We start from the raw sequence: 288,358 nt of genomic DNA, 5'->3' as shown, positions 1-288,358 counted from the left end.
GTCCGGACACGCCCCCCCGAAAGGATGAAGTATAAGCATTAGTTTTGCCTTGGAGAATGGCCTTGCTTGCTTCCCGAAATAAGATAGGGTCAGCTACATGCTCTCTGTTTAAGGATTCATATTCTGACCAGGATGTATGTAGGGTATGAAGAAGTCTTCTTTGCATGCTAACTAGGCAGGGAATTTCCACACTCTAGAAGCACTAGAGAGAAGAGCGATAGGGGAATAGTTAGAGATGGCCATGTCATGGATAATGCTATCATGAATCATGGGGAGAAGGGGAGAGGAACAGAACAAGTAGTCAAATCTGGCTAATGAGTCATGGGGGGAGAATAAAAGGTGAATTCTCTGTCTGTAGGATGGCTAAAATGCCATGGGTCTATCGTGTTCATTGCAGACAGTATATGAGAGAGTGGAGAGTCCACCTGTGAAGGTGTAGTGCCTGGCCTAATTTTGTGTCATGTACGTGATTTATGGTTTTCCTCAGGGTGCATTACTGAATTGAAATCTCCACCCACTATGTGAAAGGTTCACAATTTCACCTCTAAAGTGCTTCCCAGGGACTTTTATGTAAGTCTTCCAGTGTTATTTTAATAAACGTTGACATTTTTATTGATCCAGTGCCATGGCTAATTATATGTGAAAGAACAGTGGATGGTGCATAGTCCATGAAAGTGTGTCTGAAAAAAAGAACATGCCAGGAGAGTTAGGGGCATATATATTGGTTATTTGGATTGAGTAGAAAAGAAATTACAGACAAACGAAAACTTTGTGGTCGAGCCCATCATTGACCACCAACTGCACAGTACAAGGCAAGTTCTTGTGTAGCAGAATGAGAACACCTGCCTCACGACCTATCACTGGGGACCCCACCACCACACCAACCCAGAGCTTTTTTTAAGCATTGAAAGTCAGCCTCAGGCAAGTGGGTTTCTTAAAGGAGTGCTATGTTGGCTGAGAGGCATTTGAGGTGACACAGTGCCTTCATGCATTGTATAAGGGAGCGGAGACCTTTGATGTTCCATGGTTTTACATTTACGGTGGCCATTGTAAATGGTGAGTGGATTTAGATAAGGAGTGATATAAGTGGCAAGAGGACCAAGTCTCTAAGCAGGGGGAACAAGAAAAGCAACCCACGCTTGGAAGGAAGACAGGAGGGAAAAGGGCGGGAACCTCGAAAGGAAGTAAATTAATAAAACTAAACCCCTTTCACACATAATCATGTAGCTGTACATCAAATGGTTGATGTGGTGCTGCTGCAGACATCACCCTGGTACCATTTTTTGGAGCTAGTGGTTGGCTGTCTCATGATAGCTGATGCGGCTAATGAGCCACCCAGCCGTTATCAAAAGGAGCGGGAGGGGACATCCCCCCTCCTGCTGCCTTCTGCCGCTCTGCCCAGGTCTCTTGTCCCACCAGGAGACTGGAGCGAACATCCGCCACATCTGCCCCCTGTGTGGAGTTCCGAACTAAGCTGGACGTCACAACATCCCTGTCGGTTTACACGGCTGCCAATGGCACCAATTTTATAAAAATGTCAGTATTCAAAAATACAGATTTTGGTGTTTTAAATACTTTGAAGTGCAAAGGAGGGATTTGGGGTCTTTTAGACCCTCGATCCCTCCATAAAGAGTACATGTCGCTGCCTATTACCGGCACAAGGGATGTTTACATTCCATCTGATAGCAATATAAGTAATCAGATTTTTTTTTTTAAAGGGACAGTGTTAAATAAAAAAAAAAATTAAAGCGCCCCTGTCCCCACAAGCTCATTCACCAACGAAAACTCATATGTAAGTTGCGCCCACAAATGTAAACAGTGTTCAAATCACACATGTGGGGTATCACCGCGATCGTTAGAGTGAGGGCAATAATTCTAGAAAAACACCTCATCTGTAACTCTAAACAGGTAACCATTAAAAATGTTTAAACTTTGCCTATGGTGATTTTTAAGTACCGTAGTTTGTCGCCATTCTTCGAGTGTGTGCAATTTTAAAGCGTAATATGTTAGGTATCTATTTATTCAGGATAACATCATCTTTCACAATATACAACAAAAATTGGGCTAACTTTACTGTTTTATTATCTTTTCAATTAAAACAATGTATTTTTTTCCCCCAAAAAAATTGCGTTTGAAAGACTGCTGCACAAATACCGTGTGACATAAAATATTGCAACGACCACCATATTATTCTCTAGGATCTTTGCTAAAAAATATATATATATAATGTTTGGGGATAAGTAGTTTACTAGCAAAAAATAATAATTTTAACTTGTAAGCAACAAGTATAAAAATAGGCTTGGTCCAGTAGTGGTTAACCAGTTAAAGAACAATAAACAACTCAACTGTCATAACAATAGGCTTCACTTTTTTCCACATAGTGAGACGTTAGGATGAAGGACCAAAGAGGTTGTATCCATTGTGAGCTGGAATAGTTGGGCCTCGGGAGTGTTTAAAGTCAAAGGCCATGAGAGAATGTTGTGCTCGAGGATGGCAATTTCTCCAGTTCCATGTATAAGGGAGCCTGAGCACATTAATCAAACCTTAAAGTGATGGCATACTTCTATTCGTAGAAACATAAATTTATCAATAAAAGACATAAAAATCACCCACACATATTTGCAAGGCAATATAAGCACTGCAGGGTCCGGAAAGGGGGATGCTGACATGAACAGTGAGGGCGGGAACCAGTCCCCTGCCAAACTCAGGAGACTCTCCTCCAGCCAAATGAGAAGCCATATTTGACTTCCTTAAAGCGAAGCTCCAGGCTCCTTCAGAAAAGAAGCCTTGCGGCTTCACAAAAAGTTCCCTACTGTGCATGCGCACAGTGCGCTGCACTTTGTGAATGGCCCGGCAGTGGAGGAAGGAGGTGGGGGCTGAACTTCTGGATGAGTTTGCTGTGGTGAAGTCAGCTGGAAGTGGGAGTGAGTCAAAACCAGGTACCCTCTCCCCCCAAAAGGTGCCAAATGTGGCAGCAAAGGGGGAGCAGGCAAATAAGCAGAGCCTCCCCTTTTTGGGTGGAGCTCTGCTTTAATAGGGCTGTGTTTACGAGAGAGGGTCACCTTTCTGGTCAGTAGAGATGGGCTGAACATCCCCCTGTTCGGTTTGCAGCAGAACTCCTGAACAGGGGAAATTTCTGCCCTGAACAGCGAACTCCACTGAAGTCTATGGGAGCCGAACATGAGAAATGAAAAGTGCCCATTTTGAAGGCTTATATGCAAGTAGTTGGCCATAAAGCGGTTTGAGGGTCTGGGTTCTGCCCTGGGGGACATGTATCAATGCAAACATTTTTTAAAAAACTATTTTTTTTAGGAGCAGTGATTTTAATGATGCTTAATCACTTGCTGACCAGCTCACGTACATTTACTGTGGCAGGTTGACAGCGCTGCATGAATCAATGTACCTGTACGACGCTCGTGCCTGTAGGTAGGGGGCTTGCCCCCGCAGTGCCCATAGTGATCGGATCGGTTCTGGTGAATGAAATGCCTCCTCTGCCTTTGAAATGTAAACACAGGCAGAAGAAGTGATGTCACCTCCCCTCGTGGTGCCCTTTTCGGTTCCAGAGCGAGGAGAGGAGAGGACATCTACTGTAAGTAGCAGTATAGTCAGTGTTTATCTGGTGCTCCAGATGGAGTAATCCTTAGGGGTATAGTCTGTGGCTGTAATAGCTGGATGGTGATGTATCCATAGAAAGGGGTATTAGGGTTAAAAAGGCAGGCAGCCATCCTTCAGAGTGTGTCCAGAACTCTGTAAGACAGGTAAGAAAAAAACAGGGAGGGGGAGGTGCCGACCTGAGTGTAGTATTAAAATTATGACTTTTATAGGACAAGATTAAAAACACTTACAAGATGATAGAAGATGCATGCTCATCAAAGTAAAGTGCAGTCCTGGCATTCCACATGGCTCTGTGGGTCCCACCGCTGTTCTGGATAGCTGGAAAGAATTGAGAAGCTGGCTGGAATGGATCACAGTGTTTCTCCAGGAGCAAAGGAACCAAGCAGCTCCACAAAGACCAGCATGGACCATGGAACAGGAAGTGATGTCACCAGCGTCTAATTGACAAGATTCCAGCCCTGCCTAGGTCTAATCAGGGCTGCAGTGATGAAAGGCTTCGCACTCTGAGCTGACTGCTCCTTCTATTGGCCTGCTGCCCTCTAGAGGAGGACAGCTATGTATACACATACTCAGTCACACTTTTATAGCGTCAGGGTACCCCAACATATTTCCTAATAAAAGTTTTAACCCCCTGCTCACCCCCTAGTTAACCCTTTCACCCCCTGTCACCAGTGATCACTGTATTAGAGTCACTGGTGATTCTAGTTAGTTTTTTATAGCGTCAGGGTGATTGCCATATATTCCCTAATAAAGGTTTAACCCCCTGATCACCCAGCGGGTGACATCAGTTAGGTTTTAGCATCAGTTAGGGTCAGCGTCAATCCCAGGCAGTGTAAGATTAGTGCCAGTAACGATAACACCCAGGCACACACCATACACCTCCCTTACTAGTATAGTGTCTGAACGGATCAATATCTTTGATCTGTTCAGAACTATAGCATCCATAGTTTAGTGTTCCCAGAAATTCTGCGTTGGCAGGATCAGCCCAGACACCTGCTAGCACCTGCATTTAGCCCCTCTGCCCAAGCCAGCCCAGCCCACCCAAGTGCTGTATAGATCAATAGATCACTGTCACTTACAAAACACAACACACATAACTGCAGCCTTTGCAGAGTCACGCCTGGTCCCTGTGAATGCTAACAGTTTTTTGGTAGTGATTGAAGCAGGCTCTGTCAATCAGGTGCTCTTTTGCCTGTGAGTCACACTAGCTGCACCTATAAATTTAGGTACAGCTAGTACACTAGTGGGTACACTAGTAAAGAGGCCTACACGTTGCTGAGCATGACAGATTAGAGCGATGAGGAAGCCTCACTGTCAGAATAGTTGCCAACTATATCCAACAATAGTTGTTTCGGTTGATGTCCTGTGCCTTTTCTGATATTAGACTTATCAAGTTCCCAATATGGAATCACTCCAATTGGTATGTAGGGTATATGATGACTTGTATGTTGCCTCATGTTATTTTGAGCAATGTGATATACTGTATATGCTTTTGTTTGCGGTCCTCTCTGATATGTTTCCTTCTTATTCTAGAGCCAATACATGTGACCATTCTCCACTATGTACCCCTGACGAAGGTGTAAAAAAACAGAAATGCGTCGGGTATTAGGGTCTTTACCCATTGGAGAGTATCAGTGTTTTTTTTTTAATTGTTTTGATTTTTGTGGCTAACTATGTTTATTGTATGTAGTACTAGACGTTTTATGTCTTTTTATATATTTTGTAAACTTGTCTGATTTTACTTAATTTGTGATAAAATAAAGAAGTTTTAAATATATGTATCAGTGTTGGTGATCTTCTAAAGTCCCATCAAAAAAAGGAGGTATTTTTTCTTGGTTTGTCTAATCAGGGATGGGACCACCACACTTTTTCTGATATGGTGGAAGCCTCTCCTTTTTTCCACTGTCAGATTCAGGCTCAGTATACGAACCCGTAGAGAGCAGCGGCACCCCGACAGATAGCTCTGATGACGAAGTAGTGATCCCTGCTAAGGTCAGGCGCACCCAACCCCATTCTTCTGTTGTTGAGGTGCAAGAACCGCAGGGCTCTCATATGGGGCAGAGAGCCAGTACTAGTGGTGCTCATCCTTCTGGTGAACTCGCAAGCACTAGCGGCTTGGTACATCCTTGTCGTAGACAAACCAGCACTGAAGTAACACTTGGTGATGTGGCGAGGCCCATAAGTGCAGTGCAAGGTGGTGTGGTGGCTAGCACAAGTAGTGTCCCTCAGCCACCAAGAAGACACACAGGCCCGTCGAGCCCATAGTGCCCTACCCGCTGCATATGCCAATCCTGATTGGGAGCCCACCATTTCTGCAGCACCCGTACTTCCCCCATTCACTGACCAACATGGAATTCAGATGGAAACAGTTCATTTTACGTCACTTGATTTTTATTCACTGTTTTTCACGGAAGATCTATTGTGGACCAAAGCAATTTGTATGCTGGTCATTTCATCACCGCTAATCCCCATTTGACCCTTGCCAGAGAATGGAAACCTAATACGGTTTCTGAATTTAAGACCTTTCTGGGCTTATCTCTCTTCGTGGGCATAAGTAAAAAGAGTGAGTTGCGGTCATATTAGTCCACTGACCCAATTCATCATATGCTCATGTTCTTTGCTTCCATGGCCAGGACTAGATATTATAATATCTTGCAGTTCATGCACTTCAATGACAATGAACTCTGTCACCCTCGGGGTAACCCTGGTTTTTATCGGCTCCATAAAATTTGGCTTCTCGTAAACCACTTCAACCAACAGTTTGCAGCCTTGTTTATTCTCCATCAAGTTGTCTGTGTTGATGAGTCCCTGATTACGTTTTATGGCCACTTGCCTTTCAAACAGTTTCTCTGCAGCAAGCGTGCCAGATATGGGGTCAAGTGACAGGGCCACAGGCTATACATATAGTTTTATGGATTACGAGGGAAAAGACAGTCACGTGAAGCCCCCCAACTGCCCAGACTACTAGGTAGCTGTGGCATGATTGTTTTGGGACTTGGTGTCACCCTTATTTGGAAAGGGGTACCACTTGTATGTGGAAAATTATTACACAAGTGTGCCACTTTTTAGTCACCTTTTGATTGTGGAATTTGCACCATGCAATCTAATCGCTGAGGCTTGTAGATTCTCGGCTTAGATGGGGGGATTTTGCTCACAGATAAATAGAGGGATACAAGGAATGTTTTCATCCTGTCCCTTCATGCAGATACGATAGTCCAAATTGCAATGGTGACTGGTGTTGAGGAGCCTCTCTGTGTCCACAATTACAACCTTAACATGGAAGGGGTGGACTTCAACGACCAGTTGATGGAGCTGTACTTAATTGCCCAAAGAGCCAGACACTGGTATAAAAAAAGTGTCTGTATATCTATTTCAATTGGCTCTGCTGAATGCTTATGTGCTATACAAAGCATCAGGACGAACTGGATCCTTCCTTACAGTGATTGTAAAGGCTCGCTTTTAAAAACAAAATAACAAACATGTTATACTTACCTCCTCTGTGCAGTTGGTTTTGCACAGAGTAGCCCAGATCCTCCTCTTCTTGGGTCCCTATTTGCTGCTCCTAGTCCCTCCCTCCTTTGAGTGCCCCTCAGCCAGCAGCTTGCTACAGGTTGTCACCCAAACCAAGTCAGAGCTCCATTTATCTATTCAGACACGGAGCCCTGACCTGGCTCTGCCCCCTCTCTCCCCTGATTGGCTAACTGACTTTGATTGACAGCAATGGGAGCCAATAGCGCCACTGCTCTGTCTCATTCAGGAGCAGTGTACTGGATGGCTGAGGGGATTGTGGACATTGCTGGAGAAAGAAGGAGCTCAGGTAAGTAATTAGGGGGTGCTGGGGGGGTGCTACACACAGAAGGTTTTCTATCTTAATGCATAGCATGCATTAAGATAAAAAACCTTCTGCCTTTGCAACTCTTTTAAATTCCAGGAAGAGATCATCACAACCCTTCTGTTTCCAGATGGTGTTGTGCCCCAACTTCACAATCTAAATGCAGTGAGCTGGCTGCATGAGAGGCATTTTCTGAGAGTCCTCCCTGGTACCCCTACCCAATGAGCACCCCAAAGAAGATGTTGTGTCTGTAGGAGACGTGAATATAGGCAAAATGGGAAAGTTCCCCAAGGGGTTTTCTAGCAGCAAACATGATCAAATCCATAGAACATTATTATAAAATCTTTTATTGTATCAACAAAATGAACTTCAGATTTCACATAGTGTTTAAAAAATGGGCTCTGGTAATTGACAAATAAAACAACATATTCCAACATTCTAGGTAAAAAAGCACATGCAGTGGAGCCAGTTGTTTGCAGGACATTACAACATGGACGTCCACATGAATATTCCAACACTTCTCAACCCATATTGTCGTGGTCTTCTTCAGGGGGATATATATTCTAAGGAGATATATCAAAAAGGGTTCCTTAAGAATCAATTAACATTACATTAGTATTACAAACATAAATACACAAAGCTTTTCTCCAAATGTATGGTAATATTTTCCATTCAGAAGGTGAAAAAGAAGGAATATGTCCAATGACCAGAGTCTGCTTAAAAGATTATTGTGATCCTGTTATCTTCATACGCTGCCCCCATCTCCTCTAAGCAAGTCTCAGCTCCAGAGGACTTGCAAGAAGCAACGCACCTGGATCTCTCAAGGTAGAAGGGATAAAAGGCACCTGCGATATATTGTTAATACAATTTCAATGAATAAACAGTAATATAGTTTTAATGATAGTACAGTACTGTTCGGCCACACCAGAACAGTTGATATCTGAAATCATCAGTTTATAAATTGTATAAGTTATTTTTAAAATGTTATTCTTTTAAGTATTTATTTAACTTTATTTGGATGAAAAATGCCATATTTTCTGATCATTTATTTATTTCTTTGAATGATTTTTATCCATATCGCTAATGTTGCAATTTTGATAATATGTATGAGTGATTGAATGTGTTGTGTATTGTTCTACTGGAACGTCTGTGTGATAAAATTTGTAAATGAATAACAAATTAATTCAATAAAAATAGAAATTAATAAAAAAATTTAAGTTTAGCAAGGAGGGTTTGGCTTGGACATGGTCGGGTGAAGACACGCTGTAGTAGAGCTCCGGGACTTCCATGTCTGCTCCGGCTAAATTACTGCTGACTAGTAGCTGATATTGCGGCATGAATAGAGGCAATGAATACCAGACTCGATCCTCAAAAGAGAGAGTACATCCCCGCATTGCTCAAGGGGATATTCAGCAGTATTTTACTGTACCTCCACAAACTCCCCTGGGTGCTGTTTTAGGGATACTGCGAAGCCCGAGCTGCGGTGCAGACAGCAGACCTGACCTTACGGCGTCTCCTGGTTTACTTCCCAGGTCAGACCACATGACGGAGGAGTTGGCGTCTCTCCACTCTGGTTTGCTGGAGGCTGCTGATTCCTCGCAGGCTGGAGATGAGGGAAATCTGAAAGGAGACATCCGAGTATTGCTACGGGCGCTGCCCACAAGCCAAGACATCGAGGCTCTGATCCTGCGACTGAAGGAGATGCACAGCCAAGGCATCCAGGCGGTAAGGTCAGAAATCAACACACTGACAGAGAGAGTAAAGGCAGGGGAGGAATCAGCGTTCTTGGTGGATCAGCGATTTGAGGCATTGGAAAGGGCACAGACCACACAGGCAGCTATGGCAATTGATTTTCAGCTCCATATGGAGGAGCTTAAAGACAGAAGCCGCAGAAATAATCTGCAGCTTTGGGGTCTCCCTGAAACATCTGGGGCTGAAGATCTTTAGGCAACGGTGAATGCAATTTTCCAGATGGTCTTGAAATCTCCTGAGAGGATAGTAGACTTGGATAGGGTCCATACAGCCGCAGGCCTTAGATCAAACGATTTAGAGAGACCTAGAGACGTTGTTTGCCATATCCACTGCTACCCAGAGAAGGAGCTGATACTTAGAGCAGCATGGAAAGCAGGGGACCTAGATTTCAATGGGGCCCCTATTAAGATCTTACCAGACTTATCTCGAGCTACTCTCCAGCTTAGAGCCTGCCTGCGCCCTGTCTTAGACCTAGCTAGAGACCGGGGAGGTACATACAGGTGGGGGTACCCATTGGCGGTGAGGTTCTGTAGAGAAAAAGTCTCATTTACTATCTACACACCAGTGGACCTCCCGGGACTATTTACCTTCTTGGATGTGGCCCCTATTCAGATTAACAATTGGCTTTCATATATCCCACATATGGGGGGTTGTTCGGGCCCCTCGAATAGGCAAGGGCTGCAGAGTGATATTTGAATGCACCAACAATTGCCCCGAAGAAGACTTCAGGATCCCCCTGGAGATCAGGAACGCGCTTAATAAATAATCATACTGTGTATGGGGGTCAAGAGATAGAAGAGATATAGGTGAATGCCCCTAATGGATATTACAACCTTAGGGTGCTCTGTGAAACTTGGAGATCCCGATAATGACAATGACCCCCCGATCTGTATACCAAGACATCTCTTCTGCAGCCTTAGAAAGGAGATAGGGGGTAACGGTTAATAGTAAACGAGGGAAACTAATCAAACTGAAATTTCGGAGTGGTTAAACTGTGGTTAAAATGCCATCAGTTCTCTATCAGTCCTCTATTCAGGGGGGATGCTATTATTTATTTATTTATTTATTTATTTATTGCTGTGGTGGAACGAGAAGATTATGATTATAATACCAGAATTGTTATTTTTTATGGATATTGATTTTTATTTTTATTATTATTCCATCTTCTGGTTGTATTGTTAAGATATGAACTCCTTCTTACCTTATAGGGGTTGGATGTTTTAGCACTTGATTGGTAGTCAATTTTGCACACTTAAGAGGGGATTTTTTTTTCTCTTTTAGAATTTAGAATCTTCGAAACACATTGATTGCACTATTTAATTTTTTTTATGTTGTAGTCTTTACAACTCGTACATGACATATTCTGTTTAAGACACTTGCTTTTGCTGGTGGGATTTTTTTTCTCTAATACTATATTGAGGTAATAATTATTTTTTCACCCCTTTTTTTTTTTCTTTTTTCTCTCTTCCTTCAGGGGATGGGAGAGAGAAGAGAAATAAAGAGAAGAAGCACGTTAATAGCACTATTAGTTCTGGTTGTAGTTTCTGCAAACCTATATACGATATAAGATATAAGATAGAAGGGAAAGGAGGAAAGAAGAGGGAGGGGGAGGAGAGGAAGGGGGGAAGGAGGAAGAAGGAAAAAAATAAAAAAAACTTTATTTTATCTTTTATTTTTTATTTTTTGGACACTTATTTTTGCTGAATATCATATTCTTTTATTCTTTTTTTTTTTCCTTAGGGGCTCTACATATGGATAATATTGTATAAAACTAATCAACCTTGAGGGGGGAGACTATTTTATAGGTGTCACTCAGGACCCCCCTTAATATAGGGTTAGGGTGCTTCTGAGGAAGTGGGTTGGATACCCTCTCTAAATTTGTATCCTAACGGGTAAAATAAGAGAGGCTATGGGTATATGATGGATTGCCCCTTAGAATATGACCTAAAGGCAGGTCTTATGAATAGGATGGGCCCTTATGTTGACTTATTTATTTTTTCTTTGGGAAAGGGGAGCTTTTAGATATCAAAGGGAACTTATTTTTATAATATGTGCTTAGATTATAAGTTGTATATCCCAGATATTCGCTTCCATGACCCGTAAATCGTTAGGTTCTAGTAATATGTGTAGTAATAGAGACGGATTGACAAAAAAGTTTGCCTTTTCTCTCACCTCCTTCCGTGCTTTTCTCTCTTTTTCTCTCCTCTAGGAAAATAGGAAGCTTCTAGATATTAAGGGGGGGGGGGTAGAGAGAGGGGAAAGGAAGGAAAAGAGAGATGTATTTATTTATTTAGATTATAAATTGTTTGTTCTAGGTTATTGTTCCTATGACTGGTAAATAATCAGGTTGTAATAATATTTACAGTAATGTATGCTGATCGATATGATTTAGAAGGACAGGTCTCCCCCCCCCCCTTTTTTTTTTTTTTAATGTTAAAACGTTAAATGTTTGAGAGGAGCAGATAGTCCCGGAGCTCTATATCTGACTATCTCTGTCCACGACCCCACATAGGGCGACGCTCAGATACCGGGCTTAAACTGTGAGCATTTTTAGCAATATATTGCTATTTGTGTTTTTTTCAGGTGGGGTTTCCCCCCTTTTTTTTTCTCTTTGTTTGTTTTTTCAATTTTTATTCTGCCTTTTTTTCTCTTTTTTTTTCTACTATAGTCATTCCATGGAGGCCATTAAGGTTGTTTCATTGAACACTAGGGGCCTAAATACATAGGAAAAAAAAACGAAACGCAAGTGAGACTGAAGAAATTTTTCCCTGACTCTTCGGACCTGTGTTGGAGATGTTAGAGAGATAGAAGCACCATGCCCCAAAAAACTCCTACATGATTTGCAGTGTTATAAATCAGATGTGGCATTTCTACAGGAAATACTTCATATTCCCATTGCACACTTTCCTGGATAAGCTCATGAAATATGGGTGCTGCAGCAACAACCAGCTGGATACTGGTTCAAGTCAAAATGGAAATATTTGCCAGCACATTATGGAACAGCGTAGATAGCGTCCGAACGTGTAGTTTATTGCATGATTACAACACACAGAGAGTGCAACGTTTCGGAGTCACACATGTGCCTGACGAAGGGGTCCTGCGTGACTCCGAAACGTTGCACTCTCTATGAGTTGTGATCATGCAATAAACTACACGTTCGGACGCTATCTACGCTGTTCCATGGTGTGCTGGCAAATATTTGCATTTCTACAGGAGACACATTTTAGAGATGATAAAGTACCCATCCTAAAAAGTCATTCATTTCCGATGGTTTATCATGCTACAAATCAAAAGGCGAAGTTGAGGGGGGTGTCTATCCCCCTCTCGGGTAGGGTACCATGGTTCTTTATAGACTCGGTCAGAGACCTGGGAGGACATTTCCTGTTTGTGAAGGGTAAAGTGGGTGATGTTGGAATCACTCTGGCGACATTATATGCCCCCAATGATCACCAAGAGGCCTTTATAAGTAAAGTGCTTAAGCCGCTGATCGAATTTACAGATGGCCAGTTGATCATCGGGGGAGATTTGAACATTCCTTTGACTCCAGCTGAGGATACTTCCTCTGGACTGTCATCTATCTCTTTTAGCGCATGTAACCGCATCGCTCAAACTTTACATAAAAGTCAACTGATTGATATATGGCGCTTTCTCCACCCCACAGTGAAAGATTATACTTTTTATTCTTCTCCCCATAAGTCTTACTCCCGTATAGATTACTTTCTGGTTCCACATGCTCAACTTCACTCAGTATGAGAGGCTACTATAGGCTCTATTACCTGGTCAGACTATGCACCTATCTTTATGACATATGATTTGCAGGATCCTTTGAATAAGAAACCAACTCAGTGGAGATTGAATGGAGCCTTTTACAGGACAAAGAAGTCCTAGAAGATGTAATTAAGAAATTAGACTTCTACTTTACCACCAATGATACCCCAGACTGTGATCCTGGAATTATATGGGAAGCACACAAAGCGGTTATCAGAGGGGTGTTAATTAAGCATGGGGCTAGTATCAAACAAGAGTGAGCAGAACAGTTAAAACTATTACTTGAAGAATTGGCTATTCTGGAAGTACGTCATAAATAGACCCTATCTCCATCATTAGAGAAAGATCTCCATGTCAAACGAATACAAATCTCAGACCTTCTTTATTTCAAGGTTAAGGCAGCATTACAGATTTGTGGGAAGTTCTCGTATGATTCTAGGGACAAATGCGGGAGTTTTTTGGCCAGAACTTTACGAGAGCAAAAATTAATGAATTACATACCACACCTTGTCCCACCTAATAGGCCTAAGGCTACAAAACCATATGGTATAGTAGGGGAATTTCAAGAATTTTACAAATCTCTGTATAACCTGCAGACTAAGCCCCCTACTCAAGCACAAATTGATTTGTATATTTCACGGTCACTAATGCCCCGGTTATCAGAGGCAGATAGAGATGATCTTGAGAATCCCATTACAATGGAAGAACTTCAGGGAGCAGTAAGGGCTACTAAATTGGGTAAGGCACCGGGTTCCGATGGTCTGACGGCCCAATATTATTAGACCTTGTTTCCTTCTCTTGTTCAATATATGATTAAATTAATTAATTCTCTGGGGTCATCAGCGACATTTACAAAGGACACAATGTTAGCCCATATTTCGGTAATACCGAAAGAGGGAAAGGACACAGCTTCCTGTGGAAGTTACCATCCGATTTCCTTACTTAATTTAAATCTTAAACTTTTTACCAAAATTTTGTCAAATAGGATTATTAAGTATATCCCGAACTTGATACATTTGGACCAAGTAGGATTTGTCCCTACACGGGAATCAAGAGATAACACCAAAAAGGTCCTTAATCTCCTACATGTAGTGAATAAAACTCAGACACAATGTGTGTTTATAAATACAGATGCAGAGAAAGCCTTCAACAGGGTGAATTGGAGTTTTATGTTGACAGTTTTACGGTATGGAGGCTTCGAGAGTAAAATGTTGCAGTGGATCACTTCCATCTACTCCTATCTGGCGGCCTGGGTACGGGCCAATGGAGTACTGTCAGAAGCCTTTCAGATTTTAAATGGGACACACCAAGGGTGTCCCTTGTCGCCACTCCTTTTTGCCCTGTCGTTGGAACTGTTTCTCTACACAGTACGCTTAAATCAAGATATTACAGGAGTACAGATAGGAAAGGTTCAATCTAAGATCTCGGCTTACACAGATGATATGATTTTTTCTCTTACAAATCCCCTGATTACGATTCCAAATTTAATAAGGGAGTTTGAGAAGTATAGTTTGCTTTCTAATCTTCGTAATAATTTTACTAATTCGGAGGCAATGGGGGTCAATTGCCCTTGAACATCAATTGAACAACTTAAGCAAAACTTTAAATTTAAATAGTCTGATAAAGCACTTACATATTTGGGTACGTTGCTTTCACCTAACATAGTCAAGATTTTCGAGTAAAATTTTCCCCCATTGCTTCAAAGAGTGAAGACATAATTTTTTTATTTTATATGGGCATACAAGCTGCCTCGGTTACAGCGTAGTCAATTAATACTTCCTAAGAGATATGGGGGATTAGCAGTGCCAGATAAACGCAAATACTATCAAGCTATACATCTTAGTAGGGTAGTCGATTGGAATAGACATATAGACCTTAAACTTTGGGTACAGATTGAATATGCTCAGTCTCCTGTCCCATTAGGAAGAGCCCCCTGGTGCGTTGCAAATCTTCCTAGAGAACTTATTAAACACCCTTTAATAGGTAATACTGTTAAAATTTGTGCAACCCTGCTCCCCACTATGGGTATAATACCTGAGACTTCTCCTTTATACCCAATTTGGGGGAATCACCTTTTTCCACCGGGGACTGATGACAGGGCTTTATACACTTATTGAATACGGGCCATACACAAGTGTCCAGTTGTATAAAGGAGGGGACATGGTTGACCATCCCGGAGTTGATGGAATGGGGGGGTATGTTTAGATTAAGATTTTGGAGTGCTCTGGGACAGTTCACTAGGCCCCCTACTATTTTCGAGAAATTCTGCTCAGAAATGGGAGCAATGTCACGTACTCTATCAGCCAATTATGAGTTATTAATCGCAGCAATGGAAACTGACTCCCTGAATTGTGTTCGTGAATGGGAACGAGAGCTGGGAAAAACCTTCAGTACAATACAGTTACAACATATTCTTAGGTTTACACATGAATCATCTATTTGTATGAAAACTCAAGAGACTAACTTTAAAATTTTTACTCGGTGGTATAAAACGCAAGTGAAACTGAAGAAATTTTTCCCTGACTCTTCAGACCTGTGTTGGAGATGTCAGAGAGATAGAAGCACCTCTTTACATATTTTCTGGGAATGCCCCAAATTAAAGAATTTCTGGACAGAGGTCAGACGCACGCTTCAAATTTTTATGGATTGTAGGATACCAGAAGACCGGGCCTTTTTTCTTCTTAATGCATCTCATATACTGGAAAAGATATATAAAGGAATCTATTACTCATCATCTTCTAGATGCTGCTAAGGCTTGTATCCCATTGACATGGAAATCTGAGTTACCCCCGACGATAGGGATGTGGTTGCGTAAAGTGAAAGAGATTAGCAAACTAGAGGATCTGGTTCTTTCTGCAAGACACCAGCAGGAGAGTTATTTCAAGACCTGGTCGCTTTGGAATATATTCCTGGCCTCAGAGGAGGGAAGTACCCTCCTTGACGAGAATCTAAATAGTTAGGATGCATATTTAAGGTCCTTATTTTAAACCTTCTCTTTGTGTGGCAAGTGCATTGTGGTTGTATCTCCATGGATTGGCTCTAATCCCCCCCCTTTTTTTTTGTTGTTGTTTTTGGTAATATATAACGGTATAGAATTGACTGGGACGAGACTACAGGGGAGACAGTAGATAGGGTATCTGCTCGATTGGAGTCATCTTAGAGGGTGACCCAACTGGCTGCATGATTGTAATAAAACAATGTCTTAATTAATTATGTATAAATCTAATGGTTATGTTTTCCTCCTATGTATGTTATCGAATGTGTCATATGTTTAAATAAATAAAATAATTGAAAAAAAAAAGTTATTTTTTTAATTTTATTTTTTTTTAAGTATTTATTTAACTTTATTTGGATGAAAAATGCCATATGTCCTGATCATTTATTTATTTCTTTGAATGACTTTTATCCATATCGCATATTGCAATTTTGATAATATGTATGAGTGATTGAATGTGTTGTGTATTGTTCTATTGGATCGTCTGATAAAATTTGTAAATGAATAACAAATTCAGTCAATAAAAATGTACATTTAAAAGATATTAATAAAAATAAAAATGTAATTATTTGATTGGGTGACATAGGTGAATATAGGCGTGACACCAGCTATTATTGTCCCTCCTCTCCTGACCAACCTGGTCTCTGCACCAGTGAATGTTTCCGTCGCTACTATACACTCTAGTGGAGTATTAGCGTAGGGTACAGCATTGCACAGTCCAAGATGCCATTGCATTTTGAGAGACCCAAACCTGGAATCTTTACAGTTACAGTTACAAATAAATGTGTAAAAAAATAAATAAATATATAAAATAAAAAAGCCAAAAATAATTGTTTTTCTGTTTCTTTTTGTCTCTCTCTACTGTTCTCTCTCTATTGCTCTCTCTCTAATGTTCTCTTTATATTGTTCTCTCTCTATTGTTCTGCTCTGGGTTACTGTATTTTATGCTGCAATGTTTTATTGTTACTATGTTTTATCATGTATGTTTTGCAGGTATGTAATTCTTTTATACTTTACTGTTTACTGTGTTTTATTGTTAACCATTATTTTCTTGGTAGGTACTCCATTCAGCTGCAGCACTGATTTATATTTATTGACATCAACAGCGTTTGGTCTCATGTAAATCAGTGACTCCAGCGCTGTAGGGGGTAATTTCACCACCACAGTTAAAAAAAGAGCATATATGTCAAGGCATGGGGGGGTGGAGTGGCGATTTGCCCCTAACATTAGGGGCAGATTTCCCCCATGCTTCGGCATATATTTTTTACTTTTTTTTGGCATAGATTGCAATAATAAAAAAGTTGTTTTATTGAGTTAATGTTTTATTGTTACCATTGTTTGCTTTTCATTCAGCTGCAGCACAGATCTATTTATTTTGACAGTAACAGGGTTTGCTTTCACAATACGTAAATCAGCAAAACTGGGAAAGCATTTTATCACACCGATCCTGGTGTGGTCAGATGATTTGAGGGCAGAGGAGAGATCTAGAGTCTAATAGACCCAATTTTTTTCAAAAAATAGTACCTATCACTACCTACTGCTATCATAGGGGATATTTACATTCACTAAAAAATGAAAGGAACAGTGTAAAAATAAAATAAAAAAGCAAAATAAATAAAATAAATAAATAAATAAAGCATCCCTGTCCCCCCAATGCTCACGCGCAAAGGTGAGTGCAAGCGTCGGTCTTGTGTCGTAAAACAGCAATTGCACCATGCATGTGAGGTATCACCTTGAATGTCAGATCGAGGGCAGTAATTCTAGCAGTAGACCCCCTCTGTAAATCTAAAGTGGTAACCTGTAAAGGATTTTAAAGGCTTTTAAAAATGTATGTAGTTTGTCACCACTGCACGGTTGTGCACAGTTTTAAAGCATGTCATGTTTGGTATCTATGTACTCGACATAAGATCATCTTTTATATTTTACCAAACATTTGGGCAATATAGGGTGTTATTTACCAAAGGCAAATCTACTTTGCACTACAAGTGCACTGCAAGTGCACTTAGAAGTGCAGTCGCTGTAGATCTGAGGGGGACATGTATGGAAAATAAAAAAACAGCATTTTTTCTTGCAAATGATTGGATGATAAAATCAGCAGAGCTTCCCCTCATTTCAGAGCTTCCCCTCAGATCTACAACGACTGCACTACCAAGTGCACTTGTAGTGCAAAGTGGACTTGCCTTTATACCGTGTGAAAAAAAAAATTCCAACACCCACCATTTTAATCTGTAGAACCTTTGCTTTGAAAAATACATAATAATTGGGGGTTCAAAGTAATTTTCTAGCAAAAAAAATTTTTTTCATGTAAACAAAAAGTGTTAGAAAGGGCTAATGTGCTTTAGTGTGTGGCATAAGCTTCTAATGTTGTGCATAAAATGCCAGGACAGTTAACCCCCCCCCCCCGCAAATGACCCCTTTTAGGAAAGTAGACACCCCAAGCTATTTGCTGATAGGCATGTTGAGTCCATGGAATATTTTATATTTTGCCACACGTTTCGGGAAAATATATTTTTTTTACCCCACTTTGGAAAGTAGACACCCCAAGGTATTTGCTAAGAGGCACAGTGGGTATTTTGCAGCTCTATTTTGTTTTGGAAAATGAAAAAAGAAAAGGAAAATGTATTATTTTTTTCTTTTAGCAATTTTCAAAACTTTGTGACAAAAAGCGAGATCTGCAAAAAACTCAACATGCCTTTCAGCAAATAGCTTGGGGTGTCTACTTTCCAAAATGGGATAATTTGGGGGGGGGGGTGCTATCTGGGCATTTCATGACCTCCAAAACTGTGATAGGTAGTGAGGAGTGAAATAAAAAATGTATGCTCTTAGAAAGCCTGAAGGCCGTGCTTGGTTTTCGGGGTCTTGTACATGGCTAGACTGACAGAAATACCCACACATGTCATATCCCTGTACTCAGAAGAAGCAGCAGAATGTATTTTGGGGGCTTTAATTTCACAAATACCCATGATATGTTTGAGCAATATATCATTTAGTGACAACTTTGTGAAAAATGAAATAATTTTTTTAAAAATGTTCCCGTAACTGTGGCAAAATATTAAATATTCCATGGACTCAACATGCTTCTCATCAAATAGCTTGGGGTGTCTACTTTCCAAAATGGGGTAATTTGGGAGGGGGGGTTGTGCTATCTGGGCATTTCATGGGCTCCAAGACTGTGATAGGTAATGAGGAGTGAAATCAAAAGTTAAGCCCTTAAAAATCCTGAAGGCGGTGAGTGGTTTTCGGGGTCCTGTATGCGGATGGGCTCCCAAAAAGTCTCACAAATGTGGTATCCCCATACTCAGGAGAAGCAGCACTTATAATTTCACTTATACCCATGGTGTGTGTGAGCAATATATAATTTCAGTGACAACTTTGTGTAAATTTCTTTTTTTTTTTTAGAAAGGATGAGGAAGGATAGGCCCAGGAAGGTCTTAAATTCGAAAACTGTAATAGGTATCCAATCTCTGGCAAGGGCCAACTGGGGATTAGCAGGGATGAATTGACCAGCATAAAAATTGCTTTGGTCCACAACAGATCTATAGAGATCTTCCGTGAAAAACAACAAATAAAAATCAAGTGATGTAAAATCAACTGTATCCACCTGAATTCCTGGTTGGCTAGTAAAAAGGGGAAGTACGGGTGCTGCAGAAGTGGTGGGCTCCAAATTCAGATTGGCAAATGCAGCAGGAAGGGCACTAAGGGCTTGATGGGCCTGTCTTTGTCTTTTTGGTGGCTGCGGGAGACTAGTTGTGCTAGCTACCTCACTAGCTTGAACTGCACTTATGGGACTCGCCATGTCACCAAGTATTACTGCAGTGCTGGATGTACGACCAGGATGTACTAGGCCGCTGGTGCTTGCCAGTTCACCAGAAGGATGAGTGGCACCAGTACTGGCTCTCTGCTCCATATGAGAGCCCTGTGGTTCTTGCACCTCAACAACAGCAGAAGAACGGGGTCGGGTGCGCCTGACCTTGGCAGGGACCACTACACCCTGACAGATCGCTGTACTAGTTCATCAGAGCTATCTGTCAGGGTGTCGCTGCTGTCTACTGGTTTGTATTCTGAGCCAGAATCGGACAGATGGATGACTTCCTCTCATCTGTCAGGCTCAGAAATGTGTAGGCCTCTTCACTACTGTACCTTTGATTGAACATTTTGGCCCTAAATTTACTGGTACACTGGTCAGACTCCCAGGAAAAAAGAGCACCTGCCTGTCAACGACTGCTTCAAACGCTACAAAAAAAAAGTTAGCATTCACAGGGATCAGGCCTGACTCTGCGAATGCTGCAGTTATGTGTTGAGTGTTTTGTAAGTGACAGTGATCAATTGATACTGCACTTGGGTGGGCTGGGCGGAGGGGCTAAATGCAGGCGCCAGCAGGTATCTGGGCTGATCCCACTAACACTGCGTTTTTGGGAACCCTAAACTATTGGGGATGCTAATATAGTTCTGATCAAATCAAAGATATTGATCCATTCAGACACTATACTACTAAGGGAGGTGTATGGTGCATGCGTGTGTGGGTGTTAGCGCTACTGGCACTAATCTGACACTGCCTGGAGCGACGCAGACCCTAACTGACGGTAAAACCTGACTGATGTCACCTGCCGGGTGATTGGGGGTTAAACCTTTTATTAGGTAATATACTGCGGGTGCTATAAAAATATAACTAACTAACCAGGGTCACCCGTGACACTAATACGGTGATCACTGGTGACGGGGTGATCCATGGGTTAAACCTTTATTAGGGGGGTTAGGGGGTCCCTATACCTATCTGGGGCTACTACTAAGTACCCTAATGCTGATTAGTGTCACAAATGACACCAGTACAGTGATCAAAGAAAAATATGAACACTGCACTCTCAGCAAATTCCTTGGGGTGTCTACTTTCCAAAATGGGGTCATTTGGGGGGGTTGTACTGCCCTTCCATTATAGCACCTCAAGAAATGAAATCATGAAGTCAGTCATAAACTAAAAGCTGTGTAAATTCCAAAAAATGTACCCTAGTTTGTAGATGCTATAACTTTTGTGCAAACCAAAAAATATAGGCTTATTGTTTTTTTTTTTTTTTTTTTTACCCAAGACATGTGGCTGAATGCATTTGGCCTAAATGTATGGATAAAATGTGCTGTATTGTATTTATTGTAGAACAAAAAGTAGAAAATATAATTTTTTTCAAAATGTTCTTTTTTTTTTCCCGTTTATATCGCAAAGAATAAAAACCGCAGAAGTGATCAAATACCATCAAAGGAAGCTCTATTTATGGGAAAAAAGGACGCAGATTTTGTTTGGGTACAGCATTACATAACTGCGCAATTACCAGTTAAAGCAGAGCAGTACCAAATTGTAAAAAATGCTCTGTCATTAAGGGGGCAAATCCTCCGGGGCTGAAGTGGTTAAAATATAAAAATGAAAAATAATTCTTTTTTAAATTTAAATAGTGTCTGGGGGTCCCCTAGTCTGCCTGTAAAGTGGCACATCTGTAGCATGTATAGAACATGCTGCAGCAAAAATTTAATTTCTATATAAAAAAAAAAGAGTCAAATCACATTTAAATTGCCGACAACCGGCTATGTAAAAAAAAAAAGAAAAAACCCTTTGGGTCTGGTATCGAACTTTAGGGGAACCCCACACCAAAATTTTTTTTTTAACATTGTGGGGTCCCCCCCAAAGTTCATACCAGACCTTTATCTGAGCATGCAGCCTGGCAGGTCAGGAAAAGGGAGGGATGAGTGAGTGCCCTCCCCCTGAACAATACCGGGTCACATTCCCTCAACATAGAGGGGTGCTTTGGGGCAGGGGGGCTCTTAACGCTGCAAAATTAGTTAGGAACCATGGGCTCTTGCTGCTGTCAATCAAAGTCAATGAGGAGGGAGTGGGGGCCAAGTCCCATTGTCTGTGTCAATGAACGCAGCAGTGGGGCTCAAGAGCAAGCATGCGCAAGTACCCCATGGGAAGTGGGTTCTCGTGGGGGCACTGGACATAGGAGAGGAGCCAGGAGCACCAGCTAGGGACCTGAGAGGAGGAGATTTGGGGCCACTCTGTGCAACTCCATTGCACAGAACAGGTAAGTGTAGAGATGCTTGTTATTAAAAAAAATACCTTTACAGCCACTTTAAGGAAACTGTAATCAGACTGAGTATAATTAAAATAAAGGTTGTGCACACAACACTGAGCACAAATCGGGGTTAGCTTATAAACAGGGCATGACTAGGACTGGGATTAAGGGGAGCAGAGATGAGTAACAGGGTACAGGGTAATGGATGCAAAGTACAGAATCAGGAACAACAATGAGGTACAGATAAAAGTTAAGGGAAGGACTATACACCTTCCCAGCAGTCAGCATCAGGTGGGGTCTAATTACAAGATCTGCTTGTTGCTGGTAGACCCACTGGTGGCCACTGGAACTGCTCCCTTTTGGCTCTGGGAACGACAATGCCACCAGCAGGCGATCCGAGTCCTGACAACCAGGAAATAGTTTTTACCTCTACAATGGAAGATAATAACAACAGATGTCATCTTGCATGGTTGGTTAGACGTACTATGTCTCTAATCCACTCAGGGATCTTGGAGCCCAAAGGAGTGCCCGCTTCCCATCAAAGCATTTGAACTTTGAGTGATCAGATAATCTTTGTTTTACTGGATGTACCTTCTGGAGGGATATACAGGTGCTTTGCTGGTTCAATCAGACAATGCCACAGTTGTGGTATTTGTAAATCATCAGAGGAGAAACAAGTTCATGACAACAGTCCTGGAACTGTCCCACATCCTGGAGTGGGCAGAAATTCATGGGGCAGCTCTGTCCATAGTATTAACACCAGGCAAAGAAAACAGGAAAGTGGGTTATATCAGATTAAAAACTCTGGTAATGAAAGCTCTGTGGAATCTACTACTAAGAGAGGAACTTCTCAAAATGCATTAGCCTAAGCCTCTTTGGGATAGTCCCATGAGATATGGATGGTTTTATGTAACCATGTGGAGGAATATTGTGATATGCTTTTATTCCAGCCCATTTTTGTGAGTACATTACCCACCTTTTTATTCTAAAAAAGCTTTTGTTTGGGGATAATGCACTAGGCCCACTCGCCTTCTTTCATGTTCTACTACTCAGAGAAGACCTGCTGTCCCAAAGGCCCATTTACAACCCCGCTTTATATTCACTGGATTTAACAATTTGACCATTGAAAGCCAAGTACAGAAGAATAGAGGGTTGTTGGATGCAATCATCTGTACCATGTACCCCATAAAATGTACCATCATATGTGAAAGGTGTGTTTTGCATGTTGTGAATCCCTAGTCGTATGCCCCCTTTCTTTTTCAGTTGCTCATCTTTCTCTAGGGTAGAGCAGTAGTTGATCTAAGGCAAAATCAAAGACAAGGTGTCAGCACTGGCCATTTTGTTTCAACATACACTTGCATCACTGCCACTTGTCTGCACCTTCATTCAGGGAGTTGCACTTCCTGCTGGGCCACCATTGTCATTGTAGGACCTTAATCTAGTATTGCTGGTATTGTAGAAATCACCCTTTAAGAATAATATGGAGATCCCACTGCTGACAGACTCTCTTGTCAAGGCTATAGAGCAGTATTTCTCAACCTCAGTCCTCAAGTACCTCCAACAGGCCATGTTTGCAGGGTTCCCTTTATCTTGCACAGGTGCTTTAATTCAGAGTCGATAGATTGGTATTTTGGCCAGCTATTTTATCTAATAGAAATTCCCAAATCATGGCCTGTTGGGGGTACTTGAGGACTGAGGTTGAGAAACACTGCTGTAGAGGGCCAACATAAGGGTCTTGCAGCATCCACTGCAGCAATCTTATACTGGATCCTGCAAACCATTGTACAAGCATTTGACATCAAGCATCAAGGACCTCCTGTTCTGGTACACTCTCTACCAGGGCAGTAAGTGCATCCTGGGCTTTTTGCTATCATGCCTCAATATCAAAGTTTGTAAGGTGGCTACTTGGTCCTCAGTTCATACATTCATTGTATTTTACAAGTTGGACATGACAGCATCAACTGATGCCAGTTTGTGGGTGTAAACTTTTGCAGGTGACAGTTTTATTGGCCTGTATCATTTTTCTTCAAGATGGTTAGATCGATTTTTCATGCTATTTATTTGCCCACCCGATTTCAACACTGCTTTAGGACATTTCAGTTGCTGATTATCTAAAGCATAACTGTGTCCTCCTATGAATGTAAATAGGACTCATCATAAAATCTTTTTCCCTGCATTCATTGCAGGACACAGCACCCTCCCCTCTGACTCAAGCCACCTGTATGAATAAATACCTTTGTTCTTGTTATTTGCATTGCTATGCTATGTAACTGCATTGCCCACCGCTGTGGAAGGGAGTTTTGGCCATCAGCAGGGGCCACGGCCTGAGCTGTTATCTATTATTTTTAGTGTGCCTGGTGTCACGGAATGTCCCACACTCCGTTTGAGTGCTTCCGTCATATACCACTTCCTCCCAGTCTGTATACAGATATCAGATATTCCAACCTCTCTGAGCACAAAACAAGGTGACACTTGCTTGTTGCTAACATGGACTCACTTTATTCAGAACCAGAATACAGTCTTATATACAGGAGAAAATATTACTCTAACAATACAAACGTAACCTAATTAACCTAATTAACATGAGGTAATTAACTAATCCTTTATACAGCCTAGGTGACTGAGACATCACCTATTGCCCAGACTGAGTTAATTATCACAGGACATTTCTCACAATAGCAGCAGCTCCAATAGGAGTCATCCCGTCTCCTACATTGTATAGAGGACAATTTCATCAGCTCATTCAATTAACATAAACACAGGTAGTGGGAGTTGATGACACCAGCATCTCCTCACAGGATGTGTCCCAACAGTATGAATCAGTCTTATCAGCAGGGGGCTGCTGGAGGAATCCCCCCTCCCTCTTCAGGGACACAGATCTCACATGACTACAGCAAGGAGTCCCCAACAGAATCAAACAACATACAATACACACATATATACACGACTGAGTCCGATCAGCACAGTTCAGACCAGACCTCCAATTCACCCCACAAAGAGCACCGTTCCATTGAAAATCCAGGGCCCATAATCAAAAGGCAAGAGGCTCGCACCCAGTCCTCTCCAACAGCCTCTGTCCCGGCTAGGTCTGTCACACCTGGCATCCTACTTTTCCTATACCCAGTAGGTGAATATGTAAAACAAATTTGCATCCTCCAATGAATGCAGAGAATTCTATTTTACAGTTAGTAAGAAAATAAATAAATAAATAAATGTGTGTGTATATATATATATATATATATATATATATATATATATATATACATACACATTTATTTATATATATATATATATATATATATATATATATATATATATATATATATATATATATATATATATATATATGTGTGTGTGTGTGTGTGTGTGTATTTTTTTTTAACTATTTCCTATTCATTTATTATTTTTATGCATGCATATACAACAGTTACACTATTAAATAGATGGCACTTTAGATGTAGCAGTGCTCATTTGTTGGCTTTAATTTTGGTCAGTGGAGCCTACAGCTTCCATGTGATCACATGATTGGAATCACTCAGATTTTTCTTGATCATCAGTGGGGCCACCTGCTGTCACTGACAGCTGGGATTGAGAGCCAGCAGCTACTCCAAGTTTTAGCTGCTGGTTCTCATAGGGGAGAATGTTTTTGTTTAAATGTCCTCAACATTGGAAATCATGCCAGCAACCATTAATATATAGAATGTGGGCATGAAGGGGTAATTTTACTGACTGGAAAAGTACTGTGCCCTGCACCACTAAAAAACAGTTGAAGCTGAAATATTCACCCTACCTAGGACAATGTCCCCCACAGACTAACCACAGTATCCAACAGTGGTCTTCTTTCAATTTGGGAGGGAAAAAATTGGGATGGGTCAAATTTGGAGTTACAGTTTAAAGTGGTTCTAAAGCCCAAAATTGTTGTACCTTAACCACTTGTCGACCGGGCCATAGCCGAATGACAGCTACAGCACGGTCAGATAATTCTGGGAATGCATACAATGACGTCTTCCCAGAATCGCGCTCCCTGCATGCCCCCTGAGGCGCACACACGGGAGTGTCCATGCTCACCAGGTGTCTCTGTGTTGCGTGTCACAGATCGGGGTAAAGAGCCAATCCCAGCTGCCTTTTACCATGTGATCACTCCTTCTAAAGATGGAGTGATCACTGTCAACAAACTGGCGTCATGTTCGGTTCTCTCCTCTCTTCACACTGATCGTGTGAGCAGAGGAGGCAGAGGCTGCAGCATGAGGCTGCTTGAGTTTTTTTTATATATTCCAAGTGCCCAGCAGTGAAACATCTGTGCCCTATCAGTGCACATCTGTGCCCAGCAGTGATCTACAGTGCCCCAGCAGTGCAACATCTGTGCCCCATCAGTGCCAATACAGTGCCCCAGCAGCGCAACATCTGTGCCTCATCAGTGCACATATGTGCTCTACAGTGCCACATCAGTGCCACATCAGTGCACATCTGTGCCCCATTAGTGCCACATCTGTGCTCTACAGTGCCACATCAGTGCTCTAAAGTGCCCATTAGTGACAATACAGTGTCCATCAATAAGTGATTATCAGTGCCACCCTATCAGTGGATCCTCATCAGCGCCTGTCAGTGCTGTAAAAATGTGTAAAAACTGTGTAGAAAAATGTGTTTTCATTTTCTTTCCACATTTTCCAAAAACACGTGGAAAAAATGACATGTTCAAAAGACTCATAGAATATATGTTGGGGAGTTTTCCAAAATGCGGTCATTTTGTGGGCATTTCCATTGTCCTGGTGCTCCAGGGCCTTCAAAAGTGTGATAGGTTGTCAGGAAATTATATGTGTAATAATTATGTCACTAGAATGCCTGATGGTGCTCCCTGTATGTTGGGCCTCTGTATGTGGTCAGGCTGTGTAAAAATCTCACATATGTGGTATCACCACACTCAGGAGTAGCAGCATGTGTTTTGGGGTGTATTTTTTTGGTATGCACATGCCATGTGAGAGAAATAACCTGTTAATATGACAATTTTGTGAAAAAAAATCTTAATTTTGCAAAGAATTGTGGGAAAAAATGTAAATTTGAAAAACTCATGCCTCTTACTAAATACCTTGGGATGTCTACTTTCCAAAAGGGGTAATTTGGGGGGTATTTCCTGGCTTGTTATGCTCTGTACACACAGTCGGATTTTCCGACAGAAAATGTGCCATCAGAGCTTGTTGTCGGAAATTCCAACCGTGTGTGGGCTCCATCGGACTTTTTCCATCGGATTTTCTGACACACAAAGTTTGAGAGCAGGCTAAAAAAAATTTCCAACAACAAAATCCGATTGCGTCAATTCCGACAGTGTGTGGACAATTCCAACGCACAAAGTGCCATGCATGCTCAGAAGAAATTCCGAGATGGAACTGCTCGGTCTGCTAAACTTAGCGTTCGGAATGGATATAGCACTTTCGTCAGGCTGCAATGTTTTAAATTGTTTGGAATGCAGCGCACTCTTCTTCTTTATAATGCTAGAAGAATGAAATTGTTTTGCTGCTCATATTCACACAGAGTTCTCACAAACTTCTTTCTTTTTTATTTCTCGTGATTTCATCAATATAATATTTTTATTTGTCACATCTGACTCAAAATTTTTTTTTTTTTGGGTTATTATTTTTTTCAAGCCTGATTTTTTTTTTTTTTTACTCCAGAATATTTTTGGGTGTGTTTTGTGTGTCAAGTTACCACAACACCATTATTATCTTGTATTATTTAATCTCAAGGAGGTTGCTTGGTGTTGGCGTCTCTTGTTAATTTCACATTGTATTTTTGAAATGTACCTGCCTCCTCACAAACAAACTGTCCTTTTTGAAGGAAAACACACATAGGCGAGTATAATTGAAATTGAATTTGGCCCCCAGGGCACACATCAATTATTTCCTGCAAAATTGGTGGCCTGAGGAGTCCATATATAAGGGAGTGCAGTCTGGTCCAGAAGTCCAAGAGAATCATGAACAGCAGCAGATGACATGTATGTCCCCAGGCTATGGTCATACAAGAGCCTGCATCTTTAGTCAAACCAGACTGAACCCAGGCCATCACTCTCTTGTCTTCCTTCCACGCTTCCTTCCACTCTGTGTCTGTGGTGGTGGAGTTGTGGCAGAAGGAGGAGGATGGTCCAACTCACACAGGTGGGTATTGGGTGTGATTTCGCCCCTCACCCACTTAGTTAAGGCTTTATAAAGAAGGTCCTCACACATGAGGCATTGGCCCTCCTGCATGCCCTGCAGTTTTGTGGCAGCCATGCAGGCAAAGGCCTCTTCAGAAGTGGGGAAGGCTCTGAGGGACGCAGAAGCCTCCTGAATCAGCCTGAGTGCTGAATCCTGCACGTTACTCCCCTTCCTGGGTCTTTTGTTTGGAAGGCGGAGGGGAGGGACCTGCGATTCTGTCAGGCTCCTACTGGGCCCAGCCTTCTCCTGGCTGCCACTTACCCCTGCCTCCTCCTGGCTGCCACTAACCCCTGCCTCCTCCTGGCTGCCACATTCCACAGCCTCCTCCTGGCTGCCACATTCCACAGCCTCCTCCTGGCTGAGGTCTTCCTGTGTATGAAAAAGGGACATAGTTTTAGTTTTTTCTTCATCAATCACACACAATTTTCACCTCCTGACTGTTGCAAATTGAATGTTAAAAATATAACAGACTATCATTCTGAGCCCAGCATTTTTTATTCTTGTCACAATTATTTTTGCCCACTACTGTCTATTGATATGTAAAACACTTTCTTAAATCAGCAATTAGTGATCAATAATAGCATCTAGTAAACATAATTTATTTATTGACCAGAAATCTGTAGAAGAATGCTATACCTGGCTCCAGCTTGGTTCCTCCACTTCTTCCTGGCTGGAAAACCCAGGTTGGACATCAGAAGCCTCAGCTGGAGTGGAAGATAGGGTGGAAGGAAGAGTGGAAGGAAGGGTTGAGAGGGATTCCCTGACTTCAGTCTGGCCTGACAGAAATCGCAGTCTCTCTTAGTACCACAGCTTGGGGACATAAATGTCATCTGCTGCAGCTCCGGATCTCTGGGAATCTGTGACCTTCTTGCCCTCCCTAAGATAAGTGCTCCTCAGGCCACCAATTTTGGCTTTTAAATAGAGGACGGTTGCCGTGGGGACCACCGGCTTCACCAACTCCAGCAGTTTATTCAGCGTTGCCTGCCTCTTTTGTTTATTGTTGTATTGGGGGTGTTTGATCTGCCACAGACAGGGCAGCTCCCTGTATTTGTCTATGAACAGGGGGAGGAAGTTGTGGTCATTGAAGCCATCCATTTTCTCTGCAAGACACAACACAAGACAAACCCTAAGGTCAAGCTAAAGTCTCCTAATCTTCTCCCAATATAGGCCTCAATTTCTAAGCCGTATAGGCCCAAGTTTAAATGTTACCTTCATTATCACGATCGGTGCTTCCGATATTCCTTCCTCCGCTCACAGATCATACGTAAGACGCACGCGTGTTAAGCTTTATATACACTGCGCATGCGTGAAACTCCGCCTGCCCCTGATGTTCTTTCTAGTCTATTCCCCGCCCCTTCTCGTTCGGCGCAGTGGGGGAAGAGCACCTGGAGGAGACACAACAGGTGCGAGCTAATTACAGCAATGAGGAGTAGGAAAGCCTGGAGCCAGAAACGTCCCGATCCTGGAGGAGACGATTTAAGGCATCAAATATGTCCTTTGGGGAGCTGTTGGTGATGGTCGACATACTGAAGAGGGCCGACTATGATGGGAAGTATGGACCTTACCCCAACCTCAGTGTCAGAAAGGCCAAGATCATGGTGAAAGTAGTCAAGAGTCTGCACAGGAATTTTGGTGTACGACAATCCAAGGATCAACTCAGGAAGCGGTGGTCGGACCTCAAATTAAGGGAGCACGATCAGTATAGAAGGATCAGGAGAGTGCTGCAAAAAAGTAAGTAGTTGTCCTGTGTTCCTATTCTTGATTTTTCTAACGTTCGTGCTGCTACATGTGCTTTTCTTTACTGCTGTACAGTTTAAAATGGCAACTTTCATGTTCATGGGCACATTATTCATTCGTCTGAAACATTGTTCGTTCGGCATAGAAAACACCATGTTTTGGACATATGCATTTGAATACATTTTTTCTAGCCTAGTTCTCTACAAATAATTTTGGTGTCTAGATGGGTTTGTAACTAGAATGAACTGCAAACTAGATTCTGTGTAAGGAAAGGACACTCAGCAGCTGTTTACACATCTGGACGCTGGAGCACTAGTGTGGGACACCAGAACACCCTTTTGATTAGGGGGTCCCACACAGGTGCTCCAGTGTATACTATAGGGGTGTCTCCATCTGTGAAGCTTGTACAAAACAGGTAAGTATTCAAACTTGACAAAGGAAAACAATATTTCTTCATCTTGGAACCATGATGGCAGCTAGCACATGCTGACATTCTGCAATTTGTGTGCATCTTCAAAATTTGGCTTTTCCAGGGGTGACATCACCCCATCTGAACGCAATATCAAACACAGTTTATAAATACTCACGTCTGATATTGCCTTCAATTTATAACAAAGTTGAACTTTGTAAGTTCCAGATTTGTGTATTTCTTGTTGGTTTTAAACATGCCTGTTTTACCTTAAATGGACATTTCTACTTTTATTAATGTAACCAAAAAAATTGTTATACAACAAACATGTTGGTTTGTTTTAAAAACCTTTTTTAAATGCACATGTGATTGTGCTGGTATTAAAAAGATTGATATTCAAGAATGTGTGGATTCTTATTTCAATTCTCCAAAACTTTTGTTGTGGTAAAATTGGTGTTTTCTGTGGGGTTATTTCCTAAGGGTAAATCCACTTTGCACTACAAGTGCAGTTTCAGTGTAGTCTCAAGTGCACTTGTAGTGCATAGTGTATTTGCCTTTAGTAGATAACACCCAACAGTGCTTTCTAATGTAACACAATCACGCCATTTTCAGGACTACACACATTTCAGTCAGGGTCAGCTAAAAGAAACACAAGCAGTAATAAATGTCAGCAAATATTTTATTAGATAACTATTTTTTTTATTTAAAAAAAGGCTCAGACATTGTCTGGCATATTGATGCCCCCCCTACCCGCAAAGCATTCAAGGTATCTTAGACGGACCTTGCGGGCACTCAGGGGGGGCAAGCCAGGATGGCCAGCCTCAAGAGCCGTCAGGGTTGGTTCATTTACATGAATTCCAGCCTCAGGCCCCACTGAGGCAGCATAGTTGGCAGAATTTCGCCTTAAAAAGTTGTGGAGAACACAGCACGCCAGGATGATATGATTCAGTTTATACTCCGCCATGTGTATGGGTGTAAGAAATAGGCAGAACCGGCTGGCCATGATTCCAAACATGTTCTCCACCACTCTTCTGGCTCTGGCCAGCCGGTAATTAAAACCCTCTGGTCCAGGGTGAGGGTCCTCATAGGGAATGGCTGCATAAGATGGTCCCCCAGCGCAAACGCTTCATCCGCAATGAAGACAAATGGGAGTCCTTCCACATTGTCTTCTGGAGGTGGCAAGTCCAAGCTGCCACTCTGGAGACGCCTGTAAAACTTCGTCTAGGTGATGACTCCACCATCTGACATCCGCCCATTCTTCCCCACGTCCACATACAGGAACACATAAGTAGCCGACATCACAACATCACATAAGTAGCCGACATCACAACATCACAATACTATTAAACCCCTTGTAGTTGTAATAGTATGACCCCGAGTTGGGTGATGGGACGATGTGGACATGTTTCCAATCAATTCCCCCTCCACAGTTAGGAAAGTCTCACCGCTGGGCAAAGTGGGAGGCCACAGTCTGCCATTCCTGTGGCGTGGAAGGAAACTGTGGAGTCAAACCAGAAAAATAAATTAATAATTTTGCACATAAACATGGAAAGCAGATTAAACACAAACATTCTTGGCCAACATCAGTATAACATTTATTTTAGGGAGTATTTAAACACAAAGGTATAAGGTCCACCTATCAGATTCCTCCCTCCCCCACATGGGCCATTTTATAAATTTTATGGGGGTGGAGGGAGATGTTTTGGACAGGTAATCCTCTCCACTTCATTGAGAGATGAATGCCTACATAATGTGTATTACTTTGGCCAGTCCCTCCTTACTTATACTATTGGCAGCCCACTGGACAGGTACGAAGTGTCATAATACAAAGATATAAATACACACTGTACACATTTGAGCACATTTTTACATTTTGCCATTACCTATCAAGATAATAATAGGATACAAAAACTTTAAACCGTACCATTTCAAAGTATTCAGGCAGGCCCTTGCACTACATGCTTTGGGGAATTCATCCATAAATCTGACCACTAAAGAGGTGGGTATAGTGTGTATGGGTTTGGCAAAGTCAGCAGATAGAGGATTGGTATCAGCTGAGTTAGCAGTTGGGGGGATGGAGGGTTCAAAAAGCCTCTGGCACTCTGCCTGAATTTCAAGCACACATCACTATTTCACACATTTTAGGGGGTATTTAGGGTAAGGCACTACTATGGATCTGACAAAATACATTGTAAAGTGACTACACAAGGTGAATATAGGCCCAGGAGAGCATGCTGGGGAGGTAAGTGAAGGCAAATATGTATGAAGGAGAAAACTAAATTACATAAAAATCCAGCATGCATGAGGACAAAGGGGACATTCACAGCATATTACAATCATGGTAATTAGGGAGTGAGGAAAGAAATACAATATATTAACAAACATTCTATACAATAAAATGTGATGTTAAAGGATAAAAATCTTACCTTAATATACTCCTTCTGCAGGACCTGGATGATGGCAGAACAGGTCTTTGGGATAATGATCCCCAGAGCCTGGGGGGGAGATGCCTGTCGAGAACTTAAGGTCCTGCAGGCTTCTCCCTGTCGCCAAGTACCGCAGGGTGGCGACGAGGTATCCTGCCTGCTGATATAAGGGGTCAGCAAAGCCAACAAACGGTGAAATACGGGGTCCGTCATCCAGAGAAAGCTCCTGAAATCATCAGGATTATTCTCACGGATCTCACGGAGCAAAGGCATGTGACAGAACTGGTCACGCTGGAGCAACCAATTCTTGATCCATGAACTCCTCCCCACCCTGTTCATGGACTGGACTTGTGTCAAGGTAAGGACCCCAACACCAAGCCCCCACACAGGACAAAATCTACGAGGAGTACGTATATGCAACATGGCTGGAAAACGGTCAGCTGCTCAGAACGAAGTAACAGAACGCACTGAAGAACAGCAAGGCCTGTGAAGAGCGACCTGAAAATCAGTAACAAAAGAACACGAACACAATGACAAGTCAATTGTACTCGCTGCACGCACTGAAGAACAGATACAAACCCACAAGCACAAACTGAACAGCAGAAAATGATCTGAAAACCACGAGTCTGAAAAAGCACGAATCGTCTCTTACCAAATGTTTACTAACACGAGATTAGCAAAAGGAGCCCAAAGGGTGCCGCGTTTGGTTCTGAACTGCCCTTTTATAGACTTGTCGTACGTGGTGTACGTGACCGCGTTCTTGGTGATCGGAAATTCCGACAACTTTGTGCGACCGTGTGTATGCAAAACAAGTTTGAGCCAACATCTGTTGGAAAAAATCCATGGATTTTGTTGTCGGAATGTCCGATCAATGTCCGATCGTGTGTACGGGGCATAAGTGTCTCAAGTAATGAGTCAGTACATTAGGTGTGACCAATTTTCAATGACTGGCACCATAGCTTTTAGACTCTAACTTTCACAAAGACCAAATAATATACACTGATTTGGGTTATTGTTACCAAAGATATGTAGCAGTATAAATTTTGGCCAACATTTATGAAGAAAAATGACTAATTTGCAAAATTTTATAACAGAAACAAAGAAAAATGCATTTTTTTTCACAAAATCTTTGGTCTTTTTTTATTTATAGCGCAAAAAATAATAAAAAAAACAATAGTGATTAAATACCACCAAAAGAAAGCTCTATTTGTATAATTTCATAAATTATATGGGTAGAGTGTTGCATGACTAGTAATGATGAGTAATTGTTATTCAAACTGTGACAGCATTGAAAGCTGAAAATTGGCTTGGTTAGGAAGGAGGTTTAAGAGCCCAGTGGGCAAGTGGTTAATGCATTCCTTGCATGTATGGAGCATGCACAAGTGCCCCCATGGCAAACTGCTTTCCGTTGGGGTACTGGACAGAGAGGAAAAGTCAGGAGCGCTGGCAGGGGACCTGAGAAGAGAAGATCTGAGTTCGTTCTGTGCAAATCCACGTTTTTTTTTCCTTTTATAATCAATTTATTTAAAACAGGTTAAAATGTGATTTAAAACATTTTTTTAAATAATAATGTGTAATTTTGACATTTTAAATACATAAAAAAAAAAAAAATATATATATATATATATATATATATATATATATATATATATATATATATATATATATATATTCGTGGCCCTAAAACTGAGACAGATGTGGATCACATAAACACACGACAAGACTTACAACATAAATAGACCTGAGGTGTGGCTTTTGGTCGTTTAGTAGACAGGCCAAGAAAAGGGGCCATACCCAAAATAAGTAATGGATAATTGTGGAGGAGAATGTGCTGAGAAATGCTGAAAAAGGGGGAATGGGAGGGAAGGTATCACGCACTGGAACCGACAGAGAGCAAGGGCGAGCGGCCAGCTTAAATACCCACCAGGCTCCTCCCATAAATTCAGGCCACCATACTGGCCTTCTAATTTATGGTCATGGCCCTAAGACCGAGACAGATGTGGATCACATAAACACGTGACAAGACTTGCAACATAAATAGACCTGAGGTGTGGCTTTTGGTCATCTGGTAGGTAAGCCAACAAAAGGGGCCAAAAATAAGCAGGTAGGGAGTATATCTTTATTGGTTCTAAGCTCTTTGAGCAAGCTTGGAGAAGGCTAGGGCCATCTCCACTTGAGGGTTTGGAATATTTCTGGTGAAGCAGGCGGACTTCCACCTGCCTAGCTTCTTGATCACATGATCTGGTACTCCGTGCTGAGATTCTGCTGAGGCTGTGCCGATCCAGAAGGAATGTCCAGAATACCACCCGGGGGCTAGGCCAAGTTGAGCAGTAGGATCCTAACATGTTTGATGCCAGTCAGGAGGTTCACTGGAAAAGGCAGCAAGGGGCTGGAGACTGGCTGGCTGGGTAGGGCAGAGAGCAGACGGTCAAGGATCCTTACTGGGCACCGGGCATTGCTGGTCCTGAAGAAGTTGATATCTACTCTGGGTCTGGTTTGTTTTGGAGACCATAAGATGAAGGATATAATGGTTTGGGAAGTGAGTCATCAGGTATCTGTGCAGTACCTGACTACTGGTACTACCAGAGGTGAACTCGCTAGGTCGTAGGAAGCTGTAGAAAGGCCAGGTAGATGGCCATCTGGATGACCAGGCTGGGCAAGAGCCCAAAGGGGAATGTGTGAGGATTTCAGACATACCCCTGAAGATTCCACTTGTGATGGGTAAGCGTTTGCCGTTGGTAGCAGGCTGCTGCTTCTGAATTACGTGCAGCAGGGCTTTCACTCTATGGGCTGTGAACACAGATGGCTCTCTGGGATTCTGTAAGGACAGGAAATGCTGAATATCGGCTAGGTACAGCCTGATGTGTGTTATGAGTGAGAGCCAGCTGTGTATTGCAATAAGATATAAAGGCTAGGACGTGAGTGATGTTGTCTGCTGTGGTTCCAGGACAAGCGGCTAGCAACCTGCAGTAGGTGTTCCAGGCCGTGTGGTAAGCCTTAAGTGTGTTGCTAGACATCGAGTGGTTGATGAGCGGGGTTGCATTGGCAAGATGTGGCTTCAATCCATTGTTAGTTGAGGCCAAGGTGGGATAGGAGTGGATGATGGGTCAGCTCCGGATTCCTGCTGGAAGAATGAGACAAAATTGAAGCGTGACAGTGCATCTGCTGCAGCATTGCACTTGCCAGGGATATGCTCACAGTAAATCTTAAATTCGTGATGTAGTGATCATTGCACCAGCCTACGCAGGAAGGACATGATGGGGAGCGACTTGGATCTTTCCTTATTAATGATGTCAGCCATAGCCTGTTTGTCTGTGGTAAAGAGTACTGTCTGACCTGTCCACGTGTGGGCCCAGACTTGGGCTGCTGCCACAATGGGGTACAGTTCTAACAAAGACAAGGATTGAGCGAAACCAGGAATCAAGCAGATTTCTGGGGGCCAGAGACCAGCAAACCAGTGGTGGCCAAAAATAGCAGCAAAGCCTGTGGAGGCTGCAGCATCTGCAACTACTTGTGACGACTGGGCTAATACTTAGGGAAAAAACATGGATATGCCTTTCCAGTTGGTGAGGAACTCATCCAACATACTTAAGTCCGCTATGGCTGCTGAGTCTAGTCTGAGGACTTGGTCAGGTCCTGTACTCGGGCGAGAAAGACCAAGAGCCGTGAGATGAGTGACCGTCCCTGCGGAATAATATTCATCGCAAAATTGAGCATAGCATCCCTTTCAAGGACTGGTAAAATCGTGAATGACCGACCTAACCCAGGCTAGTTTGTCAGCAGGGTGGCTAACCTGCGTTTCCAGGACAATGCTTAAGAAGGTGATGGAATGCTCCGCCCTTTCACTTTGTGTTCGGCTATAGGTACATTGTTGAAGACCACTCTTAGCTTGTCTAAAACTACCGGGGGAATGTCATTGAGATAATGGATAACTCTGTGGCACTGGGCCTGGTGTGATAGGATCCAAGTGAGGGACTGGGCGAAAACGCCAAACCACCGTGGGCTGTCTTTAGACCTAAAGGTCAGTTTGGGGAAAAATAGTAGGAATCCATCCGCTTCATGCCCTGCCCCCTCCAGAGGGGTGGCTCAATAGGCAGGAGCTAGAATGCGTCTGCGATATCCACTTTGGATAGCCAGGCACCAGTGCCTATCTTAATGATGGCCTGGGTGGCCAGGTTGACTGATGCGTATTTGAGAGAAAATTCCTTGGAAGGGCTCAGGGACTTAAGACTAGGGATGTGTGAGAAATGAGGCGCAGAAAAGTCGTAGACTATGAAGGGGTGTCTTGTGGCTGCCTGAGAGCCCAATTTGTTGTGTGGGTGGAAGATTGGCAAATCGCACAGAGTGGGGAACAAAGACCAGCGAAGTGGCAACAAAACAGTTGCATGTCTGTGATGCTCCAGTCAGTACTGATCTGGAACTGGGCGAGTCTTGCCGCTGCTTAGGCTGGGAATGACTGATGGTAGTAGTAGAAGGCAAAAGCACCATATTTGTAAGCAAAATGTAACACTGCATGAAGATAGAAGTCCAGCTTCCCTCCTGCTGGGGAAAGCTGAACAAAAGAACGTCTCTGAAGATCCCAAAGGTCAGGGCGAACATGGTCGCTGACAGCTTCCAACTAAGCCTGGGGCCATTCGACTTGACAAGCACTGAGACGTCCCCCTGGTGTACCTGCAGAAGGAGAAGCTGTCATCGGGACCAAGACCGGGTCAGGGAGGGTCGAGGGTGGGCGAAATTTCCAAAGTGTAACTCTGGTCTGGATGTCCGAACTGCAGTTAAGGAGGAGACCAAAGAATGCAGCTGGGAAATGGCCCGAAGAGGGATTGCAGGGATGTCTGCTGGTGCTTGGCCAGAACAGCTCTGCCTTCCTGGCTGTAGCGGGAAAGGGAATATCCCTGCTTCACAGCTCAGAAATGCATTTGGGGATGGTCCATTCCCTGAGGGACTGTACGCTGCCGTGCTCTGAACCTGCGGAGGGGGACAGAGGGGCAGGTGTGAAGCCTGTGGCATGGCTCCGGCTAGGCGGGGGTGCTCATGTTAAGAGGAGTCATAGCTGTAGGATAGAGAGCAGAGTGGTAAAGAGAAAAATCAGAGAGGAGAAAAAAAGGGGAGAAGAATAGGAAAAGGAATGATAGGCGTAGACAGGAGCTGACAGTGTTCTGTTGTGGCAGAACTATGTAGAGCGAGAATATAAAAAAGTCAGAAGAGTGCGAGGCGACCGAGGTAAGCCCGGAGGTGACTGGCCAGATAACCGATAGCTCAGGTGCCCGTTTGTGGCGAGCACAAACCTGAAGACCAGAACCCCAGGGCATACTGGAGCGTGAAATTGAAGTCTGGTATGGCCTACTTAGGAATGTTGCGTTCTGTAGTGGGTGACGTATGCTCGGCCTGCTAACACTTGCACTGCCAGCAAGCCTACTGTTAAGCGACCTTTCTGCGAAGTGAAGGGTTGCCCTTCGAAAAGAGTGTCATGTATAGACATATGTGACAGAAACTAACACCTGGAGAGCACGTCCAATGATGTATGTGATGTAACGGTATAGTGAAAGGGTGCTGCAGAATGATGTGATAGAGAAACCTGTGAACTATGCACCTGACTGATGCTCTAGTAGTGAGGTCCTGGTTAGGATCAAACTCCTCAGTCTACCAAGAACACTTGCAGTAGGGGTGACATACTGTAAGTGCAACAAGACTCCTTACTCCCCTTTTTTTTTTTCTTTTTTTTTTCCTATTTGTCCCCGTTGTATGTGACTGGCCCCGGTGAAGATGCAATCACTGCGTTTTTTTTGTTTTTTTTGGGGGGGATACGTCCAACCTGGGACAGGATGTAACCTGAACTCGACTGACCTGAGGGAGAAAAACAGATGGAAAATAATGAGTGGCTCATATGAATGCCACTGGAAACGAGTGGCCGATGAAGTGCCACTAAAATGAGGTGTGGCTGTGTGAGTGCCACTGAGTGTGCTTGCTGCGATAGCAAGGAGTTTACGCTGAGATGCAGGTTTTGCAGTGATTGCAAATAGGTAAATGCTGAGACGCGTATTTGCAGTGATTGCAAATGGGTAATGCTGAGATGCATGTACTTGCAGCGATTGCAAGGAGTTTAGGTTGAGATGCATGTTTGCAGCAATTGCAAAATAGGCAACTTCTGGGATGCATGTATTTGCAGTAGGGATGAGCCGAACACCCCCGGGTTTGGTTTGCACCAGAACCTTCGAACGAACCGAAAATTCGCACGAACGTTAGAACCCCATTGAAGTCTAAGGGACTCGAACGTTCGAAATCGAAAGTACTAATTTTAAAGGCTAATTTGCATGGTATTGTCCTAAAAAGGGTTTGGGGACCCCGTGTCCTGCCCCAGGGAATATGTATCAATGCAAAAAAAAAGTTTTAAAAACGGCTGTTTTTTTCGGGAGCAGTGATTTTAATGATGCTTAAAGTGAAAAAAAACAAAGTGAAATATTCCTTTAAATATTGTACCTGGGGGGTAGCTATAGTATGCCTGTAAAGTGGCGCATGTTTCCCGTGCTTAGAACAGTCCCTGCAAAAAATTACACTTTTAAAATAATAAAAGTAATTTAAAACTGCTTACTGCTTTAATGTAATGTCCGGTCCCGGTAATATGGATGAAAATCAGTGAGACAAATGGCATGGGTAGGGTACCCCCCCAGTCCATTACCAGGCCCTTTGGGTCTTGTATGGATATTAAGGGGAACCCCACACCCAAATTAAACAAAGGAAAGTCGTGGGGCCCCAGGCCCTCTGAACAGCAGTATACAGGCGGTGTAAACAAGACAGGGACTGTAGGTTTGTTGTTAAGTAGAATCTGTTTGTAATTTTGAACTGGTACATTTTTAAAGTGTAGCTCCAGCCAAAATATCTATTTTTAAGCTTTTTGGAAAACATAGGGAAGGGTTATCACCCCTGTGACATTTGTTTTGCTGTCTGTGCACCTCTTCAGAAGAATTTACCTCACTTTCTGTCCCAATGACAAATGTTTTTGACAATTTGGGGTTTCTAGTGAAACAAGGATTGGTAATAAAGAATCAGTGAAGAGGAGATATGTTTTTTCCCATATTAACTCATTAACTCATATTAACCCATATTAACATATTAACTCCCATATTACAAAATTCATCAGAATGCTCTCTCTTATTGCGACAAGGTTCCACCACCAGGCTCCACCTCTACTAGTTTAGGAGAGAATTTCCCTTCCTAGGGGTAGATTTCATCTCACTTCCTGTTGTCTCCTTCCGTTTGCAAGTAGGAGTCATTTGTAAGTTGGATGTTTGAAAGTAGCGGCCTGCCCTAGATACGCTGTAGAAATTAGGTGTTGGTGTTGCCACAACACTGTAAGCCCTTACAGTTACTCTTGGTGGGCGCAGGAACAGGCTCTGCTGTGAAATATTAGATGAAGAATTGTAATTACATGCCCCTGTTGAACAGGGTTAGAAAAATTGGGCCTTTGGTGGTGGTGGTGGTGGTGGTGGTGGCGCTGGTGCCACAACACTGTAAGTCCTCACAGTTACTCTTGGTGGGCGCAGAAATGGGCCCTGCTGTGAAATATTGGATCAAGAATTGTAATTACATGCACCTGTTGAACATGGGCAGAAAAATTGGGCCTTTGGTGGTGGTGGTGGTGGTGTTGCCACAACACTGTAAGTCCTCACAGTTACTCTTGGTGGGAGCTGGAATGGGCCCTGCTGTGAAATATTAGATCAAGAATTGTAATTACATGCACCTGTTGAACAGGGGCAGAAAAATTGGGCCTTTGGTGGTGGTGGTGCTGGTGCCACAATACTGTAAGTCCTCACAGTTACTCTTGGTGGGTGCACAAACGGGCCCTGCTGTGAAATATTAGAACAAGAATTGTAATTAATCGTGAGGGGACCTCTGCGCTACTATCCAATGGCACATGAGCTCCCGTAAACTGCAAAGATCTTAACTGTGTTGCTGCAAAACCTATAGTGTACACGTAACCACCACAAACTAATCAAATAAATCTGTAATGTGAGCAATGTGAGCTTAGTTGCATGTAGATCTGGCACGGTCGTTTATCTTTGCTCATCCAAACATATATGAACTTTTTTGATTAAGAGCACCACAGATGTCTTATGCACTGAAGATTTATTTCCGACATTGAACTTTTTTCTTTTAGTTATCAGCATCAACATGGATTATGTTTACACTGCACTTTTTTGATTGTACTACTTTTTTGGATCATATATATTTTTAACCCCTACTGGTGACTTAGTATTTGCTACAACACAGGTCACGCACAGGACTTTGGTTATTTGTTATTTTTCAGCATTTTTGTGTTTTGCGCGAAATCATTTACAGATTTATTTGAAGAATTGTAATTACATGTCCCTGTTGAACAGGGGCAGAAAAATTGGGCCTTAGGCACTGGTGCCACAACACTGCAACCCCTCACAGATACTCTAGTTGGAGCGCAGGAATGAGACCTCCTGTAAAATATTGCATCAAAAATTGTAATTACACGCCCCTGTTAAAAAGGGGCTGAAAAATTGGGCCTTAGGCACTGGTGCTGGTGCCACAACACTGCAACCCCTCACAGATACTCTAGTTGGAGCGCAGGAACAAGCCCTGCTGCAAAGTATAGCATCAAAAATTGTAATTACACGCCCCTGTTAAACAGGGCCTGAAAAATTGGGCCTAAGCCACTGGTGGCGGCGCCCAGAACCAAAAATATTCTTCCAGGCTATCAGCATGATCATTGAGGAGAAAGAGGATAGTCACTCAGCATAATAGGATAGTCACTCAGCATTAGCATAGGCAGTCTTGAAGGGATCTGACATTTCAAAAAAAATTATTCGGTTACATCAGCATCAGGTGCTTGGTAGCTGGTGGTGATCCAAGACTGATTCATTTTTATGAAGGTCAGTCGATCGACCGAGTCAGTGGACAGGCGCACCCTGTGATCAGTTACAAAACCTCCAGCAGCACTGAATGTGCGTTCCGAAAGAACGCTGGATGCAGGACAGGCCAGTAGCTCAATTGCATACTGTGCAAGCTCTGGCCAGTGATCCATCCTCAAGACCCAGTAACCCAGAGGATTTTCGGTGGGAAAGGTGTCCAAGTCAAATCTTGCCCCTAGGTATTCCTGCACCATGTAAAACAGACGCTGGCAATGGTTGCTGGAACCGATCATACCTTAGGGCTGCGGACTAAAAAATTGTCTGAACGCATCGGTCAGATGGCCACCTTCTCCACCACTCCTTCTTTGACTGACCGAAGCCTCAGCAACACGTTGTCCAGGAACAGGAGTTTGTAACCTCCCAGTCTCTGGGAACCCGTTGCACAGACTTTTCTGCAAGGCCTCCCGAAGATGTTTCATCCTCTGCTCCCTATGCGACGGCAAGATAAGGTCCGCAACCTTACCCTTGTAACGTGGATCAAGGAGGGTCACCAGCCAGTATTGATCCCTCTCCTTGATACCACAAATACTAGGATCCCTCCGCAAGCTTTGCAGGATCAGGGAGGCCATGCAGCGTAGGTTTGCTGAGGCATTGGGTCCGGAGTTCTCTGGGTCACTAAGGACAACATGATCCGCAGCCACGTCCTCCCAGCCACATACAAGTCCATGGGTTTCTTGGGACTGTAAATGCTCCCTTAAAGACTGCTGCTGATGCTGAGTGCCAGGCTCCACCTCCATGCTGACACAATCCTCCTCTTCCTCCTCCTCTTCCACCTCCTCCTTCTCCTCCTCGTCCTCTTCCTGTGTGACCGGCAGGCATGTAGGAACACTGTCTGGATAAAGGGGGCCTTGAGAGCTTAGGAAGTCCTCCTCTTCCTGCCTCTGTTCTGCCTCAAGTGCCCTGTCCATTATTCCACGCAGCGTGTGCTCTAACAGGTGGACAAGGGGGACAGTGTCACTGATGCATGCACTGTCACTGCTCACCATCCTCGTGGCCTCCTCAACTGGTGACAGGACAGTGCATGCATCCCTGATCAGGGCCCACTGGCGTGGGGAAAAAAAACAAGCTCCCCTGACCCTGTCCTTGTGCCATAGTTGCACAGGTACTCATTGATGGCCCTCTGCTGCATGTGCAGCTGCTGCAGCATGGCCAACGTTGAGTTCCACCTTGTGGGCATGTCACAGATTAGGCGGTTCTTGGGCAGGTTAAATTCCTTTTGGAGGTCAGCCAGCCGAGCACTGGCATTATATGACCTGCGGAAATGCACACAGACTTTCTTGGCCTGCCTCAGGACATCCTGTAAGCCCGGGTACCTGTCCAAGAAGCGCTGCACCACCAAGTTAAGGACATGAGCCAAACAGGGCACATGGGTCAATTGTTCCTGTCGGAGGGCAGAGAGGAGGTTGGTGCCATTGTCCCAAACCACCATACCTGCCTTAAGCTGGCGTGGCACCAACCACCTCTGAACCTGCCCCTGCAGAGCTGACAGAATCTTTGCCCCAGTGTGGCTCCTGTCCCCCAAGCACACCAGCTCAAGCACCGCATGGCATCTTTTTGCCTGTGTGCTTGCGTAGCCCCTTGAACGCCTACAGAGCACCGCTGGTCAAATCAGCACAGGAAGAGGCCATGGAGGAAGAAGAAGAGGAGGGGATGGAGGAGAGAGGTGTGGCAGAATCACCACTAGTAGTATTTTGGAGGCGTGGTGGCAGAACACCCTCCAACACTACTGCACCTTGTCCTGCATCCTTCCCAGCTGCCAGAAGGGTCACCCAGTGCGCAGTGAAAGATAGGTAACGTCCCTGTCCATGCCTGCTGGACCATGAGTCAGCGGTAATATGCACCTTACCGCTGACTGCCCTGTCCAGTGAGGCCAAGACATTGCCTTTCACATGCTGGTTGAGAGCCAGAATTGCCTTCCATGTGAAAAAGTGGCATTTGGGAACCTGCCACTGAGGAACCACACATTCCACAAACTCGCGGAAGGGGGCAGAGTCTACCAACTGAAAAGGCAGCAGTTGAAGTGCTAGCAATTTAGCCAAGCTAGCATTCAACCGCTGGGCATGTGGATGGCTGGGAGCGAACTTCTTTCGGCGGTGCAGCAGCTGGGGCAGGGAAATTTGCCTGGTACAATCTGACATTGGTGTACTGGGCTGTGACACACCTAATTCTACACCTTCATTCCTCTCAGTGCAGGTTTTAGAGAGGTCTGAAGGTATAGTGGGGTTGGAGATCCCAGCTGATGAGGAGCAAGGAGAGGTCCTCTTTGTTCTTTGGTGTGGGTCTTTTAGGTACGCTTGCCAACGAACTGCAGGGCAGGTCAACATATGTCTGGTCAAGCATGTGGTGCCCAAGCGGGAGATGTTTTGGCCACAAGAGATACTCTTGAGACATATGTTGCAAATAGCAGCGGTGGGATCTGATGCACTCGTCTCAAAAAAGGCCCACACCAAAGAACTTTTGGAATAATGTGCAGAGACAGCAGCGCCCTGCACATGCGGAGCTCTGCGGTGTGATGCAGTCGGTGTGCTGCCCTTAAGCTGGCCCATGGAGGGAATCCTGCCTCTTTGATGATGTGCCTCCTCCTCCTCCTCTCTCCTATCAGACAACCACGTGGAGTCAGTGATCTCATAATCCCCTCCCTCCTCATCACTGGAGCAAAGCTGGCAGTATGCTGCAGCTGGGGGAATATGACTGCCAGATTGCTGTCCTTCTTGGGCACCCCCTCTCTCTGGGCTCACGTTACTGCATTCCTCTAGCTGGGTACCATCATCAGAACCTTCAAAACGCTGGGCATCCTCCTGGAGCATGTACCCAACATTGTGGTCAAACAGATCGGGGGACTCCTCAGGAGAAATGGTGGGGCTAGGGAAGGAGTGACTGATGCCATTGAGCCGAGGGAAGAGGCCGTGTTGGCAGCTGCTTTGCCAGACAAAGTACCCTGAGCCTGGGTAAGAGAGGATGAGGAGGATGAGGACGGCTTGGTCATCTACTCTACCAAGTCTTCGGCATGTTGCAGCTCAACACGGCCAGCTGTCGAAAAAAAGGACAAGCGAGTCCCACGGCCACGTGCTGATGAGGATGCACCGTCTCCACGACCAGCACTGTTGCCTCTAGACACAGAGCCTGCTTGCCCACTTTTATTGGCTTGTGACTGTCTGCCTCTCCTTTTTGGCCTTCCAGACATACTAATGGCCTGCAGTGAGATGTAGCTGCACAAAGCTGGGATGTATATATATATACTGATACTGCAGCTAGCAGAATCAACTGCCTGCCAGTAGTATTATTAGTATGAGAACACAAGCAATTGTCTTCGGGTAGCTTTAGGTGCACACTGTGCAGAGGACGAAGTACACTAACTGTAAATACTGTAACTGCCTGCCTGTGGTATTAATAGGAGCAGAACAACAGCAAATGTCTTCAGGTAGCTTTAGGTGCACACTGTGCAGAGGATGCACTACACTAACTGTAAATACTGCAGCTGCCTGCCTGTGGTATTAATAGGATCAGAAGAACACCACTAATTTTCTTCAGGTAGCTTTAGGTGCACACTGTGCAGAGGACACGGTGCACTAACTGTAAATACTGTAGCTGCCTGCCTGTGGTATTAATAGGAGCAGAACAAAAGCTATCTGTCTATCTATCTCTCTCTCAACGCCGGAACACACTACACAGGGCTGCCGTGCAGGCAGCCTTATATAGTGTGGGGCGTGTACTAAACCCCCTGAGCCATAATTGGCCAAAGCCACCCTGGCTTTGGCCAAATACTGATCTCTGTACAGACGGCGCTGTGATTGGCCAAGCATGCGGGTCATAGTGCATGCTTGGCCAATCATCAGCCAGCAATGCAATGCCGCAGTGAATTATGGGCCGTGACGCGGCACTCAAATTTGGCGCGAACGGCCCATATCGTTTGGAATTCGGCGAACGACCGAACAGGCAATGTTCGAGTCAAACATGCGTTTGATTCAAACACAAAGCTCATCCCTAATTTGCAGCGATCACAAGGAGATGAGATGCATGTTTTTAGCGAATGCAATGGGTATATGCTGAGATGCGTATTTTGGCAGCAATTGCAAGATGAGTATTTTTGCGGCATTTGCAAGAGGTAACCTACTGATAGGCGAAAAGAAAAGGATAGGGGAAATTGTATGTGTAGGAACAAACTGTGAAAATGGCATACATAACAAATCATAGATTCATGATAGGGAGTGTAACAAACTGAGTTTGGAATACTCGTGATGCAAACCATTGTGCCGCCGATGCGACTAGGTTCGGTTTGAAGTGTGGTGAATGTAGCTGCTGACACGTTCAAAACAATGACATAAATAACGAATTGTAGGTTATGGTACGAGCCACTATGAATCAATGTGTGGGATGCGACTGATGCGCAGCGTTGTGCCGCCAAGGCGATTAGGTTCGAATCGAAGTGATGCACGTGGCACGAAAGTGATAGATGAGATAACAAAGAATCATTTGTAGGGTATGAGGTTGAGCAGTATGACTCGGTGTGGGATGTATCCAATGCAACCATAGTGCCGCTGATGCGCCTAGGTTCGGATCGGAGTGTAATGCACGTAGCTGCTGACGCGATCCAAATCGATCAGAGCAATGATATGAATATGAATCATAGGGTATGGTATGAACCACTAAGAATTGGAGTGAAGCGTTGTGCCGCCAAGGCAACTAGGCTCAAAAAGGAATGATGCATGTGGCAAGAAGTGATATGAACCAGTGAGTGAACCAACAAATCGTTAGTAGGGTATTTTGGTGAGCGGTAAGAATTGGTCAGAAAAAATTATATAAATAATAAATCGTAGTTTATGGTAGGAACTGCTACAAATCGGTGTGTGGGATGTGGCTGATGCAAAGCGTTGTGCCAAGGTGACTAGGCTCGAATCGGAGTGATGTGTTTGGCATGAAAGTGGTATGAATCGTTGAGTAAGATGACATAACAGCAATTCTTTTGTAGGGTATGAGGGTGAGCGGTACGAATAGGTGCAGGGCGTGTCTGATGTGAACCATTGTGCCACTGACGTGACTAGGTTCGAATCGGACTGCGGTAGATATGCAACATATCTGATACGAATCAGTAGTAGGGTAAATTAAATTGGTTGAAATGTATGAAGTGAAAGTGATTCAAATTGGTTGCAGAGTGTATGCCACCACTTACTCTAAACCGAACCCATAACAACCACCCAACCCCCTAGGCTAATTGAGTGCAGACAAGGCACCAGGTGGGTCTAATTACCACCTCAGTCAGCCACAGAACCCGTACAAACAAAACATGCTCATCTTTAAATGGATGAGACGGCAACCCCATAGACTGTGAATCCTATGAGCAACAAAGCCTGTATCGAGTGAAATCGGACAACGACCGACAGTGGCTCAGAGACTTGAATCTACAAATGAAACATATGTTTGTGGCATGGGATGACAAGCAAGGATGAGGGGACATACAAATTTACTACACATGTGCCGATTGATGTCGGGACACGACCGACAGCAACTCGGAGGCAGCTAAGAATGAAAGGGATGCAGGATAGGAAACATAACACATCGTAACATTGCGTATGAACAAAAAGGTACGAGCTTTACCTGGAACAGCGAGCAAGAACTGCCAATGAAGAGCACGTACGAGGAAGCTGCAAGACGTGTAATCGAACGAACAGGGCTGGGAAGAGCCGGCCCAGCGGCGTGTAGTATCGCGCACTGGAACCGTCAGAGAGCAAGGGCGAGAGGCCAGCTTAAATACCCACCGGGCTCCTCCCATAAATTCAGGCCTTCGAATATATAAATGTTACTTGTCAATTGCTTTAGCAATATGGTGCATAGAATTTAAAGAACTAAGCCATTTCTTTGGCTAAGCAAGCTTAGGTTATCACAATAATTCTCATTCAGGATAATTCTCATGAGTCATCTCAATAAGAAGATATGACTTGTTCTATTCCATACATATTAATGTCTCAAATAAAAGTTGAGATTAATATTTTGAGCAGTTTCCCTGACTGCATTTTAAATTTTGTCTAAATTAGAATTCAAGTTAGTTAGCTGACTACAATTCACAATATAACATGGGTTAATGTAGAATAGAATCAATTTACTGAATAATTTGACAGCTATATCACAATTTAAGAACTATGCATTGTATAGGCTGTAGAATTAAATTAGTATGTGCTACAGAAAATTGCATACAATATAGTAAAAAGGTTTTAAAAGTGAATAGCCCTACTGAATGTAGTTTTACAGTATGGACAGTACACAAAAAAAGTTACTTTTACATTAATGGCATCTAAAGAAATAGTTTTGTTTTCATTTATCACTAAAAAAAAAAGTTTAAAAAAGGGTCTAAGGTAATAATGACTTTTTTTTAAAGTTAAACGCCACAAATGCTAGACCCACTTACCTCCTCCCCAAGTATTTTTTTATTCACTTCTTCTTTTGAAGTCTCTTTGCTGGTCCTTTCATCTCAGTTTCTTCTCCTACTTTGGGTGGCAATGGAGATAGATATTCTTCCTGCACTGAGAGGTGCTCATGTAATGATATGCAGGTGCCCCGTAGTCCTGCAGTATTGTATTGAAAAGACATTTTTGGAGAGATTCCATTTTAACAAATTGAATTATCTGTCCCCTACTACTGCTCCTCATAAAAAAATGAATGAGTAATGTGGAATTGTTACCCTTAACAGATAAGCAGATTTCCGTTTTGATCTTTCTTTTTAAGCCAGAAATGACAAACATATTTTAAGTGGTCTATTTAGGTAGCACAAAGATCTGCTTCTTGTACTTGGGACTTCCCAGATGCCATACTGTTACATGTCAGAAAACCCATATAGTGTATATACAGTATACCAGTTCTACTTTGTTCAGGTTTTCCTGAACTGCAGTTGGTATTTTGCAGAAAAACCATATGCTACAAAGAAAGCAAAAATAATTGTTTGGTCACACGCTTTAAAACTAGCACAGAACACAGGATAAAGCATTGGCACGTGTACTTAGTGTTTTGTCAAAGAGCACATTTAAGTACATATATATGTTTGATTGTTTTTCTGAGTTATGTGCTTTATGACACAGCTCTAAGTTCTGTGGTAAACTTGTCAGAGGTTTTACTGTGCCTTGTGCTAATTTGAAAAAAGAGAAATATAAGAAATAGCATACAACATTTCTTTCTATTTCTATCTTCATGTTGTCTTTATTTAGATGTTGACCCAGTCAGTGGCGTACCAAGAGGGGGTGGTGGTGGGGGGGGGCGGTCCACCCCGGGTGCCGCACATTATGGGGGTGTCAGTCCAGGGGTGTGCAGTGTGTTCCGGAGAGGAGATTGCAGCAGGGCCATCATAATGAATGGGCGCCCCTGCACTTTCCCAGCTTTGTAAGCATCAGAAGTTCATCAGGTCGTTAGGGAGCCCAGTGGTGCTGAGGAGTGCGGCTGCCTGTCTCCCCAGTCGTCTAATCAGACAGGCTGTCCCTCAACGATCTTCAATGTCTTCCAAGTCTGGAGGCAGCTGGAGTTGGTGGGCGAAGCCTGGGGTGTGGCTGCCTCCTCCACTCCTTCCAAAGACTCGTATACTGGCTGATCCTGTGTGTCTGCATCATTTTGGTGGTATTTGAAGAAACCAAAATTCCCCAGATATTTGGGTTGTTTCTGATACAGTTAAGAAATGGTTCTAATGTAAGTATATAAAGGAGGGGGCCAGGAACAAAACCCATTTGGTCTGTGGACACCAATGAGGGGATGAGTGGGAGAAGGCGATTAGACAGAATTTTGACAAAGAGCTTGGTATCCACATTGAGGAGGGAGATGGGACGATAATTGGAGATTTTGGTGTGATCTTTCCCTTCTTTAGGTAACACAGTTATGTGAGCTTCTAGAAGGCGGTGTGGTGGAAGTGTTGGTGATGTTAGAGAATTGAATGTAGAGAGAAAGGGGGTGGTGAGTATATCCTTGAATGTTTTGTAATAAGCAGCCGTATAGCCGTCCAGGCCAGGACTCTTCCCTGCTTTCATTTGTTTGATAGCTAGGGCTAATTCCTCCTTAGTGATAGGGTTTTCTAGGGATTGAGCTATATCCTGGGGTATTGGTTTGGGAGCGTGTTGTTTCAGAAAGTCATGCATGAGTGTCTGTCTGGGGGCGTGGTGAGTTCCTGGAGTGGGTTTGTATGGGACAAGTTGTATAGTTCGGTGTATTAGCGTTCAAAACATGTAGTTATTTCTTCATTATTTGTGGCGAGAGTGCTGTCAGATTTTGGATTTGTCTTACCACATTGAGTGCTCTCTTAGCCCGTAAGGCTCTAGCCAGGAGTGCTCCGCTTTTGTTGACATTTTCGTAAAACAGTTTACGTGTCAGGGTAAGTTTGCGGTTTGTTATTTCATGTAGCTCATCTAATAGTAGGGATCTTACCTGAGTGAGTTCTTGTAAAGTTTGGGTGGTTTGGGTCCTTTTGTGAGCTGCTTCCAGCTTTTTAATTTGATTGGTCAGGTTATTGATGTGTGTGCTTCCCATTGGGTTAGGGGATGTACATCAGGTGTGTTATTTGTTTGCAAGAATGATTCGATGCAGGAGTGTATGTGGTCTAGGTTGGCTTTGTCGGTCAGTAGGGAAGCGTCTAGATGCCACACTTTCGATCTTTCAACTGTCTTTGGGAAAGTCAGTGTGATGGAGATGTGATGATGGTCAGATAAAAACATGGGTTCAGTCATGGCTTAGGTTAGAAGAGATAAGTCCTGTTGGGTAAGGAAGAAATAGTCGATTCTAGAATAACGATTGTGTGGGGTTGAGAAATACATGAAATCTTTGTCTCCTGGATGGAGGGTGCGCCACGTGTCATGGAGTAGGAGATCGTGTAATTGGCGATGTATCTGGCGTAAAGCTCGGAACGTGAGAGAAGAAGTACTTGTGGAAGAATCTAGAATGGGGTTGAGGGGGACATTAAAGTCACCTCCTAGGATCAGTATACCTGATTGGAAGAGAGGAGAGAGGCGATTTTGCGGAAGAAAGAGACTTATTTCACATTCGGGGTGTAAATGTTGGTCAAGGTGATTGGTCTGTTCCATAGGTGGGCTTTAAGAATTAAATAATGACCATCAGTGTCTGCTATCGAGTCGGTTATTTCTATGGGGCAATGTTTTGCTATTAGGATTGAGACTCCTTTTGATTTTGAGTTGGGGTTTGAAGCGTGGAAAGCAGTCGTATAATATGCATTGTCTAATTTGGGTTGGCATTTTATTTTGAAATGTGTTTCCTGTAGATAGACAATATCTGCTTTATGGCTTTTCATTGAGGCAAGTACCGGTGAGCGTTTTTCAGGAACGTCTAGTCCCTTGGTATTTAAGGAAAGAAGTTTTAGCGTAAGAGGGGTTGTCGGGGTCTTTAGAGGCATTTTCGGTGTAAATTGGGGCAGTTTTATCTGGCAGATAGAGGAGGGATATTTGATGGAGCGCTGGCCTTAAGTGGGGGTACAGGCAAAGAAAGAAGAAAAAAAAAAAAAGGTGGGGGGTCTGGTAAGAGGGAAGCGGATTGTGTCATGATGAGGATATGAGTATGTTAGTTGGGGTTGTGGGGGTGAAACCGGAGGTGAGGATAGACCAGTTACCTTACCTAAGGTTGTTATCAGCAGAGATTCGAGAAATCTGCTGGTTGGGGGGAATAGGAGGACCAGTTGAGACTAGCATGGACCCGCTATGGAAGACTGATATTTTGTGTCAAGAGGGGAAAAAGCAAGTCGCTGTGGGAAGGGCAGACAGACAGGGGGAGACAGAATAGTTTCTATTCAGTATATTTGAAACAGGAATGTAGTTTAGAGCTAGCAGTTTTAGAGCAACCAATGTACCTCTTCAAAACACAAAAACAAAAGAAAAACAAAAAAAAAAAAAAAGATAAAAAACTCTAGAGAGAATTTTCAACAAGTGTATGGTCATCATGTCTGCAAACTACTGTTCTAAGCCCATGAGGGTGTGGAGCGTTAGGAGGCAGAGTCCCTATGTAAAGAACAATGAGGTGTGAGATATAGGCAAGGTAAATGTTGTGTGATTCCATAAGTTGGTTGGGCCCTTGAGTGTATGGGTGTATCGTTTGCTTGGGAGAATGTATGGTTGTGTATCAAAGGGGTGTTGAGTCTAATTGCTGGTGGAGTGCTGTAGTATATTTATTGAAAGGAGGTTTGATATGGCTGGACGTGTTAGGAGGGATATGCTGAATACAATAAGGTAAAGTAGGATAGCACCAGACAACCTGACATAATATACAATGAGCAGAATAAGCATAATAAGCAGGTTGAACAGGATAAGCAGGATGAACAGGATGCGAGGGAGTCGTGTTCGGGCCTGTAGTTCTTGAAATGGTGAATTAATATTAATTTACAACCCTAGGCGTTGATTAGTGGATCAAACATATTGATAGAAATGAAAGCACTCCCCTATCAGATTCTTGTATGGAAGTACGTAGAAGTATTTTCTGGGTCATGGGTACTAGGCAAAATTTGTTGGGTTCTTTTGCTCATTCAGGCGCTGGACTGAAAATTCTCCCTCGCATAGGCGTGCGCAAGGGGTGTGCCAGGTGCGCCTGGGCACACCCTAATCCTGGGGTTGGCAACCTGTCAATGGTGGGCAGGTGACAGGTAAATCACAATCCTTCCCTGCCAACCCTCAGAACCTGGACAGGAGAGGTGGCGGGGTGGAATTTAGTGGATCCGAACTGTATTTTGCACCTGCAGCAGCTGAAAGTAGGCTTCTCCTCCTCTCCCCTTTGTCAACATTAAGCTGCCACAGGAGGAAAATATAGGGGAATCGGTACTAATATATTCCACCCCCGCCACCCCTCCTTTCCCTGTTCCTCTTCCTTCTGTTCCCTGGGTCCCCCATGTGCTCCCTTGCTCCCCCTTCCTCCCAATGTTTTAGGATGGAGAGCAGGGAAGAGGCCGGTAAATATGTCAAACGCAAATGTGTTGGAGCTTTGGGGTGCACACCCTAATGCAATAGACTGCGCACACCTATGCTCCCTTGCATCTTGTTTGGGCAAATCAATAACAATATTTTTTCCTCATATGCAAGATATATATTTAAAAAAAAAAAAAATTATATATAAGTTGGTACATCTGTTCAACCCTGGAAACTAGCATGTTATTAGTACTGTTGTCAATTTGATCCTTCAAGAATTAGGTTCGCTCCTGTTGGCATCAGTGGTGTTAGATGTTTAGGTAAAAGAGGGGCGCCTTATTGCTGTATATGGCGAGGTACGCCCTCTGGCAGGGAATAGGATGGAAGCGTAGGGTGGCCCACAGTTGAGGAAAGTTCTAGGGAAGCACGGGTGATTGATCCAGGTGAGCAGTTGTGGTGCGCAGAGAGGTGGAAGTGTCCTTCATATGGTTGAGGGCAATATTGATCCATAGGACTTGTAGTAGGCAGGTTGAGAAACCTATAGGGGTTTGCGGATGTTTAAGCTCAGTGTGACAATTGAATGGAAACCCAACTGGATCATGCCGAGGGTGAGATTAGGTAGGGGCGGATTTTGGACCCTAGTTCGTAAGGCCTTGTATGGGGCCGAGTCGTTGCCCTGGCATTTGATATAAGGGAAAAGAGTGTATCCGTGTAGCGTCTGTGTCAGGTGGTTCGTGGCATGGTTGGGGGTGAGGATAAATTCTGACAAAATGATGTGGGATGACAATCCGGTAGACTGTTGTTAGGGCTGCTTTTGCCTCCTCGTTACCTCTGAATAGTTCCTCGTGCTCTTTGAGAACATTCCAGTTGTAAGTTTGGAGCGTGGGCAATCTGTGGAGGGTTAGCAGATATAGGGTAGGAGATACCCCTGAGTTGTATTTTTCTGGTATCCCTTCCGGAGAAGTAGGTGGTGTGATTTCAAACAAGTCAGTGAGGGGTTGGTATGTTGCCAGATGGGTAGCTGTAAGTAATGTCAGGCATAAAAAAGGGAGAGGTGAGCTTTTGGGGCTCCACTTAGATTCTCCGTCAAAACTTGCTGCATATGGGCGTCCAGCTGGCAGAACAGGTTAGTCAGACATGGTATCTTAACAGTATCTTATAAAAGAAAACAAAGAGTTTGAAAACTGTATAACTCGTAAAGAACTCACATAACCTTGGTGGGAACAGTAGGAACAGGCCTTCTGTAGGATGCTGGTCTGGAGTGCAGAAGGCGGCTTAGGAATCCTGTCGAGATCTCCTATGGGCTGGTGAGGCTAAGGGGTTCCCGCCTGGTGGTTGGCAACGCGATTGATGCGGATAAGTTGCTGGGGGAGATCTTTGTCGTCTGGGTCTTTGCAAGTTCCATTCCATGGGATCTTCTCGGTGGTCTGGGTGTCGTGATCCCAGGATGCGTTGATGGCTGTACCAGTCAGGCAACGGAGGTTGTGGAATATCCATGGTGGCGCAGAACTGTGGCAGGTCTTCTGGGACTCGTAGTATAGCGGAGCGCCCCATTGATGATTCTGAAAGGGTGAATGGAAATTTCCATCTGTAGGAGATATTGCGTGAGCGAAGGAAATCCAGAAGAGGGCGAAGATCCCTTCTGTGTTGTAGTGTGATGGGGGACAAATCTTGGAAGAGTTTAAGTTCTGTTCCCTCGTGAAGAACCTGACGTCTGTCTCTGGCACGCTTGAGAATGTCTTCTATCAGCGGGAAGTTTATTAGGCAGCAGATGACGTCGCGTGGGGGATCAGAATCTCTTCTCCTAGGGCATAAAGCTCTGTGTATACATTCTATGTCTATAGGGGAATCGTGGGGTCTGTCAAGCAGGCTATTGAAAACAGACTGGACACATTGGTGGAGGTTGCTGGGTTCCACAGCTTCAGTGGGCCCTCCCACTCTTATATTATGCCTGCGTCCCCTATTATCCAAGTCTTCCAGGTGCCTGTGCATTTCCCTCAGTTTGAGAGAGTGCGTGTCAGAGACCTGTTGTATTTGTGCAATGGCGGCTTCTTGCCTGTTTGTGGTGGCTTCTACTCCCTCCAGCCGCGCAGCAACTGATTAAATGTTGAAGCAGAGGTCAGCTATAGCAGCTGACAATGTGTTTTTAATGTCTGATGCTATGGATTGCATATCCCCTAGGCACAGAGGTTGTGCTTGGCTGGTTGTAGGAGCTTGTGCAGGAAGATTGTGACTGTCCCTGTCACGGTAGGGGCTGTAGCTGGCCGAACGCGTGGTGCAGGAAGAAGCCTGTGTGGAGTCCCACTGTTGCGATCTAAAGATCGCGGGTATGTTGCAGCTCAGCTGGGTCTCGCTGTCCCGTGGTGAGTGGGACCTAGTTGCGAAGTTGTGTCTGTCTCACATACCCATCTCAGCCGGCTCTGTCTCAGCTTATCGGGAGTGCTGTGTCCTCCATTAGCGGGAGCCAGGAGTTCAGGCAGCCATTCTCTTCCAGCGCCAACCATTTTGGTGGTATTTGATCACCACTGCATTTTTTTTGTGCTATAAAAGAAAAAAGACTGAAAATTTTGAAAAAAAAAAAATATTTTTTACTTTCTGCTATAAAACATATCCAATAAAAATATTTAAAAAATCTAATTTCTTGATGAATTTAGGCCAATATGTATTCTGCTACATATTTTTGGTAAAAAAATCCCAATAAGCATATATTGATTGGTTTGCGCAAATGTTGTAGGGTCTACAAACTATGGGTTATTTTTATTTATTTATATTTTTTTACTAGAAATGATGGCAATCAGTGACTTATAGTGGGACTGCTATATTATGGCGGACAGTCGGACACTATCTGACACCTTTGACACTTTTTGGGGACCAGTGACACTAATACAGTGATCAGTGCTAAAAACATGCACTGAAGGGGTTAAACATCAGGGGCAATCACAGAGTTAAGTGTGCTCCTAGCCAGTGTTTAGTGTACTGTGGGAGGTGCTTTAACTAAGGGAAGACATGGACCCTAGTCCTTGCTTTGCTGAGACACAGGATCCATGCCTTACCTCCTGTCAGAACGAGGATCTGCCTTGTAACATTCCGGCTCTCTGCCTAATGATCGGCGGTTGCTGGCAGACATTGAGTCCAGGGTAATTGCAGATCAGCTCCCGCTGTGTATAACAACAGTGGGAGCGAGCCCCCTACCCAGAAGTGTCGGATCATGTATCCAGGACGTGATCTGGCACAGCCAAGCCTCCTTGCCCCCGTATATCTAGGTTATACGGTTGGCAAATGGTTAAAACTGTACATTTTTATTTGTATTTTTAAAGGGGTTATAAACCCTTGTGTTTTTTCACCATAATGCATCCTATGCATTAAGGTGAAAAAACACCTGGCAGTCACCAGCAGCCCCCCAGTTTTACATGCCTGAGCCCCTTCATCTCCTCGGCGGGGATGTGCTGTCCCTCTCTCCATGGGGCTCTGGCTCGGGATTGGATAGATTGATAGCAGCGCAGCCATTGGCTCCCGCTGCTGTCAATCAAATCCAATGACGCCGGGGCGGGGCCGAGCCCGGCATTCGTGTCTGTGAACGCAAATGCTGGACTCGGGAGCGTGCCCGCAAGGTAACCCTCTTGGGAGAGCGATTCTCCTAGGGAGTTATCTGATGCAGGGATGAGCCGCGAGAGCCACCGTGGGACCCCAGAAAAGGATGTTCGGGGCCACTCTGTGTAAAAAAACGAGCTACACTGTGGAGGTAAGTATGACAATTTTGTTATTTTTTTTAAATAAAGCTTTTAAAACGGACTTTGAAAACCTATACTGAGTGTCTTTTCAAAGTTCTGAACACCCCATTTTTTTCTCAAGCAAATCCAGTCTTTTACAGATATCAGCCTTAAAGTGAATGAGAGCATAGCCACCTGTTGGGGGTCATAGACAGTGATAAAGAAAAAAAAAACAAAAAAACAGAAGTGTAACCATTTACTCTCTCATCTAACAACTAAAGTTTGTCTGGAGTTAGGCTTTAAAATACATGTGTGGGAGTTTTTTTAACTGTCAAAGGATTTGTATTTCTTACCACCCAATAGATATACAGAACCCTGCCATACAGCACAGCCCTGTCTAGCAGGATAGAATACCTTTCCTCTGCTGCAGTTTGGTAATACTTACAAGTCTTCGCCCACCTCCATCCTGTAACTGGATAGTGAAAGGAGAAACAGCACCCTAAGGAGCTTCTTGTTTTGTCCCTCTGCTTTCTTCTAATAGCATGTCCCTGGTTAGAGCATCCTTGTGCTGTTTCTACCTCTCCCAGTCCAAGCTCTGTTGTACAGGGAGTGCAAGTGGTTGACACCAGGTCAGCTGTCAGGATGTATTAATTAAAACAGAGCTATTTTATTGTGTGTAGTTTATAATGGCCTGCAGTTGAACTTTAAGGAATAACTCACTTCATATGGTGTCACCTTTAAAAGTCACCCTAAAACTCCAATATGTAAAATAGCTATGCAAAATGCTGATGAATTCTAACATTTGTTATAAGTATTGTCTAATATATATTGCCAACAATGTTCTTTTAGGTCATACTCTGTATAAAATAAGCAATTGCTTTAATGTTTGCTATTGCAGTGTATTTTATGCCAGTGTTTTATTACCAAGTTGCACATTTCTGTCACTTTGTGTCGCACAGCTAGTTTTATAGCAAAGGAAAAGTTTATGAATCTGGCATATACACAGTGGTTGGTCTTGGGCCAGATATCCAGATTTTAGTCCAAAAATAACTATTGCAAATTACGGTCTTTTGAAAAACAAATAAACACATCTGCATAATTCCCATACAGTATTTTTTTCAGAACAGCTTCTGCTCATGGGGCCATCTTTATTTCATTGGAAAACCTGTATGAGATTTATTCTTTTATTTATTGGCCCATTCAGGTGCATCATTCACAAATTTTAAAGATAAGCGTCTTATGTTTGAAACTGAGAAGTGGAAATAAAGGACAGATAGAAAGACGAGGTAATTAAGTATCGCATGAGAAGAAAAAGCAATTGTATGAATGCTTTGAGATGGAAAATTATAGAGCACTTCAGTTAAAGAAAATAGGGTGTTTAAAATAAAAATGTGAAACAATACAAAGCTTAGGCTGTTGAAACTTCCACTCCACTCCAATATATATATATATATATATATATATATATATATATATATATATATATATATATATATATATATATTTCTAGATAGATAGATAGATAGATAGATAGATAGATAGATAGATAGATAGATAGATAGATAGATAGATATACAGTCAGGTATATTGGGACATCGACACAATTCTAATCTTATTGGCTCTATACACTCCCACAGTTTCAGCTTTTTTTGAGGGTATTTACATCCAAATCAGGTGAACGGTGTAGGAATTACAACAGTTTTTATATGTGCCTCCCACTTTTTAAGGGACCAAAAGTAATGGGACAATTGACTGCTCAGCTGTTCCATGGTCAGGTATGTGTTATTCCCTCATTATCCCATTTACAAGGAACAGATAAAAGGTCCAGAGTTCATTTCAAGTGTGCTATTTTTTTTTTTTTGGAATCTGTTGCTGTCAATTCTCAATATGAGATCCAAAGAGCTGTCACTATCAGTGAAGCAAGCCATTATTAGGCTGAAAAAACAAAACAAACCCATCAGAGAGATAGCAAAAACATTAGGTGTGGCCAAATCAACTGTTTGGAACATACTTAAAAAGAAAGAATACACCGGTGAGCTCAGCAACACCAAAAGACCCGGAAGACCACAGAAAACAACTGGTGGTGGATGACCGAAGAATTCTTTCCCTGGCGAAGAAAACACCCTTCACAACAGTTTGTCAGATCAAGAACACTCTCCAGGAGGTAGGTGTATGTGTGTCAAAGACAACAATCAAGAGAAGACTTCACCAGAGTGAATACAGAGGGTTCACCACAAGATGTAAACCATTGGTGAGCCTCAAAAACAGGAAGGCCAGATTAGAGTTTGCCAAACAACATCTAAAAAAGCCTTTATAGTTCTGGAACAACATCCTATGGACAGATGAGACCAAGATCAACTTGTACCAGAGTGATGGGAAGAGAAGAGTATGGAGAAGGAAAGGAACTGCTCATAATCCAAAGCATACCACCTCATCAGTGAAGCATGGTGGTGGCAGTGTCATGGTGTGGGCATGCATGGCTGCCAATGGAACTGGTTCTCTTGTATTTATTGATGATGTTACTGCTGACAAGAGCAGCAGGATGAATTCTGAAGTGTTTCGGGCAATATTATCTGCTCATATTCAGCAAAATGCTTCAGAACTCATTGGACGGTGCTTCACAGTGCAGATGGACAATGATCCGAAGCATACTGCGAAAGCAACCAAAGATTTGTTTTAGGGGAAAGAAGTGGATTGTTATGCAATGGCCAAGTCAATCATCTGACCTGAATCCGATTGAGCATGCATTTCACTTGCTGAAGACAAAACTGAAGGGAAAATGCCCCAAGAACAAGCAGGAACTGAAGACAGTTGCAGTAGAGGCCTGGCAGAGCATCACCAGGGATGAAACCCAGCGTCTGGTGATGTCTATGCATTCCAGACTTCAGGCTGTAATTGACTGCAAAGGATTTGCAACCAAGTATTAAAAAGTGAAAGTTTGATGGATTATTGTTAATCTGTCCCATTACTTTTGGTCCCTTAAAAAGTGGGAGGCACATATCCAAACTGTTGTAATTCCTACACTGTTCACCTGATTTGGATGTAAATACCCTCAAATTAAAGCTGAAAGTCTGCAGTTAAAGCACATCTTGTTTGTTTTATTTCAAATCCATTGTGGTGGTGTATAGAGCCAACAAGATTAGAATTGTGTTGATGTCCCAATATTTATGGACCTGACTGTAACTATATATATATATATAATCTCTTTTGTTGCCAGCAGTTTAGACATTAATGGCTGTGTGTTGAGTTATTTTGAGGGGACAGCAAATTTAAACTGTTATACAAGCTGTACACTCACTACTTTATATTGTAGCAAAGTGTAATTTCTTCATTGTTGTCACATGAAAAGATATAATAAAATACTTACAAAAATGTGAAGGATGTACTCACTTTTGTGAGATACTGTATATACAGCAGCCCTCAAAAATTCCACTCGCCTGCCCGCATTTTGCGAGTGGATTTTGAGGTCTGGCGAGCTTTGGCTGCCTGGGAACGGGGGGGCGAGCACCGCCGGGAGGCGGGTTGTATAGGAGTCCTTCTCCCAGCGCTCATGGAAGGGAAGAGAGGAGAGCAGGCGGCCGGATGATCAGAGCACGAGGAACATCACTAGCGGCTTTCATTGCAATAGCAGTGTGTTCCCTTCAATTGCTGTCACACACAGCCCCGCCCTCTGCTCCCAGGACTTTGATTGACAGATCATGTGTCCAATCATGAGTGATCTGTATGAAAGTTACCCAGCCAGGGGGTGGGGCTTTGATGCCGAGTGGCGGGAACACACCGCAATTGAAATGAAAGCTGTGATGTTCCTCTGCACTCTCATCATCCAGCTGGTAATCCTCTTCCTCTCCTCTGTTCCCCTGCATGAATGACACAGGTAGGCAGCAAGATGGACACAGATAGGCAGCATGATGGACACGGGCAGGCTGAATTGGTGGGCACGGGCACACTGCATTGGTGGACACAGGCAGGCTGTATTGATGGACACGGGCAGACTGCATTGATGGGCATGGATAAAGTTTTTGTTAATATTTTTTTTTTAGAACTTAATTCTGCATAAAACATTTAAGTGTAATTTCATGAGATAATTTATGAGGGAGTGTTTAGGGGAGGGGCAGGGTAGGGGTTGGGTGGAGCAACTGGTGGCAAGTATCCCTTGAGGCCTGGCTAGTAGCTAATTTTGAGCCCTGTATACAGTGTGTGTGATTATATATATACATATATATATATACATATACATATATATATATATATATATATATATATATATATATATATATATATATATATATATATATACTGTATACCTGAGTTGTATTTTTGTGTGCTGGGTGCAGGAACTGACAGGCTCCAAGTTGTCCATATTCCATGTGTTATAATAATCCACAAGGATTGCAGCACTCCTAAAATCTCTGGTTTGTTATACTCTTTATTTTTGGTATAAGTTGTACCGCTTTGAGCACACTCAAAATTGTCATACATTATGTAAGGTACCGAAAATAAAGACTATATGGAGCAAGAAAGGGATTGTGGCTGGGGCGTGGCTGGCCGGAGCCCAAGATGGACACCCAGCTCTGAGGCTCTGTACACCAAATTGGGCAAAAGCGACTTTTTCTCATCAATCCGCTGTGCTCTCTCACACCCAGCAGTCTTCTGTGCATACCTGACACCCATGCAGCAAAGCATCTACAGAAGCTCATGGTTTTAATGTTCCAGCTTGTGGAGAGGTTCCGGCAAGGTGGTGCCGACCTCGCATCCTCCATGGTCTTCTCCACTTATCTTCAGGCTTCTCAGCCTGAGGCAGCTGCTGCTTCACTCAAAAATAACATGGAGTTTCAGCTTCATGACACCTGCTCTGCCACCTCTCCTCCCAGCAGCCTGATCACAGGCAGCCCAGCCAAGGCACAGATGCAGATGGACTCTGCAGCAGAGAATATACATGAGGTGAACCATTCCTCTCTTACTCCTGGGTCACAGATAAGCTCCATCTGATACCATTACTATGTTCCCTATTGTCTCTCCGAGGCACATTACAGTCTGATACGTTACTTTTATGCAGCAGTTCAAACAGGATGTCTCTTTCCTGGAGAACAGAGTAAAGCACATGGAGGCAAAAATGGGTGATTATGTAACCACCATCAATGATTTAATAGCTGCTCATGAGGCGCACTCTGAGGAACACAACTGGAATAAAGACAAGCTGCAATTATGTAAAACTTGGAGGAATATCCGAAGATGTGCAAGTACACGATCTGTCCTCATATGTCCAAGGCCTGGTTAAAACCTACTTGCTGGAGCTCAAAAATATTGAGCTAGTTATTGATCACATACATAGACTCCCTAAACCCAGACACCTGCCTAAGTCAACACCCAGGGATGTCATTGCACGCATCCACTTTTACCATGTCAAGGATCAACTTATGCAAAAAGCTAAAGCTGCCGGAATACTGCCTGAACGCTAGTATCATTTGAAACTGTATGCAGACCTATCACAGCATACTTTACAACGTCACAGACAACTAAACACAATAACAAAAGCCTAACGTAACCACAAAATCCTATATCAATGGGCTAACCCTGCCAAACTTCAGGTTACCTTTCAAGGCTCCAAGCACATAATTTCCTCCCTTCAAGCAGGCATACATAAACACTGCACATCTGAGGCATCATACCAGACCTCCCTGCCTCAGACTCCACATAACCTGAGAAAATGGCGCCACCTCACAGCTATCCACAGCCTTAGCACAAGCACCAAAGATTCAGACCCCACTTATTTAGGGCCAAGGAGCACTTTATAATACCTATGCCCAGTCCGGTACTGTTAGCCTCTGGCTTTATTGAACTCTTAACCCCATATTTCCTTCCTGGGCACAATTTGCCTCAAGAGCAGGAAGTGTTCAACAGTTGTCAACTAGTTTTCCATTAAGCAACTCTACCTTTTTTCTTTTTGTTACTACTTTGAAGCATACATTAGACTGCTGATTTAATTGCCAATAGCACTTATTACGATTGTGCAATGAGTCCTCTTTTCCTCACCACATACACATAGTTGCTACATAAAGAGGAAAAGACAAAATTAGACGCTAAATAGGCAGCTAGTAGAATTTAGGATCGTTAAAAGTCCGGAGTATGCTCTAAAGCAAAAACCATATGCTCCGAGGACCAGACCTGTGTAAAGGTTCTGGTCGGTGTCAGAAATAGCAGCCAGTTTAGGAGAGTAGAAGAGGCTCTGTGTTCAATGAGAAAGGAGAGAGAGCAGCGCCACTCTGAGTGCAGTATGTAGGTATAAAAAATTCTAATGAGTTCAAGTAAAACTCACATTTAAGCAGTAACAGACAAGCGTGTGTAAAAAATCCTTAGATACCCTTGGTGTCCAGGTGGGTAGAGGTGGTATGGCAGTCCCCGGCCACTCCGGTGGTTCCCACAGCACTGAGGCTGGATGGTATCAGCATGACCAGCATGTCAGCACTAATGGACAGGGGGCGTTGTTGAGCAGCTTGCATTTGGAGCATGCGTGCTCCTTCATCAGACAAGTGTGCTTTAAGCAAAATCGTAACATTTAATTAGGAACTTCTTTTGTTTACTGGGGAGGTTGGAGCTCTCCAATGCCCATTTTACAGATACCACAGCCTTATGATGTCCGATAATGGTATGTAAAGACCATTGGCCAAAATACACTGATCCAAATTCTCAAGTATAGTCATAATTATTTTTGGTATAGTGGTGATTATTATTTGCAAATTAGGAGGCGTAGCTATGTGTCGTGAACCTCTTTATGGCCCATTGGGAGGATGTGGATGTACTCAACCCCAGACCTAAAGAACTTATTTTATACAAAAGATTCATAGATGATCTTGTAATCATCTGGAAGGGGGATGTGACATCCTTTGAAGCATTTAAAGGATCCATGGAAGGGAATGACAAAAATATTCAGCTCACCTGGACTGTCAGCAATGAGTGTATCACCTTCCTTGATTTAGAGATCTTCAAGGAGGAGGGTAGACTGCTGACAAGGAACTATTTTAAGCCCACCGACAGAAATTCCTATCTGTCGATGGACAGCTATCGTCATAAGCCCTGGTTGGTGAATATACCAAAGGGCCAGTACATGAGGATTCGTAGAAATTGTACCAAAAGGGAAGACTTTTTGAGTCAATCGGAAATACTGACCAGTAGGTTTAAGGAAAAAGGATATGACCCTGAGAAAGTTGAGGAAGTTAAAATAGAAGGTACTAAACATGGATAGGGACCAACTACTCAGAAGACTCTGAGGATTATTTGTGTGCATTTGGACTCTTATTTTTATTCAATTCTTTTTTTTTGAGTGTGTGGACTTTATCTTTATTGTTTATTGTTCATCATTCACTTATAGGGAACACGTATATTCCATTATTGTGTATTGTATACTATTCCCAGTTAGGGAACACAAATATTTGATTGTGCACTCAATATCTTGCCCTATTGCAAGTTAATAGTTGCCCTATTGCTGATAGAAATTTGTTTAATTGTTTGACACCACATCTACGAGCCGTCCTTTATCTAGATGGCAACTCACCTCCTCATAGAAGGTTAACAGATTGGTTTGGCAAGAACGATTCTTCATGAATCCATGCTGATTACTGATAATGATACCGTTCTCATTACTAAAATCTTGTATATAGTCCTTTATCATCCCCTCCAAGAGTTTACATACTATTGCTGTTAGGCTAACTGGTCTGTAATTCCCAGGGATGTATTTTGGGTGCTTTTTAAATATTGATGCAACATTGGCTTTTCTCCAATCAGCTGGTACCATTCCAGTCAGTAGACTGTCAGTAAAAATTAGAAACAATGGTCTGGCAATTGGCCCCAGTGATTTATTCATGTTAAGATTCCCAAGTCTAATTTTAATTCTGTCCACTGTTAACCATGGAGGTGCTTCCTGTGATGTGTCATGAGGATAAACGCTGCAGTTTTGGTTACTAAAGCCCCCCGATTCCCTCGTGAAGACTGAGGAGAAGAATAAATTCAACACCTTTGCCATCTCCCCATCCTTTGTAACCAGATGTCCTTCCTCATTCTTTATGGGGCCAATATGGTCTGTCCTCCCTTTTTTACTGTTTACATACTTAAAGAACTTCTTGGGATTTTTTTTGTCTTTCATGTTCTATCTTAGCCATCCTTATTGCACCATTACATTTCTTGTTGCATTCTTTATAAAGTCTGAATGCCGATGATGATCCCTCAACCTTGTATTTTTTGAAGGCCTTTTCCTTTGCTTTTATATGCATTTTTACATTGGAGTTAAGCCATCCACGACTTTTGTTCGCTCTTTTAAATTTATTACCCAATGGGATGCATTGGCTAATGCCCTTATTTAATATGCTCTTAAAGTAAACCCATCTCTTCTCCATGTTCTTTGTTCCTAACAATTTATGCCTTCTAGCAAGGTTCCTAGTTTAGGGAAGTTGGCTCTTTTGAAATTCAGTGTCTTTGTATTCCCCTTATGTTTCCTATTTGTGTGATTTACACTGAAGCCAATTGACCTGTGATCACTGTTACCTAAATTGCCCTGTATTTCCACATCCGTGATCAGGTCTGTATTGTTGGTAATCAGTAGATCCAGTAACGTTTTATTTTTACTAATTTTGAATCTATATGTATGAGGGACCCCCACTCTAGAGGAATGATCTCATCCCTCTAAAACCAACTTTCAGTTAATCCTGACCTGGACAAACCATCCTAAATGGTAGGGGGATCTGGGAAGAACCTTGGATATTGCTGATTGTTCTGAGATCTGGTCTGTAACTAAATCATCTTCACCCAACATTCTGGTGGTAGAAGCCAATTATAAAGTTTTAACCCATTGGTACCTTGTGGCTTCTAGAGTGGCCAAATTTGCGCCTACTCATTCAGCTCATGGCTGCTCTGATTTAGGTACTCACCTACATATATGGTGGTCCTGTCTGATAGCACAAACATATTGGAAATACATTTTTGAAATTGGCTCCAGAATGTTTGAACTAATGATACAAGCAGATCCAATCACTGCAATATTTAATTTGAAACCAGATTGTTTAACACATACCCATTTCAAACTCTTTGTTCAACTCCTTACGGCTGCAAAACAAAAGATTGCAAAGGCATGGAGGACCCCTACTTTGGTGATGGAGACAAAGCATAGATTGAATATATCCATGTCTCACGCCAAAATTGTGGCGATTGAAAGAGACCAAATTTCCAAATTTGAAAAAACTTGGTACCCCTGGATAAAATTTCACCTCCCACCAACATTTGATGAATCTGTTCTCCTGCCATGGTAACTGATTTACATATTTGGATATTTGGATATTTAGAGATATGGATATCTAATAGTTTGGGAGATTGTATATTTGACTGTTTGGATATTCGATTATCCATATAATCATACTATAACATGCACTGGTACTTGGGTCAACCATGTGGACTTCTTTCCCTTTATTCTCCTCTTTCTTCCTTTTTATTCCTCCCTTTATTTTGTTCTTAAAACTCATTATCTTATTGTATATGACCTACACTCTAATTTTTTCGTAACATCTTCAATGGATCTGGTTCAACATTACAGAACCGATCATACTGCTGCATAACCTACACTAATCCCTCAGATTGTATTTAGTCATAAACGAATTGTAAGATATTACATGCATGGCTTTTATGTACACAAATTGTATACTAATGAGTTTCATTATTCCATTAATATATTTCTTGTTTTCTTCAGTGTGTTATCAAAATACTTGTTATTAATTATATAATTAATTAATAAAAACTTTTGACAAGGAAATAACACAATCCGGCTATATCCAGGAATCCAGGAATAGAGAGAAATGAGAAAAAAACATATATGTGTGTGTATATATATATATATATATTTATGGTCAGAGCCCTATGTCCGATATGGACATAGATAACACTTATAATAAAGATAAGACTTACCATCGGAAATAGACCTGGAAGTGTGGACTTACCATATGAAATGGACCTGAAATGGCCGGTATGCCAAAATAAGGGGGCATACCCTGGTTTTAAGAAATGATTATTCTGTAGAGAGAAATGAGATGAAATGAATGAAATGAAATGAATGCCTTGAAATGGGGATGGGAGGGTGGGTATCGCGCACAGGAAACCGACAAGCACCACAGGTGAGCGGGCTGCTTAAATACCCACCGGGCTCCTCCCATAAATTCAGGCCACCATACTGGCCTTCCTACTTATGGTCGGAGCCCTATGTCCGATATGGACATAGATAACACTTATAATAAAGATAAGACTTACCATCGGAAATAGACCTGGAAGTGTGGACTTACCATATGAAATGGACCTGAAAGTGTGCCTTGGTCTAATGGCCGGTATGCCAAAATAAGGGGGCAAAAACATTCAGGTAGGGATATAATATATAATTGGTTTTCAGGTATTCATTGAGCCAATTTGGAGAATGCCTGTGCCATCTCTACTTGAGGATTGGGTATATACCGGGCGACGCAGGCTGATTTCCATCTGCCTAGTCTTTTGATGATGTGGTCTGGAACCCCCTGGCGGGTTGCTGCGGAGGCTGCTCCGATGCGGAAGGAGTGTCCGGAGTACTGACTGGGTTTAAGGTGAAGATTGCGGAGAAGTATCCTTATGTGTTTTACAAAGTGACATGCGTTTAAGGGTTTAACTGGGAATGGTAGAAGAGGACTGGTGTCCGATTGTTCAGGCAGGAGTGAGAGGAGACGGTTAAGTACGGTGACTGGACACCAGCTGTTATTGGTTCTGTAGAGGTGAAATGTCCACTCCAGAGCCTGTTTCCTGGGTTTAAGAAACCTCGAGGTGAAGGATGAAATGGTCTTGGTGGCGAAGCAAGTGCCGTCTGCGTAATACTTGGTCTGTGGGGTGGTTATAGGTGAACCCGTAGTAAGCCAACTATATGGCTGCTTGTAGGACCGTGCTGGGCAGCAGACCGAATGGCGAAGTAGCCAGAATAGTCGACATATCCCTGAAGATGGGCCCCGTAATGGGTAAGCGCTTAGTACTAATCACTGGTTGTTGTTTCTGGATGCCCCTTAGGATGGCTCGTATAGCGTGTGATGAGAACAGTGAAGATTTTGTGGGGTCTTCCAGGGTCACGAAATGTTGTATGCCGGCTAGGTATAGCCGAATGGTATTGTAAGATAAGGCCAGCTGAGTGTGGCAGTATGAAATGAAGGCCAGTACCTGTTTGACATCTATTGGTCCTTTACGGCAGGATGTGAGAAATTTATTGAACGCCTTTCAAGCTGTCTGGTAGGCTTTGAGTGTGTTATGAGAGAGTGAGTGATTGATGAGCTGCGTTGCTCCTTGTAAATGTTAAACTAGTCCAGGGTCAGTTGTGACCAGGCAGGGATAGGGGCCGACACTGGATCGGCTCCGGGAACCTGTTTGGAAAGGAGGTGTAGTTAGAACGTGACAGTGCGTCAGCAGCTAATTGTGTCTGCCTGGAATAAATGCACAGTGTATGTTAAACTGATGCTGTAAGAACAGTTGTACCAATCTGCGCAGGAAGGACATGACTGCTGGGGAATTGGACCTGCCTTTGTTGATGTCTGCCGTGGCCTGATTGTCGGTGGTGAAGATTACGGTTTGCCCTGTCCAATGGTGACCCCAGAGTTGTGCAGCTGCCACCATGGGGTAGAGTTCGAGGAGGGAAGATGTTTTGAATAAGCCGGGTATCAACAGTATCTGTTGAGGCCAGGGTCCTGAAAACCAATGATGGCCAAAAATTGCAGCGAAACCTGTGGTGGCTGCAGCGTCTGTCACCACCTGGGGTGACAGGGCTGAAACCATGGGTATAATTAGGGATATGCCATTCCGGGAGGACGGAATTCGTCCCACATAGATAGGTCCGCTATTGCTGCGGAGTCTAGATTTAAGATCTGATCGGGGTCTTGTGTTTCTGGCAGGAATCTCAGCAGGCGTGACACGAAGGTGCGGCCTTGTGGAATAATTCGTATGGCGAAATTCAGCATTGCCAGGAGAGATTGCAACTGCTTCTTGGTACACCCCTTGGTGTGGGTGAATTTGTGAAGGACCGCCTTAATGCGGGTTAGTTTGTCGAGGGGGAGACTGGCTTGCATAGCGCAGGTGTCTAAGTTGGCCCCCGAGAAAGGTGATGTTATGTGCTGGGCCTTCTACTTTGTGCTCGGTGATGGGAAGATTGGGTTTTCCGAATATCGCTCTGAGTTTGTCGAGGTCTCCTGGGGGCTTGCTGGGAGGTTCTATTAGTAGGAAGTCGTCCAGGTAATGGATGACTTTTGTCACTGAGCCTTGTGTAACAGTATCCAAGCAAGAGACTGAGCGAATGTGTCGAAGAGCCAAGGGCTGCTCTTCGAACCGAACGTCAGTTTTGTGGCCAAATAATATGCCTCCTTCCACTTGATGCCATGCCAGCACCAAAGGGATGGATGGATAGGCAGGAGCTTAAAGGCATCCGAGATGTCGGTTTTGGAAAGCCAGGCACCTGTACCTGCTTTGATGACTGCTTGTATCGGCATGTCTACGGAGGAATATTTTAGGGAGAATTCTTCGGAGGGAATCAGGGAATTGAGACTGGGGATGTGGGAAGAATGAGGCGCAGACAGGTGGTACCCCAAACGTAATTTATTTGTGAATTTGCCCTTGACGAGCCCCAAATAGGGCTGACTCTCCAAGTGCTGAAAGGGGGCTGAGTGAAAGGCCTATAACGTACTCTCGGTCTAGTTCTGTTTGTAAGAGCCGATCTATGGTTTGTTCGTCGATGGCTGCTGAACGAATATTCCCACATTCGTACGTACTGTGAGGTAGTGAAATGAGGCCTGTGTGAAAGCCGACAGAGGGGCCGTGAAGTCTTCGCTGCCGGCCTGTGACATGATTTGATCTGATGAGAATATCCTGTTTTTGAGCTCGTATATTTTTTTTTTTTTTTTTTTTGTGAGAACGAAATGATTCGAAATGTTTGCCTTGATGTTTGAAATGACTGAACTGCATGACAAAGGTCCGGCCTGGCCGTGTCGTGACTGATGCGACCGTGAACCGGGCCCTGGAGCATGCACTGAAACGAGGCAACAGAAGAAACATTGGTGCACACCGGGACGAATCGGTGCTTGTTTGATGCATCTGGATTCGAATCGGAGCGCAGCATGAAATGAAATGAGAGAAATGTTTACCTTGACCGAGGCTTGAATTGGTTGTGCCGTGTTTTGCGACTGGCAACCGACCGAGCTCTGGTATAGGTATGGATTTTTTTTTTTTTTTTTTTTTTTTTTTTTTTTTTAAGGAAAATGAAAAGGTGACAATTCGTGAAGGGATTGCTAAGTAACTTGAAGCAATGATTTGTATGATGCTTGCAATCTGGTGACAATGAAATGATTCGAAATGTTTGCTTTGATTGTGAAATGAATGAACTGCATGACAGAGGTGCGGCCTGGTCGCGTCACGATTTGTTCGACCGTGAACCGGGCTCTGGAGCATGTATTGAAATGGGGCAACTGAAAATATTGGTGCTCCTGGGACGAATCGGTGCTTGTTTGATGCATCTGGATTCGAATAGGAGTGCAGTATTAAATGAAATGAGAGAAATGATTGTTTTGACCGCGGCTCAAATTGGTTGTGCCGTGTTAGCGACTGGCAACTAACCGAGCTCTGGTATAGGTATGAAATGCGATCGGAACCAGTGATGCATGCCGTGACGAATCGGTGCACCTCAGATGCGAGTGGTTTCGAAACGGTGATGCGTTGTGGGAGTGAAATGGTAGAAATTGCATGACAGAGATGTGGATCAATCCCCCGATGTCTGCGATTAGCTATGATCTGGACTCTGGAGCATGTGTCAGAAATGTGGCCAATCCTGGACACGCCGAGACGAATCGGTGCATTTTCATGCGACTGATTTCATGTCGGAATGTGATACGTGGAAATGAAATGATAACCATGACAGAGGTACAAATGACTGATAACGTAACTCTGGAGCATGTATAGAAATGAGGCCAATCCTGGGGCACGCCGAGACGAATCGGTGCATTTCATGCGACTGAATTCATGTCGGAACGTGATACATGGAAATGAAATGATAACCATGACAGAGGTACGAATGACTGATAAAACGTAACTCTGGAGCATGTATAGAAATGAGGCCAATCCTGGGGCACGCCGAGACGAATCGGTGCATTTTTCATGCGACTGAATTCATGTCGGGACGTGATACATGGAAATGAAATGATAACCATGACAGAGGTACGAATGACTGATAAAACGTAACTCTGGAGCATGTATAGAAATGAGGCCAATCCTGGGGCACGCCGAGACGAATCGGTGCATTTTTCATGCGACTGAATTCATGTCGGGACGTGATACATGGAAATGAAATGATGACCATGACAGAGGTACAATTGACTGACAATAACGTAACTCTGGAGCATGTATAGAAATGAGGCCGTAATAACTGGGGCACACCGGAACGAATCGGCGCATCTTTGGTGCGACTGGATTCGAATCGGAGCGCGGTAGGTGACTGAAATGAGAAATGATTTGAAAATGTCAGAAATGAGTTCAGAAATGTTTTCAGAAATGAGAAATGATTTGAAATGTCCGAAATGAGTTTAGAAATGTCTCAGAAATGAGAAATGATTGGTATCGAACTAACTTGATTTGATCATTTACAAAATTGCGACTGGCTATGGCTGTCTACTGATACCGACATGCTAGAAATGAAGCGACGTCAGCGTCGCTGTGCTATCGAATTTGTAACATATCGAAAGTACGAGCGATATACATTGCAGTTTGTGAGATGCGGGTGAAACGAAATTTGAACTCACGGTTTAGTGACATGATATGAAAAACGAAAAGTCCGACGGGACCCTACCTGCGACAGCCAAGCCAGACGCGTGGTACGAACGATACGGATCGGTAAACACTGACACTCTCGAGCACGAAATAGCAAATGCGGGAACTTCGCGAGACAACGACTTACGGACGTTTGGTATTCGGATAGTCGGCCTAGTGACGTAACGTATCGCGCACAGGAAACCGACAAGCACCACAGGTGAGCGGGCTGCTTAAATACCCACCGGGCTCCTCCCATAAATTCAGGCCACCATACTGGCCTTCCTACATATATATATATATATATATATATATATATATATTTAAAGAAGAGAAAAAGAAAGCGAGAAACAGATGACATAGGGTGCCCTGAAACCACACCGTAAGAGGTGGTCATACCACTACTTGGAAATGCATACAGTATATGTCCCAGGGTGTCCATGTCTTTTTGAACTGTTTAATCCTATTATGTAGCACACTTACCAAATTCTCATGGATCATTATCCAGGAAATTTTCTGTTTGGTATGGGTAAAGGAAACAGATGGTTTCTTCAAAGCTTCTGCTATCATACTGTACATTTGGCTGCCAGAAAAATAAAAGATCATCTCTGTGCATTGCAGGAAATACCAGGAATAGTGTCATTTATGGAAGCCTTTTCATACATCAATGTGCATCACCACACACGTGATTCAGCGTGGACCCTCACCTTCAGGCATTGACCTATAGATTATAACAGGTCAATGCATGCTTTTCTCCTTTCCCTGGGGGTTATAGAAAGGCCTTTCAATGGTCCTGGGTCCCCCTCCCTCTTCCACTGCTCATAAGGTATTTGTATTCTACCGCTGTAGTTGTTCTGCATATACCTGGCATACAGGCAGAGGAGTTGCCCAGTGGTGGCCACATGGCAAACACATATTGATTTGAATTTGTGGCACCGCAATACATTTCTTTTGTTTTTTCTTTGGAATGTACACTCAGCAAAAGTGCAGCTCAGTGTTTACATTCCAGCACAGCACCTGTGTGCCACAATGTCTGCACTCCTGCGCATGTGCAGGAATTACATCATCCCAAGCCGGCCAATAAGAACAGCCGCAACCTGAATTTGAAAGAAGTCAGGCAGAGGATCCTGGCACCAGGGAGGGACATCAGACTATTGAAGAGAGATAAGTACTTAGCTCTGCTTTAAGGTAGCCCATTCACATGAATGGGCTACCAACAAACCACAGTAGACCAAAAATCATATATGCAGCTAGTCTGGTTAATGCAGTGTACCAAAAATTATTGTGTCACTGTGCACTTGCAGTGAGCTGCAGAGCAGGAGTGTCATTCACAACGAATGCACCGCAGTGTATCATTGTTTGTTATCAAAGCACTCTGCTATATGTGGGTCCCTACTTAATGTTACTGTAATATACTTACTGTGATGCAGTGGGTTGTGGTGCCATTAATTGTAAATGTCATCCCATTACACTATGCAGCAGAGGCCAATGTAAATGGGTGCATCATAACTCACATATCATGCATTGTTTTGTGTTGCATTCCCAAAAAAGGGTCATGAGTGTTTTTGGTCAACTGAAACCCTGTCATAAATAATGGGCTCCGTTAACACGCCACAAGGCATCATGCAAATGTAAGTCCAACTTTAGGAGTCTCCATTTTTGACACAAAGTAGATGTGAAAACATTTTACAGGATATGCAGGCATGCAATATACAAACAGAGGTCTCCTCATAGCGTAAGATCCTTTAAAATTATTTATTCAGCTTAGGCATCTTATAATAAAAGCTCCTTTGAAAGTAGTAGACATTTAAGATAAAAATCTCTGGTAAGAAACATCCCCGTGCATCTATCGGTATCTATTGAATAATGCTGTCTGCAGACCAGCGTGTGTTTCAACATCCGTGCCGGATGTGACGTATCTGGACTTCAGGCTTACTACAATTTGTTCCGCCTTGCAAGGGAACAGTATATACATCAGCGGCCAGATACAATCACACCATATCACCAAGGTGCAAGTTTCATTGGTAGGTTTGCAGTTGTGCCATACTCTTTCTATTTTCAGATGATGAATTGAACAGAGCTCCTTAAATTGTTCAAAGATTGGGATATTTTTATATAACCTGACCCTGCTATAAACTTCTCCACAACTTTATCCCTGACCTGTCTGGTGTGTTCTAGACATGTGCACTGCCAAAGAATCTGTTTGTTTTCGTCTCTTTCGTTTTTGTTTTTGTTTTTTTCGGGTCATTCGTTATGATCGAAATTCATACTTTCGTAAACTCGAAAGTTCGGAAATTCGAAAATCCAAAAATTTGAAATAATAGCTAACTAATAATAACTAACTATTAAATTATACGTATTGGAATGTCCTTTCAAATTTGTCAATGTAACAAATACGAATTTATCCAAAGTTACGAATTAACCGAAATAACGAATGCCGCATCTAAACAAATGGAATGGAATGAAGTAATAATAAATAATAATAATAATAATAACTTTAAAAAGTTTTTATTATTGTTGTTAGTTCAAGCTTTTTTGACTTGTATGGCGTATGCCATTTCAGGTCATTGAGTTCCGGTAAGCCTCTTCATTCTCTGGTGATGGCCCCGGCACTGATTTAAATCCTCTGTGCACCCATGGTCCTTCCACTGTCCATTTACCTGTCAGATTAGGTCTAACTATCCATCTGTGAGTTCGGGAGACATTTTTCCATCATTGCTTATGCACTACCCCCATGGACTTTTGATGCTTTTCATAATTGGTTCACGAATTTGAAATGGACTATTATGTTCTAATGTTTTCACATATTATTTGAGGTGCTGAATGTATTGAAACATTATGGTTTCATCCATACTAGTCACTGTTGTATTTGCCTATAAGGTGCACTATTGTTTCACTTAATAGTTTTTCTGATTAACTACATATTGTCAATCACTTTTATAGTGATATGTTGTCTTGACATAATTTATTCACTGTACACATGCATTTATGGGCTTTTGATGCACACATTTATTGAGTTTATAGCGCTACACTTTTATATATTTTTTTGTTTTATATTGTAGGCCTGTAATTCTTAGGAATAACTCACTGAAATCTGTCCAAACAAGAGTCTAGTAGACATCCTGGGTATGATAAAGTTTGAAACACAAAATCATAAATTATAATATAATAAATAACTATAAATAATAACAAATAATAATATAATAGTAATAATACTTTTTATTCAATAAATTTTAGTAAATAATATAAATCAAAAACACTGAAATTTTTTTTGGCCAAACAAGAGTGCAATATTAGTAGTCATATTGCTTTAGTAAACATCTCGGGTATGGAAAATTTTAAAACAGAGTACAGCACAAAGTCCGACGTCACAGTCAGGACAGTAGAACCGGGTTTCTTTTCTGATTTTCCTTCCTGTGTCGTCACGTTTAGAGCAGCAAACCACACACATCCTTGTGGGTGCTGCCTTCTTTTCCATTGGTGGAATGTGGTCCATAAAGTGTCGACCTGTCAGGCGTTCCGGGTTCACAACACCAGCAGCACGACGTCCAGATCTATTTACAGTGGTTGGTGTTTGGTGCTTGAGAAATATAAGTTTGGCAACTTTCCAAACGAAGTCTGCATGAATCACAGGCCTGTCACTCTTTTTTTTAGAAGAATGAAAGCATTCCACAGGCACTGTTCAAAAAGATGCCTGAAGATTTTTTTGTAATATTTTTTTTGACACAAAAAAAAGAGGAAAGTGCACCAAAAATAAGCCACGTCCATAAATCATTGAGGATACAAAATAAGGTAGTACTGAGTATTACCAGGGAGGCGGACTTTTTAGGCTAAGAACCAGTGGAGAAGATATAGCAGTATAAAAAATATAGATTTATTGAAAAATACAATATCTAAAAAACAATGACAATTGTAACATATAGCATCTATGATTATTGTGCAGTGAGCCCTTGTATGTCTACGAGTTTCACCGTTAGGCTTCCTCAGGACACGGCCAAGGTTCACAGATGAGACAGAGAAGGAAATATGTCTCTCTATCTTAAATTGGAATGCAAAATTATGCAAGTCACGGTAGCATGAGAAAGTTCAATCAGCAGTAAGAAAGTATATTAGATATAGCTAAATATCTCAGCAGGGGCATGTAAACAATATTCCTAATTAAGGGAGCAGCCATTAGAAGGAGGAGGGCCAACACCGGATTCACCACTTAGATCCTGGATTTAGTATCAGCAATGCCGAAGGCTCAATACAATCCCATCGCTGCATATTCAGGATACAAATAATCCAGCGTGCCCCTGGGAGACAGCAATACACTGCTCATGCAGTGTATACATACAAGGGCTCACTGCACAATAATCATAGATGCTATATGTTACAATTGTCATTGTTTTTTAGATATTGTATTTTTCAATAAATGTATATTTTTTATACTGCTATATCTTCTCCACTGGTTCTTAGCCTAAAAAGTCCGCCTCCCTGGTAATACTCAGTACTACCTTATTTTGTATCCTCAATAATATTTTTTTTGTTGCTTTCTCATAGCAGGATAAAAAGTCATGGCCTGGTCAGCTCTGTTAACACCTCCCATGGTGTTGTTGTAGTCCATTACGACTTGAGGTTTCATTACGTCTTTTCCACCTTTTGTATGCACCAAGAGAGTAGAGGTGTTGTGAATGATACTCATTAGGCACACATCTTTTTTATCGCGCCATCTTAGTGCCATCATTTTGCCTTTTTGCCAGGCAACTATTTCTCCTGCCTTGAGCTTTTTATTGCCAAAGTTTGGCGGCATGTCACACCGGTTAGCTCTAACAGTCCCGTATGCATCCGTCTTGTGTTGTAGAAGGAACTCATAGAGTTCTGGAGAAGTATAAAAATTATCTGTGGTTACACAGTACCACTGATTCGGCAATGGCTCAATCAAAGTGAGAACAGAAGCGGTTGCCATTTCATAATTATTGAATCTTTCGTTGAATTTGGTCCCTTTCCCGGTGTAAAGGACCGAATTCCATATGTAACCAGTGCTGGCTTCACAGTGCATGAATGATTTTATGCCGAATCGTGCTCTCTTAGATGCGATGTACTGTATCCAGCTAAGTCTTCCTTTGTAGGCCATTAGACTTTCGTCGATACTGACATCTCTGTCTGGTACATAGTTCTGCTGGAAATTTTTCAGAATAATTTGATATAGGTCCCAAATCTTTTTCAGTTTTGGAGCTGGATGAGAAGTCTCATCAAATTCTTCATTATTTTGAAAATGCAGATATTTCATTATGAGAGAAAATTTGTATTCCGACATGATGGTGCCAAAAAAAGGAGTGGCTAATATTTTGTTGGTTGTCCAGTACCACTTCTGCAGGGGTTTCCCCACCACTCCCTGGAGAATAATTAGGCCCAGAAACTTCCAGATGTCCTCCTTGGTCACTGGTTCCCATTTTCTGCTCCTTGAAAACCTCTGAGGTATAGAAGCTTGTTGCTCCTGGTACCGATTGGTCTCTGTAACAATTCTTTCTATGACCTCATCAGTCAAAAAGAGTTGGCGGTATCCCAAGGGGCTGTCATCTTCAACCTCCACTTTGATACCAGGCGCTCTGGTAAACGGGAACCTTGGGGGCACTGTGTGCTCCGTACCGCAATCAATCGAGCACCAAGTCCGCACATCGCTGGGCACAGTCGCAGGATCATCACTGAAATCGCTTTCCGTGCCTGATGGCGAACTTCCCCATGAATCGCTATCACTCACTTCTGCAAGCGATTCTGTCTCACTGTTGCTGTTTTCCAGCAGGTCATATGCCGCTTTTGAGGTTGAAGCGCGCTTTTTTGATGCCATGGTCGCTCTGCAGTTTCCAGACAGAAAGTACAGTAAAACTGCAGGCAGGGGCACTGGACAAAGCACTGGACAAAGGGGGGCAATCTGAGGTCAATTTTATTTTATTTTATTTTATTTTATTTAGTAATGTAATCCAATAGGATTACAATGTGTCAGTGTGTTTGTGTTTTATACTTTTTGAATTTGCCGCCGGTTCCACCCCCTGCATCTCTACGCTCGCAGGGAACGGAAGCCAGGGCACACAGTGTATCGGGCGGAAGATCCGGCCGCCGAACACAGCGGGAGAACATTGTGGGATCCCGGAGACAAGGTGAGTCACGTCTTCCAGGATCCAGCAATGCGATCCCGAGTCTGCCTCGGGGTTACCGCTTCTGGTACTAAAATCTCACCCCGAGCCAGACTCGGTAATACCGCCAGGGGGGTTAAATTACACACTGGTTGACTCTATTTACTAATTAGATGACTGCTGAAGGCAATTGGATTTTAGTTAGGGGTATCAGAGTAAAGGGGGCTTTTCAGATATTTATTTGTAAACAAATTGAAAACCATTTATCATTTCCCTTCCACTTGACAATTATGTGCACTTTGTGTTGGTCTATCACATAAAATCCCAATAAAATACATTTACATCTTTGGTTGTAACATAAAATTTCAAGGGGTATGAATACTTTTTCAAGGCACTGTTTCAAGGCGTTGGCACTTTTCTACTCAAACTAGCAGTAGAGAGCATGCTGTCAAATTAGAAGCTGATGTACACAGAGGATGCGTGCCACATAATCTAAGCAGCACAACATACAGTGAATTATTCCACTGCACCCTGAGGAATGAGAATGGGCTCTGAGCATTACAGTCCAGAAGAGGGTGTCAGAAGCAAGGGAATATGGCAGGCATCCGTAATTGCTTGGTTAGCAAAGGATGCACTTGCTGTGCCCTGTACAAAGAAGCTTTGGCAACTGGTGAACATCTCACCTATTCTGGTCCTGACCAGGCACTCTCTCTTCCCCAGGTCCCATAGCAGCTGCATGGGCTGCTATGATAGTAATCACAAAGGATTGTAAAATGGTTTATAGGTGAGCCTTTTTGTTATATCAAATTTAGATTACTTTTATGCATTATTTGTTTGAGATTATTATGGATTCAAATGCCTTGGAAAATGTTGCCTGCAATCTCTTTTCCAGAAATGTTGTTTTAACCTACTTCAGCAGATATGACACTTGCTATATCCTAATAAATAGAAGTGCTGAGTTTTTAAAGATTGCTAAGAAGTACTTTAGTAGCAATAAGAGAGAGGTAAACTGTCAAAAAATACATTCTGAAAATGCTTGGTTGTTTAAGCACAGTCAGCAGTTTTTATTTTACTACATTCAGAAAGGCAATCTTCTAAAAATGGCTGTTTTGTGAGGCTGCTGGAAAATAAAGACACATTTAGCTTGGATCTGTATAATTTGTAAGGGCTTCCTTTGTATTATGGAACAAATCTCATACAAACAGTATTATCAGTGTGTAACACTTTTTTGAGTGATAATTATCCAAAACAATGAAGTTATTTGCGGTGATGACTGTATTTAACTAAGGCACTATTGCCTATTACAGTACTTAAAGGGTAAGTCCACGTTTGTTAAAAAAAGAGGGATAGATAGACAGACACATCTATCTTACATTACTAGTTTACATTTTATAGTACATTACTTTCTGTCAGGATTCTATCTCCTGATCTCCTAATCTCTCCAATGTAAATCCAGACACACTCCCATATGTTTAGTAGCAAGGGAAGGATTTGGACTTTCGCAATGTTTTATTGCTGTCCGTGCCTTCCCTTTCTGGTGATAACCACTAGCCCAAATTTTTCATGGGGGGAAGAAAGTGAAAAAACCCAGTGGGATCACAGGCAGAACTAAACATCTAATACAAATTGTAACTCTTCCCCATAGTAACTCGGGCTTTAAAATGCAAACTAATTTTGGCATGTTTGATAGTAAATATGCATACGAACATGTTGAAATAAAGCTAAGCAAGCTTTGTTTCACTCATAAATGCTTAGAACCTTTAGCAGGCTTTCATTGCCGTCTGTTGGGACAGAACCTAAAGTTTTTACTCAAGCAAACGTCCTACCCTACTGCTCCACTCTTGTCCACAACTTAAATCAGTGCTGCCTAAAGAGTAATGTAGAAATCAGAGCATTGTTACCCAGTCACATGATACCCCCAAATATCTTCTACAACATCCCATCTTTTCTCTGTTATGCAACATGTTGTGACATGACTTCTACAGAAAGCTTAAAAAAGAGAGATTGAGGATAGAAATCTTTCAACTCTGTTGAATTACAATATATAATTCCCGAACCATCATTATAATATATATTCTCCTATTTGCCAACTATTCCTTTAGCTAGCATTAACATTGTAGAAAAAAAAAATTCTTCCAGATAACATTATGATATATAGAATATTGCTTCCATCTATGATAATAAGAAACCAGACACAGTATTTAACTCCATATTAGGGATGAGCTGAACACCCCCCGGTTCAGTTCGCACTAGAATCTGCGAACGGACCGAAAGTTCACGCAAACTTTAGAACCTCATTAAAGTCTGTGGGACTCGAACGTTCAAAATCAAAAGTGCTAATTTTAAAGGCTAATATGCAAGTTATTGTCCTAAAAAGGGTTTGGGGACCCGGGTCCTGCCCCAGGGGACATGTATCAATGCAAAAAAAAGTTTTAAAAACGGACGTTTTTTTCGGGAGCAGTGATGCTTAAAGTGAAAAAAAAAGTGAAATATTTCTTTAAATATCGTACCTGGGGGTGTCTATAGTATGCCTGTAAAGTGGCACGTGTTTCCCGTGCTTAGAACAGTCCCTGCACAAAATGACATTTTTAAAGGAATAAAAGACATTTAAAACTGCTTGCTGCTTTAATGTTATGTCGGGTCCTGGCAATATGGATGAAAATCAGTGAGACAAACGGCATGGGTACCCCCCCCCCCCAGTCCATTACCAGGCCCTATGGGTCTTGTATGGATATTAAGGGGAACCCCGCACCCAAATTAAAAAAAGGAAAGGTGTTGGGCCCCCAGGCCCTATATACTCTGAACAGCAGTATACAGGTGGTGCAAACGAGACAGGGACTGTAGGTTTGTTGTTAAGTAGAATCTGTTTGTAAGTTTGAACTGGTACATTTTTAAAGTGTAGCTCCAGCCAAAAAATCTAATTTTAAGCTTTTTGGAAAACATAGGGAAGGATTATCACCCCTGTAACATTTGTTTTGCTGTCTGTGCACCTCTTCAGAAGATTTCACCTCACTTTCTAACCCAATGACAAATGTTTTTTGAAAATTTGGGGTTTTTAGTGAAACAAGGATTGGTGATAAAGCATCAGTGAAGAGGAGACACGTTTTTCTCATATGAACACTTACAGGAGAAAATTTCCATTCCTAGGGGTATATTTCATCTCACTTCCTGTTGTCTCCTTCTGTTTGCAAGTAGGAGTCATTTGTAAGTTGGATGTTTGAAAGTAGGGGCCTGCCCTATATAATCTGCATAAATTGGGGCCTTAGGTGTTGGTGTTGCCACAACACTGTAAGCCCTCACAGTTACTCTTGGTGGGCGCAGAAACAGGCCCTGCTGTGAAATATTAGATCAAGAATTATAATTACATGCCCTTGTTGAACAGTGGTAGAAAAATTGGGCCTTTGGTGGTGGTGGTGGTGCTGGTGGCACAAAACTGTAAGTCCTCACAGTTACTCTTGGTGGGTGCTGGAACGGGCCCTGCTGTGAAATATTATATCAAGAATTGTAATTACATGCACCTGCTGAACAGGGGCAGAAAAGTTGGGCCTTTGGTGGTGGTGGTGTTGCCACAACACTGTAAGTCCTCACAGTTACTCTTGGTGGGCGCAGGAATGGACCCTGCTGTAAAATATTAGATCAAGAATTGTAAATACATGTCCCTGTTGAACAGAGGCAGGAAAATTGGGCCTTAGGCACTGATGCCACAACACTGCAACCCCTCCACAGATGCTATAGTTGGAGCGCATTAATGAGCCCTGCTGCAAAGTATTGCATCAAAAATTGTAATTATACGCCTCTGTTAAACAGGGGCTGACAATTTGGGCCTTGGGCACTGGTGCTGTTGCCACAACACTGCAACCCCTCACAGATGCTATAGTTGGAGCACAGGAATGAGCCCTGCTGCAAAGTATTGCATAAAAAATTGTAATTACAAGCCCCTGTTTAACAGGGGCAGAAAAATTAGGCCTTGGCCACTGGTGGCGGTGCCCAGAACCAAAAATGTTCTTACAAGCTATCAGCATGAAAATTGAGGAGGAAGAGGATTGTCACTCAGCATAACAGGATAGTCACTCAGCATCAGCATAGGCAGTCTTGAAGGGATCACACATAAAAAAAATCAGTTACATCAGCATCAGGTGCTTGGTAGCTGGTGATCCAAGACTGATTCATTTTTATGAAGGTCAACCGATCGACCGATTTGGTGGAAAGGCGCACCCTGTGATTGGTTATAAAGCCTCCAGCAGCACTGAATGTGCGCTCCAAAAGAACGCTGAATGCAGGACAGGCTACTAGCTCAATTGCATACTGTGCAAGCCCTGGCCAGTGATCCATCCTCAAGACCCAGTAACCCAGAGGATTTTTGGTGGGAAAGGTGTCCAAGTCTGATCTTGCCCCTAGGTAATCCTGCACCATGTGAATCAGACGCTGGCGATGGTTGCTGGAACCTATCAGACCTTAGGGCTGCAGACTAAAAAATTGTCTGAATGCATCGGTTAGACGGCCACCTTCTCCACCGCTCCTTCTGTGACTGACTGAAGCCTCAGCAACACGTTGTCCAGGAGGACCAGGAAATTGTAACCTCCCAGGCTCTGGAAACGCATTGTGCAAACCTTTCTGCAAGGCCTCCTGAAGATGTTTCATCCTCTGCTCCCTCTGCGATGGCAAGATAAGGTCCACAACCTTACCCTTGTAATGTGGATCAAGGAAGGTTGCCAGCCAGTAATCATCCCTCCCCTTGATACCACAAATACGAGAATCCTTCCGCAGGCTTTGCGGGATCAGGGAGGCCATGCAGCGTAGGTTTGCTGAGACATTCGGTCCAGAGTCCTCTGGGTCACTAAGGACGACATGATCCGCAGCCACCTTCTCCCAGCCACGTACAAGTCCATGGGTTTCTTCAGACTGTAAATGATCCCTTGAAGACTGCTGCTGATGCTGAGTGCCAGGCTCCATCTCCGTGCTGACACAATCCTCCTCCTCCTAGTCCTCTTCCTGTGTGATTGGTGGGCACGCAAGAACACTGTCTGGATAAAGGGAGCCTTGAGAGGTAAGGAAGCACTCCTCTTCCTCCCTCTGTTCTGCCTCAAGTGCCCTGTCCATTATTCCATGCAGCGTGTGCTTTAACAGGTGGACAAGAGGGACAGTGTCACTGATGCATGCACTTTCACTGCTTACCATTCTCATGGCCTCCTCAAATGTTGATAGCCCCTTGAACACCTACGGAGCACCGCTGGTTCTGAGGACAATTCAGCACAGGAAGAGGCCATGGAGGAAGAAGAAGAGGAGGGAGTGGAGGAGAGAGGTGTGGCAGAATCACCACTAGTAGAATTTTGAAGGCGTGGTGGCGGAAAAACCTCCGACACTACTGCATCCTGTCCTGCATCCTTCCCAGCTGCCAGAAGAGTCACCAAGTGCACGGTGAATGATAGGTAATGTCCCTGTCCATGCCTGCTGAACCATGAGTCAGCGGTAATATGCACGGAATCACCTTCTGTGAGAAAAAGTGGCGTTTGGGAACCTGCCACTGAGGAACCGCACATTCCACAAACTCAAGGATGAGGGCAGAGTCTACCAACTGAAAAGGCAGCAGTTGAAGTGCTAGCAATTTAGCCAAGCTAGCATTCAACCACTGGGCATGTGGATGGCTGGGAGCGAACTTTTTTTGGCTTTGCAGCAGCTGGGGCAGGGAAATTTGCCTGGTACAATCTGACGTTGGTGTACCGATAGCAGATTGCCTGCAATTGCCAACGAACTGCATGGCAGGTCGACATATGTCTGGTCAAGCATATGGTGCCAAAGCGGGTGATGTTTTGGCCACGCAAGACATATGTTGCAAATTGCAGCGGTGGGATCTGATACACTCATCTCAAAAAAGGCCCACACCAAAGAACTTTTGGAATAACGCGCATTGACAGCAGCGCCCTGCACATGCAGAGCTCTGCGGTGTGATACAGTCAGTGTGCTGCCCTTAAGCTGGCCCCTGGAGGGCATCCTTCTTCATTGGAGATGTGCCGCTTCCTCCTCCTCTTCTCTCCTATCAGGCACCCACGTGGAGTCAGTGACCTCATCATCCCCTCCCTCCTCATCACTGGAGCAAACCTGGCAGTATGCTGCAGCTGGGGGAACATGACTGCCAGATTGCTGTCCTTCTTGGGCACCCCCTCTCTCTGGGCTCACGTTACTGCCTTCCTCTAGCTGGGTACCATCATCGGAGCCTTCAAAACACTGGGCATCCTCCTGGAGCATGTACTCAACGCTGTGGTCAAACAGTTCAGGGGACTCCTCAGAAGGACATGGTGGGGCTAGGGAAGGAGTGACTGATGCTATTGAGCCAAGGGAAGAGGCCACGTTGGCAACTGCTTTGTCAGACAGAGTACCCTGAGCCTGGGTGAGAGAGGATGAGGAGGATGAGGATGGCTTGGTCATCCACTTTACCAATTCTTCCGCATGTTGTAGCTCAACAAGGCCAGCTGTGTCCCACGGCCACGTGCTGATGAGGATGCACTATTTCCATGACCAGCACTGTTGCCTCTAGACACAGAGCCTGCTTGCCCTCTTTTATTGGCTTGTGACTGTCTGCCTCTCCTTGTTGGCCTTCCAGACATACTAATGGCCTGCAGTGAGATGTAGCTGCACAAAGCTGGGATGTGTGTAGATAGATAGATAGATAGATAGATAGATAGATAGATAGATAGATAGATAGATAGATAGATAGTCGAAGCCCTATGGCCGATACGGATATGAACAAATAGACTTACCATAATACTTACAACATGAAATGGACCTGAAGTGTGCCCTGGTCTGCTGGTTGGTATACCAAAATAAGGGGGCATACCCTAGATTAGAAATGAATATTTTGTGAAGAGAAATGAATTTGAGAAATGCCCTGAAAAGGGGATGGGAGGGTGGGTACCGCGCACAGGAAACTGACAAAGACCACAGGCGAGTGGGCTGGTTAAATACCCCCCGGGCTCCTCCCATAAATTCAGGCCACCATACTGGCCTTTCTACTTATGGTCGAAGCCCTATGGCCGATACGGATATGAACAAATAGACTTACCAAAATACTTACAACATGAAATGGATCTGAAGTGTGCCCTGGTCTGCTGGTCGGTATACCAAAATAAGGGGGCAAAAACATTCAGGTAGGGGTGTAGTTTTATTAGTTTTAGCTTTATTTATTGAGCAAGTTTGGTACATGCTTGTGCCATTTCCACCTGAGGATTGGGGATGTACAAGGCGAGATAGGCAGAGTTCCACCTGCTAAGTCTCTTGATGACTTGATCTGGGACCCATGCCGAGATGCTGCCAAGGCTGCCCCAATACTAAAGAATGACTGGACCCTACGGTAGGAGAGACGTGGCGAATAGCCCAGAAAACCGCTCGAGAATACTCAATCGCAAATACCCCTTCACCACTTACTCCGGTAATTGGGAACCCAGATTTCAGCCCGGGCTTGAGGGACCCCAGGTTTTAGGAATTGAAAGGAAGTGACAAATGTCAACTACGCCATTTCATACAGAATGGACAGTGGATGTCCAGAAAAACAGTTGTAGATGATCCTCTCTTGGTCTGTCTCTCCTTCTGCAAAGGCTTCAATTAGCGCACTTCATCTCAGCACAGCCCTCACTGGCACCCTACTTAAGACCCTTGACATCATTTGAGCGACTCTGTTTAGAGCAAGAACCAATGCGTCACACCATCTCGTTAACATACCAACTCTTACTCACACCTCCCAAAGGGTATAGACCTCCTTACATAGCCAAATGGGAACGGGATCTGGGAATACAGTTATCCGAGAGACAAGTGGAGAGAATAATTCTCTTCACATATAAAACATCGATTTGTGCCAACCAGCAGGAGGCAGGGTTCAAGATGTTGTCACAATGGTATTACATTCCAGTCAGGTTACACCAGATGTTTCCTCTGAGCTTGGACCGCTGTTGGAGGTGTGGGGAGTAGGCGGGCACACTTCTCCATATCTTCTGGTCATGTAGGCTCCTGACATCCTTTTGGTCCGAGGTCCATCGAATTACACAAAAGTTCACGGACCGGGAACTGCCCAAGAATCCCGAGTTCTATTTAATACATCACCATGAAATACTGCGCAAAACGTATAGAAAGTCAATCCTACCCTTGTTGATCACGGCAGCGAAAAGCTGTATCCCCCTACTCAAGAAGCGAACGGAGCCCCCGTGTGTGGCGTGGTTACGGAAGGTGGCTGACATACATAGAATGGAGGACCTGATAGCAACAGAAAAGGGAACCAGAGAACAATTCCTTAAGAAGTGGTACTATTGGCTGGAATTTTTCTACTCTGAGGAGTATGCAAGGCTGCTGCAATAAATATTGAGGGATAAAACAATCTGAATAGGACAACGTCAAGTCTCTGAAGGGTTTGGAGGAAGGAACGCATCTCTCCCCTCAACCCCTCCCCCTTATCCTTCCTCCTCCAGATACCTTTCCTACCCCCCCTACTTGTTTCCCCCCTCCCTCCCTTCCTTTTTTTTTTTTCTTTTCCTCCCCTTCTTATTATTGTCTTTCCTTTCTTTCCTACTCTCTTTAACCTTTTTATTCTCACTAGACCTAAAAGGATCTTATGACCTCTCAACAAGTCTGATGACCATCAGGCAACACTTTTCACTACATTAGTTACCTACAAAAAGAATTCCTATTATACATGGGACACAGGGAGCTTCCCTAGCCTAGAGATGGGTTACTCAAATAAAGAGTGCATAGGTCTATATAAGTGGACCTCTCTTAAGGTTTGATTTGTATAATATGACAATTCGAGATATATATTCAGCACTATCATTATTTTGTGTCCTATGTTCTATTGCGTTCTATTTCATTTATACTATTGCATGTCTATTGTTATTTTTATCTTATGATTTCTCAAATAAAGAATTAAAAAAAAAAAGAATGACTGGAGTACTGACTGGGGTCGAGGTGTAGGCTACGTAGAAGAACCCCCAGGTGTTAAATGAACTGGCAGGCACTCAAGGGTTTGCCCGAAAAGGTAATAGGGAACTAGAGTGTAAGTGTTCTGGTAGGAGTGACAGTAGGCGGTCGAGTATGGTTACTGGACACCAGATGTTTTTTAATTTATAGAGATGGATGTCTATCCTGGAGCCTGATTGCTGGGTTTTAGACACTGCAAGGTGAAGGATGAAATGGTGTTGGTGGCGAGCCAACTACACAGTACTTGGCCTGCGGGATTGCTGTGGGTGAGCTCACTGGGCCGCCAGAACCCGTAGTAGGCCAAGTAAATGGCTGCTTGTATGAGCAGACTGGGGAGAAGGCCAAATGGCGAACTAGTAAAGATAGTAGACATGTCCCAGAAGATGGCAGCCTAGAATGAACGTACAGTGGACATTAAACTGGTGCTGCCAAGATAATTGCACCAGCCTGCACAGGAAGGACATAACAGAGCGATGCGGACCTGGCTTCATCAACAAGATCGGCCTTGGACCAGTTGTCGGTGGCGAAAGCCATGGCCTGTCCTGTCCAGATATGACCCTAGAGTTGAGCGGCTGCCATGACCAGGTATAGCTTGAAGAGGGAGGAAGTCCGGGTAAACCCGAGGTTTAGGAGTATCTCTGAAGGCAAATGTTCCTGTAAACCAATGGTGGCCAAAGATTGCAGCAAAGCCTGTGGAGGCTGCGGCATCTGTCACTAACTGGGGTGATAGGGGTGACATAGATGGTATAACCATTGATATACGAATCCACGTAGTACGGAACCTTCCAACATTAATAGGTCCGCTACCGCCGTGGCGTCTAAATTAAGGATCTGAAAGGTCCGTTGTCTGGGAGAGGAAGACCAGACAGCATGACACAGAAGTTCGACCCTGGGGAATGACCCGTATTGCAAAATTGAGCATTCCCAAGAGAGACTGAAGCTGCTTCTTAGTACACTCCCGTGTATGGGTGAAGTCTTGGGGAACTGGCCTGATGTGGGTCAGCTTGTCAAGGGGGAAGCTGGCCTGCATGGAGTTGTTAGTTCGAAAGAGGTTATTGTAGACCTCGGTTCTGGATTTTTGAGTTTTGGAGACCGCAAGCTGAAGGACGTATTGGTTTTATCAGCGAGTCAAGTGGTGTCTACATAGTGCCTGGCTGCCAGTGCCACTAAAAGTGAATTTGTTAGGCTGTAGCAAACCGTAGGAGGGCGAGGTAGATGGCTGCTTGGATGACTAGACCGGGGATCGCGTGAGGTTTTTTGAAATGTCCCTAAAGATGGTAGTTGTGATAGGCAAGCGTTTGCCATTTAGCTATGGGCTGATGCTTCTGGATGCCACGTAGAAGGGATCTTACTGTATGGGCCGTAAACACAGACGGCTCTCTGGGGTCCTGTAAGGACAGGAAATGCTGGATGCTGGCTAGGTATAGCCTGATAGTGTTATGAGAAGGAGCCAGCTGCATGTGGCAATACGATACCTGGTGCGGGATGGAACCTGAACTGAACTGACCTAAGCGAGAAATGATACAGAAAATGGTGAGTGGCTCGTATGAAGATGCCACTGGAGACAATTGGCCGATTAAGTGCCACTGAAGAATGATGTGTGGCTGATTGTGTGCCACTGGGAATGTGTTTGCAATAAGTCATGCTAAGATGCGAGCTCTGCAATGATTGCAAGAGTTGTGCTTAAATACATGCTTGCAATGATTGCAAGGGAGTTTATGTCAAATGGAAATGTATTTGCAGTGACTGTGAGAAGTCCGTATTACTGCATGTGCTTGCAAGGACTACAAGGAGTTATGCTTGGATGCATGCTTGCAAGGACTGCAAGGAGTTATGCTTAGATGTGTGCTTGCAACAATTGCGAGAAGTTGTGACTGGATGCGTGCTTGCAACGATTGCAAGAAGTTATGCTAAGATGCGTGTCTTGTAATGATTGTGAGAGTTGTGCTTAAATGTGTGCTTGCAACGATTGCAAGGGAGTTTATGTCGCTGGAGATGTGTTTGTGGTGATTGTGAGAAGTTCGTATTGCTGCATGTGCTTGCAAAGACTGCAAGAGTTATGCTTGGATGTGTGCTTGCATTGATTGCAAGAAGTTGTAATTAGATGCGTACTTGCAAAGATTGCAAGAAGTTATACTTGAATGCATGCCTGCAATGTTTGCAAGAAGTTTATGATTGGATGCATGTTTGCAATAATTGCAAGAAATTGTGCTTGGGGGTGCTTGCAACAATTGCAAGAAGTTATGTTTGGATGCATACTTGAAACGATTGCAAGAAGTTGTGCTTGGATGTGTGCTTGCAATGATTGCAAGAAGTTATGTTTGGATGCGTGCTTGCAACGATTGCGGGAAGTTGTGCTTGGATACGTGCTCGCAACTATTGCAAGTTGTGATTGGATGCATGCTTGCAATGATTGCAAGAAGTTGTGCTTGAACATGTATGAAATTTAATCCGATATGAATCGGTTGTAAAGTGTATGGAATTAATCCGATACGAATCGGTTGTATGAATTTAGGCTGAAACGACCCGATTGTAGAGTGTATGAAAATTAATCCAATATAAAATTGGACTGTGGAGAGTATGAATATGGATCCGATATGAATCGTTGTGCCACCGACGCAACTAGATTTGAATAGAACTGTAGCGTGTATGAAATTAAACCGATACGAATCATTCGTAAGTTGCATACAATGAATTCTGATACCAATCGGTTTGTAAAGTGTATGAAATGAAACCAACATGAATCGGATTGTGCGACTATAAGGGGGAATAGTAGTGAGGCGAAGGTTTTAACAAATGAATTGGGACCATGACTGAACTTCGAGGGAAGACGGGGTGTGGCTTTTTTTTTTTAACTTGACTGACCTGGAGGAAAATGACAGATGACAACCGGTGAAGGGTTTGACTACCTGACTTTTAAAAGTGACTTGTAACATGTTTAAGCGACAGGTGCATGAAATTAAATAAAATGAGTGAAATGTTTATGCCATGATAGAGGCACGAATCGGTGTGCCAATGAGGCCAAGCCAACTGGGGCTTGCCGGGATGAATCAATGCCTGACGGATGCCCTGGACTCGAATCGGGGTGCGGCATGTGACAATGAAATGAATGAAATGTTTGCCTTAGGGTGAAATGAATGAAAATGTTTTGCCATTACAGAGGCACGAATCAGTCGTGCCGCAGCTGCAACTGACAGCGAACCGGACTCTGGAGCATGTACTGAAATGAGGCAAGAAGAAAAACACTAGTGCACACCGGAACAAATCGGTGCATCATGGATGCGACTGGATTTGAATCGGAGGGCGGTACATAACAGTGAAATGTTTGCCATGACAGAGGCACGAATTGGTCGTGGCGCGACCAAGCTCTGGTGCAGGTGCTGGATGAGGCCGAAAACATTTTTTTTTTTGACTGCGACAAACGACGAGTCAGACTGTGAAGCACACAATGAAACGAGGCCAAGACAACTGGGGCGCGCCGGGACGAAACGGTGCATCTCGGATGCTACTGGATTCGAATCAGGGCACGATACGTGCCAGTGAAATGAGTGAAATGATGAAATAAATGAAATGATTTGTCATGGTAGAGGCACGTGCCATGACAGAGGCACGAATCGGTCATGCCGCGACTGCGACTGACAACGAACTGGACTCTGGAGCATGTACTGAAATGTGACCGAAAATGCCTAGGGCACGCCGGAATGAATCGGTGCATCACGGATGCGACTGGATTTGAATCGGAACGTGATACGTGACAGTAAAATGATTTCCCATGACAGCGGCACGAATCGGTGAGCCGTAAACTGCAACTGACAATGAGCCTGACTCTGGAGCAAGTACTGAAATTAGGCCAAAAAATAACTGGGGCACGTCGGAAAGAATCAGTGCATCACGGATGCAACTGGATTCGAAGCAGGACGTGATACGTGACGGTGAAATGATTTCCCATGACAGAGGCACGAATCAGTGAGCCACAAACTGCGACTGACAACGACCGGACTCTGGAGCATGTACTGAAATGAGGCCAAATAACAACTGGGGCACACGGGGACGAATCAGTGCATCTCGGATGCGACTAGATTCGAATCGGAGCACGGTACATGAGGTGAAATGAGTGAAATGAGTGTAATGATTGAAATGATAAGCCATGACAGAGGCACGAATCTATGTGCCGTAATTGCGACTGATAACGAACCGGACTGTGGAGCATGGTATAAACATGGGACAAGAACAACTGAGACATGGCTGGACAAACAGGTGCGAAGCGGACGCAACTGGATTCAAATCAGAGTGAGGTACATAAAAATGAATGAAAAAATGTTTTAGAAATGATAGAGGAACAAATCGGTGGCTGAGTGCTACGGCTACGTGCAGGGTTTCTTAAGGAATGACTCATAAATTCCGTATCGGGGTTTGAGCAACACACGGTAGCTAGCAAATGGTGATACATGAAATGAAGAAATGTCAAGGAAACCCTACCTACGACAGCCGAGCCAGACACGTTTGTACGAAAAACTACGAACGGGAATGGAAGCCTCTCAGAAACTGCGATCGGGAATGGAAAGCCGCTGAAATTTCAAACGCGCAACTCACAAACGCCAACGAGTTGGAAGAGTCGGCCTAGTGACGTAACGTATCACACACAGGAAACCGACAAAGACCACAGGCGAGCGGGCTGGTTAAATACTCCCCGGGCTCCTCCCATAAATTCAGGCCACCATACTGGCCTTTCTACATATATATACTGATACTGCAGCTAGCAGAATCAACTGCCTGCCTGTAGTATTAGTATGAGAACACCAGCAATTATCTTCAGGTAGCTTTAGGTGCACACTGTGCAGAGGACACAGTACACTAACTGTAAATACTGCAGCTGCCTGCCTGTGGTACTAATAGGATCAGAAGAACACCAGCAATTTTCTTCAGGTAGCTTTATGTGCACACTGTGTAGAGGACACAGTACACTAACTGTAAATACTGCAGCTGCCTGCCTGTGGTATTAATAGGATCAGAACAACAGCAATTGTCTTCAGGTAGCTTTAGGTGCACACTGTGCAGAGGACACAGTACACTAACTGTAAATACTGCAGCTGCCTGCCTGTGGTATTTGGGATATAGGTGTAGTGCTATAGAGAGATCATATTCAAAAAGTCCATAAATTGAACCAAAAAGATTCCAGGTTTTTAGGCAATTTGAATTAGTTCATAGTAAATCTCTGTAGATGTAAAAGGAGAAAGAGCACATCACCATCACCCAAACACACTGACCCTTAGCGTCAGCAAGTGGGTTATACAGCATAGCGTTATTAGATGGTAACAACGAAGAAATGCCTCTCATTGCCGAGAGCTCCTCACTCCATTGATAAACTCAAAATTGCGATAAAGGCTGTTTGCTAGAATGGTTAAACCAAAGGATACACCCCGGAATTGCAGCGGGTTCATTAACAACAAGCATATACCTAAACATACAGTGCCCCCCTCTACCTCCATGGTGGTCAACAAGCTGCTCTCTTCTGGAGTGTTCCAGCTAGCAGTGCAAGCACAGAGCAGAGATTTTTTTTAAGTGGCATGTGACCCCAAAAATGCACCAAAAAACACACCCTGGATGTATTTTTGGTGCATTTTATATGCCATTCCCATTGACTTCAATGGAAGTTGCATCTTTGGTGCAGTATTGGAGAGCGGATCAAATATGCAGCATACAGGACTTTTCAGAATTCAATTCAGAAAACACGGCAAATGCAGCACAGTGATGTGAAAAGTTTCATAGGATTTAAAGGGAAATCATTCTGATGCGCATTTGTATGGCTGGAAAAATACTTTCTAGCGCAGGCAAAAGTACACCATTGGGAAAGGGGGCTTTAGCTCACACTTTGTTTCTCTTCCATTCACATTGTGAGTATACATTAACCAAATACATTAACCAAATACAGTATCAAACCCCCAATACACCTACATCTTGTTGTAACCTTATTTCTTGTGTTTTCTAAGGCCTCATGTAGGTTGCTGCTCCTAAACTTTAGTTTAGAAGCTTTTGGTATTTTTTTGCCAAAGCCCCTGAACTCATCTCAATAAAAGTCTATGTGTCCATGTGCACATAGGCTTTTATCAGAGTTTAGGAGCAGCAGAGTTTAGGGGCCATTAAATATCCCTCTCCTGAATACAGAAGAATCGCATTCAGGGGAGGAACATTTTGGAAAAAAACACAAATGTGTCAAAATTGCTGAAATGTTACAGTATCGCTTTTTTGCCGCATTTAGCGTTTTTCTGCTGCCAGGAGAGTTACGTTTAGGGGTGGCCAGTGTACATGTAGCCTAATAGTAACCTCAAGATCTGGTCATGGAATGCTGAATAACACACTGTAATCCACTTTGTCTACCACAACACTGCTATTTATAAGCAATAAAAATGTGGCTTTGTTTTTCTCTTCTGCTTGTTGTGTATCAGGCTCTGGTCCGGACGTGTTTTAAAGTGATTGTAACTGATCAAATTGTATTTTTAAAAAATAATAAACATGTCATTCTTACCTGCTCTGTGCAATGATTTTGCACAGAGCAGCCCTGATCCTCCTCTTCTGTGGTCCTTCACCTGTACTCCTGCCCACCCCCCCAACCGAGTGCCTAACATAACAAGCCACTTGCTATGGGGGCACTCATGCGGGCTTGCTCCCAAGGCACCTTTGTGAGTCCATAAGCACACAGAGCATGGCTTAGGCCTCATCACTGGCTGAATGGCTCTTGCTGCTGTTTCTGAGCCAATGAGGAGGAAGAAAGTGGAGAGAGCACAGTTCGATCAAGATCGGGCTCAGATAAGTATGAGGAGGAGCTTCATGCAGAAGGTTTTTTACCTTAAAGGGGTTGTAAACACTCAAGGTTTTTCATCTTAATGCATTCTATGCATTAAGGTGAAAAACCTCCTGTGATGCAGCAGCCCCCCAGAGCTCCCCTTTTACTTACCTGAACCTGGTCTTTCCAGCGACAGGGACGAGCACACCAGCTCCAGCTGGTGTCTCGGGTTCTGATTGGATAGATTGATAGCAGCGCAGCCATTGGCTCCCGCTGCTGTCAATCAAATCCAATGACGCGGGAGCCAGGGGCGGGGCCAAGTCCTGCTGTCTGTGTCAATGGACACAGCAGCAGGACACGGGAGCGCTCCTGCACGAGTGCCCCAAGGGAGAGCGGCTCTCCAACAGGGCACTCGAGAAGAGGAGGAGCCAGGAGTGCCACTGAGGGACCCCAGAAGAGGAGGATTGGGACCATTCTGTGCAAAAACAAAACCAGTGCAGTTGGTTTTGCACAGAGCAGATCCATTTGCTGCTCCTGGCCCATCACTTCTGTTGAGTGCCCCCACAGCAAGCAGCTGGCTATGGGGACACCTGAGCCCAGCTGCAGCTCCGTGTTTCCATTTAGACATGGAACTGCCATTCACCCCTCCCGATTGGATAACTGACTTTGATTGACAGCAGCGGGAGCCAATGGCGTTGCTGCTGTGTCTCAGTCAATCAGGAGAGAGAGTGCCCGGGTGGCCAAGGGACTCATGGACATTGCTGGACAGAGAGGGGGCTCTGGTAAGTATTAGTGGGTGCTGGGGCGGCTGCTGCACAGAAGGTTTTTTTATCTTAATGCATACAATACATTAAGATAAAAAACCTGCTGCCTTTACAACTCCTTTAATGCATGGAACGCATTAAGGTAAAAAACCTTCAGCTTTTACAACTACTTTAATGGAACGTATTAAGGTAAAAACCTTCAGCCTCTTCAAGCACTTCAACACATAACAACATTGAATGAAACCCAACCTGTTATTGCTGGTGAGCTTTCAAAAGCTGGATATAATTTGAGTACAAAAATTACAATGTAGCCTTATGCCCTGTACACACGATTGGACTTTCCGATGGAAAATGTGCAATCGGAGCTTGTTGTCGGAAATTCCGACCATGTAGGCTCCATCAGACTTTTTGGGATCAAAAAAGGGGGAAAGGGTACAGCGCTGCTCCAATGGTGTTTAAAAGATGGTTACACACTAAGCGGCTAACACATCTCTAAGACATAGATAGAAGTAAAATAAATCGGAAAACATACAGTGTAGCGCTATGTGTATAAATAATACAAAATATAAAACAAGAAATTAGGCTAGAGCCATCTCTCAATGGCCAGCATATAAACAAGGAAAACTCCAAAATTAGATAAAGAGTGATTCAGTACAGTAAGTGCACTATATATTACAAAATAACAAGTAAAATAATTGCAATACACCAGTGAAGTGTGAAGACAAGACCAAATAATGGATAAAAAAATCAACCAAAAAAGTCCATTAATGTTTAATTAATGTGTTCCTGATGAAAATCAAAATACGAATACGTGGGATCCGGGGGCGGGGTGTGATGGCACCCCGGCCTATAGGATCTCTCGGCCGAGAATGAGGCTTGGTGCGCAGGCGGACTTCCTCTTTGTGAGTTCCGCTATTGCGCACGGCCTCAGGGTGCGGCCGAGCTTAGTGGGCGGAGCGCGAGGGCGCTCTGTCCTATACGATTTGGCTGGGCCGAGAAGGAGGCTTGGTTTATACCCCGAGCACTTCCGGATCGGCCGGCCATAATGTCACCACTAATTATATTTCATTTATCTTCATTTCTGAGTTATAAATGTAGGGCCAGCGGTATAAACTACCGCCCATTACATTATCTATGGGATATACTTTACACACATTGTATATATATTAACATCAATCCGAGAACCGGAAGTGATGTCATTCGGTCACTTCCTGGGTTGTGACACTCCCAGTGGGGGTCATTTCCAGTTTAAATAGCGGTGGGATAGGGGGGCTCCACACCCCAGATGAAGGCTCGTTAGCCGAAACATGTTGGGTGGACTCCCTATGATCACAGCGTTTGATACTTTATGAGCTGTTTACGAATTTATATCATGTGAGTGTTCTCTTTTTATTATTCTAATAAACGCATGCTTTTTAAACGATATCACGCCATGTGAGCTTCTTTCTCTCATGGTTTTTAAACAAACATCCCGTTGGCCCGCTGAAACGTCTGGACGGTTGATGCTGTGACAGATCTTCCCTTCCCCTCTATTTGAAGCTGTGGATACCTGATGTTCCATCCTGCCAGCCCTGGCGGCTAAACAAGCGTTTTGAGACTTGTAAGACGTATGTCTTTTCAGGTCCCCTGCTTCCGGTAAGCCTCCTCAGATGCTTTGGTGACGGTCCTGCTATACACTCAGACGTCTCATTTCAATTGATGCTTTACCCCTTCACTCACCAGAAGCCTTCCAAATTTTGTGTCTTCACCAGTTAACCCACAGAGACTGTTGGTGGTGGTTTTTGATTTTCATCAGGAACACATTAATTAAACATTAATGGACTTTTTTGGTTGATTTTTTATCCATTATTTGGTCTTGTCTTCACACTTCACTGGTGTATTGCAATTATTTTACTTGTTATTTTGTAATATATAGTGCACTTACTGTACTGAATCGCTCTTTATCTAATTTTGGAGTTTTCCTTGTTTATATGCTGGCCATTGAGAGATGGCTCGAGCCTAATTTCTTGTTTTATATTTTGTATTATTTATACACATAGCGCTACACTGTATGTTTTCCGATTTATTTTACTTCTATCTATGTCTTAGAGATGTGTTAGCCGCTTAGTGTGTAACCATCTTTTAAACACCATTGGAGCAGCGCTGTACCCTTTCCCCCTTTTTTGATCCCAACACTCACTAGACATCTGGTATAGCTGCAGCCCATATTCATTTTATTATGGATATATTTGACTATCGTGCATCTAGAGTAGTAAATACCGAGGGTGTTTTTGTAGCCACTTCCAATGACACAGAAATAGGTGGACTATTTTTGAGGTTAAAAAATGTTATGGTCTCTGAGCTCCACCTCCAGTGGGATCTGGTCTTCTTAGAGCAATATGTGGCAGAAGGCATGATCCCACGGAGCCTTAGATGGGATGTTCACCCTCAACAGGGCGAATCTGAACTTGATACCTGGTTTAAATATTTTAACGATGCTGGTATCAAGTTCCTAGATTTTCTCATCTCAAGGAAGCGGACTCGACTTACCATCTTAGATCGAGAGATTAAGAAGCTTAAAGATAAACTACTTTCTTTCAAAAACTTGGTTGAATATAATACTCTGTCATCCAACTTGCAAGCTCACCTTGTAAAGGAAGACAAAGAACAAAGAACTAAAAAACATAAAAAGTATTCCCGAGATATTGGCGACTATAAGGCAGGTAAAGTGTTTGGATGGCAGAAATCTATCACAACACCCACCCTAGAGGCTGCAATGGAAACCAATTCCCCGATTACTAATTTAGCAGTCCCCTCTAGGGAACCTTCTGTCCGCCCAAAATCCTCTGCTGATAGGGGTCGAGTCCAGGATGCAGGTTCCTCCTCACGTAGGGGCCGACATCCCAGCACGCATTCCCCTAGAAAACAACCGAGAGGCAGAGGCTACTACTCTAGGAGTAGGGGCAGAGGTGGAAATAGGGGTGAATACTGTGGGCAAGATGAACGTCGTTACTATGATCAAGACAGCTCCTATCATAGGGGCTCTCCGGGTCGTAGTTATGATTTTCCCCATTATTCTCCACATCGGAACCCACCTCATTATAGGCATCTCCCTTTTTCCACATATAATAGATACTCCCCCTTGCGGGACCATTATAATGAAAACATCTACCCGTTTCCCAATGCTGGATATGGTCAATCCCCCTATAAACAACCCTACTCCGGACCACGGACCACTCAGGGTTTTCACGAGGACCCCCAAAACAAAAAAAGAGGTCCGGAAACAAGGGAGGGTCCAGAGGAGGGAGGAGGATCCAGAGACGAAAAAAGGCAAAGAATTTAACCTGCCAGGGGGTGTTTAACCTTAGTGATACTATTCTCACTAATGAAGAGAAAATCATCTTGAATAAGGGTCTTAAGTTTGCCCCTCCGTGCAAATTAAATAAGTTCGATACCTTTATCGACATTCAAAAGTTCATCAGGAAAATTAATGTCCAGAGGTATATTATCTCCAACCCCTCTAGGAATATGGCCAGGGCGGCAATGTCTGGCACTGTTCATTCGGGTTTATCCAACCCCTCTCTTTTTAGTCCTCCAACACAACTTCCACCAGCTATTAATCTGTTCAAGGAACTAGTGTTGAAGGATCTAGCCAATGTCCCATTGAAACGTAAATTCTACAACCCTCTACCTTCAGCAGGCCTAAAAACACTATGTGAGAACAAAAATTTAGTTATTCGCCCCGCCGACAAGGGCGGTGGCATAGTTTTATTGAATAAATTAGATTATATCCAGGAAATGCATCGTATCCTTGGAGACCATGAAACGTATATTGAACTTTCCGGTAACCCTACACTTAAATATAAAAAAGAGCTACAAGGATTGGTATCCAAAGGTTTTAATTCTTATATTTTAAATAAAAAGGAGAGATCATTTCTAGTCCCATTAGCTCCGCGCATACCTGTTATGTACTACCTGCCCAAGGTCCACAAGGACCCGTTACATCCTCCAGGTCGACCAATAATTAGTGGTATCGACTCGGTCACCTCTAAAATTGGGAAATATATTGATTATTTCCTCCAGCCATCAGTTGCCAGGATGCCGTCCTATCTAAAGGACACTAAAGATGTGATCAAATTACTCTCTAAGATTTCCCATTCAGGTGACCTGATTATGGCAACCGCGGACGTTGCATCTCTCTACACTTGCATTCCGCAAAGTAGAGGTATTGATGCAGTCAAGTGTTTTCTTGATAGAGATGCTTCTCTCGCTTCACCTCAGGTGGACTACATCGTTGAGCTAATTGAATTTGCAACCCAGCACAATTATTTCTGGTTCGATGGGAAATTCTACCGCCAACATAAGGGTGTCGCGATGGGAGCAAAGTTCGCTCCCAGTCTGGCCAATTTATTTATGGCCAAGTGGGAGGAGGATGTCGTCTATAATATGCAGTGCCCACACCTCCTGTTGTGGGCGCGGTATATAGACGACATCCTCCTCCTATGGACTGGGAACCATGACGATTTGGCAGACTTTTTTATGAACCTTAATGCCAACGATAGAAATATTGTTTTGTCCTTTGAGGCAAGTGCAACCTCTATCCATTTTCTGGATCTGGTCATTGATAGAAGGGAAGGTAAATTTGTATTTAGTACATACTTTAAGTCCACCGATCGGAATGGATATATCCCTACCGATAGCTGCCATCACGTCCCTTGGATCAGATCAGTTCGCAAGAGCCAGTTCCTGCGATTACGCAGGAACTGCAGTGATCTCAACACCTTCAAGACCCAGGCAGCGTCCCTGAGAAATAGGTTTTTAGAAAAGGGATACAAACCTCTAGACCTAGACAAGGAGATAGATAATGCTAGTTTGGTTGATCGCCAATCACTCTTGGAGGACAAACCTAAACAAGTAAATGAGGACTTTAAATGGTCCTTTATGACATCTTTCTCCCTTCAACACAAACATATCAGAAGAATTTTCGAACACCATTGGGATGTTTTAAAAACCGACAAGATCTTGGGCCCTAGATTGCCCAGAATCCCTAAGGTAGTCTTTAAGGGAGCTCCATCCCTCCGTAACAAGTTGGCACCTAATGTGGTTAATCCTCCAACTAAACCGTCCTTTTTTCACAACCTGATAGGGTTCTACCCTTGCAAAAAATGCTTAGTTTGTCAGTATAATACCAGCGGTAGACGTGCCAGTTATACCTTTTCCTCTAGGGTGAACGGTCGCACCCACAAGATTAAGCATTTTTGCACATGTGCTACGAAGGGGGTAGTCTACCTCTTGACTTGCCCCTGTGGCAAACAATATGTGGGACGGACGATTAGGTCGTTCACTACAAGAGTCTCCGAGCACATTAATCTTATTAAGGCAGGTAGTATCAAGCACACTGTGCCCCGTCATTACAGGGAATTCCATGATCGTAACCCCGAGGGCACTCAGTTCCTTATTATTGACAAATACGTGGCCCCCTGGCGGGGTGGGTCAACACTTAGGGGGGTCTCCAGGTTGGAGACCTACTGGATCTATGAGTTGGGTTCCCACTTTCCGCAAGGTATTAACGTAGAGTGGGACATCAACTCATTTATTAATCAGGCTTAGTCATTATATTCAGGATCCTTTTTAATTTTTAATTTTAATTTTGAATATATTATTTTTAATATTTTTCAAAATTTTTTATTATTTTTTATTTATTTCTTATTCCATTTTTGCACTCCCTGGATGAATCTCTCTATATACATCTACAAGGGCTCATCATCGCCAGCCGTTGATTTTTGGTTATTAACGCCTTAAATTGTGTTATCTTTATATCTCTAAAGTGCTAGATGTTTCCCCCCTTGTATGATTGTCACTGCTGGTTCCCCTCACATACGTTGTAGTATATAGGATGTGGAGGGTGTCCCTCATTGGCAGTGTCACACACATTTTTTAAATACAAGTTTGATAAACTTTCTGTTAGGTGTTTTTACCCTTCCTTGGCATTTTTACCAATATTTTTATCCTGGCTGGATCTCCAGACCTTTAGCATTTGTTTTTTGCTTTTTAGTATAATTTTTATGTGTTTCACCTCTGCTGACACTTCCTCCCTTTGTTAGAGCGCCGTGACTCAGTTCCGGTCCTCTTTATCCATTTGCGGCTTCCCACACAGGAAATACCTATGCCGCTGTCATGGACAAGAGGCTCGGGTCTGTGATGGGAATGTGCGCGGACCGCAAGCAATGGAGGCAGGCCGTATTCTTTGTACAGGCCGAATACGTGGGATCCGGGGGCGGGGTGTGATGGCACCCCGGCCTATAGGATCTCTCGGCCGAGAATGAGGCTTGGTGCGCAGGCGGACTTCCTCTTTGTGAGTTCCGCTATTGCGCACGGCCTCAGGGTGCGGCCGAGCTTAGTGGGCGGAGCGCGAGGGCGCTCTGTCCTATACGATTTGGCTGGGCCGAGAAGGAGGCTTGGTTTATACCCCGAGCACTTCCGGATCGGCCGGCCATAATGTCACCACCACTAATTATATTTCATTTATCTTCATTTCTGAGTTATAAATGTAGGGCCAGTGGTATAAACTACCGCCCATTACATTATCTATGGGATATACTTTACACACATTGTATATATATTAACATCAATCCGAGAACCGGAAGTGACGTCATTCGGTCACTTCCTGGGTTGTGACACTCCCAGTGGGGGTCATTTCCAGTTTAAATAGCGGTGGGATAGGGGGGCTCCACACCCCAGATGAAGGCTCGTTAGCCGAAACATGTTGGGTGGACTCCCTATGATCATCGCGTTTGATACTTTATGAGCTGTTTACGAATTTATATCATGTGAGTGTTCTCTTTTTATTATTCTAATAAACGCATGCTTTTTAAACGATATCACGCCATGTGAGTTTCTTTCTCTCATGGTTTTTAAACAAACATCCCGTTGGCCCGCTGAAACGTCTGGACGGTTGATGCTGTGACAGATCTTCCCTTCCCCTCTATTTGAAGCTGTGGATACCCGATGTTCCATCCTGCCAGCCCTGGCGGCTAAACAAGCGTTTTGAGACTTGTAAGACGTATGTCTTTTCAGGTCCCCTGCTTCCGGTAAGCCTCCTCAGATGCTTTGGTGACGGTCCTGCTATACACTCAGACGTCTCATTTCAATTGATGCTTTACCCCTTCACTCACCAGAAGCCTTCCAAATTTTGTGTCTTCACCAGTTAACCCACAGAGACTGTTGGTGGTGGTTTTTGATTTTCATCAGGAACACATTAATTAAACATTAATGGACTTTTTTGGTTGATTTTTTATCCATTATTTGGTCTTGTCTTCACACTTCACTGGTGTATTGCAATTATTTTACCTGTTATTTTGTAATATATAGTGCACTTACTGTACTGAATCACTCTTTATCTAATTTTGGAGTTTTCCTTGTTTATATGCTGGCCATTGAGAGATGGCTCGAGCCTAATTTCTTGTTTTATATTTTGTATTATTTATACACATAGCGCTACACTGTATGTTTTCCGATTTATTTTACTTCCATCAGACTTTTTCCATCTTAATTTCCAACACACAAATTTTGAGAGCTGGATCTAAAATTTTCTGACAACAAAATCCATTTGTGTAAATTCCGATCGTGTGTACACAATTCCGACGCACAAAGTTCCACGCATGCTGGAAATCAAGCTGAAGAGCTGCACTGGCTATTGAACTTCATTTTTCTCGGCTCGTCGTACGTGTTGTACGTCACCACGTTGTTGACGTTCGGAAATTCCGACAACTTTGTGCGACTGTGTGTATGCAAGACAAGTTTGAGCCAACATCCGTCGGAAAAAATCAGATGGATTTTGTTGTTGGAATGTCCGATCATGTGTACAGGGCATAAGCCATGTTCTTCTTTTGTTTTACTATTGCCAGGAGATTCAGGACAAAAGCCCAGCCTCCCGAGATTTATCAAGGCTGCTGTTGCTTGACATTGTTTACTACTGAATTACAGATGTTAGTCTGTTAAATTTTGTGTTTAGTTTTATCAACATTTTCCATTTTATAATGCTGTATGCTGAAGAGGTTTTCTGTATATTTTTTCTTTTGAGACTTTACTAAAGATCTTGTAATTTGTTCAACGCTTTGTAAAAATGTATTTTACATATTTCATCCTACTTAATGCCTCTGCGCTTAACGCATTTAGGATTTATATTTACTGTGGACAAAAGTAGTTAAGTGGAAATAAATTGAATGGTTTCTTAATTAGCAAGTAACTGTCTAAAGCATTTTAGTGTTTTAGTGCATCCTTTCTTTGTGTATTTAATTACATTTCATAGTACTATTTACAGCCATACTGTTTTAGCTGTCTTCATTGGGCTAAAACAAATTGCATGGATCTGCTGCTATGACCTTTCCCTTATTTCAGCAGCTCCATTAAAAGAGCTCATTTGATGACAGTCCAAGGTAGTGTCTTTGAGACTTGCCATTCAGGTTTAAAGGTAAAACCTAATTAGTTTACAGAGAAAATCTATTTCCATGTACAGTATATCTTTTTTAATGTTACTGAATGCTTAGAATGAAACAATCTTGTTTATGATACTATAGTGATGATTTTAATACCCTGAATATAAACGGTCCTTAAAAAATTATTTGTAAGCAGCCCTTAAAGCGGAGTTCCAGGCTTTTTTTTATTAAAAGTCAGCAGCTACAAAAAGTTTAGCTGCTGACTTTTAATAAACAGACACTTACCTGTTCCACGGTCCAGCGATGCGGCCGCACGGAGCCCTGCTTCTCTCCCCCTCCTCTCCTCAGTGCCTCCATTGATACTGTGGGCACCCGGCTGTGACAGCTTGTGGGTTCATGACCGGGGGCACACTACGCACTGCGCTCTCCCAGTGGGCAGACAATCTTCTGGGACCTGTCACGTGTCCCAGAAGATTGCCGAGAGGGAGGAGCCTCCTAGGGGGAGAGGAGGACTCGCCTAGAAGGTCTGTAGCCGGAACAAGGAAGTGGGACAGGAAGTCCCCTTCAAAACTAAGCACCCACTCCCCCCCCAAAAAAATTGCATGCCAAATGTGGCATGTAAGAGGGCGAGGAGTGCTTAAAGTGGAAGTTCCACTTTTGGGTGGAATTCCACTTTAACAGAGACATAGATGTTTGCAGTATATAGAAACAAAAAGAACAAAGCACATCCTCCATATGAAAGACAATGTTATTAATTGTTATAGTAGTACAAATAATACTCACAAAGGGAGATAAACAAAATATACATAAATGATTTAATACAAAATGCTCCATGTACACTAGGAGCTGAAAAAAAAATCAGAAAAATTATGGATAAAAAAATGCTCTATATTAGCATTTTCTTCCGTCTTTGTGCCGGCATTTAGCAGTGTATAGTGGGTTGTTAAGGAGTGGGTGGTTGCCTGTGCCCTTAACAAATGATGACTCAACAGCTGTCAGCGGGATTGCAGCTGACAGCTTAATGTAATCAAGACAGCTGGCATTAAAAGATTTAAAAAAACTGTATTAATTTTAAGGGGAACTCTGTGCCAAAAATGAAAAGAAAAAACAGTGGGGGGTCCCCCAAAATCCATACCAGACCCTTATACGAGCATGCAGCCCGGCAGGCCAGGAAAGGGGAAAGCGAGTGAGAGCCCCCCTCCTGAACCATACCAAGCCACATACTCTCAATATGGGGGTTGCTTTGGGGCAGGGGGACAAGGGCCTCTTCCCCACAAACCTGGTGGGTGGTTGTGGGGTCTGTGAGTGGGGGGCTTATAAGAATCTGGAAGCCCCATTTAACAAGAGTGACCCCATATACGGCCCCCCCATGTGAATGAATATGGGGTACATAGTGGTAAAAATAAGTAAAAATACAAAGCCAGTTTTTGACTAGTCTTTTATTAAGAAAAAAAAAATGTGCCCTGGGGTGGATCCAACATCAATCACGATGAACGGTGGCCACTGAAAAAAAGGTCCGCACCCATCGACTGACAGCTCAGCTTCATAGATGCTGCTAAATAAACAAAGGGGAGGGGGCACAAGGCACCACACACACACCCTTGTGACATCAGTGACCCAGCATGCCCCGATTGATTATGTCACAAGGGGGCGGGGTCACCCAACCCTTAGTTTATATTGTGGCAGCTACAGAGCGGATTTTAGTGATAGATTTTATTTTCCTAGGCTCCAAGATCACGGCAGGTGGTGACTGTAGCCATGAAATTAAGGGACGCTTGCTTCTTGGGAGGAAAGCAATGGCAAACCAAGACAACATTATAAAAATAAGAGACATCACACTACCAACAAATTGACGTATAGTCAAAGCTATGGTATTCCCAGTAGTAACCTATGGCTGGGCTGTGAAAGTTGGACCATAAGGTCCAACTGAATGCCGAAGAATTGATGCTTTTGAACTATGGGGTTGGTGAAGACTCCTGAAAGTCCCTTGGATGGCAAGAAGATCAAACCAGTTAATCTTTAATATTCCCTGGAAGGACAATTTAAACTCAAATACTTTGGCCATCTAATGCGAAGAGAGGACTCATTGGAAAAGACCCTGATGCTGGGAACATGGAAGGAAAAAGGAGAAGAGGACAATAGAAAACAAGATAGATAGATAGCATAATCGAAACAATGAACATGAAGTTAAGCAAGCTCCGAGTGGCAATGGAGGACAGAAAAGCCTGGCGCGTTATGGTCCATGAGGTCACAAAGAGTCGGACATGACTAGCCAGCTTCAGGTACAGACCTTTTTTTTTCCTCATGTAGGCACTTTCAGCAAAAGAGTTTTTTTTTCTGCCCCTAAAAGCTGATGCTGAAGCCTAGAAAATGCCTCTAGACTAAAATAGTGTGCATTGACACATAGGATAACACTATTTTTTTCTAGCTTCTAGCAAAAAAAAAAAAAAAATGCTCTAAAGCTGCTGCTAGAAGCGTTTTTTTTTTAAGCTAGTGTGCATGGAGCCTTAGTAAGTATGCACACACTAACTCTGCACAAGTGAGTGACTTTTTGGGGACAATTTTGTGCCAACATATTTGCAAATCAATATCAGCTGGTTTTGGACTTCAATCCATGTATTCAAATATTGACATTGCACAGACATTTTCTTCTTGGAGAGATTACATATACAATAGAAAGAAATAGAACAAAGATACTACCACTCAGTGGCGTAGCGTGGGGGGTGCAGGGGGTGCCGTGGCCCCGGGCGCGATATTTAGGGGGGCGCCAGTATGTGTCACTGGCTGCCTCCTCCTAATTTCTAATTCTGTGTCCCCGGGCTCCGGCCGCCATGTTAAGTGTCTGGTGCCCTGTGATTGGGTGTATGGGGGTCATGTGAGGCGTAGGGCTGGCCTGTCCTCGATCGCTCCTGAAGTCCCGCCTCCGCACATGACCCCCCATACACCCAATCACAGGGCGCTGGATACTGAACATGGCAGCAGGCAGAGCGCAGGGGAGAGAAGAAAGTGAGCCGCCGCTGTCTTCTCCTCCTCATCCGGATCGATGCAGCCAGGATAAGAAGGTGAATGAGAGTCATGTTACTGGCCGGGGGGGGGGGCGAGAGAGAGAGAGAGACTGTAGGCAGGACAGTGTAGTGTAGTATAGTATGGAGGTCAGTGTAGTGGTCACTATGGGGGGCAGTGTAGTGGACAGTATAGTGTAGTATAGTGGTCAGTATAGTATAGTATAGTGGTTAGAGTAGTATAGTATAGTGGTTTATGACTGCCTATGTCATTTCTTGAGGTGCTAAAATGGCAGGGCAGTACAAAACCCCCACAAATGACCCCATTTTGGAAAGTAGACACCCCAAGGAAATTGCTGAGAGGCATGTTGAGCCCATTGAATATTCATTTTTTTTGTCCCAAGTGATTGAATAATGACAAAAAAAAAAAAAAAAATTACAAAAAGTTGTCACTAAATGATATATTGCTCACACAGGCCATGGGCATATGTGGAATTGCACCCCAAAATACATTTAGCTGCTTCTCCTGAGTATGGGGATACCACATGTGTGGGACTTTTTGGGAGCCTAGCCGCATACGGGGCCCCGAAAACCAATCACCGCCTTCAGGATTTCTGAGGGTGTAAATTTTTGATTTCACTCTTCACTGCCTATCACAGTTTCGGAGGCCATGGAATGCCCAGGTGGCACAAACCCCCCCAAATGACCCCATTTTGGAAAGTAGACACCCCAAGCTATTTGCTGAGAGGCATGGTGAGTATTTTGCAGCTCTCATTTGTTTTTGAAAATAAAGAAAGACGAGAAAAAAAACATTTTTTTTTTCTTTTTTCAATTTTCAAAACTTTGTGACAAAAAGTGAGGTCTGCAAAATACTCACTATACCTCTCAGCAAATAGCTTCTGTCTACTTTCCAAAATGGGGTCATTTGGGGGGGTTTTTTGCCACCTGGGCATTCCATGGCCTCCGAAACTGTGATAGGCAGTGAAGAGTGAAATCAAAAATTTACGGCCTTAGAAAGCCTGAAGGCGGTGCTTGGTTTTCGGGGTCCCGTACGCGGCTAGGCTCCCAAAAAGTCTCACACATGTGGTATCCCCATACTCAGGAGAAGCAACAGAATGTATTTTGGGGTGTAATTTCACATATTCCCATGGCATGTTTGAGCAATATATCATTTAGTGACAACTTTGTGCAAAAAAAAATAAAAAAAATAAAAAATTGTCTCTTTTCCGCAACTTGTGTCACAATATAAAATATTCCATGGACTCGACATGCCTCTCAGCAAATAGCTTGGGGTGTCTACTTTCCAAAATGGGGTCATTTGGGGGGTTTTGAACTGTCCTGGCATTTTATGCACAACATTTAGAAGCTTATGTCACACATCACCCACTCTTCTAACCACTTGAAGACAAAGCCCTTTCTGACACTTTTTGATTACATAAAAAAATTTTTTTTGCAAGAAAATTACTTTGAACCCCCACACACTATATTTTTTTTTTTAAAGCAAATGCCCTACAGATTAAAATGGTGGGTGTTTTATTTTTTTTTTTCACACAGTATTTGCGCAGCGATTTTTCAAACGCATTTTTTGGGGAAAAAAATCACTTTTTTAAAATTTTAATGCACTAAAACACACTATATTGCCCAAATGTTTGATGAAATAAAAAAGATGATCTTAGGCCGAGCACATGGATACCAAACATGACATGCTTTAAAATTGCGCACAAACGTGCAGTGGCGACAAACTAAATACATTTTTAAAAGCCTTTAAAAGCCTTTACAGGTTACCACTTTAGATTTACAGAGGAGGTCTACTGCTAAAATTACTGCCCTCGATCTGACGTTCGCGGTGATACTTCACATTCATGGTGCAATTGCTGTTTACATTTGACGCCAGACCGACGCTTGCGTTCGCCTTAGCGCGAGAGCAGGGGGGACAGGGGTGCTTTTTTTTTTTTTTTTTTCTTTATTATTATTTTTTTTATCTTATTTTTAAACTGTTCCTTTCATTTTTTTTTTTTTTTAAATCATTTTTATTGTTATCTCAGGGAATGTAAATATCCCCTATCATAGCAATAGGTAGTGACAGGTACTCTTTTTTGAAAAAATTGGGGTCTATTAGACCCTAGATTTCTCCTCTGCCCTCAAAGCATCTGACCACACCAAGATCGGTGTGATAAAATGCTTTCCCAATTTCCCAATGGCGCTGTTTACATCCGGCGGAATCTAAGTCATAAAATGCTCGTAGCTTCCGGTTTCTTAGGCCATAGAGATGTTTGGAGCCACTCTGGTGTGTGATCAGCTCTATGGTCAGCTGGCTGAATCACCGGCTGCATTTTCAGGTTCCCTGTTGAGACAGGAGAGCCAGAGAAAAACACGGAAGACGTTGGGGAGGGGGCATTCCCTCCCACTGCTTGTAAAAGCAGTCTAGAGGCTAATTAGCCGCTAGGATTGCTTTTACATGAAAGCCGACCGCTGGCTGAAAAGAATGATACCAAGATGATACCTAAACCTGCAGGCATCATTCTGGTATAACCACTCAAAGTCGTGAATGGCGTACCTGAAGACAAAAAAATGGTTAACAATAAAGCACAGTAAACGGTAAAGTATAAAAAATTGCATACCTGGAAAGCAAACATGATAAAAACATAATAACAATAAAACATTGCAAAATAGAATACAGTAAAAAAGAGCAGAACAATAGAGAGAGAATAGAGAGAGAGAGAACAATAAAACGACAACTATTTTTTTTTATTTTATATTTTTGTATGTGTTTTTTTTTTTTTTTTTTTTTACACTTTTTTTTTGTAACTGTAACTTTTATAACTGTAACCGGTTCCAGGTTCGGGTCTCTCAAAATGGCATCTTGGGAGACCCTGTGAAAGTGTGCCTAGTCTGTGCAATGCTGTACTCTACGCTAATACTCAACTAGTGTATGGTAGCGTTCAAAACATTCACCAATGCAAAGACCAGCATTGTCAGGACAGGAGGGACAATAATAGCGGGTGTCACTCCTATATCTGCGCTTGCTGCAGACACGACATCTTTTTTGGGGGGGTTCGCTGGGTAGGGGTACTCGGGAGGATATAAAGAAAATGCCTCTCATGCAGCCGACTGCATTTGGTTGGGGATGTGAATGGGGGAAGTACGGGCGCTGCAGAAGCGGTGGGTTCCCAATTAGGATTGGCGAATGCAGCAGGAAGGGCATTATGGGCACGACGGGCCTGTGTTTGTCTTTTTGGTGACAGCGGGACACTACTTGTGCTTGCCACCTAACCAGCTTGAACTGCACTTATGGGACTCGCCACGTCACCAAGTGTTACTGCAGTGCTGGTTTGACTACGACCGGGGTGTACTAGGCCGCTGGTGCTTGCCAGTTCACCAAAACGCTACAAAAAAAACTGTTAGCGATTGCAGGGATCAGGCCTGACTCTGCGAACACTGCAGTTATGCATTTAGTGCTTTGTAAGTGACAGTGATCGATCGATACTGCACTTGGGTGGGCTGGGCTGGGCCTGGCGGAGGGGCAAAACGCAGGTGCTAGCAGGTATCTGGGCTGATCCCGCTAACACTGCGTTTGTGGGAACCCTAAACTGCTGGGGACGCCAGTATAGATCTGATCGGATCAGATATTGATCCTTTCAGATACTATACCACTAAGGGAGGTGTACGGTGCGTGCGTGGGTGTTAGCGGTACTGGCGCTAACCTGACGCTGCCTGGGGCTGGTGCTTGCCAGTTCACCAAAACGCTACCAAAAAAACTGTTAGCGATCGCAGGGATCAGGCCTGACTCTGCGAACGCTGCAGTTATGTGTTTAGTGTTTTGTAAGTGACAGTAATCGATTGATACTGCACTTGGGTGGGCTGGGCCGGGCGGAGGGGCAAAACGCAGGTGTTAGCAGGTATCTGGGCTGATCCCGCTAACACTGCGTGTTTGGGAACCCTAAACTGCTGGGGACGCCAGTATAGATCTGATCGGATCAGATATTGATCCGTTCAGATACTATACCACTAAGGGAGGTGTACGGTACGTGCGTGGGTGTTAGCGGTACTGACGCTAACCTGACGCTGCCTGGGGCTGGTGCTTGCCAGTTCACCAAAACGCTACCAAGAAAACTGTTAGCGATCGCAGGGATCAGGCCTGACTCTGCGAACGCTGCAGTTATGCGTTTAGTGTTTTGTAAGTGACAGTGATCGATCGATACTGCACTTGGGTGGGCTGGGCCGGGCGGAGGGGAAAAACGCAGGTGCTAGCAGGTATCTGGGCTGATCCCGCTAACACTGCGTTTTTGGGAACCCTAAACTGCTGGGAACGCTAGTATAGATCTGATCGGATCAGATATTTATCCGTACAGATACTATACCACTAAGGGAGGCGTATGCTGCGTGTGTAGGTGTTAGCGGTACTGGCACTAATCTGATGGTGCCTGGGGCGACGCATATCACCGCCGGGCGATCAGGGGGCTAAACCTTTATTCGGTAATAAACGGCGGGTGCCCTGACACTATAAAAAATAAACGAACTAACCAGCGTCACCCGTAACGGTTATACGATGATCAGTGGTGAAAGGGTTAACTAGGGGGCAATCAAGGGGTTAAAACATTTATTAGATAGTATATGGGGGTCCCTGTCGCTATAAAACGCTGACGGCGAACCTCAATATTTACCTCCCTAACTAGCGTCACCAGCGACACTAATACAGCAATCAGAAAAATGATCGCTTAGCGACACTGGTGACAGGGGGTGATCAAGGGGTTAAAACTTTATTAGGGGGGGTTAGGGGGGTACCCTAGACCTACAGGGGGCTACCACTCACTGCCCTACCACTTCTAACTGTCACAAACTGACACCAATCAGTAATCAGAAAAAAAAAAAAAAATACTGCTTGGTGTCAGTTTGTGACAGAGGGGGGTGATTGGGGGGCAATCGGGGGGGGGGTCGGGGGTGTTTTATGTGCCTGGCATGTTCTACTGTGTGTGTGTGTGTTTTGTGCACTTACATGTCTTCTCTCCTCGGCGCTGGAACGGAAACTGCCGAGCCGAGGAGAGATGACATCACATCCTCTGCCTGTGTGTACTACACACAGGCAGGGGAGGATTCCGATTGGCTGGGAGCGATCGCGAGGGGGGGGCCATGATCGGATGGTCTCCCCCTCGCCTCTCAACGCTCCCAGTCAAATGCCGACCGCCGCTGGCACCGGGGGGGGTCCGATCGGACCCCCCGCCCGCGGGAGGCAGATCACGTATGGGTACGTGATTCTGCCTGCCCGTGCCATTCTGCCGCAGTATATCTGCGTTAGGCGGTCGGCAAGTGGTTAATGTAGTATACTGGTCAGTTTAATGTAGTATAGTGGACATTGTAGTATAGTGGGCAGTGTAGTATGGTGGTCAGTATAGTGGACAGTGTAGTGTAGTATAGTGGACAGTGTAGTATGGTGGTCAGTATAGTGGTCAGTGTAGTATGGTGGTCAAGTGTAGTGTAGTATAGTGGTCAGTGTAATGTAGTATAGTGGTCAGTGTAATGTAGTATAGTGGACAGTGTAGTATAGTGGTCAGTGTAGTATGGTGGTCAGTATAGTGTAGTATAGTGGACAGTGTAGTATGGTGGTCAGTATAGTGTAGTATAGTGGACAGTGTAGTATGGTGGTCAGTATAGTGTAGTATAGTGGACAGTGTAGTGTAGTGGTTAGTGTAGTGGACAGTGTAGTATAGTGGACAGTATAGTGTAGTATAGTGGACAGTGTAGTATAGTGGACAGTGTAGTATAGTGGACAGTGTAGTATAGTGGTCAGTGTAGTATAGTGGTCAGTGTAGTATGGTGGACAGTGTAGTATGGTGGACAGTGTAGTATGGTGGACAGTGTAGTATGGTGGACAGTGTAGTATAGTGGTCAGTGTAGTATGGTGGTCAGTATAGTGGACAGTGTAATGTAGTATAGTGGACAGTGTAGTATGGTGGTCAGTATAGTGTAGTATAGTGGTCAGTGTAGTATGGTGGTCAGTATAGTGTAGTATAGTGGACAGTGTAGTGTAGTGGTTAGTGTAGTGGACAGTGTAGTATAGTGGACAGTGTAGTATGGTGGTCAGTGTAGTATGGTGGACAGTGTAGTATGGTGGACAGTGTAGTATAGTGGACAGTGTAGTATGGTGGTCAGTATAGTGTAGTATAGTGGACAGTGTAGTATGGTGGTCAGTGTAGTGTAGTATAGTGGACAGTGTAGTATGGTGGTCAGTGTAGTATGGTGGTCAGTGTAGTATAGTGGACAGTGTAGTATGGTGGACAGTGTAGTATGGTGGACAGTGTAGTATGGTGGACAGCGTAGTATGGTGGTCAGTGTAGTATAGTGGACAGTGTAGTATGGTGGTCAGTGTAGTATAGTGGACAGTGTAGTATAGTGGACAGTGTAGTATAGTGGTCAGTGTAGTATGGTGGTCAGTGTAGTATGGTGGTCAGTGTAGTATGGTGGTCAGTATAGTGTAGTATAGTGGACAGTGTAATATGGTGGTCAGTATAGTGTAGTATAGTGGACAGTGTAGTATGGTGGTCAGTATAGTGTAGTATAGTGGTCAGTGTAGTATAGTGGTCAGTGTAGTATAGTGGACAGTGTAGTATAGTGGACAGTGTAGTATAGTGGACAGTGTAGTATGGTGGTCAGTATAGTGTAGTATAGTGGACAGTGTAGTATGGTGGTCAGTATATTGGACAGTGTAGTATAGTGGACAGTGTAGTATGGTGGTAAGTGTAGTATGGTGGACAGTGTAGTATATTGGTCAGTGTAGTATGGTGGTCAGTATAATGTAGTATAGTGGACAGTGTAGTATGGTGGTCAGTATAGTGTAGTATGGTGGTCAGTGTAGTGTAGTATAGTGGTCAGTGTAGTATAGTGGTCAGTATAATGTAGTATAGTGGACAGTGTAGTATGGTGGTCAGTATAGTGTAGTATGGTGGTCAGTGTAGTGTAGTATAGTGGGCAGTGTAGTATGGTGGTCAGTATAGTGTAGTATACTGGACAGTGTAGTATGGTGGTCGGTATAGTGTAGTATAGTGGTCAGTGTAGTATGGTGGTCAGTATAGTGTAGTATGGTGGTCAGTGTAGTGTAGTATAGTGGACAGTGTAGTATGGTGGTCAGTATAGTGGACAGTGTAGTGTAGTATAGTGGACAGTGTAGTATGGTGGTCAGTATAGTGGTCAGTGTAGTATGGTGGTCAAGTGTAGTGTAGTATAGTGGTCAGTGTAATGTAGTATAGTGGTCAGTGTAATGTAGTATAGTGGACAGTGCAGTATAGTGGGCAGTGTAGTATGGTGGTCAGTATAGTGGACAGTGTAGTGTAGTATAGTGGACAGTGTAGTATGGTGGTGAGTATAGTGATCAGTGTAGTATGGTGGTCAAGTGTAGTGTAGTATAGTGGTCAGTGTAATGTAGTATAGTGGTCAGTGTAATGTAGTATAGTGGACAGTGTAGTATGGTGGTCAGTGTAGTATGGTGGTCAGTGTAGTATAGTGGTCAGTGTAGTATAGTGGACAGTGTAGTATTGTGGTCAGTGTAGTATGATGGTCAGTATAGTGTAGTATAGTGGACAGTGTAGTATGGTGGTCAGTATAGTGTATTATAGTGGTTAGTGTAGTATGGTGGTCAGTATAGTGTAGTATAGTGGACAGTGTAGTATGGTGGTCAGTATAGTGGACAGTGTAGTATAGTGGTCAGTGTAGTATGGTGGTCAGTGTAGTATGGTGGTCAAGTGTAGTGTAGTATAGTGGATAGTGTAGTATGGTGGTCAGTATAGTGGTCAGTGTAGTATGGTGGTCAAGTGTAGTGTAGTATAGTGGTCAGTGTAATGTAGTATAGTGGTCAGTGTAATGTAGTATAGTGGACAGTGTAGTATGGTGGTCAGTGTAGTATAGTGGACAGTGTAGTATAGTGGACAGTGTAGTATGGTGGTCAGTGTAGTATGGTGGTCAGTATAGTGTAGTATAGTGGTCAGTGTAGTATGGTGGTCAGTATAGTGTAGTATAGTGGACAGTGTAGTATGGTGGTCAGTATAGTGGACAGTGTAGTATAGTGGTCAGTGTAGTATAGTGGACAGTGTAGTATGGTGGTCAGTATAGTGGACAGTGTAGTGTAGTATAGTGGACAGTGTAGTATGGTGGTCAGTATAGTGGACAGTGTAGTATAGTGGTCAGTGTAGTATAGTGGACAGTGTAGTATGGTGGTCAGTATAGTGGACAGTGTAGTGTAGTATAGTGGACAGTGTAGTATGGTGGTCAGTATAGTGGACAGTGTAGTGTAGTATAGTGGACAGTAGGGATGAGCCGAACACCCCCCGGTTCGGTTCGCACCAGAACCTGCGAACGGACCGAAAGTTCGCACGAACGTTAGAACCCCATTGACGTCTATGGGACTCGAACGTTCGAAATCAAAAGTGCTCATTTTAAAGGCTAATTTGCATGGTATTGTCCTAAAAAGGGTTTGGGGACCCGGGTCCTACCCCAGGGGACATGTATCAATGCAAAAAAAACTTTTAAAAACGGCCGTTTTTTCGGGAGCAGTGATTTTAATGATGCTTAAAGTAAAAAAAAAAAAAGTGAAATATTCCTTTAAATATCGTACCTGAGGGGTGTCTATAGTATGCCTGTAAAGTGACGCGTGTTTCCCGTGTTTAGAACAGTCCCTGCACCAAATGTCATTTTTAAAGGAAAAAATCTCATTTAAAACTGCTTGCGGGTTTAATGTAATGTCGGGTCCTGGCAATATGGATGAAAATCAGTGAGACAAACGGCATGGGTACCCCCCAGTCCATTACCAGGCCCTTTGGGTCTTGTATGGATATTAAGGGGAACCCCGCACCCAAATTAAAATAAGGAAAGGTGTGGGGCCACCAGGCCCTATATACTCTGAACAGCAGTATACAGGCTGTAGGTTTGTTGTTAAGTAGAATCTCTTTGTAATTTTGAACGGGTACATTTTTAACGTGTTTAGCTCCAGCCAAAAAATCTTTTTTAAGCTTTTTGGAAAACATAGGTAAGGGTTATCACCCCTGTGACATTTGTTTTGCTGTCTTTCCTCCTCTTCAGAAGATTTCACCTCACTTTTTGTCCCAATGGATTGGAAAGCATCAGTGGAAAGGAGAAATGTTTTTCCCATATTAACTCTTACAGGAGAGAATTTCCCTTCCTAGGGGTAGATTTATTCTCACTTCCTGTTGTCTCCTTCCGTTTGCAAGTAGGAGTCGTTTGTAAGTTAGTTGTTTGAAAGTAGGGTCCTGCCCTATATACTCAGCAGAAATTTGGGCCTTAGGTGTTGCTGTGGCCACAACACTGTAAGCCCTCACAGGGCTCTGCTGTGAAATATTAGATCAAGAATTGTAATTACATGCCCCTGTTGAACAGGAGCTGAAAAATTAGGCCTTAGGCACTGGTGCCACAACACTGCAACACCTCACAGACACTCTAGTTGGAATGCAGGAACGAGCCCTGCTGCAAAGTATTGCATCAAAAATTGTAATTACACGCCCCTGTTAAACAAGGGCTGAAAAATTGGGCCTTAGGCACTGGTGCTGGTGCCACAACACTGCAACCCCTCACAGACACTCTAGTTGGAATGCAGGAACGAGCCCTGCTGCAAAGTATTGCATCAAAAATCGTAATTACACGCCCCTGTTAAACAGGGGCTGAAAAATTGTGCCTTAGGCACTGGTGGTGGCACCCAGAACCAAAAATGTTCTTACAAGCTATCAGCATGATGATTGAGGAGGAAGAGGATAATTACTCAGGGATAGTCACTCAGCATCAGCATAGGCAGTCTTTGAAGGGATCTGAGATTTCAAAAAAAATTATTCGGTTACATCAGCATCAGGTGCTTGGTAGCTGGTGGTGATCCAAGACTCATTCATTTTTATGAAGGTCAGTCGATCGACCGAGTCAGTGGACAGACGCACCCTGTGATCGGTTACCACGCCTCCAGCAGCACTGAATGTGCGTTCTGAAAGAACGCTGGATGCAGGACAGGCCAGTAGCTCAATTGCATACTGTGCAAGCTCTGGCCAATGATCCATCCTCAAGACCCAGTAACCCAGAGGATTTTCGGTGGGAAAGGTGTCCAAGTCTGATCTTGCCCCTAGGTATTCCTGCACCATGTAAAACAGACGCTGGCGATGGTTGCTGGAACCGATCATACCTTGGGGCTGCGGACCAAAAAATTGTCTGAACGCATCGGTCAGACGGCCACCTTCTCCACCGATCCTTCTTTGACTGACCGAAGCCTCAGCAACACGTTGTCCAGAAACAGGAGTTTGTAACCTCCCAGTCTCTGGGAACGCGTTGCACAGACCTTTCTGCAAGGCCTCCCGAAGAGGTTTCATCCTCTGCTCCCTCTGCGATGGCAAGATAAGGTCCGCAACCTTACCCTTGTAACGTGGATCAAGGAGGGTTGCCAGCCAGTATTGGTCCTTCTCCTTGATACCACGAATACGAGGATCCTTACGCAGGCTTTGCAGGATCAGGGAGGCCATGCAGCGTAGGTTTGCTGAGGCATTCGGTCCGGAGTCCTCTGGGTCACTAAGGACGACATGGTCCGCAGCCACCTCCTCCCAGCCACGTACAAGTCCATGTGTTTCTTGGGACTGATCCCTTAAAGACTGCTGCTGATGCTGAGTGCTAGGCTCCACCTCCATACTGACACAATCTTCCTCCTCCTCCTCCTCTTCTTCCTCCTCGTCCTCTTCCTGTGTGATCGGCGGGCACGCAGGAACACTGTCTGGATAAAGGGGGCCTTGAGAGCTAAGGAAGTCCTCCTCTTCCTGCCTCTGTTCTGCCTCAAGTGCCCTGTCCATTATTCCACGCAGCGTGTGCTCCAACAGGTGGACAAGGGGGACAGTGTCACTGATGCATGCACTGTCACTGCTCACCATCCTCGTGGCCTCCTCAAATGGTGACAGGACAGTGCATGCATCCCTGATCATGGCCCACTGGCGTGGGGAAAAAAACCAAGCTCCCCTGACCCTGTCCTGGTGCCATAGTCGCACAGGTACTCATTGATGGCCCTCTGCTGCCTGTGCAGCCGCTGCAGCATGGCCAACGTTGAGTTCCACCTGGTGGGCATGTCACAGATTAGGCGGTTCTTGGGCAGGTTAAACTCCTTTTGGAGGTCCGTCAGCCGAGCACTGGCATTATATGACCGGCGGAAATGCACACAGACTTTCCTGGCCTGCCTCAGGACATCCTGTAAGCCCGGGTACCTGCCCAAGAACCGCTGCACCACCAAGTTAAGGACGTGAGCCAAACAGGGCACATGGGTCATTTGTCCCTGTCGGAGGGCAGAGAAGAGGTTGGTGCCATTGTCGCAAACCACCATTCCTGCCTTAAGTTGGCGTGGCGTCAACCACCTCTGAACCTGCCCCTGCAGAGCTGACAGAACCTCTGCCCCAGTGTGGCTCCTGTCCCCCAAGCACACCAGCTCAAGCACCGCATGGCATCTTTTGGCCTGCGTACTTGCGTAGCCCCTTGAACGACTACGGAGCACCGCTGGTTCCGAGGAAGAGGCCATGGAGGAAGAAGAAGAGGAGGGGGTGGAGGAGAGAGGTGTGTCACAATCATTAGCATTTTGGAGGCGTGGTGGCGGAACAACCTCCAACACTACTGCACCTTGTCCTGCATCCTTCCCAGCTGCCAGCAGAGTCACCCAATGCGCCGTGAAACTTAGGTAACGTCCCTGTCCATGCCTGCTGGACCATGAGTCAGCGGTAATATGCACCTTACCGCTGACCGCCCTGTCCAGCGAGGCATGGACATTGCCTTCCACATGCTGGTAGAGAGCCGGAATCGCCTTCCATGAGAAAAAGTGGCGTTTGGGTACCTGCCACTGAGGAACCGCACATTCCACAAACTCACGGAAGGGGGCAGAGTCTACCAACTGAAAAGGCAGCAGTTGAAGTGCTAGCAATTTTGCCAAGCTAGCATTCAACCGTTGGGCATGTGGATGGCTGGGAGCAAACTTCTTTTGGCGGTGCAGCAGCTGGGGCAGGGAAATTTGCCTGGTACAATCTGACGTCGGTGTACCAAAATCAGATTGCCCACAAGTACGTGGCTGTGACACACCTAATTCTACACCTTCATTCCTCTCAGTGCAGGTCTCAGAGAGGACTGAAGGTCTAGTGGGATTGGAAATCTCAGCTGATGAGGAGCAAGCAGAGGTCCTCTTTGTTCTTTGGTGTGGGTCTTTTAGATACGCTTGCCAACGAACTGCATGGCAGGTCAACATATGTCTGGTCAAGCATGTGGTACCCAAGCGGGAGATGTTTTGGCCACGCGAGATACGCTTGAGACATATGTTGCAAATAGCAGCGGTGCGATCTGATGCACTCGTCTCAAAAAAGGCCCACACCAAAGAACTTTTTGAATAATGCGCAGAGACTGCAGCGCCCTGCACATGTGGAGCTTTGGGGTGTGATGCAGTCAATGTGCTGCCCTTAGGCTGGCCCCTGGAGGGCATCCTGCCTCGTTGGTGATGTGCCGCCTCCTCCTCCTCTCTCCTATCAGGCACCCACGTTGAGTCAGTGACCTCATCATCCCCTCCCTCCTCATCACTGGAGCAAACCTGGCAGTATGCTGCAGCAGGGGGAGCATGACTGCCAGATTGCTGTCCTTCTTGGGCACCCCCTCTGTCCGTGCTCGTGTTACTGCCTTCATCGAGCTCAGTATCATCATCAGAGCCTTCCAAACGCTGGGCATCCTCCTGGAGCATGTACCCAACACTGTGGTCAAACAGTTTGAGGGACTCCTCAGGAGGACATGGTGGGGCTAGGGAAGGAGTCACTGATGACATTGAGCCGAGGGAAGAGGCCGCTGCTTTGCCAGACAAAGTACCCTGGGCATGGGTGAGAGAGGATGAGGAGGATGAGGACGGCTTGGTCATCCACTCGACCAAGTCTTCCGCATGTTGCGGCTCAACATGGCCAGCTGCCGAAAAAAAGGCCAAGCGTGTCCCATGGCCACGTGCTGATGAGGATGCACCGTCTCCACGACCAGCACTAGACACAGAGCCTGCTTGCCCTCTCTTATTGGCTTGTGACTGTCTGCCTCTCCTTCTTGGCCTTCCAGACATACTAATGGCCTGTAGCTGCACTAAGCTGGGATATATATATATATACTGATACTGCAGCTAGCAAAATCAACTGCCTGCCTGTAGTATGAGAACACCACCAACCTTCTACAGGTAGCTTTAGCTGAACACTGTGAGGTGGACGCACCCCACTAACTTGTAGGTTTAGCAGAACACTGTGAGCAGGACGCACTGCACTAACTGTAAATAGTCTAGCTGCCTGACTGTGATACTAATAGGATCAAAAAAACACCAGCAATTTTCTTCAGGTAGCTGTATTTACTGTAACAAGACAAGCCTGCCTGTCAGTAAGAAGATAACAGAAACGGATCTAGCTGAACACTGTGAGCAGGACGCACCCCACTAGCTTGTAGGTTTAGCTGAACACTGTGAGGTGGACGCACCCCACTAACTTGTAGGTTTAGCTGAACACTATGAGCAGGACGCACCCCACTTACTTGTAGGTTTAGCAGAACACTGTGGGCAGGACGCACTGCACTAACTGTAAATAGTCTAGCTGCCTGACTGTGGTACTAATAGGATCAAAAGAACACCAGTAATTTTCTTTAAAATACTGTAACAAGACAAGCCTGCCTGTCAGTAAGAAGATAACAGGAACGGATCTAGCTGAACACTGTGAGCAGGACGCACTGCACTAAATGTAAATAGTCTAGCTGCCTGACTGTGGTACTAATAGGATCAAAAGAACACCAGTAATTTTCTTCAAAATACTGTAACAAGACAAGCCTGCCTGTCAGTAGGAATATAACAGGAACGGATCTAGCTGAACACTGTGAGCAGGACGCACTGCACTAAATGTAAATAGTCTAGAAGATAACAGGAACGGATCTAGCTAAACTGAATACAGTGTATATATATATATATATATATATATATATATATATATATATATATATATATATATATATATATATATATATATATATATATATATATATATATATATATATATATATATATATGTATGCAACACCTGGGATGCATATATATACACAATACACTTTAAGTGCAGCTAACTGACTGACTGTCCTGCCTAATCTAGCTAACTCAAATGAAATGACACTGTCTCTCTCTCTCTCTAAGCACACCGGAACACACTGCACAGGGCCGCCGTGCAGGCGGCCTTATATAGTGTGGGGCGTGTACTAAATCCCCTGAGCCATAATTGGCCAAAGCCTCCTTGGCTTTGGCCAATTATGGCTCTCTGTTAAGGCGGCGCTGTGATTGGCCAAGCATGCGGGTCATAGTGCATGCTTGGCCAATCATCAGCAAGCAATGCACTGCGATGCCGCAGTGAATTATGGGCCGTGACGTGCCACACGAATTTGGCGCGAACGGCCCATATCGTTCGCAATTCGGCGAACGATCGAACAGCCGATGTTCGAGTCGAACATGGGTTCGACTCGAACACGAAGCTCATCCCTAGTGGACAGTATAGTGTAGTATATTGGTCAGTATAGTGGACAGTGTAGTATGGTGGTCAGTGTAGTGGTCAGTGTAGTGGTAAGTGTAATCTAGTGGACAGTATAGTATAGTGGTCAGTATAGTGTAGTGGACAATGTAGTGTAGTGGTCAGTATAGGAATCAGGTAGGTCAGTACTATTGTATTTGAAGGGACTCAGGGATAGCTAAAAGTCCGCAGGTTGGGGGGGGCGCAAATTACTTGCCTTGCCCCGGGTGCTGACAACCCACGCTACGCCACTGCTACCACTGTCCCAGTGTTTTAATTAGAGATTGTGGAGCTGATGGCCTTAGATATTTTGGCGACATTTTGGAACAGAGTGGTATTTGAGCTTTCAACTGAGGATTTAGGGTCATTTTTTGATTCAGAAGTGAGACATACACCTTTCAGGCCAAAATCTACATTTTTTTTTACCAGCACCACTTTATAATTTTTCCTGACGGCTCCATGTCAGCACAGCTGGGTATAGGATTCGCCCCCATGCCTCCAGGACTTAACTCATGTAAATTTGAGCCCTAGAGCCTCTGCATTCTTCTTTTTTTCTCCTATGCGCAGGACCTAGGTGTGCTCCTCTACCTGGCTGGTATCTCGGCTAAATGACCCATAATCCAGGGAACCCAACTGCTGGTCCTCAGGGTGGCTTTTATCATGGCTAACAGTCTGGTCTGGGGTCCATTGGGTCCATGTAAAGTGGGCAGCGGTGTTGGCAGAGTCTCCCCTAGGTACACGCACCCATGTTGTGCCGGTGTTTACAGTCAGATGGTGGAGGTTGGGTGAGCTGAATTTTAAAAATGCGTTATATCCAAATTAATGCTGCATTGCTGAGTATTGTTGTGCCTTGCTCCCTGCAGCCACTATGCATACCCTGAGTAGGGATAAGCTTCGAGTTCGAGTCAAACTCATGTTCGACTCGAACATCGGCTGTTCGCCAGTTCGCCGAACAGTGAACAATTTGGGGTGTTCACGGCAAATTCGAAAGCCATGGAACACCCTTTAAAAGTCTATGGGAGAAATCAAAAGTGCTAATTTTAAAGGCTTATATGCGTGGTATTGTCATAAAAAGTGTTTGGGGACCTGGGTCCTGCCCCAGGGGACATGGATCAATGCAAAAAAAAGTTTTAAAAACAGCAGTTTTTTCGGGAGCAGTGATTTTATTAATGCTTAAAGTGAAACAATAAAAGTGTAATATCCCTTTAAATTTCATACCTGGGGGGTGTCTATAGTATGCCTGTAAAGGGGCGCATGTTTCCTGTGTTTAGAACAGTCTGACAGCGAAATGACATTTCAAAGGAAAAAAAGTCATTCAAAACTCACGGCTATAATGAATTGCCGGTCCGACAATACACATAAAAGTTCATTGATAAAAATGGCATGAGAATTCCCCACAGGGGAACCCTGACCCTGAATTTAAAAAAAAAAGACGTGGGGGGTCCCCCTAAATTCCATACCAGGCCCTTCAGGTCTGGTATGGATATTAAGGGGAACCCCGGCCAAAATTAAAAAAAAAAAAATGGTGTGGGGTCGCCCTCAAAATCTATACCAGACCCTTCAGGTCTGGTATGGATTTTAAGGGGAACCCCATAACAATTTTTTTTTTAAAAATGGCATGGGGTCCCCCCAAAAATCCATACCAGACCCTTATCCAAGCACGCAACCTGGCAGGCCACAGGAAAAGAGGGGGGATGAGACAGTGGCCCCCCTCCTGAACCATACCAGGCCACATGCCCTCAACATTGGGAGGGTGCTTTGAGGTAGCCCCCCAAAACACCTTGTCCCCATGTTGATGGGGATAAGGGCCTCATCCCCACAACCCTTGGCCGGTGGTTGTGGGGGTCTGCGGGCGGGGGGCTTATCGGAATTTGGAAGTCCCCTTTAACAAAGGGACCCCCAGATCCCGGCCCTCCCCCCCTGTGTGAAATGGTAAGGGGGTACAAAAGTACCCCTACCATTTCACAAAAAAACTGTCAAAAATGTTAAAAATGACAAGAGACAGTTTTTGACAATTCCTTTATTTAAATGCTTCTTCTTTCTTCTAGCTTCTATCTTCCTTCAGTTTCTTTCTCCATCTTCTTCTTCTGGTTCTTCTGGTTCTTCCTCTGGTGTTCTCGTCCGGCATCTTCCTCCGCGGAATCGGTGTCTTCTTTCCTTCTTCTCCTTGGGCCGCTCCGCATCCATGATGGCATGGAGGGAGGCTCCCGCTGTGTGACGCTTTTCCACTTCTGATGGTTCTTAAATAACTGGGGCGGGGCCACCCGGTGACCCCGCCCCCCTCTGACGCACGGGAACTTGACGGGACTTCCCTGTGACATTCCTCGTGATGTCAGAAGGGGGCGGGGTTAGGTAACAGGTGACCCCGCCCCCCTCTGATGTCAGCAGTGGTTTTAAATGACTTTTTTTCCTTTGAAATGTGATTTTGCTGTCAGACTGTTCTAAACACGGGAAACATGCGCCCCTTTACAGGCATACTATAGACACCCCCCAGGTACGAAATTTAAAGGGATATTACACTTGTTGTTTCACTTTAAGCATTATTAAAATCACTGCTCCCAAAAAAACGTCAGTTTTTAAAACTTTTTTTTGCATTGATCCATGTCCCCTGGGGCAGGACCCAGGTCCCCAAACACTTTTTATGACAATAACTTGCATATAAGCCTTTAAAATTAGCACTTTTGATTATTCATGTTCGTGTCCCATAGACTTTAACGGTGTTCAAACAAATTTTTTGCCTGTTCGCAAGTTCTGGTGCAAACCGAACAGGGGGGGTGTTCGGCTCATCCCTAACCCTGAGCTCCTCCACAGGGGGTACTCTGCATAACAGGTGCACAAAGTAATTCTTTGTTCACACATGGCATTAACCCATTGGTGGCTTCTCATGTTTGCTTTACTATTATGCCATTGTGCCAACCCCCTCAAAAGACCAGCATTGCCAGAGAAGGTAGAGGAGCCACCTGTTGATGGCTACTGTAGCCAGCTATGGCCTGTTGAAATATAGGATATCCTTTTATATTTCTATGTGTTCTCCAGTTTTTCACCAAAAAAAAAAAGGGGGAAGCATGTCTACAATTCCCTTGGTTTGTGGACATTGCAGAATATGATTTCTACCTTTTTGTTGCTGTTCTGAACAAAACTTTTTCATTATATCCTGATTCCTGGCAGGGCAAGGTTTAGCTCATTAACCACCTGGTGAATCAGGGCTGTAGATGGAGGCAGTCTCCCTCTAGCAGTTGTTAACCATTTAGGGTTTGTTACTAAGCAAACTATTTTACTGCATTTAATTATTTTTATGGGCTGGTTTGTTAAATGGAATGCAAAACCCTGTGGAAATGTTATCTATTCTTAATGACCAGTCTCAGAGCAAAACAGCCTTTTTCAGGCTCTTCAATAAAGAAGGCGTAGATGAACTTGGCTGTATGAGTCTTGCTTATATGTTCTGACAATGACCAGTCTAATAGCCTTCACAGGCAAATCAGCCTCTTCAGACTCTCCAAAGGGGAAGATGTGGAGGAACATGACTGTGTGAATCTTGCTTTGATTAAGCAACCATAGTTGAGGATGATGATACTGAACAGATTGTCTTATTTATTCAACAAGTGGCCAATAAACTCAAAGGAGTTATTCCCAATTACCCTATGAAGGGGTTAAATTCCCTGGCAAGGAGCAGTCTCATAGCTTTCCCAAGCAAAATATCCCTCTTCAGACTCTATAGGAGGAATACACGGATGGGCATGACAGTATGTATCCCACTAGCTCAAGCAGCCAGGGATAAGGATGACACCTAATAGGATGTCACATTCAATAAACACATTGTCACTCTAAATGCATGGTTTCTGCTCACCCTTTGAAAGGCTTATCTGCTATGGCAATGAGATGCTGCCTAGCCATACCAGGTGAAACAGCCCATTTTCCACATTTCTGGACGGACATACTGCTTAGTCCAAGCAACCATGGATAAGACATTTAACAGATTGTTACATGAGGCTAATATGCTCTAAAGAAGTCTTTCCACTCACCCTGTGAAAGGGCTATTCTATCAGTGCAGTGAGCAGTCTCCTAGCCTTCCAGGCAAACCATCTTATTCAGGCTCTTCCAAAAAGAAAAGACAGATGAGCATGACATTATAAGCCCTACTTTGTTCAGGCAGACTGTAATTAAGATGATGGTGACCAAGTTGTCACAATTAAACATATGGTCAAGACACTCTAAAGGATTTGCTGAATTCATCTTCTGTAAGGGCCATCTATTCTGGCAATATCCAGTCTTCTATTCGGGGCCTTCTCAAGCCAATCAATCCTATTCAGTCGCTTCTGAACAGGAAGATGAGGACGACCTTTGTCCAGATTGGTAAGGTTGGTGAAATTCCTTTAAATAGAAGTGAAGCTTTGGAAGTATTTTAAGTACCTCCAGAGGACAGCTTGACAATTCCCTTATGTTGGATGGATCAAGTACTCGTTCTGCAAGATTGGAGTATGTTTTCACAGCAGGATGTCAAAGTTATGCCCTTTTAAACTGAAAGATGTCCAGGGGTTGGGATCACCCCTCTGTTCAGTCTGTGTCCCTTGTGGGATTGGCCAGAAACATGACCTTACCATGACCTTTATTATCAGAAGATGTGGTGGCCTTCAAGGACAAACGCAATCACTGTTTTTTTCTTGATCATAAAAGGTCAAGCCTAAATTTAATAGTGGTCAATTTGGCTTTCTGCCTTGAGATGAATGTCCGCTAAGGTAAAGGAGACCAAAAAGCTCAAGGGACAGTATCCACACTCACTCTCACTCTAGATAGGTTAGCTTCTGCATTTCTCGCTGGGAGTCCAGGAAAAACTGGGAAGCCAACGCATAAGCCAAGAAGTCAGTAAAGAGTTCCGTGTCAGGATGCTTTCTGGTATTTTGGGGTTGTGCCACCCATATATGCCTTATGGGCACTTTGTGGCTCCTCTGTGGACATGGGTATGGCTTTGGTGATTGACACGTGGCCCCTTAAGGCAAGCATTTTAGGCCATATTTGGAGATCTTTCATCCTTCACATCTCAGATTGAGCTATAGAAATCTCCTCACTCCAACAGCTCAGGTAGGCTCAGTTTAACTCTAGCTCCCATTCAAGACGGGTTTCTGGACCAGTGGCCTAAACTTGTGGTTGAAGAAACTAAATTGTCTGCAATGTCATTCCCTTCTGATGACCTAGTGTCTGGTGGTGCAGTCAGACACCAGCAGAGTAGTAGGGGAGCCCTACTTCAAGAGAAATGGGCTCAGGGCCAATGGTCTTTTTCAAGGGTTCAAGATGGTATCCAATGTCCTCAAGTTGAGAGCAGCATTTCAGGCTCTTAAAGATAGAGGGAGGTGCTGCACTAATCCATAACATAAGGCGAAAATCAATAAGAATAAATATGTATAAAAAAGGTCAAAAACCACTATATTAGACCATTCATACTGTAGCTGGATGAAATGAAATGTAAGGTGCAAGAATGGGCAGTCGCTCACAGGGTCACTATATAGTATTTAGTGAGAATGAACGGCCTAAAAACACCTGAATAATGTCATCTAAAAAATATTGAAATTCCCATACTATAATAAGGGAAAAAAAACACTGGCACAATATATAATAATCAATGTGACATCATAACCAAAGTGCAGCATGCAAACATCAAAAAAGGTCATCACCAAAACTATGTGACATATAAAACACTCCAATCACTATGTGTAAAATATGTGCAAATCTCTGCAATAAACTGAAAATAGAAATGCCAAAGGTGTGACAATAATATAAATCAATAAATATAGTTAAATACAATGAAGATGCGACAAAGTTCATATGTGTAAATAGCAATGTGCAAAATTCTAGTGTAGATGGAAACTGGGTGAAAGATGGATAAATAAAACTCCCAATCAAACAATGCAAAACAGCTCGTATGTGCAAAATCGCAAAATCGCCCCCCGCCCGCAGACCCCCACAACCACCGGCCAAGGGTTGTGGGGATAGAGTCAAAATGACAATTCTTTTGAACGAATAGAAAAGTTCCACTGTGCAGTGCTCAAACTGAAACAAAGTAGTGACTCCTCTTCGTGTACCAATCACACAATAGTGAGCAGTGGCCTCTTCCCTTACGGTAATGAGGAAATAGCTGATGTATGTCGGTGGGGGCTACCTTTCCTTGTAATCCTGAACCACGGTGTGAGTCCTACAGGGTTTGGTCCCTCAATGGATATGGAGGAGGTAAGACAAAGGAGGATACCCAATAGTGTAATATTGTTTGAACACTAGTAATCTTTATTCCAAAAAAAACAACTTCAGGGTACTCACATACATAACAGTATAAACGGCATTGAATCCGACGAGCGGCGAGCTAGTATGTCCACATCAGAGCAGAGCGCCTATCCCGTCCCTACGCGTGACATCACCAATACACGTGACTTCATCAGGGGATATAGGGAAGGCGTAGAGAGTGTCCTTAAATAGCCTGGGCATTATTACCAATAGGCAGCCATTTTCTCGTAGTTCGGCCTCATACCACTGCTAACTTGGCGGCCATTTTCCAAAAGCTCACGAGTGCGGCCATTGTATATGTTATCACCTGATGTATAAAACAGCAGGCGGCTCGTATTGGTCTAAATACAACTAAAACACAGGAAGTGCCCACGAGCTGTCGGCAAAGAAGACTAAATAAAATGCACAATGGGAGATCTCTAAACCGAGAATGCAATAGAGGGTCATTTTGACTCTATCATCACCACTTTTGCGATTTTGCACATACAAACTGTTTTGCATTGTTTGATTTGGAGTTTTTTTTATCCATCTTTCACCCAGTTTCCAACTACACTAGAATTTTGCACATTGCTATTTACACATATGAACTTTGTTGCATATTCATTGTATTTAGCTATATTTATTGATTTATATTATTGTCACACCTTTGGCATTTCTATTTTCAGTTTATTGCAGAGATTTGCGCATATTTTAAAAATTGGGCTTTGGGTGTTGGTGGTGCCTTTACACCATAACCCTATGGAGGTACTCTTGATGAAAGCAAGAATTGGCCTTGCTGTAAACATTTTAAATTATATGCACCTGTCTAACAGGTGTGGAAAAATTGGTCCCGGGGTGTTAATAGTGCCCATGAAACCTATACCAAAAAATTACTTCAAGATAAAATCAACACCCAAAGCTAGGCAGCCTAGACAGTCATGCAGAGATTCCAGATCCCAAAAACATTTAATCAGCTACATCAGCATCAGGGGCTTGATAGCTGCTACTAATCCAGGACTGATTCATTTTGACAATTGGTAAAAAAGCAGGAGTAGTATGGCACTGCCCTTATGGAGACAAACATTTTTTTTCTTCTTTGTAGTGAATGTATTGCCTAGTGTCCTTATAGAATTGCTTCTAAAACCGGATTCTCCTTTCCCCTGCAGGGGTATGGATGGTCACAGTGTCTGCCACTGTGTAGCAATCAAGGATATCCCCCAAACTTTACTTGCGTATTGTGGTGTAGTAAATACATGTAAAGGAAAGAAGGTATGCCCATCGCGTAAAACCATAGGAGAACTTTTATTAAAACTTAATAGACAAATGTACTCACATTTCAAATGAACAAATCAAGCATGGCAAAAGTTAGCGAATTCCCTTTGTTAGAGGTGCTGCAAGACGTTCGTAACCCGCCCTACGCACGTTTCGTCATCAGACTTCTACTGGGGCATTCATCTTGCTGTACCTCCTGAGTTTAAATAGTGTGGCCAGTTATAAGTGCTATTGCTAGGGGGAAGCACCTGAGTGTGATCACTGTGGCTTGCTATACAGCAGTTTCCAAATCGCATGGATCACTGCGGCTTGTTTTGGATTATCTACACAGCAGTTTCCTAATTGCATGGACTTTAGAAGAACTTTTGAAATGAAATAATTGGATGTCTCATATGCACATAGAAGTACTTTTTATTCATCTATGTGTTTTAGTGGATTGAGCCCACTATATATTTTTATGAACACTATATGATTTTATGAACAATAATTTTGATACAACCAATCACCATATGGATGCATGTTATAGCACTTTTTACTACTGTGATTATTTATTTTCATTTATATGTTTATTTTTAAGTATTCATAACTATTTGTTGCGCTATTGTCACTTTTTACAGTCACTAGTTACTGGATGTAGCACGGTGTTATACTTGAAAGCACAGTGTATATGTTTATTTCTGCTTTTATCCGCATGTTTTTATGAAACGTTTAATGCTTGCAGCTGTTTCACGGTGCCATTTAGACAACTTATAATTAGAGGAGGCTCACAGGATCTTTTTTATATATACTTAAGTTTATGTATCAGAACCTCAATTTCTAGTTCAATGCCATAATCATCCCCACATTCTTTATGAATTTTGGACGTTAGTCCATCCCGTTCTGATCCTGTATAGTCCCTCATATCATCCAGTATGTCAAATTATCCAAGCAGATGAATCATTTGCATAAATAAGCAAACCTAATTATTACAATTTAGTCCTTTGCTCACCACCCCAGCTGATGGTGGGAGCTTACCTTACCAAAAAAGATTGGCGTCTTCTGCCTAGTTTTATATATATAATATGTAATTGCATGGGCTATGGGGGTACTTCATCCTTTATAATATTTTAGAAGATAGGACTGATGTAACAGACTTTATCAGTACCAGTACCAAGGACAGTCAAAACAAAATAATACTAAATATCTTTATTACAAAATTGTTACAATTTTTTTTACAGATTCTAAATAAAATCAATTCAAAATTATATGGCTCTGATCAATTTAAAGAGTCACACTTTATTTTTGTGTGCACAGTCCACCATTCACAGATCGTTATTTGAATCATTGTTTTGGGACTTTGTCGGTATATATTTTTTCCATGCACTTAGTCACCTAACAATGGACATCTGATTGACTGTTTTTGGGATTTTCTTTATATATACAGTCTCAGTGCTCACATTTTCATTTTCTTATGTGGTTTATGATACACTCACTTGGTTTAGCTTTTATTGTTATATTTTGGGCCGTATATATTAAGTTTTATATATTACTTATTTAGAGGTTTTCTCTCACAATATATTTTAATTTCACGAACAGCGCCAATTCCCCTTTTTTTGTACTAATCTATTACATAATGATTGTTTGATCGCTCAAATTGATCAGAGCCATATAATTTTGAATTGATTTTAATTAGAATCTGTAAATATTTTTTAACAATTTTGTAATAAAGATATTTAGTATTATTTTGCTTTGACTGTCCTTCACTGGTACCCATCAATCCTATCTTCTAATATATATATATATATATATATATATATATATATATATGTCATAATCAAATGTTGTGACTATTGCAGGGCCCAGAATAAAGGGCATGCATTCTGCTGCCAATGAAGACTGGAATGTCAATTTTTTGGTAACAAATTGCACTTACAGAGGAGCTGAGGGGGGACAAAGTGTAGGGATTTTTCTGTTTTTTTTTTTCTCTTTGTTCTTTCTTTTCTCTGATCATCCAAATGGCCCAAAGGGACAAATCCCCCCTATCGGCTCTAAGAACCCTTCAAGCCCACTCCTCTATCAGGGGGACGGAGCCACAAAGGGGGGGAGGAGGGAGGGAGGAGGGGTGAGATAGAGATTGCTAAATAATAACTATAAATTGTCTGACATATAATGTAAGAGGGTTAAATACTCCACAAAAAAGGCACAAGGTACTAAGTGAGATCAAAAGACACTCAACTGGTATAATATTCTTTCAAGAGACACATATAGCGCTAGATACAAATGTCAAATTATATTCAAAATCATACTCAACTTTGGAGACTCCCCAATTAAAAGGGCAAAAGGGGTAGCAATAGGCCTGGCTAGAGATCTCAGATTTATGGTGGAAGACAGGAAAGTAGGCCCGGATGGGCGGTATTTGTTTTTGAATGGAAATCTACAAGGAATGGAATGTATATTGGCTAATTTATATTGCCCCAACAAAAACCCAAAAGGTTACCTAAAAGAGGCGCTGGGCAAATTAATGGATTTTAAGAAAGGTAACTTAATATTGGCAGGTAATTTACATTTCTGTGAGGACCCACAACTGGATATTAGGTCACATGCACTGGGGATAGGTAAATATCAATTAAGAGAGATTAAGAAAAAAATTAAATCAATACCAACTGGTGGCTATTTGGAGGGCTCAACATCCGAGAAGGTGAGATTACCCTTTCCCCTCCTGAGTGCATGATACCTATTCAAGGTTAGATTACATATTGGTGGAACATAGACTTCTGGAAACAGTTGAAAAATCATCTATTGAAATAACATCCATTTCAGACCATGCCCCAGTAAACGTGAAATTGAGATCCATGGGAACTCAATATAGCACAAACAATTGAGACTAAATGAAGATTTAAAACAAGAGAAAGAGATAGGAGACATGATAAAAAATGAGATAGAACAATATTTCCTGCTAAATGAGTCCCCTGAGATAACAAATGCCATAACCTGGGAAGCACATAAAGTCTTCATTAGAGGCGTGTTAATCTCTATAGATGAAATAAAGAAGAGGGAAAAGGCAAAAGAAATGTAAATGGTAACAAAAGAAATATATGAGTTGGAACAGACACATAAAAAGAAAGCCGATGCCAAAGTACAGAAGACATTAATAATGAAAAGAGACCATCTTAAAGATTTAATGGAAGAAGAAACAAGAAAAGTAAACCAGGAAAATATCTTTCAAAAACTTAAAAAAAATAAAAAGTAAAAAAATTACATAGAAAAAATGAAAAATATGAAAGGAGAGATGGTATATGTAACATCAGAAATAGCAAAGGTTTTCCAGAGTTACTATAGCTCCCTATATTCTGTAAGGGGGAATGAGACAAGAGTAGAAGGAGAAAAAGGAAACCATGAATACAGGAATACCCAAAAGAAGCAAGACTGCCTAGAATCTCGGTAGATAAACTACAGGAGTTGGAAGATCCAATAACACAAGAAGAGATTAGAAAAGCAATAAATAGAGGGATGGGGCCGGCAGCCAGAGCAGATGGTGGTGTGAGAAGAGAGTTCTGCTACATCAGGTAGCATATCGCGGCTCACAGCAAGCCTACACAGCTGAAAATCACACCCTCAGCAAGGGGAGACAGAGGGGCACACAGCAGCCACAATGAGCAAGAGAAAAGAGAGAAGGACTGAGGAAATTGATGGATTTCTTCCCCCTCCATGGCTGGCTGAGAAATCCAAGATGGCGCCCGCGCCGGGAGCCATGCCTCAGTATCCCCTGCAAGCTCACTCAGCCATCCATCGACATCAACAGGTGAGTCAGGCCCTTCAGGCCATCCACTACCATCCTCCCCTTTTAACAGCCCTGTAAAACAAAAAAGGAGGATTGGGGAGGAGGGAGAGACCCAGGAAGATGCAGGGATGGCGGGGGGAAGGTATGGAGGAATCCTCCTCAAATGGACAGCAATTAGATGCATTTCCCACATCAGGGCAGCCCATCATAAATACTACTATGAAGGAGATGCTACAAACTTTGTGGGGGGGCCCTCCAGCAGGACATGGTGGCATTCATGTAAATAAATTAATTAGGAAGGTCTGCGCTTAGGACGTGTGTGAAGGTTGCAGCCTCCCCAAAAAAACCCCCGTAAGAGGGCTCTAAATTATATAAAGAAATAAGATGTGAAGGGGCGAGTGGCACTACCTATATGTCAAACAGTGCTCTACCAAATCACTGTATAGTGGCTAAGTATTAAAAGACACAGTGTTATTGTGGAATAAATTATAACAAAACAGTTTCCATAAAGGTGATAGTGTAATATCTATCACACCTCACCTACCCCAGTAGGTGAGTACCAAAAGTTATCACCAAAAATGTAATGTCTTACAAATCAGTGTATAAAACATCCAGATATGAATATCATGATAGTATAGTGATCCTCTGCTTGTAATTAGGGATGAGCCGAACACCCCCCTGTTCGGTTCGCACCAGAACATAAGAACAGGAAAAAAGTTTGTTCGAACACGCGAACACCGTTAAAGTATATGGGACACGAACATGAATAATCAAAAGTGCTAATTTTAAAGGCTTATATGCAAGTTATTGTCATAAAAAGTGTTTGGGGACCTGGGTCCTGCCCCAGGGGACATGGATCAATGCAAAAAAAAGTTTTAAAAACGTCCGTTTTTTCAGGAGCAGTGATTTTAATAATGCTTAAAGTCAAACAATAAAAGTGTAATATCCCTTTAAATTTCGTAGCTGGGGAGTTTCTATAGTATGCCTGTAAAGGGGCGCATGTTTCCCGTGTTTAGAACAGTCTGACAGCAAAATGACACTTCGAAGGAAAAAACCCATTTAAAACTACTCGCGGCTATTGCATTGCCGGTCCGACAATACACATAAAAGTTCATTGATAAAAATGGTATGGGAATTCCCCACAGGGGAACCCCGAACCAAAATTTAAAAAAAAATGATGTGGGGGTCCCCCTAAATTCCATACCAGGCCCTTCAGGTCTGGTATGGATATTAAGGGGAACCCCGGCCAAAATTAAAAAAAAAAAAATGACGTGGGGGTCCCCCTAAATTCCATACCAGACCCTTCAGGTCTGGTACGGATTTTTTTTTTTTTTTTTTTTAGTTTTAAAAGTAAAGTTTATTAAGTTATTGAAAAGATACATCAATCAAGAGAGAGAAAGAGGAGCACGACGCTCATCGAGTACAAGTTATAAAAGTGGTACAGGGGTTATAAAGAATGTCAACAGTAAAATTTTGAATAGTCATAGACTTGTAACATAAACAAATACGTTGCTATGGGCGTTGGGAGTCTCGACACCGGAGCCCCTTCTGGGAACTAACTGCTCTGATGAACCGGGACTCCCCGAGCCCACCTCGCCACTAACATGTGGAAAAATGCCTAGGATACAGATACCCAACTTTAGAAACCGGAAAAATAATAAAAAGGAGAAAACTGAAGGGAGCTTGTATCTATATGACAACTGAATACCATGTTAGTAACGTATTTATGCAATCATTACTTTAATCAAAAAAGCCATCTGGTCAGTCGACCTCTCAGGGTGGGTTAAACTTTGGCCGGTAGATCCGGGCCGAAGCATGTTATGTTTGGGGGTTAGGGGGTATTACTTTTGAGAATCTGCCCTGAGAGTCTCCTTGAGGCAAATAACCAAGGTAATAGAAAGTACCGAGAGCCTGAGGGACCAGTATTGAAATGTAGAGAAAGCAGAAGAGTGAGAGGGGGAAAGAAAGGATTTAGGAGAGACAGAAGGGATAGAGGGGGTGAAAGGATTAGCTGACCGTCAGGAGTGATGGGAAGGAAGTGCACAGGAGACCCCTAATAGAGAGAGATTGAGAGCCCTCCAACTATGAACCATTCTTATGAACTATCGATCACACATACAGAGGGTGCCCCACTAGAGTTGCCCAGGGTTCCCAGATAATTTTGAATTTATCCGAGGTGTCTAGGATAGTGTTGGAAATTTTTTCTTGCAGCATGATCCAAGTAATTTTTTGTTTGGCTAACCGAATGGACACTTTCGGTGATTTCCAGGACCTGGTGATGGTCATTTTGGCCCCCACTAGAATAAACTGGATCAGCTTCTGGGTATGTTTGGAAATTTTAGGGATGGGACCGTTAAGCAAAGCAATAGTTGGATCTTGTTTCAGAGTACAACCGCATGTTCTGCGGATAAGGGAGAAGATCTTGTTCCAATACATTCTGATTTTAGGGCATTCCCATAGTATGTGTAAAAGAGTCCCCACATGACCGCAGCCTCTAAAGCAAAGAGGCGACATTTGCGGGTAGAATTTGGCAAGACGTGACGGTACCAGGTACCAGCGTGTAAGAATTTTCAGCCCTGCTTCGTTAATTGAAGTATTAACCATACCTTTAAAGGAGCGGGCAAAATTAGTATGCCACTTATCCAGGTCCCAGCTGAAGTCAAGATCCCGCTCCCAGCTCGTCATATATGCTGCTTTTTCTGTGGGTTCCGCCAGGGATGAATAGATGAGAGAGATACCACCTTTGGTGTCTGAGGCCGAAGCACACCATTGTTCATAAGGCGTTACTAAAAGATGGTTCTCATTGCTCTTCCATACCCGATTCAAAAAATGTGAAAGTTGAAAGAACCTAAATTTTTCGGCTGAGGGCATTTCAAGTTTGGAAATACAATATGCTAGAGTGAGGGGACCATTGGAGTTGAAGAATTGACCAATTCTATAAAGGCCCTTGTCAAGCCACCATTTAAAGGCTCGAATATCTAGGCCAGGTGGGAAATTATGATTCCTGAAGATATGTGCCAGGGGATGCCAAGTGGAGATGAGGGGTTTGAGCTTATGAAGGGAGTCACAAAGTTTCATTGAGTGAGATAATGTGGGAGCTAATATAGAGGGGCGCTTTTTGGGGATATTCCAAAGCAGAAAGTCTAAGGTGAAACCGGGGACCGCCTCTCGCTCCATGCTCACCCAGTCTGGTTTGGGTCCTTTCATATAAATAGTTGAAAATTGGCTCAATTGCGCTGCTTGATAATACCACCAAAGATTAGGAACCCCTGGTCCTCCCTTTTTTCTGGGCCTAAAAAGCACCTCTTTAGAGAACCTGTGGCCTTTTTCATCCCATATAAAGCGAATTATGGCAGATTGTAGGCGTTGAATAGGGATGAGCTTCGACTCGAACATTGGCTGTTCGCAAGTTCACCGAACAGCGAACAATTTGGGGTGTTCGCGGCAAATTCGAATGCCGCGGAACACCCTTTAAAAGTCTATGGGAGAAATCAAAAGTGCTAATTTTAAAGGCTAATATGCAAGTTATTGTCATAAAAAGTGTTTGGGGACCTGGGTCCTGCCCCAGGGGACATGGATCAATGCAAAAAAAAGTTTTAAAAACGGCCGTTTTTTCAGGATCAGTGATTTTAATAATGCTTAAAGTCAATCAATAAAAGTGTAATATCCCTTTAAATTTCGTACCTGGGGGGTGTCTATAGTGTGCCTGTAAAGGGGCGCATGTTTCCTGTGTTTAGAACAGTCTGACAGCAAAATGACATTTTGAAGGAAAAAACTCATTTAAAACTACCCGCGGCTATTGCATTGCCGACAATACACATAGAAGTTCATTGATAAAAACGGCATGGGAATTCCCCAAAGGGGAACCCCGAACCAAAATTAAAAAAAAAAAGACGTGGGAGTCCCCCTAAATTCCATACCAGACCCTTCAGGTCTGGTATGGATTTTAAGGGGAACCCCGCGCCAAAAAAAAAAAAAAAAAAAACGGCGTGGGGTCCCCCCAAAAATCCATACCAGACCCTTATCCGAGCACGCAACCTGGCAGGCCGCAGGAAAAGAGGGGGGGATGAGAGTGCGGCCCCCCCTCCCTCCTGAACCGTACCAGGCCACATGCCCTCAACATTGGGAGGGTGCTTTGGGGTAGCCCCCCAAAACACCTTGTCCCCATGTTGATGAGGACAAGGGCCTCATCCCCACAACCCTGGCCGGTGGTTGTGGGGGTCTGCGGGCGGGGGGCTTATCGGAATCTGGAAGCCCCCTTTAACAAGGTGACCCCCAGATCCCGGCCCCCCCTGTGTGAAATGGTAAGGGGGTACATAAGTACCCCTACCATTTCACAAAAAAAGTGTCAAAAATGTTAAAAATGACAAGAGACAGTTTTTGACAATTCCTTTATTTAAATGCTTCTTCTTTCTTCTATCTTCCTTCATCTTCTGGTTCTTCTGGTTCTTCTGGCTCTTCTGGTTCTTCTGGTTCTTCCTCCGGCGTTCTCGTCCAGCATCTCCTCCGCGGCGTCTTCTATCTTCTTCTCCTCGGGCCGCTCCGCACCCATGGCATGGGGGGGAGGCTCCCGCTCTTCTCTTCTTCTCTTCTTCTCTTCTTCTCTGGGCCTCCGCAATCCATGCTGGCATGGGGGGAGGCTCCCGCTGTGTGACGGCGCTCCTCGTCTGACAGTTCTTAAATAACGGGGGGCGGGGCCACCCGGTGACCCCGCCCCCCTCTGACGCACAGTGACTTGACGGGACTTCCCTGTGACGTCACGGGGAATGCCACAGGGAAGTCCCGTCAAGTCACCGTGCGTCAGAGGGGGGCGGGGTCACCGGGTGGCCCCACCCCCCCCGTTATTTAAGAACTGTCAGACGAGGAGCGCCGTCACACAGCGGGAGCCTCCCTCCATGCCAGCATGGATTGCGGAGCGGCCCGGAGAAGAAAATGAAGAAGAGAAGAAGAGAAGAAGAGAAGAAGAGAAGAAGAGAAGAAGAGAAGAAGAGAAGAAGAGAAGAAGAGAAGAAGAGAAGAAGAGAAGAAGAGAAGAGCGGGAGCCTCCCCCCCATGCCATGGGTGCGGAGCGGCCCGAGGAGAAGAAGACAGAAGACGCCGCGGAGGAGATGCTGGACGAGAACGCCGGAGGAAGAACCAGAAGAGCCAGAAGAACCAGAAGAACCAGAAGATGAAGGAAGATAGAAGAAAGAAGAAGCATTTAAATAAAGGAATTGTCAAAAACTGTCTCTTGTCATTTTTAACATTTTTGACACTTTCTTCGTGAAATGGTAGGGGTACTTATGTACCCCCTTACCATTTCACACAGGGGGGGGGCCGGGATCTGGGGGTCACCTTGTTAAAGGGGGCTTCCAGATTCCGATAAGCCCCCCGCCCGCAGACCCCCACAACCACCGGCCAGGGTTGTGGGGATGAGGCCCTTGTCCTCATCAACATGGGGACAAGGTGTTTTGGGGGGCTACCCCAAAGCACCCTCCCAATGTTGAAGGCATGTGGCCTGGTACGGTTCAGGAGGGAGGGGGGCCGCACTCTCGTCCCCCCCTCTTTTCCTGCGGCCTGCCAGGTTGTGTGCTCGGATAAGGGTCTGGTATGGATTTTTGGGGGGACCCCACGCCGTTTTTTTTTTTTTTTTTGGCGCGGGGTTCCCCTTAAAATCCATACCAGACCTGAAGGGTCTGGTATGGAATTTAGGGGGAACCCCACGTCATTTTTTTTTTTAAATTTTGGCCGGGGTTCCCCTTAATATCCATACCAGACCTGAAGGGCCTGGTATGGAATTTAGGAGGACTCCCACGTCATTTTTTTTTTTTAATTTTGGTTCGGGGTTCCCCTTTGGGGAATTCCCATGCCGTTTTTATCAATGAACTTCTATGTGTATTGTCGGCAATGCAATAGCCGCGGGTAGTTTTAAATGAGTTTTTTCCTTCAAAATGTCATTTTGCTGTCAGACTGTTCTAAACACAGGAAACATGCGCCCCTTTACAGGCATACTATAGACACCCCCCAGGTACGAAATTTAAAGGGATATTACACTTTTATTGTTTGACTTTAAGCATTATTAAAATCACTGCTCCTGAAAAAACGGCCGTTTTTAAAACTTTTTTTTGCATTGATCCATGTCCCCTGGGGCAGGACCCAGGTCCCCAAACACTTTTTATGACAATAACTTTCATATAAGCCTTTAAAATTAGCACTTTTGATTATTCATGTTCGTGTCCCATAGACTTTAACGGTGTTCGCATGTTCGAACGAACTTTTTTCCTGTTCGCATGTTCTGGTGCGAACCGAACAGGGGGGTGTTCGGCTCATCCCTAGCGTTGAATGTGCGATTTGGGGACTGGGATGGGTAAGGAACGAAAGAGATATAATAACCTAGGTAGGAGTGTCATTTTAACCGCGTTCACTTTACCTAACCACGAGAGCTTATATAGCGACCATTGGGTCAGGTTGTCTGTGAGCTTTTTGATCATGGGGGGAAAATTATGTTTATAAAGTGTATCGATACCGGACGTAAGGTTAATGCCAAGATAAGGGATGGATGCGGAATTCCATGAGAATGCAAATTTACTCTTTAGGGTGTTGACGATGTCTGGAGAAATGGAAACATTGAGAGCGACTGATTTGGATACATTAACCTTAAGTCCGGAAGCTAATTCAAAGTCTTGTAAAAGTTGCAGTATGTTGGGGATGGAGATTAGGGGAGATGTGACGAACAGGAGGACGTCATCCGCGGATAAAGCGCATTTGTGAGAATTTTGCCCACAACGAACTCCATGGATGTCTGGGTGTTGTCTAATCGCGATGGCTAAAGATTCGATAGCCATCGCAAAAAGAAGGGGGGAGAGAGGGCATCCCTGCCTTGTTCCCTTCTGTATAGAAAATTTATCTGATAGATGTCCTTGTAATCTCACCTGTGCCTTAGGTTGATGGTAGAGGGCTCTCAAGATATTGATGAAGTTTGGGCCAAAACCCCATTTACTTAAAATTGTGAAGATGTAGGGCCAAGCCACTGTGTCAAATGCTTTTTGAAGATCTATGGAGAGGAGGAGGCCCCCCTGAGGAGATCCCCCATCCCACCCCGATCTCATTAGGGAGACTGCATTTATTGCTCTCCGTATCTGGTCCGGTCCCTGTCTCCCCGGTATGAACCCCACTTGGTCCTTATGTATGTAGTTATCTATAAAAGAGGCAAGTCTATTGGATAGTATTTTTGTCATAAGTTTTAGATCGTTATTAATTAATGAGATAGGTCTGTAGTTACTGACTTCGCTGGGGTCTTTACCTGGCTTGGGTATGACCGAAATAAAAGCCAAATTGGCGTCAGGGTCCAGCGGGGATGCTTTGGTTAAGGAGTTGAAGAAGCGGACCAGGTACGGAGAGAGGGTGTCTATAAAAGTTTTGTAATAGTGGTTTGAGAAACCATCTGGGCCTGGGGCTGAGTCTTTTCTAAGCCCTTTTATGACTGCTCGGATCTCGGCTTCTTGAAATGGGGATTCCAAGATGGAGCGGTGGGATTCAGAAATTTTAGGTAATGGGATTTTCTCTAGAAGAGCATCCAATTTTTGTTGAGAAATTGGGCAATCATCGGAGTATAGGTTGGCATAGAAGGATTGGAATGAATTAAGGATTTTACTTGGGTTTTGGGTGTGCGACCCGGATTGGGTTTTTATTTTGGGTAGGGCAAATGACCTATGTTTCGGAGTAAGTTTGGCCGCTAACTGGGGGCCAAATGTGTTCGCGCGCAGATAGAAACTGCCGCTGAGCCAATGAAGGTGCTTTTCTGTGTTGGAGGTCAGGGCTGAGTTAAGGGATAGTCTAATAGAATCAAGTTTAGATAGAGTGGTAGGATTGGGGTTCAGTTTATGGGACCTGCTGAGATTTTTAAATTCTTTCTCTAGCTTCATGATATCTATTTGCCGTTCTCGCTTTAATTTGGCCGCAAATTGAATCAATTTCCCTCTGATTACCACTTTGTGAGCGTTCCAAAGAGTATTAGGGGAGTGTGTCATTCATTAAGAAGTACTCTTTAATATCCTTTTCTAGTATAATACAGTGGACGGGGTTAGATAAGATTTTCTCATTTAGGCGCCATGTGCGAGAGCCAGATGGGGACAATGAGTTGGATATTCCTAAGATTACCAGGGAGTGGTCGGACCACGGAACATCGTGGATAGAGGCGTGGTTAGCCATTTGTATATCAGAGTTCGATATGAAAATGTGGTCGATTCTAGCATATGTCTTGTGGGGTGCTGAGTAGTGTGTATAGTCCCTTGTTGAGGGGTTTAATTCCCTCCATGAGTCAATGACGCCCACCGAGTGAAAAAGTCTGGCAATCTGGAGGCTCTGTTTGGGGGGTTGTTTAAGGTGAGGGATCCCCTGAGCTGCTTTATTTAGGATCTGATCAAATGTGATGTTGAAGTCCCCTCCCATAATCACCCTACCCTCAAAGTGGGGTGAGAGATTTGCCAATAAGGAGGAGAAAAATTTAGCTTGGCCTTTGTTAGGGGCATAATATGAAATGATAGTGTAGAGGTTACCTTCAATCAATCCTTTGACTAGTATATATCTCCCATCATTATCTTTAACGGTTAAAGTGTGAGAAAAAGGGGTCTGTTTGGAGATTAGGATGGCTACTCCTCTTTTTTTCTCACTAGCGTTTGCAAGGAAAAAAGTGGGGTATTTGTTGTGTAAAAAAGAAGGCGAATAGTTTGAGGGGAAATGGGTTTCTTGGAGGAGCACGACATCTACACCTCTTGAATGATAGCTTTGGAAAGCTTTGCGTCTCTTGACGGGTGAGTTGAGCCCTTGGGTGTTATGAGAGGCAACCTTAAGTGCCCTCTGTAAAGGAGGTGGATCAGCCATAGTCACAGAGGGGGTAACCCTGGTGTGTTAGGTGCGCACCTACCCGGTTCCCCAAAGAAGCAGCACTGAGTCTGGGAGGGAGATCTTGCTGTCGCAGTGGAGGGTTCTGGATAAAGCCGGTCTCCTGTGCACATTCCTGAAATAGAGAAAAGGGGAAGGAGAGGAAGAGGGGAAAGAGGGGAGTGAGAAGGAAATGAAAGGAGAAGGGAAGAATCATTAAATAAAACAATCTAATAACTTCAAAAAAGTCTAGGCGTAAGAGCCCAGAAAAGCAATGAACTGGACTGAAAAGTTCAGTTCAAGTCTGAGACCCAAAAACAAAAGGGTCTCAGAAAAACCGGAACAACCTCAGCCGAGGTTGTTAGTCTGAAGTGACCAGTGGGAGAGTCCCCCCTGATCACAACAGAAGGAGTGGCGATGCTAGCCCAGCCGAGCCGCCGGGACCCCCATCTATTGGGGGAATATGGAACCTAAAAAAACGTGAAAGTCAAAAATTTTAAATATATACCCAAATAAAAGAAACAGAACAAGAATGAGGAGTTGGGCCCAACCTCTAAGAGGTACATGGGCAAATCACTGCCTTAAATAAAAATGACAAAACAAAACCTGCCATAGGAGATATCCTACCAGTAATCGGGAAGGGGGAGGGAGGGTAGGAGTAGGGATATGGAAGGGAGGGGGGGGGGATGAGATGGGGCACGACTTTATGCCCTGGTGTTCCCGGAAGTCATTATAACCTCAAGTGCGGTCCATTATGAAAACCGAGGATAATTGTCAAAAAAAAGAAAAAAAAAAAAGGGGGGGGGGTAAAATCAACCCGGGGTCATCTTCTTCCATCTTCATTTTAGTGAGGTGGGTGGAAAAAGATCAGGTAAGTGCGACCAATTTCACTGATGGGTATATAGAATCGGATGGGGTGTACACAATGTACACAAGTACCCCTCGTTCAGAGGGTATAACCTGGAGGGGGAAAGGTAGTCACGCAGTCCTTGTAGGGCTGAGTAAAGATGAATTCATCTTGGAGGAAAGGAATCGCGGTGACGCTTCGGTTGCTGTTTGTTCCAGAGGGGAGTGATGGGGCTGCCTGGAGGGGGTCTCTTCGAGGAACTTGACTTGGACGGAGGATCCTGGGGGGAAGCTTCTTGGGAGATGAATCCAAGTCGCAGGAGTAAGTGTTCACCTTCTTGGAATGAAGAGAATCCATATGATCTTTCCTTATGTTGAAACTGAAGTCGGAAAGGGAAGGTCCAGCGATATTTAATTGATTTCTGAGAGAGGATTTCAAGAAGAGGTTTCAAAGCTCTTCTTTTTAGAATTGTAGTTTTGGAAATGTCTGCGAAGACTTGAATCTTGTTTCCTTGGAAGGATAAGGTGTCCAGGTTCCGAGATCTTTTCATGACTTCCTCTTTGGTTTCGTAATAGTGGGGCTTAACAACTATATCCCTCGGGAGCCCATCCTGTCTGGGTGGTTGCAGTGCTCTGTGAGCTCCGTCGATCTCTAGTTTGCGGTCAGAGATATCTGGGATAAGTTCTTTCATGAAAAGCTTCACTGTGTCATGAATATTAGTTACAGCTTCAGGGATACCTCGAATGCGGAAGTTACCTCTCCGATTACGATTTTCCAAATCGTCAATCTTCCCTAGTGCCGTATCAAGTTGTTCCTGCATCAATTGAATGCAGTCAGTATTCTGATTGGTGCGCGCAACAGTATGATCCACGGTTTGTTCGATCAAATCAATGCGAGCCCCCAAGCTCTGTAAGTCGGCCTTTATAGACGTGGTGATCTGCGCTGCATTTTGGGCCAGGCCTGTGGCCAGCATGTCTGAAAAGCAGTTCAGAAGTTGTGCCATGTCTGACTGGTGGGGAGAGTTCAGAGGTGCAGCCTGTTGCATGGCAGGGGATGGGGCAGGAGCATGCAGTGAAGGGATATGGAGCATGTCAGATAAGGCCCTGTTAAAAAGGGAGTCTTTGCTGGTAGGGTAAGCAGTCTTAGGGGAGATGTTACTCACAGAGGATCCCAGTGTGATAGTGGCGAGCTGTTCCTCCTCTGGGATGTCTGCCATGAGGTCTCCGTCTCCTATGTCTGCCTGTGATGAGGCCGCGGCCGCCATCTTAGAGGTAGTGGGGTTGGGCAGGCCGAAGGAGAGTTTCCTGCTAACCGCTGAGCGATGTGAGCGGTTAGGCATACAGATTTGAGCCCACGGACCTCCTCTACCTGTGGGTGTTTAGCAGGGACGGTTCCGCTAAAGAATCCGGCGTCTGGGGACCGCGGAAGGCTCGGCTGTGACGGAGCTCCCGTTCAGAGCGTCTTCCCGGGAGTCCCGCGCATGCGCACCTGCTGGTACGGATTTTAAGGGGAACCCCGCGGCAAAAAAAAAAAAAAAAACAGCGTGGGGTCCCCCCCACAAATCCATACCAGACCCTTATCTGAGCACGCAACCTGGCAGGCCGCAGGAAAAGAGGGGGGGACGAGAGAGCGTCCCCCCCTCCTCAACCGTACCAGGCCACATGCCCTCAACATTGGGAGGGTGCTTTGGGGTAGCCCCCCAAAACACCTTGTCCCCATGTTGATGAGGACAAGGGCCTCATCCCCACAACCCTGGCCGGTGGTTGTGGGGGTCTGCGGGCGGGGGGCTTATTGGAATCTGGAAGCCCCCTTTAACAAGGGGACCCCCAGATCCCGGCCCTCCCCCCTGTGTGAAATGGTAAGGGGGTACTTACCCCTACCATTTCACTAAAAAACTGTAAAAAATGTTAAAAATGACAAGAGACAGTTTTTGACAATTTCTTTATTTAAATGCTTCTTCTTTCTTCTATCTTCCTTCATCTTCTTCTTCTGGTTCTTCTGGCTCTTCTGGTTCTTCCTCCGGCGTGCTCATCCAGCATCTCCTCCGCGGCGTCTTCTATCTTCTTCTCCTCGGCCCGCTCCGCACCCATGCATGGGGGAGGCTCCCGCTCTTCTCTTCATCTTCTTCTCTTCTTCTCTTCTTCTCTTCTTCTCTTCTCATTTTCTTCTCCGGGCCGCTCTGCATCCATGCTGGCATGGAGGGAGGCTCCCGCTGTATGATGGCGTCTCCTTGTCTGACGGTTCTTAAATAATGGTGACTTGACGGACTTCCCTGTGACACCACGGGGAATGCCACAGGGAAGTCCCGTCATGTCCCGTGCGTCAGAGGGGGGCAGGGCCACTGGGTGGCCCCGCCCCCGTTATTTAAGAACCGTCAGACGAGGAGATGCCATCACACAGCGGGAGCCTCCTTCATGCCAGCATGGATGCGGAGTGGCCCGGAGAAGAAAATGAAGAAGAAAAGAAGAGAAGAAGATGAAGAAGAAGATGAAGAGAAGAGCGAGCCTCCCCCCATGCCATGGGTGCGGAGCGGCCCGAGGAGAAGAAGATAGAAGACGCCGTGGAGGAGATGCTGGATGAGAACGCCGGAGGAAGAACCAGAAGAAGAAAAAGATGAAGGAAGATAGAAGAAAGAAGAAAGAGGAAGCATTTAAATAAAGGAATTGTCAAAAACTGTCTCTTGTCATTTTTAACATTTTTGACAGTTTTTTAGTGAAATGGTAGGGGTAAGTACCCCCTTACCATTTCACACAGGGGGGGGCGGGATCTGGGGGTCCCCCTGTTAAAGGGGGCTTCCAGATTCTGATAAGCCCCCCGCCCGCAGACCCCTTACAACCACCGGCCAGGGTTGTGGGGATAAGGCCCTTGTCCTCATCAACATGGGGACAAGGTGTTTTGGGGGGCTACCCTAAAGCACCCTCCCAATGTTGAGGGCATGTGGCAGGAGGGGGGGCCGCACTCTCATCCCCCCTCTTTTCCTACGGCCTGCCAGGTTGCGTGCTCGGATAAGGGTCTGGTAGGGATTCTTGGGGGGACCCCACGCCGTTTTTTGTTTTTTTTTTGGTGCTGGGTTCCCCTTAAAATCCATACCAGACCTGAAGGGAATTTAGGGGGACCCCCACGTCATTTTTTTTTTTAAATTTTGGTTCGGGTTCCCCTGTGGGGAATTCCCATGCCGTTTTTATCAATGAACTTCTATGTGTATTGTCGGAACGGTAATGCAATAGCCACGAGTAGTTTTAAATGGGTTTTTTCCTTTGAAATGTCATTTTGCTGTCAGACTGTTCTAAACGCTGGAAACATGCGCCCCTTTACAGGCATACTATAGACACCCCCCAGCTACGAAATTTAAAGGGATATTACACTTTTATTGTTTGACTTTAAGCATTATTAAAATCACTGCTCCTGAAAAAACAGCCATTTTTAAAACTTTTTTTGCATTGATCCATGTCCCCTGGGGCAGGACCCAGGTCCCCAAAAACTTTTTATGACAATAACTTGCATATAAGCCTTTAAAATTAGCACTTTTGATTTCTCCCATAGACTTTCAAAGGGTGACGAAATGCGTGCGTGTCACTACACACAGCACGTGACTTCCGGGAAGCTGAGCGAGTGGGTGGAACGCAACCAGAGTGCATGCTGTCCACCTACAGCTTGGTTGCCTATGCTTTATACCGGCAAGTGCAGCCCCCATGGGACTAGGTATTACGCTGCATGAACTGCATTTTTTTGTCTGTTTGTTTTTATACATTTTTTAAATAACCTTTAAAATAAACGGAAGTTTTGGTTATACTGCACTATGGGAGCCAATTTCTCTTTTTTATGAGGATTATGAAAACTACATCTATCACAACCCGGATATCCCAAGGCTGCTCAAGAAACTGCAAAGGCTGACACCGGTGGTTACCTGCCAACCTAAGGAGCTACATGCGCATTACCCCTGTAGGGGTAGTAGGATCTGGTGAGTGGGGACCCTTGAGGGGGAGCACGCAAGTCACCTATCAAGATTCTGTGATCACTAAAGTCACCTGCTACATTTCCTCTAAACACGAACAGTCACCTTTACTGGGATGAATGCACCTATGTGTCTTTTGTACATAGTGCGATAAACTGCATCTTAGTGTAATGTTTAATTTTGGTGCGATGTTTGCATTTTTACTGTTTCTTGGTGCGATTTTTTTTTTATTATAACTTTTTTGTTTTTTGGTGCGATTCTTTGCATTTTTATTTGGATTTGGTTCACTCACATCCTGTATTTTGGGCTTGGACACTATACGCACTTTTACAAGCAGAGGATCACTATACTATCATGATATTCATGTCTGGATGTTTTATACACTAATTTGTAAGCCATTACATTTTTGGTGATAACTTTTAGTACTCACCTACTGGGGTAGGTGAGGTGTGATAGATATTACACTATCACCTTCATGGAAACTGTTTTGTTATAATTTATTCCACAATAACATGGTGGCATTCATGTACTCCACAAAAACTGAAATGTCAGCGGTCAGCAACAGAGTAGCATATGTGGAACAAAAGATGGGGGAATTTACTTTGGCACACAAAGAGCTAGTAGTTGCCTATTTTGATGTTGAAGATGAGCTCAAAGCCATGCATCTTAAAATGGCATATACTGGGGATGGGGCCAGCAGGAATAACATCAAATTTAGAAGGGTCCCTGAATCAATCAAACTAGTGGAGCTTACTACATACCTCCAAAAGCTTATGACCACAGCTCTCCCTTCCCTGGGGCCTGCAGATATAATAATAGACAGAGCCCACAGATTACCAAAATCATCATTCCTGTCTGACCAGATCCCCAGGGATGTCATAGCAAGAATCCACTTTTACCATGTAAAAATCAGCTGATGCGATACGCCAGCCAGCACCCTGCACTCCCTGATCGGTTCGCTGGAATTGTACTATATGCGGATTTGTCGCAAGCTACACTGATGGCAAGGCATAACCTATTTCCTATTACAAAAGTTCTGCGTAACCACAAAATCCTCTATAAATGGGGTTTCCCAGCCAAATTATTGTTGGAAATGCATAACAAATAGCATGCAATCACCTCACTAGAAAAAGGAATGGAACTCCTCTGAAAATGGTGACTTCTGCCTGTGAATGGAGAAGCTGCAGACTCTGACCCCCTCCAGGACAGACGCAATAATAATTGCCAAAATAGGAGGGGTAGGTAGGCAAATAACCTACTCATGCTTGTTCTTTTTATGGTACAACTACCTGAATACCTCCTTTCTCAGGATTACTGACCCCTGGTGCCTTCCAACCTACCCGCAAGCCTATGTGTTGGCTCAAAAATCACCAGTTGTTCGGCTAAATCTTGACCTAGTTTTCCCCCTACTTCATTTACAGGATGATTTTATGCAGCAAATACTGCTTGACTGTTTCCAGTTGTTGAACATCCCATTTTGGTTTATTCTTCTTTTTCTTTTATGTTTTCTGATGACTGTAACAAAAATACTACCTCAGGATCTAGACATAGCCAGCAAAAGATTTGTAGCACTTTTCCTACTAAGTTCTACCACTAGATGGCAGCAGTTTGCTTTCTGTTATTGGAATGAACCTTAAGATAATATCACACAATGTGAGAGGCTTGAAACGTCCCTACAAACGTAGACCCCTATGGAAATCAGCTATGGAACTAAATTGTGACATTCTGTGTGCACAAGAGACACATTTCTCTAGCAGCAAACCCCTAAAGTGCACGCACAACAAATTCCCACACGTATTTACAGCTGACAATTCCAAGTAAAAATGGTGTATTGATTGCCATTAGGGACACTGTAATCTTTTCTTTATTGCAGGACCATGTTGACCCCAAGGACGTTTCATCATCTTGGTCGCTGAAATGGATCGTGTTATCTACACACTGGTGAACCTATACGCACCTAATGTTAAATCGATTGAATGTATCCGTAAAGTTGTTAAACTTGCTAAATCCTTGCAAAAAGGTAACTTAATCATATGTGGGGATTTCAAAATGGTTTTGAGTGAAGAACTTGACTCCTCCCCAGTGGCTCTTAGGCAGAGGCCCCCTCTGTTTCATTTGTGCCATGAAGAAAGACTCTTTGACCCCTGGCGCTGCCTTAGAGTCACCAAGAGGGACTACACGTATTATTCTATGGTGCACAATAGCTACTCTAGAATAGATGTTTTTCTTACTGACATGTATACTTTGCAGAATATGAGCAAAGCTGATATCCACAACATCACATGGTCGGACCACGCGCCTATGACTATTGAGGTTGTGGATACTAGCAAAACTTTCCATATACCACTGTGGCGCAACAACACTTTTCTCCTATCACACCCCCGAATCAGGGATGAGGTAGAAGTGAAACTCAAAGAATACTTCCATCTCAATGCCAATGGAGAATGTTCTCCAATGATGACATGGTGTGCACATAAAGCATTCGCTAGGGCAACCCTTATCCAGATAGCTTCCAGGGAAAATATAAAAAAATCACAGCGCATAGCACAGCTTCATAAGTCCATTGCAGAACTAGAGGCCCAACACAAGAATCCCAGCACCACCTCCTCCAGCATTCTGAAACGCCTCATCTACTGCCACAAAGAATTACAGCAGGAACTTAAGGCAGTCTACGGCATCAGAAACAATAGGGCAAGCAAACTCCTAGCCTCCCAAATCAAAAAAGCAAGCTAGATCCAACCTCACACACATTATACACCACCACTCCATTACCACACTTCACAACCCTAAAGACATAGCCAACGCTACAACCTCAAAAAGGATCCACTCAACCACCACCCACAGAGCTAGAGATCGTCAAATTCCTTCAAGGAATTCAGCTGCCCTCTATAGACGTAACCACACTTCAAAAACTAAACTCCCACATCACCAGCACAGAGATTGAGGCAGTTATAAGATCCCTTCCCACGCACAAATCACCAGGGGCGGGCGGTTTCTCCACTGAATACTATAAAGCATTTGCCTTCCTCCTTGCTCCAAAACTAGTAGACGATTTTAATATGGCAGGTTCTTCAGGCTCTTTCCTAAAAGAAATGCTTCATGCTGTAATAGTTACATAACCAAAACTGGGCAAAGATACAACTCACCCCCAAATCTTTAGGCCAATTTCTCTACTAAATTCAAATTTAAAGATCTATGCCAAGATCTTAGCCAACAGACTAATGGAAGTTACTCCCTCCCTTATAGGCCTGGACCAAGTAGGCTTTGTAAAGGGCAGGCAAGCACCAGATGGAACCAGAAGGATGTTAAATCTTCTGCATTTTGCAGAGATCAACCAAGCACCCAGCACTTTCCTAGCCTTGGATGCAGAAAAAGCATTTGATAGGGTACATTGGGGCTACTTATCAAAGACCTTACACAAATTTGGAATATCTGGCCTGATCCATTCAGCAATCATGTCCCTTTATTAAAATCCCACGACTTGAGTCTATACCCTTAGCCTACTCTCTGATCCCTTTATGCTATCTAATGGCACACGCCAAGGCTGCCCCCCATCTCCAGTTATATTTTCACTTATCATAGAACCACTAGCAGAATGCATCAGGTCCAACAAAACCATACAAGGAATCAAGATCGGTTCCGAAAGCCACAAAATAGGACTCTTTGCTGATGATATATATTTTGACCGTATCTAAACCAGAGTTTTCCATCCAAGAAATAAAAACTCTACTACACAAATTTGTCAAGTCTCCTTTTACAAAGTCAACACAAATAAATGCTTTGCTTTGACACTTAATGTGTCTATAGAGGTAAAAACCAGGATCAAAAAACTTTTCTTGGTGTACAGCTATCCTCTTCTTCCGCTAAAATGTATTCCTTCAACTATCTTCTATTGCTAACTAAAATTGAAGAAGAACTGAGCCACATTGGTAAACTACACCTAACATGGATAGGGAGAATAGCTGCATACCAAATGCAATGGAAAAAATGCTTGCATACAAGGAAAGAAAAGCTCCAGCTTTCCATAAATACTGGGAAATATGGAGAACTTCTCAATATGCCTCCTCACACTTGTGACTAATAGTCTTTTCTGATACTTATACAAAACATCCAGCCATCTAGTGGTAAGATCTAATACCAGGCGTGGTCATACCAGGAGATCCATAAAGAATATTATGAATACATGACTACACCACGTCCAACATATGTGTAATACTTTGTATTAAGAAAATGTCATCGTGTGTTTACTGGCTAACAAAACGTACGAGCTTGCTATGCATCTCATCTCTGGGGACCCTCAACAAGGTCCAAGGAAGGCTACTCCTTCTCTCTTAGAAGAGCCTGCTCACAGTGTGTACCCAGTTGGGGTGACAGGCATTACCTCCTGTTGAGGTCGTAATCGGTATTCATATAAGTAGCCCAAAGAAGAATGACATTGTTCTGTACGTAGTAAGATATTTGATACACACTTTGTATCTGTATTGTGCTGTATACAATACTTTATACTTTACGTGTAAAATGTAAAACTCAATAAAAATGTATGATAAAAAAAAAAAAAGGAAAAGCAATAAATAGTACAGCCACAGGAAAGAGCCCTGGACCCAATGGTTCTTCAATCAAATATTATAAGATATTTAAAGAACTACTAATTCGACAAATGAGTACATATTGGAACAAATTAAGGAAGGGGAAAAGATGAGAGAGTTAATATTGCCATATGTAACAGTAATACCCAAAGAGGGAAAAGACACAACACTATGCTCTAATTATAGACCAATAGCATTATTGAATGCAGATACAAAAATATATGCAAAAATCTTAGCGACAAGGTTAAAAAAGTTTATGACCGAGTGGATCCATGCGGACCAGACAGGGTTAATACTAGGAAGAGTAGGTAAGGACAACTGTATAAGAACATTACAACTGTTATGGAAAAAGCAAGGAGGAAAGTCCCCAGCCATACTCCTGTCAATAGATGCCGAAAAAGCTTTTGACAGGGTGGACTGAGGATTTATGATGGATACTATAGAGCAGTGATGGCAAACCTTGGCACCCCAGATGTTTTGGAACTACATTTCCCATGATGCTCATGCACTCTCCAGTGTAGTAGAGCATCATGGGAAATGTAGTTCCAAAACATCTGGGGTGCCAAGGTTCATCATCACTGCTATAGAGAAACTGGGAATAGGACACATAAGTGGCCAGCTGGATCAAAAAACGTATACAATCACCCAACTGCATCTGTAAAAGTAAACGGGAGTTTGTCGTCACACTTCAAAATGTTGAATGAAACAAAACGAGGATGTCCATTGTTGCCCCTATTATATGTACTCTCGTTACAACCCCTCTTGGCGACAATACGGAACAACATAGATGTGGGTGGGGTGAAAATGGGAGAAGAACACAAGGTTGCGGCATATGCGGATGACATTTTGTTTTATATCTCCAAACCCAGAACAACACTCCCAAATTTAATAAAAGAATTGAAGAGATACAGGGAACTCTCAAACCTAAAAATTAATCCAATAAAATTGGAAATTTTAAATATAAGCTTAAGCAAAAAGGAGAAATTAGCAACACAGAGTGAATTCCCATTCGCCTGGGGGGAGGAATTCAAATATCTTGGAATAAAATTAACAACTTCAGCGGGCAAATTGTACCACGCTAATTATATTCTACTTCAATACAGGGCATTTTCACCCCCTTCCTGCAATGGGTAGCAATGTCTGACCAGATGGGAAGCAATGGGTACAGACTTCTACTCACTCTGATGGCAACACCCTTGACCTTGTATTCTCCTACCTATGCACACCATGCAACTTCTCAAACAATCCTTTTCCTCTCTCCGACCACCACCTTATTAGTTTCTCTCTCCCCCTGTCTTCCACCACCTTTCCCTCCAATCGCCTAACTATCACCCGTAGAAACTTTCGCAACTTCAACTCCTCTCTCCTCTATTCTGTTATTGACCACCTCTATGACAAAATCGCTCCCCTGTTCTGCCCCAAACAAGCCTCATCCCTCTACAATAAATCCCTGTCCTCCACCCTGGACAAGCTCGCTCCCCTCACTACACGCAGAATCAGACCCCGACCCCTACAACCCTGGCAAACAGATTACACTAAAATTCTCAAAAAACGTAGTCGCGCTCTTGAGCGTCTGTGGCACAAGACTAAGTCTCTCAAAGACTTCAACCAATACAAATCTGCCCTCCAAAAATACTATTCTTTCCTCAACACTGCCAAGAAAACCTATTTTGCAACTCTTATTAACACCTTCTCATCCAATCCCCGTAAACTCTTCTCCACCTTCAACTCTCTACTTCTTCCTCCACCGCCTCCACCCACTGACTCACTCACTGCACAGGAGATCGCTAATCACTTCAAAAACAAGATTGATACAATCCGTGATGAAATCTCCACTCTACAGGTATCTCCCCCAGCTAAGACTCTATGTCAACAGGTACAACCGACACTCCCCTTTTTCAAATCTGCTACTACAGACGAAGTTGCTAAACTCCTTTCTATCACCCACCTAACCACACTGCAAAAACCAACGGACACTATTCTGTACTCCTATTTCTGGACCTTTCAGCTGCCTTTGACACGGTTGACCACCCCCTCCTCAAAAAAAAACTTTACTCCCTCGGTCTTTGTGATCGTGCTCCTCACTGGCTCTCATCCTACCTATCCCAACGCACCTTCAGTGTCACTTACAATTCTACTTCCTCCACTCCTCTTCCCTTTTCTGTCAGGGTCCCCCAAGGTTCTCTTATTGGACCTCTTTTATTTTCTATCTACACCTCTTCCCTGGGTCAGCTGACAGCCTCTCACGGCTTTCAATATCATTTCTACGCAGACGACACACAAATCTATCTCTCCACCCCTCAACTCACCCCATCAGTCTCCTCACACATCACTAACTTACTAACCGACATATCTGTATGGATGTCACACCACTTCCTCAGACTTAACTTGTCCAAAACCGAGCTTATAATATTTCCTCCCCCACGTGCCTCTTCCCCTGACTTGTCTGTCAAGAGCAATGGCACAACCATCCACCCCTCTCCACATGTCAGGGTGCTAGGTATTATCCTGGACTCTGAACTCTCCTTTTGGCCCCACATCCAATCACTTTCCAAAGCTTGCCGCCTAAACCTCCGCAACATCTCTAAACTACGTCCCTTTCTAACCAATGCAACCACAAAGCTCCTTATTCACTCCCTGGTTATCTCTTGCCTCGACTACTGCAACTTCCTTCTCATTGACTTACCTTTAAATAGACTATCCCCCTTCAACAATAAGTTACAAAGCCATCCACAACTCTGCGCCAAGTTACATCACTAGCCTAGTCTCAAAATACCAACCTAATCACCCTCTCTGTTCCTCCCAAGACCTCCTGCTCTCTAGCTCCCTCATCACCTCCTCCCATATCCGCCTCCAGGACTTCTCCCAAGCCTCGTCCATACTCTGGAATTCCCTACCCCAATCTGTCAGACTGTCTCCAAATTTATCCACCTTTAGGCGATCCCTGAAAACTTTCCTCTTCAGAGAAGCCTACCCTGCCTCCATCTAACAACTGCACTGTTTTCTCCATTAGCTCATCCCCCACAGCTGTTACCCTCTTGTATAACTTGACCCTCCCTCCTAGATTATAAGCGCTAACAAGCAGGGCCCTCTGATTCCTCCTGTATTGAATTGTATTGTACTTGTACTGTCTGCCCTCATGTTGTAAAGCGCTACGTAAATTGTCGGCGCCATATAAATCCTGTATAATAATAATAATAATCCAATAAAATCAGAAATTTTAAATATAAGCTTAACCACTTGACGACCGCCTCACGCCGATGTACGTCGGCAAAGTGGCACGGACAGGCAAAATCACGTACAGGGTACGTGATTTGCCTTCCGCGGGTGGGGGGTCCGATCGGACCCCCCCCGGTGCCCGAGGCGGTCGTCTTTTGTCCAGCGGCGATCGGTGATGAGGGGGAGACCATCCGTTCGTGGCCCCCCCCTCGCGATCGCCGCCGGCCAATGAAAACACTCCTTTGCTGCTGTATGCTAAACAGCAGCAAAGGAAGTGATGTCATCTCCCCTCGGGTCGGTATTTTCCGTTCCGGCCCGAGGAGAGAAGACATCTATGTGAGTGCACAACACACACACACACAGTAGAACATGCCAGGCACACAAAACACTCCGATCCCCCCCCCGATCGCCCCCCGATCCCCCCCCAATCACCCCCCCCCCCCCTGTCACAAACTGACACCAGCAGTTTTTTTTTTTTTTTTCTGATTACTGCATAGTGTCAGTTTGTGACAGTTACAGTGTTGGGACAGTTAGTATTACCCCCCTTTAGGTCTAGGGTACCCCCCTAACCCCCCCTAATAAAGTTTTAACCCCTTGATCACCCCCTGTCACCAGTGTTGCTAAGCGATCATTTTTCTGATCGCTGTATTAGTGTCGCTGGTGACGCTAGTTAGTGAGGTAAATATTTAGGTTCGCCGTCAGCGTTTTATAGAGACAGGGACCCCCATATACTACCTAATAAATGTTTTAACCCCTTGATTGCCCCCTAGTTAACCCTTTCACCACTGATCACCGTATAACCGTTACGGATGACGCTGGTTATTTCGTTTATTTTTTATAGTGTCAGGGCACCCGCCGTTTATTACCAAATAAAGGTTTAGCCCCCTGATCGCCCGGCGGTGATATGCGTCGCCCCAGGCAGCGTCAGATTAGCGCCAGTACCGCTAACACCCACGCACGCAGCATACGCCTCCCTTAGTGGTATAGTATCTGTACGGATCAATATCTGATCCGATCAGATCTATGCTAGCGTTCCCAACAGTTTAGGGTTCCCAAAAACGCAGTGTTAGCGGGATCAGCCCAGATACCTACTAGCACCTGCGTTTTGTGCCTCCGCCCAGCCCACCCAAGTGCAGTATCGATCGATCACTGTCACTTACAAAACACTAAACGCATAACTGCAGCGTTCACAGAGTCAGGCCTGATCCCTGCGATCGCTAACAGTTTTTTTGGTAGCATTTTGGTGAACTGGCAAGCACCAGCCCCAGGCGTCAGGTTAGCGCCAGTACCGCTAACACCCACGCACGCAGCATACGCCTCCCTTAGTGGTATAGTATCTGAACGGATCAATATCTGATCCGATCAGATCTATACTAGCGTCCCCAGCAGTTTAGGGTTCCCAAAAACGCAGTGTTAGCGGAATCAGCCCAGATACCTGCTAGCACCTGCGTTTTGCCCCTCCGCCCGGCCCAGCCCAGCCCACCCAAGTGCAGTATCGATCGATCACTGACACTTACAAAACACTAAACGCATAACTGCAGCGTTCGCAGAGTCAGGCCTGATCCCTGCGATCGCTAACAGTTTTTTTTGTAGCGTTTTGGTGAACTGGCAAGCACCAGCCCCAGGCAGCGTCAGATTAGCGCCAGTACCGCTAACACCCACGCACGCACCGTACACCTCCCTTAGTGGTATAGTATCTGATCGGATCAATATCTGATCCGATCAGATCTATACTAGCGTCACCAGCAGTTTAGGGTTCCCAAAAACGCAGTGTTAGCGGGATCAGCCCAGATACCTGCTAGCACCTGCGTTTTGCCCCTCCGCCCGGCCCGGCCCAGCCCACCCAAGTGCAGTATCGATCGATCACTGACACTTACAAAACACTAAACACATAACTGCAGCGTTCGCAGAGTCAGGCCTGATCCCTGCGATCGCTAACGTTTTTTGGTAGCGTTTTGGTGAACTGGCAAGCGCCAGCGGCCTAGTACACCCCGGTCGTAGTCAAACCAGCACTGCAGTAACACTTGGTGACGTGGCGAGTCCCATAAGTGCAGTTCAAGCTGGTGAGGTGGCAAGCACAAGTAGTGTCCCACTGCCACCAAGAAGACAAACACAGGCCCGTCGTGCCCATAGTGCCCTTCCTGCTGCATTCGCCAATCCTAATTGGGAACCCACCACTTCTGCAGCGCCCGTACTTCCCCCATTCACATCCCCAACCAAATGCAGTCGGCTGCATGAGAGGCATTTTTATGTCCTCCCGAGTACCCCTACCCAACGAACCCCCCCCAAAAAGATGTTGTGTCTGCAGCAAACGCGGATATAGGCGTGACACCCGCTATTATTGTCCCTCCTGTCCTGACAATCCTGGTCTTTGCATTGGTGAATGTTTTGAACGCTACCATTCACTAGTTGAGTATTAGCGTAGGGTACAGCATTGCACAGACTAGGCACACTTTCACAGGGTCTCCCAAGATGCCATCGCATTTTGAGAGACCCGAACCTGGAACCGGTTACAGTTATAAAAGTTAGTTACAAAAAAAGTGTAAAAAAAAAAAAAAAATATGAAATAAAAAAAAATAGTTGTTGTTTTATTGTTCTCTCTCTCTCTATTCTCTCTCTCTATTGTTCTGCTCTTTTTTACTGTATTCTATTCTGCAATGTTTTATTGTTATTGTTATTGTTATTATGTTTTATCATGTTTGTTTTTCAGGTGTGTAATTATTTACACTTTACTGTGCTTTATTGTTAACCATTGTTAACCATTTTTTTGTCTTCAGGTACGCCATTCACGACTTTGAGTGGTTATACCAGAATGATGCCTGCAGGTTTAGGTATCATCTTGGTATCATTCTTTTCAGCCAGCGGTCGGCTTTCATGTAAAAGCAATCCTAGCGGCTAATTAGCCTCTAGACTGCTTTTACAAGCCGTGGGAGGGAATGCCCCCCCCCCCCACCGTCTTCCGTGTTTTTCTCTGGCTCTCCTGTCTCAACAGGGAACCTGAGAATGCAGCCGGTGATTCAGCCAGCTGACCATAGAGCTGATCAGAGACCAGAGTGGCTCCAAACATCTCTATGGCCTAAGAAACCGGAAGCTACGAGTATTTCATGACTTAGATTTCGCCGGATGTAAATAGCGCCATTGGGAAATTGGGGAAGCATTTTATCACACCGATCTTGGTGTGGTCAGATGCTTTGAGGGCAGAGGAGAGATCTAGGGTCTAATAGACCACAATTTTTTCAAAAAAGAGTACCTGTCACTACCTATTGCTATCATAGGGGATATTTACATTCCCCGAGATAACAATAAAAATGATTAAAAAAAAAAAATATGAAAGGAACAGTTTAAAAGTAAGATTAAAAAAGCAAAAAAATAATAAAGAAAAAAAAAAAAAAAAAAAAAAACACCCCTGTCGCCCCCTGCTCTCGCGCTAAGGCGAACGCAAGCGGCGGTCTGTCGTCAAACATAAACAGCAATTGCACCATGCATGTGAGGTATCACCGCGAAGGCCAGATCGAGTGCAGTAATTTTTCCAGTAGACCTCCTCTGTAAATCTAAAGTGGTAACCTGTAAAGGCTTTTGAAGGCTTTTAAACATGTATTTATTTTGTTGCCACTGCACGTTTGTGCGCAATTTTAAAGCATGTCATGTTTGGTATCCATGTACTCGGCCTAAGATCATCTTTTTTATTTCATCAAACATTTGGGCAATATAGTGTGTTTTAGTGCATTAAAATTTAAAAAAGTGTGTTTTTTCCCCAAAAAATGCGTTTGAAAAATCGCTGCGCAATTACTGTGTGAAAAAAAAAAATGAAACACCCACCATTTTAATCTGTAGGGCATTTGCTTTAAAAAAATATATAATGTTTGGGGGTTCAAAGTAATTTTTTTGCAAAAAAAAAAAACTTTTTCATGTAAACAATAAGTGTCAGAAAGGGCTTTGTCTTCAAGTGGTTAGAAGAGTGGGTGATGTGTGACATAAGCTTCTAAATGTTGTGCATAAAATGCCAGGACAGTTCAAAACCCCCCCAAATGACCCCATTTTGGAAAGTAGACACCCCAAGCTATTTGCTGAGAGGCATGTCGAGTCCATGGAATATTTTATATTGCGACACAAGTTGCGGGAAAGAGACAAATTTTTTTTTTTTTTTTTTTTTTTTTGCACAAAGTTGTCACTAAATGATATATTGCTCAAACATGCCATGGAAATATGTGAAATTACACCCCAAAATACATTCTGCTGCTTCTCCTGAGTACGGGGATACCACATGTGTGAGACTTTTTGGGAGCCTAGCCGCGTACGGGACCCCGAAAACCAACCACCGCCTTCAGGCTTTCTAAGGGCGTGAATTTTTGATTTCACTCTTCACTGCCTATCACAGTTTCGGAGGCCATGGAATGCCCAGGTGGCACAAAACCCCCCCAAATGACCCCATTTTGGAAAGTAGACACCCCAAGCTATTTGCTGAGAGGTATAGTGAGTATTTTGCAGACCTCACTTTTTGTCACAAAGTTTTGAAAATTGAAAAAAGAAAAAAAAAAAATGTTTTTTCTTGTCTTTCTTCATTTTCAAAAACAAATGAGAGCTGCAAAATACTCACCATGCCTTTCAGCAAATAGCTTGGGGTGTCTACTTTCCAAAATGGGGTCATTTGGGGGGGTTTTGTGCCACCTGGGCAGTCCATGGCCTCCGAAACTGTGATAGGCAGTAAAGAGTGAAATCAAAAATTTTCACCCTTAGAAATCCTGAAGGCAGTGATTGGTTTTCGGGGTCCAGTACGCGGCTAGGCTCCCAAAAAGTCCCACACATGTGGTATCCCCATACTCAGGAGAAGCAGCTAAATGTATTTTGGGGTGCAATTCCACATATGCCCATGGCCTGTGTGAGCAATATATCATTTAGTGACAACTTTATGAAAAAAAAAAAAAAAAAAAAAAAAAAAGTGTCACTTTCCCGCAACTTGTGTCAAAATATAAAATATTCCATGGACTCAATATGCCTCTCAGCAAATAGCTTGGGGTGTCTACTTTCCAAAATGGGGTCATTTTGGGGGGTTTTGTGCCACCTGGGCATTCCATGGCCTCCGAAACTGTGATAGGCAGTGAAGAGTGAAAGCAAAAATTTACACCCTTAGAAATCCTGAAGGCGGTGATTGGTTTTCGGGGCCCCGTACGCGGCTAGGCTCCCAAAAAGTCCCACACATGTGGTATCCCCATACTCAGGAGAAGCAGCTAAATGTATTTTGGGGTGCAATTCCACATAGGCCCATGGTCTGTGTGAGCAATATATCATTTAGTGACGACTTTTTGTAAATATTTTTTTTTTTTTTTTTTTTTGTCATTTTTCAATCACTTGGGACAAAAAAAATAAATATTCAATGGGTTCAACATGCCTCTCAGCAATTTCCTTGGGGTGTCTACTTTCCAAAATGGGGTCATTTGGGGGGGTTTTGTACTGCCCTGCCATTTTAGCACCTCAAGAAATGACATAGGCAGTCATAAACTAAAAGCTGTGTAAATTCCAGAAAATGTACCCTAGTTTGTAGACGCTATAACTTTTGCGCAAACCAATAAATATACGCTTATTGACATTTTTTTTACCAAAGACATGTGGCCGAATACATTTTGGCCTAAATGTATGACTAAAATTTAGTTTATTGGATTTTTTTTATAACAAAAAGTAGAAAATATCATTTTTTTTCAAAATTTTCGGTCTTTTTCCGTTTATAGCGCAAAAAATAAAAACCGCAGAGGTGATCAAATACCATCAAAAGAAAGCTCTATTTGTGGGAAGAAAAGGACGCAAATTTCGTTTGGGTACAGCATTGCATGACCGCGCAATTAGCAGTTAAAGCGACGCAGTGCCAAATTGGAAAAAGACCTCTGGTCCTTAGGCAGCATAATGGTCCGGGGCTCAAGTGGTTAAGCAAAAAGGAGAAATTAGCAATACAGAGTGAATTCCCATTTGCCTGGGGGGAGGAATTAAAATATCTTGGAATAAAATTAACAACTTCAGCGGGGAAATTGTACCAAGCTAATTATATTCCACTTCAATACAGGGCATTTTCACCCCCTTCCTGCCCAGGTCAATTTTCAGTTTTCAGCGCTATAGCACTTTGAATGACAATTGCGTGGCCATGCAACACTGTACCCAATTAGAGCTTTCTTTTGGCGGTATTTGATCACCTCTGCAGTTTTTATTTCTTGCGCTATAAACAAAAGAAGAGTGACGAGTTTGAAAAAAACACAATATTTTTTACTTTTTGCTATAATTAATATCCCAATTTAAATAAAAATTTCCTCAGTTTAGGCCGATATGTATTCTTCTACATATTTTTGGTAAAAAAAAATCGCAAATAGCAAATATTGATTGGTTTGTGCAAGTTATAGCGTCTACAAAATTGGGGATAGATTTATGGCATTTTTTTACTAGTAATGGCGGTGATCTGCGATTTTTATTGTGACTGTGACATTGCGGCAGACATATAGAACACTTTTGACACTATTTTGGGACCATTCACATTTATAAAGTGATCAGTGCTATAAAAATGCACTGATTACTGTATAAATGTCACTGGCAGGGAAGGGGTTAACACTAGGGGGCGATCAAGGGGTTAAATGTGTTACCTAGGGAGTGATTCTAACTATAGGGGGAGGGGACTCACAAGGGGAGGAAACCGATCGGTGTTCCTCAGTACTGGGAACACACGATCGGTCTCCTCTCCCCTGACAGGATGTGGATCTGTGTGTTTACATGTCCCTGCTCTGTTATTGGTAATCGCGGGTACCCGGCGGACATCACGGCCACGGGGAATGCACATCAGCTCCCGAGTGATGCAGCGGGCGTGCGTGCACACCCACTAGATGGCCGGGAAGCCGAGGACGTCATATGACGCCCGCCCAGGATGGGAGAACCCTCCTGCAGACGTTATTTGACTATGGGCGGGGAAGCAAGTGGTTAATGAGATCAAAGTAGAGATAAAAAAAAATAGAAACAAGTCCTGTGGATGGGAAAAATAAACATGATAAAAATGGTAATACTACCGAAAATATTGTACAAGTTCCAGACAATACAACCGGCACTTCTCCAGACATTTTTTCAAACAATGATATTAAGATGTATATGGCAGGGGAAAAAAACAAGGATACAGTTTTCATTATTGAGTAGAGATAAGATACATGGGGGGGTTAGCAGCACCTGATATAAAAAGATATTACAATGCAGTAATAATAAATAATGATATTTGAAGCGCTTCACAATGTGCATGAAAATGAATATATAAGAATAAATATAAATAGTCAAATAAATCCAGCGGTGAGTAAAAATTCCTAAAAAATCCAGCAATCAAAATAGTGTAAAATTATAAAAAATTAGTGACACCAAATGTGTAAAAAAAATTCACATAAAAAATCCACATAAAAATAAATATATAGGGATGTATTCAGAAGGTTCAATTATACAGGTGTAGAATCCTGATTGGTATAGAGCTTTTGATCACTAGCAAAGCTGTTTAAAAACACTTGCTTAATTAAGGTGCTCATTGACCTTCATAGTAACAATGTGCTTTTTGCTTCTATTCACAACCAATGTGAGAATCATAAACAGGCAGATAAGAGAAAAAAACAATCATTGTGCAATAGTTAGGATACCAAGGTACACAGGCAAACTTCAATCCACTCACGTGTGCCTTATAATGATAAGGCATATGCAGGTTTTACTATAGCAGTCAGCCGCCTTAGACAGGAGCAGATTCAGTGCAGTACACTGTGTGTAGATCCTTGAAAAAGTCACGTGACTGTGATGTAACGCGTGGGAGGAACCAAGGACGCTCTGTGCAGATCAGTAGTATCACACAGTGCACTGCACTGAATCTGCTCCTGTCTAAGGCGGCTGACTGCTATAGTAAAACCTGCATATGCCTTATCATTATAAGGCACACGTGAGTGGATTGAAGTGTGCCTGTGTACCTTGGTATCCTAACTATTGCACAATGATTGGTTTTTTCTCTTATCTGCCTGTTTATGATTCTCACATTGGTTGTGAATAGAAGCAAAAAGCACATTGTTACTATGAAGGTCAATGAGCACCTTAATTAAGCAAGTGTTTTTAAACAGCTTTGCTAGTGATCAAAAGCTCTATACCAATCAGGATTCTACACCTGTATAATTGAACCTTCTGAATACATCCCTATATATTTATTTTTATGTGGATTTTTTATGTGAATTTTTTTACACATTTGGTGTCACTAATTTTTTATAATTTTACACTATTTTGATTGCTGGATTTTTTAGGAATTTTTACTGACCGCTGGATTTATTTGACTATTTATATTTATTCTTATATATTCATTTTCATGCACATTGTGAAGCGCTTCAAATATCATTATTTATTCTTTTTAAGTGACTCTGAAAACACTCTCTTTTGATAACAGCCTCACTTGGTTTTATGTGTAATTATCAGCTATTTAGCATCACAGCGCTTTGTGTTTTATATATATTTAATGCAGTAATAATAGCACGAATGATAGAATGGACTAACAAAAAGTTAAAAAAAGATGGGTAAAATTGGAAAACACAATAAGCAAAACACTGTTAAGTAAGAATATTTGGATTCCACAAAAATATAGAACACTAGATGAGGATACACATGATTTAACAAGAAACATTTTTACAATTTGGGATTTAATTCACAGACAAGAAAGATGGAAATACAATTGACCATTAATAGAATTATCAGAGACAGCATTTTTTTACCAGGAAAAAGGGCACTTTCTGGAAATTGGATCGGAGATATACAATTAAAAGAAATAGGGGGTCATTTATTAAGATGAATGCACTGCGCTGGTTCAGACCTTAATTGGTGCGCTGGATAGATCCTTAATTCAGCGTGTGAACGGCGCACACACAGGAGTACCTACACGCGAGAATGTTTCCAGCATGATGGGATCGCGCTGGTTATCTGCGAGGTACATCTCGCTCTCGCTGCAATAGGAAAAACACATCTTCCTATTAAAGCAGTGCGAGAAAAACCGGCATGGGTTCCCCCTCCGGGTGCATGCCAGGCCCTTCGGTCTGGTATGGATCCTAAGGGGAACCCCCTACGCCGAAATAACAGTGTGGTCCCCCCAAAATCCATACCAGATCCTTATCCAAACACGCAGCCCGGCCGGTCAGGAAAGGGGGTGGGAACGAGCGAGCGCCTCCCCCTCCTGAACCGTACCAGGCCGCATGCCCTCAACATGGGGGATGGGTACTTTGGGGAAGGAGGGCGCGCTGCAGGCTCCCCCACCTCAAAGCACCTTGTCCCCATGTTGATGAGGACAAGGGCCTCTTCCCGACAACCCTGGCTGTTGGTTGTCAGGGGCTGCGGGCTAGGGGCTTATCAGAATCCGGGAGCCCCCTTTAATAAGGGGACCCTCAGATCCCGGCCCCCCACCCTACGTGAATGAGTATGGGGTACATGGTACCCCTACCCATTCACCTGGGGGAGAAAAGTGTTAAGAAAAAAACACACTACACAGGTTTTTAAAGTAATTTATTAGGCAGCTCCAGGGGTCTTCTTCCGACTTCGGGGGTCTTCTTCTGCGCTCTCCGCATCTTCTCCCGGTGTCTGGATCTTCTCCGCGCTGTCCGGCCTCTTCTCCCGGTTTCCGGTATCTGCTGCCGGCCTCCCCCGCTATCTTCTTCCAGCTCTTTTGCTAGCGGGGGCCCGGTCTTCTGCCGCTGCCCGGATCCTCTCCGGTATCTTCTGCAGGCCTCCCCCGCTATCTTTTTCCAGCTCATTTGCTAGCAGGGGCCCGGTCTTCTGCCACTGTCCAGTTCCTCTCTGGTATCTTCTGCTAGCCTCCCCCGCTATCTTCTTCCAGCTCTTTTGCTAGCTGGGCACGGTCTTCTGCTGCTGTCTGGATCTTCTGCCGCTGTCCAGATCCTCTGCCACTGTCCGGTGTTCTGCCGAGAAAGTTCCGCTCGGTGGATAAGGGCCCCCCTCTACTGCACAGGCGCTGCGCCTGCGCAGTAGGATCCGGCGGAAATAGCCGAAGATGAATAGGGGAAAATCAGCTGTACACGGCGCCTGTAAGAGGGCTCGTCGTGGGCTCGCTTCGCTCGCCACACTTCGGGCACGGCCTCGCTTCGCTCGGCTCTTTTTTATTCCCCCTCTAGGTCCACTTGGATGGTGGGGAAGGAACCTGGACCTAGGGCGCAGGTGCCGTGTACAGCTGATTGTAGATTTTGTGCTTCGGCTATCTCTGGCGGCTGATAGTAGTTCGTACTGCGCAGGCGCTGCTCCTGTGCAGTACAGGGGGGAACTTACCGCTGCCGCCCGCACCGCCCCAGTGTGAAAAGTGATTTTATTAAAACTTTTTTTATGGTAATACACTATTGGTACACCTCTTTCATTTACATGTGGAAAATATATGAGACACACCGCTGATGTTTGGAAAATTGCTTTAAAACCCTGTCCACGTGGTTTGAATGCACTTTAGCCTTACATGAATGTGTAGGCATTGGAATTTGGTGAGTGCGTTTCTTTTGGGGAGTGGAATCACAGACACACTGGTGTGGTGGATGGAATATGAAAACTTTACATCGATTGTGGATTCCCCTCAATGCTTTATGGACTTTTTTTCACATTATTTCTTCATTTTTGCTGATTTATCAGTTTCACTTGTCACAGGGTGTTAATTGTTATCACTGATTTATTGTTTACATTTTTCATTTTTTAGTATATATTATGTATACTCATATTTCCTATTTAGAACTTTTTTTATTAGTCACATGTCCCTTTTAGGTTATTCAACACCTTTTTGAATTATCACTCAGCGCTGCTATTTTGATTGTGTGTCACTATCGCTTACCGACCAGTAGTTAAAATTCAGCTTTTATATTTGTTTTTTGTTAAGTGGCAGCTCTTGGTTATAATTGACTATCCAGAGTAGGGATGAGCCGAACACCCCCCTGTTCGGTTCGCACCAGAACATGCAAACAGGAAAAAAGTTCGTTCGAACACGCGAACATCGTTAAAGTCTATGGGACACGAACATGAATAATCAAAAGTGCTAATTTTAAAGGCTAATATGCAAGTTATTGTCATAAAAAGTGTTTGGGGACCTGGGTCCTGCCCCAGGGGACATGGATCAATGCAAAAAAGTTTTAAAAAACGGCCGTTTTTTCAGGAGCAGTGATTTTAATAATGCTTAAAGTCAAACAATAAAAGTGTAATATCCCTTTAAATTTCGTACCTGGGGGGTGTCTATAGTATGCCTGTAAAGGGGCGCATGTTTCCTGTGTTTAGAACAGTCTGACAGCAAAATTACATTTTGAAGGAAAAAACTCATTTAAAACTACCCGCAGCTATTGCATTGCTGACAATACACATAGAAGTTCATTGATAAAAACGGCATGGGAATTCCCCAAAGGGGAACCCCGAACCAAAATTTAAAAAAAAAAATGACGTGGGGTTCCCCCTAAATTCCATACCAGAAGGTCTGGTATGGATTTTAAGGGGAACCCCGCGCCAAAAAAAAAAAAAAAAAAACGGCGTGGGGTCCCCCCAAAAATCCATACCAGACCCTTATCCGAGCACGCAACCTGGCAGGCCGCAGGAAAAGAGGGGGGGACAAGAGTGCGGCCCCCCCCCTCCTGAACGTACCAGGCCACATGCCCTCAACATTGGGAGGGTGCTTTGGGGTAGCCCCCCAAAACACCTTGTCCCCATGTTGATGAGGACAAGGGCCTCATCCCCACAACCCTGGCCGGTGGTTGTGGGGGTCTGCGGGCGGGGGGCTTATCGGAATCTGGAAGCCCCCTTTAACAAGGGGACCCCCAGATCCCAGCCCCCCCCCGTGTGAAATGGTAAGGGGGTACAAAAGTACCCCTACCATTTCACTAAAAAACTGTCAAAAATGTTAAAAATGACAAGAGACAGTTTTTGACAATTCCTTTATTTAAATACTTCTTCTTTCTTCTATCTTCCTTCATCTTCTGGTTCTTCTGGCTCTTCTGGTTCTTCCTCCGGCGTTCTCGTCCAGCATCTCCTCTGCGGTGTCTTCTATCTTCTTCTCCTCGGGCCGCTCCGCACCCATGGCATGGGGGGAGGCTTCTCCTCTTCTCCTCTTCTTCTCTTCTTCTCTTCTCCTCTTCTTCTCTTCTCCTCTTCTTCTCTTCTCCTCTTCTCCTCTTCTTCTCCATTTTCTTCTCCGGCCGCTCCGCACCCATGCTGGCATGGAGGGAGGCTCCCGCTGTGTGACGGTGCTCCTCGTCTGACAGTTCTTAAATAAAGGGGGCGGGGCCACCCGGTGACCCCGCCCCCCTCTGACGCACGGGACATGACGGGACTTCCCTGGAGCGCCGTCACACAGTGGGAGCCTCCCTCCATGCCAGCATGGGTGCGGAGCGGCCCGGAGAAGAAAATGAAGAAGAGAAGAAAAGAAGAAGAGAAGAAGAGAAGAAGATGAAGAAGAAGAGAAGAGCGGGAGCCTCCCCCCATGCCATGGGTGCGGAGCGGCCCGAGGAGAAGAAGATAGAAGACGCCGCGGAGGAGATGCTGGACGAGAACGCCGGAGGAAGAACCAGAAGAGCCAGAAGAACCAGAAGATGAAGGAAGATAGAAGAAAGAAGAAGTATTTAAATAAAGGAATTGTCAAAAACTGTCTCTTGTCATTTTTAACATTTTTGACAGTTTTTTAGTGAAATGGTAGGGGTACTTTTGTACCCCCTTACAATTTCACACAGGGGGGGGCCGGGATCTGGGGGTCCCCTTGTTAAAGGGGGCTTCCAGATTCCGATAAGCCCCCCGCCCGCAGACCCCCACAACCACCGGCCAGGGTTGTGGGGATGAGGCCCTTGTCCTCATCAACATATGGAAAAGGTGTTTTGGGGGGCTACCCCAAAGCACCCTCCCAATGTTGAGGGCATGTGGCCTGGTACGGTTCAGGAGGGGGGGCCGCACTCTCGTCCCCCCCTCTTTTCCTGCGGCCTGCCAGGTTGCGTGCTCGGATAAGGGTCGGGTATGGATTTTTGGGGGGACCCCACGCCGTTTTTTTTTTTTTTTTGGCGCGGGGTTCCCCTTAAAATCCATACCAGACCTGAAGGGTCTGGTATGGAATTTAGGGGGAACCCCACGTCATTTTTTTTTTTTAATTTTGGCCGGGGTTCCCCTTAATATCCATATCAGACCTGAAGGGCCTGGTATGGAATTTAGGGGGACTCCCACGTCATTTTTTTTTTTTAATTTTGGTTCGGGGTTCCCCTTTGGGGAATTCCCATGCCATTTTTATCAATGAACTTCTATGTGTATTGTCGGCAATGCAATAGCCGCGGGTAGTTTTAAATGAGTTTTTTCCTTCAAAATGTCATTTTGCTGTCAGACTGTTCTAAACAAGGGAAACATGCGCCCCTTTACAGGCATACTATAGACACCCCCCAGGTACGAAATTTAAAGGGATATTACATTTTTATTGTTTGACTTTAAGCATTATTAAAATCACTGCTCCTGAAAAAACGGCCGTTTTTAAAACTTTTTTTTGCATTGATCCATGTCCCCTGGGGCAGGACCTGGGTCCCCAAACACTTTTTATGACAATAACTTGCATATTAGCTTTTAAAATTAGCACTTTTGATTTCTCCCATAGACTTTTAAAGGGTGTTCCGCGGCATTCGAATTTGCCGCGAACACCCCAAATTGTTCGCTGTTCGGCGAACTTGCGAACAGCCAATGTTCGAGTCGAACATGAGTTCGACTCGAACTCAAAGCTCATCCCTAATCCAGAGGCGCAGTGGTGGTATTTTTGAGTAGTGGCGCGTTTTTCTCAGCTATAGCAACAGGAATACATTAACATGCCTCACAATTGAACTTAGGAATGTGTCTCTGCAAAGTTAAACTAATTAAAATCCTTTCTTATTTTTGCTTGGGGATAGACTGCAGAGGGATTAGAAATTTTGTCACATGTCCACACCCCTGATAGGGTGAAGACACCTCCCAAATTTTGCCAATTTCTCATTAAAAATTATTCACTTCCTGTCACATAGCCGAACAGGAAGTGAGGGTAAAACCCTACCAATGTCCTTGGGGACACACAGGTCAATCTAAATAGTTTCCCCATTCAGGAAATTGCACTCTAGCATTTTGCCATGTACATCCCAAATTATTATGTATCTTGGGGTTTATTAACTTAAAACGTAAATCCGCTTTGCACTACAAGTGCACTTAGAAGTGCAGTTGCTGGAGATCCGAGGGGGGCAAGCAAGGAAAAGAAAAAAAAAAAAAAACAGCATCTTTGCCTCTACATGATTGGATGATAAAATCACCAGTACTAACCCTCAGATTTTCATCAACTACACTTGTATTGCAGAAAGGATTTGCCTTTAATAAACCCCAAAATACCTAATAATTTGGGATGTACACAACAAAGTGCTAGAGTGCAATTTGCATAGTGGGGGCACTAGTTAGATTGACCTGCGTGGCCCCCAGGAAAAATATTGTTAGGGTTTTACTCTCACTTCCTGTTTGGCTATGTGACAGGAAGCAAAGCCAATTTTAAGAAAAGGGACACAAAGCCCAACCTTAAAAGAAAATAAAAATAAAAATCTTGATTTCCCTCAAATGTCCACAATTAGAATAGGATTGTCTTCAGCTTGATTTTAGTTCAGTGCTCTAAATCAGTGCTTCTCAACCCTGTCCTCAAGTACCCCCTCAACAGGCCATGTTTGCAGGTTTTCCTTCATCTTGCACAGGTGCTTTAAATCAAAGTCAATGGTTTTGTATTTTGGACAGCTATTTTAGATAAGATAAAATTTCCTAAACATGTCCTGTCGGGGGGGGGGTACTTGAGGACTGAGGCTGAAAACCACTGCTCAAAAAGAAAATTGAATACTTGCCACTCTGAAATGTTACTTTTTTGGTCACTATCCATGGTAGCATACGCACAATTCATGCATGTGCTAGCATGAAGGCACCAGGAAAGTAACTTAAAACTAAAAAAGGGATTTGTCTAAGACATGCCAATCAGCCTAGTTAAGCTGCAGCTGGGAAATCCTTTGCATGAAAAAAACACACATAAAACAAAAACATTTTTTTTTTTTGGACCAATAAAATTTCAAAAACAGGACTTAGAAAAGAAGCAAGGAAAGCAAAACACACACAAGTATGTTAATTTGAGACACTAACAGAATATGTTTGACCCTTTTGCAGTGTAAATTAACAGGAGTTAAAAGGAGTGCACCCACAAATGGACATCTATTACGGATTAAAACAACATTAGGCACAACATCTTGAGAAAGAATTTTAAAAATAAGGCAGCACAGACAGTTAAATCAAAGTGAACAATGTAAAAACAACAAAAATTGCCAACATAAAAAAGATTTCATGGTAACAAATAAATTGCATTAAAACACATCTGTTTTGCAACAACATAATAAACAAAATACAAATAGAAAATACTTGTGTTAGAAACTTGATAAGGACACTCAAATGTATTCTCTTGCCGGCCCCACACACACAATCTTGGATCTTTTCAGGGCAAAGTAAAAAATGCTATCTGCAAGCTTTATATAACATAGGTTTGTGTGCTAATGAGGCAATTGCAAACACATGGACAGTCAATGAAACACAAATTGCAAGTTCACCTAATGCAGAGAGAACTTAAAAGTGAGTACACCTGTTAAGGATGTCCTTAAATTACTAACCCAAAAAACACACTCTGAGCATGCCCAGAAACATCCAAGTAATGTTCACACACAAAAAGCACCACCAAAAAAAAACAAAGTCCCTGAGCATGCCCAGACCAACTCAAATGCATTTCACACACCAAAAGGCACAGGAAAGTCCCTGAGCATGCCCAGAACAACCCAAATTCAGCTAGCACAAAATAAGCCACCCTCCTGTCCAAAATTAAGCACATCATCCAGCATGCACTAAAATTACAGATGGGACAAAACACCCCCCATTTCAGGGGGGCAACTAAAGAGCCTAACATGTGCAATAGTTATACAACAAATACCATTGCAGTCTAAGGCCCCTGAAGGGTCTGGTAGGGATTTTGAGGGGGACCCCACGCCTTTTTTAAATTTTGATTCGGGGTTCCCCTGTGAGGAAATCCCATGCCGTTTTTATCAATGAACTTTTATATGTATTGTCGGACCGACAATTCATATAGCCGCGAGTACTTTTAAATGACGTTTTTTCCTTTGAAATGTCATTTTGTTGTCAGACTGTTCTAAACACGGGAAACATGTGCCCCTTTACAGGCATACTATAGACACCCCCCAGGTATGAAATTTAAAGGAATATTACACTTTTATTGTTTCACTTTAAGCATTATTCAAAACAGCCTTTTTTAAAACTTTTTTTGCATTGATCCATGTCCCCTGGGGCAGGACCCAGGTCCCCAAACACTTTTTATGACAATAAGTTGCATATAAGCCTTTAAAATTAGCACTTTTGATTATTTATGTTCGAGTCCCATAGACTTTAACGGTGTTCGTGTGTTTGAACAAATTTTTTGCCTGTTCGCATGTTCTGGTGCGAACCGAACCGGGGGGTGTTCGGCTCATCCCTGCCCATGACCCTGCATTCGCTATATCTGGTCTCCAACAGTGCACAGAACGTGAAAATTCAATTATTTTGGTAAATATAAATTGCTAAATACCTTTCCTCATCAGCAGTATGTAGCAGTCTTGTGACTTCTATAAGTGTCTGATTAAAGCTTGTAGGAGGAGTTTTCATTCTCCCGTGATTGTCCTATCAGGATGCAGGACCCCTGACCCTCCATTGGGACAGTGCTAATTGGCCCTGTGCTGATCACATGCACTCTTCCAAGAAAAAAAAATATCTCTGATCATTCATTTTTATTTTTATTTTATTATTATTATTTTGCCATTTTTTCCCTCCAGTTTAATTTCTTCACCTTGGCACCTCTTTTGGCGTTTTTAAATTTAAAATTTTGCTCACCTCCACTTCAAATCATTTCACATCACCATCACTCTTCTATTTGATATAGCTGGCACATGAGGCCATTTTTGGCCTGGCTGTAATTTCATTATTAGCACCAGTTATGATTCACTCCTGGTTAATTTTGTATCTATTTTCCTTAATACAATTAATAAGGCAATATATGATAGACCTGCGTGATATTTTCTGACCGTTCAATAATTAATTTTAAATTCAATGTGGGCACATCTGTATATACCATGAGCTAACGCTCTGGGTATTTGCCGAAGGTGCTGACCTCTCCTAATCTGACACACCTGTAGGGGGCGTTTGTACGTGTGACTCCTTGTAAGCCACATTCAGTGGATCAGCATCTTCCCCCAGGGTGTTGTTCTGGCATGGAGGCACGCGGGATTGTCTGATAGTTTTTAACCACTTCAATACCAGGCACTTAGACACCCTCCCACCCAGGCCAATTTTCAGCTTTCAGCGCTGTCACAATTTGAATGACAATTGCACGGTCATGCTACACTGTACTCAAACTATTTTTTTATCATTTTGTTCCCACAAATAGAGCTTTCTTTTGGTGGTATTTGATAACCTTTGCGGTTTTTACTTTTTGCGCAACAAATAAAAAAAGACCGAAAATTTTGAAAAAAAACAAGTTTTTCTTTGTTTGTGTTAAAAATTTTGTAAATAAGTACATTTTCTTCTTCAATGATGGGCACTGATATGGCTGCACTGACGGGCGCTGATACAGTGGCACTAATGGGCATCGATGAGGTGGCACCAATAAGGTGGCACTGATGGGCACTGATGATGGGCACTGATAGACAGCACTGATGGTCACTGATAGGTGGCACTGATGGGCACTGATAGGTGGCACTGGTATGCAGTACTGATGGGCACTCATAGGTGGGACCAATGGGCACTCATAGGTGGCACTGATGGGCACTCGTAGGTGGCATTGATGGGTACTTATGGGTGGCACTGATAGGTACTTATGGGTGGCACTGATAGGTGGCACGGATGGGCACTGATAGGTGGGCACTAATGGGCATGGATGGGCACTGACAGATGGCACCGATCGACACTGATGAGTGGCACTGATGACACTATATGGTGGCACTGATGCCCCTAAGGGTGGCATTGCTGGGCATCACTGCAATATAATGGTGCCAATCAGTGCCCATTTGTGGGCACTGATTGGCACAGATTGGGCACTGACTGGGCACATTGTGCACATGTGGATGGCCATGGGGTACATACCTGGCCATCTACATGTTGCCCCCTTCCCTGGTGGTCCTAGTGGTGATCCTTGGTGGTCCAGTGTGGTCATCTGAGGGGGGCTGCACTGATAAACAATCAGCGCAGACCCCCGTCAGGAGAGCTGCCAATTGGCTCTCCTCTATTGCAGTCTATTAGGCGCGAGTGGGGAAAAGCCGATCAACGGCTCTTCCTATTGACATCGTGATCAGCCGTGATTGGACACGGCTGATCACGTGGTAAAAAGCCTCCGCCAGAGGCTCTTTACCAAGATCGGTGGAGCGGTGTGTCAGACTGACTGGTCTGGGATGGTCTGTTTGCTTTAATGTCCTCAGATGCTTTCTGAAGCTTTGATCGTTAAATAGCCTTCTTGAGCCCCTTCAGTCTCGATTTTGCCCACACCACTTCACAGAAACTGCTGTTCTAAAACTCATTAATGACTTATTAACTGCTAAAACCAATAATCGCTTTTCTGTACTCTTACTCTTGGACCTCTCTGCTGCCTTTACTACAGTTGACTACCCTCTCCTCAAAATAAAAGCTCTATTCCCTTGGCCTCTGTGACTCTTTTCTGCATTGGTCTTCATTGGTGCTCTGTGACTCTCTTCTTCATTGGTTCTACTCTTACCTATCTCACCACACAGTGTCACTTACAACTTTACCTCCTCCTCATCTCTTCTTTTTTTCTGTCAGGATCCCCCAAGGTTCTGTTCTTGGATCTCTTTTATTCTCTATCTACACCTCCCCACTGGGTCATCTGCTAGCCTCATGTGTCTTCTAATACCATTTCTACACTGAAGACAACCAAAACTACTTTTCTAATCTTTAGCTCACCACACCTTTATAACTCCTCAAGCATCATTAATTTTCTAACGGACATATCAGTATGGATGTCACAACCACTTCCTCAAACTCAATCTATTTAAAACTGAGTTCAAAATTTTTCCTCCTCCATGTGCCCCTTCCCCTGACTTTGAGATTGATGGCACAACTATTAGTTCATGTCAAGGTGTTAAGTGTAATCCTGGACTCTGAACTCTCTTTCTCCCTCACATCCAATCACTTTCCAAATCTTGCTACCTCAATCTATGTAACATCTCCAAATATGCCAATTTCTTAAACAGCAATGGCACAAAACTTCGAATTCACTCCCTACAGGCATCACCCCGCATGTAAAGTCAAATAACGCACATGTATTTGATTTGGTGTTAAATGGATAATCAATGTCATGCACTTTACCTGTCAGTGACCATAAAGTTATGGCTGATTAATATATATGCATATGTACTGTATACAGTGTATACACACAGTTGTGCTCATACGTTTATATACCCTGGCAGAATTTATGATTTCTTGGCCATTTTTCAGAGAATATGAAAGATAACACAAAAACTTTTCTTTCACTCATGGTTACTCATGGTTAGTGTTTGGCTGAAGCCATTTATTATCAATCAACTGTGTTTACTCTTTTTAAATCATAATCACAACAGAAACTACCCAAATGACCCTGATCAAAAGTTTACATACCCCAGTTTTTAATACCGTGTATTGCCCCCGTTAACATCAATGACTGCTTGAAGTCTTTTGTGCTATTTGTGGATGAGGCTCTTTATCATCTCAGATGTAAAGCTGCCCATTCCTCTTGGCAAAAAGCCTCCAGTTCCTGTAAATTCTTGGCTGTCTTGCATAACCTGCACATTTGAGATCTGCCCAGAGGGGCTCAATTATATTGAGGTCAGGATACTGAGATGGCCACTCCAGAACCTTCACTTTATGCTGCTGTAGCCAATGACAGGTCAACTTGGCCTTGTGTTTTGGATCATTGTCATGTTGGAATCTCCAAGTACGTCCCATGCACAGCTTCCTTGCTGATGAATGCAAATGTTCCTCCAGTATTTTTTGATAACATACTGCATTCATCTTGCCATCAATTTTGACCAAATTTCTTGTGCCTTTGTAGCTCACACATCCCCAAACATCAGCGATCCACCTCCGTGTTTCACAGTAGAAATGGTGTACTTTTCATCATAGGCCTTGTTGACTCCTCTCCAAATGAAACGTTTATGGTTTTGGCCAAAAAGCAAAAATTTTGGCCTTATCACTCCAAATGACTTTGTGCCAGAATTTTTGAGGCTTCTGTCTGTGCTGTTTGACGTATTGTAAGCGGGATACTTTGTGGAATTTGCGTAGTAGTGGCTTTCGTCTGGCAACTCAACCATGCAGCCCATCTTTCTTCAAGTGCCTCCTTATTGTACATCTTTTTTTTTAATTGTATTTTTTTGGGGGATTTCAAAGAATAAGTACAAAATTATAACAAAATGTACATTACACTATCAATATAAATGCATTATAAACAAACATAGTAAAAAAGGGAAAGCAAAATATAAAGTAACAAATATAAGTAATAAGAAAGTGTTCACAGAAACAAGACACATGTGCATTAGATCAAATCCTTATAATGTACACAATGAGCGTAATGCCAGAGAGAATCTAGACCCCTGAGAACAGTTCAGGCCCCACACACAGGCAGCATAGGATCGGATTAAAATTAGGGCGTGTTTGGTGGCATGGGGGTCCCGTACTCCGAAAGATCCCATGGTTCCCATATTTTATTAAATTGGGGAATACAGTCGTGAACCGAGGCCGTCAAAAACTCCATTGTCTGAATCTCAGCCACCAAGTGTAGAAATCTGGATCGTGGAGGAGGTGTATTGGATAACCAGAATAATGGGATAAGCCTCCTGGCGGCTAGTAATATATAGGATATCAATTTGTTTGTCTTGTTAGATACCCCTGAAGGGGGTAGACCCAATAGCTAGTTCAAAGGATCTACCGGAAGGGACACCCCAGTCACCTTTTGTATAAGAAAATGTACATCAGACCAAAAGGGTTGAATCAAGGAGCACTACCAGAAAATGTGGAATAGTGAGCCTATATCAGTTTCACACCGCCAACAACGCTGCAAAACTGATGGGTCATATTTGTGAATCACATCGGGAGTTCTGTACCAGAACATGAGAATCTTAATGGTTGTCTCCCTCTGAGTGACACATTTGGAAGATCTAAATGTAGAGGACCAAATCCTATCCCACATCTGTATTGTGACAGGACGGCGCACTAAGTGAGACCACCTGCACATATAATGGTGCAAAGTCTCTGTGATTGGAGACGACTCATGGAGGATACGATAGATACAGGAAATTAAATGCAATTGATGAGGGTCTTGAGCGCACAAGTATTCAAAAGTAGTTGGCTTGTCTAGGGTCAGGGATGGCGATTTAGAGTGAAAGAAGTGTCTAACCTGCAAGTAAAAGTGGAAAAGTTGTGGTGGTAAATTAAATTTCTCACTTAAAAAGTTAAAGGTATGTAGCTTCCTTGTTATGGGATAAACCAGATTCCGGAGCTGAAAGAGATGAACATTTACCCATGGAAAAATCCTGCCCAGAGACATACTATCTGGGATGAGAGGGTTTAATAATACATTTACAAGAGGGGAGCAGGGGGACATAAGGGGATAGCGTTTGAGGCAATTATGCCAAATGGTTAAAGTTAGTGTCATTGGGCCAGTGCACTGACATTTATATATAGGATCTAAAACAGGGGGGGCACTCCAAACCAAGGAGCCCGGATGGACCGGGTAAAGTACCCCTTTCTCAATAGCAGACCATTGGTTTGGTGCATGTAAGGAAGTCCAAGAGGTAATGGCCCTTAAATGCGTAGCATAATAATATTTAGTGATGTCCGGAGCTTCCAAACCTCCCCTGGATCTAATGGAAAACATCACGGAGCTTGCTATACGGTGAGCTCCACCATTCCATATAAACTTTCGAAAAATCCTGTGAAGTGCTTTTAATTGTGAAGCAGGTACAGCTACTGGGAGGATTTCAAAATAATAAAGCAGCCTGGATAGTATAGACATTTTTAAAACATTAACTCTGCCTAAGAGAGACAGGCGATATTTGGTCCAGTTCGACAGAGACTTAATAATATCTAATATCAGAGGAGGGAAGTTAGTGTTATAGAGGGAGGAATAGGAAGGGGTAAGTAGGATACCTAAGTATTTGAGAGAGGTATTACACCATTTATAAGGGTATGAGTCTTTAAGTTGGCATAATAATGGCGTTGGAATGTGTATAGGAAGGGCTTCAGTTTTAGAGGTGTTGACTTTGTACCCGGAAATAGCACTAAAAGAGGTCAATAATTTATTTAATGAGGGAAGGGATATCAGTGGATTGGTGATAGTGAGCAAAATGTCGTCTGCAAATAACGATAATTTGTATTCCCTCTGTCTCATCACCACTCCTCCTATGTCCGGATGGACATGGATAGATTCAGCCAGGGGTTTTAGGCACAAGATAAAAAGCAGAGGTGAAAGGGGACAACCCTGCCGAGTTCCATTTGTCATGGAGAAGCCCAGAGACAAGAAGGACGATATTTGCACTTGTGCTGAGACAGTTGAATATAAGGCTTCTAAAGCTTTTAAAAAAGGACCATCAAAACCATATATCTTTAAGGTGGCAAGCATGTAGGGCCAACTCAGCCTGTCAAAAGCTTTTTGTGCGCCTAGACTCAAAATCAATACCGAATGGGAGGTTCTATCCAAGAGGTCTATTAGGTCTATAGTACGCCAGGTGTTATCTCCCGCATGCCTACCTGGGACGAAACCCACCTGATCCCTGTGTATCAATTTGGGGATGAGCGTGGAAAGTCGGGTGGCGAGAATTTTAGTAAATATCTTGTAGTCTGAATTTAGGAGGGCTATGGGTCTGTAGTTATCTGGGAGTGAAGAATGCTTTCCAGGCTTAGGAATAACCGAAATAAATGAATGGGAAAACTGTGGATGTGGAGGAGTACCCTTGAGAAAGGAAGCATATAAAGCTAGCCTGTGGGGAGATAGAATGTCGAAAAAAGATTTGTAGTAAGAGTAGGGCAAGCCGTCTGGGCCGGGCGATTTGTGTAAAGGGAGTTTTTTAATTATAGCAAAGAGTTCTTCAGCTGATACTGCTACATTTAAACTCTCTAAATCCGTTGTAGATAGTTTCGGTAGTTTTATATTAGAAAAAAAGGACTCAAAATTTCCCTGGGTAAATTCAAAATGGTTCTCCTGAGTCAGGCAATTATACAGTTTGTTGTAAAAGTTTCCAAAAATTTTAGACATCTCACGAGGGCAATGTGTTCTAGCTCCATCTGGCTGTAAAAGAAAATCATGCAAGGAATTGAATGGACGAGGGCATAACTTACTAACTAACATCCTGTGGGGTTTATTGGAGAATTCATAAAATTTTTGCTTCGTCCACAGCATGGACCTAGCTGTTTTGTCAAGTTTTGTTGATTTAATTTGTTCTCTAAGTTGAATGACTTTACGTAGTTTCAGCACCATGGGGCCACCCAAAAGCCTCCGCTCAGCAGTTACTAGAGCAGACAATAGGGACTGCAGTAAACTATTTCTATCTCTCTTAAGTCGGGATCCCTCAGCTATGCATGCTCCTCGGAAAACAGCCTTGTGTGCTTCCCACAGTGTAGAAACCTGAGACACCGATCCAGAGTTAAGTAAAAAATATTCTTTCAAGCTATTTGTTAGGGTAGAGCGGGATACTTCAGACTGCAGGAGATGGTCATAAAAATGCCAATGACAAGACTTGGTGTAGGTCTGGGATAACATAAGATCTAACATAATGGGTGCATGGTCCGACGACTTATTGTGCATCTTTAAACAGCCACACCACATGTTTTCAGAGAGTCCTGTATTTCACCTGAAGTTATTTGTGGGTTTTTCTTTGCATCCCGCACAATTTTCCTGGCAGTTGTGGCTGAAATTTTAGTTGATCTACCTGACCATGGTTTGGTTTCAACAGAAGCCCTCATTTTCCACTTCTTGATTAGAGTTTGAACACTGCTGATTGGCATTCTCAATTCCTTGGATTTCTTTTTATATCCCTTTCCTGTTTTATACAGTTCAATTACCTTTTCCCGCAGATCCTTTGACAATTCTTTTGCTTTCCCCGTGACTTAGAAACCAGAAACATCAGTGCAGCACTGGATGAAAGATGCAAGGGTCTGTTAGGGGTCCAGAAACTCATTGACCTTACACACACACAAACTAATTACAAGCAAACAGATCACAGGTGAGGATAGTTACCTTTAATAGCCATTCAAACTCCTTTGTGTCAACTTGTGTGCATGTTATCAGGCCAAAATCACTAGGTCATGTACACTTTTGATCAGGGTCATATGGGTAGTTTCTGTTGTGATTATGATTTAAAAAGAGTAAACACAGTTGAGCACAACTGTATGTATATATATATATATAGATAGATAGATAGATATAGATAGATAGATAGATAGATAGATAGATAGATAGATAGATAGATAGATAGATAGATAGATAGATAGATAGATAGATAGAGAGCACAAGCACTACCCCATAGGAGTTGCAGATGACAAGGTTCCCCACTGCTGCAAAGCCAGGCACAAAACATTTCCAGCTTTCATCAAGACACAATGAACAGTCCTTGAGCTTTGTTTTTTTGTTTTTTGGGGGTTTTTTTTGTTAGGGGGTAATAACTTGGATAGGGATAGGAATTATGGAATGCCAACTTGATAATGACAAAACCAGGAACAACATCCTCCCGATATACATCTACACATGATCCTCTATACAGCTCCAATTGATCCTCTGTAGAACTCCAATTGATTCTTCCTTAGTAGCTAACAGTCTCTGTTAGATCAGCAACAGCCCCTTACAGGCTAGGAACTCTTAGGCTCGATTCACACCTATGCATGTTGCTTTTGGGCGTTTTTGGAGGTTTTTTTTATGCTTGCCACGTTTTTGAGCAGCGTTTTTGCGGCGTTTTTGCCGCGATTTTGCGGTTTTTTTTTTTTTTTTTTTTTTTTTTACAGTTTTTTTTTACAGTCTAAAAAAAAATTTTTTTTTTTTTTTTTTTTTTAAAACGGCAAAAAACGCTGCAAAAACGCTGCAAAAACGCTGCAAAAATGCTGCAAAAATGCTGCACTTGCGTTTTTGATGCTTGTCCATTGAATTCTATTACATGCAAAACGCTGCATTTTGCATGAAAAAAAGTCCCTGACCCTTTCCAAAAATGCAGAGAAACAAAAAGGCATTGATGTGAACATGTTCCATAGGAACCCATGTTAAAAAATTCCCATGCATTTCTGCAAAATGCAAAATGCATCAAAAAACGCGCTAGTGTGAATGGAGCCTAAGTCCCTTTTAGAAAGTAGCACAATGTGTTGTGAACAGCATCTTTGAGTACCTCCAACTCCCCTGTAGGCACTGATTCCAGCTCTATCAATGCAGGAAATGCTAGCCCACCTGGCTGCTTCTCTTCACCAGCCCACCTGGCTGCTTCTCTTCACCAGTCTACCCGACTGACTCGGGGTCTCCCAGGGCAAGGCTTAAGACTTAAGCACACTGCTTTCTTCATGAAAGACCTGCTACATGTGGCAGTCTCTCCCCTTTTAAGTCCCTGCATCATGCTGTAGTACTCACACTGTTCTTTCCTTGCTTCCGCTGCCTCTCAGGAAAGCCTCCTCCAAACTTCTCCTGTGGTAGGATCCTTCCAGTCCAGCTACCTGAGCCCCGGCCCGAGGCAGAGCACTTCACCCAGATTAGGGGGTTCGCCTCAAGGGCCACCGACAGCCTCCTCAGCATTGCATCTCCATCTTCCCCCCGACTCATCTGCCAGCATGACTCATGTTTATTTAAGAGCTCACTTAGTCCCCTGCAAGGCCCATCTCCTGGGGATTGGCTAAGGCCCCCCAAACATGCAGGACAACCCTCCTAGCCTCCGCCCTTCAGCTTCCAAAACATTCTCTGATATTATAGAACCAGGGGGAGCACCAGAGAGCTGCCTGCTTGAATCATGCTGCCCTGAACTCTAGTAACCCTGACCCAATTACAGACTGACAAGATTTAAACATGAGTCAGAATATGCTTTTACTTATTCTGACACTAGTAACACACTAGAGGGTGCTACATATATATCACATAGCAAGTGTTAAGTCAATTTAGGAGAAAGTTCTAAAAGCAGATGTAAATATTAATCTTGAGGAGGAGATGGAGAGAATTCTTAGTACCAAAAAGTCATCTGAAAATATGCCAATAGCCAAACACATTAAAATTGAATATATTTGTTGCTAAATGCATTTTAATAAATTTGCTGTAATCATGGTAAAATCCCTAGTCATAGTTGTTGGAACCACATAGTGGCTAAACTGCTGTATAAGGGGTCCTTTACTATATCAATCTTCTCTGCCTGTAAACAACAACTAATTAATTAAAAACTGAATCCAGAGCTGGATTATTAATGAGTAATTAAATAGAGATTAAAGATCTATTAACCTGAAGTACTGTCATGGAGACTTAGCTGTCAGAAGTTGCAGGAGCTGGCTGTTTGTAAAGAGCTGATGAATTCAGGCTCATGGGAGGCTGTCAGAATGATGAAACAAGCAGAAAGCAGGCTAATAGATTTATCTGTTTCTACCTGGCAGATTATAATAGGATATGGAGTCATCCTGCTGATCTGTGGATATCTGCAGTTAGCTCACTATACAAAGAATGTCTTTAGGCCAGATGGAGTGAATTTTGAACTGCAAATTTAGACAAGGAGTATGGTTGATAGAGGTGCAACTTACTGGATCGTCTTGAGAAATATGCACCTTGTCTGTATTACTTTTAAAACTGCTTTAGGCATCTGTGTTAAGATTATAATAGAAGAAGTCAAACTTGAATTCATTTGGATGGAAATTTTTCCTTCTTTCTTCAAGAGTTTCATATGCAGTTTTATAAATGTTTACTACGTAGTTAATTAAAGAGATTAAGACCTTATAGGTAATAAACTGCTGTCTGTGTTACTGGTGTAAATATATATTTTTTAAATGTAAGCAGATTTTAAAAAGAGCAAGTATTAAAAGTCTAGATGTGTGATATGCTGGTAATATGTTTTCTTTTAAGACTTGATATGGGAAATAGATCATTCAGAACATGAAGTCCATAACAAGTATATAACAAAACTAAATCCAGGTGACTAAGAATAAGTTACAATGATTCAAAGATATGCTTTGTCTCCCAGATATGCATATGTTTTGATATATACCCCTGCTCTTGTATTGATTGCCTATATTTCAGATTTCTAGTTGCCATTTTAGTACAATAGCTGTAATTCACCAAATGGGGTATGTATACATATCATGAAATATAGACCTTTCTGCAAAGCAAGCAGTTAACATATAAATGTCCTGCTGCTTAGTCTGATGAACTCTGCTGGGTTGACCAGATATTTTTGATGAGAGATTTTCCACATCAGACATACTTCTTGGGCATGTGGAATGCTTGGTCCTCGGTTGTCTGTTGTGGTTCCTTATGTCCTGCAGTATGTAGGTGCCAGCAGAGAAAACCTCTACAATACAAAGTAGCCAGAAGTGTCAATTGCAGAAGATCTTTGAGAACATTCTCTTAAACCCAACATAATTCTGTTACAAGGACAGCCAGACAGTTAAGTGTTTATTGCTTGCTGTGCAGGGAGACCTTTATTTAATTTTTCAACCACTTGACCTCCGGGAGGTTTTACCCCTTCATGAACAGAGCATTTTTTGCTATTCAGCACAACACTACTTTAACTGGCAATTGATTGGTCATGCAAAACTGTACACAAATGACATTTTTATATTTCTGTTCGCACAAATAGAGCTTTCTTTTGGTGGTATTTGATCACCACTGGGATTTCTATTTTTTGCAATATAAATGAAAAAGGACTGAAAATTTTGAAAAAAAAAAGTATTTTCTACTTTGTTATAAAACATATTCAATAAAATCAAATTGTCAGTTAAAGTAGCACAGTGCTGAATAGCAAACATGCCTGGTCATGAAGGAGGTAAAACCTTACAGAGGCCAAGTGGTTCAAATGTATCTATATTAAAAACATATTTTTATTCTGTTCATGCAGCTCTGCTTTAGGTCATCCCACACTAGGTATAGTGACACCCATTAGAGTAGGATGCAATTGAAAGACAAAGAGAATCTTTGGGGCATACCCTGCTAGTGGCAAAAATGTCCCATTACTCTGGCTCAGTTATTAGATTAGACTAATGCCCCGTACACACGGTCGGACTTTGTTCGGACATTCCGACAACGAAATCCTAGGATTTTTTCCGACGGATGTTGGCTCAAACTTGTCTTGCATACACACGGTCACACAAAGTTGTTGGAAAATCCGATCGTTCTAAACGCGGTGACGTAAAACACGTACGTCGGGACTATAAACGGGGAAGTAGCCAATAGCTTTCATCTCTTTATTTATTCTGAGCATGCGTGGCACTTTGTCTGTCGGATTTGTGTACACACGATCGGAATTTCCGACAACGGATTTTGTTGTCGGAAAATTTTATATCCTGCTCTCAAACTTTGTGTGTCGGAAAATCCGATGGAAAATGTGTGATGGAGCCTACACACGGTCAGAATTTCCGACAACAAGGTCCTATCACACATTTTCCATCGTGTGTACAGGGCATAAGACTAGGGATGAGCCGAACACCCTCCTGTTGGGTTCGCAGCAGAACATGTGAACAGGCAAAAAATTTGGCAGAACACACAAACACCGTTAAATTCTATGGGACACGAACATGAATAATCAAAAGTGCTCATTTTAAAGGCTTATATGCAATCTATTGTCATAAAAAGTGTTTGGGGACCTGGGTCCTGCCCCAGGGGACATGTATCAATGCAAATATTTTTTTTTTAAAGATGACCGTTTTTTCGGGAGCAGTGATTTTTTTAATGCTTAAAGTGAAACAATAACAATGAAATATTCCTTTAAATATTGTGCCTGGGGGGTGTCTATAGTATGCCTGTAAAGTGGCACAAGGGGGACCATTAACCAAATTTTTTTTAAAAAATTTGCGTGAGGGTCCCCTAAAATCCATACCAGGCCCTTCAGGTCTGATATGGAAATTACGGGGAACCCTGAGCCAAATTTTAAAAAAAATGGAGTTTGGGTCCCCCCCAAATCCATACCAGACCCTTATCCGAGCATGCAACCTGGCAGGCCGCAGGAAAAGAGGGGGGATGAGAGAGCACCCCCCCTTCCTGAACCATACCAGACCTTTGAGTCTGGTATAAAAATTAAGGGGAACCATGAACCAAAATTTTAAAAAAAAAATTGCGTGAGGGTCCCCCTAAAATCCATACCAGGCCCTTCAGGTCTGAGATGGAAATTAAGGGGAACCCTGAGCCAATTTTTTTTTTAAAAATGGCATTTGGGTCCCCCCCAAAATCCATACCAGACCCTTATCCGAGCACGCAACCTAGCAGGCTGCAGGAAAAAAGGGGGGACGAGAGAGCGCCCCCTGTCCTGAACCATAGAAGCCACATGCTATCAACATGGGAAGGGTGCTTTGGGGTAGCCCCCCAAAGCACCTTGTCCCCATGTTGATGGGGACAAGGGCCTCATCCCCACAACCCTTGCCCAGTGGTTGTAGGTGTCTGCAGGTGGGGGGCTTATTGGAATCTGGAAACCCCCTTTAACAAGGGGGCCCCCAGATCCCGGCCTCCCCCCTGTGTGAAATGGTAATGGGGTACAAATGTACCCCCACCATTTCACAAAAAAAGTGTCAAAATGTTAAAAACGACAAAACACAGCTTGGGACAAGTCCTTTATTAACAAATAAAAAAATTAAAATGTCCCATGATGTCCATTCGTCTTCATCTATCACGGCACCCGGCCAGAATAAAAAAAAAAATCTGCGACCGATCCGCCTCCATGGGAGGCTCTCGCCGTCTGACGCTTCTTCGCTTGTGACAGTTCTTATATAACTGAGGGCGGGGCCACCCGGTGATGTAAACAGGTGACCCCGCCCCATCTGACACCATGGGGACTTCCCCATGGCTTCCCCGTGGCATCAGAGGGGGGTGGGGTCACTCGGTTATGTCACCAGGTGGCCCCACCCTCAGTTATATAAGAACTGTCACAAGCGAAGAAGCGTCAGACGGCGAGAGCCTCCCATGGGAGGTGGATCGGTCACAGATTTTTTTTCTTTCTTGGTCCGGGCGGCGTGATAGAAGAAGATGAATGGACATCGTGGGACATTTTTGTTTTTTTATTTTTTAATAAAGGACTTGTTTTGGTTCGGGGTTCCCCTTAATATTCATACCAGACCCAAAGGGCCTGGTAATGGACTGGGGGGATCCCATGCTCTTTTTTCAATGAGTTTATCTATATTGCCGAGACCCAACAATTCATTCCAGCCGTGACCAGTTTTAAATGACAATTTTTCCTTTAGAAATTTAATTTTGCTGTGGTACTGTTTTAAACACGGGAACAATGTGCCACTTTACAGGCATACTATAGACACCCCCCAGGCACGATATTTAAAGGAATATTTCATTTTATTGTATCACTTTAAGCATTAAAAAAAATCACTGCTCCCAAAAAAACTGCCATTTTTAAAAAATAAAATTGCATTGATACATGTCCCCTGGGGCAGGACCCGGGTCCCCAAACACTTTTTTTGACAATAATTGCATATAAGCCTTTAAAATGAGCACTTATGATTTGTCATGTTAGTGTCCCATAGACTTTAACGGTGTTCTTGCGGCTTTCGCATTTGCCCCGAATTGGCACAGAACATCCGAACAACCAAAGTTTGACCCGAACTTATGTTTGGGCTGAACCGTTCGCCCATTCCTATCTAAGACAGGGGTGACCAACCTGTAGGTAATAGGCATGAGCCGAACACCCCCCGGTTTGGTTCGCACCAGAACCTGCGAATGGACCGAAAGTTCACACGAACTTTAGAACCACATTAAAGTCTATGGGACTCGAACGTTCAAAATCAAAAGTGCTAATTTTAAAGGCTAATATGCAAGTTATTGTCCTAAAAAGGGTTTGGGGACCCGTGTCCTGCCCAAGGGGATATGTATCAATTCAAAAAAAGTTTTAAAAACAGCCATTTTTTTGGGAGCAGTGATTTTAATGATGCTTAAAGTGAAAAAAAAGACAAATATTCCTTTAAATATCATACCTGGGGGGTGTCTATAGTATGCCTGTAGAGTGGCGCGTGTTTCCCGTGCTTAGCACTGTCCCTGCACAAAATGAAATTTTTAAAGGAATAAAAGTCATTTAAAACTGATTGCGGCTTTAATGTAATGTCAGGTCCCAGCAATATGGATGAAAATCAGTGAGACAAATGGCATGGGTACCCCCCCAGTCCATTACCAGGCCCTTTGGGTCTTGTATGGATATTAAGGGGAACCCTGAACCCAAATTAAAAAAAAGGAAAGGCGTGGGGCCCCCAGGCCCTATATACTCTGAACAGCAGTATACAGGCGGTGCAAACAAGACAGGGACTGTAGGTTTGTTGTTAAGTAGAATCTGTTTGTAATTTTGAACTGGTAGATTTTTAAAGTGTAGCTTCAGCCAAAAAATCAATTTTTAAGCTTTTTGGAAAACATAGGGAAGGGTTATCACCCCTGTAACATTTGTTTTGCTGTCTGTGCACCTCTTCAGAAGATTTCACCTCACTTTCTGCCCCAATGACAAATGTTTTTTGAAAATTTGGGGTTATTAGTGAAACAAGGATTGGTGATAAAGCATCAGTGAAGAGGAGACACGTTTTTACAATATTAAATCTTACAGGAGAGAATTTCCCTTCCTAGGGGTAGATTTCATCTCACTTCCTGTTGTCTCCTTCCGTTTGCAAGTAGGAGTCGTGTGTAAAGTTGGATGTTTGAAAGTAGGGGCCTGCCCTATATACTTTGCAGAAATTGGGGCCTTAGGTGTTGGTGTTGCCACAACACTGTAAGCCCTCACTCTTACTCTTGGTGGGCGCAGGAACGGGCCCTGCTGTGAAATATTAGATCAAGATTTGTAATTACATGCCATTGTTGAACAGTGATAGAAAAATTGGGCCTTTGGTGGTGGTGGTGTTGCCACAACACTGTAAGCCCTCACAGTTACTCTTGGTGGGCACAGGAATGGGCCCTGCTGTGAAATATTAGATCAAGAATTGTAATTACATGTCCCTGTTGAACAGGGGCAGAAAAATTGGGTCTTAGGCACTGGTGCCACAACACCTCAACCCCTCACAGATGCTATAGTTGGAACGCAGGAATGAGCCCTGCTGCAAAGTATTGCGTCAAAAATTGTAATTATACGCCCCTGTTAAACAGGGGCTGAAAATTTGGGCCTTGGGCACTGGTGCTAGTGCCACAACACTGCAAACCCTCACAGATACTCTAGTTGGAGCGCAGGAATGAGCCCTGCTGCAAAGTATTGCATCAAAAATTGTAATTACACGCCCCTGTTAAGCAGGGGCAGAAAAATTGGGCCTTGGCCACTGGTGGCAGTGCCCAGAACCAACAATGTTCTTACAAGCTATCAGCATGAAAATTGAGGAGGAAGAGGATAGTCACTCAGCATCAGCATAGGCAGTCTTGAAGGGATCTCACATTAAAAAAAAATCAATCAGTTACATCAGCATCAGGTGCTTGGTAGCTGGTGATCCAAGACTGATTAATTTTTATGAAGGTCAGCCGATCGACCGATTCGGTGGACAGGCGCACCCTGTGATCGGTTACAAAGCCTCCAGCAGCACTGAATGTGTATTCTGAAAGAATGCTGGATGCAGGACAGGCCAGTAGCTCAATTGCATACTGTGCAAGCTCTGGCCAGTGATCCATCCTCAAGACTCAGTAACCCAGAGGATTTTGGTGGGAAAGGTGTCCAAGTCTGAACTTGCCCCTAGGTAATCCTGCACCATGTGAATCAGACGCTGGCGATGGTTGCTGGAACCGATCAGACCTTAGGGCTGCGGACTAAAAAATTGTCTGAACGCATCGATCAGACGGACATCTTCGCCACTGCTCCTTCTGTGACTGACTGAAGCCTCAGCAACATGTTGTCCAGGAGGACCAGGAAATTGTAACCTCCCAGGCTCTGGAAACGCATTGTACAAACCTTTCTGCAAGGCCTCCTGAAGATTTTTCATCCTCTGCTCCCTCTGCAACAGCAAGATAAGGTCTGAAACCTTACCCTTGTAACGTGGATCAATGAGGGTGGCCAGCCAGTAATCATCCCTCCCCTTGATACCACGAATACAAGGATCTTTCCGCAGGCTTTGCAGGATCAGGGAGGCCATGCAGCATAGGTTTGCTGAGGCATTTGGTCCAGAGTCCTCTGGGTCATGAGGACGACATGATCCGCAGCCACCTCCTCCCAGCCATGTACAAGTCCATGAGTTTCTTCGGACTGTAAATGATCCCTTGAAGACTGCTGCTGATGCTGAGTGCCAGGCTCCACCTCCATGCTGACACAATACTCCTCCTCCTCATCCTCTTCCTGTGTGATCAGGGTGGGCACGCAGAAACACTGTCTGGATAAAGGGGGCCTTGAGAGGTAAGGAAGTCCTCCTCTTCCTTCCTCTGTTTTGCCTTAAGTGCCCTGTCCATTATTCTACACAGTGGGTGCTCCAACAGGTGGACAAGATGCATGCACTGGCGTGGAGAAAAAAAACAAGCTCCCCTGGCTGTGTCCTGGTGCCATAGTCACATGGGTACTCATTGATGGCCCTCTGCTGCATGTGCAGCTGCTGCAGCATGGCCAACGTTGAGTTCCTCCTGGTGGGCATGTCACAGATTAGGCGGTTCTTTGGCATGTTAAATTCCTTTTGGAGGTCAGCCAGCCGAGCACTGGCATTATATGACCTGCGGCAATGCACACAGACTTTCCTGGCCTGCTTCAGGACATCCTGTAAGCCCGGGTACCTGCCCAAGAACTGCTGCACCACCAACAAGTTAAGGACATGAGCCAAACAGGGCACATGGGTCAGTTGTCCCTGTTGGAGGGCAGAGAGGAGGTTGGTGCCATTGTCACAAACCACCATTAGTGGCTTCAGCTGGCATGGCGCCAACCACCTCTGAACCTGCCCCTGCAGAGCTGACAGAATCTCTGACCCAGTGTAGCTCCTGTCCCCCAAGCACCCCAGCTCAAGCACCGCATGTCATCTTTTGGCCTGCGTGCTTGCGTAGCCCCTTGAACGCCTATGGAGCACCGCTGGTTCCGAAGACAAATCAGCACAGGAAGAGGCCATGGAGGATGAAGAAGAGGAGGGGGTGGAGGAGAGAGGTGTGGCAGAATCATCACTAGTAGATTTTTGGAAGCGTGGTGGTGGAACAACCTCAAACACTACTGCAACCTGTCCTGCATCCTTCCCAGCTGCCAGAAGAGTCACCCAGTGCGCGGTGAAAGATAGGTAACGTCCCTGTCCATGCCTGCTGGACCATGAGTCAGCTGTAATATGCACCTTACCGCTGACCGCCCTGTCCAGCGAGGTCAAGACATTGCCTTCCACATGCCGGTAGAGAGCCAGAATCGCCTTCCATGAGAAAAAGTGGTGTTTTTGAACCTGCCACTGAGGAACCGCACATTCCACAAACTCACGGAAGGGGGCAGAGTCTACCAACTGAAAAGGCAGCAGTTAAAGTGTGTCATGGATCTGCCACCTAAGGGTTAACTTAGTCCAGGCTAATTTCAATGATTGGCAACAGGCTGCCTTATTTAAACACCTCAGCAGCTCTGTGTTCTTGCTGTTTGATCTGCAGCTCTGTGTATGTGTTTCCTGAAGATCTGATATCTGCTCCTGTTTGACCCGGCTTGTTTTGAGACTGTTCCTGTTATCCGCCTGCATCTGACCCTTGGCTTGTTTGATGATTCCTTCTGCCTGCTCCTCTTGTACCTTTGTTGCCAGCCTGATTATTGACCCGGCCTGCCTGCCTGACATTCCAAGACTCTCCTCCAGTCTGCTCACCTGCCTGCTCATCCATCCAGTCTGCTTACCTGTCTGCTGATCCATCCAGTTTGCTCACCTGTCTGCTGATCCATCCAGTCTGCTTACCTGTCTGCTGATCCATCCAGTTTGCTCACCTTTCTGCTGATCCATCCAGTCTGCTCACCTGTCTGCTGATCCATTCAGTAGGCTCGCCTGTCTGCTGATCCATCCAGCCTGCTGGTCCTGTCCGCTATACTGGCCATCTGACCAATCTGCTGTTGATCCTGCCAGGCACTCATACCATTCTGCACTCCCGTGCCACCTGTCTGCTCTACCAGGGGCCGCGAGTCAGATATGTAAGGGAAGCCTTCCTCTGCACTATCGGGCTCATCGGTCAGGTACGTGAGAACTTGACAAAGTTTTAGCAATTTAGCCAAGCTAGCATTCAACCGCAGGGCATGTGGATGGCTGGGAGCGAACTTCTTTCGGCGGTGCAGCAGCTGGGGCAGGGAAATTTGCCTGGTACAATCTGAAGTCGGTGTACCGATAGCAGATTGCCTGCAAGTACTTGGCTGTGACACACCTAATTCTACACCTTCATTCCTCTCAGTGCAGGTTTCAGAGAGGACTCATCAGTCAGTTATGTGAGCACTTGACAGTATCAAACAGCCATGTCTGAGCCAGAGCAGGGAACCTCCCCATGGAAGAACTGTGCCGACACCTGGCGGGTTTGACACAAGCTGTTAAAGATCTACAAGAGGGATATACTCGGCTGGAAGAATGAGTTCAAATTCTGTCATCTCCTGCCAACCCTCAAAGCGCTACCTCAGCTGGTATCTCATCCACACCTTCAGTAGTGACGTTACCACCAGAACCAAGGGTACCCACGCCCGAAAGATCTGCGGGTGAACGTAGCAAATACAGAGCCTTTCGTAATGCTTGTGAACTCTATTTTCCCTTACAACCCCACACCTTTTCTCTGGAAGCAACTAAGGTGGGTTTCATTATCTCCCTGTTGACCGGTGAAACCCAAGTCTGGGCACATCGCCTTCTGGAACAAAAGGCTGAATTGTTAAACAACCTCACCACATTGAACAACACAAATACCAGAGTTGTCAAGCAACTCAGGTACAAGCACTCATGGAGTAAACCAAGATGGAAAAAGTCCAATTAAACTAATTAAAAGCTGCTGTAATAAAAACAAGAAAACAATGATACAGCACAATATACTCTCTTATAAGAAGGAAGTATTAACAGCGCTATTACTGAGCTTTAACAGTGATATATATAAACTCACAAGAATGTGAGAGTAGACATGAGGTAGATGTTCATAAAACATATGAAGAATATATCTATAGGTATATATATAAAGAGTCCAATGCTATGTATGAGAACCCACAGTCCCAAATAGATAGTTCATAAAAAACACAGAGCAGTGTAAAACACACTGATTATGTCAGCTGCATAGACTCAAAGGTAACATGAATAGTTCATTGCATGAAGAGGACAGTGATCATAATTGGAGAATATATTTCTTCTGGAGTGCAGCAACTAGACCATCACCACATCACCGTGTGAAAAACCCTTATGGATGTGAGCTTACCAGAGGTAAGACAAAGACAAGCCTGTCAGTTCCTTTTCTCTCAAAGATCGGCTCCTCCACCTCCAGATTCTCTCAGTCCTCCTCAGTCAAGATCATCTATTAACATGTAGAAAAAATAGAAGGGGAGGCTCTCCATAGTGTAAAACAGTTTATTTATAACAAACCCACAGAGATTCCCCCCTTAAGCAATTGCGCTTACATAATAGAAGTAAAAAAACAGCTTTGACTTGTACAGCATCAGCTCACCGCTGGTCGGAACTGAGAACGTCACCCACCTCGATGAGTCCCGGGATGACGCTGCTTGTCTCTAGCTGGTAGGTCGTGTGGTCACGCACTGACGTGTTTCGGGATTCCGTTTTCAGAGGGCATGGCCACACAACACGACTCTACAGTTTAAATAGCATGGGAGGCGGGCTCCTGCAGTGTCATCACCACGGGAGCCAACAGGATAGTACCCGCCCCTCTGTGTAGAGTGAACAGCTGGGAAGCACCGTCCCATTTATCTCCAGATGTCCACTCCCCATTAGCATCTTATTATGAGGCTAATCATTACCCATGCTTCAGAGAATTCACAATATGTCATATAAGTAAACACAAAATACATAATGCATGCATAAAAGCATTAAAAACATTAGGCAATCATATAATCATAAAGCAACACTAACAAGGGCCATAGAACTCTATAACCCAACTTTATCTTGGAACATTATTCATAGAATCAAAGCACATCATTTTTTTGTAAACATTTGATATAAAAACTCACATTTAAAACCACTATAAAATTGGCCAGCATCCTGAATCATCTTCATAGAGAAACCTCTCGCATTCTTAAAGGCCCATGCTTATATGTAAACAATTGGTAAATGAAAAGCCTATAAACAGACCAAAATTAAACACTGGCACAAGAATGCCCTCATAATAGTAACCATAGAATAAAGAACGGCTAACAGTCCGCATGAACAGAAACTATCCACCGTCAATAACAATCATTCAATCAGGTTGGATTAACTTCTGAAATCACAAACTCGAGCGATGCATGCTTCATCCTTTACGAGACTGGCATATCATCCCAAAAATAAGTTATGTAGGATAAATATTGAAAAACCATATAAATCTTTCAGCATGCTGGAAAATCGATCATTTGGCTAATCATACACCAATTCAAGGGGTGTAAGTAAGATATTCATTCCAGAGCCAAGATACCGACCCCAGATATGAAAAACAAGTCAAGCGACATAAATTCTCATAAATCTTCCAGCATGTTGGTAATCAAGCATTAAAAAATGAAATACAATATAAAAACCAGAAAAGTTTCAAGGGATGTAAATACGATATTTATTCCAGAGCCGGGATACCAACCCCAGATATAAAATAAAAGTCAAACGACAAACTTCTCATAAATTTTCCAGCATGCTGGTAATCAAACATTTAAAAAAAAAATAATATATAAAACCAAAATGTCCCATAGGAACCAGAAATAGTGAATAATAAGAGCAAAATAATAAATAATACAAGCAGATTAATAATTGCTAATGAAGCAGTATAGGTCAAGTTCAATATTCAGCTCATTGGGGCTAAGTGTGTTAGTCAAAAATATCCACAATGATTCACGCCTAGATATCTCCCTGACCATATTAGCTCCTCTCCAATTGGGGTGTACTTTGTCTATACCCCAAAATTTCAGGCCTTCTGGGTTCCTATTATGCTTCTCCCTAAAATGTAGCGATACGCTGTGCTCTTTATATCCTATCAGGATGTTATATATATGCTCTAACACCCGTTTACCTAAAGTCCTTTTTCGTACGGCCAATATACATCAAGCCGCACGGACATTCCAATGCATATACTACATGCGTTGACATGCATGAAATGAATTCTTTAATCTGGAATTCCTTACCATTGGCCGTTGAGGTAAAACGAGTTAATCCTCTCAGGTGCGTGGAAACTTGCTGACAAGATTTACACTTTCTGCACGCATAAAAACCGGCTCGGTCCCAGAACATTTTTGGTTTATTTGGGGGGTCAAGTACTTTTTTAACAACACGGTCACCAAAAGACGGAGCCTTTCTGTATATGAAAGGCGGGCTAGCCGGTAGGTGTTTACAAAGCACCCGGTCCATACTCAGTATACTCCAATGTTTTCTAATAATGGTCTCTATTTTTTGGTACTGTTCATGGTACCGGCTTATGAACCCCCATTCGTGTTTAGAGTCTTGTTGTTTTATTCTGGGAGCTAGACAGGCATCTTGTGGACTGAGGCCTACTTGTGTAATCAAATTTTCAAGAGATTTAGCCTTATACCCCTTTTCCACAAAGCGTTTTTTAATTACTTCTGCCTGGGTTTCGTAGTCGCTATCCAGTGTACAATTACGGCGAATACGCGTGAATTGACCTTTTGGTATATTACGCAACCATTGTGGGTGGTGGCTACTCTGCATAGGGATATAGCTGTTACGATCTGTACCCTTAAAAAACGCCTTGGTGTACAGATGATCTTCTTCTTTCTTTACGGTGACATCTAAATAATGTATTTCTTCCTGACTCCAATTAAATTCCAATTTGATGTTATTGGTGTTGCTGTTTAACCATTGGGAGAATTCAACAAGAGAGGCCTCAGTGCCCTGCCATACCATAAACAGATCATCAATGTATCGCTGGTAAAAAAGTAATTCTCCTCTCCTGTTGTTATATATCCACCTATCCTCCCATTCGCTCATGAAAAGGTTTGCCAGGCTAGGTGCAAACTTTGCTCCCATTGCAACGACTGTTTTTTGGCTGTAAAAGTTGCCGGCATACCAGAAATAATTATGTGTAAGGCAGTAATCAAGGATCATACCCAAAAATTTCTTTTGAATGTGGGGTAGGTCATCCCTCTTACTGAAAGCCCAATTGAGTGCCAAGAGGGCATCCTCATGTTGGATTATGGTATATAATGAGGACACATGGGCCGTCACGAAGAATAACTGTGCATTTCTCTCAAAAGATATACTTTTTATTTTCTGTATGAAGGAGGTAGTATCCCTCAAATACGCGTTTGTAGTAATTACACTAGACTGTAAAAAATGGTCCAGGTATTCTCCCACACATGATGTCACAGAGTTAATGCTGTTAACTATAGGCCTAGCAGGTGGCTTAACAGGGTCTTTATGTATTTTAGGCAGTGTATAAATGATGGGTATTCTATTGAAACTTGGGCATAGATATAGATTTTCTTTCTTGGTAATGATACGCATATAGTATCTGTTGACTATGGATACTATATACTATATATGTATTATTTATTATTTTGCTCTTATTATTCACTATTTCTGGTTCCTATGGGACATTTTGGTTTTATATATTATTTATTTATTTATTTATTTATTTATTTATTTATTTTTAAATGTTTGATTACCAGCATGCTGGAAAATTTATGAGAAGTTTGTCGTTTGACTTTTATTTTATATCTGGGGTTGGTACCCCGGCTCTGTAATGAATATCGTATTTACATCCCTTGAAACTTTTCTGGTTTTTATATTGTATTTCATTTTTTAATGCTTGATTACCAACATGCCGGAAGATTTATGAGAATTTATGTCGTTTGACTTGTATTTCATATCTGGGGTCGGTATCTCGGCTCTGGAATGAATATCTTACTTATACCCCTTGAATTGGTGTATGATTAGCTAAATGATTGATTTTCCAGCATGCTGAAAGATTTATATGGTTTTTCAATATTTATCCTACATAACTTATTTTTGGGATGATATGCCGGTCTCGTAAAGGATGAAGCATGCATCGCTCGAGTTTGTAATTTCAGAAGTTAATCCAACCTGATTGAATGAATGTTATTGACAGTGGATAGTTTCTGTTCATACGGACTGTTAGCCGTTCTTTATTCTATGGTTACTATTATGAGGGCATTCTTGTGCCAGCGTTTAATTTTGGTCTGTTTATAGACTTTTCATTTACCAATTGTTTACATATAAGCATGGGCCTTTAAGAATGCGAAAAGTTTCTCTATGAAGATGGTTCAGGATGCTGGCCAATTTTATAGTGGTTTTAAATGTGAGTGCAAAATGATATGCTTTGATTCTATGAATAATGTTCCAAGATAAAGTTGGGTTATAGAGTTCTATGGCCCTTGTTAGTGTTGCTTTATGATTATATGATTGCCTGATGTTTTTAATGCTTTTATGCATGCATTATGTATTTTGTGTTTACTTATATGACATACTGTGAATTCTCTGAAGCATGGGTAATGATTAGCCTCATAATAAGATGCTAATGGGGAGTGGACATCCGGAGATGGATGGGATGGTGCATCCCAGCTGTTCACTCCACACAGAGGGGCGGGCACTATCCCGTTGGCTCCCATGGTGATGACGATGCAGGAGCCCGCCTCCCATGCCATTTAAACTGTAGAGTCGTGTTGCGTGACCATGCCCTCTGAAGACGAAATCCCGAAACGCATCAGGGCGTGACCACGCGACCTACCAGCTAGAGACAAGCAGCATCATCCCGGGACTCATCGAGGTTTGCGGCGTTCTCAGTTCTGACCAGTGTTGAGCTGATGCTGTACAAGTCAAAGCTGTTTTTTTACTTCTATTATGTAAGCGCAATTGCTTAAGGGGGGAATCTCTGTGGGTTTATTATAAATAAACTGTTTTACACTATGGAGAGCCTCCCCTTCTATTTTTTCTACATGTTAATACATGATCTTGACTGAGGAGGACTGATGGAATCTGGAGGTGGAGGAGCCGATCCTTGAGAGAAAAGGAGCTGACAGTCTTGTCTTTGTCTTACCTCTGGTAAGCTCACATCCATTCATCCATTCGTGACTATCTGGACTTGTACGTCATTGTGTACCTGGATGACATCCTGATTTTCTCCTCCACAGTAGATGACCACCATAGGCATGTCCAAAATGTGCTAACCCGACTCCGGCAGCATGGCCTCTACGCCAAACCGGAGAAGTGCGAATTTGAACTTCAATGTATCCAGTTCTTAGGTCTGATAATCTCTGTTGAAGGCATCAAGATGGACCCCCAGAAAGTCACCGCCATCTTAGATTGGCCATCTCCTGTGGACAAGAAGGGGGTTCAGCGCTTCATTGGGTTTGCCAACTTCTACCGGAAGTTTATTAGGGGGTTCTCTGCTATTATTGCCCCCATTACCAAACTGACTAAACAAGGAACCCGATTCCTCTGGTCTCCCAAAGCGAAATCGGCATTTGAAGCCCTCAAAAAACTGTTCACTTCAGCCTCCATCTTGAAGCACCCTGACCCTGCCTTACCATTTGTTCTTGAAGTTGACGCCTCGGAAGTTGCAGTAGGGGCTGTGCTGTCTCAATGGCAAGGAGCTAAAGCCCTACTTTACCCAGTTGCTTTCTTTTTCTGCAAATTATCCACAGCGGAAAGAAATTATGATATGGAAGACCATGAGTTTTTGGCCATCAAGGCCGCATTAGAAGAATGGCGTTACTTACTTGAAGGTGCAGCACATCCCATTCTGGTCTATACGGACCACAAGAATTTAGAATATCTGAGAACAGCAAAGAGATTAAAACCATGGCAGGCAAGGTGGGCACTTTTTTTCTCTAGATTCTCATTCCATATAAGGTACAGGCCAGGGTCGAAGAATACAAAACCAGATGCACTCTCACGTATGTTCAAGGACTCTGAGGTCCACACTTCCAGACTAGGGATGAGCTTCGAGTTCGAGTCGAACTCATGTTCATTGGCCGCAGAACACCCTTTAAAAGTCTATGGGAGAAATCAAAAGTGCTAATTTTAAAGGCTTATATGCAAGTTATTGTCATAAAAAGTGTTTGGGGACCCGGTCCTGCCCCAGGGGACATGAATCAATGCAAAAAAAAGTTTTAAAAACGACCGTTTTTTCAGGAGCAGTGATTTTAATAATGCTTAAAGTCAAACAATAAAAGTGTAATATCCCTTTAAATTTCTTAGCTGGGGGGTGTCTATAGTATGCCTGTAAAGGGGCGCATGTTTCCCGTGTTTAGAACAGTCTGACAGCAAAATGACATTTTGAAGGAAAAATTCCATTTAAAACTACCCGCGGCTATTGCATTGCCGACAATACACATTGAAGTTCATTGATAAAAACGGCATGGGAATTCAACACAGGGAAACCCCGAACCAAAATTAAAAAAAAAAAATGACGTGGGAGTCCCCCTAAATTCCATACCAGGCCTTTCAGGTCTGGTATGGATATTAAGGGGAACCCCAGCCAAAATTTTTAAAAAAATGACGTGGGGTTTCCCCTAAATTCCATACCAGACCCTTCAGGTCTGGTATGGATTTTAAGGGGAACCCCGCTCCAAAAAAAAAAACGGCGTGGGGTCCCCCCAAAAATCCATACCAGACCCTTATCCGAGCACGCAACCTGGCAGGCCGCAGGAAAAGAGGGGGGGACGAGAGTGCGCCCCCCCTCCTGAACCGTACCAGGCCAAATGCCCTCAACATTGGGAGGGTGCTTTGGGGTAGCCCCCCAAAACACCTTGTCCCCATGTTGATGAGGACAAGGGCCTCATCCCCACAACCCTGGCCGGTGGTTGTGGGGGTCTGCGGGTGGGGGGCTTATCGGAATCTGGAAGCCCCCTTTAACAAGGGAACCCCCAGATCCCAGCCCCCCCCGTGTGAAATGGTAAGGGGGTACTTACCCCTACCATTTCACTAAAAAACTGTCAAAAATGTTAAAAATGACAAGAGAGTTTTTGACAATTCCTTTATTTAAATGCTTCTTCTTTCTTCTATCTTCCTTCATCTTCTTCTGGTTCTTCTGGCTCTTCTGGTTCTTCCTCCAGCGTTCTCGTCCAGCATCTCCTCCGCGGCGTCTTCTATCTTCTTCTCCTCGGGCCGCTCCGCACCCATGGCATGGGGGGAGGCTCCCGCTCTTCTCTTCATCTTCTTCTTCATCCTCTTCTCTTCTTCCTTCTTCTCTTCTTCATTTTCTTCTCCGGGCCGCTCCGCATCCATGCTGGCATGGAGGGAGGCTCCCGCTTTGTGACTGCGTCTCCTAGTCTGACGGTTCTTAAATAACGGGGGCGGGGCCACCCGGTGACCCCGCCCCCTCTGACGCACGGGACATGATGGGACTTCCCTGTGGCATTCCCCGTGACGTCACAGGGAAGTCCCGTCAAGTCACTGTGCGTCAGAGGGGGGCGGATTCACCGGGTGGCCCCGCCCCCCGTAATTTAAGAACCGTCAGACGAGGAGACTCCATCACACAGTGGGAGCCTCCCTCCATGCCAGCATGGGTGCGGAGCAGCCCGGAGAAGAAAATGAAGAAGAGAAGAAGGAAGAAGAGAAGAGGATAAAGAAGAAGATGAAGAGAAGAGCGGGATCCTCCCCCATGCCATGGGTGTGGAGCGGCCCGAGGAGAAGAAGATAGAAGACACCGCGGAGGAGATGCTGGACGAGAACGCTGGAGGAAGAACCAGAAGAGCCAGAAGAACCAGAAGAAGAAGAAGATGAAGGAAGATAGAAGAAAGAAGAAGCATTTAAATAAAGGAATTGTCAAAAACTGTCTCTTGTCATTTTTAACATTTTTGACAGTTTTTTAGTGAAATGGTAGGGGTAAGTACCCCCTTACCATTTCACACAGGGGGGGGCGGGATCTGGGGGTCCCCTTGTTAAAGGGGGCTTCCAGATTCCGATAAGCCCCCCGCCCGCAGACCCCCACAACCACCGGCCAGGGTTGTGGGGATGAGGCCCTTGTCCTCATCAACATGGGGACAAGGTGTTTTGGGGGCTAACCCAAAGCACCCTCCCAATGTTGAGGGCATGTGGCCTGGTACGGTTCAGGAGGGGGGGCGCACTCTCGTCTCCCCCTCTTTTCCTGCGGCCTGCCAGGTTGCGTGCTCGGATAAGGGTCTGGTATGGATTTTTGGGGGACCCCACGCCGTTTTTTTTTTTTTTTTTTTGGCGCGGGGTTCCCCTTAAAATCCATACCAGACCTGAAAGGCCTGGTATAGAATTTAGGGGGACTCCCACGTCATTTTTTTTTTTTAAATTTTGGTTCGGGGTTTCCCTGTGTTGAATTCCCATGCCGTTTTTATCAATGAACTTCTATGTGTATTGTCAGCAATGCAATAGCCGCGGGTAGTTTTAAGTGGAATTTTTCCTTCGAAATGTCATTTTGCTGTCAGACTGTTCTAAACATGGGAAACATGCGCCCCTTTACAGGCATACTATAGACACCCCCCAGCTACGAAATTTAAAGGGATGTTACACTTTTATTGTTTGACTTTAAGCATTATTAAAATCACTGCTCCTGAAAAAACGGCCGTTTTTAAAACTTTTTTTTGCATTGATCCATGTCCCCTGGGGCAGGACCCGGGTTCCCAAACACTTTTTATGACAATAACTTGCATATAAGCCTTTAAAATTAGTAGACATGTGCACACTGAAATATTTCGTTTCGGAATTTCGTTTTCGTCCGAAATATAAATTTATTTAGTTACTCCCGAAATTCGTTTTTCTTTATTTCGTTTTTCGTTAAAAACTTGCATTCGTCCGAAAATCGAAATGAATTAAGGTCGAATCGGTCATTAAAGGCTTATGGTGTCTGTCGAATGTTCAAAGTAGATTCGACGGAGCAGATAAACTGTACGACGTCGCAATCGTACATTCCGGTCGAATTTTCTGGGATGCATTTGACCGGAAATGTTCGATAGCAGCATCGTACAGTTTGTTTAGCTGCTCTGTCGAATCTTCTAACTTTTGACAGACACCATAAGCCACATTTACGTTTGCATGTTTTCGTTTCTGTGTCGAATCTTCATCGTTCATGCTCATTGCATTGGTCTACTCTGCCCCAGCAGTCAGCCAACCAAACTTTCACATTCGTTTCTCAATCGGAAGTGCGGAAGTGCGGTCGCAAAATCCGACGCTGTGTGGCTTAGAGAGATAATGGCAATGGCAGCACCAGCAGCAACCCATTCCAGCACTAGCAGCATGGAGGAGGCCTGGGCCTTCTAAGGCAGCATCCAAAAATGGGCGCAGGAGGGGAACACAAGCTGCATCCAGCAGGAAGCGTAACCTAATGTGGACTCATATTGAGTCCCAGGTCCTGGTAAGGGAAACGCTTCCTTGCTGGATGCAGCTGTGTGGCCCCCGCTCCAGGGAAACCACTACGGAGTGGAAGCGAGAAAAGTGGGAGGAGATTTCCAGGAAGGTGGAGGAGACATATCGCCATCGGCGTGACCCGACTGCCTGTCGCAAAAAATTCAGCGACATAAAACGGTAAGTAACGTGTCTGATTATTTTTTTTTTTTTACATTTTAACCACTTCAGCCCCGGAGGTAAGGCTGCCAAATGACCATGCCACTTTGTGCGATTCGGCACTGCGACGCTTTAACTGACAATTGCGCGTTCGTGTGACGTTGCTCCCAAACAAAATTGATGTCCTTTTTTTCCCACAAATAGAGCTTTCTTTTGGTGGTATTTGATCACCTCTGCGGTTTTTATTTGCTTTTTGCTATATAAGTATCCCCAACAAATATATAAAAAACGAATTTTTTCCTCAGTTTAGGCCGATATGTATTCTTCTACATATTTTTGGTAACAAAAATTGCAATAGGCGTTTATTGATTGGTTTGTGCAAAAGTTATAGCGTCTACAAAATAGGGATAGTTTTATGGCATTTTTATTAACAATATTTTTTACTAGTAATGGCGGCGATCAGCGATTTTTATTGTGACTGCGACATTATGGCGGACACATCGGACACTTTTGATGCCATTTCGGGACCATTGTCATTTATACAATGATAAAAGCTCCAAAAAATGCACTGATTTTACACACACACATATAAACATATGTTATTGCTATCACAATTTGATGTCAGTAAAGGTAGGTGAATTTTTTTTTTAAAAAGGAATAAATAATTTTCAATTTATCCTCCCTCCTGTGAAAAACCAAATTTGCGCATAGGTGTGCCTAGCCTACACATAGTTTGCAGTTGCACATGTTATATATTATCGCCACAATCATTTTAAGAGGAATATTTCCATGCCGTTATTTGTTCTTAGTTAGTTATCACTAAACTGAGCAGTAAGTGCTTTTAAGTTCCACTTGACCTGACCACCTGTAGGTTGCGCCCCCTTTCTGACCAGGCCATATTTTGCTATTTAGCGCATTGCAGCTTTAAACTGCACGCTCCTGTGATGTATTACCCAAATTAAATTTATGCTCTTCTCCCGCCATATATAGAGCTTTTATTGGTGGCATTAGATCACCGCTGGGTTTTACATTTTTTGTTATTGAAAAATAAAAAAGTTATATATATATATATATATATATATATATATATGTGTATATATATAAAAAAGTGTTACGGTGGCTGGACTTAACCAGCTTGCGGACCCGCCATATTTTTAGTTACTATGGGGGGGGTCCACATCTGCAAGTGGGTTAATGCTTTGCAAAAGAAACAAGGAAGGAAATTTTACACTATACACAGTTCACACAAGCGCGTAATAGAAAGGTGGACTGGAGTGGACACAATGGACATTTACTCGGCACAATCCCTATCCTGCCTTTTATTATTTATTGTGCACCAAAAAAGCATAGGTTTTTCTTACAATAAATTTGGTTAATAAATAAATGTGCAAACCTTGTGCTACATGAAAAAATGTGCCTAATCCAAAAATTCCATTTGCATTGTTTCATTCTACGGGTTCATTCTACATGTGTTTCATGTGTTGATGTCATTTTCAGATTACAATTGTAGTTTAATTGTGGAACCCGTTTCTCTTCTCTTTTTGTTTTGCAGTTCCATAGCGCGTAAACGCAGGCAGTCAGGGCGCAGAGGAAAGCAGGTATCTCTCCTCCCCCATGAGAAGGAGCTCTTAGCAGCTGTAGGGGAGGATGAGATAAAAAAACTGCTTGCTCATCAGGGTTGGTGTCAGCATTGCATTGTGTGTAGGAAATTTTTTTTGTCAACCATGCGACGCGACATAGTCATTTACCATGATGTGTTTGATTTTATTTAAAGATCGTCTCCAGGCCCAGCGCCGCCGGAGGCAGAGGGCAGAGGAGCAGGAGTCCTCCACGTCATCATGCAGTAAGTACTGTAGTAGTGACACTAATACAGTGGTTCCTTTTCCATTTGTCCAGCCTTCCATTGTTGATTCCAGCGTCATTGTTTCTCTCTCATGTAGTGACAGGTAGAGCCTCTGCGACGCTCTGTCAGGTAACGCAAGCGATTGCGTAACTTACGTAATTTGACAGAACGTGGCCGCTCTGAACTGAGGTGCCTGATCAGTGGCAGTGCACCTAGCACTCGCTGGCGCCGCTGGAACCAGGACAGGTAAGTGCCTCGTATTTGTTTTTTTTTTAAATGATTTTTTCTAAATGGTGAATGCATGTCCCTGCCTTGTAGATAAAGGTTAGTGACCTGCCCTGTATTGCCATGCTAATGGATAATTAATTTTATCTATTTACACTACAGTATATTTATTTACGTTTATTAACGTTCATCATTTCTCCTTTATAAATAGGTGTCATCCAGTCAGAGGGGGAGACTGAGGAGGAGGCTGAGGCAGCAACGCCCACATGTAAGTTAGTATAATCTTGCTGGTATCTGCTGAGTGATCATACATGTTTCAATGTTCTTGTACTAATGTGTGAGATTGTTGTACACTGCAGATTGTAATGTTCTTTTCTATCATTACTCAACAGCTGCTGAGCAGGAGGTGGAGGAGACCTGCCCTGTAGAGGCTGCTGGGGATGCGGAGGAACAGCCAGATGCGGCAGATCCAGGGAGTAAGCATAACTTTTTTTGTATTTTACAGGCAAATATAGTATTTTAAATATGAAATGCTGATGGCATACCTTGTCTAGAATAGCTTGTGATTTATTCTGCAAGGCTTCGGTTTAGCTGGAACTATTAATTATATTAGTTCCCCTCTGCAGATGATTCCAGTCTTCCTGTTAGCGTGACCTGTGCTTGTTAATATTTCCCCAATGTCCCTGATCATGCCACCTTCTTGCTGCAGTTTAGATTCCCAGTCTGAGCCAATCACTGTTAATCATTATGAATAACACAGCAGGCTGGGGGGGGTGTCAGAAAAGAATCTCCAGCTATTGGCTGGCAGTCCCTGGACATGTTCAATCTCTGGCATGCCCCTAATGCATGCATTAACACTTTTCTCATGATGTTATACCTGTTATACCTCCTAGCCTAGACCAGGAGTGAGTAACCTACCTAGCCTAGAACAGAAGTGGGGCTTAATTTATTCAACAATCAGTGGCCTTACAAAATTATCAACTTTAAAAAATAGCCTGCTATATTTTATTAAACAACTTTTTATTAGGTCATCCCAAATGCAATGGCTTGAATGGCTTCTCTTTGGTGAGTGTAATGTTAAAAGCTGGTATAGCTGATATGTTTTTCTGCAAGTGCAACTGATCCTCCATATTTGCCAAAGTCAGTCAGTCTGGATGAGGTAGATTAGTTAGCAGTAGCACTTAGGCGTCCATTACACCTTAAGATTTTCTCCAGCCGCCCGTGCGACCAAGCGGATAAAATCTTTGGGAGATTCCCCTTTACACTGCTCGATGTGTAGAGGGGAATCCCTTTGTACTCTGGCCGGGGAGGACACTCAGCTCCACCCCGGTCAGAGTACAGTAAAGTAGTACTACACCTTCCTGCACAGCTCTGCAAACTTGGTATGATGCAGCGAATTGACACAGACACCACTATCTCCTACACACAAATTGATTAGGTGCATCTCACTAAATATCAAAAACTGGTATGGATGGAAGTGAAAACATCTCAAGATGTTACAGGATTGTCTACTGGGAGATCGTTGCCTTTATATAATGTTAGGGTGAAGAAGCCATGTGTATGTGTATTGTATTATCTATCTATCTAATGTATTTTCTTTTCTTCACAGGTGAAGTCTTCATCCTGCAACTGCAGCCTGTGGACGAAGACCTGGACCTGCCCGCGTCTGGTTGCACTGGCTGTCCTTCTGAGTCCCCAGTGGTTTCTACAGTCCTCCACCCTTCAACATCCCCCCACCTGGCCTCCCCAGTGCATCCTTCACCCACTCCAGAACAGGCACACATCCCCCACCCTCCAGAGCCACATGTGACGGATTATCTGCGGCGCATTGTGGAGGTCCAAAAGAGACATTTTGCAGTTACCCGGAGGCTGCGTCGATCTTTGGCCCTCCACAATCGCCGGCAGCTCCGTCACTCTGTCGCTCTGCAGAGGTACCAGCGTAGCCTCAGGAGACACCTGGAGGCTACGCGGTACCTTGGTGACCAGTTGGCTGGGATTAATATGTCCCTACAGCGACTGGTCACCAGGTTGGGGGAGAATGTACTCTAATTTTTTTTTTTTTTTGTTTTGTTTATGTTAACTGTTAAATAAAAAAATTTTGTTCAGAAATAATTGTTTTCTTGAGTTTTGCTTTACTTGTTAGATTTGTGTGATGTTTATCTAAATGAACTAGTCCATATATTGTTACTAACTTACTAGAGGCCTTATAATTGTAGTTTTTCTACATTTAACCATCAGGCTGAACTTAGAAAATTGATGAGATTTCTCTCTACACTATTTCAATGTGCAAAGGGTAATCCAATGTATTGTGTCCAGTCACGCCATTCAGCTTTCCCTCCACCAGAATACACAGCAGATAGTTAGAGCAGGGGTTACTCCATACAGTCCTCAACAGTTCACAGGACATAGGTTGCAGGCTTGCAATCATGAGGGCAACAGTTAACCGGACAGAGGTTCACAGGCTAACGCAATTACAAGGGGCAACAGTTCAAAGGGCAGTGTCATGGTTATGCAATAGAGTTTGTCTGTCAGCATACCTGTCTCCATGTGTTCATCTCTAGAGACCAGCTGACCCTCACCTGACTGCTTTTGTAAGCTCTCCTCTAGCATGGCTCCACCCCAGCTCCTATCAGGGAACCCTATATTAACCTGTGCACTGCAAGCCAGCAGTGCTGATCAACCATTGTGTGTTAGCTTTCGTGTGTACTGGCTGTGTTTCCTACGTCTGATTCCAGTTAACCGACTTTGGCCTGTTCTCTACTATTCCTGTCTGCTCGTGACCCTGACCTTTGGCGTGTCCCTGACCATCCCTGTTTGCCTGTGACCCTGAACCTTGGCGTGTACTCTGTTGTCCTTGTCTGCTTGTAGTCTCGACCTTGGCTTGTCCCTTACTTCCTTGTTGTTCCAGCCTGTTGCCTCTTTCCTCTTCTCCTGTAGTCTACTGTGAGCATGAGATGTGAGACCCTGGGGGCTGCGACCTGGAGCCAGACTGCAGCTCAGTCCATCCTCACCACTAGAGGCTCTGGTGAACACCTACTGGCTCTTAGACTCCGCGCCCTGGAGAATCTATGCTCTAGCTCCCAGTGGGATCTGTGTTAGTGATCCAGTAGACCTGCTTCCTGAACCTCCCAGGTTTCAATCCACAGCAGTCAGTCCTAGGATCCACTACCTAGAGGTGCACTTCCGATTCCTACAGAGTGCATCTGTCACCTAGCCTCAAGGTGACCTGAAAGGCAGTCATCATTTCCAGGGCTTGAGTAACATGGCAGCAGGGTAGATTACTCACTCACACTAGTGACTATGGACAATTGCAGATGGTCATGAAACAGGCGGAGGATCAGAGAGGGCCCTGGTGTCCCCAGGGTCAGAGATGGTAAATGGGAGGGGTCCTGGGCATCTGGCTGCAGCTCAGCAGTGACCAACTAATATATCTTGCATAGAATCACGTTTCCAACTGTATGCTTCTTTGTGCTATGTTGTGTTGGTAGCATATTCTGATCCTTGAGTTGACAGTCTCTCCATCAAGAGGAACTGTCATGCTGTTGAGGTCATCTTTAATCATTGTCTCTTATTTCCAGACCACCAAACAAAAATGGTTAAATTAGCACATGTTGCTATTTGTATTTACAAAGACAGCAACACGTGAGCAGTAGCGCCACGTCAAGGCTTCAACCCTTGCTACTGTCCATTCACACAACATTCATTCATGCAATCAAGCACACTCTAGTCACTCTACACAACATTCATTACAAAAAAGGGTGAAGGAAGGAATAAAGGGAAAAATTTGGATTGCTTAAAACAATATAATTCTATTTAAATCTTGGGGTCACACCAAAGTCAAGTAGACAACTGCTATTGTGTCAAGTGGTAAGAAAATAAAAAAAATGATTTTCCTCAACATTTGGATGGTTCCTCTGAGTCCTATCTATCTTCACTGTCCATTCACACAACATTCATTCATGCAATCACGCACAATCAAGTCACTCTTGTCCCATCTATCTTCACATGGTAACAATGATTCAGGTCTCACAAATTAAGGGTAGGGTAACCCAGCTTGGGGAGGTTAAATTTGAGGAAAGTTATTTGTTCCATCAAATGGGGTGTTAGTTGTGAACGGTGTGTATTAAGGATATTCCCAGTAATAGAGAAAACTCTCTCACTTTGCACAGTGGTTGGAGGACAGGATAGTAGTTGCTGGGCAACCAGGCAAAGACCAGGCCACAAACTTTTCTTACCATCCCAATAGGTCAAAGGGTCCTCTGTAGGAAGCAAAGGTGCTTCATATAGGTAGGCCCTGACCATTTCAGAGGCACTGCTCTCCTCTCAATTACCTGCTGCTTGACCTGCATCCACCAGATTGTCAAGTGCCTCTACCCAACATGCACATGCTCCACTCTGTTGTTTTTGAGTGATGCTGCCAGGCCTTGGAATAGCAGACATGGCAGGTGAATCTTCCAAACCAGCCTCAACCATCGTACATCTCTGTTGCTGCAAATTCCGGACCCTTTCAATCAATTTTTGTTTCCAGTAGGAGAGGCTGTTGTCTCTGAGTGCCAGTTTACCTTTGATCCTGGGATCACACAGGGAAGCCAGCATGAGTTCAGGGCTTTTGCGGACATGGTCATTTAGCCGATCTTTTAAGTTAGCTTGTAGCTTTCTGATGAAAGACGCTACATCGGCATGAAGTGGGCTGCCACAAACAGGCTCACTGTTTTCTAGGTACAATCCCATCTTATCTATGAGATAGGTAAACAAGGGTATGACCTGTCCTAGGCTGGCATTGCTCTGACTCAAGTTTTCCGTCACATTCCGAAAGGGTTTTAAGACATAAACGAGCTGCCCAATTATACACCAGTCATCACGTCCCAGTGTGGAATCAATCCCGATGCTGTGGCGGGATGATAGATTGTGGATGGCTGTCTTTTGCTCCAAAATGCGTTCCAGCATTTCCAGGGTATAGTTCCACCGGGTGCTGATATCTTGTTTCAGGCGATGTATGGGGAGCCCTGATTGTTCTTGCTCCTCCCTCAACAGTTGACTAGCCCCAACACTGCGGTGGAAATGCCCTGCAATCTTTCTACAAAGGTCCAAGATTTGAGCAATTTTGTTGGTTTTCTCCACTGGGATTGCACCCTTGACCACTAAATGCAGTATGTGTGCAGAACAGCGCACACCGACAAAAGATCCATCTTGGAGAGCTTTAACCATGTTTGAACCTCCGTCTGTCACAATGAACCCAACAGAGACATTGGTGACTGCCTGCTCTCCAAACCAATTGGCCAACATTGATCTAATTGCCCGCAATATGTTGGCAGAGCTGTGTTGGTCATCACGGACTTCTGTGTGGAGCAGGAAAGCTTGATAACCCTGCTGGTCTTGCGCTGCAGACCTGCTTCCTGATGGAGTTTGAACTCTTACACCAGCGCCACCACCAACAGGCACAGTGGCCTGCCACCAGTGTGCAGTCAAAGACAGGAAAGCGTGTTGACCGCTGGGAGCTGTCCACAAATCAGTTGTCAAATGAATTGTCTGACCCTCGGCTTTGGCCATTTTTTCCTTCAATAATCCAACGCATGAGTGGTATAGTGCTGGAATAATCTTTCTGCTGAAAGTTGTTCGTGCAGGAACAACGTATCGTGGAGCAAGGGCATGCATGAGCTGTTTAAACGGCTCCCCTTCAATCATGCGAAAAGAGGCTCCTCCAACAGCAATGAATTGGCCAATGAGGCGGGTGATCTTGTTGGCCTGCTGTTTTGACATGCCCTTGGAACTAAAGCCAACAAAACTATAGAGGGTAGGCTGATGATGTCCTTGGGAGGATGAGGAGCCTGATTTGGTCTGCAGTGGAACTACTGCACGTAGGCGGGTTGTATTAATTGAACCCTCTCTATTGCCTCCTGTGCTCTGAGTAAGTGGTGTGCTTGAGGAGGTACCACCAGTACAGTCAGAGTCCGTTATGCTGCTTCCTGCGCTACCATCTTCTTTTTCTGCCTCTGCCCGCAGTAAAGTAGAGTGGTGGTAATTTTTAAGGTGTAGGTTCATACCAGCATTGGTTAAATGACCTAACTTTTTACCCCTACTTACTTGCTTCCCACACAATTTACACTTGGCAAAGAACCCGCCTTCCAATGTTTGAAAGTATTTCCAAACGTTGCTGCGGCGGGATGCAGCCCCTTGACCCTGTGGATATCTATTTAGGGCTGATATAGCTGCAGCAGGTAGCACACCAGTGGTGGAAGCTGTTGCCACTACAGTTACACTTGGTGAACTAGAACTAGTGCTGCTAATGGCAGGGGTGCTGGGGACTGGGAGGTCGGTGATATCATCACAGGATTCTTCCATAATAACAGAGGGAGAAGGGGAGTTAGCAGCAGATGAAAAAAGTGGACTGCTACCTGTCCTACTCCTCACAGAATATCCCTCTTGCACTTTCTCCAGGTCAAGCTGTAAGTCCTGTGGGCTAAGATTGTATAAAACATCCGCAGTGTTTGGGGAAAGAGGAGCATCACATTCTAAATCATCTTCTTGGGCCAATGAAGAAAAAGTCTCACACTCTGTCTCTGCTGCTGTCTCCCTCAATTGCTCCTTTGGGGAGCTGGGCAGTGGCACTGGTAGTGTGATTGGTGGTGGTGACTGTAAAGGCAACTCCACTTTACTAGGTTTCTTGCCTATTCCATAAAAATATGCAGCCATGACACCTGTAGAAGTGGAAGGAGGCGCTGCACTGGCAGTGGAAGTGGCAGCAGATGTTGGTGGTCTGGCAGGAAAAGTAATATTAGAAGAACTGGGGGTGGTGGAACTAGCTTTGCTGGTGGCATTGGCGGTGACACCCACTGCTGTGGACGGCATGTTGGTGGTGGCAGAAGTGTCAGAGGCACAAGTAGCAGAGACCTTGCCACTTTTTTTACCAAGGCGTCCACCGCGACCACGACCACTACCTCTACCAGCCTTCACTTTTACATTAGAACGGTACATTTCTGAACTTTACAGCAACTGCAAGTCATAAAATGGACTGGAGTGGAGATAGGGTATATAGAATCTCAATCTATAAATCACCCTCCACCACAACACGGGCAGCCTCTGAGGCTATTACAACACTAGCAGCAACACTAGTATCACTAGTCTATCTATCAAGTTCACAACACAGATGTAGCTTGCTTCACTACTATTCTGCTGCTGTGCTTAGCTTATGCTCAAATGAAATAGTTCAGGATCTCTGATAAAGTGACAATGAATTCAAACGGACCAGCTAAGATTGACTGTTCTGAAATGAATCAGCGTGTCTGTCTCTCTCTGCTAGCAAATCGTAAGTGAAACTAAGTTGGCTGTACATGTGGTTCTAGCTATGTTACTGCCCCTCCTCTTTGGTTACAATTGACCAATAATAACCATCATCATCATTATTTTTATTTTACTTAATTTTTCTCTCTACGTCGAATCTTCTCTCTCTATGTCGAATCTTCTCTCTATGTCGAATCTTTTCGAATAATCTTGGACTACTATGGTGGATAGACTATAGAGTTAAGGTTAGGCACATTCGACCACAGGTTCGATAGACACAAATTGTTATTGTTAGCGTCATGTCGAATCTCCTATCTATATCGAACTGTTGTCGCAACGAAAATGAAAATAAAGCATTTGTTTATGTCGGATCTTTCGTTTTTCGGAATCTGCGCTTTCGTTATCGTTTGTTAAAACGATAACGAAAATACCTGAAATTCGGACGAAAATGCATTCGGACGAAAACGAATGCACATGTCTAAAAATTAGCACTTTTGATTATTCATGTTCGTGTCCCATAGACTTTAACGGTATTCGCATGTTCGAGCGAACTTTTTTCCCGTTCGCATGTTCTGGTGCGAACCGAAAAGGGGGGTGTTCGGCTCATCCCTATTCCAGACACCATCCTTCACTCAGGAAACTTTCTCATACTACAGAAGAATCTGCTATCCCGAATCAAACAGGCTTCTGCTGAGGTTGCCTCTTCTTCTGAAACCAGCGTACAGGCACAGGATGGCCTACTGTGGCATGAAGGTAAAATTGTTGTACCTATGGACTTAAGGGTGGCAGTATTGGAGCTCTGTCATGACCACCAGCTGGCTGGACACTTTGGTGCCCTGAAGATGACTGAACTGGTACAACGCATGTTCTGGTGGCCTCAGGTGGTAGATGACTGTAAGAGTTATGTGGAGTCTTGTATTACTTGCTCCCGAAGCAAGAACAGCAAGGTAAAAGCCTGGGGTTTACTGAAGACATTGCCCGTTCCAGAGAGACCCTGGAAAATGATCTCAATGGCCTTCATTGTGGAACTTCCTCTGGCAGAGTGTTTTTCTACCATCTTCGTGGTGGTGGACAGGCTGTCCAAAATGGCCCATTTTTTGCCCATGAAAGGAACACCCTCGACTGTGGAAACTGCAAAAATATTCATCAAAGAAATTGTAAGGCTCCATGGAGTCCCAGCCAACATTGTGTCTGCCCGGGTTGTCCAGTTCACCTCCAAGTTTTAGAAAGCTCTGTGTGGGTCCCTTGAGATCGAATTGACCTTCTCCTCCGCATACCACCCTCAGACGAACGGGCAAATGGAAAGAACCAATCAGACCCTGGAGCAGTACCTCCCTTGCTTTTCTTCATTCTCACAAGATGACTGGGTCGCTTTACTCCCCATTGCCGAGTTCACTTATAATAACTCTTCCCATTCTGCCATCAAACTCCATTTTTTGCTAATTACGGCTATCACCCGTCCTTCCTGCCCAGTACCATACCTGAATGCTCAATCCCTGCAGTCTCTGAAACGATAGATTTCTTCTCTAAAAACAACAAGCTATTACAAGAGACCATGACCAAAACACAAGAGTAAATAAAAAAAGATCTTTGACAGGAAAAAACGAGGAGAACTAATTCTGGAACCTGGAAACCATGTATTGTTGTCTACAGTGAACTTGAAAATGGCTTGCCCCTCAAGAAAATTGGGCCCTAAGTTTATGGGCCCCTTCCCTGTAAAGAGAAAGATCAATGACGTAGCTTATGAGCTGGAATTACCCGATTCACTTAAAGTTCCCCCCGTCTTCCATGTGACTCTTTTGAAACCTGCGGTTCCGAATCCCTTCCCTGAACAAAGTACTGGTCTACCGGAGCCTGTAATAGTCAATAGAGAGGAGGAATTTGAGGTGGAGGCAATCTTGGATTGTAGAAGGAAGTACAATCAGGTTCAGTATGTAATTAAATGGAAGGGGTATGGGCCGGAAAATAATTCTTGGGAGCCTAAAAGCAATATTCATGCTAAAGAACTAATGCAATCCTTCAAGATATCCCATGATGTGAAGCTTTCCCAATTGGGCATCCGGAGGCTGCCCTTTAGGAGGGGGCAATGTCATGGATCTGCCACCTAAGGGTTAACTTAGTCCAGGCTGATTTCAGTGATTGGCAACAGGCTGCCTTATTTAAACACCTCAGCAGCTCTGTGTCCTTGCTGTTTGATCTGCAGCTCTGTGTATGTGTTTCCTGAAGATCTGATATCTGCTCCTGTTTGACACAGCTTGTTTTGAGACTGTTCCTGTTATCCGCCTGCATCTGACCCTTGGCTTGTTTGACGATTCCTTCTGCCTGCTCCTCTTGTACCTTTGTTGCCAGCCTGATTATCGACCCAGCCTGCCTGACATTCCAAGACTCTCCTCCAGTCTGCTCACCTGCCTGCTGATCCATCCAGTCTGCTTACCTGTCTGCTGATCCATCTAGTTTGCTCACCTGTCTGCTGATCCATCCTGTCTGCTTACCTGTCTGCTGATCCATCCAGTTTGCTCACCTGTCTGCTGATCCATTCAGTCTACTCGCCTGTCTGCTGATTCATCCAGCCTGCTGGTCCTGTCCACTGTGCCGGCCATCTTACCCATCTGCTGTTGATCCTGCCAGGCACTCATACCATTCTGCACTCTCGTGCCACCTGTCTGCTCTACTAAGGGCCACGAGTTAGATACGTAAGGGAGGCCTTAATCTGCACTATCGGGCTCATCAGTCAGGTACGTGAGAGCTTGACAAAGTGTTAGCAATTTAGCCAAGCTAGCATTCAACCGCAGGGCATGTGGATGGCTGGGAGTGAACTTCTTTCGGCAGTGCAGCAGCTGGGGCAGGGAAATTTGCCTGATACAATCGGAAGTCGGTGTACCGATAGCAGATTTTCCTGCAAGTACTTGGCTGTGACACACCTAATTCTACACCTTCATTCCTCTCAGTGCAGGTTTCAGACAGGACTGAAGGTATAGTGGGGTTGGAGATCCCAGTTGATGAGGTGCAAGGAGAGGTCCGCTTTGTTCTTTGGTGTGGGTCTTTTAGGTACGCTTGCCAAGGAACTGCATGGCAGGTCGACATATGTCTGGTCAAGCATGTGGTGCCCAAGCAGGTGATGTTTTGGCCACGTGAGATACGCTTGAGACATATGTTAGAAATAGCAGCGGTGGGATCTGACGCACTAATCTCAAAAAAGGCCCACACCAAAGAACTTTTGGAATAACGCAGAGACAGCAGCGCCCTGCACATGTGGAGCTCTGCGGTGTGATGCAGTCGTGTGCTGCCCTTAAGCTGGCCCCTGGAGGGCATCCTGCCTTGTTAGAGATGTGCCTCCTCTTGCTCCTCCTCTCTCCTATCAGGCATCCAAGTGGAGTCAGTGACCTCATCATCTCCTCCCTCCTCATCACTGGAGCAAACCTGGCAGTAGGCTGCAGCTGGGGGAACATGACTGCCAGATTGCTGTCCTTCTTGGGCACCCCCTCTTTCTGTGCTCACGTTACTGCCTTCCTCTAGCTGGGTACCATCATCGGAGCCTTCAAAACGCTGGGCATCCTCCTGAAGCATGTACCCAACACTGTGGTCAAACAGTTCGGGGGACTCCTCAAGAGGACATGGTGGGGCTAGGGAAGGAGTGACTGATGCCATTGAGCCAAGTGAAGAGGCCGCGTTGGCAGCTGCTTTGCCAGACAAAGTACCCTGAGCCTGGGTGAGAGAGGATGAGGAGGATAAGGACGGCTTGGTCAACCACTCTACCAAGTCTTCCGCATGTTGCGGCTCAACAAAGCCAGCTGCCGAAAAAAAGAACATGCATGTCCCACGGCCACGTGCTGATGAGGATGCACCGTCTCCATGACCAGCACTGTTGCTTCTAGACACAGAGCCTGCTTGCCCTCTTTTAATGGCTTGTGACTGTCTGCCTCTCCTTGTTGGCCTTCCAGACATACTAATGGCCTGCAGTGAGATGTAGCTACACCAAGCTGGGATGTATATTTATACTGATACTGCAGCTAGCAGAATCAACTGCCTGCCTGTAGTATTATTAGTATGAGAACACCAGCAATTGTCTTCAGGTAGCTTTAGGTGCAAACTGTGCAGAGGATGCAGTACACTAACTGTAAATACTGCAGCTGCCTGCCTGTGGTACTAATAGGATCAGAAGAACACCACCAATTTTCTTCAGGTAGCTTTATGTGCACACTGTGCAGAGGACACAGTATACTAAATGTAAATACTCTAGCTGCCTGCCTGTGGTATTAATAAAATGAGAAAACAGCAATTGTCTTCAGGTAGCTTTAGGTGCACACAGTGCAGAGGACACAGTACACTAACTGTAAATACTGCAGCTGCCTGCTTGTGGTATTAATAGGATCAAAAAAACAGCAATTGTCTTCAGGTAGCTTTAGGTGCACACTGTGCAGAGGACACAGTCCACTAACTTTAAATACTTTAGCTGCCTACCTGTGGTACTATTTGGATCAGAAGAACACCACTAATTTTCTTCAGGTAGCTTTAGGTGCACACTGTACAGAGGATGCAGTACACTAACTGTAAATACTGCAGCTGCCTGCCTGTGGTACTAATAGGATCAGAAGAACACTGCCAATTTTCTTCAAGTAGCTTTAGGTGCACACTGTGCAGAGGACGCATTACACTAACTGTAAATACTACAGCTGCCTGCCTGTGGTACTAATAGGATCAGAAGAACACCACTAATTTTCTTCAGGTAGCTTTAGGTGCACACTGTGCAGAGGACACAGTACACTAACTGTAAATACTCTAGCTGCCTGCCTGTGGTATTAATAGGATCAGAACAACAGCAATTGTCTTCAGGTAGCTTTAGGTGCACACTGTGCAGAGGACACAGTACACTAACTGTAAAAACTGCAGCTGCCTGTCTGTGGTATTAACAGGATCAGAACAACAGCAAATGTCTTCAGGTAGCTTTAGGTGCATACTGTGCAGAGGGCACAGTCCACTAACTGTACATACTGTAGCTGCCTGCCTGTGGTACTAATTGAAACAGAAGAACACCACTGATTTTCTTCAGGTAGCTTTAGGTGCACACTGTGCAGAGGATGCAGTACACTAACTGTAAATACTGCAGCTGCCTGCCTGTGGTACTAATAGGATCAGAAGAACACCACCAATTTTCTTCAGGTAGATTTAGGTGCACACTGTGCAGAGGAGACAGTACACTAATTGTAAATACTCTAGCTGCCTGCCTGTGGTATTAATAGGATCAGAACAACAGCAATTGTCTTCAGGTAACTTTAGGGGCATACTGTGCAGAGGACACAATACACTAACTGTAAATACTGCAGCTGCCTGCCTGTGGTACTAATTGGATCAGAAGAACACCACTAATTTTCTTCAGGTAGCTTTAGATGCACACTGTGCAGAGGACACAGTACACTAAATGTAAATACTGCAGCTGCCTGCCTGTGGTACTAATAGGATCAGAAGAACACCACCAATTTTCTTCAGGTAGCTTTAGGTGCACACTGTGCAGAGGACACAGTACACTAACTGTAAAAAGTCTAGCTGCCTGCCTGTGGTATTAATAGGATCAGAACAATAGCAATTGTCTTCAGGTAACTTTAGGTGCACACTGTGCAGAAGACACAGTACAGTAACTGTAAATACTGCAGCTGCCTGTGGTATTAATAAGATCAGAAAAACAGCAATTGTCTTCAGTTAGCTTTAGGAGCACACTGTGCAGAAGACACAGTACACTAACTGTAAATACTGCAGCTGCCTGCCTGTGGTACTAATAGGATCAGAAGAACACCACCAATTTTCTTCAGGTAGCTTTAGATGCACACTGTGCAGAGGACACAGTACACTAACTGTAAATACTGCAGCTGCCTGCCTGTGGTACTAATAGGATCAGAAGAATACCAGTAGTTTTCTTCAGGTAGCTTTAGGTGCACACTGTGCAGAGGACACAGTACACTAACTGTAAATACTTCAGCTGTCTGCCTGGGGTATTAATAGGAACAGAACAACAGCAATTGTCTTGAGGTAGCTCTAGGTGCACACTGTGCAGAGGACACAGTACACTAACTGTAAATACTGCAGCTGCCTGCCTGTGGTACTAATAGGATCAGAAGAACACCACCAATTTTCTTCAGGTAGCTTTAGGTGCACACTGTGCAGAGGACACAGTACACTAACTGTAAAAAGTCTAGCTGCCTGCCTGTGGTATTAATAGGATCAGAACAACAGCAATTGTCTTCAGGTAGCTTTAGGTGCACACTGTGCAGAGGACACAGTACACTAACTGTAAATACTGCAGCTGCCTGCCTGTGGTATTAATAAGATCAGAAAAACAGCAATTGTCTTCAGTTAGCTTTAGGAGCACACTGTGCAGAGGACACAGTACACTAACTGTAAATACTGCAGCTGCCTGCCTGTGGTACTAATAAGATCAGAAGAACACCACAAATTTTCTTCAGGTAGCTGTAGATGCACACTGTGCAGAGGACACAGTACACTAACTGTAAATACTGCAGCTGCCTGCCTGTGGTATTAATAGGATCAGAACAACAACAATTGTCTTCAAGTAGCTTTAGGTGCACACTGTGCAGAGGACACAGTACACTAACTGTAAATACTGCAGCTGCCTGCCTGTGGTATTAATAAGATCAGAAAAACAGCAATTGTCTTCAGTTAGCTTTAGGAGCACACTGTGCAGAGGACACAGTACACTAACTGTAAATACTGCAGCTGCCTGCCTGTGGTACTAATAAGATCAGAAGAACACCACGAATTTTCTTCAGGTAGCTTTAGATGCACACTGTGCAGAGGACACAGTACACTAACTGTAAATACTGCAGCTGCCTGCCTGTGGTATTAATAGGATCAGAACAACAACAATTGTCTTCAAGTAGCTTTAGGTGCACAATGTGCAGAGGACGCACTACACTAACTGTAAATACTGCAGCTGCCTGCCTGTGGTACTAATAGGATCAGAAGAACACCAGTAGTTTTCTTCAGGTAGCTTTAGGTGCACACTGTGCAGAGGACACAGTACACTAACTGTAAATACTTCAGCTGTCTGCCTGGTTATTAATAGGATCAGAACAACACCAATGGTCTTCATTTAGCTTTAGGTGCACACTGTGCAGAGGATGCACCACACTAACTGTAAATACTGCTGCTGCCTGCCTGTGGTACTAATACGATCAGAAGAACACCACCAATTTTCTTCAGGTAGCTTTATGTGCACACTGTGCAGAGGACACAGTATACTAACTGTAAATACTCCAGCTGTCTGCCTGTGGTATTAATAGGATCAGAAAACAGCAATTGTGTTCAGGTAGCTTTAGGTGCACACTAACTGTAAATACTGCAGCTGCCTGCCTGTGATACTAATAGGATCAGAAGAACACCACCAATTTTTTTCAGGTAGCTTTAGGTGCACACTGTGCAGAGGGCACAGTACACTAATGGTAAATACTCTAACTGCTTGCCTGTGGTATTAATGGGATCAGAAAAACAGCAATTGTCTTCAGGTAGCTTAAGGAGCACACTGTGCAGAGGACACAGTATACACTAACTGTAAATACTGCAGCTGCCTGCCTGTGGTATTAATAGGATCAGAACAACAACAATTGTCTTTAGGTAGCTTTAGGTGCACACTGTGCAGAGGACACACTACACTAACTGTAAATACTGCAGCTGCCTGCCTGTGGTACTAATAGGATCAGAATAACACCAGTAGTTTTCTTCAGGTAGCTTTAGGTGCACACTGTGCAGAGGACACAGTACACTAACTGTAAATACTTCAGCTGTCTGCCTGTGGTATTAATAGGATCAGAACAACAGCAATTGTCTTCAGGTAGCTTTAGGTGCACACTGTGCAGAGGACACAATACATTAACTGTAAATACTGCAGCTGCCTGCCTGTATTACTAATAGGATCAGAAGAAGACCACCAATTTTCTTCAGGTAGCTTTAGGTGCACACTGTGCAGAGGATGCAGTACACTAACTGTAAATACTGCAGCTGCCTGCCTGTGGTATTAATAGGATCAGAACAACAACAATTGTCTTCAGGTAGCTTTAGGTGCACACTGTGCAGAGGACGCACCACATTAACTGTTACAGAAATGTGGTTGTAAGGCATAGTGAGTCGGTGAGTGTTGAATTCAGAGGGAGAGGAATCACTGGCACTGTGTGAACTGGTGGACATTTTAGAAAATTGCACACTTTTTCACGGTGTTCTCTTTATGGACTCTTAATGGATGAAATGCTGATATTTTATTTTTTTTTTTTTTTTTTCCTATTGTTCTCACTTATGATGCAATTTTGATTTGTGGCATGTTTACAGATTGTTATGTGTATGGTACACCCAATTATCACACAATATCATTATAGCACTATAGCACCAAGGGTCTAAAATTATGAACACTAGGTGGTGTCATCACTGATATTAGCACCACTTATATTGATTTGCATTAATTTTTTGTTTTTTGTAAGTTAATAGAGGTTTTCAGTTTTCACATTTAAAGTGGCTGCTTTGGACAAATTTCACGGAGTCACATATACTCCAAAATCGCACTAATTTCTTACACAGGGGTGAAACAACTTTTTTGGCTTTGAGCGCAGTGGTGGGGACTCAAGGAGGGCGCAGATTTCTTGAGTTTCACTTTTTACTAGCTTTAGGTGCATACTGTGCAGAGGACACAGTCCACTAACTGTACATACTGTAGCTGCCTGCCTGTGGTACTAATTGGATCAGAAGAACACCACTGATTTTCTTCAGGTAGCTTTAGGTGCACACTGTGCAGAGGATGCAGTACACTAACTGTAAATACTGCAGCTGCCTGACTGTGGTACTAATAGGATCAGAAGAACACTGCCAATTTATCTTCAGGTAGCTTTAGGTGCACACTGTGCAGAGGACGCAGTACACTAACTGTAAATACTGCAGCTGCCTGCCTGTGGTACTAATAGGATCAGAAGAACACCACCAATTTTCTTCAGGTAGATTTAGGTGCATACTGTGCAGAGGACACAGTACACTAATTGTAAATACTCTAGCTGCCTGCCTGTGGTATTAATAGGATCAGAACAACAGCAATTGTCTTCAGGTAGCTTTAGGTGCACACTGTGCAGAGGACACGGTACACTAACTGTAAATACTGCAGCTGCCTGCCTGTGGTATTAATAGGATCAGAACAACAGCAATTGTCTTCAGGTAACTTTAGGGGCATACTGTGCAGAGGACACAATACACTAACTGTAAATACTGCAGCTGCCTGCCTGTGGTACTAATTGGATCAGAAGAACACCATTAATTTACTTCATGTAGCTTTAGGTGCACACTGTGCAGAGGACGCAGTACACTAACTGTAAATACTGCAGCTGCCTGCCTGTGGTACTAATAGGATCAGAAGAACACCACCAATTTTCTTCAGGTAGCTTTAGGTGCACACTGTGCAGAGGACACAGTACACTAACTGTAAAAACTCTAGCTGCCTGCCTGTGGTATTAATAGGATCAGAACAACAGCAATTGTTTTCAGGTAGCTTTAGGTGCACACTGTGCAGAGGACACAGTACAGTAACTGTAAATACTGCAGCTGCCTGCCTGTGGTATTAATAGGATCAGAAAAACAGAAATTGTCTTCAGTTAGCTTTAGCAGCACACTGTGCAGAGGACACAGTACACTAACTGTAAATACTGCAGCTGCCTGCCTGGGGTACTAATAGGATCAGAACAACAACAATTGTCTTCAAGTAGCTTTAGGTGCACACTGTGCAGAGGACGCACTACACTAACTGTAAATACTGCAGCTGCCTGCCTGTGGTACTAATAGGATCAGAAGAACACCAGTAGTTTTCTTCAGGTAGCTTTAGGTGCACACTGTGCAGAGGACACAGTACACTAACTGTAAATACTTCAGATGTCTGCCTGGGGTATTAATAGGATCAGAACAACAATAATTGTCTTCAAGTAGCTTTAGGTGCACACTGTGCAGAGGACGCAGTACACTAACTGTAAATACTGCAGCTGCCTGCCTATGGTACTAATAGGATCAGAAGAACACCACCAATTTTCTTCAGGTAGCTTCAGGTGCACACTGTGCAGAGGACACTGTACACTAACTGTAAATACTCCAGCTGTCTGCCTGGGGTATTAATAGGATCAGAACAACAACAATTGACTTCAGGTAGCTTTAGGTGCACACTGTGCAGAGGACACAGTACACTAACTGTAAATACTGTAGCTGCCTGCCTGTGGTACTAATAGGATCAGAACAACACCACTAATTTTCTTCAGGTAGCTTTAGGTGCACACTGTGCAGAGGACACAGTACACTAACTGTAAATACTGCAGCTGCCTGCCTGTGATACTAATAGGATCAGAAGAACACCACCAATTTTTTTCAGGTAGCTTTAGGTGCACACTGTGCAGAGGGCACAGTACACTAATGGTAAATACTCTAACTGCTTGCCTGTGGTATTAATGGGATCAGAAAAACAGCAATTGTCTTCAGGTAGCTTAAGGAGCACACTGTGCAGAGGACACAGTATACACTAACTGTAAATACTGCAGCTGCCTGCCTGTGGTATTAATAGGATCAGAACAACAACAATTGTCTTTAGGTAGCTTTAGGTGCACACTGTGCAGAGGACACACTACACTAACTGTAAATACTGCAGCTGCCTGCCTGTGGTACTAATAGGATCAGAATAACACCAGTAGTTTTCTTCAGGTAGCTTTAGGTGCACACTGTGCAGAGGACACAGTACACTAACTGTAAATACTTCAGCTGTCTGCCTGTGGTATTAATAGGATCAGAACAACAGCAATTGTCTTCAGGTAGCTTTAGGTGCACACTGTGCAGAGGACACAATACATTAACTGTAAATACTGCAGCTGCCTGCCTGTATTACTAATAGGATCAGAAGAAGACCACCAATTTTCTTCAGGTAGCTTTAGGTGCACACTGTGCAGAGGATGCAGTACACTAACTGTAAATACTGCAGCTGCCTGCCTGTGGTATTAATAGGATCAGAACAACAACAATTGTCTTCAGGTAGCTTTAGGTGCACACTGTGCAGAGGACGCACCACATTAACTGTTACAGAAATGTGGTTGTACGCAGAGCACACAGCCAAATCTCCTGTTTCTAATCATAATAGCAATTTCATCTAATGATATAAATGCATCTCACCTTTTGATCGTATGTCTTTCCTTCTGCTGTAGCTCATCCTCTGGTGTGTGCCTCATGCTTACAAATAGACCCAACACATGCTTCTTTCATTCTCATCTCAGCAAGACTTCCCCCACAGCTCTCAGTCTGCCTCCTTTATTCAAAAGACCACAAAAGCAATCACAAACAGGAAGCCCTGGCCCCAACAACCAATTGCTTCCTTCACAGGATATGACCTCAGCCTCACAGGATATGACCTCACAGGATGTGAGTGACCATATAAGGATTTAACAATAGAACACAAAACAACCACCAATTACTACAGGACATGATACAATATACTAAATGATGATGATTAAAGTTCCTCGTGCGTGGGATATTATCTGCAGGTGTATGTCATGGCACCCCAAACATGTTGCTCAGGAATACCAGGGGTGACAAGAACAAACCACTGCTAAACCGATAATGTCTTTGCAGAGTGAACGCATCCCCACCAGATGATCATTCTGTGCATTGCACAGGGGCCCTTTGCTGGAAGACATGTCCTCTCTCCGCAAACACCTCTCTCCAAACACCAGGAAGTTTTCCACTACCTAACAGGTCTCAACCAGCGTCAGTCTGCCCCAGTCAGCTCTTTAGAGTGGGCTGAGATTGAACAGACACTGGGAGACTCTTATGACAATACATTAATATAAAATTTTCCACAACAGTTCCCTCCTCTTGTCATATGATCCCATGTGTCCCTCGATGAATCCTGATCTTAGTCCATAAAAAGTAAAACACGGCTTGACATGTAGACTCTGTTGGAGATGACGTGGTGAGCTGTAGTAGTCGCAGGTCGGTCTGGGATCCTCTGTGTCTTGTACCTGGGTCGGGCTTCGGGGCATCTCATCAGGGAAGATGTGGTCATCTGCTCAGGCTCTGGTTACGCGTCCAATCAGGCAACAGGAGCACCTCATCATGGCATATAGAAAGAATAGAAACAAAAACAACATGAGTATATATACCCCTACTTCCTTCACTATGATCCGCTGCAAGATAAAAATTAAATCTCCAACGATTCCCAAACCCTTAAAAAGGATTCCAACCTTCACTATCTATAGCTCTGGCTTTGCCTTGTAGAGATCTAAACCTTATCCATATGGGCCTGAACTTTGTCACTGCTATCCCCGATCCAGATATAACAATCTTTACTTATGAATTCCCAGAAACCCTTGGACTGTGGGAACTTCCTTGTAGCTTCAACAGTTACATGCAAGTGTTTCATAAGCTCAAGCCCCCACCGTGTACAAGCAATTCCCTTCCAGCTGTCCCTGCCATTCTTACTTTCTCTCGCCCCATCAGATCCTCACGATTGGCCGTGACATAAGATGATGGGACGAGTTTCATCAGCACACATGAACCTCTTGCCTTACGGGAAATTACCTTATAAGCTGTAGATCCGCATTATTATCAAACTACAGTTGAAGCACACTTGTGGGCTACCTAGTTATCCCGATATCAAAGCTGGCAAGAACCAGAGCTATTGTTAAAATTATAATTAATTTTACCCTCTAGAAATGTTCTGTTAAGTTCTATTGACAGGTGTCTGTTTGGATTTTACTAGTCTGTCAAAACTCCTCACACCAATATGAACGTCACATATAGCATGTACCGCTGTCATTGCTGGGGCACTAAATACCCGACCATGTATCCTGTTCTCTTTCTTAGCTAGTTGGGATGCTTTTTCACCATTACCCTTGCCAAAATTTATTAAACAAAAAATATAGATTAACGAAGATACTCCTCTACTCTTTGTGGTTGATCCGCTTCTTGAAGTGGCTGGCGTGGTCTCATCCCTCAAGCTTCTTTACAATGACCCAGTCACCTGGTTGGAAAGAATGTAAACTGGTTATTGTGTCAGGGTCCAGGATGGACTCATGAACCCTGTGGTGGACCTTTTGAAGTTCATGTTACAGTGATTGCACCTACCCCATCAGCTGAGAATGTAGGTGACAGCTAATGAGGAAAGTACAATTCTGTTTTTGGTTGACCTCCAAACAAACCTCATATGACAATATCCAGACATCAGGACTGTGGTCACTGCATAACCTGTGCGTGGCTTACCATCTGGGGTGTAATACCTGGAACCAGTGACAAAAAGGTTCTTAGCATCTGGGATGGGAGCCTCCTTCACCAGACTGCTGCTTGCTGATTCAAATTCTATCAAAGAGAGACAGTCTTGGCACAAACTTGGTTAGAATTAGAGCGGTTAGTATTGTTGGTTTGAAAATGTGTCATTCTCACCACTCTCATCCCCCCTTTTCTTCCTCCTCATTACAAACTGGAGGAAGACATGCAGGGTTTAGAATGGTGCAGAATGAAACAGTGGAATAGCCTATGATATGTTTACCTTCTTATACACCTGTACACACACTTCCAGAAACTCTTTGGACCTGAAAAGATACTTATAAACAAAAGTTATTAACTCTATCCTTCAAAGAATGGTAAACAATACAACATGCATGTACATTGGTAAATTGTCACTGACATTCCACAAAACCGATAATAACTAAACCCTCTGTAACTCTTACTTTCACGTTTTTTTTCTAAAATACAACAGCCGCGACACGCAAGAGGGCTGTCACGGTAGGTTCAAACATCTTGTTACCACATACAAACAATGAGACAAAGACAAACATTTAGATACAAATGTGGGGGAGATGTTTCATAGTTCCCAAAAACGAAAATGAAAAAAAATAAAAATGACCAGATGGAATGCTGCCTTCACTCTTTTAGCGATAGAAAAGAATACAATTTGAAAAGCACGAGAGCATTTCGAAATCTTTGCATGGACCAGCCACACAAAGTTCAAAAACAGGCCTGTGTATTTTTAATCACACAAACGTGCACTACGCATCCATCAACTCACTCAACATTACAGATTTTCTGAAGCCGCGGCTGAACTACTTCCAAGGTATTTTTATTCTGGGGTCTCATACCTCCAGACATCAAAAGTACCTTCCAAAGGAATACACCTTACTGTACCCTCTGACCATATCTGCCAATCTTTAAGGGGTCTCATGTCTGGAGCCCCAAACCCAGATCTCATGTGAGGTGCAGCTGTCTGACTGGTGTGAAGCCTAATTTTTTTCCTCCAACGCATGGACCAACATTACCCATGACGATTCGAATCACCTATGATGGTCCCTGCGTCCAGGGCACCCTTGCACAAGTTTTCGGATCAGTACTGCTTAGTGACTATTTTTACAGTACTGACTCCCGGCGTTCTCCGATTATTTTACATGGCCTCCCGGTGTGCCAGCGTACTAATCCTCACATTTACATGCTCTACAACCGGTTATCAGCAGCCCTATAAATGTGTTGTCAGACAAACTACAAAGCACCATGAAATCCTCCACTATTCAAAACAAAAACAATCTTATGGCTTCTCTCTGTACCTCGATATTACAACAATAACTTGGATGCCTCCTGTTTGCTCTCTACCTAAAACTGTATTACAGTATAAACCTTAATTTAATTTAAAAATAAAAATGATTTTGTCCTTCCAAACACAAGTCAAAAGACCCCAAGCCCCTCCCACCAACTTCCTGTTGCACACCTGAGTAGGAAGAGGGAGGGGGAGGGGAAGCCTTGATTGCTTCATATTTTGTCTATCAAAACATTAGAAAAATCTATGGTTAACATCAATAACTAAAAACTTTTTTTTCCAGGAGTGGGTGGAATAAACCCCCATATTGCAAATGGGAGGGAATCCCCCTTGAGTCACATATCCCCTGGGAAGTCAAACCACAAATTTTGAGACAGAAATACCACACAACAGTGTAACAAAAGCCAAAAACTGAAACTCCTGCAAAAAGACGGCTGAAGGAGTTCAACCAAAATCTTTTCCCTTCCACTGCAAAGCACAAACAAAATGGCGCCATTAACACATGAAATTTAGTTGTTGATCCCGCCAAAATCAAGATTTCTTCACTAGAAACATAAACCTCTTTAAAACAATTGGAATTAAATTTAAAACACTTTTTAACGCCAGTATTTTCCCATTGTCCTTCCTAGCACAAATCTCATTTGTTTATGTGATACTCCAAGCTCCCCCTCCACCAACTTCCTGTTGATACATAAAATGCTGCATGCCCGGCTCTAAAACCCCTCAAACTGGTTTATTTACCTATCAATTTACAGGAAAAGGGAGGGGAGGGATATTGCAGGCTAGCAGACCTTAGCTAAAGTGATACAAGCCTCAAAACCATGAATTGCCCTCTGAGAAACTCCCAAACATTAAAAAATTAAAATAACAGACACCACTGTGTACAAAAACTCAGTTAAAGCTAGTCTTGTTATCCATTGAAATTCAGTGCAAAGTAGAGATTTCACTCAAAACCAATATTCAATACAGAAAACGCAATTGTTTCCTTGAAAAGTATGTAAACAGTACAAAAATAAAATTCACAAGATGGTGCCTAGAAGCCAGATGGTAGCTTAAAGCACATGGCTTTGCACACACAAAGGAATACACAATGGAGCAGCTTCCCCTGTAGGAAGGCTCACAGGTCTTCAAAATGGCTGCCGATGCACATGGTGATCACAACAAAAGCCAGACCACAACAAAATGGTGCATTTTCCCACCAAAACTGAAATTCAATACCAAGATGGATAAATATTTCAAAGTTCACACACAAAGGAATAGAAAATGGCCGACCGTAGTCACATGGCAGACAACAAAAGAACAAAAGGAAGTAGCAGACAAAAACCATTTTCCTGCCAAAACCAAAAATTTCTCCCCAAAAAATTACACATTTGAGATACTAAATGAACACTTAGACAAACATTTAAAAGTGTTAAGGTTACGAAAAAGCACAACCTAGAAACACATGATAGATGAAATCTGGACCACAGCAAGATGGCCGATGACAAAAAGACCACATTAACAAAACACAAGCACACGGCTGCCACATACCATCTCTTCTCAAACTCAGTTCACATCAGCTTTCACAGGAACAATACATTGAGAGATACAGACAGTGAATGCTTGTATGTCTGTTCAGAACATTATAGTTCCCTTCGCCCAGGGCGTAGCCCCTTTCAACACAAAAACAACAATGCCTGCCTCTTCACTAAACTCATGGCATCTTTACAAACAGATTCAGCTACTTACCAAACTATTCAGCCACACACACACACACACACACACACACACACACACACACACATTGCAGGCTGCAAATAATCCCAATTCATACATTTCTCACATGCATTACAAACTTGTTACACAGCATCAGTCACACACACACACACACACAGTCTCCTTACACAAAGATTTGAGATACAAATCACACACACAGGCACACACCAGACATACGATCAAACTTACAGCATTATTTCAAAAGACGAAAAATTTGTTCTTTTTGCGAAGCAGACCCTCCCCAACACATCTTAATGATCCGATTCTGAAGGAGGTTCTGTTCACTCCTACGTTCTGGCTCGCCATTTTGTTACGGAAATTTGGTTGTACGCAGAGCACACAGCCAAATCTCCTGTTTCTAATCATAATAACAATTTCGTCTAATGATATAAATGCATCTCACCTTTTGATCGTATGTCCTTCCTTCTGCCGTAGCTCATCCTCTGGTGTGTGCCTCATGCTTACAAATAGACCCAACACATGCTTCTTTCATTCTCATCTCAGCAAGACTGCCCCCACAGCTCTCAGTCTGCCTCCTTTATTCAAAAGACCACAAAAGCAATCACAAACAGGAAGCCCTGGCCCCAACAGCCAATCGCTCCCTTCACAGGATATGACCTCAGCCTCACAGGATATGACCTCACAGGATGTGAGTGACCATATAAGGATTTAACAACAGAACACAAAACAACCACCAATTACTACAGGACATGATACAATATACTAAATGACGATGATTAAAGTTCCTTGTGCATGGGATATTATCTGCAGGTGTATGTCATGGCACCGCAAACATGTTGATCAGGCATACCAGGGGTGACAAGAGCAAACCACCGCTAAACCAATAATGTCTTTGCAGAGTGAACGCATCCCCACCAGACGATCGTTCTGTGCATTGCACAGGGGCCCTTTGCTGGCAGACATGTCCTCTCTCCGCAAACACCTCTCTCCAAACACCAGGAAGTTTTCCACTACCTAACAGGTCTCAACCAGTGTCAGTCTGCCCCAGTTAGCTCTTTAGAGCGGGCTGCGATTGAACAGACACTGGGAGACTCTTATGACAATACATTAATATAAAATTTTCCACAACATAACTGTAAATACTGCAGCTGCCTGCCTGTGGTACTAATAGGATCAGAAGAACACCAGCAGTTTTCTTCAGGTAGCTTTAGGTGCACACTGTGCAGAGGACACTGTAAATACTTCAGCTGTCTGCCTGTGGTATTAATAGGATCAGAACAACAGCAATTGTCTTCAGGTAGTTTTAGGTGCACACTGTGCAGAGGACACAATACACTAAGTGTAAATACTGCAGCTGCCTGCCTGTATTACTAATATGATCAGAAGAAGACCACCAATTTTCTTCAGGTAGCTTTAGGTGCACACTGTGCAGAGGACGCACCACACTAACTGTAAATACTGCAGCTGCCTGCCTGTGGTAATAATAGGATCAGAAGAACACCAGCAGATTTCTTCAGGTAGCTTTAGGTGCACACTGTGCAGAGGACACAGTACACTAACTGTAAATACTGTAGCTGCCTGCCTGTGGTATTAATAGGATCAGAACAACAGCAATTGTCTTCAGGTAGCTTTAGGAGCACACTGTGCAGAGGACACGGTACACTAACTGTAAATACTGTATCTGCCTACCTGTGGTACTAATTGGATCAGAAGAACACCACTAATTTTCTTCAGGTAGCTTTAGGTGCACACTGTGCAGAGGACGCAGCACACTAACTGTAAATACTGCAGCTGCCTGCCTGTGGTACTAATAGGATCAGAAGAACACCCCAAATTTTCTTCAAGTAGCTTTAGGTGCACACTGTGCAGAGGACACAGTACAGTAACGGTAAATACTGCAGCGGCCTGCCTGTGGTTTTAATAGGATCAGAACAACAGCAATTGTCTTCAGGTAGCTTTAGGTGCACACTGTGCAGAGGACGCACTACACTAACTGTAAATACTTCAGCTGCCTGCCTGTGGTACTAATAGGATCAGAAGAACACCAGCAATTTTCTTCAGGTAGCTTTAGTTGCACACTGTGCAGAGGACAAATTACACTAACTGTAAATACTGCAGCTGCCTGCCTCTGGTACTAATAGGATCAGAAGAACACTCCCAATTTTTTTCAGGTAGATTTAGGTGCACACTGTGCAGAGGACACTATACACTAACTATAAATACTGTAGCTGCCTGCCTGTGGTACTAATAGGATCAGAAGAACACCACCAATTTTCTTCAGTTAGCTTTAGGTGCACACTGTGCAGAGGATGCAGTTCACTAACTGTAAATACTTAAATTAAGAAATTGATGCGCTTCACTACGTGATCAATGATAATTGAATGCATAAGACCCCCATACAAAAATCATTCAGCAATTATAGATAATGTGCAGAAGAGGTAATGTGCAAAAAAATATATGCAAAATATATAGCTAAAATTGTTGTGCAAAAAGAAAAATGTAGCTGAAATGCTGACCACACGTGTAAAAAATATAAATGACTATTGTCTCAGTGTGTAACATACATCAGTTGAATATAAATATTAGAATGATGATAAAATTAATGGCCACACTACTGATACACTTATTGAATAAATAAATATTAAGACAGCCAAGTCCAGAAGGAATATGCAAGAGAACAGTCACAATAGTGCCAGTATTAAAACGTTCTAAAATCGCTTTAAAATTGCTTAATTGGAGTGCTTGTTAATCAATCTTGAATGACCATGTTATTCAGCTCCAACCTCATCAGATGTTGTGTTCACCACCAGCAATCATATTTAAAGCAGTGATTCTGAACACTTTTGGTTGATAGCAGCCTCACAATATATATTTTATGATCCTTGTTTTTTTTAATAATTATCACAGCGCTTTGTGGTTGTATTCACTTTATAACTGTAAATACTGCAGCTGCCTGCCTGTGGTATTAATAGGATCAGAACAACAACAATTGTCTTCAGGTAGCTTTAGGTGCACACTGTGCAGAGGATGCACCACACTAACTGTAAATACTGCAGCTGCCTGCCTGTGGTACTAATAGGATCAGAAGAACACCAGCAGTTTTCTTCAGGTAGCTTTAGGTGCACACTGTGCAGAGGACACTGTAAATACTTCAGCTGTCTGCCTGTGGTATTAATAGGATCAGAACAACAGCAATTGTCTTCAGGTAGCTTTAGGTGCACACTGTGCAGAGGATGCACTACACTAACTGTAAATACTGCAGCTGCCTGCCTGTGGTACTAATAGGATCAGAAGAACACCTGCAATTTTCTTCAGGTAGCTGTAAATACTGTAAATACTGTAAAAACAGCTGCCTGCCTGTCATATATACAGCACCTAGGATGCATATATATATACACAATACACTGTATGTGCAGCTAACTGACTCGCCTGCCTACTCTAACTTAAATCAAATGACACTGTCTCTCTGAATATCTCTCCTCTGCCGGAACATACTACACAAGGCCACCACGCAGGCACCCTTATATAGTGTGGGGCATGTGCTAAACCCCCTGAGCCATAATTGGCCAAAGCCACCCTGGCTTTGACCAATTACAGCTCTCTGTACAGACGGCACTGTAATTGGCCAAGCATGCGGGTCATAGTGCATGCTTGGCCAAACATCAGACAGCAATGCACTGCGATGCCGCAGTGAATTATGGGCCGTGACGTGCCATTCGAATTTGGCACGAACGGCCCATAACGTTCGCAATTCAATGAACGGTCGAACAGGCGATGTTTGAGTTGAACATGGCTTTGACTCGAACTCGAAGCTCATCCCTAGTGGTAAGCATGCGGAATTAAAAAGAAAGATTTTTTGTAAAAGTGTGTTTACACTTAGTGAACACGTGCTGCCGAAAAAAAAATTGACAGTGTTTCTTTACTGGACTTTTATGCATTTTATCTCCCCAAAGAAAAATATTCCACTCTTCACAATCATGCCTTATTCATTACAAAAAGAAGTTTTATTACTCAGATAGGTACTTTATCTATATCAGTGATCATTACCTTGTGATCTGCTTGACTTTTTCTGCTCATCAACTATCCTTATTGTTAGTGTATTTTATGTGTTATCCAAGACCATTCTTCTTTTTCCAATGTGGCCCATGAAGGTCAAAAGGTTGGACATCCCTGATCTAGGAGTTAAGACATACAAATATATTCCTCTTGGACATTCTAGAGCCTTTGGTTTTACTTCAAAAAAGTCAATGTCTGGGTGTCAGGCCAAATGATATAGATCCCAGTAGTCTCCCCAGTTTCAGCCAGCAAGTTGGCCTTTGACTGTCCTATCGCAGTGCCCCCTGTATGACCAAAGCTGCAATGTTTGGTATCGCACCCCTCCTTGTCTTGTGGAACCTCTTGATACTAAGCAGCAGAATAATGGGCAGGGGATTTCCCTTCATTTCTCCCATTTTCCTCTATCCAGTATGTGGTGCTTTTCCACTATGGGGTGAACAGTGTGGGGGCTATGCTTACTATTAATGTTCTAAGGGACTTTTCTCTGCAGCAATAATCCTTATCAGGGTTAGGGAGGGAACCCTTTGCTGTGGCCTGCATGATGATCCATGATTGCTCTGAACATTAGAGCATGGAAAGCACTGTTAGAAAATGAATATATGTGAAATCTCCAGATGTAAATAATATTGTAATTAGAAATATTGTCAGGAAAGGCTCCACCATAATGCAGATGCAGTTTAAGGTGGGGTTCACACTGGTGCGACACGACAGCCGTCCTACTTTGGATCCGACTTTGCCCTGCGACATGAAGCCTGCATGCGTCCGACTTTCAATGAACGGGGATCCGACTTGGATCCCCGCCAATGCCCAGCACTGTGTTTGGTATGAATCTTGAGGGGGAACTCCACGCCAAATTTTAAATAAAAAAAGGCATGGGTTCCCCCTTCAAGAGCATACCAGGCCCTTGGGTCTGGTATGGATCTTAAGCTGAACCTCCTATGCTGAAAAAATGGCGTGGGGGTCCCCCCAAATCCATACCAGACCCTTATCTGAGCATGCAGCCCAGCCGGTCAGGAATGGGGGTGGGGACGAGCGAGCGCCCCCCCTTCTGAACCATACCAGGCCGCATGCCCTCAACATGGGGGGGCTGGGTGCTTTGGGGCAGGGCACCACAAAGCACCTTGTCCCCATGTTAATGAGGACAAGGGCCTTTTACCGACAACCCTGGCCGTTGGTTGTCAGGGTCTGCGGGTGGGGGGCTTATTGGAATCAGGGAGCCCCCTTTAATAAGGGAGCCCCCAGATCCCGACCCCCACCCTTTGTGAATGATTATGGGGTACATCGTAACCCTACCCATTCACCTAGGGAAAAAAGTGTCAATGAAAAAACACAGTACACAGGTTTTTAAAGTAATTTATTAGGCAGCTCCGGGATCTTCTTCCGACTTCAGGGGTCTTCTTCTGACTTCAGGGGTCTTCTTCCGACTTCAGGGGTCTTCTTCCAACTCCAGGGGTCTTCTTCCGACTTTGGGGTCTTCTTCCGACTTCGGGGGTCTCTCTGGCGTCTCCTCCCGGTGTTCTGATCTTCTGCCGGCTCCTCCGCTATCTTCTGCAGCTCTTTTGCTAGCAGTGGCCCGGACTTCTGCCTTCTTGTCTTCTGCCTTCTGCCTTCTTGTCTTCTTCCCTCTTCTCTTCTTCCGATGTTGACACAACGCTCTCTCCAGCTGGAATGCTCTCTGTGCGCTCCGCAATGGACTTATATAGGTGGTGACCCCGCCCCCTTATGAGGTCACTGTCCCGGGGCATGCTGGGACTGTGCCATCATAAGGGGGCATGGTCAACATCACCCGGATTCCGATAAGCCCCCTGTCCGCAGACCCCGACAACCAACGGCCAGGGTTGTCGGGAAGAGGCCCTTGTCCTCATCAACATGGGGACAAGGTGCTTTGGGGTGGGGGGGCTGCAGGGCGCCCCCCTGCCCCAAAGCACCCACCCCCCCATGTTGAGGGCATGCGGCCTGGCATGGTTCAGGAGGGGGGGCGCTCGCTCTTCCCCACCCCCATTCCTGACCGGCCAGGCTGTGTGCTCGGATAAGGGTCTGCTATGGATTTGGGGGGGACCCCCACGCCATTTTTTTCAGTGTAGGGGGTTCCCCTTAAGATCCATACCAGACCCAAGGGCCTGGTATGCTCTTGGAGGGGGAACCCATGCTAGTTTTTTATTTAAAATTTGGCGCGGAGTTCCCCCTCAAGATCATCTGAGCACAAGTCGCATGCCGAAGTCGGATCATGCGAGATGGCGATCTGACTTTGATCCGACTTAAATGATAGTCAATGGGCTGAAGTAGGATCAAAGTCAGACCAAAGTAGTACAGGGAGCATTTCTAAAGCCGGAACGACTTGTGTGGGACCAGTTAGGATGGCTCCCATAGGGAAACATTGAATTTCACAAGTCATGCAACATGAGCTCCCAATGTCGGAGCGTTTGTCGGACCAGTGTGAACCCAGCCTTAAGGAGCACACGTATGCGCTGGCCAAGAACGGATCAAGCAGATGTGCACAGACATGCGCATGCCTATTTAAACTGAGCTTGTGCACTGGCTAATTGCTGTTTGGTCTACAGCGGTCTGTGTGCTCCTGTATCCTGTGTTTGACATCTGATCTTGACCCAGCTTGCTCCCGACTATTCCTGACTGCTACCTGCCCTGACCCCTGGCTTGACTCTGGATTCTGCTTCTGCCTGATGCTCCTGTTTCAACACCCGAATTTGCAGTGGCTGTGGCAGGTGTTCACCCCTCTGAATGCCCTGCAATGCATTGTACGCTGCACAGTGCATTTTGCACCTCTAATTAAGCAAAGCTTTGCCCAATCAGGGCACAGTATAAGCTGGTTAATAGGGTATGCAGCTGGGAAGCTGGCTGCGGCATCCTTTACAACCGATGAAAACAAAATAAAATTGCAGGTTAAAAAAAAAGAAGAATAAAATGGCGTGGGGTCCCCCCACCACAGTCCACACCAGGTGATGTAGCCAGGTGGCCCACCCCTTACCTATATAAGAACTGTCAAACAGCTTAGCCACAGTAGTCAGCCTTCATGCCGGCAGGAGCGTTTTTTACTTTTAGGATGCAGCGTGATTGACGATCGATTTACATCGGGGACAGAGTTTTTTATTTTTTAATAAAGGAATTGTCAAAAAACAGTGTGTGTTTTTATTACTTTTTTACACTTCTTTAACCACTTGCCTACCAGACATTTACACCCCCTTCCTGCCCAAGCCATTTTTCAGCTTTCAAAGCTGTCGCACTTTGAATGTCATTTGCGCGGTCATGCTACACTGTACCCAAACAAATGTTTTATCATTTTCTTCACACAAATAGAGCTTTCTATTGGTGGTATTTAATCACTGCTGGGTATTTTATTTTTTACAAAAAAAAAAGACCAAAAATTTTGAAAAAAAATGTTTTTTACTTTTTTCTGTCAGTAAATTTAGCAATTAAGTAAATTTCTGCCTTCACTGATGTGCGCTGATGAGGCAGCACTGATGGGCACTGATAGGCTGAACTGGTGGGCAGTGATGAGGTGGCACTTATGGGCACTGATGAGGCGGCACTTATTGGCACTGATGAGGTGGCACTGAGGAGGAGGCACTAATATGCCACACTTATGGGCACTGATAGGTGGCACTGATAGGTGGCACTGATATTTGGCAGTGATGAGCACTGATAGGTGGCACTGATGGGCACTGTTAGGTGGCACCGATGGGCACACATAGGCTGCACTGGTGGGCACTGGTGGGCACTGATAGGCAGCACTGGTGGGCACTGATAGGCAGCACGGATAGGCAGCATGGATAAGCGGTACTGATGGGCACTTATGGGCATTGATGGGTGGCACAGATGGGTGACACTGATGGGCATTGATCGACAGCAGTGATGGGCATTGATGGGCAGCACTGATAGGCGGCACTGATTGAAAGCACTGACTGGCATCGCTAATGGGCACTGATTGCTGCCACTGGTGGGCACTGATTGCTAGCATTGGTGGGAACTGGTGTGGGCACTGTATGGTGACACTGTTTTACTATACTGTAATCAGAGCACTGATGATCAGTGCCCTGATTACATTCCTACATGTCCCCCTGCATGGAGATGTCACTGATCAGCTCTCCTCCCCACACAATCTGTCAGTGTTAGACGAGGAGCGCTGATTACTGGCACTTCCTTGTTTACATTGGACACAGCTGATTACATGGTTAAAGAGCCACGGACATGGTTCTTTACAGAGATTGGGGTCGCGCCGTGTCCTAGCAACAAGGCGCAGGCACGATCGCCATGCTGCTCTCCCCCGCGGGCGCATGAGAGTGGCCGTTCTGGGATGCCGTCATATGGCGTCGTCCCAGAACGAGAGCCACCCCACTGTCATTTGATGGTGGGCAGGCAGCAACCAGTTAATGAATGGCTAGCGGTACTTTGTACCCAATACTCATTCACATGGGGGGCCGGGATCTGGGGGCCCCCTTGTTAAAGATGTTAAAGACCCCTGTTGTTCCAGATTCTGATAAGCCCCCTGCCCATAGACCCCCACAACCACCGGCCAGGGTTGTGGGGAAGATGCCTTTGTCCCAATCAACATGGAGACAAGGTGCTTTGGGGTGGGGGGGCAGAGCACCCCCCATGTTAAGGACACGTGGTCGGGGGGGCTCGCTTCCCCCTTTCCCTTTTTTTTTACATTTTGGCATGGGGTTCCCCCGAAGGGCCTGGTATGGATTGGGGGGACCCCACTCTATTTTATTTTTCACGTTTTTCAATTCCAATGTTTTTTTTTTTTTTAATCAGCTGACAGCGTTAACAGTTGATAACTCATCTGTTGTTAAGGACTAAGGGGCTGGCTTCCTGGCCCTGCTCCTTAACTACCAGTTATTTACTGTGCCCTGATTGGGAAAAGCTCTGCCCAATCAGGGCTTAGAATGCACTGTGCAGCTGTGCATTGTGGGGCGCTCGGCAGGCGAACATCCTGCTGAGTGCCCTGCAAATTTGGGTGTTCGCCAAACTTTTGCTCATCCCAAAATTATATAGGGTGGAGCTTCTAGTCTCTTTGCGTCACTTGCGGTCTGAAGGTGCGGATCATGGATTGTCCCGGCTTCCTGTTTTTTCAAAAAAGCTTTAACATAGAAGAGCAAATGTGAGTATGTTTTTATTGTTTGGAAAAAATAAACCCTTTTCAAATGGTATTATACTATGGGAGTATCTTTCTTCTACATGTGGGAGGCATGGGTGAACACATATTAAGAGCAAACTAAGCCGTGGATCTTTATTCTGCACAGTGGCAAATACTGTGAACGCACAATACCCCTTTGAGGGGTTGAGTAATTCTGGTGAGTGCATTACCTCTATGGGAACTGTAAGGAGCACCAGCAGAAAGGATATATGATTGAAGAGCCAGGGAGGAGCCAGGTGTCATCATTTCTGGTCGCGGATGAGACCGGAAGTACTCTTATCATAGCCGGATTGCTGAGATTTTAAATGTAAGTTGCTATGTTTGTTTTTGAATAAATTTTTTACAAATTACTGCACGATGGAGCCATCCCTCTTTATTGCATACCCTCACTGCATCTGATGGGCCTGGAGTCTGAAGCCATCTTCCAAAAATCCCGCTATTGCTGTGGCGATCGCTGGAGGTCGATTGATTGTGGGGATCCTGCTTCTACTTCATATTAAAGCTCGATTTGACCCATAGGGGTCTTCATTAGTGGTGAGAGGCTGGGGGAAACGAGTGTCGCACTTCAGATGGTGATAGCTATTAGATGAAGTGGACACCGATCGATTTTATTGCACATGCACTTTCTATTTATGAACTGTTATATGGAGATCTGTCCTTTAGAGTTTGTTATCACATCTGTTATTTTTTTGCACTATATTTAATTATATTGCACTTTATATTGCTTAGCACCTTATATTATTAGCACCTTTGCTTCACTGAGGAATTGTTACACACAGTGAGTTGATTTCATTGTTGCAGCACATTCTTGTCATTTGCTGATAGCATTTAGAAGTCTGTTTTACTTACTTGCATCTTATGTAACTACATTGCACTTTATGTTGTCTAGCACTTTATATTCCTTTATTGAAGATTTGCCACATATAGTGAGTCCATTTTCCATGTTGGAACACATTCCTGTCAGTTATTGACAGCTTGTGTGTTGTATATTCATTCACTTGTATTTTATTCTAGTTAGCGCCACATACCTTCTTATTTTCAATACCTTTATCTGTGTGGGAACACTTACATATGTTGACGGCTTCTCACATCCTTTGTAGTCATTATTTGTAGTGCATTTTGGTTTTGCGCATTAGTTCACCCCCCTCTTTTACAATGATTGAAGAGCACCTGTCACTTTGGAACATTTATATATATATATTTTTGGACTGCATATATTTTTAAGGACTGCATGTATTTACTTTCCAAGGACTGTATATATTTATTTCAAGCACTGAGGTCACACATGATTGAAGAGCACCTGTCCCTTTGGATTTTTACATAACGATTAACTGATTCTGAGCACTAGTCACTTTTTTATGATTGCACTATTTGCACCTTATGTAGATGAGTTATGTTTGGCATCAGTCACCATGTTAATGACAAGGGCCTCTTCCCCACAACCCTGGCCAGTGGTTGTGGGGGTCTGCGGGCAGGAGGCTTATCCTAATCTGGAACAACAAGGGTCTTTAACATCTTTAACAAGGGGGCCCCCAGATCCTGGAACTCCATGTGAATGAGTATGGGGTACAATGTACCCCTACTCATTCATTAACCGATTGCCGACCAGCCATCATAATTTTACAGCGGCAGGTTGGCACGATCCCGAGAGCCGTCGTAGCTATACGTCAGCTTGTGGGATCGGGATAGCAGGCACACGCGCAGCACTATGGGGGGTGCTGATGCTCATGGCCGAAGGTCGCGATGACCGCCAGCCATGAGCGATCACGGGCACGAGAGGCAGAACACTGAAGTGTGTGTTAACACACAAATCCCTGTTCTGCTCTGTCAGGAGTGACAGATTGTGTGTTCCTAATAGCTAGGAACCACGATCCATTACTTCCTTTAGTCAGTCCCCTCCCCCTTCAGTTAGAAACACATAGCAGGGAACGCAGTTAACCCCTTGATCGCCCCCTAGTGTTAATCCCTTCCCTGCCAGTGACATTTTTACAGTAACCAGTGCATTTTTATAGCACTGATCACTGTATAAATGCCAATGGTCACAAAAATGTGTCAAAAGTGTCTGATGTGTCTGCCATAATGTCGCAGTCCCGATAAAAATGGCAGATCACCGCCATTACTAATAAAAAAAATATTAATAAAAACGCTAAAAAAATCTATCCCCTATTTTGTAGACGCTATAACTTTTGCACAAACCAATAAAAATACGCTTATTGTGATTTTTTTTTACCAAAAATATGTAGAATACAAATCGGCCTAAACTGAGAATAAATTAGCTTTTTTTTTAAAAAAAAATGGGGATATTTATTATAGCAAAAAGTACAAAATATTGTATTTTTTTCAAAATTGTTGCTCTTTTTTGTTTTTTTTGTTTTTTTTAGCACAAAAAATAAAAACCGCAGAGGCGATCAAATACCACCAAAATAAAACTCTATTTGTGGGAAAAAAAGGATGACAATTTTGTTTGGGTGCAGCGTCGCACAACCGCTCAATTGTCAGTTAAAGCAATGCAGTGCCGAATCACAAAAAATGGCCCGGTCATTCAGCAGCCAAATCTTCCAGGGCTGAAGTGGTTGAAATATACTGTCAAAAATAAAGAAAAACAGTAGATGATTTTTGAAAAGTCCTTTATTAAAAAATTTTTAAAAAACAAAGTCCCCCGATGTAGATCCATCATCATTCATGACTCCGCTACCACCAACAAACCCAGAAAAAAAAAAAAAAAAAAGGTCCACTGTCAATGAAGGCTAACTGCCTACTGCAGGCTCTGCCATTTGCCAGTTTTTATACAGGTAAGGGGTGGGGCCACCAGGTGACACTCCCTCTTTCCCCCCTTTCCTGACTTGCCAGGCTGCTTGCTTGGATAAGGGTCTGGTATGGATTTTGGGGGGCCCACGCTGTTTTTTTTTTTTTTTTGGTGTGATAAAACATAGGTCCTGGTATGAATTGGGGGACCCCCACGCCGTTTATTTAAAAAAATATTGTGTTGCCAGCAATGGTATTTTATTGCCGGCAATTTGAATGTAATTTTTTTTTTTTAGAAATGTCAGTATTGCTGCAGCAGGTTCTATACATGGCACAGATGTGCCACTTTACAGGCAGACTAGAGGGACCTCCCAGGCACTATATTTAAATACATTTTTAATTTTTATTGTTTCACTTAAACATCATTAAAATCACTGCTCTAATCCAGAGCATTTGTGACTCGTCTGTGCAAGCCATTCAAAAGAACCAGAGCCTGTGAACCTGTAATGAAGACCAGGTGAAGATGGAAGCCCTGGCAGTGGTGACAGTGCACCACTGGAGGGCTCTGTTTTACAGGTAAATCTGTCATATTGTGCTAGTATGTGATGCATACTAGTACATTATACCATTAGCTTGCAAGCAGGGCAATTTTTTTTCTTACTTTAAAGGATAAGTTCACTTTTGTAAAAAAAAAAAAATAAATGCACATTTTTTTGCAGGTAAAAAAATGTGCATGTATTGTTTTTTGTTGCAGGAGCCTGGAAAGCATTGCACCAGTGATCAGCTGGTAAGCCGGTACTCGCTGACAGGAAGACTCAATGAACTACCACAGCACTGTGGTAGTTCATTTGGAACTACAAGCTAGGGATGTCAGGGCTTGTAGTTCATTCAGACACACAGAGCTGTTTTTCAAATAATGGCTAGTACAGAGAACTTCTCCCCATACTGCTGCCACAGGGAGGGGTGGCAGTGGGCGGCGGCTGCAGCATTATGGACTTGTTACATGTTCCATCCTAAAATTGGGTGGAGCATGTACAGTAACTTGTTCCCAAAGGTGAACTTTAAGACTTGACTATCTCTTTAACCATTCCATACTCTACTACTCTGCCCAATGAAAAAAGAAAAAAGTTTTCCTTTTACTGTACATATGTTTTATATATTGCATGATGAGTGAGATGATGAATGCTGTTTTTAATCCTTATTCTGTATATCCTATTTTGTTGCTTCTTTTAAATGTATTTTTTGCACAATCTTCCAAGCTTTGCTTCTGTTGAATGATCAAGAAGATGACTAGATACCTGCGTTCTCTTAACTGACTGTTCGTAATATAAAATAATTGATTTCAATTTTTGATCAGCTGATGGAAAAAGAAAACAGAAACTTCTTTTTGTTCTCTGGTCTCTGTTTCATCAAAAACACCATTTCAGGTAATGTGAACTTATTGAACCTAAGTTACTTTTTTACAATGAGAGGAATACATTGAAAAGACTACAACTTAAAAATATAACAAAAAACTTAATAGGGTATTTATTTTATTTGATAAATTTGAACATAAGAATAAAGATGTTTTCTTTGAATATCATGAGAATGTTACATTATGTAGTTGTTATTAGCCTAAGGAGGAGCTTGAACAACTGGAAGCTCCAATTACCCAGGAAGAGGTGGCAAGTGCAATAAAAAGTATGGCCCTGGGAAAGAGCCTGGGCCCTGACGGGTACTCTACTATAAAAGCTTCAAAAAATTGCTGATATCTAAACTATGTGAATATTTTAATACTCTGGCAGAAGGAGAGGCTTAGAGGGAGGAATCACTATTGGCCTATATAACTCTCATTCCAAAGAAGGGAAGGACCCATCAGTTCCAGCGAGTTATAGGCCAATATCTCTGTTAAATACGGATATAAAGAGTTTTGCGATCGCAGAGAGATTAAAACCGCTACTTCTGAGCTGGATACATAATGACGAGGTAGGATTTGTGAAAGGGAGAGAGGGAAGGTATAACTGCCTTAATTCAATGTTTTTGATTCAAGAAGTACAAAGGGGGGAGACTCCAGTCGCTTTTCTGTCAATAGACGCTGAAAAAGCGTTCGACAGGGTGGACTGGGGGTTTATGCTTGGAACACTTATGCTGCATACACACGAGCGGACTTTACGGCAGACTTTGTCCTGCGGACTTTTCAACTGACTTTCTGAATGAACGGACTTGCCTACACGCGATCAACCAAAGTCCGACGGATTCGTACGTGATGACGTACGACCGGACTAAAACAAGGAAGTTCATAGCCATTAGCCAATAGCTGCCCTAGCATCGTTTTTTTTTCCGTTGGACTAGCATACAGACGAGCGGACTTTTCGACCGGACTCGAGTCCGTCAAAAAGATTTGAAACATGTTTAATTTCTAGGTCCATCAAACTTTTGAGGAAAAAAGTCCCCTGGAGCCCACACACGATCGAATTGTCCAACGGACTCCGGTTCGCTGGACCAAGTATACCATAAAGTCCTGTCGTGTGTACGCGGCATAAGATATTTAGGTTTAGGGTTAAGATGATGAGATGGATATCAGCCTTGTATCACCACCCAACAGCTAAAATTAGAATAAATGGGAATTTATCCTCATCCCTAAAACTATTCAATGGGACAAGGCAGGGGTGCCCCCTCTCTCCAATGCTGTTTGTAATGACATTGGAACCTCTGTTAGCAGCAATCCATAAAAATCTGGACATCAGATGGGTGAGAGTGGGGGGAACGGGACTACAGGATAGCTGCTTACGTGGATGATTTGCTTTTTTACGTGTCCAACCCTGGGATAACAATCCTAACTATACTGAGGGAGCTGAGTAGATATGGAAAATTGTCCAATTTTAAAATAAATATGTCCAAATCTGAGATTCTGAACATTACTATTCCAAAGGAGGAACAATTGTCAATTCAACCGAAATTCCTCTTCGTATGGTGTAAGGAGGGATTGGGTTATCTGGGAATAAAGTTGACGGCATCTTTGGGGACTATGTTTGAGGCTAATTATATACCAGCGCTTAATAAGATTAGGAAACATTTAAAAAACTTGAGATATAAACCTTTCTCATGGATAGGTAGAATTAATGCCTTGAAAATTAATATTTTACCCAGAATTATCTACATCTTCCAAATGATTCCAATAACAGTAGCTCAGGTATACTTTAGGGAATTAAGATCAATGGTACTAAAATACATATGGTCACGTAAACACCCCAAGATTGCATATGCAACACTGGTGAGGGAAAAAAGGGCAGGGGGATTAGCAGTACCGGATTTTGAGAAATATTATCAGGCGATTTCTGTCTCCCAGATCGTAGAGTGGACGCATAACCCAAGAGGGGGAAAGTATAGTAAACATAGAGATAACACAAAGTAAGACAGATTTGCGAGATATCGTCTCGATACCACGGCAATATCGGAACTTAGCTATTAGTACAAATCGACTAACTAGAAATACTTTTAAGATTTGGGAGGGGTTAGGGATACTGCACCACTGGGAATATAACTCACCATTAATGTCTATACTGGACACAAATTATTTTAAACCGGAAAAAGAGGAACACATAAACTTCACTAGATGGGCAAAAGAAGAGGAAATATTACTGCAAGATATGATGAAGGGCAACAGGATATATACATATACTGAAATTACACGGAAATGGGGAAATAAGCCACTAGATAAATTGAGGTATGCACAATTAAAGCACTTTACACAATCACTACCACAACCATTGTGGGGAAAAGGGCACATAAGGTTAATAGAGAAATTATTTTGTTCCCCTATTAGCTTAAATAGAAGTACCGTATTTATCGGCGTATAACACGCGCCGGCGTATAACACGCACCCCAAGTTTAGGAGAGAATTTTAAGGAAAAAAACTTTTAGGAGGGAAGTTTAAGGAAAAGAAACTTACATTAAAATGCCCATCAATGCAGCCTCATCAGTGTTCATCTGCAGCCTTGTTAGTGTCATTGCAGCCTTGTCAGTGCAGCTTTGCCCCAGTGCAGCCTTGTCAGTGCAGCCTTGTCCCCAGTGCAGCCTTGTCCCCAGTGCAGCCTTGTCCCCAGAGCAGCCTTGTCCCCAGAGCAGCCTTGTCCACAGAGCAGCCTTGTCCACAGAGCAGCCTTGTCCCCAGAGCAGCCTTGTCCCCAGAGCAGCCTTGTCCCCAGTGTCCCTGCAGCCTTGTCCCCGCCGCCGCCGCCATACACATACTAGTACTTTTAAATATGGCGCCGCGGAGTTCGGAGGGACTCGGGGCCGGCGGAAGTGAACGAACGCCGCCGAGATACACATAGCCGAGGGTTCTCGGCTCTTTCCGGCGCCGCTCACAGTCCCGCCCAGTCCCGCCCTATGATGGACATAACACAGGTCCAATGGCGGGACTGGGCGTGACTGTGAGCGGCGCCGGAAAGAGCTGAATACATTCGACTATGTGTATCTCGGCTCTGTGATTTCGGCGGCGCTCGTACAGCACCGCCGAGTCCTTCCGAACTCCGCTGCGCCATATTTCAAACTACTCGCTATGTGAATGTCGGCGGCGATCGCCGAAATTCACATAGCGATAGCGGGGATCGGCGTATAACACGCACCCACGACTTTCCCCTGATTTTAAGGGGAAAAAAGTGCGTGTTATACGCCGATAAATACGGTATATCTAACATTTATAAAATCTTGATTAAAGAAGTAGAACCTGAATTCCCGCCTTATTTGGGAAAATGGGAAGAAGAGATAGGCTTTCTTAGGGATGAAGAACATAAAAGTAATATCCTTGTGACAGCTTGTTTTTTGTCAAGTGACATAAGGACAGTGGAAATGTGCTATATACTTTTGGCCAGATGGTACTTAACCCCACAGAGGGTGCATAGGTTTGGGGCAGAAGGGCCCCCAACTTATTGGAGGTGATGTAATGCCCCAGGAACCTTTGCGCACCTGTGGTGGGACTGTACAAAGATACAACCTTACTGGGGTAGAATTATAGCAGTGATCCACCACATAACGGGAGATTGGATTTAGAATGATCCCTGGGAATGCTTATTTCGTGATACGAGAAATACGGTGGCCCAATATAAGAATGCCTTAGTCCCATATCTGCTAATTGCAGCAAAAGGTTTGATCCCGAGTCTGCTCAAGAAGCACCGAACATAAAGGAGTGGGTAGCAAGAGTGGAAATGGTGAGAGCCATAGAGGAAACAATTCACACAGTAGAGGACTCACTAGAGATATATTGGAAAAATGGATAGAGTATAAAAAAACTGAGGGCTGGAGGAACGAGACAGAAGCTTAGTGGAAGGAGGGGGGGGGGTGAGGAGAGGGGGTTCCTTTTTTTTTTGGGTGGGGGGGAAAGGGAGAACAAATGTATTTTGTAAGGACTGTTGATATAAGAATGTGATTTTTGATATGTATTTTTGACTATAATAATAAAAGAGAGAATAATAAAATGGAGTTGTTAACAGACTTGTGACATTAACAATGGAAAAGAAATATTGGCCAAAAGTAGTTTTATAGCAAAATGGATTTGAGTTGAGTGTTGACTATATTGAAGCCTCAAGGAATAATTAATTCTAAATTTAGAATTGCCCCTATTCTTGTTATGTATACAAGAGGGTGCTAATAAGTATAAACATGGCAGCACCTCCATAAAAATTCAGTGTGGAAGAGCATAGGACCATAATCAAGTTCCTGTTTCTCCAAGGGAAAGGTGTGAAGCAGATCCATGATGAAATGTCACAAACTTTGGATGACAGTGGCCCTTCATACGCAACAATTAAACGTTGGGTTGTATCATCACCAGTTACTAGTTTGTCCAGAAAATCTGACACATTTCTTGCAAAATTTTCCAAAACAGCCACCGATGTCTCCACACGTTTCCTCTTTTGTTCGGTTGTCAAAAGTTTTGGGATCCACTTTGCTGCAAGTTTTCTCATTTCCAAGTTGTTGTGGATAATGGCACCCACTCTCTCACGTGATATTCCCAGATATGTAGCAATACTTTTGGCTGATATTCGGCGGTCCTCCATGATCATGTCATGGATGGCTTTCACATTTGCAGAGACAGAAACAAGCCTTCCACTATGTTTCTCACTTTCAAAACCAAAATAGCCAGTTATAAAATTGACAACCCAATATTTAACTGTTGCACATAAAGGGGCCACTGTCACCCAAAGTTTGTGAATTTGATTTTTCCTGGAGGTGCTGCCATGTTTACTTTGGACCTGAAAAAGTTAAAATCATAGGTAGTTGATTTCTGCACCATTGAATATAGATGAATTGGCCAGTACACGCTGCAATTTACAGCTTTATATCTACATTTTTTCTGAGTAGGGCTCAATACTTATCAGCACCCCCTCGTATTTTTAATATGTTATATGATTAATATAATAATTAATAATGCTGTAAATATCTATTCCTAAGAATTTTGGTTGTCATAATATCAGGCTACCCTCTTTTTTTTTTTTTTTTTTTTTTTTTTTTTTTTACAATGACATTTTATTGATTTTTTTTTAGTTGTAGTTACAAGCATAACATATATGACCATGAAAAAAAGAGAATTCATCTCGATGTTACAAATTTTACAGGAAAAAAAGAAAGTTTCAGTGTAATATATTGTCATACTGTCAGACCATTGGAAAAGAGAATAGGCAAATCAAAAAACAATTACGATTTAAAGAATCCCTTTCAAGTACTAGGTCTTGGCATTAAAATATTATTTGGGGGTGAATACAAGAAAAATACAGTACTTCAAGCATTGTGTCTAGCAATATCGTGAACTAATTATCAATTAAATCCCATTACAAAAGGAGATAAATGTAAATGATCAGGTGAGAAAAATATACAGTATCGGATGTTGTATCGGATGTAAACCTGAACACCTTTAACATTATCTATGGAAGTACATCTGTAGGTAATATACTGGGAAAAAGGAGAAATAACAGGAATAATGAGAGATGCAAAAGAGTAGGAAGAACAAAGAGTCAGGAGTCAAAGTTTGAGTCCCTTCTCACCTTAACTTGGTTTCCCATAAGAGTTTTGTAGTTGTCTGAATATATAAAGAGAACTCAAGCCCTCCAAGTTTTGTGGAAGGTAGAGGTCACCTATTTTGTCATCGCCAGGGTTTCTTCCATAACATGAACGTAGTGCCGTACTACATGTTTTTTTCAGCTCTTTAGCGCCACCCTTTTGGCTCCTTCTGCTAATTTTGGGTTAGAAGTTTGGTGAGTGTTGATTCGTGCTTTTCATTTCACACTTTTCATTTTGCGCTTTTCATTTCGCTTCAGTTCGCACTTTTCATTTAGCGCTTTTCAGATCGTTTCTGAATGGAATCGGAGGAGATAATGTGTTATTTATTATTGGCCTTGGAGTTATTGCTTTGACCCAAGTCCATTTCAGGAACAGGAGGAGGAGGATTGGACCAAAAATTGGTTGCTTTATTAATCATGACCAATTATTTCATATGCGGGAGCTCCAGGAGAATAATCCAGATGATTTTTGGAATTATCTCTGGATGACGGACCCCTGCTTTCACCAACTCTTGGCATTGTTGACCCCCTATATTAGGAAGCAGGACACATGAATGAAGCTTTTATTTTATTTTTTTGGTTGAATAACAATTTGACTTGGTATATTTTCTATATTTTTGAATGCATAGAATGCACTTTTTGGTTAAGTTCTTTTGGCAGATAGCATGTCTAATTTTATTTGTTTTCTTTTTTAATACACAATAAAAAAATTGTGGAGAATAATACTTGGCTATGTGTTTTACTTCAAATGACAGTTTGGAAGTAGGCAGTTACGCTTTAAAAAATACAATGTAAAATTAACAAGGGACACCAACACAGTTGTACCTTTGATCTTAAAAACTACAGGATAATGGTGTTGTAGTAACTTGCACCAAAAAAAAAATAACAAGCATAATAATATTATTCTTGATATCGCTAGAAAAAAAAGCCTTTGGAAATTAGTTTGCAATAACTCCATCAGTATCATCAGCAAAGCAGCTTCATTATTATCCCATTAAAGAAGAAGAGAATGTGCGCTGCATTTCGAGATTTCATAATTTGCCACGTCACGAATGTTAATTCTCCATTACGAATGCTAGTTTACAAGATTGACCGCTTCTGGCTCGTCCTTGCTTCTGAGCATGCGTGTTTGTACTTTGGACTTCTGTCCGACGGACTTGTGTACACATGCTCGGAAAATCCGACAACAGACATTTGTCTGCAGAAAATTTTAAAGCCTGCCATCCAACATTTGTCTGCAGAAAACCCAACAATTGTCCGATGGAGTGTACAAATGGTTGGATTTTCTGCCAACAGCTTGTCATCACACAATTCCGTCAGAAAATCTGATTGTGTGTACGAGGCTTAACAGTCAATTATTCCAGCAAGGTGTGTGGCATAATGGTCATTTCTAAAGTCTGGGAAACCTCATACCTCCCTGTTCTTTAGGTCTAGTGAATAATATAGAGTTTAATTAGTTTTGTTTTTTGCTGATCCCATTAAAGTTGCATTGCAATGATTGTAAGGAACTTTAAAAAAACTGGTGGGTAATTTGACTGGAAGGGCATGCATTCAATATCAGAGTCTGGGTAGGATCCTCATCTTAAGAATCATGGCTCTACCAAACCATGAAAAATTTTTGGCTTAGGTTTAGAAATTCTTCTCTATGCCTTTCAGTAAGGGGGGACATTGTGGACCATAGAGGGAGTCTAAATTAGGGGTAAGTCATAACCCTAAATAATTTAATGCCTTAGGTTCCCATTTGAATGAGCAGTTGTGGTGGGTGGCAGTCAAAGTTTCTGTATTAAGGGAGAGGTTAAGAGCTTGATATTTATTAGTTTATTTTCAGATTGGATATATAGCCAAGGTGTTGGAATGCTATCATGAGATTTGAAACTTTGAACTTTGAATACTTTGGACTTTTGTCCGACGGACTTGTGTACACATGCTCGGAAAATCCGACAACAGACATTTGTCTGCAGAAAATTTTAAAGCCTGCCATCCAACATTTGTCTGCAGAAAACCCAACAATTGTCCGATGGAGTGTACAAATGGTTGGATTTTCTGCCAACAGCTTGTCATCACACAATTCCGTCAGAAAATCTGATTGTGTGTACGAGGCTTAACAGTCAATTATTCCAGCAAGGTGTGTGGCATAATGGTCATTTCTAAAGTCTGGGAAACCTCATACCTCCCTGTTCTTTAGGTCTAGTGAATAATATAGAGTTTAATTTGTTTTGTTTTTTGCTGATCCCATTAAAGTTGCATTGCAATGATTGTAAGGAACTTTAAAAAAACTGGTGGGTAATTTGACTGGAAGGGCATGCATTCAATATCAGAGTCTGGGTAGGATCCTCATCTTAAGAATCATGGCTCTACCAAACCATGAAAAATTTTTGGCTTAGGTTTAGAAATTCTTCTCTATGCCTTTCAGTAAGGGGGGACATTGTGGACCATAGAGGGAGTCTAAATTAGGGGTAAGTCATAACCCTAAATAATTTAATGCCTTAGGTTCCCATTTGAATGAGCAGTTGTGGTGGGTGGCAGTCAAAGTTTCTGTATTAAGGGAGAGGTTAAGAGCTTGATATTTATTAGTTTATTTTCAGATTGGATATATAGCCAAGGTGTTGGAATGCTATCATGAGATTTGAAATAGATGTATGAGGTTAAGTTATTAAGAATAATAAATCATCAGCATGAGCTGTGGATTTATATTGCCTCCATTCCACTTTGAATCCCTGTATAGAGCTATGAAGGTTGATGGTTCTAATAAACGGTTCTGGAGTCAAAATGAGTAGCAGTGGCAACAGAGGGCATCCCTGTCTGCCATTTTTATTAGTGACTGCCTTGGAGCCTTGGTAAAGAGTGGATATCCACCATAGCATCTTGGTTCTCAAGCCGATATGGGAGCATTTCGCAAACATGAAGTCCCATGCCACCCTATCTAACGTCTTCTCCAAACCAGTAGAAAGGAAAAGGTCTTTCATCTTATCTAAACAGATTCTGTGAATTAATTTGAGGGCCTTTGTGGTGTTATCTCTGGCCTCTCTGCCTGGCATGAATCCCACTTGTTCGGGTCAGATCACTTTTGTTAGTAGAGGTCATGTAAGGGTCTGACAAAGCACACAAGCCTTGTGAAATGTGTCACCCGAGTCCCCCTGCTTATGTATCATTGTGTGCTGATGTTTTTACTCTTCAAATAAATCCTAAATTGCATTGTGTATGGGAGTGCGGCCATCCTCCATTTCTTCACACAAGTTTCTGTTGCAGTGACAGGGTGTGCACCCCTACCTACAAGCTGTTAAACTTGGAGCCCTGCTTACATACCTGGAGCAGCTGAATTTGTTTATTAGAGGTCATAGGGGATTTGCCAAGAGTTTGGCCAAAAGTTTCAGATCAATGTTAAGTAGTGCAATTGGCTTATAATTACTGTAGAACATTTAGTGGGGCCCCTATTAGGCTTTGGTAATACAGTTAAATGAGCCAGGAGGAAAGTGATCTTTCTTTAAATACTAAGCAAATTCAGTGTGAATAGGAGAGGAGAGTTAGCAAAAGTTTTTATAATATTGGGATGTTAGTCCATCTGAAACTGGTCTTTTATCTGGTTTCAAACATCTAATGGCATGTAATAATTCTTCCTCAGTGATTGGTTGTTCTTAAGTTTTCGCTTCAATAATTTTTATTGTTTCAAAAATAGAATACACAGAATAGAAACAAGTGTAGGACCAATCGTCCTGCCAAGGCCAACATGGCCAAAAATCGGCAATCTAATGCCACATACACACGATCGGATTTTCCGATGGAAAATGTGTGATAGGACCTTGTTATCGGAAATTCCGACCGTGTGTAGGCTCCATCACACATTTTCCATCGGATTTTCCGACACACAAAGTTTGAGAGCAGGATATAAAATTTTCCGACAACAAAATCCGTTGTCGGAAATTCTGATCGTGTGTACACAAATACGATGGACAAAGTGCCACGCATGCTCAGAATAAATAAAGAGATGAAAGCTATTGGCCACTGCCCCGTTTATAGCCCCGACTAACGTGTTTTACGTCACCGCGTTCAGAACGATCGGATTTTCTGACAACTTTGTGTGACCGTGTGTATACAAGGCAAGTTTGAGCCAACATCCGTCAGAAAAAATCCTAGGATTTTGTTGTCGGAATGTCCGAACAAAGTCCTACCGTGTGTACGGGGCGTTACAATTGTAGAAAAAGGTGAGATACAATACAATCACATAAAGAAGACATATGAAATATCCTTTTCAGTTAGCATGAAAAACATTTGCTGATGGTCATTTAGCCTATGCAATTACATAGAATGAATCTGACCTGAGAGTCCTGGGGAGCAATCCAGCCACCCCTAATGGGATCACACTGTGGCTGGAGCTCCCACCCTCCTGGCCCGAGGGCAAATTTTATCCGTATACACTCTTACAGATCATGCTAAGGCATAAAACACACAGTGAACAAATAGGTGAGAAGCAGAACATCTTGTACACACTACCAACCAACCCACCTGTGTGGGCAGAACATGGCAATTATTATTATATGCTCCATCCTCAGATATGAATAGGTTTGCAAAGGTGTGGGCCTAAGCCCGCTTTTCTCTGAGAGATGAGAGCAAAAAGAGAGGAAAGAAGAAAAGTAAAGAGAAGAAGAAGAGAAAGATAAGAGAACAACCGACTAGGGACGCGCTGGAGGGGGGAAGATAGATTCGGAGTTGGAAAGTATCTTAACCTTGATGAAGGTGGCCCATGGATCCCACACCCTTTCGAATTTCTCCGTGCGGTCCAGGAGTACGCTTGCTACCTTCTCTTGCGTCATAATCCAGGAGATTTTCCTCTTCGCCATTAGCGCAGATACAGTTGTTTTTTTCCATGCTTTGGCCAGAGTTAGTTTGGCACCGAAGAGGATAAAGAAAATCAAGTGTTGCATACTTCTGGACACTGCCCTGACTGGAAAGTTTAGAAGGGCAATTAGGGGAGATGTTGGGATGGGGATTTGGTAATCTTACGTATCCAGGAGAAGACTTTGTTCCAGAAACTCCTTATTCTGGGGCATCCCCGCCACACATGTAACATATCTCCTTGAAGGTCACACCCCTGAAAGCACAGGGGGGAAGACGTCGGGTACATCTTGGCTAATCTTGTGGGGACAAGATACCACCTAGAGAGGACCTTTATACTAGCTTCCACAAGGGTGGTGTTAAGACGCCCTTGTAGGATTGAAAAAAGTTTCTATTCCAAGTTTCCAATTCCCATTGTTGGGAGAAATCCTTCTCCCATGCCAACATGAAGGAAGTCTTGGAATGAGTGGTAGAAAGTGCCCTGTATATTACTGTGATTCCTCCCATCTGCTCATCTGCCTGGCCGCACCATTGTTCGTATGGTGTAATACGGTGACTGTTCCTGTGTGCCTTCCAGTGTTTGTGTAGGAAGTTTGAGATCTGTGCATAGCGAAAGAGTTTCGACTGAGGCATGTTCAGATCTTCAATATAATATGCTTTAGGGTGAGGGCCCGTGGGTCTGAGGAAGTGTCCTATTCTGTACATTCCCCTATCATCCACCATCTGAAAGCATTGACATTTAGCCCTGGAGGGAATGCTGAATTATGGAATAAATGTTTTAGTGGGGCAATGAGTGACGTCAGCTGCGCGTTGGCTTTAAGCTCATCCCATAAGGCAAAAGAGTGGGAAAGTGTTGGGGAGATTATAGCGGGTCTAAGTTTTTTATTGCACCACAATAAATAGTCTAGGGTGTGGTGTGGTACTGCCTGGCGTTCAATGTGTATCCAATCAGGTAGTTCCCAGCGGGAGTAAACTGCTGAGATCTGAGCTAATTGAGCCACCTGGAAATACCAAAATAAGTTCGGGAGGCCCAAGCCACCCTCCTCTCTTTGCCGGAATAGGACCGATTTCGAAAGCCTGTGTCCCCCACCTCCCCAAACGAATTTAATAATTTTGTTTTGAAATTGTTTTAGATGAGCCTTAACTAGGGGGATAGGAAGTGCTCTAAAGTAGTATAAAATACGCGGTAGTAGTGTCATTTTAATCGCACTGATTTTGCCCAGCCAGGAAAGAGATGGCTGGAGAGATCGGCTTCTAGTTTGTGGAATAGCAGGGGGTAGTGAGCTTGGTAAAGGAGTTCCATCTTGGAAGTCAGCTTGATCCCCAGATACGTGATGGACTTGTCGCTCCATGTGAATCGGAAGTCCTCCCTAAGCCTGGTGAGCAGGGAATCTGGAAGGTTAATATTTAGTGCCTGGGATTTACTGTAGTTGACTGAAAGTCCAGAGACTTTCCCAAAGTAATCTAAAAGTCGGCATATGTTAGGGAGGGATATCAGGGGAGAAGAGACGAAGAGGAGAATATCATCGGCAAATAACGCACATTTATGCAACTGAGAACCACTTATAATGCCATGAATATCCGGATTATTTCTAATAGCTATCGCTAGGGTCTCGATTGCTATGGCAAAAATTAGGGGAGAGAGCGGACATCCCTGTCTGGTGCCTTTATAGATTTTGAAAGATTCAGAGTAAATTCCCCGCAGATGTACCTGGGCTTCTGGGGAGGAGTATAGGGCATGCAAGGTATTAGTGAAGGTTTCTCCGAATCCCCAGCGTTTTAGGGTAGCAAAAATATAGGGCCATTGGACAGAATCAAAAGCCTTTTGGAGGTCTAGGGAAAGAAGACAACCCTGCCGTGGAGAGTCGTTGTCCCAGTTTGAGTTGAGAAGGGATACTATGTCAATCGCTCGGCGGATTTAGTCTGGGCCTTGTCTCCCAGGGATGAAGCCAACTTGGTCCTTATGGCCGTATAGGCTGATGAAAGAGGACAAGCGGTCTGCAAGGATCTTAGTCAGAATCTTCAGGTCGTTATTTATGAGCGAAATCGGTCTGTAGTTACATACTGAACTAGGGTCTTTCCCTGGTTTAGGGAGAACAGTAATATACGCTGAGTTACTGGAATTGTCCAGCGGGTCTCCGTGACGCAGTGCATTAAAGAAGCGTGCCAGATAGGGAGCAAGTGTCGTGGAGAACGTTTTGTAATAAGGGACGTCCGGGCCAGGAGCAGATTGGGACTTTAGGTTTTTGATAACTGCACAAACTTCTTCCGACGATATAGATGCTTCCAATTTCAAGCGATGTCTGTCTTCTAGTCTGGGAATCTGGATATTGTCCAGAAACTGGTCTACTGTGTTTTGGGAAGGGTGCTCACCCTTGCTATACCGCGCTTTATAGAAGGATTGGAATTCCTCCATAATACGCTGTGGGTTTTGGGATAGAGTGCTACCCTTAATTTTAATTTTGGGGAGAGTAAAGGAACGGATTTTCGGTGTGAGCCTACCTGCGAGCATAGTACCTATGCTATCTCCTTGGCAATAGAATCGGGCCCTATTCCAACGCAACCATTTCTCTGCTTTTGTAGTTAAGGCCAAATTCAGAGCTGTTCGGGCTGAGTCAATTTGTTCCATAGGGACTGAACTGGGGTTTGCTTTGTGTTTTCTTGTTAGAGTAGAAAAGTCTTGTTCTAATTTTGCTATATCGTTTCTCCTGGCCCTGTGAATTTGGGAGGCTATTTGAATGAGTTTTCCCCTGATTACAGCTTTATGAGCCGCCCAGAGGCAAGAAGGTGTAGTGTCAGGGACATCATTTGTGAGAAAGTAATTTTCGATTGCGCTTTTAATTTCTGTCACTCTGATCGGGTCACTTAAGTTGGATTCATTTAGTCTCCAGCGACCGGGTAACCTTTGGCCCAAGGGGCACTGTGGAGTGAGGAAGACCATGGAGAGATCCGACCAGACCGAGTCTCTAATGTATGACTTGGAGGCCAGAGGAACCTTAACTGTGGGAATGAATATGTGGTGAATCCGAGCAAAGGAACTGTGAGGACTAGAGTAATGAGTATAATCTCGCATTGACGGGTTGATTTCTCTCCAAATATCAACAAGGCCGTGATGGAAAATGACTTTAGCAATACGTAAACTCTGTTTAGTGGGTCTGGTGAGGCGTCTGCCCGGAGGGCAGGATTTGACTAGGCCCTGATCAAAAGCAGTATTAGAGTCGCCTCCAAGTATTACTGTACCTTCCAATAAGGGTGTTAGGGTCTGCAGCATAGATTGAAAAAGGGGAGTTGGCCTTTGTTAGGTACATAGTACGAAAGGAAGGAATACGTATGGTTGTCCAGCTCCCCTATAATTAAAATGTACCTGCCCTCTGGGTCTTTATGTTCTGATTTAAGGGAAAACTTGCATTTGTGGGAGAAGAGAATGCCCACCCCTTTTGTTTTGTCATCTGCATTGGCCAGGAAGAAAGTGGGGAATTTGGAGTGTAGAAATGTCGGGCAATAGCGTTTCGGGAAGTGTGTTTCTTGTAGGAGGGCTACGTCAATTTTTTGGGAATGAAGGAATTGTAGGACTTTTCGCCTTTTGGCCAGGGAGTTTAGGCCTTGAACATTGTGGGTCACAACCTTCAGGGGGTGCAACTCTGGGGGGATATCAGCCATGGAGCAGAGGGGGGAACCATATCAGCATAACAAGGGCACCTACCTTTTCCGTTTCACTAGCTACGAAGCGTTCATCTTGTAAGAGGACGGCTTCCAACTTTTCTGGTGTGAGTAGAGGAGCTCTTCCCGAGTCGGTCGCTGCAAAAAAACAATAGTTAGAAAGATACAGGTGGAAGGAAGAAAAGAGAGATAGAAGAGAGCGGGAAACAAGAGAGTTTCCCGGGGAGTGGAGGATATAGGATCCTCCATCCTTAAGGTGAACCAAAGAGAGGAATCCCTTCCATGAAGAGGGGATCAGTCCTGTCAAGAGAAGGGTGTAGAACCTGTTCTACAAGACAGGAAGGGGTGCATGAGCACCACTCCAGCTGCGAGGCCAAATCAAAACAAACATCTAACTGGTTAATGCTGGCCTAGTGCCCGCAAACATATCGAGAACTGATATAGATATTATCATTTAAATGGAAAAGCCAATAAAAAAGGGGTGGGGGGGTTAATAAAGACAAAGATCAGACCTAGGACCATAGCATATACCAGATAAATTTGCTGAGTCCCAGGAAGAGGGTAGTGAGTGACGGGGAAGGAATAGGCAGGGATGGGGGGACGAGAGAAGGTAGGGGAGGGAGGTGGGGAAAAGACAGGGACGGGGAAGGTAGGATCGGGGGAGGGAAGATGGAGAGGGGAGGGGATTAGAGAGGGTGATAAAGTCAGCAGACTCTAACTAGGCGAACAGGAGCATGCATAACTTGAAATGGAACCGTTCCTGTCCCTCTACCCCCAACCCAGGCAAAGTGTCAGAATCTGTGGAGTGGGTGAGAACCAAAATGAAGAGCCCTTAGGGGCGGGGATCACCCGAGTCCGACCGAACTAAGGCAAAAATTATATATAAAAGAAGGGGGGTACACACGAGTTCAATGTAGCCCAGGTAGATTAAAAAGGAGAATGAGCTGTCCCTGTATTTAGGGAAAAATAAACTGAGCTTCTCAGGGTGGAGGTGTTTCCTTTGACTTCTTGGATCTGGTGGTTTCCCAGACCGGCTGTAGAGGGCTAGTAGGTAGCTGTCTTTTCGATGAGTTATGAGCCTGTCCAGAAGGTTGGAGATTCGAATCTTGTCTGATGAGTCCTAGGTTCAGTAGAAGATTTTCTCCCTCCTGTATGGATGCAAACGTGTAGGGTTTACCTTTGTAGATGAACTTGAGTTTCTTTTTCTATCAAGATGTTGAGCAGTGGTTTGAGGGCTCTTCTCTTTTGAATGGTGGATGGAGACAAATCGGCGAAGACTTGGAGCTCATGACCCTGAAAAGATAGCTTAGATAGGGCTCTAGATTTGTGCATCACCTCTTCTTTAACAGCATAAAAATGTGGTTTCACCACTACGTCCCTTGGGAGACCATCTGACCTCGGCGGGCGCAGGGCTCAATGAGCTCGGTCAAGCTCCAACCTGTGAAGAGGAATCTCAGGAATAAGTTCTTTAATGAAGGAGCGAATGGCGTCAGGGACATCTTTGTAGGATTCTGGAAGGCCTCGGACCCTAAAGTTGTAGCGCCTGTTTCTGTTCTCGAGGTTGTCGATTTTAGCATGCGCTGTTTAGAGTTGATCTTGAAGGGTCTGGATACAGTTGGTATTTTGATTTGTTCTAGCAATGGTAGTTTCAAGATGGTTTTCTATTATCTCTATGCGGGATCCTATGGTGTGTAGGTCCGCTTTGATGTCGTTGGTGATCTTGGTGGCTGTGCTTTGAAGACCCCTGTCCAGGAGCTCAACAAATTTGGAAAACATGTCAGCCATGGATATAGGCAAAACTGGGCCCGAGTCCCCGGGCTGTATTAGCTGCTGGGGCTGGGGGGGGGGGGGCGGCTGCCATGGGGGAGAGACCAAGTTCTTCCAGGGTCTGTTCCAGCAGAGATTCTGTGGATGCAGGGGAGATAGGACCCAGGGCAGCTGTACTCACTGTGATACCGAGTGACTGTAGATGGATGGAGCTGCATTCTAAATGCCTGTCAGGCGGTCCCGGGCTGTGTGAGGTGGAGCGGCCATCTTGGGACTCGTGGCCTGCTCGTTCTCAGGCTCAAATGAGTATGTGAGGCTTCTCCTTACTGTCCCCGAGTGCATCGGGGGGGTCTGTGGAGTGTCCGCTATCCGCCGGGGGTTGATGTGTGCGAAGAGCGGGGGTGCTGGCGGCCTCGGATGGCTGGAGTGGGATGGAGCTCACTGACTAGACGTCCATGGCAGGAGCTGCCACGCATGCGCCGATCTGTTCTTAAGTTTTCATGTCTGTGAAAGACAAAACTGTTAATTCACTCTGTATCAAATCTTCTTTAAGTACACTTTCTGTATCTCCTTGCAGACCTGTAGGTTTATGTTGTGGAGGGAGATTGTAAAACTTTTTTCCCCATTTTGGTAGTAAATTTGTTTTTTTAAAGAAAAAGAGTGAGTTTAGTTTTTAAATATAGGATTTGTTGTAGGGCTTTACAGGCCTCTAGTAACTCTGTTGCTGACTGGTTAAAGAGTATTTTTGCTGCATTATTAGATGCCTAATTTTACCTGAAAGGTCTGATATGGTGTGTTATTGGTTCTGTTTCTGTTTAGCTCCCCATCTAATTAATTTTCCCTTAGGACATACTTGTGGGCATCCCAAATTGTTAAGGGTGGAAGATCTTCAAATGAATTCATGGTAAAGTGCAGTATATATTTATAGCTTTGTGAACACTGGGGTCTGTCAATAGTGAGTAGTTCAAGCTCCAGTTATATGTCTTGTTTGGAGCTTCGGGAATTTCTAAAGAAAAGGATTTGGGAGCATGATCAGCGCTAGACTGAATGCCTAAGTCTGCTACCTTTCAAATTGGGAAGATTCTGTGAGATACACAGTAGACATATGCAGGATGAAAAAATTTGTTTAGTTTAGTTTAGTTTCAATCTGTTATTTAACTAAATTTGTTTAGTTAAATTAGTTGCATTCGTTACATTCGTTTTCGGGATTCATTTAGTTTCATATTCGAATTCAAAAAAACTCGACCGCATTTGAAAAAAACGATCAAATTCGAAAAAAATTCTACCACATTCGAAAAAAACGATCAAATTCGAAAATCTTCTGCCGCATTCGAAAAAAAACTATCAAATTTGAAAAAATTCTGCCGCATTCGAAAAAAAACCTATCAAATTCGAAAAAATTCTACCGCATTCGAAAAAATTTGACCAAATTTGAAAAAGTAAACTATATATAACCATTTTGCGAAATTCGAATTTCATATAGAATGAAATCGAATTCCAATAGAAAAGATTTGAATAGAATAGAAAATAAGAATAGCATGGAAAAACAATAGAACAGAATAGAAAAAAATAGAATATATTCTGTTCTAATCTTTTCTATTCAAATTCAAATTCATTCTGTACCAAATTCCAATTCCAGAAGATGTTTTATTTATATATATATATATATGTGTATATATATATATATATATATATATATATATATATATATATTTTTTTTTTTTTTTTCCTATTCTGTTCTATTGTTTTTTCTATTCTAGTCTTTAGAATTCGATTTCATTCTATTTCTATATAACCATTTTCCGAAATTCAAATTTCGTATAGAATGAATTTGCATTCAAATAGAAAAGATTAGAATAAAATACAGAATAATAGAAAAGAATAGCATAGAAAAACCATATAAAAAAATTATATATATATTAGAATGAATTCAAATTCGAATAGAAAAGTTTAGAATAGAAAAGAATAGCATAGAAAAACAATGGAACAGAATAGAAAAAAAATATATATATATATATATATATATATATATATATATATATATATATATATATATATATATAAAGATTGCGGTGTAGAGGAGAACCATACACAGCTTTCAATCTAGTGTCAGCAAACAGGTCCTCCCACCGACCTTGTATATATAAAAATAAAGTTCAGATGTGTTCTGAACCTTATTTTGAAACGTTTTAGCCTGAAACGTAATCTTTGTCTGAACAGATGATTGTAATGATTTTGTTTGGAATGACTCTACTTGCTTTTTAATCTTTTTCTAATGACTTGATGGAATAAAGCAACAAATTTTTAAGTGCAGCAACCTTTGGAACTTTAATATATATATATATATTATTCTATTGTTTTTCTAGTCTATTCTTTTCTATTATTTTCTTCTATCCTAATTCGATTTTCGAAATTAAAATTTCTGAAAATGGTTATCTATCTATCTATCTATCTATCTATCTATCTATCTATCTATCTATCTATCTATCTATCTATCTATCTATCTATCTATCTATAGATATATAGATATATCTATAGATATATATCTATAGATATATATATATATATATATATATATATATATATATCTATAGATATATATATCTATATCTATCTAGATAGATAGATAGATAGATAGATAGATAGATAGATAGATAGATAGATAGATAGATAGATAGATAGATATAGATATAGATATATATCTATATATATAGATATATATCTATATATATAGATATATATCTATATATATAGATATATACCTATATATATATATATAGATATAGATCTATATATAGATCTATATCTATATATAGATCTATATCTATATATAGATCTATATCTATATATAGATATAGATCTATATATAGATCTATATCTATATATAGGTATGTATACATCTATATATATATAAAACCATTTTCCGAAATTCAAATTACGTATAGAATGATTTTGAATTTGAATAGAAAAGATTAAAAGATTATTTTTTTTTAACAATCTTTATTTATCAAACATTTTTACAAAATTTTTATATAAAACATATACACATACATACATCTACACAAAAAAAAAATGAAGCATGGTGTATAGGGGCATTCACAATTAATATTCAGATCATTTTATATATCCCCATGGTCTATGCTAGCATCATCTGTATACATTTCTGGATATAATTTGTTACTCTATCTTTACACGGCCCCTATATCTGCAACATACTACTATCCCAGTATCCCCCATCCATACCCATCATACACCCTCAACCAATCCTCTTACACAACACCACTCAACTAACCGAAAAGCAAACAAACAAAAATAAATAAATAAATAACAAAAAAAAAAAAAATTTCTCCAATTCAGAAGAACTCTCCCCCCTTCTCCAACTATTCATCACAGTATTTGCTCTATCTTTATCCCCTTTTTCTCCTTCCCCTACAGCGGCGAGGTTCTAGACTCTTCCCACGCTCTTCCTGTACATAATCATCTCCTTCCCTCTAATATCATCCTCTCCTCTAAGGATCGCATGACTCCCATTTCACATTCTCATTCTTTTATGGAGGGGGCTTTTTTATTTTTCCAATTTCTAGCTATGACGGTACGTGCCGCAGTTATATAGTACTTCAAAGTTCCCTTTTTTATATTTTTTATTGATCCAGGGATCATTGACAATATCGCCACATATATATCTGGTTGTATCTTTACCCCGGTTGTAGCCCTGTATATTTTAAATACCTTTTCCCAAAATGATTGAATTTCTGGACAAAAATACCAGATATGCGACATTGAGCCTTTTGCTACTTCACATCTCCAACATCTGTCTGTATTATCTGAATTTATTTTGTTCATATCAACTGGGCATTTATACCACCTGGCTAGTATTTTGTAGTTTCTTTCTTGATGCCTAGTAGAGATTGATATTTTATGAGTTACTGTAATTTTCCCATTTAGCCCTAGGGATAACCATCCCTAGTTCCTCCTCCCATTTTTTTATGTATTGTAACCCTTCCTCCTTGTTTTCTGAAATTAAATATTTATACACAACAGATAAGATATGTGTAGGTCTATGTTTCTGTAACAATATTTTTTCTAACCCTAACAGTGGTCTATTCACTATGGACTCCTTCGTCAAAGATGAAATGTATTGCTGGAGTTGTCCATGCTGAAACCATTTCTTTCTATATTCGGTACCAATGGGGGGAGTTTATTTTCTTCCATTATTTCCACTATCCTCGTATCATCCCTCCTTTGCCACTTTAGGAAGGTCTTGGCTTTAAAAGCAAGTGGGAATTCCGGGTTGCTAAAGAGGGGGGTCATTGGACCTCTCAATGTAGATCCTATCCCCCTTTTTATCAAATCGTCCCATACTTTCAAGGTTGATACGACCAAGGAGGGCATATCCCCTTCCCGGGGTCTATATTCCCTCTTAATCCAAGGTAATGATTTCAGTTTTATGTCTGTGACTTCTTCCTCCAGTTTCACCCATTGTTTGTTGTCCATATTATGGAACCAATCCACAATCCTGGTTATAAATATTGATCTGAGGTACAACGAAATGTCTGGGAGAGCCAGTCCACCATCCTTTTTTAGTCTATATAATGTTTTCCTATTTATTCTGGCGCTCTTTTTTGCCCAAATGAAACTTCCTATAGCCTTACGGATTTGATTCATTACGGTTCTTAAGGGATATATAGGTATCGTTTGGAGTATATAAATGATTTTAGGCAGTATATCCATTTTTACAATATTTATCCTTCCCATCCAGGAAAAGGTCCCCCTATCATAAAGTTGTAGTGTCTTTGTTATTTTAGGTATTAGTGGGAGATAGTTAAGTTCCTATATCTTATTCATCTCTCTAGGGATAAAAATTCTGAGGTATTTAATTGCCTCCTCCTGCCATTTAAATGAAAAGTTTTTTTTTAGGAGCTCAACCAGAGAGTTAGACAGAGAAATATTTAAAGCCTCAGATTTATTATAATTCACCTTAAAATTACTCATATCTGCAAATCTTTTAAATTCTGCTATTAGATTTGGTATTGTCACCACCGGATTTGTGATGTACAATAACAAGTCATCTGCATATACTAACATTTTATAGTCAATCTCCCCAACCTTGATGCCTTTAATATCATTATTCTTCCGAATCGCTATTAAAAGGTGTTCCATAACTAATACAAATAAAATTGGGGACAATGGACATCCTTGACGAGTTCCATTGGTGATATTTACTGTATCCGATAACTCCCCATTTGCCCGTATTCTGGCCATTGGATTATGATAAAGGGCCATTATTTTATCCTGCAGGAGGGGACCAATCCCCCACTGCTTTAATGTCTCCCTGAGAAAGCTCCATCCCACCCTGTCAAATGCTTTTTCGGCGTCCACTGCCAACAGGCAGGATGGGATGGAGCGTCTCTGGGCATATTCCACCAGTGTCAATGTTTTAAGCGTATTATCTCTCGCCTCTCGCCCCTTTATAAACCCCACCTGGTTTAGATGTATATGTGCCGGTATTATTGGGGTAAGTCTGTTAGCGATAATCTTTGAATACAATCTAATATCAATATTAGTCAAGGATATTGGCCTATAATTACCACAGATAGAGGGATCCTTTTCCGGTTTAGGTATGAGTGAGATATATGCCTGTAGGCTATGCGGGACAAACGGTTGAGAGGTAGATACAGAGTTAAACGTTCTTTTAATAATAGGGATTAAGACGTCTTTAAATGTTTTATAAAACCGTGGGGTAAAACCATCCGGGCCTGGGCTTTTCCCTATCACTAATGAATCTATTACTTTTTGTATTTCTATCTCTGAAAATCCTTGTTCTAACTGTTCTATATTTGTTGTTGCTAGTGATGGTAATGCTGTGTCCTTGATATATTGTTGTATATTTTGTTGATATCTTACCGGATCTGTATTTGCTAGTTGGTTTGGTAAATTATATAGATTATTATAAAAAGTCTGGAATGTTTTCAAGATACCTTTTGGATCATATATCATTTCATCATTATCTGCTTTGATTTTAACAATGGATGAGGCGTTAATTCGCTGACGTAAAGCTCTTGCCAATAATTTACCCGGTTTATTGCCATGTTGGTAAAATAACGTACGGTTTTTATCCCTAATTTGTAATGTCTGCTCATTAAGTAGATTTTGCAGTTCCGTTTTCTTTTCTGTTAATTCTAATAATATTTCTCCAAGAGGATTTTGCTTATGCTGAGTTTCCAGTTTAGATATCTCCTTCAGGAGGTGGGTCGTTCTATTCCTTTTTGCCTTTTTTAGTCTAGCCCCATGCTTTATGAATAGGCCCCGAACTATGCATTTCAACGCTTCCCATTGGATCAAAAGGGAGGTAGTATCGCTTATATGATCTTTAGAAAAGTTTATTATTGCCCTCTTTATTTCTGAAACACATACCTCATCAAATAGCAAATTATCATTCAATTTCCAGGTACCTCTTGAGCTCCTCTCCCTGGAAATATCTAATACTAGAAATATTGGTGCATGATCTGACCATATGGCAACGCCAATTTCAGAGGAGGAAGTCACAGCTACTCCCAACTGATTCATCAGAAAGAAATCGATTCTGTGATAAGTACCATGAACCTTGGAGTGGAACGTATAGTCCCTTTCCCGGGGATGGAGCGCCCTCCATATATCGACCAGATGATGCTTAGCCATTACTTCCCTAAATTTTACTTTATCCTTAGCATTCTGTATTATTGATGTTACTGAAGTATCCCTATCATTATCCAAAATAAAATTAAAGTCTCCCCCAATTATCGTGATCCCTTCCGCTTTTTCCATAAGATCTGTGATCAATTGTGCTCCTACTTTAGATTGTCCCTGATTAGGTAAATATACATTAATAAATGTATATTTCTTACCAAATATTAGGAGCTTAAGAAATATTGCCCTACCGTCTCTATTTCTCCATTCTTCCAAAACCTGATGTGGTAATGACTTATGTATCGCTATAGAGGCTCCTCTCGATTTTGAATATGCGAAGGAGTCATGATACCAAGCGTTATAATATCCCTTTTGTAACTTGGGTATATGGTCCGCCCGAAAATGGGTCTCTTGAAAAAAAATCACATTTACTTTTTGTCTGTGGAAAGAGTACAGAACCTGCGCCCTCTTTGCCACTGAATTGAAACCTCTAACATTATAAGAGCATATTTTAATTGAGTCCATATGTAAAAGGAGGAAAAAAAAAAAAAAAAAGCCACACAACCTATCTACTCACTATCTATTCGACTCCTTTGAGTCTAACCTTACCAAGTAAGTTCCCTACATTGGGGAATAAAAGGATATCCTCCCCAGGATTGAACGTGCCTAGCCCAGGCTATATTATTATTATTCCAAAAAAAAATATATATATATAAAAAAAATAAATTAATAAATAAATTCTATATCCATTACAAAATTTAGTGGGAGAGGGAAAAAAAAAAACATGAACCCCCAAAATATCCCACCCAGTAAGTTAAAGAACCTCAACAGGATCAACTATCTAGTGTGATATGCAAAATAGTGCACATATAGGAACAACATTTTCATTTTTCTTGCCATAACCCCTACCCCAATATATATCAAACCTTGTACGAATACCTTAAGTGAAAAAAAAAAAGGGAAAGAAATCCCCCAACCCCCACGCCCTCCCCACGCCAAATATCAGTCAACCTTAGTGTATCACTGGTGCCTGGTGAATTATAGTGGAATATTGCCAAACATAAAAGAAAAACATGAAATCCCTAAAAAAAAACCCTGTCCCACCCAGTAAAGTGTAAACTTGAGGACAGTCAGCCATATCTACTGTCCAGTGTTATATGCATATATGTAAAGCAATTATGCCCCCATTCCTTTAGTGCCCATAAATAAATAAATAAATAAATAAATAAAAAAAAACATGAACCCCAAAATGGTCCCCCTATCCCACCCAGTGAGTTAAAAAACCTCAACCGAATCAGCTATCTGAAGTGATATACAAAATAGTGCACATATAGGAACAACATTTTCATTTTTCTTGCCATAACCCCTACCCCCATATACATCAAACCATGTACAAATACCTTAAGTGAGAAGAAAAAAAAAAAGGGGGGGGGGGATCTCCCAACCCCCACGCCCGAAAAAAAAAAAAAATGGGTGGGGGGGGAACTCCCAACCCCCACGCCCAGAAAAAAAAAATTCATTTTTCTTCACTTTATCCCTGCCCCAGTATACACCAAAACATATTCCAATACCTTAAGTGGAAAAAAAAAAAAAAAAAAAAAACCCACCGACCAAACATGATAAAGATAATGTGCATTTAAAAAACTCTAAAAAGCTATCAGGAACATATTTTGACTTATAACAAATAGTCCATCTCAATCATTTGCAAAAAAAAAAAAAAAGATACCCCACCCACCACCCTACCCTAGTGAATTAATGTGCCTTAATTCTCTCTAATATTGGACATGAATATAACCGTCTTATCTTCTAAATCCACAATACTTCAAAAAAAAAAAAAATGTACCCAAAAATATACTTTAACTTATAACACATGATCCGCCTCAATCACCTACTATGTACTAAAATGGGAGAGGAAAAAAAAAAGAGATCCCCACCAACCCAACCTAATGAAATAATGTACAATTTTACTCTAAAAAATTATCAGAAACATATTTTGACTTATAACATATAGTTCATCTCAATCATCTACTAAATAACAAAAAAAAAAAAAAAAAAAGGGGGGGGGGGGGGAGGTTGGGGGAAACTCCCAACCCCCTCGCCCAGAAAAAAAAAAAAAAAAAAAATTCGTTTTTCTTCACTTTATCCTTGCCCCAGTATACACCAAAACATATTCCAATACCTTAAGTGGAAAAAAAAACAAAAAAAAAAAAACAACAAAGACCCCCCTCCCATCCACCACTAAAGCTTCCTATCTTCCTCTATATTGTCTCCAATCCAATCCCTGATATGAATGTGGCCAGTCCGGCAAATGAATCAGGGGTAATTGCAGAAGTCTAGAAAATTCAGGGAGATCCTTAATGTCCCGAAAAATAACCCTTTGGCCGCCTTGATGAACAATGACCTGGAAAGGAAAACCCCATCTAAATAGGATTTCCCTTTCCCTCAACACATCCAACAATGGTTTCACTGCTTTTCTTCTTATTAGCGTGTATTTTGACAGGTCCTGCAAAAATATAATCTGTGCACCCTCGTATTCAAAATCCCAGTGCCGCCGTGCCGCTATCATAATTTTTTCCTTAACCTGAAAAAAATGTATTCTACAAATCACATCTCTAGGTTTTCCTGAATCATTGGCTTTAGGGCCTTGGATTCTGTGGACTCTGTTGATCTCTATTTCTGTCTCCCCTGGACTCTCTAGCAATGAATTAAATATATTTTGGAGAGTTTTCCTAAGGTTGTCTACATTCACAGTCTCAGGAAGACCTCTGACTCTTATATTGTTTTGTCTACTTCTATTTTCAAGGTTGTCCGTGATATTTATTATGTAGCTCAAGTATCGATCGTGTTCTACCTTGTTCTCTTCTAATAAAATCATTTTTTGATCCAAATTTACAATTTTAGTGTCCATATCCATGGTCTTATTTTGCGTATCAGTCAGAGATGTTTTCAATGTTTGTATTTCAGATTTATAAGAGGATTCTAATCTGTGTATGTATTTATCCATATCTTCCCTGGTTGGTAGAGCTTTTATATGTCTGTAAATTCCACATGGGGCCTCCTTCTGCTCCCTCCATATCCATCATAAGATGCTGTGTGTGCTCACTGGGGCTAATACTTGTTCCATGCTCTACTTCTCCAGCTGGAGATGAGAAATTTAGCTCAGTTAGGATAGAGCTATTTTATTGATCCTGTGGTTGTTGAAAAAAGCCTTTAATATCTGACTTTTGTGCCGATGCGGGTTTAGGGGGATATTTAGCTGACCCCCCGATGATCCCCTTTTTGTTTTTTTGTTTTCTGGGAATGCGTGCTTTTAGGAGGCATGTTATATTTAAGGTATACAGCTATAAGGGAGTAAAGCTCTCACTTGTACCCAAATTTTACGGCCCTTATTGTACACTGTCTCTTCTAGAGTTCGTTTCAACAAATGTAATATTCCTTTACCTCATTTAACAGAACCAAATCAGGTAATGTTCATCAGATCAGATATTTATAAATAAAAGGCACTTTTTACCTTGCCTTATCCGACTTCTTATAGTCTCTAGTAGAATACCTTGTATTTATCTGGAATAACACTATTCCCCACTGCTGTTGTGGAGACTCTTGAGAAAAAATCATCCAGGGTTATGTCAGTAACACTGTTACCTCTGCACTCCGTGGGGATTGTTTTTTCCCTTTTCTTTTCCTCCTTTTTCTTTCCTTTTTCCCCTCCTTTTTCTTCTGTCTCCACTCCTTCCTCTCTCAAAAAAAAATAGAAAAGAACTTTCTGCACACGCGGACTCTCCCTCCACCCGGTCTGTGGGATCCCTCTCTCCGAGCGGTTGAATGAACGCGGTGGAGCTCGAATCGGATGGACTCGGCAGGACTCGGTTTAGCTCGTGCTTTCACGGTGTGACTCGGATCTAGCCGCTCACTCTCACCGCCTCCTCCTTCCGCAACACCTCGTCCTCGGTCATCCGTGGATCCAATAGCCTAACACCAGGGCTTGAGAGCAGGAAAGGGCAAAAAGACAGGCAGCTGGCTTGGAGAATTGTTTGTTCAGCAGTGTGCTGTATGGGAGGACTGGGGAGGTCTATGGAATCATTAAAGACATGCAACAGCTGATTGCCTGGGCTAGTGGAGAGAACTCACTGCACGTCCATCCTGGTCAGTTCCTCCTCCCCCTGTCTAATCACGAAAAGATTAAAAGATTTTAATAAAAAAAGAATAGAATAGAAAAACAATAGAACAGAATAGAATAAAATACAATATATATTTTTCTAGTTTATTCTTTTCTATTTTCTTTTCTATTCAAATTCGATATAATTCTATATGATATTCGAATTTCTAGTCTATTCTTTTCTATTCAAATCTTTTCTATTCTAATTCAAATTCATTCTATACGAAATTCGATCTTCAGAAGCCATGTTCCGAAATTCGAATTTCGTATAGAATTTATTCGAATTTGAATAGAAAAGACTATTATAGAATAGAAGATAATAGAAAAGAAAAGAAAAGCATATAAAAACAATAAAACAGAATAAAAAAAAATATTATATATATGTATTCTATTGGTTTATGATTTTATATTCTATTTTATTGTATTTTTTAGAAAATCTATTTCTATTGTTTTCAAATTCGATTATGTTTTCGAATTTGATTCAAATATGTTTTCAAATTCAATTTGAATATGTTTTTGAATTCGATTCGAATTCGCTCGCTTTTTTTCAGATTCGTTTAAATTCATCACTTTTGTAATTCGGAAATTCGGATGCATCCGAATTTCCGAATAATGAAAAATTTGTCCGAATTTCGATTCGGAACGAAATGCAATGCACATGTCTAATACACAGATAGTTGATGTATAAGCATCAATCATGGTGTAACAAGTAAATAGGATAGGCGGCACTAATGAGATGGCACTGAAGGGCACTGATTAGTTGGCACTGGTGAAGAGGCACTAATATGCTGCACTGATATGCGGCACTGAGAGGTGGAGCTGGTGGGCACTGATAGGTGGCACTGGTGGGCACTGATGGCCACTGATAGGCAGCACTGATGGCCACTGATAGACGGCACTGATGGGAGGCACTGATGGGCAGTGATTGGTGTCACTGATAGGTGTCACTGATGGGCCCTGCTGGGGATTTACTGTAATGGAAGTGTGGCACTTCTGCATTTACATGTGACCGGCTGTGATTGGACACAGCCGATCACATGGGTAAAGAGCCATGTCATCAGCTCTTTACAGAGATTGGGGTCACACTGTCCTAGAAACTTGGAGTGGCCATGATCGCTGCGCTGCGTGCCCATTCTGGGGCGCCGTCATTTGACATTGTCCCAGAACAAGAGCCAAACCATTCCACCGTCGGAATGGTTTGACAGTGGGCAGGTCGGGAAGTGGTTAAGGGCCTTGTACACAATGCAGGTTTTACCAGAAGATGTGTTCTGTATTGGATTCTGATGGACATTAAAGTTGCCACTGAGAATCATGCAGTCCATAGCAAACCATTTCAATTTGTCAATGATATGTTGAAAGAATGAAATGTGGGCCACATTAGGAAAATAAACATTTGAGGACATGATAGGTTTACCTGCTAAGGTGCCTTTAAAGAAAATATACCTCCCTTCCAGGTCAGTCAGCTGCTGCATTATTAAAAAATGTGCTTCTCGTAGAGTAATTATTAGTGAGGGTTGGGATGTGTTGTGCTTTAAAATGGGTTTCTACTAAGATCAAAAATTGTGGTCTATAGCAGGGATATGCAATTAGCGGACCTCCAGCTGTTGCAGAACTACAATTCCCATGAGGCATAGCAAGACTCTGACAGCCACAAGCATGACACCCAGAGGCAGAGGCATGATGGGACTTGTAGTTTTGCAACAGCTGGAGGTCCACTAATTGCATATCCCTGGTCTATAGCCTTCTTTAGTTTCCTTAAGAGCAGAGTTCTCTTCTCTGTCATGTTCAGACCTCTAGGATTTTTTTTTTCCCCAGTGTAGAGTAGGCCAATGGCCAATGGTGCTAAAGGTGACACTGGCTAGGTAGAGTCCGAGGGTATGCTAGTAAATTGCAAAGAGTATATGAGCCCTACCGAAAGGTGAGTCAAATTGTAACTATGAGGTAGTCTAAATATAGTGTAAATATAAACTACCCTACCAAAGGGGGGTTACTGGGAGGTGCAAACCTCTGGAAAAGGGTACAATTTCGATGCTCCAATGTTCCACTAAATTGAGCAAGTAGTTGTGTAAACATACATAAATGAGTCTACAACTCCTCAGAAAAAAAGACAAAAAAATCTGGCATAGATAATGAGGCTCACACAAATCTTATTGAAAGGCAAGGACATTAAAATAGCAATATACTCATTTGTAAATGCTAGCATTTGTAAACAAATGTGCAACATGTTATTGCTAACATGTTGCCAAACATTTGGGCAAAAATAAGCAAGTAAAGAGCAGTTGATGGTAGGGGTTTCTCAAGCAGTTACTAGAGATAAAAGAAACCACCATTCCTTCAAGTGTGAAGACTAGTGAGTCGAAAAGATAAAAAAATGGAAAACAGACAATCAAACAGCATGAAACACACGTCTTAGTGCATATAGTGTTCATTTTCTGTCCAGAAATCACATTTATAGGTATTGCCTCATTATCATAGGGATAATGATAATTATCATAAGGATCATCCCCTTGATGAAGTCACGTGACAGTGACTCCATGTGTAGGGAAGGATAGGCACTCAGGCTGACGCTGGCAAACGAGCTTGCTGCTCGTGGAGCAAGGTCCTTTTAATCTATTTGTTATGTGAGTACCCTGAGTTTGTTTATTAATAAAACTACGTTGTTTAAACATTCTGCACTATCTGGAACCCCCTCTTTCTTCTCTTTTTACCTCTCCGTGCTACCACCAAGAGACAAAGACAGTTTACAGAGCCTGACCTATCCAGGAACATAAGGGAGAAGCAGCAATTACTGATCTATACATATATGCGGTTACCTCATTACCACAAGGTAAGAGGCCACTCTCACTAGTGTGTATTTTTGCATGAAAAGGAGACATACATTCCTCAGCACCTTGTGTTTGGCACATTTGAATATTTATTTCACAGAAGAAAGAAATCTATTGCAATTTGCATAGTCCAATTGGACTTTATTGTATTGCACACAGTATTATTGCAGTTTTGCACAGCATTGGACTTGATTTTTATTTTTTTTTCTATTTTGCACATTCTGTTGGATTTTGAACAAGATATTTGCACTTTGCACAAGAAATGATTTGCATATTTTTGCATAGTTGACTTTGCGACTTTGCACAGTTGATGTTGTTTTTTATATATTCTTCTTGCACATATCTAAGATACAGAAGTAATATTGCACTTTTAGCATTTATTATGCACCTTGCACTTTGATATCAGTCTCAGTAGTAATTTATCATGCACAGTGCACTTTGATACCAGTCACATTTGCCATTTATTATTTGTATGAAATTGCATTTGCTTTATGTCTACTGCTACCTTTAGCAGCATGATTCTCTCTCTCTATTTGATACCAGTCATATTTGCCATTTATTATTTGTATGAAATTGCATTTGTTTTATGTGTAATGCTACCTTTAGCAGCACGATTCTCTCTCTCTATTTGAATTATCTGTGAACAGAGCAGCACCAACCCTCACTCTAGGTTTTAATCAAGAAATCAAAATTAGAGAGTAATATTTCACAGAAAAAAGACTGAAAGACTGTTCATTACAAGGCCACTATGTGAGTTGCTATAGTAGGCTTCGGTTTAACAGGGAAAAAACAGACATATTTAAAATCAAAAAATATAATTTACAGATTTATTTCAGAGAAATAAAGCCAGAAGTATTATACTGACTTCATGCACAGTGTGTAAGCACTTTCACTAGGCTGCGGTTTCTTTGGGAGTCAGCAGGCAGGTTTTAATCAAAACATCCAAATTAGAATGCATTCCAAATTAGAATGCATTATGTTAAAGAAAAATGACACAAAAATTATGCAGACTGTGCAGACTTGATGCATACTATGTGAACAACTTAAGCAGGAATCGGTTTACGAGGAACAGACCAGGCAGGTATACATTTATATATATATGAAAAGTGTAGCGTGCATTTGTACTCAGCCCCCTTTACTCTGATACCCCTTAACTAAAATCTAGTGGAATTAAGCGACTTCAGAAGTCACCTAATTAGTAACTAGAGTCAACCTGTGTGTATTTTAATCTCAGTATAAATGCAGTTGTTCTGTGAAGCCCTCAGAGGTGTGTTAGAGAACTTTAGTGAGCAAACAGCATCATGAAGGCTAGGGAACTCACCACACAGGTCAGGGATTAAGTTGTGGAGAAGTTTAACCACTTGCTGGCCACCTTTCACATATATAATGTGGCAAAGTGGCTCAGTTTCACAAACTGACGTACCTGCAGGCCCAGCAGACTTGATGGCCGCCGGCCACCCGTGATCACGGTGAAGAGAGGCAGAACAGAGATCTGCCTATGTAAACAAGGCGGATCCCCGTTCTGACAGGAGACAACTCAGAAATCTGCTGTTCCTAGTGATCAGGAACAGCGATCTCTGTGTTGTCCAAGCAAGCCCATCCCCCACACAGTTAAAACACACCCAGGGAACACAGTTAACCCCTTGAATGCCCCCTACCAGTGTCATTTATACATTGATCAGTGCATTTTTTTAGCACTGATCACTGTAATAATGTCACTGGTCCCCAAAAAATGTCACTTGGGGTCAGATTTGTCTGCCGCAATGCCGATAAAAATCGCAGATAGCCGACATTACTAGTAAAAACAGTAAAACAAATGAAAAGCCCCTAAATCTATCCCCTTTTTTTGTAGATGCTATAACTTTTGCGCAAACCAATCAATATACGCTTATTGCAATTTTTCTTTTGCCAAAAATATGTCCCAGAATACATATTGGCCTAAATTGATGAATATGTTTGTTTTTTATATATTTTTTGGGATATGTTTTATAGCAGAAAGTAAAATATTGTTTTTTTTTTTTTTTTTCAAAATTGTCAGTCTTTATTTGTTTATAGCTCAAAAAAACTGCAAATACCACCAAAAGAAAGCTCTATTTGTGGGAAATAAAGGGCAGTAATTGTTTGGGTAAAGTGTCGCACAACCGTGCAATTGTCAGTTAAATTGACGCAGTGCCGTATCGCAAAAAATGGCCTGGTCATTAAGGGGGTAAATCCTTCTGGGGCTGAACTGGTTAAAGCAGGGTTAGGTTATAAAAAAATATCCCAAGCTTTGAACATCTCACAGAGCACTGTTCAATGGAAAGCGTATGGCACAACTGCAAACCTACCAAAACATGGCCACCCACCTAAACTGACAGGCCAGACAAGAGGAGCATTAATCAGAGAAGCAGCCAAGAGGCCCATGGTAACTCTGGAGGGGCTGCAGAAGATCCACAGCTCAGGTGAGAGAATCTGTCCACAGGATAACTATTAGTGGTCCACTCCAGAAATCTGGCCTTCTAACAAGAAGAAAGCCATTGTTGAAAGAAAGCCATAAGAAGTCCCATTTGCAGTTTGCAAGAAGCCATGTGGGGGACACAGCAAACATTAGGAAGAAGGTGCTTTGGTCAAATGAGACCAAAATTGAACTTTTTGACCTAAAAGCAAAATGCTATGTGTGGCAGAAAAGTAACACTGCACACCACCCTGAACACAGCATCATGTTGTGGGGATGTTTTTTTTTAGCAGGGACACGGAAGCTGGTCAGATTTGATTGGAAGATGGATGGAGCCAAGTACAGGGCAATCTTAGAAGAAAACCTGTTAGAGTCTGCAAAAGACTTGCGACTGGGGCGAAGGTTCACCTTCCAGAATGGCAACTACCCTAAACATACAGCCAGAGCTACAATGGAATGGTTTAGATCAAAGCATATTCTTGTGTTAGAATGACCCAGTCAAAGTCCAGGCCTAAATACAATGGATAATCTGTGGCAAGACTTGAAAATTGCTGTTCTCGGACACTCTCCATCCAATCTGACAAAGCTGGAGCTATTTTGCAAAGAAGGATGGGCTCTCTAGATGTGCAAAGCTGGTAGAGACATCCCCAAAGACTTGCAGCTTCAATTGCATCGAAAGGCGGTTCTAAAATGTATTTACTCAGGAGGGCTGAATACAAATGCACACCACACTTTTTTCACATATTTATTTGTAAAATGTTGAAAACAATTTATTATTTTTCTTCACAATTGTGTCCCACTTAGTGTCTATGACATAAATCTCAATAAAATACATTTATGTTTTTGGTTGTAATATGACAAAATGTGTAAAATTTCAAGGGGTATGAATATTTTTCCAAGGCACTGTAAAAATCTGTATTTTTTGCTAGAAAATTAGGTTGAACCCCTAAAATTATATATATATATATATATATATATATATATATATATATATATATATATATATGTATTTATACAGTGTATATGTATTTATACAGTATATATATATATATATATTTATACAATATATATATATATATATATATATTTTACACACTGCATTTTCTTACGCTTTTCAAAATTCTTTAGGAAAAAAACACTTTTTTAAATTTTAATGCACAAAAAAACACAACATATAACCCAATCGTTTTGTAATATATAAAATATGATGTTACACAGAGTAACTAGATACCAAATATGTCATAATTTAAAATTGTACGCACCCATGCAATGGCAACAAACAACAAAATTTTAATATCCATAAGCGATGATTTAAAAGCCTTTACAGGTTAACACTTTAGATTTACAGAGGAGGTCTAGTGCTAGAATTACTGCCCATGATCTGATTTTTGCAGCGATACATCACATGTGTGGGACAATCACAGTTTGCATGTGTGCGGGACCGACACGTGCGTCCGCCTTTGCGCACTTGCACAGGGGGACGGGCACTTTAAATCCTTTGTAACAGCAATAAGCATGTAACAGGTACTCTTTATGTAGAAATCTGGGGTCTTTGGAGATTTGGTGCCCTCTCCATTTATCTTTTGCTTAAATAGGTAAGGGGTGGGGCCACCTGGCTGCATCACCTGGTGGCCCCACCCCATGTGATGTCACCGATTCAGCATGCATCAGTCGGTGAAGTCACAAGGGGGCAGTGCCACCAGGTGCCACCGTCCCTTACCTATTTTAGAAATTTTAGATGCAGGAGCAGGCAGTGGGTGGTTAGCCTTCGTTGCAGGGGAGATTATTTTTTGGGTCCGGCCATGCAACAAGCATCGTAATTGTCGATGGATACATTGGGGGACATTTTTTTTTTTTTTTTATAAAGGCATTGTCAAACACTGTGTTTTACTCTTTTTTTGGTGAATGAATAGGGGTACAATGTACCCCTACTCATTCACATGGGGGCATCCAGATTCCGATAAGCCCCCTGCCTGCAGACCCCCACAACCACCACCCAGGGTTGTGGGGAAGAGGCCCTTGTCCCCGTTAATATGTTGAGGGCATGTGGGCTGGTATGGTTCAGGAGGGGGTGCTCACCCCCCCTTTCCTAGCCTGCCAGACTGCATGCTCAGATAAGGGTTTAGTATGGATTTTGCAGAGGAGCCCACACCATTTTTTATGGCTTTGGGTTCCCCATAAAATCCATTAAAGACCCAAAGGGCCTAGTATGGATTGAGGGGGACCCCCCACACCATTGTTTTCACATTTTTCTATTCTGTTTTTTTTTTCAAGAAAGCTTGCAGCCTTAAATATATGTCAGTTTTGCTGCAGCAGGTTCTATACATGCTACAGATGCCCCACTTTACTGGCAGGCTAAGGGGACCCCCAGACACTATATTTAATCTATTTTTTTATTTTCATTGTTTCACTTTAAGCATTATTAAAATCACTGCTCTTTAAATTATATATTTTTTTTTAAAGTGTTTGCATTGCTATTTGTCCCCCAGGGAAGTAACCGGGCCAGCATACTCTTTTTATGGCCAATACCTTGCATTCCAGTTCTGTGAAGAGAGGAGAGAGAGATTGTGAGTTCCTACAAGCTGGGAACCACAATCTCTCATCTCCTATAGTCAGTCCCATCCCCCACAGTTAGAACACACACATAGGGAACACAGTTAACCCCTTAATTGCCCCCTAGTGTTAACCCCTTCCCTGCCAGTGACATTTATACAGTAATCAGTGCATTTTTATAGAACTGATCGCTGTATAATTGTCAATCGACCCAAAAATATGTCAAAAGTGTCCGATGTGTCTGCCATAATGTCGAAGTCTCGATAAAAATGGCAGATCACCGCCATTACTAGTAAAAAAAATAATAATAAAAAAATAATAATAAAAATGCCGTAAATCTATCCCCTATCTTGTCTTATCTATAACTTTTGCGCAAACCAATCAATATATGCTTTTTAAGATTTGTATTACCAAAAATATGTAGAAGGATACATATCGGCCTAAACTGAGGAAACATTTATATATTTTTTTTTAAATTGGGGCTATTTATTACAGCAAAAGTACAAAATATTGCATTTTTTTCAAAATTGTCACTCATTTTTGTTTATAGCGCAAAAAATAAATACCACAAAGATGATCAAATAACACCAAAAGAAAGCTCTATTTGTGGGAAAGAAAAGGACGTCAATTTTTTTTGGATACAGCGTCTCATGACCGTGCAGTTGTCAGTTAAACCGACACAGTACGGTATCTCAAAAAATGGCCTGGTCATTGAGCAGCCAATTCTTCCAGAGCTGAAGTGGTTAAACCAATACAAAATTTGAAATGCAAAAAAAACTTTTTTTTTAAACTTTTTCAACAGGATACACACAAGCCAACATTTATTTTAAAAACATGAAGCAATATAATGTTCTTTTATTTCACTGTAAACAGCATCTCAGCATATTTTATATAAGTCCCCTTTTCTTAACCTAATTAAAATAATAACCACTGAAAGTTGTTGCTGTCATACACACAGAAAGGTACCGTGTATCTGTCTGCAATAATATTATGGTATATCTCCAAAATCTGCTATAGGAGTTTACAAATCTGGGGTTGACTTACTAAAGGGAAATAGTCTGTTTATTTTGCAAGAGAAGTTGCCCTTTAATGGGAATTTCTCAGTGGAGCATCACCTTATTCACTAAGCTCTGTGGAAAATTAATTTCCAATGTGCAACTTCCCTTTCAAAGTAAATAGTATTTTTGCTTTTAGGCAGTCCCATTGAAAGCAATTGGAGGCCAACAGCTCCAACACTTAATCATGGCCACTCGCATATAATCACAGACGGACTGCTTCTAGAGCTAATCATTTCAGGTAATCTCTCAATGATCAGCCTCAGACACAGGCAGCCAGCATTCAAGGCTGATCATTGCAGGTAATAGCCCCATGAGTCTTTGCAAGTGGCTCCAATAAGCTGCAGGAGCTGTTGCTTCTCTGGCCTTTTGGCTAAGATCAAGTGTAGTTTCTGCCTTGGTCTGGCCTTTAGGTAATCACCGGTGCCAGTCCCTCTCAGCCTTGGGGTGTTTCCTTCGGGTGCATCCCATGCTGCTATTGGGGGGGGACACCACCGGGAGTGTATGGGAGTGATCGCCTTTCCCTACCATCCATGTGTTGGCTGTCGGATTGGTGGGCATAGGTATGGTGGTCATGGCCAAGCCTAGAAGGAACAATGTTGGATTGTGCTTCATTCAAAAGCAATTGATTGAAGAGCTTTTTGGGATGCCGAGAGAAACCATTTTTTGCATGCAGTGCTTCCCTACCACTGGAATGTATGATGTTACTTTCTGGAAAAAGGAAGATCTGCAGACATGTATGCTACGTAAGGGCGAGAAAGAGGGCGATGAGATGCTGGAAGGGATCACATTCCTGTCTAGTGAGACGAAAGTGCGGGTCCCCATCACTGTGCATATGTACAATCCTTTTGTACAGGATGGGGAGATCACTGCCTTTTTATTCAGGTACTGCGAATCAGTTTCTGTGGGCGTGAAACAGACGAATGTGCTAGGTACCTTTAATGGGCAGCATAAATTTTGGGTGATTTTTAGGGCAGATCAGGAGGGTATAGGTGGCGTCAGGCACCCCCCTCAGTCCTTCTCCATTGGGAGGAACCGTGGCTATCTGTGGTACCCTGGCCAGCCCCTCTTCTGCAGACAGTGCTTTGCGTTTGGACACACCAAAGACCTGTGCGAGGCCGGGTTAACATGCCGCAATTGTTTTAAGCAGGGTCACGGAGCCAGTCAGTGTCTGGAGAAGAAGAGCTGCCACATCTGCGGAAGTGGGATGCACCTTGCGAGACAGTGCCCGAAGGTAAACAGGACATCTGAGCCCACTCCAGTAGTTGTGGTGGAGAAAGCAGTGGAGGGTGGAGGTGGGCAAAAGGTGTTATCCTACGCAGATGTGGCCAGACTGGGTTCTGTGACGATTGCCAAGGTGAACTCCGTGAAGCAGGCCGCAGTGCTGCCTGAGGAAGTGGTGGTGTGGGCTGATGTCTGCCCACCTATGGAGGGTGAGCCAGGTCCCTCCTCTGTTGACACCGTAAGGGAGGAAGGGGCCTCTTCTGTACCGGAGGAGAGTATCCCTGGGCACCTCATGGCCGAGGGGGAGTCGGAGGGGAGCGGTGTGGAATCGGAGAAATCAGAGGAGGAGAAGGAGATGGAGGTGGGGCAGCTTTCCCTAAAAAGAAAGATGGAGGTTGCTGAGTCCTCCCAAGTCATAGGCTCCTTCCCGGACTCCCTGGACCCTGGGGCATCGGAAGTGGTGATTGACTCCGACTCCTCGCAGGTGCCATCCTATATAAGTACTAGTCAGGTGTCCGAGCTGCAGGAGGTAATAGGGTACTGCAGGGTACCAAAGGAGAAGGCAAAGAAAAAAACAGGGGGGGTAAGTCCTGGGTCAGGGGTGGGACCTAGGACTAGGGCCAGGGATAAAGCAGGAAAAAAGAAGAAAAAATCATGACAGGAATGTGATCCCTTCCTAATTTTCTATGCTCTTACGGGTATCTTCCCTCAACTGCAGAAGCATTGGGATGGCATGTAGGCGGGCAGCAATTTTTAAAATCTTGTCAGGGTATGCTGCTGATATCTTTTGCTTGCAGGACTGCAACATGAGGGAGGAACCACATACTGCAAGATGAACCCAGGGGGATGCGTTGTGGTCGTTGGGTCAGAGCAGGAGTAGTGGCGTGGGGGTGCTTATTAAAAATAATATAATAAGGATTTTAAGGAAGGTGGAGGTGGAGGTGGGACAATGTTTATTTGTTACTTTGTAGTATGGGGGTGTTTGTTTTAAGCTATTTTGTGTGTATGCACCAGTTGATAGAAAGGGGAGATTGGATCTGTTTGATAAGATGAAGTTTTTTCTGGGGGGGAGGGATCCTATTATTGTGTTGGGGGATTTTAATTGTATTTTACATAGTGGGGATAGGTGTGGGGGTGGAGGTGGTGGTGGGGATGTTGATAAATCTGGGAAGGAGTTGGGTGAAATTTTGCGGTTATTTGAGTTAAGGGATGTGGGTGAAGGTGGTGGTTTTTCTTATTTTAGTGATAAGGGTACTGTGCAATCTAGGATTGATTTTTGTTTTATTTCAAAAAATTTACAGCCGGAATCCTTTACCATTCAGCGGGATCCTTTCTCGGACCATGGTCGGATCGAGTGTGTTGTGAGTATGGAATCGGAGGTAATGTATGGTAAAGGTGTGTGGAAGTTGAATGTGGAATTGTTGGAAGATGAGGGTGTGAAAAGAGAATATGTGGAGTTTTTTGGGAAACTTAAAATGAGGAGGAATGATTTTCTAAGTGTGATTGAGTGGTGGGAGTGGGTGAAAGGTCAGACTAAGAGGTTTTTTGTAAGGAAAGGTTGTGAGATTGCGAAGAAGGAGCGTGAGGCGTATGAATGGTGGCTGAAGAGATTGGAATATTTAGAAGAACTGAGGGAATGGGGAGAGAATGTGGGGTGTGAATTAGTGGAAGCAAGAGGAAAGTTGAGAGTTTTTATGGAGCGGAGAGGGAGAGAGATTATGTCGCAAGCTAGGATGGTAGTGAAGGAGAAAGATGAGACATGTACTTGGTTTTTCTTTAAAAAGATATATGGTGGGAAGATGGATTTGTCAAGTGTGTTGAATGAGAATGGACAGGTTGTAAGTGGAAAGGAAAGGTTGGGAGAGGAAATTTGGAAGTTTTATTCTTATTTGTATATGGAAAAAAAGAGGGATGAGAGGGTTGAGGATGAAGTGTTGGAGCAGGTGGAGATGTGTCTGGATATGGAGGATACGAGTATGTTAGGGGAGAAAGTGAGTAAAGGTGAAGTTGATGAATGTCTTGGAAGTATGAAGAAAGGTAAGACGCCTGGGAGTGATGGTTTGCCAGTTGAGTTTTATTGTACGTTTTGGGAGGTGATTGGTGATTGCGTGTATGAGATGGTGATGAAAGTTTTGGAAGAGGGGAGGATGCCTGAATCTATGTTAAAAAGCGTGATTGTTTTATTGTATAAAAAAGGTGACAAGTGAGAGTTGAAAAATTGGAGGCCTATATCATTGTTGAATGTAGATTATAAGGTGGTGGCGAAGGTGTTGGCAAATAGGTTACGTGTGGTGGTGGAGAAATTGGTGGGAGAGGAGCAAGCGTGTTCAGTGCCTGGGAGGTCTATATCAGAAAGTTTGGTGAGCTTGAAGGATGTGTTATGGTTTTGTAAGGAGAGGAAGCAGGAAGTGGCAGTATTGGCTGTGGATTTTGAAAACGCGTATGACAGAGTGTCACATGATTTTATGTTTAAAGTATTGAGGAGGATGGGGTTACCTGAGGTTTTGATTGGGTGGATTAAGTGTTTGTATAGAGGTATGGTAAGTAAGGTGTTGGTGAATGGGTGGATGATGAGTGATATAAGCATTAGGTCGCGAGTGAGACAGGGTTGCCCATTATCACCCGTATTGCTTTTTTGTGTGATTGAACCCTTGTTGAGGATGTTGATGAAAGATAAGTGTGTGAGAGGGGTGGAGGTGCCAGGGAGTGGTGGCAGGGTTTTGAAAGTGATAGGATATATGGATGATGTTACAGTGATTTGTAGAGATATGGCAGGGCTAAAAAGAGTGAAACTGTTGATTGAAATTTGTTGTATGGCGAGCTTTCGGTGCTCTCACACTTTGAATGACAATTACTCAGTCATACAACACTTTACCCATATGAAATTTTTGTCCTTTTTTTCACACAAATAGAGCTTTCTTTTGGTGGTATTTAATCACTGTTGGGTTTTTTATTTTTTGCGCTATAAAAGAAAAAAGACTGAAAATTTGGTAAAAAAATGAATTTTTCTTTGTTTCTGTTATAAAATTTAGCAAATTAGTAATTTTTCTTCAGAAATTTTGGCCAAAATTTATACTGCTGCATATCTTTGGTAAAAATAAGTACAACTTGGTGTATATTATTTGGTCTTTGTGAATTTTAGAGAGTCCAAGAGCTATGGTGCCAATATCTGAAAATTGATCACACCTGAAGTACTGACGGCCTAATTTCTTGAGACCCTAACATGCCAGAAAAGTACAAATACCCCCCAAATGACCCCTATTTGCAAAGAAGACATTCCAAGGTATTTAGAAAGATGCATGGTGAGTTTTTTTGAAATTGTCATCTTTTCCCACAATTCTTTGCAAAATCAAGATTTTTTTTTTCTTTTTTTTTTTTTCACAAAATTGTCATATTAGAAGGTTATTTCTCACACACAGCATATGCATACAACAAATTACACCCCAAAACACATTCTGCTATTACTCCTGAGTATGGTGATACCACATGTGTGAGACTTTTACACAGCGTGGCTACATACAGAGGCCCAACATGCAGGGAGCACCTCCAGGCGTTCTGGAGCACCCAGGCCAATTCTGACATTTCTCTCCTACATGTAAAAATAATAATTTATTTGCTAGAAAATTACATAGAACCCCAAAACATTATATATATATATTTTTTTTAGCAAAGACCCTAGAGAATACAATGGCGGTTGTTGCAACTTTTTATCTCGCACGGTATTTGCGCAGCAATTTTTCGAACGCTTTTTTTGAAAAAAAAAACAGTTTTGTGCTTTAAAAAAAAACAAAACAGTAAAGTTAGCCCAATGTTTTTGCATAATGTGAAAGATGAAGTTACGCCGAGTAAATAGATACCTAACATGTCACCCTTCAAAATTGCACACGCTCGTGGAATGGTGCCAAACATCGCTACTTAAAAATCTCCATAGGTGACGCTTTAAAATTTTTTACTGGTTATATGTTTTGAGTTACAGAGGAGGTCTAGGGCCAAAATTATTGCTCTTGCTCCAACGTTCGCAGTGATACCTCACATGTGTGGTTTGAACACCGTTTTCATATGTGGGCGGGACTTACATATGTGTTCGCTTCTGCATGCGAGCACACGGACATGGGCGCTTTACAATTTTTTTTTTTTTTATTGTTTATTTTACTTTATTTATTTTAGTTTGACACTTTTTTCCCCCCAAAAAATTTTTTGATCACTTTTATTTCTATTACAAGGAATGTAAACATCCTTGTAATAGGAATATGGCATGACAGGTCCTCTTTACAGTGAGATATGGGGTCAATAAGACTCCACATCTCACCTCTAGGCTGGGTAGCCTGAAATAAAAAAAAAAAAAAACGATCTTGGCTTCGATCGTAGCGGTGAGTAGGTAGAAGCACCGGAGGGTGGCGGGAAGGGGGGGCGTTCCCTCTCGCCTCCCATAAGAACGATCAAGCAGTGGAACAGCTGCTATGATCATCCTTATGGTGTAGGAAATCGCCGGCTGAAAAAGCTGATATCTGAATGATGCCTGTAGCTGCAGGCATCATTCAGATATCCCCTCTCAAAGTCAAGGATGTCATATGACTGTGGGCGGGAACTGGTTAAAAATTGCGGAGTATTGCGGGGTATTGCAGAGTATTGAGGAGTAGTGCAGGGTATATTGCAGGGTATATTGCTGGGTATATTGCAGAGTATTGCTGGGCATATTGCAGAGTATTGCGGGGTATATTGCAGAGTAGTGCCGGGTATATTGCAAAGTAGTGCCGGGTATATTGCAGAGTATTGCGGGGTATAATGCAGAGTATTGCGGGGTATAATGCAGAATATTGCGGGGTATAATGTAGAGTATTGCAGGGTATAATGCAGAGTATTGCAGGGTATAATGCAGAGTATTGCAGGGTATTATGCAGAGTATTGCAGGGTATTATGCAGAGTATTGCAGGGTATAATGCAGAGTATTGCAGGGTATAATGCAGAGTATTGCAGGGTATAATGCAGAGTATTGCAGGGTATTATGCAGAGTATTGCAGGGTATAATGCAGAGTATTGCAGGGTATTATGCAGAGTATTGCAGGGTATAATGCAGAGTATTGCAGGGTATTATGCAGAGTATTGCAGGGTATTATGCAGAGTATTGCAGGGATGGCTGAGCATGGAGGGATGGATGGATGTGACTGCAATTGTCACTGAGCACCGCTGTGGGCACTACACATGCAGCCCACAGCGGTGCTGCCATCCGATCCCTCCCCCTCTCCCCTCGCACTGTACCGATCGGTATAGAGAGGGGAGGGAGGAACCGGCGTCATGACATGACGCCGGTCTGTTGACATGTGATCGCTCCGTCATTTGACGGAGCGATCACATGGTAAATGGCCGCGATCAGCAGCCGTTTACCATGATCCGTGATGCGCCGAGTCCTCTGGACCCGGCGGTCACGGAAGTTCTCGGGTGCGTGCCCCATGGACGTCCACCCAGAACTAGCCGACCGCGCTGCAGCCGTCTTTTGGCTATGGCCCGGTCGGCAAGTGGTTAAAGAGTGTTTGTGGGATGTTCGGAATATTTTGATTTTTAGGCAGGAAGTTGTTAAAGTGAAAGAGTGTGTGGCCATGGTCTGTGGAAATATTTATAATTATGCATATTATGACTACAAGAAGTTAGGAGAGAATAATGCAAGAAAGTTATGGAAATTGCAGGAGTGGAAACAATGGTGTATATAATGTAATAATTGGGATTATGTTATTGATGTTTATTTTTTTAATGATTAACCTTTTTATTTTTCAGGGTGAGTGCAGGTGGTGACAAAGGGACAGTGTGGATAAAGTATAAAGGAGTGTTTTTTGTTTGTGTAGGGATAGGGTGGGGGGATAGTATATAATAGGGATAGCTTGTTGTTTTTTTGTTAATAAAGGGTGGGAATGGGTTTTTTGTAAATAGTTTTGTTTTCTTTATTGTTGATTGTTTTGAAATGTTCTTGTTATCTTTATTGTTGTTATATACTTTTTGGGTTTTTGGGTGTGGGGGTGGGTTTTTGGGAGGGAGGTGGGAGGGTTATGTAAATATTGTAAAAAAATTTTGTTTGAAAATGTACTTCCAAAAACTATATTTTGTATAAATGTTATGTTATGTTATTTTATTTATTTATTTATTTTAAACAATTTTTTTTGGATTTATGTTTTCTATGTATTTTACTTGTGAAATTTTAAATAAAAGAATAAAAAAAAATCTGTTCTTATCAGTTGTCAGAGGAGGCAATGTTGTACTGACCATAGAGGGAAGGGCACATGCAAATCCAATGGTGTAATTGGACCTGGACAGACAGTTGAGGAAAAGTCAGCTTCTGGATGCCCATGGGGGCTCCAGTGGGCCGACCCAACCTGTCTAGAAGGGACCTCCTGTAAGGATAGGTGCTGCGCATGGGTCTGGCCAGAGGGTCGGGTCCCTGGCCTTCTGGCCTAAATTGGGGTAGCTCTAGCTATGGACAGTTATTCGGGAGAGAACGCTTACTTCTCCTTTGGGAGGGGGGGAGTGGTTAGTATCTACCTGAATGTAATTAGGAAGGAGTGATGGGAGCGACAGTGGAGCCTGATGGTAAAGGGCTCTCACCAAGCTGCCTGAACTTTATGCCTTTCTGCCTGGAGTGGGGGCTGCTGTGGTCTGGGCTGTTGGTCAGGGTTGGGTTTGAAAGCTTATGGAGGATGTGCCCCTGGAGTGGCAGTCCAGGGGTGCCAAAAAATCACTGTGAGTGGCAGTCACTTTGATTTGAGGCACCACGGCCACTGCACCATAAAACATGCTTTTTTAAGCACCTGTGTCTTGGGCCGGACCTTTTGGCTGGGACCAGAGGAATTTTTTATTCCTGACCAGAGGGCCTGGTCATTGTTTTACACAATGGCCACCTTTTCACTCTCCTCTTCACTTTTCCTTCCCCACTTTCTTTTATTAAATTGATGCCTATGTTTGTCACTTTTTGTCTTTTTATTTTTGTATACGGTTTGTTGCACTGTGTGATGAGTAGGGATGCGGGTCCTCTGGCCAGCCCTGAAAGTCTTGGGAAGGGGTGGACAGGGCCTTTTAGCTTAGTTCGCCCTCTCTCATGGGGTCTCCCTTCAGGGGAGCCTCACCTAGTACTTGGGTGGGTTCTGTTTCGGCAGGCCCTCCAGAGAACGGGGTCCGTCTGGTTTCTGCCAGATGGACCATTGTAAGTACCCTTGTCCCCGTCTGGAGCCTTTATGTGTGTGCACATTTTTTTGGCACCGGGTGAAGTTTTTTGGGTGTGTTATGCACGGCATAGGCTTTCAATAAAAAAAAAAGCTGTCGCTTCTCTGCCTTTTGGCTAAGATCAAGTGTAAACTATCTTACCAACTGGCTATCCAGAAGAGCCCGATGACTGTGACCTTGGCCTTTGAACCTAGTTCACTGCTTCTTTTGGGGGTGAGTCTGAAAGCTTGAAAGGATACTGAGCTGGAAAGCTGTACCTTCGGCCTTCAATTTACATATTATTTGCATGTTGTTGCTGCTATTGGAGGAGAGCCGGAAAGCGAGGTGGGCTTCGATCGAGCTATTCCCATAGCTAACTTACATAGAGGAATTTCAGTGATTTGCATATTCATTTTGGATTTTGTTTCTGGATTTCGCTTTGGATTTCAACCTGGTGAAAATGGCAGATTCGAGGAAAGGAGGAGAAAGCGCTGAAGATGACCAACTGGATCCTTCTGCTTCGTTTGGGATGAAGGATACAATCAGTTTTATCATCGCTCCACAACATCGGGGTGAGAAAGAATATAAGTATTTTTGTGTTCAGGACTTTTTTTCTAGAGGCACAGCAGACGTGACGCTGGAAAGTGACGGCGCATGTGAAAAAGCCTATTCTTTGTATAGGTCCAGAAGGGATAATCCTATCTTGGAGGGCATAAAAGTGATTCCTTTTTCAGTTTGAGACAAAATTAGTCACAGTACACATGTATAACCCGTTCATCTCGCAGCTGGATGTAGAGAATTTCCTTTATAGGTACTGTGAGAAAGTGACCTTTAAGGGGAATGGCCGAACCTCTTTTGGAGTTTGGAATAGGAAGAGAAGATTTTTAGTTTCCTTTAAAAAAGATGTAGACGGAGACGTGGTTAGACCACCACCTGCGGTGTTAATAAATCGGAGCAGAGGCTACCTTTTCTTCTCAGGGATGTCGACTTTCTGCAAGAAATGTGGACAATATGGTCATGAAAATGGTGGCTGTATGAAATGTGAGGAGTGTACAGGAGAACCTCACAAAAAAAAGATTGCCCAAAGCAAGAAGAAGAAAAAAAGAAGAAAGAAGAGGAGAAGAAGAAAAAAGAGAACCAAAAAGAGACCCTGGGGTTAGCTCAAGAACAACAGGAGAAGCCTAGGGAAAAACTCAGGTGGTAGAAGAAACGGAGGAGAATAGGAGACCTGAGGATAAGGTGGAAGAAAAAGAAATGTAAATTCAAGAAGAAACTATTGTAGTGGAGACAAGAGATGGGGTGGAGGAACCTGCAGGTATGCAGGTAGATGAAAGATCTTTGAAAAGAACCCCAGAAGAAAGGGAGAATAAAATAGAAGAAGAAGAAATTAAAGCAAAAGAAAAGAAAAGCCGTAAAAAAGAAGAAGACATCCTGGAGGACATTTCCTCTAGTGAAGTTGAGGATGAAAATTTAGTGATTAAAGAGTATCCATCTGATATGGATGAGGGTGGAGGGGTAAGCCCTGCAATGTGTCGGCTTCGCAAATGATTAAAGTCGTATCTTTAAATGTAAGGAGTCTGAGGAGCCCTAGAAGAAGGGCCACCCTCTATGACTTCTTGGATTTACAAAAAGCAGATATAATATTTGTGCAAGAATGCAATTTAGAAAAAAGATTATGTTATGAAAACATTAAGAAGCAGAAGGGTAACGCTGAATTCTCTGGAGGAAATGACAAGTGCGTAGGTATTGGAGTACTTACCTCTGCTGAATGGGAGATAGTAGGTGTTGAAGACCTTTATCCTGGAAGGCTCTTAATGGTAAAAATACAAAAAGGAGATCAGAAAATAAAAGTCTTTAGTATTTATGCTTCAAATATAAAAGAAGAAAGAAAATAATTATTTGAAATTCTACAACTATTTATTTTGGGAGTAGAACCAATAATCAATGGAGGTGATTTTAATTGTTGATCAAAAAAATGACAGTTCTGTTACACTTTTAAAAGAAGTGATATCGTCGGTGAATCTCAAAGATGTCTGGAAAGCTTGTGGTTCCGATCCTAAAAAGAAACAGACATGGAAAAACAAACGATCAGAATCGAGAATCGACTATATTTTTATTTCAGAAAATATTTTTGCAAAAAAATATGACACCGAAGATGCATGTTTATCAGATCATAAATTGATCTGGTGTGAACTAGAAATGGAAGGTGGAACAAGTAAAAAAAGCTCCATATTGGAAACTCAACACGTCTTTATTAAAAGATGGAGAAATAAGAAAATAATTTGAAAATGTGTATAAAAAAGGGAGAAAAGGGGGGCGTGGCCTGAACTCGGGAGAAGATGGCAGCTTAAGTCTTTTGCTCCCGCTGACAGAGAGGACATACTGACTAAAACGGAGGTTACCCACCCGCCCTTTTACGAAGAAAACATGGGGACCTCATCCCGCAGCTCCTTCACGTCCAGATCCAGGTCCCCCCGTGATATGACTGGCAGGATTAGCCAAAATATACCCGAAATGTTCCGCTCACATTCTGGTAACATGGCGCCCACACGAGGCTCTCCTCAGACAGCAGGCCCGACGGCAGGATCCATACCGCCCCCAGACAATGGAGCAGTGATCCTCATGCCGAATTCACAGCCTAGCCTCCAGGACTTACATTCCGTGGCGCTGGATATAAAAAACTCTCTCACAGCAGCCCTGACGGCAGCAATCACGGATCTCAGGATTGACATTCAAGCGATGGCGGGCCGAATCCAAGAAGTGGAGAAGACGACTACAACCCATTCAAATGTCCTCCGCCGTACGTGTCAGGTCCTAGATACACACACCCTACAGTTACGGGACCTGAATCGACACATGGAGGACTTGGACAACCGCGGTAGGCGACATAACCTGCGGGTGAGAGGCCTGCCAGAATCTATCGAAGCAGACAGGCTGCAAGCAGAGGTCTCCTCTTTCTTCAACGGCCTCCTGGATAAACCTCCCACCACCCACATAGCTATGGAATGCATCCACCGCGCCCTGCGTCCACGGGGGAGAGAAGCGGACCCACCCAGAGATGTGATATGTCACATAATAGACTATCAACTGAAAGAAGAAATTCTACGTAAAGCTCACATAGCTACAAAGCTATCACACAATGGCGCAGACATACGCCTCTTTCAAGACCTCTCTACCATTACACTGCAACGTCGGAGAGAACTGCGCCCCCTGCTGGAAGTGCTGCATTCCAGGAAAATTCCATACAGGTGGAAATTCCCCTTCTGCTTATCAGCCTCCTATCAGGGTCGCACCGCACTACTCAGAGTGCCAGAAGATTTGCGCTATTTCTGCGACACCCTAGACATACCTTTCACGGATGTCCCCGAGTGGTATGCGGAATTCCGCCCTCCGGCTCCCAGGAAATCCCCGCCTGACAACGAACCTATGGATACTCACCGCACCGTTACAGGAGGCAGCGATCCCCATCTGAAGCCAGACCACGTCACCAAGCGCCAGGCACGGATAGAGGCTCAAGCCCACTGGACATCACGCAGACCAGGAGAGCACGCCGGGATCGCTGATCAGCGACGCTGGAACAATTAACACGCAGAGATTCGGTTTTCACATTACCCTTCGTTTCACTGGTTTCAAGAAGTTATATTCAGTTCTTACCCTGCTTTTGTCATGTGCCACTACCACTGGCTGCTAGATTCTAATCACCTTCAAGCCCTAGGCCCTTGAATCGGCCTTAAACACCCTGCTCCGGGCAACACCACAGAACCGTTGGAAAAGACACATCACTAGACGCTGCTGGGGTGTGGGAACAGGAGTTCAGGATCACCGATTTCGTCAATGCAGAAGGTCACCAAAAGCTATCAAGAAATGACTTTTCAGCGCGCGCGGCTATGGTCATTTTTCACATTCCTGGACACTCTGACAACGTATCCTTTTCTGCACTGAAACCCCACTCTCTCACGCTATAAACTGAAGGTGGGGGAGGCCGTTAAGCACTCCTATTAAATAGATTAGTCATAGCGCGCTTGCTGTTATCAAACTTTTATCTCCCTATGTTTTTTTTTTTTGTTGTTTGTCTCCTCAACTATTAAGATCTTTGCGCTAGACATAATTAGCTAATGTTGCTGGGAATGATGATCCATGGGAAGGCATTAAAAATGTCTCACAGAATGTACTAATACATGCCTACGTTCAGAGCAAACTTCTCAGAGCACTGCGGTGTGGGCGTGATCCGATTTCACACGGCTAGCTCCCTACACAAAGCTCGCGGTTAACGAGATTGCATATCTCACTGACACACTCAAGTTACACCGTAACCCGGCTGCCCCACTTACGGCTTAACAGTAAGGGAGACGCGATTCCTACGGATCATCACCACCTATGTTGAAATGCTGAAAAATTCAATGTATATAATTAAGGGGTGGGGTATCAATGCCGACATGCAAAGTCGATGGTCTCATAATTGATTCAACCTTGACTTATCCTACGCTAACAGGCGTTGGGAGTTGCCCCAACGGCACCATAACACCCGCACATTACGATCTCAGACTGCATAGTTAGGGTAGCAATGCCCGAATGTGAAATCCCGATCACCTCCAGTTTTAGTCATACATTATAAACAAGGCCAAGATCTAATGGGAAACATAACCCCAAGACAACTGTCTCCACAGAAGGTTCAGGATCTCACTGACCACACTGTTACAGATAACCTCCTCCAGTTTAGGGTGACTCCATTGACGCACATACGGTTGACCTGAGATGTAGATGATTGTTGTTCCTGCCGACCCCTCTTACGCACATAGGAAAGTAAGAGTTTAGACTCCACCAAGCCTAAAATACATCCAGGAGATAGTAAACACCCATGTACGACCCCAGGCACACTTGATGTGTGGCCCCTGTTCCCACGTGCTTCACACTTCAGTTTCATACCTTCCAGATGTGTGCCCGACGGATCAACGCTACATATTGCAGATAAGGTTCGCATCATAATACGCCTTGCTAAGATAAGACATAGGGCTCGGTCCTACCTTCCCGCACAAAGGGTAGTAGTTACTTTAGTCCTTATTCGTTAGACCAGGGGTGACAGCATGACGTGTTTGGGATCCCACTGTTACAAGTTTTGTATAGCATAAGTCTAGTATTCATTTCTTACCCTTAGGGATTTTCCAGGATTCTCTAATTCATATGGTTACCAAACCTCACGTAGTGCCTTCAAGACAAGTATTGGTCGCACTTCTGCCCAGAAGGCACCCTAAATAGAGAATGTCACGAACCAGGGGCACACAGATTACAACACTTAGACTATTTTCTTGCTCCAACATACTGCTTTTTCCCTACATACAGTTTACGTTCCTGCCGCATAACATTATCAACTCTGAACCCTATATTAATAATCCCTCCATCTACCCATACATTCCCCAAGTTCCACCTTTATGCTGATTTCTCACAATCTTCAACCTCCTCCATAAGCGCCCATCCCCTCTCTGTCCAGCGGGTAGCCTCTCCTCCTCGAACCACACCTCTTCCTAACGATTTCAGCCGCTCCTCACCTCAGTGGCACCCTCAAGCACATCTACCGATCTATATAACAGTTTCCACTACACGCCGCTGACTCAATCCGGTCATACCTATTTATAGGTATAGGTTTTATACGGATAAGCGAGCAGGATCTCGCTGATCACCGGAAACAACCGCACTCGCTCGCGGGCTACCCGACCATCTTCACACGTATACGCATCGGACTGATACTCAAAAGTATCGTATGCTTAGATCCCTATCCTAGATCTACAACCCATAAAAATCATCAATACACTCCTCAAAAGACACAAATTCTTTGATATTTCTTTCTAGTCCCCTTTCTCAATCTCTCCTCCTCCTCCTCCGACAGAGACGCATAGCTATACGAAACCCTCCTATCCCTCCTGACCAGCACACCTAAATTTTGACAACGCCATCAATATGCAGCAATTAAATTCAGCCAAAAATAAAACAATCAAAGTATTATCCCTAAATATACGGGGACTTAACATCCCCGAAAAGCGCTCTAATTTACTACTTTCCTTACATAAAAACAAAGCGGACATTGTCTTCCTCCAGGAGACACATTTTAGAACAGGCTCCACCCCCAAACTCTCCAACTATCGCTTCCCAACCTTCATACACGCAACTAATAACTCCACAAAAACGAAAGGAGTCCCCATCCTCTTCGCTAAATATTGCCCGTTCCACATTACTGAAACTTGCATAGACACAGAAGCACGATACCTTTTTGTCAAAGGCACTCTCTATGGAAAACGAATGACCCTGGCCAACATATATGCTCCCAACACGAAACAAGTGCCCTTTTTCAGGTCCACCTTACAAAAACTCACTGTGTTCCAAGAAGGCCTTCTTATACTAGGAGGAGATTTCAACGTTCCTCTAAACCCCTTGCATGATACTTCGACCGGCTCCTCCAGCCTACCATATAGCGCGTTACGTGCAATTAAATCACAACTAAAAGAGCTATCATTACACGATTCTTGGCGTACACTTCATCCAAACGAGAAAGATTACACATTTTACTCGACCCCCCATAACAGATACTCTAGATTAGACTATTCCTTTCGCAAAGGGATCTCCCGATGCTAACGACAACCACCATTAATCCCATGTATCTATCAGATCACCACCCAATATCCATGACGCTAGCATTCTCAAACACTAATCCCTGACCCCATATTTGGCGACTGGACCCCTCGCTCCTCACAGACACCGCAACAATGACAGCCATACAAGAACGCCTCTTGCTCTACTTCAAGGAAAATGACACACCTGATATCTCACCTATGATGAGATGGGAAGCACATAAAAGCACCATTCGAGGAGAACTAATTGCAATCTCAGCCAAACGTAGGAAGGAAAGACAGGCACACATAAGTATACTGACTTCCCGGATACAATCCTTAGAAAGAGCACACAAAACCTCCCAGGCATTGACGTCCCTCCCGAAACTGCTCCAAGCTAGATCTGACCTATTAGAGGCCCTTAACAAGCAAACAAAACGCAATTATATACTCTC

General features: G+C 43.2%; 1 long non-coding RNA gene across 1 annotated transcript; it reads left to right on the top strand.

The window, feature by feature from the left end:
* Window positions 1-199,871: 199,871 nt before the first annotated feature.
* Window positions 199,872-201,048, top strand: LOC141105318 (uncharacterized). The gene is made up of 4 exons (XR_012235566.1): window positions 199,872-199,966; window positions 200,064-200,132; window positions 200,569-200,625; window positions 200,750-201,048. It is a non-coding gene; the product is annotated as an uncharacterized lncRNA (long non-coding RNA).
* The last annotated feature ends 87,310 nt before the right edge of the window (window positions 201,049-288,358 follow it).

The sequence above is a fragment of the Aquarana catesbeiana genome, linkage group LG08, assembly GCF_042186555.1.
Source record: "Aquarana catesbeiana isolate 2022-GZ linkage group LG08, ASM4218655v1, whole genome shotgun sequence".
Lineage (NCBI taxonomy): Eukaryota > Metazoa > Chordata > Amphibia > Anura > Ranidae > Aquarana > Aquarana catesbeiana.
Note: the sequence above shows the minus strand (reverse complement) of the source record. Positions and strands in the feature narration are given on the sequence as shown.